We start from the raw sequence: 230344 nt of genomic DNA, 5'->3' as shown, positions 1-230344 counted from the left end.
GGGGGTCGTGGCTGGGGCTTATTCCTCTAGGCCAGGATAAGCGCTGAGCTGCTTGGCACGGCCCTGAGGCTTTTAGGCACCTGAGTGAGGAACCTGGTCACTCCAGATGTCCCTGGCGTCGGTGTAGCCATGTTGGGAGTGGGACTGCGGGGCCTCCAGCCTGCTGCTGTCGTAGAGCGGGTGGGAGGGGGACACTGCCTTGACTCAGGTGAACCCCTGAGCAGCAGGCTCACGCTGCAGGCACCCGGGACCGTTCTCTCCAGGGAGCCTGGCCCTGCACCCCTGGGCGGGTGGGAGTCACTCACCTGGGCTGCTCTCCTTCCCAGGGGTGGTGGTGCTGGACCTCCGCTAGGAAACTGAAGCTGTGCTGGCTTTGGGAACGATGAGCCACCGTGCAGCGCAGGCTCATCCCCAAACCCACCGGCCCCATTAGCTCTGTGCCCCCAAGAAACCCCAGGCCTCCTGCAGATGGAGGGCTGGACACACCTCCCAGTCACAGAGGACTCCTGCACCCAACCTACCTGGCAAATGAGCAAGCAATTCTAGGAGACAGATCATCAGTATTTTCATCATCAGCTGTTCTGGAAGGTGCACGAGCGCTGATCAGTTAATATGGTGTCCCTAGGATTTCCTCAACTCCAGTGCAGCGTTGACTGTTGCTTTCAGTTACAGGGACGTGTTAACAAGTCGTTGTTTGCCAGGAGATGACGTCAGAGCTGATGACCAAGGCCATGTCCCTGTCCCTGGAAGTCCATGTGAAGGTATCACATGGGTGAGGTACCAAGTGCCGTATCTGTCGCTAGCTCGCGTTAAGGTGGGTTACCCACCATCTGTCCCAGCACCTCAGCTAGGGGAACAGGGCGAGCCAGCAGGAAACTGCGTGTTTGCTGCCGGGGCACCAGTGTAGTGGCTGCATGAGAAGCAACAGATCAGGGGACCTTTATTATCCAGTTTGCGTGAAAACCGGCCTGCTGCTCAATCATACAGTCTTCACGCTGTCAGCCAGACCCTTCTGTGCCCCTTTGTATCTGGGCATCACCAATGGGGCCGGCTTAGCTCTCCGGCTGCGTTCACCGCTCTTCAGAACTGAGTGTCTGGCTGTGTGGTTTGGAAAAGATGTTTCACACCAGAAAAAGGGAGACTTCAAACACTGCTCTTTGCCCCCAGCCGCTCATCACTCCTGGAACAGTCGCTGAGCGTGTTCCTCTTGTCCTCCCCAGTGAGCAGCGTTGCCTGTGACGCTGCACAGAAGGTCTTCACTGTGGGACCCTTTGCCCACAACGGCAACATCTGATACCTGTAGGCACCAGTCAGCGCTGCAGCTGCTGCCCACAGGAACATGGGCATGTTGAGAAGTCTAGTGGCACAAAAGCGGATGGTCGGGCAGGTTCAGTATGAAGGGAGTGGCAATGGTGCGGTGACCAGGTGCTGGGGGGCTGAGTGTTACCCCCTGCTCCCCGAACGCACTTGCTGTGCTGGCTAGGGTGGTTCCGTGTGGAAGTGGCTCTGCTGGGCAGAACGTACAGTCCTGAGAGGAAACAGTCCCAGCCCACCCAGCTAAATAGCTGACAAATGAGGCCCTTTCAGGGCACAAAGCACCAGGTCATCAGGGGGTGGATTTCGTCACCAAGCAGGGCAGGTAAAGAAATGCTGTCTTGTGCTAATTAGCCTGCGGCATTACTGGTAGAAAGTGTTAGGTCTTGGGAGACCCGGGTTCTGGTCCCAGCTCTGCTCCTCGGCCAATTGTTCCTATCTCTGTGCCTCAGTTCCTCCATCTGTAAAATGGGGATACTGACCTCTTTTGTAAAGTGCCTTGAGATCCTCTGTGGGAAGAGCAGTGTGGTGGTGTTACTATTAATGAGCAGCTTTATAGGAGAAGTGATTGTGAACACTTCCCAATGCTAAAGAGTTGTATTAGCTTTTCAAATGGCCAAGCCCAGGCAGGCAAACAGCACAGGACAGCCTGCCCCTATTCCTGAATGCACTGGTAGAAGGATGAGTTGGAATTGGGTTACTTAGTTCAGATGATCTATTCAATAGGTGAGGAGGTGCTCTCAAATCTAGGTGTTGGATGCTGGCCCCTGCCTGACGTCTTTGTGGTTTTGTTATTACATTCCTAATGCGTTATGGAGATTCAGTCATTCAATTGTAAAGTGTGTTTTTGTGTTGGTTTTTTTTTTTTAAGAAAAAGTCATGCATGTTTCTGCTGATTTTTGGGGCGTGCGTAACTTGGGTTCAGTTTTGAAGTACAATTAAAATCCATGCGGGGTTGTGTCATGAGCTTTCCTCTCCTTTCTTTACCAGCCATTGCCAACAGAGGATCCATTAAGAGAGTAAAACGGATCGCAGAGCCCACGAGGGTCTGAAAACCTTCAGTCCTGTAGAGGGCAGCGCCTGCAAGTTCAAACAGGCAGAGCTGCTAGGAGTAGCGGCTACTGGTGTATAAATTGCAGCGTTGGCTGAAAAATGTCAAGTCATGATTTTTGCAACATATTTGTGAAAAACGTATCCTCTCTGATGAATTCTAATGAGCAGTTGACTACTCTTTTTTTGGGGACAGGACAAAAAAATGGTCATCAGTATTCTTCTATTTGATATAGGTGCTTATACTGTGCCCATCGCTGGAGTATCTGAACACCTTCACGTGCGTTAAGAAATGTCTGTCACAGGTTGTCTCTTCTCCTGTCCCCTGCCCAGGGGGAGAAGCAAGTGCAGTGGAGTGACTTGTTTTGGTAGTGTGTGTGTGGATATTTTGTGTTATGAATACATCTTCTGTGTACTTACATTAGAGAAGGCAGGTCAAATAAATGTGCCTTGCACTTGGAGCAGACAGTGGTGAGGTTTGTGCTGGCTCTTAGTTCTTGGAGGAGTTCATTCCGCAGTCTCGGACCATCCCGGAGACGGTTCTGTCCCCCTCACAGACAAGCTTTCCTCCTCTTGCTGAGAGTTCCCTTGTGCCAGAAGGGTGGAGCTGTCGACCACAGTCTTCATCCCAGAGCATTCAATGGTGGTCTAGGTATCCTGGGCCCAGGCCAGGAAGCACTTTGGAAGCTAAAGACCGAGACCTTGTATTTGACTTGCTATTCTATGGGAAGCCAGTGTCGAGAGCAGAAGACAGGTGTGATGTGTTCGCAGTAGTCTGTAGCTGAGGAGACGTGCTGCAGCATTCTGCGCCCATTGGAGTTGCCTGAGTGCTGAAGGCTTCATGCTCAGGTATATCAGGTGGCTGTAGCCCAGCCGAGAGGTGATGAAAGCATGAATAATTGAGGCCAGGTCTTTGTCCACCAGGATGGGGCAGAGTCTTCTAGCCAACCAGAGGTGGTAGAAGAAGTTACTCACAGCTGCATGAGAGCTCTGCCTTGGCAAGGAATCCAAAAGCGCTCCTAGCTACAGACTGAATTGACCAATTCCAGATGCGCATCTTCAACCAATGGAGACAGGCAGTTCTTCAAAATACTTTCCTCTCCCCACCATCATCACCTCTGTCTTGCTCAGCATCGGCTTCAGCAAGCTGTCCTTCATCCTTGAACTTAACACCTCCAAGGACCGGGCCATCTTAGTGGAAGTCGTATGTGGTGAAGGACAGGTAGAGCCATGTGTCATCTGCATACAGCTGCATGTTGATGTTGAAAAGGGCGTGAGAGAGAACTGAACCTCGTGGTAGAGGTGCAGTTTCCCATCAGTACTCATTGGGTGTGTCCCTCCAGGAAGGACTCAAACCATTTTAGCACATTAATCTGGATCCCTACCACCTCTCTCAGGCAAGACAGCAATATCAACAACATTGTCGAGTGTTGCAGACAAGTCCAAGAGAATAAGAATGGAGGCTATCCTCTCTCCATTGAGAGGAGGAGATCATCCATCACCAGCACTAAGGTGGTTTCGGTTCCACGCATTGGCCTGAATCTAGGTTGTGCTGGGTCTAGAACGTTGGCTTTAGTTCGATGAGCTTGTAGGTTGCCTTTGGCTAGCTTCTGTCTGAGCTTCCTCAGGAATGGGAGGTTTGACACTGGGCAGTAGTTGGCAAGGACTGAAATGTCCAGGGTGGCTTGGACTACTGTGTAGGAATATGTTAAACTCATGTGGGGAACTGGCAAAGCTAAAGGGCAGCTGGTTCCAAGTGAGAGGACCAGCTTGTCCTGGTCTTGGGGTAACGCTTCTAGGGCCCACAAGCTATAGATTCATGGACAGATGGGGTGTGCGGTATTGTCTCACGTGGAATGATGGCCAACCCTTATGTGTGAGAACCTCTACAATGTGCAGCGTAGTGCAGCCACACAAAAATATTGTGAAATTCTTGGAATATCTGGGCTAGATCTGATATGTCCTTGGGTAGGCGTGCACTACACTTGGAGTTGGGTTTGTTCTTGGAATTCAGGGTATGGTTCTTTCTGATCCTCTCCAACCCTATCTCCTTAAGCAAGTATTAGTATTGGTTGTCTCAGTCAGGGTGCACCAAGTGTGTGTTCCCAAGTGTCATCCCTTCTGAGGGGATCAGGTGCCTTTCTCCCCCGTGTGGGGGTGTGTAGTGAGTGTGTATCTGGATCGGACAGGAAGGGAGAAAGACAGACATACTGTGTCTGCTCATCCCCTTCTAGTGAGATCTCTAAGTAACCTCTCCAAGGAGAGGCGTGTGGATGTAGCATTTGGCAAAGTGTTACTCATCGTTATCCTCATGCTTGTAGTGCTGGAGAGCCTGGAGGTTCAGAGGTGCTATTGTTCTCGATGGAGTGTATCATTCCTATCTGGCTTTGAGGGAAAGAGGATCCTGTTTTCTGTGTCGAGAGGTGATTTTCTGGTTGGGTTGCCTCCGGTGGCACGACGCTGGAGTCAATGGTCTTGTTAGTCTTGGCCTTGTTCTCTTCCTGAGGAATATCTGTTAGAACAGGCTCTCCCATCTCATCATCCTTACTTCACTGGTTTGTGTCAGGCAGTCTCGGCCTCTGAGAATGACTCTCCTTGGGGCCTGGATTTGTTTCTCAGGCAGATAGCTCATTGTTGAGAACAGTTGCTGACGTTGTCCCAGAACATCTTTCGACAGGCTGGATTCCCATTTCGCTTACCTTGCTTTGGGGAATGTAATTCGATTCCAGCATAAGGAAGAGGATCTGAAACATATGACCAGAGGGTTGCTTGGCAGCTATCGCTCCACCAAATCTAAGGATTAAATCCATGCCAATAATCCTTTGCTTTGTTTTTCATAGATATGTTTGCTCTTAGTTCCTGCAAAGTCTAGAGTAAACCTGGCCTATTCCAAAAGTCTAATAACAGTTAGACAGGGTTATAACACTCTCTCCCATCTCAATTGCACCGGGATAACCAGTTTGGCTAAGTTCTTGGAAGAGTCCAATAGTCGTAAGGCAAACCTCAGCCCTGGAGTCTAGTAATGCCCATGTTGGGACCTTACCTCCTGCACATATTGCTGGACATTCTTCTGCGGTTGGAAGTTTTCCCAAAGAAACCTTGTCGGGGAGTCAGTGACCTGTCTCTCCTTTGTTTTCACTGCACCAAGGGACAGTGACTGGGAGTAGCTGCATTCCTGAATGGTGTTAGGTATCACTCTAGTGGAAGGACCCACTGCTCCAGGCCTTGGTTTGGACTCTGGGCAGGAGCAGAGGGTGCCCCAGTCAGTGTCCCGGTCATTAGTTTTGCAGCTCTGGGAAGTGGGGGAGGGAGATGCAAGAGGCAGTGGGAGTTTGGAGGGTAGGAGAATAGGGGAGCTGGGGGATGCCCTTGGGTATGTCCGCTCTGCATTTAAACCCCAGCGGCTGGCCCAACTCAGCTGACTAGGGCTCACTGGGCTTGGGCTGCTGTAGAATTGCTGTGTAGTTCAGGGTCAAGCTGGAGCTTGATCTTTGGGGCCCTCTCCCTCCCCCCAGAGGGTCCCAGAGCTTGGGCTTCAGCCAAGGGTACCGGAATAGGGAGGCCCCCCCCCCTGTTTACTGGCCATAAGGGCGAGCAATGGGGGGAAGGGGCGGAGAGGAGTGAGCGGGGGGCAGGGTCTTGGGGGGGGGAGAGGTGGTGTGGGAGCAGGGCCTCGGGGAAAGAAGCAGTGCGGAGGCAGGGCCTTGGGGGCGAAGGGGCAGTGTGGGAGTGGTGCCTTGATGAAGCAGGGCCATGGTTTGGGTGCTTGTGGCCCCCCCATTTTTAGGGTGCTTCCGCCACTCCTTGCTTCAGTCTGAGCCCGAATGTCCACGCCGCAATTTTTAGCCACCCAAGCCCAAGCTCAAGTCAGCTGAGCTGGCCAGCCACGGCCGTGCTGTGGGTCTCTCTTATTCCCGTGTAGACGTGTCCTCAGTTTTTTTGTGTGGCGGCTGCAAACCTAGTTCCGTTGGCCCGGTCACTCTGTCTGCTTTGTGCTGTTCCACAGTAGGGCAACGCAGCAGGGATGTACCAGTTACTCTAGGAGGAAAGGCTAAAAATACACATTTCCTATCAGGGCTTCAGGTCATTAGAAATATCACCCGGTAAGATTCTCTTTGCGATACTTGTTCGGTGATTAAATACTGATTTGAAAAAACCAAACCGACGGAATGCCCAAAGCAAAGGTACGTTAAGATGTGGCTAAAGTGAGAAAATCTGTCAGTAACTTGGAGCAAAGGACAGAACAGGGATGTTACAATTTTCCAGACACAAAGCCTGTAAAGCCAGGAAATACCGAGGTTACTTTAACAGAATCCAAATATCCATGGTAGTGCGGATCTGGGACAGGAGACCGGGTGGCAGGAGGCCATGTAGGAAGCTGCAAAGGCGTTTCCAGCCCTGTACTTCTAAGGATATTCCTGACATTACGTCCTATGTCCACTTCCGTGGTTCGTCATTTCTTTGCTTCTGTATCAGTCCATCATGTTTTCTAGTTCCCAACTGGACGCAGCTGGGGCTTGATTTTCAGAACAGCTGAGCATTCTCATCCCCAAGTGAATCCAAGAGAGCTGCTGGTGCTCAGCACGTCTGGAAATCAGGCACAAAGTGTCTCCACTTGGGCACCCAAAACCATTGGCCACGTTGACGTTAACCTTGGCACTGACCTTTTCAGGGATCTTAGCAGGAGACTGCCAAATCCAGCCTCCACCTCATAGCCAGCACACGATGATGTCATGGCTAGAGGCTGGAGTTACTTTCAAAGCAGCCAGGCGGACTTAGGGGAAGGATACAACAGGAACAAAGCAGTGAGGCTGGCTTCTCCCCACAGAGAAGCAGGGAGCTGGGGATCTCTAGGAAGACTCTGCTAAGGTAAGGACAGTTCTTCAGTCTGGGAGGGGTTTGGTTTGTTCCCCCTTCAGCCGACACTTAACTCTGCTCCAGAGGGGCACCAAGAAAACACAATCCGATTGTGATTAAGGATTGTAGAGTTTTGAGGACCCAGATTAGCCTAAACTGATTTTTAAAGCCATTAGATTTTCGTTTGTTTCCCCTTCGTGGTGGCACTGCAGAGCAGAGCTCAGGACTTGAGGAAAGGTGTGGTCAAGTTGCCTGAGAGCCTGTAATTGGACTTGGCAGTAAATATTTCAATTAGTGAAAGCAGCAAAGACTCCTGTGGCACCTTATAGACTAACAGACGTATTGGAGCATGAGCTTTCGTGGGTGAATACCCACTTTGTCGGATGCATGCTGACAAAGTGGGTATTCACCCACGAAAGCTCATGCTCCAATACGTCTGTTAGTCTATAAGGGGCCACAGGATTCTTTGCTGCTTTTACAGATCCAGACTAACACGGCTACCCCTCTGATACTTGACACTTCACTTCACTTCATGAGTTCCCCAAAGCCTTGTGGCCTGATTGCACGGTTTCCGTTGCACAGGAGATGAACTTGCAGTCAGCAGGGAGGGATTGGCCTGCCACCGATCCCGCATTCATCAATCCCAAGGCTGGAAGGGACCATTGCGATAATCTAGTCTGACGTCCTGGGGAGCGCAGGCCAGAGACCTGCCCCACAATCATTCCCGGAGCAGAGCTTTAGAAAAACAGCCCAACGTGATTTTAAAATCATCAGTGATGGAGAACCCACCATACCTTGGTAAACTGTTCCAATGGTTAATTACTCTCAGCCGTTAAAACTTCACGCCTTATTTCCAGTCTGAATTGGTATTGGATACTGTTGGGCCTTTCTCTGCTAGATGGAAGAACCCATTATTAAACATTTGTTCCCCATGTAGGTAGTTAGAGATTGTAATCAAGTCCCACCCCCTTAACCTTCTCTTTGTTAGACTCAAAGAGCTCAGTCTATTCAGCTTATCACTGCAAGGCAGGTTTTCATTCTCGTGGCTCTTCTCTAATCCCTCTCCAGTTTATCAGCATCTTTCTGTGGGAGACTATTCTGCAGTCTGCTAGAGAACAACCTCCACCCGCGTCGCCTGGGAATCTCTTTCCATTTCCTCGTTATTCCCTGTTGGTCAGCCCCACCCCAGGAAATTCCTCTCCACCCATGAGGAGGCCATCTTCCTCCACAAAAGCCTCTGGCAGGGGCACAGTCCCTCTCACTTCAGCGCAGCACACAGAGACAAGGGGGAAGACATCTACCTACCATTAAGCCTCACAAAGTCAGGGAGCTGTGACTCAGCACACGCAGGGGAGTGGGCTCCTCAGAACTAAGTTACTCATGAAAGATCGTGGTGTTTCTCAGACTAATCCCCGACTCAGCCACCCCTCTCCCGTGCAGCCCATGTCAGGAGGCACAGGCTCTGAGGGCCCCCCTCCCAGGAGGGAAGTGATACAGCAGTGGGAAAGGGCAGCATTACATCTATTACAAACCGGTTATTTCTATTTCTTTTCCCATTTCCCACCCCCAGCCCATCTGCGAGGACACTTTAACAACACAGGGCCCTGTGTCCTGTCTTCCGATAGTGGACAATGCCAGATGCTTCAGAGGGAATGAACAGGACAGGGCAATTATCAAGTGATCCATCTTCTGTTGTACACTCAGCTTCTGGAAGTCAGAGGTTTAGGGAGACACAGAACATGGGGTTGCATCCCTGACCATCTTCGGTAATAGCCACTGTTGGACCTATCCTCCAGGAACTTACCTAATTCTTATGTTTGTTTTAAGCCTGCTGCCTATCAATGTCATTGGGTGCCCCCTAGTTCGTGTGTTACATGAAGGAGTAAATAATGCTTCCCCGTTCACTATCTCCATTTCATTCATGACTTTATAGACCTCTATCATATCTCCCCTTTTGTCTCTTTTCCAAAGCTGAACAATCCGTCTTTTAAATCTTTTTCTCATATGGAAGCTGTTCCAAAACCCTAATCATCGTTGCCCATCTCTGTCCTCTTTCCAACTGTAATATATTTTTTTACATGGGGAGACCAGAACTGCAAACAGTATTCAAGGTGTATGCTTTCCCTGGATGTATATAGTGGCATTGTGATATTTTCTTATCTAGCCCTTTCCTAATGCTTCCTGAAATTCTCTTCGCTTTTTCTGACTGCTGAACACTCAGCAGATGTTTTCAGAGAACTATCCACAGTGACTCCAAGAGCTTTCTTGAGTGGTAACAGCTAGTTTAGACCTCATCATTTAAATTTGATTGGGATTATATTTTCCTATATGCATACTCTTCACTTATCAACACTGAATTTCATCTGCCATTTTGTTGCCCAGCCACCCAGTTTTGTGAGATCTCTTTGTAACTCTTCACTCTCCACTTGGATTTAACTATCTTGAGTAATTTTTTACAGTGGCAAAGTTTGCAGATGACACTGTTTTACTCCTTTTTCCAGATCATTGATGAATATGTTAAACAGCACTCATGCCAGTACACATTCTTAAGGGACCTTCATATTCACCACTGTGAAAAATGATTATATAGTCCTACCCTTTGTTTCCTATCTTTTAACCAATTATTGATCCATTAAAGGACCTTCCCTCTTATCCCATGATGTTTTACTTTTGCTTAAGAGCCTTTGGTGTGAGACCTTGTCAAAGGTTTTCTGAAAGTCTGAGTACATTATACCAAGTGGATCACCCTTATCCACCTGTTTGTTGACACCCTAAAAGAATTCTAACTGATCGATAAAGCATGATTGCCCTTAAAAAAACCCTGTTGACTCTTCCCAAGCATATCATGTTTATTCATAATTGATAATTCTGTCCTTTTACAATAGTTTCAACCATCTTGTCTGATACTGAAGTTAGGCTTACCAGCCTGTAAGTGCCAGGATTGCCCCTAGTGCCTTTTTTAAAAATTGGCATCACATTAGCTATCCTTCAGTCACCTGTACAGAGGCTGATTTAAGCAATAGATTATGTATCATAGTTAGTAGTTGTACAATTTAATATTTAGAGCTCTTGGGTGAATCCCATCTGGTCTTGGTGACTTATTGCTGTTAAATTGATCAATTTGTTCCAAAAGCTCCTCTACTGAGACCTCAGTCTGGGACAGTTCCTCAGATTTGTCACCTAAAAATAATGGCTCAGTGTGGGAATCTCCCTCACATTCTTGGCAGTGAAGACTGATGCACAGAATTAATGTAGCTTCTCCGCAACAGCCTTGTCTTCTTTGAGTACTCCTTTAGTATCTTGATTGTCCAGTGGCTCCACTGATTGTTGGGCAGGCTTCCTACTTCTGATGTACTTAAATATTTGCTGTTTAGTTTCTGTCTCTCTTGCTAGCTGCTCTTCAAAATCTTTTTTGGGGGGCTACCTACTTGTATTTTTACATTTGACTTGCCAGAGTTTATGCGCCTTTCTATTTTCCTCAGTAGGGTTGACTTCCAATTTTTGAAGGATGCCTTTTTGCCTCTAACCACTTATTTTACTCTGCTGTTTAGCGATGGTGACCATTTCTTTGGTCCTCTTACTGTTGATTTTATTTGGGGGTATACATTTAGTTTGTGCCTCTCTTATAGTGTTTTATAATAGTTTCCATGCAGCTTGCAGGCATTTCACCCTTTTGACTGTTCTTCTCAATGTCAGTTTAACTCGCTTCCTCCTTTTTTGCGTAATCCCCATTTTTAAAGTTAGATGCTATTGTGGTGGGTTTCTTTGGTATTTTCTCCCACACCGGGATTTAAAATTTAATTGTATTATGGTCATTATTACCAAGCAGTTCAGCTATATTCACCTCTTGGACAACATCCTGTGCTTTACTAAATCAAGAATGTCAAGTATCAGAGGGGTAGCCGTGTTAGTCTGGATCTGTAAAAGCAGTAAAGAATCCTGTGGCACCTTATAGACTAACAGACGTTTTGGAGCTTGAGCTTTCATGGGTGAATACCCACTTCGTCGGATGCATGTAGTGGAAATTTCCAGGGGTAGGTATGTATCTGCAAGCAAGCTAGAGATAACGAGGTTAGTTCAGTCAGGGAGGATGAGGCCCTGTTCTAGCAGATGAGGTGTGAAAACCAAGGGAGGAGAAACTGGTTTTGTAGTTGGCAAGCCATTCACAGTCTTTGTTTAATCCTGAGCTGATGGTGTCAAATTTGCAGATGAACTGAAGCTCAGCAGTTTCTCTTTGAAGAAACTTGCATATATATACCTGCCCCTGGAAATTTCCACTACATGCATCCGATGAAGTGGGTATTCACCCACGAAAGCTCATGCTCCAAAATGTCTGTTAGTCTATAAGGTGCCACAGGATTCTTTGCTGCTAAATCAAGAATGGTCTCTTGTCGGTTCCAAGCCTAGCTGTACCAAGAAACGGTCACTAATAGTGTCTAGAAATGTTATCTCTGCCTCCCATCTTGAGGTGACATGTTCCCAGTCAATATTATTTATTGGGCTTTCTGTTTTTGTAGTCTCTCTAATCTCCCTGAGCATTTCACAGTCACCATCACCATCCTGCTCGGATGGTCGATGGTATATTCCTGCTGCTAGACTCTTATTGTTCAGGCACACATTTCTATCCCTAAAGATTCTTTGGTACTGTTTGAGTGACTTACAATTTGTGCTGTACTTGACTTTACGCTTCTTTTTCATATAGTGCCACTCCCCCACCAGCATGACCTATTCTGTCATACATATTTATTTTATACTGTGTCCCATTGGTTATCCTCTTTTCACCAAGTTTCCATGATGCCTATTATATCAATAGCCTCATTTAATACCAGGCACTCAAGTTCACCATCTTAGTATTTAGATTTCTCACATTTTGTGTAGAAGCACTTTCATAAGATTTGTCAATATTTAAATGTCTGCCTTCACATGACGTAATTGTGAATGGGACTCTTTTTCATCTGACTGTTTCCTTCAGTTCCTGCCTGTACTTTGTCAACGTCTATTCTCTCCTCTTTACTAGGCTTTAGAATATCCTGTTTAATAAATCTTCCCTTAAGGGATGTCTGCGTCCAAACCGTGTGCTCCTGAGAATCTTTACTTTTAATTTTCCTCATTATTCCCTGTTGTTATAACTCCCCAGCCTCACCCTAGGAAACTCCTCTAGAGACGTCACTACAAGAGGCACAGCCCCCAGGAGTGCCAATGCAGCACAAAGAGACCATCCCACCCCAGAGCTGTGGGAAAGCAGGAGTGGGGGAGAGCCCAGGGCCTGGGTCCCCACTGTCTCTGTGCTCATCCCTGTTCTTGCCTCAGTGTGCAGGGGACCCAAGGCAGTGGTGCTGAGAGCAGGGGGAGGAGGAGCCATGGAAGATTTAAAGAGCCCTGACAGTTGGACCACATGATCTACCAGTGAGAACTCTTGCAACCTGTGTCCATCCACTCTCTCTTCCTGCCGCTGAGTCATTACAAACAATAGAATTGTTGCATACAAATTAGCTGTGGAGGAAGAGTGGTGACTGGCTGATTTTTTCTTCTTAGGAATTACCTGAGCTCTTGATCTGAACCTCTCCGTAGCCTATATATCCACAGCAATTAGATACAATTGTTAATAAGTTAGAAATTATTTTGTAAAAGCCATGTACAAGATTGCAGTTAATTTTGACAACAGTGTATGGAAAATTGGACATGTCTGGCACCCATTTTTAAGTAGGGTGACCAGATGTCCTGATTTTATAGGGTCAGTCCTGATATTTGGTGCTTTCGCTTATATAGGCACCTATTACCCCCCAACCCCATCCCAATTTTTCACATTTGCTATCTGGTCACCCTATTTTCAAGATTCTTTGAGAGACAGACTGATACAGAAGCTGCATTTCTTAATGGACCCAGTCTTTAATTCATTTTAATTCTAGCTAATTGATTTACTTGTAAAGGCTCAGAAAAGTCATTCTTTGCCCAAAGAGTCAGTGCTGTAATTTTAGGGAGTACATGCTTAAATTTTGATGCAAAACGGAGAGGTTGAATTCCAGCTTTCAATGCAAAACAAAACAGTCTAATCACAATTATTTTATTGTTTCTATGTTGTAATTTTTTTTAGTAAAATGACCCATTATGACATTGGGTAAGATATTTGCATGGGGCTTTATTTATGTAAGTGTAATAATTAAACTTAGACTTGTGTTTCATGACTTACATTATATATTTATTTACTTATTTTTACAAAATTAAATTGTTTCCTTCTGTTACTTGTCTACATATTCCAAGATGGGTTTTCTGATTCACAAACTTTCCTCTGCGTAAAGTGAGAGAGGGCTGAAAAGAGGACACATTTACAGAGCTGTAGAGGAAGTTCTCAGGAAGCTTGCAGGCAGGATTGCAAAGGATTACATTGATTGACTTGACTGAGCAGGAGACAGCAATGAAAGATACAGGGAAAACTGGAGCAGTAGTTAGAGGCAGGATGAGGTTAAGGGTTATTTATTTATTTTTTTTGAGGATGAAGAGGGGAAGGAGCCAGCTCGATGGAGGAGGAGATGGCCATGGGAGGCAATGGACTTAAGTAGCAGGAAGAGATGGGGTCACTGGGGCAGACGGAGGAGTTAGAGATGCAGAGGAGGCAGAAGACCTCAAGGTCAGTGACATGGAGAAAGGCACAGAAAATGTAGGGGAGGAAGGGATAAGGAAGGCCAGGGGACCTCAGCCTCAGTAAGGAAGCTGCTGCCAGCTCTGACCCTGGTGATTCCAGGAATCTGCTCCCATAGAGAAAATGGAGCTGTTGATCTCCTGGCACTTATGCATGTCCATCTATGCAATGGCTGAGTCCACATCTACAGGGGTATGAGAGTGCAGAGCCTATGTGTATATCACAAGGTGCACATCTGCGCACACAGCAGCTGTGTTCACATCTGCAGCTGTCCGGGAGATGTGCACATCTCCAGATGTGTGTGTACGGGCAAGGGCCATATGCACCTCTGCAGATGTATGAGAGGGCAAGGACTGGGTGCACTCTGCAGGGGTGTGGGTGTGTGCAGGCTGTGTACACAACTGTGTGCGCGCATGGGGAAGTGCCTCAGCTGCAGGTAGATGGAGTTGCAGGGGCGAGGTGCACAACTCCAGGTGCATGGGGGCTGCACAAATCTATAGGTGTCTGGAGTATGTGTGTGGGCTGTGTGCACAGCTGTGGGTTCATGGGGGGCTGGAGGGGCTGTGTGCACATTTGGAGGGGTGGGGGTGAGGCTGCAGGGGCTGTGTGCCTAGCTGCAGTTGTGTGGATGTGCAAATTTGCAGTTTCATGGGGGTTGCAGGAGCTGTGGAAATCTGTAGGTGTCTGGAATGTATGTGGGGGCTGTGAACACAGCTGCAGATGCATGGGGGGCTGTGTGCACATTTGGAGGCATGTGGGAAATGCATGCAGGTGTGTGTACGGGGGGGGTGTTGCAGGGACTGTGTGCACAGTTGGAGGTGCATGGGGGATGTGCCCAGCTGTAGGGTGGGGGGGGGCCTGCAAGGGCCTTGTGCCCAGCTGCAGGTGCATGGGGGGCTGCAGGGGCTGTGTGCACAGTTGGAGGTGCATGGGGGGTGTGCGCAGCTGCAGGTGGGGGGTTGCAGGGGCTGTGTGCATGTGCGTGGGGGTCTGCAGGGGCTGTGTGCCCAGCTGCAGGGGCATGGGGGGCTGCAGGGGCTGTGTGCACAGTTGGAGGTGCATGGGGGAGGTGTCCAGCTGCAGGTGCATTGCAGGGGCTGTGTGCCCAGCTACAGGGGTGGGGGGGGATGCAGGGGCTGTGTGCACAGTTGGATGTGCATGGAGGATGTACCCAGCTGCAGGGGCTATGTGCGCAGGTGCATGGGGGGCTGCAGGGGCTGTGTGTCCAGTTGGAGGTGCCTCGGGGATGTGCCCAGCTGCAGGTGTGTTTGGGGGCTGCAGGGGATGTGCGCCCAGCTGCAGGTGCATGGGGCATTGCAGGGGCTGTGTGCCTAGTTGGAGGTGTATGGGGGCTGCGTCAAGGTGCAGGTGTGTTTGGGGGCTGCAAAGGTTGTGTGTGCATGTGCATGGGGCGTTGCAGGGGCTGTGCGTGCATTTGGAGGTGCATGGGGGGGCTGTGCGCCCAGTTGGAGGTGCATGGGGGCTGTGTCCAGGTGCAGGTGTGTTTGGGGGCTGCAAAGGTTGTGTGTGCATGTGCATGGGGCACTGCGGGGCAGTGTGCCCAGCTGCAGGTGCAGGGGGCGTTGCAGGGGCTGTGTGCACTGCTGCAGGTGTGTGGGGGCAGCAGGTGCATGGGGTCATTGCAGGGCGGTGTGCGCATTTGGAGGTGCATGGGGGCGTTGCAGGTGCAGTGTGCCCAGCTGCAGGTGCATGGGGGCATTGCAGGGGCTGTGTGCTCAGCTGGAGATGCCCGGGGGAGGTGCCCAGCTGCAGGTGGGGCGTGGGGAAGGAGCGGGGGCTGCGCACATCTGCAGCCGGGGGCTGGTGCTGGCCGCGGCGCAGAGCAGGCGGGGCGCGGGGGGCGGCGCTGCGGGTGATGTCAGGCCGATGCTGCTGGAGCCGCGCGCGGTGCATTGTGGGCGAATCCCGCTGCCTGCGCCGCCTCCTGCCGCCGCGGATCCCCAGGCCGGCGCGCGAGGATGCTCCCGGGGCAGGCGGCGGCGCGGAGCCCGGCGGGGCCGCAGTGAGGGCCGCGGGGGGATGCGCCGGCCGGAGAACGGGGCGGCGGCGGGGACCAGGTGAGAGCCGAGGCCGAGGGGGCCGGGCCGGGCTGAACCGGGGAAGGGAGCGCTGCGAGCCAGAGGACGGGGGCACTGCGGGCCGAGGCGCCTCAGCTCGGGGCGCCCGGGGCACGGTGGGAATTGTAGTTTCGCCCTGCTCCCAGGCTGCGCTCTGGGCGGGGCCGGCCCGGCGCGGGGACTCGCACTCCCAGCACGCCCCGGGGCAGGGCGGGACATGGCGGAGTGAGGGGCGGCGCAGCCAATCAAGAGCGGGAACGGGCCCACCGCCGGCCAGGCCCCTCGGGGAGCCTAAACATGTCGAGCGGGTTATGTTGGAGGGGGCGGGGCCTAGAGAGGCGGGACTCGGGCTTCGCACCTCGCCTGTCTGTCAGCACGTGGGGAGGGCGGGGCCCCGAGGGCTGCAGCAGGGAGGGGGTATTTCTGAGGGGGGAGCAGGGACACTTCATGCTGCAGTGTGGTGGGGCCGACGCTGGGAGGGGGTAATGCCTGCGCAGGGGGGGGCTCTCTGGGGGCGACGCTGGGAGGGGGTAACCCCTTCGCGGGAGCGGGGTTCCCTGGGGGCGACGCTGGGAGGGGGTAACCCCTGCGCAGGAGCGGGGCTCCCTGGGGGCGACGCTGGGAGGGGGTAACCCCTGCGCAGGGGGGGGGGCTCTCTGGGGGCGACGCTGGGAGGGGGTAACCCCTGCGCAGGGGGGGGGGCTCTCTGGGGGCGACGCTGGGAGGGGGTAACCCCTGCGCAAGGGGGGGGGCTCCTGGGGGCGACGCTGGGAGGGGGTAAACCCCTGCGCGGGGGGGGGGCTCCCTGGGGGCGACGCTGGGAGGGGGTAACCCCTGCGCAGGAGCGGGGCTCTGGGGGGCGACGCTGGGAGGGGGTAACCCCTGCGCAGGAGCGGGGCTCCCTGGGGGCGACGCCGGGAAGGGGGTAACCCCTGCGCAGGGGGGGGGCTCTCTGGGGGCGACGCCGGGGAGGGGGTAACCCCTGCGCAGGAGCGGGGCTCCCTGGGGGTGACGCTGGGAAGGGGGTAACCCCTGCGCGGGAGCGGGGCTCCCTGGGGGCGACGCCGGGAAGGGGGTAACCCCTGTGCAGGGGGGGGCTCCCGGGGGGCGACGCTGGGAAGGGGGTAACCCCTGCGCGGGAGCGGGGCTCCCTGGGGGCGACGCCGGGAAGGGGGTAACCCCTGCGCAGGGGGGGGCTCCCTGGGGGCGATGCTGGGAGGGGGTAACCCCTGCGCGGGAGCGGTGCTCCTTGGGGCGACGCCGGGAAGGGGGGTAACCCCTGCGCGGGAGCGGGGCTCCCCCCTGCGCGGAGCGGGCTCCCTGGGGGTGACGCCGGAAGGGGGTAACCCCTGCGCGGGAGCGGGGGCTAACCCCTGCGCGGGAGCGGGGCTCCCTGGGGGGTGACGCCGGGAAGGGGGTAACCCTCTGTGCAGGGGGGGGCTCTCTGGTGGCGACGCTGGAGGGGGTAACCCCCTGCACAAGAGTGGGGTGACGCTGGGAGGGGTACCTCTGCACAAGAGTGGGGTGACCCTGGGGGTGACGCTGGAGGGGGTAACCTGCGAAGGAGCGGGGTTCTCTGGGGGGTGATGCTGGAGGGGGTAACTTCTGCGCAGGAGTTGGGTTCTCTGGGGGTGATGCTGGGAGGGGGTAGCCCCTGCACAGGAGCGGGGTTCTCTGGGGGTGATGCTGGGAGGGGGTAACTTCTGCGCAGGAGCGGGGTTCTCTGGGGGTGATGCTTGGGAGGGGGTAGCCCCTGCACTAGGAGCGGGGTGATGCTGGGAGGGGATTCCCTGGGGGGAGATGCTGGGAGGCGGAACCCCTGGCCATTAGCGGGGTTCTCTGGAGGTGATGCTGGAAGGGGGTAACCCCTGCCGCAGGAGTGGGGGTGACGCTGGGGGCGACGCTGGGAGGGGTAACCCCTGCGCAGGAGTGGGGTGACGCTGGGGGTGATGCTGGGAGGGGGTTCCCTGGGGCGATGCTGGGAGGGTGGTAACCCCTGCACAGGAACGGGGTTCTCTGGGGGTGACGCTGGGAGGGGGTAGCCCCTGCGCAGGAGTGGGGTGATGCTGAGGGCGATGCTAGGAGCAGGGTTCCCCTTGCGCAGGAGCAGGGTTCCCTGGGAGCGAAGCTGGGATGGCATATCCTGGGGCAGGAGCCATATCCCCTGTTGCTGTAGCAGGGTTCCCTGGGAGGTAAAGGCTGGGAAGGGGTATCCCTGGTGGGTTCCTCTGGGGTCATAGCTGGGAGGGCATATCCTGAGGCAGGAGCCAGTTTCCTTAGTGTCGTAGCTGTGGGGGGCTGTGGATTACACTGGGGCATAGCTAGGTGTATCTGGGGAGCATCACTGGAGTGAGTCTCACAGGAATGGGTTTCATTGGAGCGTAGCTTGGAGTGCGTATCTCTAGGGAGGGGAATAGGTTCCCCAAGGCTTTAAGGAGAGGGAGGGAGAGAAGCTGGTCAGCATGCGGTGTAGCTGGAAGAGAATATCCCCATGGAGTGGGGAGCAGGTACCCATGGGGCATAGGAGGGGGGGTATTCCCAGGAGTGGTAGCCAGTTCCTTTGGGCTGTAGGGAGTCCCTGGGGAAAGTTGAGTGGGTTCCCTGGGTGTTGTAGCTTGGAAAGGACTATTTGTTGGAGGGGGCATCTTCCTGTGGAGGCATAACTGGGAGGTTTTTCCCTGGGGGAGGAGAATGAGTTCCCCTGGAGTGGTAGATAGGGGTATTCTATTATGGTGATGTTGAGGAGTTCCAGGGAGAGTAGCTGGGATGGGGTAGCTCAGAAGGGAGGAGGAGCAGATTTCTCTGGGATGTAGCTAGCAGGGAATTGTTCCCCTATGGTATAGCTGGGAACCAGCTTCCTTTCTTTCTCCCCCACCAGCAGATTTCTGTAGGGTGGTAACTGGAAGGGGTGTATCCCTACAGGAGGCAGGGCGGGTTGTCCTAGGGTAGTAGCTGGTGGTGGGTATATCGCAGAGGGTGGTACGGCTGGTTCCCTTAGTGTAGTAGTTGGAAGGGGGTTAATTTCCTAGGTGAGGTGCATGAGCTGAGTGTCAGTTTGGGGTAGGGCATTGTGTCCCACTTATGGTGAATATGGGAGGCAGGGGAGGAGGTGGTTCCCTGTGGGATGGTATTTGTGTGGATAGTAACCTTGGGGGTCCCTTTGGGCGTGTGTTTGGGAGGGAGGAGTTCCCGCCACCAAGAAAGCTGCTGCTTCTTGGGGATCCCTAGGCTGGTGTGTCTCGTTGCGGGAGCATAGTGTCCTCCTTATAGACTTGCGCTTGACGCCCTTTCAGTGGGTGTTGACTGAGCCCTTAGCTGGCCTTTGAGCCTGTGTATGGCAGTATGGAAGGCTTGAGGCCCGTGGGATTCCACAAGTGAAGGCTGTCAATGTGAAGAAGCAGCTATTCCATTCCCCCGTTTTGGACTAGGCCCCGTGGGTCCTGCTATGTTGTGTACACAGAGCTTGGCACTGTCACTGGCAGCACATGGATCACAGTAGGGAGCCTAGACGCCTTGTCACTGAGCACAGCTATGAGGAGATCACCACCAGTCCAGCATGGCAGCCTCTGCTCTGTGGCTCGGGGCCCAGAATTCTGAGGGAAGTTGGATTCTGCTGGAGAAGAGTTGCCCGTCCCTTCTCGGTGACCAGGAACATGTGAGACCTGGGTGTTTGCTAGGCACGTGGGTGGAATGCCCCCAGTGTGTTTGTGGCATTTAGTCAGGCTCTGGCATGCTTCAGAGCCCAGGCATCGTGGAGGGGCTTGCCCAGAGTTCTCAACTAGCTTTTACCAGCTGGCAAGATCCCTCAGTCCTTTCAGAGGTTCTTTCTGTGTCATCAGTCTGCTAGACAGGGTGGCGTGGGGCTTCGCTCTGCGCTGGTGAGGCCTCTTGGGGTTTTCTTTTCTCAGGGAAGTATAATTAGAGCTCTGCACAGCTTGTGATGCTCGGGTCTGATGCTGGTAGTCTGGGTTAGCTAGCATTCTGAGGAGTGGGATTTTTTTCTTTTCTGTGCTATAACAGGCTTTCCGGTTCCCCTTGAGAGGTTTTGCATAGGTTTTGTGAATTATGTACATGAGCTCAGCTATCGAAGAAGGTCTTAGTCACACAGAAAGAGAGGTGGTCTTTCACGTAACCTAGTTCTGCGAGAGCTCTGGTGATTAGTGCCATGACCTTGAATTGGACCAGTGTTTAGTGGGAAGCCAGTGTACTGATGGAAGCACTGGGGTGATATGCTCCTGTCTGCCAATGTTTCTGGGCAACTGTAGGCCAGCTGAATGTTTTTTCAGGGTTTGCTTACTCATTCCCAGTATGGTATGTTGCAGTGATCTAGCCTGGCTGTAATTTATAGGCTTCTTATTCATTAATTTTCCCAGGTTTGAAACGGGAAGTATAGGCAATTTGATAAATAGAAGGAAAGGTCATCTAGTTTCACTGCAGCACACGTGAGTGCCTTTGCATTCTCTGTTAAAGTGCTACCTTGTTGTGTCTGACTCCAAACTCCTCTCTGGATTACAATGGAGATTCTTGAGCCTCCTACAATAACACTGCATTAGGGAACTTGGGGTCTCCCCCTCCCTCCCATTGAAACATGACAATGGGACGTGTTACACCTGGGGTAGGATGCACTATCTCCTACTGTCGCCACGCTAACAGCTGTAGGTCCTGCACATAAAGAGCAGACCTACAATGTGCATCACGGCTGTCTTCGGTAGTTATTACTGTCATTAGATAAAAAAAAAGGATAGACACTCTAAAAGGATTAGAATTTATGTTAGGGTTGTTCTATGAGTTTTTTTGCCTGTGGATTTCTTCTTTGGTGCACTGATCCAATGCATGAGAGATCAGAATCTTATGGGCAAAAGTGTTTGTTGGGACTGACTGTGCCCTGTGTGTCCTTGTGCAACCCTCCCTCCCCCTCACAGCTCAAAGTATGAAGTGCTGTGTGGCTGCAGCTTCCATCAATTCCCTTTTACCAGCCGTAGCAGTGAGATGCGTGCTGGTACTCACCTGCTCCCCTGTAGCACACTGTCTCTCTTTAGTGAGATAGCAGTTGGGGTTTCTATTCAGTTGGCAGACTCCCTTTAGTTCTTAAATTTCTTTAATAAAATAAAATCTTCCTTTTATCTTTTTTTTTGCCTCGTTGGGCACCTAGTGCCATTACTGTTTCAGCCTGGTGGTGGAATCAACCCTTTCAAGTTTTAAGTCATGTCCATTGTGTGATGGTTTCATTCTCCTTATGGATGGGCATAGTTGGTGTCTTGTCTACTTGGGTGACAGCCATCTCTCAGAGCGATGTTTGGTTTGTCGGTCGTTTCCCACCAGGTCTTGTCCCAGGGACACTTGACTAAATTCTTCCCCTGGGAACAGTCTGTGAGAGGAGCATTGGATCCTGTAGGATGGCTTTCTGACTCAAAATTGACTCTCTTCCCACAGGTCCCATTCAGTTAGTGCCCCTGGGAGTGGGGACTGTTCTCCTAAACTCCTATGAGTGATAAAGGCTGCATTGCCCTCTCTGCTGACCAGCCTCAGCTCCCTAAACCAAGTTTGGCACCAGCTAGGACCTTGGCACTAAAGCATGGTATCACCTCTTCACTGAGGCAGGGCAGACTGAACCTCCACTGCAAGGGAGATTCTCGGTGCTAGCTGACTTTCCCGGAACGGGAGAGGCCAGAGGAACCCAAGAAAAGCCATAGGCCTTCTGTCTCTTCAGCCCTTGGGCCAAGCCATGCCACGCAGGCTAAAGAGGCTGAAACCTTGAATAACCCAGATCTGAGGGGAACCAAATTTACCCTGGCTCTGAAGCCTGGTACTGAGGAACTCTCCCTGGTGCTGAAGCTGCTAGTACCAGAGTTGGCTCAGATAAAGGAACCCTTAACAGCCCACGAAAGCTTATGTCCAAATAAATGTGTTAGTCTCTAAGGTGCCACAAGGACCCCTCGTTGTTTTTGCTGATACAGACTAACCCGGCTGCCCCTCTGAGTCTCGGGAGAGTTGCTGCTGTGTGCTGCTGCTTCAGATTATCACACAGAGCCCTTGCACCGACTCAAGCACAAATGCTGAAAGTAGTGCTGGCCCCTGAACTGGTACCGACAACTTCTCGCCCTCCCTTAGAGCATGAGCACTCCTCCTCCTTGTCCCCGGCCCACCCTTGTTCCCTTGAATGAAACCCGCTCCAGTTCCTCTTGGCTCTCTTCTCCTAGATGTAGGTTAACCTCCTGATCTCCAACCCCTGATAGAGGCCCCCCAAACTACCTGTTACATAGTCCACTACTCCATGGCAGTCCTCTCTGTGGGTCCACCTCCTCAGGTTGTCAAATCTTATAGTCAACCTCCCCAACCGTTTCTATTACTTTGTATGGCTCTTGCCATCTGGCTCAGAGCTTGCTTTCTGCTGTAGGCACCTGCACCATTGCTCAATCCCCTGCCTGGAATTTCCAAACCTTTTCTCGACAATTGTAATAGGTCTGTTGGCCGTCCTGTGCTTTTTCAATGTGCTCTCACACTAGGGGGTTAATTTGGGCTACTCTGTCCCGCATCTGCATTGCATATTCAGTGATGTTACTTCCCAGGGTAGGCTGTTCTTCTCAGCCCTCCTTGGCAGTGTCTAATATGCCATGGGAGTAGCAGCTCGGAAAACCTGGTGAAAGCCTGGGGAACCTCTCTTATAGCAAATATCAGGTAGGTTAGCAAGGTATCCCGATTTCTCCTGTCTTGACTCACTACTTTCGATATCATGCCCTGTAGTGTTCTGTTAAAGCATTTGATGAGGCCATCAGTCTGTAGAAGGTAACTGAGGTTAGTAGGGCCTGTATTTAGAGCATTTCACACAGATCTTCCATCAATTTTGACATGAAGGGGATCCTGTGATCCGTCAGAATCTCCTTGGGTATTCCTACGTAGAAAAAATTGGATTAACTCCTTTGCTTGCATCTTGGACATTGCATTTCGCAGAGTATGGCCTCCAGGTATCGTGTAGCGTGGTCCAGAATCACAGGTGCACATTGAGCTCAGGTGGGCATGACAGGTCCATCGCTATCCTCTCAAAAGGACTTCAGTAATCAGTAGGGGTACTGAAGAGGTCCTTAAGTGAGATTGTGGGCCGCATAATTGGCATTTTGGGCAGGAGGCCCAATAGCATCAGACCTCCAGATAGACTTCTGGCCTAAAGAGCCTCCATAGGATTCTATCTAGGGGTTTATCCATCCCTCAGTGTCCCTCGAACAAATGACTATGGGCTAGGTCTAATATTACCCTTTGGTGTCCTGTCTGGCTTCCAAGATATCAAAAGAGGGAGATTCCACCACTTCCCTTGGGAGTTTGTTCCAATGACTAATTACTTTCACTCTTAAAAATTGTACTTACTTTCTAATGTGTTTTGTCTGACTTCATCTTTCAGCCATTGGTTCATTAGACCTTTCTCGATTTAGATTAAAGACCCATTCAGTACCTAGTATTTTCTCCCCATGAAAGTATTAATACACTGTAATTAAGTCACTTTTTGATCTTTTTGATGGACTGAACAGATTGAAGTATTTAAGCCTCTCACTTCAGCCTTGAAAAATTGTTGTGGCTCTTTGCTGCACCTTCTCCAGTTGTTCAACATCCTTTTCAAAATGTGGGTACCAGAACCATGCTCAGTATTCCGGTGTCAGTCTCACCAATACCATATATAGAGGTTAAATCTCTTACTCCAGTCTCCGATCTCTTACTCACTATTCCCCTGTTTATTTTGCCTCAGCATCACACTGGGAGCTAATGTTGAGTTGCTTATTCATAATGACCTCTAAATTCTTTTCAGAATCACTGCTTTCCCGGATACAGTTCCCCATTCTGAGTGTATGCCACACATTCCTTGCTCCTAGATGTATGATTTTGCATTTGGCTGTGTTAAAACACATTTTGTTTGAACAGTCCTTCCTCTCTTGTGTATCTGAAAAGAAGCAGGCTGATGTACTTATATCATATGTGTAGAGTGAAGTATTTTCCAGTCTCTTAGTATCCTAGGAGGATGCTATACAACATCTACTAGGGATGAACATTTTTAAATTGGTAGGTCTGCTGAACTTGTACTCAAGAGTCCTAAAAGAGCTGGCTGCGAAGATCTCTGTCCCACTGATGTTAATTTTAATAAATCTTGGAATACTAGGGATATTTCAGAAGACTGGAAGAGTGCTAATGTTTGCCAATATTCAAAAAGGGCAAGTGGGATGACCCAGGTAACTAGGCTGGTTAGTCTAATGTCAATTCCAGGCAAAATAATGGGAATGCTGCTATGGAATTAATTCAACAAAGAATTAAAGGATGGGGATATAAATGCGAGTCAATATGATTTTATGGAAAATAGGTCTTGTCAAATGAACTTGATTTAATTTGATGATGAGATTATAAGGCTGGTTGATGAAGATAGCTCCATAGATGTAATATATTGAAACTTTTGTAAGGCGTTTGACTTGGTTCTGCGTGACATTCTGACTAAACTCTTAGTGCTATATAATACCAATAAAGCACATGATAAACGGATAGAAAACTGGTTAACTGACAGGTTTCAGAAAGTGGGACTTGTCCCTGAATGGGGGCGGTAGCACCCCCCACCTGTGTTCTTGTTACACATGATGCATACCATTGGCAGGGGCACCAACGCATCAGCAGTGCGCCCTCCCAACAGCAGGGGCAAGGAGGAGCAGCGAGGGCCATGCCACTGCTCTGCAGCCCCTCTGTCATGATGGGGGAGCGGCAGGGCCAAAACTGAGTTAGTGATATTGCTATTTGGTGCACTGGAGTTGCAGGACCACTGAGGTTTGGCACTGTGGCCCCACTGTCATGGCGGAGGGAGTGGGGGGCCAAAACTGAGTGAGTCATGGTGCAACGTGGTGCACGGAGGTCTCAAGAGCATTTCGTTTTGGTCTTGTCACCCTCCCCATATGCAGGAAAGGCTGTGGGGTTACGCCTTGAGCATCTGTGTTACCTGCACACTCTAGGGCACCCCACCCTGGGGCCCACCCTGAGTGGCCTGTGGGGTGGCTGTCACTGCTCCTCCTCACTGCTGCTGTGTGGCCAGGTCCCCGGCAGCCTGCCCAGCATCACCCTTTCCAGCAGCTCACTGTCACGGCCAGGGTGTGGGCAGTCTGATCCAATGGTCCGAGCATGAGCTGGGAGCCAGGCCGGGTTGGATACAAGGTGGACAGAGTATGAGAAAGGGCAGACCGAGAGAGGTGTTAGGAGACGGCAGGGTCGGATACCAGGAGGTCAGAGTCAGGCAGCAGTAGCAGGTAGCACAGTAGAGGTCAGACTAAGCAGGGGAAACCCAGCTGCATTGAAAATGTCCTGTTCCTCTGCTTGGTTTAAGTAGAAGCATGGAAGCAATCTGGACCCCTGGAGCTCTGTCAGTCAAAGAGCTGCAGCAAGTACCTACCCTGCATAATGGAGCCAGCGGGGAGTGGGTTGGTGGGGAGCCTGGGGTGTGCCATGTGAAAAATGTTGGGGGGGGGCTGAACTGGGTGTTTCTAGTGGGATTTTGCAGGGATCAGTTCTAGTGCTGATGCTATTCAACATTTTCCTCAGTGATCTGGAAGTAAAAACACTGCTGAGAAAGTCTGTGGATGACCCAAAGATGGGCAGAGCGGTGAATAATGCTGAGAACAGAGCAGTCATACTGAGCGGTCTGGATCAGCTGGTTAGGTGGGCCCATTCCAACCCAATGTGTTTTAACACAGCCACAGGCAAACTCGCACATCTAGGGACACAGAATGCAGGCCGTCCCTACAGAATGGGGAACAGTGTTCTTGAAAGCAGCGACTCTGAAAAGAATGCAGTGGTCAGAGCAGAGAGGCAACAGGGGAGTAGTAAGCTAACGAGCCCCATCGGTACAAAGGAGATTGAAAGGTGACTTGATTCAGCATATAAATACCTTCCCAGGGAGAAACAATAGCAATAGCATGGACTCTGGTACCACGCAGGTGAGAGCTGCTGGAGAGGAAGTGCTGGGCCATCTGCAGCTGTGACGTAGCCAGTCCAGCGGCATGGAGAGCTTTCCTGTGCCTGTGGCCCCGAGGAGGCCATCGTTTAGTGCCTCTGGAGCTGACTCCGTGCTGGGCTGTGATTGTGGGGAAAGCTTGATGCTGGCCGATTTCATAGGTTGTTGGAACTTGGTGGTTACTAGGGTGAGTTGAAAGCCTAAGGAGTCTTTGAGGGCAGGCCAGCTTCCGTTGCATGCTGCCCTGGTGGGTTGGTGGGACGACTCTGACCTCTGCTTGGACGAGGTGGTGATCATACCAGGAGAGTGGCGTGTTAGTAATATCTCCAATGGCCGTATCTGGGCTGAAGATCCGATCCAGCAGAGGCGCCAACTTTCTAAGGTGCTGTAAGGTGCTTGACCCTTGCTCTGTCCCAGGTCCCGCCCCCACTCTACCCCTTCCCCCAAAGCCCTGTCCCACCTCTTCCTGCCCTGTTCCGCCTCCTCCCCTAAGCACCCCCTGCCCTCGCTGTTCCCCCTTTCTCCCAACGCCTCCTGCACGTTGCTGAACAGCTGATCTGTAGCGGGCAGGAGGCGCTGGGAGGGACGGAGGGAGAGGGAGGATCTGATTGGGGGGGGCTGATGATGGGTGCTCGGCACCCACCATTTTTTTCCTGTGGATACTTCAACCCTGGAGAACCCACGGAGTCAGTGCCTATGTTCTCCAGCCTGTGTCTGGCTGCATGTGTGGGTCCAGGAACTGTCTGGAGAATCCAGTGGTTTCTGTGTGGACTGAGAGAACATGTGCTGCTGTACTGTTTATATTGTCAATGTGGGGGCTGAGCTCATTGAGAGCCAGAAAACTTGGGGACTCTAGGACCATTGTGGTTAGCAGGTCCGTCGCATCCTCCAGGAAGTTGACAGAGTTTCCATCTGGACGTCTCTTCGCAACAAGGAGTCCTAGGTTTCCCCTGTCCTTTGACTCACAGATCATATATGGATGCTTGAATGTTTTGTTTTCTGGGGTTATCTTCTGCCTCAGAGGCTGGAAGGGAACACGGTGGCTACTCTGCTGCCGCTTTGATTTTTCTGGTTCATTCCGGGATCTGTCTGGGCTTGTGGCATACAGAGCATTCTGTGGGGCTAGCGGTACTAGGGAGGTGGCATTGGACCAGATCTCAGTGATGCATGCAAGAAGTGAGGACAGGTGCATCATCCAAAATGAAATCATGGAAGGTGCAGGCTTGGTGAGGACTGGTCTTGCATTCGGCTGCAGAAGCTTCAGTCTGTCATCGTCATCTTGATTTTGCTGATCAAAGAACTGGCTTTGAGTGTGTTTGGATTTATCCTAATGCTCTTGGAGGGTGTCCTCCAACCCAGTGATAGTCAGGAGTTGGGAGAGTGGGAGGTATTTGGATCGCAGGCCTTGTGGTTCATCTCTGTTGCTGTAGTATCTGCTGTCTAAGTTCTTTCAGGTTAGTCGCCAGACAGTTTTCACCTATAAAGCCCTATTTGAGCCCTTTCTAAGGGTAACTGAAGATTTGTTAAATTTCAGGAAGTCAAAGCTTATATGGAATCTGGATTTCTTCTCTGCAGCTTGAAGCTTTTAGGGAACTGTCTGGTGATTGGTTTCTGATTTCTTTCAGAGTATTGACATTTTAGGTGTGAGCACAGCTATTTAGTAGAGTGAAGGTCTTTTTATTTCTGCTGTTTATTTTTATGAACGATGAGAAGATTTTTTTCTCCATTGGGTAAACTAGGCTGGACCTGAGGAAGCAATTCTGTTTGCAGAAAGCTATTCAAAATGCTCTTGGGTAACAAACTTACTCTGGCATTATTAAACAGAATGAGGCTGTGCTCTGAATAATTAGTCAAGTTTGGGTTAAATCATCTTGCAAAATTATTGTGAACATTTGCTAACCCAGGTACAAAATCTCTTTTTTATTACTTCATTATAATTACGATTAAAATGAAAAACCTTAAATCCTATTTCTCTGGCAAATAAAAATCTTACTTTAGATAGTAACATGACATGCTTTATTGGAGGCTTTTTCACCCAATTGAATTTTGTGCTTCTCTGCTCTTTAATAGGGGTACTTTGAGGATTGTGTCACCACTACAGCAGGGGTCGGCAACCTTTCAGAAATGGTGTGCTGAGTCTTCATTTATTCACTCTTCAAATTTAAGGTTTCGCGTGCCAGTAATACATTTTAACATTTTAGAAGGTCTCTTTCTATAAGTCTATAATATATAACTAAACTATAGTCGTATGTAAAGTAAATAAGGTTTTAAAAATGTTTAAGAAGCTTCATTTAAAGTTGAATTAAAATGTAGAGCCCCCCAGACCAGTGGCCAGGACCCAGGCAGTGTGAGTGCCACTGAAAATCAGCATGCATGCCGCAGGTTGCCTATCCCTGCACTAGAGCTACCACAGATAAAATGCCAAAATACATCCACAGGATGAAACAATGAATTGGCCATCAGCAACAAACTGCATGAAAACTAAATTAAGTGAAATTATATTCAAGGGGCTTTTCTGTCAGCGGAGGTGTAAATGAAAAGGTCCTGTGTGATGCTTTGAAAGATTTGATGGCATAATTAGAAGATACATACTTGAGTCATAGAGCTTTCAGAACTTCTTTTGGTGTGTTTTTTGTATCTGGTGAGTTTTTCATAGATTTAGGGATGGAAAATAGACACATCTACATAGGGTCTTATATCGTACTTATTGCAATCTGCCAAATTTTGATTTGTACTCAGACTATTTTGTATCAGCTACAGACTGGATGTCCAAACTTTGCAACACAGAGATCTGCACATAATTTGCATATGTATATAGGTATTTACTGTTAATAAATGCACACAAACAGCTACAATGTTTACTCCTGCTTCTAAATTAATAGAAGTTGTTTATAGGCTGACTTGTGAGGATATGTGTGTGCAGCAAAAGGTGGATTCAAGCTAGTCTAGACAAGCTAGGTTGAATCCACCTAGCACAAGTAACTATAGCAGGGAAGACAGCACAATGTGAGTTTTGGTGCAGATGGGGGCTCAGCTCACTAGCCCACGCACACCCTGAAGCCCACACTGGGCTGTCTTCACTGCTGTTGTTACCTACAGTAGCTGGATACAGCCTGTGCACAGCTCTTGCTGGGTAGAGACACCCTGAAAAAGAAGTAGATCTCCTGAGACTGAGCTCTTTTCATAGAAGTACTATAGAATATCAGGGTTGAAAGGGACCTTAGGAGGTATCTAGTCCAGCCTCCTGCTCAAAGCAGGACCAATCCCCAGACAGATTTTTGCCTCAGATCCCTAAATGGCCCCCTCAAGGATTGAGCTCACAACCCTGGGTTTAGCAGGCCAATGCTCAAACCACTGAGCTATCCCTCCTGCCCCTCTTGCTCTGGTGGAAATCTGGAGTAACTCTGACAAAGCCATTCAGCCTTGTCTTTGCTGGGCTTTTCCCCCTGAAATTCCCCATCCTTTTTACTATGGATTCAGATCCACCTCTGGTAGCAGCAATGGGAGGACAGGGAGCAGTGGTTCAGACAAGGTGTCATCAGTACTTGCATTTTAAGCACTATATCGTTCAGATCCACTCCGAGCATGGTTAGACCACGTAGTGGTTAAAATGCCAGTGGGTGCCTGACACCCATCTACAGCGGTGCTCCTTCCATCACTCCAACTGACGGAGCTGCATTGGTGATAGTGACTGTAGGAAAATAAGGCTACAGCAGCCACAGATGTCTAGGCTCCCTCGACTTGCGTCTCCATTGCTTGCACCTTCTAGGGTTATCTCCAGCTGTGCCAGGGGTGTCCGGTGCCACTGCCTGTGTAAGCCAGTGGAGAATTCTGCTTTGCTGGTATTCACACCACTCCCTTTGCACAGCTGTAAAGTGCACTTGGAACATCACTGAACTCTTAGATCTACTCTCAGTTTTGAACTCCACCATTTGTGTTTCTGCTCATACTAATGCTTTTCAGTAAAAGTAAATTGCAGATAATTCCCCAAGTGTAGATCTGCTTTGGGATCTTGCCGCAAGCTGACTTCTGGTGAACAAATGGTACAAGACTCAATCCATAAAGACCTAAAGGATGTTAGATGCCAATCAGTATGGCTACGTGGAAAATGGGTCTAGTCCTGCAAACGTGATTTTTTTTTTGATGAGATCACAAGTTCGGTTGATACAGATAGCTATATTGATGTAATATAGGTGGAATTCTGTAACGTGATTGGCTTAGTATCTCACGGTGTTATGATTAAAAAATTAGCACTAAACAAAATCAATGTAGCACATATTAAATAGATTAAAAACTGGTTAACTAATGGATCTCAAAACATCAGTGTTGATGAGGAATTATTTAGTAGGAGTGTTTCTGGTGGGGTCCCGGAGAGATCAATTCCCAGGTGTAATAGGATGGTCTGCCCCTTTAAAGGTCAGGAGGTCTTTCAGTTAGCCTGTGATGGGGTGTACAGACCCCACACTGGGCCTGAAGGGATTAAAGAGCAGTATTGGGCCCAGGTATCCCCGCCCCTCCAGGCCTGCTGGGAATGCTCCAACATGAGAAGGAGTTGAAAAGGGAGCAACCCAGCTCAGAAGGAGGAAGGCTGGGGAGGACAGACCTTCCCTAAAGGCTCGTGACAAGATTGCTGAGTAAGCCTCCTTGAAGGGAGAAGACAACATGCTGAGCCTGGTTGGGGCTGATGGCTTGTTTGTCTTTTTTCCTTTTGCCTTATATCGGACTGGAGGCTGGTGGAGAATGGCAGACGATAGGAAGTGACCCAGGGAAGGTAACTCGGAAGGTACCTTTGGGACATGGTTGCTCCTCTTAGGGCTCTGGAAGTGGACTGCAAACCCACCCACAGGCAGGCGGCATCAAGGATGCTAACCAGGAGGTCTCCTGACCCACCAAGGACTCTCTTACATCTGGTGGAGAATATGGGCAGCATAGTGTCCCTGGCTGATAGTAGACCAGAAAGCAAAAAAAAGGAAACAAAAAACCAACGGAGATGGATGTGAAAAAACTGCTAAATTGGGTTTCTGATAACCAGCAGCAGGAGGCTGCGTAGCAGCAGCTGATTAAGAAGATGGCAGTGCAGCAGCAAGAACGGCAGCAGAGACTCGTCTAGCAGATGGCGACACTGCTCTGACTTCCTGAGGCGGTCTCAGATCTTAACATGGGTGGGGGGAACGCTGATCCAAGCCCACCCATCCTGGTAAAGCTGACCAAAATGCGGTCAACAGATGAGACTGAGTTCCTTGTCACATTTGAGAGGGAGGTTGTCATGGCCTGACAGTGCGCAGAGAGCTGGGCCACCCTTTTGGCGCCTTACTTGACTGGACAGGCCCAGGTGGCATATCGAGGTCTTGATGCGATGATTTCCTGGGCCTGCACTCACATCAAAGCAGCCATCCTAGACGCTTTTAACATCTCACCAGAAACCTAGCGTCTGTGATTCTGCCTGGAGAAATTCCCTCCTGGCGCGCGTCCACGAGTGGTCGTTCAGCACCTCAAGGAATACTGCTTGCAGTGGCTCCAGTCAGAAAGATGTACGGGGATCCAGGTGGCAGAGAGGATTGTTGTAGAACAGTTCACCCAAATCCTGCCATCAAGGGCATCAGTGGGTGGTAGGACATCAGCCAGAAACCTTGGCAGAGGCAGCGAGGTTAACAGAGAACTATCTGATGTCTCTTGGGCTGGAGGCAGAAATGCCGAAAGTCAATCTGGGGCATCCTTGGAGCACTGATGCTCAAACTCTGCCAACAGTAACTAGAGGGGCTTGGGTGCCCAACCCTAGTGCAGAAGGGCACAGAAGCCAAGAGGAGAGCCTGGAAATCTACCCCTGCTGGCCAAGAAGGCTCTGCCTGGCCCATCTGAAAGGCCTTATCCAAAGGGATTCTCTTCCTTGGGACAATCAACCGAGAAACCAACTTCTCCCACCAGGAACTGTTTTGTATGTGGTATTTCAGAAAGGGCTTTCCATTCATGGACTGTAATTCTGGGCAGGTCTGGACAACCAATAACGAGGCTCGGAAGAGGGGGCCCTGGGAAGATGTTGGTCCCAGTGCAAGTGGGTGGAGTAGTGGCATAAGGACTAATAGACTCTGGCTGTAGCCAAACCTTAGTCTGGGAGAGGCTGGTTGGGACAGGAGGTAAAACTGGGGACATAATGTACTTACAGTGTATCCATGGGAACACATAACCATATCTGATGAGAAAAGTACACCTGACCGTGCAAGAACACAGTGAGCTGGTCTGGGCTGGAGTGGAAAAGGATCTGGCCTATCTGGTCATACTTGGGCATGACTGGAAGTTCTTTGAAGAGGTGGTCGAAGGGTGGTGAGAGGCCATTGTGCTAAACAGGGTGGGTCAACGTGGTTTCTCGAAAGAGATAAGTCCAATGTCAGGCTTGGAAACATGCTATCTCAAGAGTCTGGAGGAGAAGACCACCCAGTTATCTATCATAGCAGGAAGTTGTTCCCTCATCGAAAAGGAGACCCTGGTGGTGAAATGGGTTGTCAATGCCCTATTACTTGTGTGGGCAGCCCTTCCACCTGACCATGTACTATTTCGCTGGCTGAACTCAATGGAAGACCATAGCTCTCGCTGCAGCCATATAGCTTTCAGGTGGTGCATTGGGCAGGCATGGACAATGAAAATGCGGACTTCTTTTCATGGGATGTTGAGGAGATGACCCGGACCTAGGACACCACAACCCAGGGTCTGAGGGGGAGAGTGTGTGGTGAGGTGTACAGACCCCACACAGGGTCTGAAGGGCTTAAAGGGCAGTACTGGGCCCCGGGAGCCCTGCCCCTCCAGCCTTGCCGAGCATGCTCCAACTGAAGAAGAGGTTGAAAAGGGACCAACCCAACTCAGAAGTGGGAAGGCTGGGGAGGAGGTCAGACCTACCCTGAAGGCTCCTGACAAGGGAAGTGGAGAAGCCTCCTCGAGGGGAGAAGGCTGCGAGCTGAGCGTGGTTGGCATTGCTGGTTTGGTTGCCTTTTCTTTTTGCCTTAGATCGGACTGGAGGCTGGTGGAGAAAGGCAGACGATAGGAGGTGACCTGGGCAGGGTAACTCGCAAGGCACTTTCAGGGGCCAGACCACTGTTGCCCCTCCTAGAGCCCTGGATTGGAGCCCGGTGGAGTGGGTGGGCCTGAGCTCTCCTACCAACTGCCCTACTACAAGAGGGACATCGGCCTGCCTCACCGCATCTCTGATTAAGAGAGAAACTGGTCTTCAAACCCTACCCACAGGGAGCTGGCATCAAGGACACTAAGCAGTAGGCCACCTGACCCACTGAGGACTCTGATACATGGCCCCTACCCACAACATCTACACTGGTTGTGGGAGTTGGACTGAAAAGGAGCTCGTGTGGGATCCAGTAAAGACTTCAGTCAGGTAGGGCTGGGGCTGCCAGGAAGGACGGAAATGAGGGAAGCTGCAGCAGGCTTGAGGGAGCAGCTACAGGTCAGCGCTACAGGGAGAAAAACTGGCTGCCACAGGGCATAAAGAAACTGAATCCAGCTCCAGGAGATGGCTAGGGGCCCCTGACTCAAGGGGTTTGTCTACATGGGAGCTGGAAAGTGTAAATTCCTGCTCAAGGAGATGTACCTGCGCTGGCTTTGATGGAGCTAGCACGCTAAAAATAGCGGTGTAGCCACCATGGTGGGAGCAGTGCGAGGGGCTAGCTGCACTGAGTATGTACTTAGTGTCTTGGACTTGTGCATGCTAGTTCCTGTCACCACTCACATCGCCATGGTTACGCTCCGTTTTTAGTGCACTATCTCTACCAGAGCTAGCATGGATATATCTCTTGAAGCTGGAATGTACATCTTCCAGCACCAGGATAGACGTACCCAAGGGGCGAGAGAGAGAGACTGAATCAAACCCAGCTCTAGGAAGGAGGGCTGGGGATTCCTGACTCAAGGGGAGAGAGACAATGAACTGGGGTTGGGATCTGGAGGGTCAGTGTGTGTAAGGACTAAATAAACTGGACCCCAGAAGGGGAGTGTTTTAATTACCGTTAGTCTGTGATGCTGAATTATTGGGAAGCCCAGGGAGGAAAGGGAAACTGAAGCAAGGCACTACAGAGCCACTCCTGGCCGCCTGGAACCTCTCAGGGCCCTGTTACACTGGTCCGGTATTCAATATCTTGATCAATGACCTGGAAGAAAATAAAAAAAATCAGTGCTGAAAGTTTGCAAATGACACTAAGCCTGGTAAAGCTAGAGACGAGGCCAGGTCACTTATGCAGAGTGCTTGGAAAGCTGGAAGTGAACAAACATGAGCTTTAATACAGACTAATGCAAGGAACAAACAATGCAGGTCACATGTGCAGGAGGCAGGACTGTATCCTGGATAATAGCCATTTTAGAGGTGATTCTAGTCTATTCTGTTCTATTCTCTACAGGTTCTTATGCCTCCCTCATGACCGCAGTATTGGAGCACTTTCCAGTGGTGTGTCAGCAACATGCCTGAGCACTGTTATATGTGGCTAACTAGTAGAAGATGGGGTCCCGCTGTGATCTTTGGATGTGTAAATGGGAATATTGAGTAGGAGTAAGGAAATGGTATTTCCTCCATGTGTAGCACTGGTGGGGCCATTGCTGGATGTTGGGTTCAGTTCAGGTGTCCGCACTCTGAAAAGGATGTTGAAAAGTAGGAGTGAGTCCAGAGAAGAGCAATGTTCCAGGAATTGGTGAGTCTCCCTTACTGCAGAATGCCGAGCTCTGTCTTTTTAGTTTAGCCACAAGAAGATGAAAAGGTGACTTGATCAAGTCTGCAAGTACCTACACGGGAAGGAGAATTCTGATAGCACAGAGCTATTTAATCTAGCATACAGAGGCATACTGGGGCAGGGCTAGAACCCTAGGGTACAGGTCTAGAACCCGGGACTGTGGGGGCCCTGGTTTGCTGACACTCCTTTGTCACTACCAAGGGAGATGGGTGAAGTAGCCTCTCATTAAACCTGAATGGTCAGGCCCCACAGGAAGTTCTGTCAGAGCACCCAAGACCTGTGGCCACCTGATTGGCTCACACTGGCTAGTTAAGCCAGGCAGTGAACTGAGAGGTTGTCTGAGCAATTGTGCAGACTTCCTGTTACTTCCACATTGGCCTGGTGCCTGCAATTCAGATCCAACCCTGTCCTGATTCCTGTCCTGTTCCTCATTCCTAGCTCCTACCCTGTGTCTGATCCTTGCTGCTCTTTGGTTCCTGCCCTTTCACCTTTTCTCCTGACCATCAGCTACCAATCGTCGCTCTGACCCCGGACTCTGACTTCTGATTCTGGCTCAACGCTTGGCCCTGACACTTAGTATCTGACCTTACCCTGGCTCTGATCCTAACTTTGGTTCCTGGTCCTGGCTCTGGTACTTGGCTGTTGACTCTAGCTCTGATCCCTGCTTCCGTTCCCTGACAAGGATGCCAGCTGTGCTCACTAGACCTGAGGCTTGCTTTGGCTGCTATGCCAGACCACCTACATCCCAGTTCCTAACACAGAATGTGATATAACAACTGCAAGCTGGAGCTTAACAAATTCAAATGAAAATGAAATGTACATTTTTAACAGCGAGGGCGATTAGCCACTGGAACAATTTAGTAAAGGTTCATGGTGGATTCTCCATCCCTGGCAATTTTGAAGTCAAGATTGGATGTATTTCTGAAAGATCTAGTCTAGCACAAGGACATGTTTCTGGGCTCAATGCAGGAATTGCTGGGTGAAACTCTCTGGCCTGTGCCATGCAGGACATCAGAGAGGTTATCATCATGGTCCCTTCTAGCCTTGAAATCTGTGGTTCCATGAAAATCTGACCCTGGAAGTTGTGCAGACCAGGTTTACATGCTGATGTAGGTGGTTCTGTAAAGTGTAAGAAAAGAGAGATTCTTTCTCAGATGGGCTTTTTGCAATCTGGTGACTTGCTCCTGGCTTCTCTCTGCTCTGGCCAGGGAAACTATATTAGTATCTCTTGAATGCACATTCTTAAAGCATGCTACAGAGGCGCTAACGTTATTTTCCTGGCCTATGTGAAATGTAACTGCTTTACAAAACCAAGTGTTGTCTACACGGGAATGTTACAAACATTTCCCACTGGTGCTAAGTGTGGTCCAGTGGAGCAGCTGGGAGTTCCCGTGGGTATTGTTTTGTAGAGCTCTTAGTGTACAGCTGGCCTTTAGAATCTGTCGCTTGATTCACTGAATGAACCTTCCTGGTAGAGAGACTGGACCCAGCTTTTCTACAGCCTATAGGTGCTGGTCTTTGTCTGGCAGAGAGGGTGATATTTGGCCCTCCTGCCTTTGGTAAGCTGCATAGGCTACCGCTGCTGCCTTTTGGGCAGGGACCTTCTCAGGGACATTAGCTTTGAGACCTGAGTTGGATCTCCCACATGGTCATGTCAGTCACAAGACAGGCCCAAGAATGTTTCTTTTAAAGAAAAAGAACTAACAGAATCTTTTGGTGTTATTTTTCCCAGGATAACTTTTCCTCTTGTTCTTTCTTTCTCTTGTTTAGCTTGCTGTCCATCCTTATTGATTCCTCCTCCCCTTTAGTTCTGGTTTAGTTTGTTATCGATATTTCTGTGGCATGATCACTCAGTCTCTGCGTGCCCAATGTTGTTAATACGGTCTCTGGCTGTATGAAGTTGGGGTGTTTAGCTGTAGGGGATGCCTCTGTCCAAATCACCGTAGGGATTTTGCTTATTTATGAATGATGGCTTGCAGAGCAAACCCTGCAGAGATGCAAACCAGCTTCCCCCCAGGTTGGCACATGCTCTGTTTCGATCGGTGGGCCATACCCTGGTCTGTCTATGGCCCCTTTATGCTGTTCTGCCAGCGCAAAGGGGCTGTAAAGCTGTCTTGACCAGCCTTGTGGGGATTCCTTTCCCAAAGGGGGAATCCCTTGGGGAGTTGGAGCTCTGGTAGTGGCTCTGGGTCCCTCCTGACTCCTGCTATATGAGATGTGGCTGGGGAAGGAGGCATGCCCACAGCATCGTGGCACTCTGGCTATCCCCAGAACAGCCTCTTAGTCGCCATCTGGAGCTTAGGGCAACCAGCCTAAGTCTTTTCTCAGTTGTGCTGGGGACCAAGCTGGGTCCAGCTGACTCCTGAATTGGGTGTAAAGCCACCTTTGCCTCCAGCTATGTTCTTGCGCTGAGCCAGTCTTCACAGAGGAGAGGGCCCTGCATCTCCAGGTCGCAAGGGTTGCTTTAGTTATGGTCACACTGTTATGAATTCTTAATGACTCTCGAAGTTCAGACCTTCCAGATATTCCCCCAGATCTGTCAGCCTGACCTTTGAAGTTCCAGAAAGTGTTGGAATGCTGTGTATCATTGGTGCAGAGTTTTCCAAGCCAGTGGTCCCTAGGGCACCCCACCACCCCTGTATCTGGTCTGAACTCCCCTGGAAGCCAAGGGTGGGAGTGGGGCTATGGTTGGGGTGGGGCTGGGGCAGAGCTGGGCTGGGTGGCACTCCCTCCCTGTCCCCCCTGTAACGACTGGTCCAAGCCCCACTTTGCCCCTCTCCATGTCCCCCTAGGGAGGTTCACCCCACAGTTTGGGGACCACTGTTCTAAAGCATGGAAAATGACCTCCCCATAGGCCAATGTGATGAGTACATTTCAGCGCCGGGGAGTCCAAGCCACAGCTGGGCCTGCTGCTAAACAGATCCACCGGAGCAGAAATAAAGTAATAAAGAAATATTTGTGGCTAAAAGCAGTCATTCGTCACCTTTCAGGCTCCTGCTGTCAGAGAGACCTTAATAGCACATGACTGGTTATTTTGTAATTGCTGTGTCCACTTGTGCAGAAGGGATGCTATCTGGTTGAAACACATGAGGTCAGTGCACTGTACCTTATTGATCACCGCATCGTTTCCTGCACAGGCCATGCTCATTACATGCTCTTCACATTTTTCCTGTGATATTCTTGGGCTCTTGGGCAGCTGTGGGATTTTTTTTTATGCAGAGACTTTAGCATGGTTTTAACACTTTTAAAACTGATATTGTTGAATGTTAAAAGTAGAGACCTCTCTTTGGAAGTGCATGAGGGGCTTAATCCTGAGAGATACTGAGCATTGTCAGTTCCCGTTGATGTTCGTGGAGCCCAATATATGCTGATTGGTCACCTATGGGTTCTTGATTTCTGACTGCCCACAAACCTTTCTGTTGTTTTTTCCAATTTTGCCTCTGTCCTTTCAGTTTCTGTGTAGCCCTGGTCCAGTGCAGTTGGCTTCACAGTGCATTTTAGGTGGATTTATGTAGAGAAAAGTCTTTGAGTCGTGCTTTAATTCTTTTTACAACTCTCTTCTCTTCCTCTCCGTCAAGTGTTAAGGGGGAGACTGCATTCCAGAAATCCACTCATCTTGCTCATCTCACTTCTGTAGATACATAACCAGGTTTGTGCTTTTTGTCTTGCCTGTTGTAAAAGTTGTAGTTCTTGTGGGATTTTTAAAACGCTACTAGGACCTAATATTAAGGTGGATCCTTCCTTTCTTGGGGAAACTTTGGTAAAGTGGAAAGGATCCTAGGGTCCAACAGCCTAAATAAACATTGCTTGTTCTAACTTTTCTAATTTATAGGCTGCCAGGGGTGAGGATGTACCCTGAAATAAAAAGGGATATTGCATTTCTTCAGCAGTGAGCTTAACACACTTAAGTGTTTCCACGACCGTTGGTAAAATGGTGAGAGACAGACTTCATTCATAGCTTCGTTCTGCTGTACGAAGACAAAAGTGCATTGGATGAGATTTCAGACTGTTGTTCCTCTTTACTTTTGGGCTGTCTGAGCAAATGCTGCTGCAGCGAACCTGAACTGAATGATACGTAATATAGGAGAGCGGGTCTGTTGTACAACACAGAGATTTCAACCAGGAAAATTGTGTATTTAAAGTTTTTATTTTGACATCGTTGAGATCCCATAACATTTATTTAAGTAGTTTTAGGGGGAAAAACAATCTGAAAATGGCTCTCTGTGTGTGGATTTCCAAATCCATGCACAAAGAGTCGTCAGATGCTGCTGATTTATAGTAATTGTCTTAGTTTTCTTGAAAGTCTAACTGAACAATAGGACCACAGCATTAGCACTTGAGTGCTATTACCTAGTGCAGAATGGATGTAATGTAAGAGGAGTGGCTAGACAGAACTGTACTTCAGATCTGATTGAGCCTGTAATGCCAAGGGCAGCAGGAGAAGCACCGTCACTTGATTGGGCATAAGTAAATAAAGGAAAGTTTCTGAATGATAAGGTTCTGCAATACATGCTGGAGAAGGCATGGCGAGGTTGGAGCTGGGTGGATTCTACCCTTCTTCAGGCTGAAGTTGCTCAAGGAACAGGGTTTACCCTCTCACCCTCTCGTTTCCTTCTCACCATCCTACTCTCCATTCTGGTCACCAGGAAAATTATCACACAATATCCTAACACCGGATTTGAATGCAGCATCTCTCCCAGCCTTGGCATTGCTGTGTGGGAGTAAACCAGTCACTTCCTGTCAAGGTGGTTCTTTCCCAGGGGGACCCTTCCTGCTTGGAACAGGGAGGCAGGAAATTCTGTCTCTTTTTGTGGACAACATGCAATACAATGTTGTGATTTTATGTAGTGTCATATACTCTCTGAATGCCCCCAAACGCTGGAGTGGGTTCATGCCTCAGTCACTGTTCAAACCCTGCATTTCTCTGAGGGTGAAATTCACCCTGGGTGGAGGCCCAGCACAAGGCCTATGTATTGTTCATGTCTTATTTCAGCCATGTTTTAAAGAGATGCATAGGCCAGGCATGGATCCTCTGCCCAGGGGTAGATTTCACTTGTGTCCACCATCTCCCCAGAGCAGCTATGGAGATGTTTGTTGTGACTATGTAAATGGCATAGGTGTGCGTGACACTTCAGACACACGGCTCCAAAGAGCCTTCGTTCCATGGCTCTGACCCTGCTCCTGCAGTAATAAGGGTTTTATGGGCCAGGGTTGCTGTGCAGTGCTCCAGTGATACAAAGCAGCTATTAATTGGCTCTGCTGGTGGCTAAACAGGGTTTACAATGGTTCCACAACCCCATGCAGTAATATGAGGCAGTCAGAGTAGACTGGTGATTCTTGCCCGACATTTTCCCATCGCTACAGAAAGATTAAATAATTCATTGACATTAGCGATTCATTGTAATACCCTATGAGGTAGGCAGTTATCATTAACCTCATTTTACAGGTGGGAGGCAGGACTCAGATCCCCTCCCCCCCCCGCCCTTGAGGATTTGCTCTGTTTCAAAGCATATGACTTGTAAAACGTTCCAGTATTTTTAATTTTTAGTTACAGTTAAGGAAACAGACAAATGTGCCTCGCACCATTTGCATCTCAACACTACGGTACTGAGAACTGTGAGTGAAACTGCCCAGGCAGTATACTTCACTTAGGGGGTTTGTCCAGCCCAACTTTTAAAGGCCACATCAGTTTTATGCTACCTTTGTTCTCCAGATTCGCTTCTTTTGGTTAGTTTGTCACAACTAATTTCTGCTTTAAAGCCTGCCATTTAGGGTGACCAGATGTCCTGATTTTATAGGGACAGTTCTGATTTTGGGGTCTTTTTCTTACATAGGCTCCTACTGCCCCCCACCCCCTGTCCTGATTTTTCACATTTGCTGTCTGGTCACCCTACTGCCATTTAAAAATCCCACCTGGTCCAAGCAAAACATTGAAAAAGTAACAAACAAGATGCATACAAGAGAAAATGTATATGATCTACTATCCTTGTAAACAGCTCGGAGGGAGGAATGAATACACAGTGGTACTTAGGTGCGTCATTGTTCAGCATTGCAGCATCTGACTTTTAGGTGCCTAGAAGATCCCAGGAACAACACTGCGATCCACAGAACCTGAGTTAAGCAACAAGATTCTATACAATGAAGGTGTAGAGAGAGAAGCGCTGTAGACTGCAATCCACAAACGCCAGCGTGGTAGGTGGGGAGTTGTCTACACTAGTTGATGGGAGATGTGTAGGAGAGGGGGATTCTAAGCACTGCCCCTCACTTGGAGATTGGCACCTCCTGGCAACCTGGCTTTAGGTGCCTATCTCTGCTTAGTGATCCACGAATGGGAACCTGCCTCCTTAGGCGCCTAAACTGTTTCTTGTGAGATGAGTGGATGATGGAGTGAAGGAGAGAGGAGGCTGAAGGGAAACCTCAAGACTGGCAGATGCAAGTTGGACAAGAGTACTGCGAGGGTTGACTTCTGGATGAAGAAAGTGGCCCATGGAAGCAGGTGACTATGAGAACCAGGCAGAGGAAAAGTCTGGCTGGCGATGGGGAAATACAGCTGAGGAACAGGTTCACTGAGTTGGAAAATGAAAGGAAAAGGCGGGCAGTAACAGAAGATGGGAGAACAAAAAAGACTAGCGTAGCTAGTCCTACAAGAAGAGAGGAAGAGTCAATGGACATAGCCAGAGTTTAGAGTCTGGAATGACTCTCAGATTGCAAGGGAGAACAAAAGACAAGAGAACTTGTAGCCAGAAGGTACAGAAGGAGGAAGGCCGGAGAATCACACCAACACCAGGCATAGGTAGGTCAGCTTGATTGAGGACACGCTACTGAGAAGAACAGACAGGTCTGTCACCAGAGCTGATCTGGAGAACAGAAAGGTGTGTTGTCTGCCAGGAGCGGTTGAGACTGAGGCTGAACAGGATCCTAACGGGAGTGGGAAAGAATCTACTGTTTGTCCTTGTGGGAACAAATGATAGAGCTGGATTCTCACTGAAACATATCAAAGGAGACTATGGCAGGCTGGGAAGATGCTTGAAGAAATGGAGGCTCAGATGATCTCCATTGGGATTCTTCCTGTCCCTCGATTAGAGGAGGAGGGCAGAGGTGAAATTAGATTGTGAAGAACAGCAGATGACTCAGGCAGTGGTGCTATAAGGAAGGCTTAGGGATGTTTGACCACTGGGAGGCATTCATGGACTGGGGACTGTTCCCATGGGATGGACTCCAGCTGAGCAGGGAGGGAAATAGATTTCTGCGATGGAGGCTGGCACAACTGATTAAAAGAGTTTTAAACCAGGAAATCAGAGGCGGCGGTTGGCAGGTACTCAGATAGTCTCCACACCAGATTCAAATGCTGAGTGGGAAGAAATCAAGTGAAAGAGGATACAGCAGTGGAGAAAGGAACACGGGTAGGAGAATGGACAACCAGAGGAAGGATAGCGCCAATACCCAATGACACTAACAGTCGGGTAGGTGATGCTGGCAAGGGAATGACTGCACATCATTGGGCAAAGCCGAGCAGAAACAACTAAGACGTTTGTACACCAATGCAAAGAGCCTGGGTAACAAAATGGAGGAACTAGAACCACTGGTGCAGGAAGTAAAGCCAAATGCTATAGGGATAATGGAAGCATGGTGGAATAAGAATCATGACTGGGGTACAGGAAAGACAGAAGTAAAGGTGGTGGAGTAGCATTGTATATTAATGACGAGCTAGACTGTAAAGAAATTAGAAGTGATGGAATGGATCAAGTGGAATCTTTTGGGGCCAAAATCACTTTTGAGAAGAAAGGTAACAGAGGCTCCACTGGGATAGTGCTGGAGTCTGCACCATCCCCTCTCCCCCCGCCCCCAGATCCGAATGGGGTATGGATAGAGACCTCTTTAACATTTTAATGAGATAAATGCTACTGGGAATTGTGTGATTATGGGAGACTTTAATTTCCCAGATGTTGATTGGAGGACAAATGCTTCTAATAAAGGCAGGGCCCAGACATTTCTGGATGTGATGGCAAACAGATTTCTTCACCAAATAGTCACCAAACCAACAAGAGGCAATGCCATTTTAGATTTAGTGTCGGTAAAAAGCAATGACTTCATAGAAGAACTTGTTGAATGTAGAGGATCAGAATATCATACAAGAAGATTTGGACGATCTTGAAAACTGGAGTAAATAGAAATGAGATGTATTTTAATAGTGCAAAATGCAAGGTCAAGCATTTGGGGCTAACAACAAGACTATTGCTATCAGCTGGGGATGTATCAGTTGGAAGCGACAGAGGAGGAGAAAGACTCGGTGTATTGGGCCATCACAGATGACTATGAGCCGCTAACGTGATGCGGCTGAAAAAGACTAATATAATCCTAGGATGGATCCTAGGCGAGGTATTTCCAGTAGAGACAGGGAAGTATTATTGCCATTGTACAAGGCACTGGTGAGACCTCATCTGGAATACTGTGTGCAGTTCTGGTCCCTCAGGTTTAAGAAAGATGAATTCAGACTGGAACGGCTGCAGAGACCTACGGGGATGATCAGAGAAATGAAAAACAAACCTTATGAGAGGAGACTTAGGGGGCTTGGCTTGTTTACCTACCAAACGCAGGCTGAGGGGAGATGTGATCGCTCTCTATAAATACATCAGGGGGATAAACAGGAGGGAGAGAGAGGAGTTATTTAAGTTAAGGTCCAGTGTTGGCACAAAACCAAAGGGCTATAAACTGCCCATCAACAAGTTTAGGCTTGAAATTAGGCGAAAGTTTCCAACTATCCAGAGGAGTCAAGTTCTGGAACAGCCTCCCAAGAGGAGTAATGGGGTCAAAAAAACTAACTTGTATCAAGACTGAGCTGATAAGTTTATGGAAGTGATGGAATGGTGAGGCAGCCTACAATGGTATATGGCCCATCTGTGACTGCTATTAGCAAATATCTCCAACTGACGGAGATGCAGAACTAGATGGAGAGAGCTCTGAGTTATTACCGAGAATTCTTTTCCGGGTGTCTGGCCTGGTGGGTTTTGCCCACATGCTCAGGGTCTTACTGATCACCATATTTGGGATCAGGAAGGAATCCTCCCCCAGGGCAGATTGGTAGAGACCCTGAGGGGTTTCACTTTCCTCTGCAGTGTGGGACATGAGTCACTTGTTGGTTTGAACTAGAGTAAATGGTGGATTCTCTGTAACTTGAAGTTTTTAAATCAAGATTTGAGGTCTTCAGAAACTCAGGTTATGGGCCTATGACAGCAGTGGGTGGGTGAAGATCTGTGGCCTGCAACGTGCAGGAGGTCAGTCCGGACGATTATAATGGTTGATTCTGGCCTTAAACTCTGTGAGTCTGAGACTACAGATTTCAGAGTGGTAGCCATGTTAGTCTGTATCAGCAAAAAAAAACGCGAAGTCCTTGTGGCATCTTAGAGACTAACAAATTTATTTGGGCATAAGCTTTCATGGGCTAAAGCTCACTACTCTCTGTCTCTGGGTCCAGTGACTATTTAAATATTTATCCACCTCCTCCAGCTGGATTTTGAATGGGAACTGATCTGGTAGGCAGCCTCTGAGCATGCCTACTGGATCAGGCCCCACATGCAACTTCAGTGGCCAAATGCCTACCTTTCCCCAGTTCATGAATCGCTCTGGGGCTTAGGCGGGAGATAGGTATCTGGCAGTCTAGAGTGACCCAGCAGTGCACATGCCCCGAGGCAGAGGGAACTTTTACCGTGAACTTAGGCCTCAAGTGACTTTAGGCACCCACAGGTTTTAGCAGGAGTTTTGTGGATCGCAGTGGAGCCAAACTGGGATTCAGGCATCTAAACCTTAGACTTAGGTGCCTGTGTCTGGGGTTTAGACACTTAAGTAGCTTTGTGAATCCTACCCCTACCCCCTTCCCATTGTTCTGTGTTGCTGCCACCCTTCCCAGGCCCAGATCCCCTGTAAGTTGTGCTGCTGTCTGATCATGCAGCTTATAAGGGCTGCAGAAGGGATCCTCTCTCTTGTGCCGCTCTAAGAGATGTGCAGCGAATAAGGGAAGGGTGCTACAGGCATCACTCAGCCTGTGGGGTGCATACTGGGCCACGTTCGTACCCGGAGTAACTTCATTCAGTCCAACTGAGGTACACCAACTCTGCATTAGGCTCACACACTGCAGCACCCCCCGACGTGCAGGCTGGGGAGAAGGAGCCTGGGATGGAGCCTCCAGCAGTGCAGAGCACTAACACTAGTCCATGAAGCAGGCCTCACTGAACAGAACTGAAACTTGGCCTGATGTCCGCTGCCCTTTCCTGGATGTCGGAAGAGCTGCTGTTCCATCGTTGGCTCTTCACGGGTCCCTGCATTGATGAGAAACTCCACACCCCTTTGGCAGCACGTTCTGCTTCGCTTTTAATATATTTGTTTTGCCTCTCTCCTCTGCTTAACGATTGGTTTGTATTCTAGCCTATATCATTGGGTTGAGTGGGTTGCAGTCTCCTTTCCCAGTGGCATACAGTTGCCCTCTTTTTCTCCTAATCTTTTCCTGCCTTCCTTGCATGTATTGTCTCTTTGTTTTAGAGCATGACTGTCTCTCTTCTTTGAGATCCTATTTGCATTTTTATTTGGTGATCCTTCATGTGGCATCGTCACATCCTGGCCGCTTTGTGGCACTAACTCCATCTGCAGAACTCACACGTTCATGTCAGGCCACAGGTCTGAGCCTTCCAGCTGTGCTTAGGGAACGGCCACCTCTCTTCTCTGATCCACAGCTCACTATATTCTGATTATTATTCCAGCCTGAAGAAGTCGAATGACCGACTCTAACCTTGTTTTCTTATTCAGCATGTATGTTGTTAACTGTACGTGATCTCTGTAGAAGAACTTGTTTTATATCGAGAAAGGGCATATGGGCTGTATACCTGGGAAAACAGGGCAGAGCTACCAAGAAAACTGTGAATCAAAGGGTGTGGGCTCTGGGCTAGCTCTGAGGCCAGAAAATAGCTTGTAGCTGCTGGTGAGATAACCTCTAAGGTTCCTTTAAATAAGCAAGATTAGCACTGATACGCAGCTGAGAGTCACCTTTATGGAGGAATTCTAACCAAAAATTCAAGAACAAAACTGGCCACAGAATCAGATAATCTGGAACTCCTGGATGAGTGAGAGCACCTCTCCCCAGAGACAGGGAGAGAAAGGAGGGGGAAGGGAAAGTTGATATTGTATCCATCTCTGTGCTTGAATTTAATGTTTTTTAGCAAGGCTTGTGTGTTACGAGGACTAATCCATATGTGGCTGAAACCCCTTCTAACTGTCCCCTTCTCTGCCTGGCTGTTAGCGGTGTTTGTGACCCTGGCACTCTAGAGGCCGTCCTAGCCCCCTTTGGCTTCCAGAGCATAGTACCTGGCAAGTCTTGGTGATGGGAGTGTTGTATACGGTCAGCTGGAAACCAAAATAACAGAAAATGAATCAGCTGCTCTGTTAAAGCAAGATCTTTTTTTTCTTTTTTTTTTGCCTGGTACAATTACAGCTCTTTCTTCGTTGTTCCCACCCTGATACTCAGGCTGTGTGCAAGGATTTGGCATTGGCCCATCTTTGAGTTGCTGGCTATGAGGCCCCAGAGCACTGGGACCCTGCATGGTGTAGCCAGTAACCTTCAGTTGGTGCTGCAGACTTGCGGCATGGTTGCTTCTGCCAGGTTTGTGCCTGGAGAGCGCTGATGAGTTTGTAAAGCAGGCTGTTGCTTGCTGCGCTCCAAGGTGAGTTTGCCATCTTCCCAGAGATGCTGTTTCTGATTGGCTGTAAACCAGAGCTGTTGAGATGTAGTTTCACCAGCATCAGCCATCTGCAATGACCTGCACTAACTCTTTCCTTTTCTCCCTTTTGTTTTTCTTCCCAGATAAATGGCTCGTTTAAACTGGGAGCTACTAAAATACTTTCTGGCTGGCAAATGCAGTGCCTAGTAGCAGCTATCAGGGAGGAACCAAACATGAGTGGGGGAGGGGAACAGGTCGACATTCTGCCGGCCAACTACGTGGTCAAGGACCGTTGGAAAGTGGTGAGTAGCTCTGACTCTGAATTTCCATTACTGGCCCAAAAGGCTCTACTCTGTAATGGTGTAAAAATGCTTCTTGCTGGTCCCAGGACTGATCAGAAGGCACTGACTAGGGGAATCTGGGTCAGGGCATGTCAATCAGACAATGAAAGAAGGTGGTAAATATTGCACCAGTTTTTTGAGACGGCTGATGTTTTAGAAGAACAAACCTGCCAGGGATTTCTGGGTAGGATGAACTGCTGCAGGTGACCTGATTAGCAAAGCTCTCAGACTCTGAGGGTACGTCTTCACTACTGGCCGTGTCGGCGGGTAGCAATCGATTTCTCAGGGATCGATATATTGCATCTCATCTAGACGCGATATATCGATCCCCGAACGCGCTCCTGTCGACCCAGAACTCCACCAACGCAAACGGCGGTAGCGGAGTCAACAGGGGGAGCCGTGGACATCGATCCCACGCCGTGAGGACGGTAGGTAACTTGATCTAAGATACTTTGACTTCAGCTATGCTCTTCACGTAGCTGAAGCTGCGTATCTTAGATCGATCCCCTCCCCTAGTGTAGACCAGCCCTCAGATGCTACATTGCCAGTTTTCAAGTCCTTGCCCTAGAGCCCAAAGGTACTAGAATGTTTCAATCGAATGTTTGCAATCCACGTTTTAACACTGGCAAACACACTGTATTTACCCTAACCCTGTCCTCAGAAACCGCAGACCCAATATAGGTGAAACTTTCCAAAATCAGGCAGCTGAAGGTAGACGTTCGGCAAGGAAAATGTTGCCTTGAACAGTTTAAGTTTGGCAAAGTTATAAGCGGCTAAACACAGGGTCTCATAATGGAAAGTGTCATTCAGCCTTAACTATGGACACTGCTACCAGCTCTGCCTATAATAAATGAATGAGCCGAGGAAGTTGCACTGACTCTGTCAGCAATAATTGACTCTTACTGTTGTAGAAATAATAATACTCAGCATTTAAAATGCTTTACTCACACTAATCCTCACAACAATCCTTTGAGGTTAGTAAATATTACCTCCAGTTTACCATTCAGGAAACTGAGGCCAAAGGAAATGAAGTGCCTTCCTCAAAGCCATAGAAGGAGGTTATGGGAACTTTGGAGCTTCTGATTCCCAGCTCTGGGCTCAAAGCGCTGGACCACACACAAGCTGAGTTGTGCACTGAGGGCCCAGAGACTAGAGTAACAAGCAGGTTTATTTTGGCAGTCCTGTGTTCACACAGGACACAAGCTTTACCAACGCTAGTAAAGCTGATAGACGTGTGCACACACATTTATCTGTATGAAACCCCTTAGCAGCCTCAGCTTGTCCCTGCTGGATGTAAGGCATTAATATTGCTTGCAATTAATTTCAAAGCTTTGTTGAGCTCACTGGGAATGTTCAACAGCTGGCTAAGTGTGGGGCATGGAATTAATCACGTACCTTTCTTGTGGAAGGTGCCTTGTTGCAGAAAAACCTGTTTAAATGAAGAAGAAATTAACTGAATTTCTTTCAGGGAGGGAAGCTAGCCTACTCCTGTGCTGTGCGAATTGTTTCCCCTCTCATCCTTTGCCTATCTTGTCTGTTTAGATTGTAAACTCTTAGGGGCAGGGATTGTCCCTTTGTACAGCACCTAGCACAATGGGGCTCTGATCTCACTTGGGACCTCGGGGGACTACCGTAATATGAAATATAAATTAAATGGGCTGGAGCATGTGTTGTAAATGTGGCTTTATTTTGAGGTTCTGGTCGTATACCTTTCTAGTTTGCTGGAAGAAGTGTAATTAGTAGCTGTCCTTGCTTTTTCTCCACATTGTTTAATACTGCTTCAGAACATCCCATCCACAGGTTAGGGCACTCGTAGTTGATGACCTCCATGCGTACTGTGTCCTGAGGCAGCTGGTAGGCAGATGGCATGTGCCACAAGGTTTCACTATGCTTAGCCTCTGGCAAGTGAGTAAACTGGGTTAATTTCTTTTGTAAAGCTCTTCCATCTGCATGACTTGTGGTCAGACCATGTCACCAAGGTACATTGTGTGACAGAATCTTGCTGCTTTTTATGATGACTATTTGGAGGGGAGGAAAGAATAGTTTTAAAAAGAATGTGAAGGACAGCATGGCATTCCTGCTGTTCAGAGGAATGCATTCAAAGTTATCTTGCTGTGGGCTGTGTTGGGGAACTAGCTTCTCTAAGTCCTTAGCACTCATCATTTCCGAGGCTTAGTGGACCCAAATATTTTACTGGTTTAGCTAAAATCGGTTTTTAATCTGATGTAGTTAAGCTGATGCACTCCTTTGCATGGATGAATTTAAATGGGTTTACAACTGGTTTATAGCTAGGCTTGGCTGGATTAGATTTGTATTGATAAAATGTTGATTAACGTCAATTTCACTGTCTAGCCACAAACAGACAAAATATTTCCATTGATCATTGAAATTTACATAGGCAAAAAAAGAGAAAAACGCTGTTTAAGGACTTAGTTTGATTTAAGGATATTGACTTAATATGTTTTGACATGTGATGTTGACAATTTGTGTTTTAATGGTGATAAAGCTTTAACATTTTGAATATCAACAACTACTGTCATTAAATAATTGTCTGATCTCTCCTCTATAATTTCCTGCAACTGTGAAAACTTAAGTTGATAAGAATAAACCTCTTAATTTTGGGTGAATTTGAAAATGTGAATAGATAAAAATGAAAAAAAAATGCTTAAAAATAAATTGATATTATCCATCAAAACTATTCAAAAAATCAGATTCTGCCAAACCTTCCTATAGTGATTTGATGCTACATTAATATAGGTTAGTTGTAAACCGAGTTAAGACTGAGTAAATGTCACCTTGGAGCATGATGCAGAGATAAAATTTCTAGACACCATCAATGACTGCTTCTTGGAACAGCTAGTCCTGGAACCCACAAGGGGAGAGGCAATTCTTGCTTTAGTCCTAAATGGAGCACAGGATCTGGTCCAAGAGGTGAATATACCTGAACCACTCAGTAATAGTGACTGTAACGTAGGTGGGGTAATACCAACCCCCTCCCGAAAAAACCCAACTGCAGTAATATTTAACTTCAAAAGGGCCAAAATGAGGGGCTATTTAAAAACATAATAGAGGCTCAGACTAAATGTGTACCCCGAATCAGAAAAAAAACAATGAGAGGCCTAAAAGAATGCCACCATGGCTAAACAGCAGAGTAATAGAGGCAAAAATACATCCTTAAAAATTTGGAAGACACATCTTAATGAGGATAATAGGAAGGTGCCTCACCAAAGGCTCTAAGGAAACTAGGGGACCATAGGAGAAGAGGAAAGTTTCTCTCATGTAACTGGTTAAAGGATTAGAAACAAAGGGTGGGGATAAATGGTCAGTTTTCACAATCAGATGGAGAGAGGTAAACAGAGGGGTCCCCCAAAGATATGTATCAGGACCTGTGCTGTGCAAATATTCTTTATCTGGAACATAGAAGTTGCAAAATTGGAGATGATACAAAATTATTCAAGATAGTTAAGTTCAAAGCTGACTGTGAAGAATTACAATTACAAAGGGATCTCACAAAACTGGGTGACTGGGCAACAAAACAGCATATGGAAATTCAACACTGATAGGAGCAGTGTAAGGCACGCTGGGAAAAATAATTCCAACTACACATATATAATGATAGATTTTAAATGAGCTGTTACCACCCAAGAAGGAGATCTTGGATTCACTGTGGATAGTCCTCTGAAAACTTCAGCTCAGTACACCACAGCAGTCAAAGAGATAAACAGGCTGTTAGGAACTGTTAGGAAAGAGATAGCAAACATCATAATGCCAGTATATAAATCCATGGTGCACCCACACCCTGAATGCTGTATCCAGTGCTGGTCGCCCGTCTCAGACAGGATAAAGGAAAATGGGAAAAGACAGTGGGGAGACAGCATGAGTAGGTGAAGAAGTGCTCCGCACTAGGACGGCATGGCAAGGAATGCGACAAGTTTGACCATTTTAGCAGCATGTGCAAGAGCAGAGGCAGAGCAGGGTCCCAGAAAGATATAGTCAGACTTGTACAAGAGGGGAGCTGGAGGGCACGTCAAACAGCATAAGGTGACATACACTGGATGTCTGCTCACAGCAGAGGGACTGAAATAGATCCCAGCAGAGACATGGCAGCTCCAGTGGATGTGAAAGGGGCGCAGCACTTCACAGGAAGGAGACATTTTCTGTCTGTGTTCTGTCACAGCTGGCTGCGGAAACCCGAACCCAGATGTCTGCTCGCAAGGCAGGATGTGTTGTAGGACTGGGCAGATCCCCCAACAGCAAGCACTGACACACAGAAGCAAATTATAATGGATGCTCCTGTCCTGATGTGCAATTGTGGTTACCCTCACCCTGGCACTAGCATCTGCTGCAGCTGTGATACAGCAGCACAGAATGCTCTCCTGGGGAGAGAGATGGGCAACAGGAGGGCAGCTCGAGCTGGGGTGGGCTTAGAATCCACCCAAAGGGGCAAATGAGGAAGAAGAGGCTAGATGCTGAGCTAACGGATGAACCGGACCCTGGGTAGGAGGGGAAATCATAGAAGAAAAGTGGGGGACTGAGAAATGAGAAGGAGAAAAAGAAGGAAAACAGGAAAGGTTTCAGATCGGAAGAAGCAGAAAAAAAGTAGACCTAGGTATGTGAGCAGACACTATTAGAGAAGGGAAGTAGAGGGAAATAAAATCTACGGATGTACCGGAGAGAGGGTATCAAAGGAAAAAAATGAAAAGAAATCAAATTGGTGAAAAAGAGAGCTGACCAGAAAGCTGTGTTAGAGGACAACAGATCCTGAAAATAGCAAACAAGCAGGCCACCCACAAAGGACCTAAACAGAGAGAATGACTAGTTGGACATCTATTGATGGAATACAGTTCAAAGGTGCCTACTGGACAGGTGAGGGCCCTCTTGATGAGGAAACCCACTTGTGGATAAACTCAGTGACAAGAGATAACAGCCACAGAAACATCGACTCAGGCTGAAGAGCAGCAAAGGACAGGACAGCAAGAGTGGCACTAGACTTCCAGCCAGGAGAGGAAATGTCGATTCTTCTCTGAAGTGGCCCAGTATGTTGTAGCGTGATCTCTCTTCTTGTTAATAACAATGCATTTGATACTAACTGCAGAGCATGGACAAGTTCACAAAAGTGAATGTTTTGGTATCCTGTAGTTTTATTATTATTAGTAGTAAGTGTTTGGTAATGTTCTATATTATTTATGCTCCTGGTACAGTGTTGGGGTTTTTCCTTACAACGTTCTAGAGATTTTAAATCAGCCCTTTTTTGCTTTGGTTTGCCTTTGCCTCTCCTCACAGTTAGCCTAGCCTAGCTGGGTCCCCACACTGCCAGCCAGCAGGCCACTGACACTCCAGTATGAAGCATCGGAGAAAGGATTGGGTGTAGGTCTTTGATAGGAGCAGCTGGTTGCTTGATATCACTGTCCTGTAACAAATAGTACACTGTTAATTCCATGGTACGTAACTGACTCCTGTAATGCATCCAGGTAATGAACAAATCCTGCTTGTTGTCCTTTGGGCGCTCCGCGCTCCAACTCTAAACACGGGCCTCAAGATGTGACCTGATTCCTAGTCAGGGTCGCCTGGGGGGTGGGGGTGGGGCAACTGGGGCAATTTGCCCCGGGCCCCGCAGGGGTCCTGCGAGCCCTGGCCCGGCAGCGGTGGTCTGGGTCTTCAGCGGCATTTCAGTGGCGGGAGGCCTGTCAGTGCTGCAGAAAATGCGAAGCGACTGAAGGGCCCCCCGCTGCAGAAATGCCGCCGGGTGCGTACAAGCACCGAAGCTCCCCTGCTTTGCCTCAGGCCCCCTGAATCCTCTGGGCGGCCCTGCTCCTGGTGGACTGCAAAGCTCATTGACAACAAAGGCAATAATTGCTGAAGGCCTCTAGGTGTCTTTGTCAGGATATGGAGGATGTTGTTTCTGATGTGGGGTGGATAGGATCATCTGCTAGATCAGTGAAGGCATGCCAGGGAGAAAAGCTTTCCAGAAGAGATGCAATGAACTTGGGGGAAAGAGCTGGAAGGATTATGTGCAGGACGGGTGATGCCGTTGCTCAGAGCTTTACATATAAAAATGAACTCCAGATTTAGGGAACAAATCTAGAAATTATTCAACCTTCCAGGATCCCTTTGATAGCACCTGAATCCTCCAGGCAGCATCCAAACCCACCTCTTTGGTTAACTTGAAGCATGAATTGCTTCTTTTAATCATTATACTTTTCTATGTAACAAGATTCCAGGAGAGTCACACTGAAGCCGCGAATGTCTGTATAGTCAATGTGAAGTGCTGGAAATAGCTATGTGCGTGGTTGAGAGCTCTTTTTGTTCAGAGTATCACCGGATTCAAGCACCAGTGGGATTTCTGGTCTGTTACTGGCCAGTTTGAAGATCTCAGCCATTTTGACTTTGGGAATTGCCCACATGCTGAATATAGCTACAGTAACGCATGTACCAAGGCCATGCTAAGAGCCCTAGACAGCTGAGGTAACTCAGCCAGTTGTCATCTTTACTGTACAGATAATTTGCATGCAACAGTTTCATTGGTTGTTTGAGGGAGACTGCACAGATGGGGATTACTTGACCCAACTGTGACATCCAGGTGACTGCGCAGGCTTTCAGCTACTAATTATTATTTGTATTACTCTATTGCCTGGGGCTTAGTAGAGACCAGGAGCCCACTGGGCCATTTATCTCTGTAGTTAAAGCCTTCATGTCTCACCACGCACTGCTTCTCTGTTGCACTGGTCTCCTGGTTTTCATTTCTGTGCTTCATTGTAGCTGCCATCTATCATCCTCCAGATTTAACTCTCAGATGGTGTGTGTGTGTGTAGAAGTTAATATACTAAAGGTAGGATTTAGTAACACCCAAGGCATGAACTCTTTACACACTTTGTCTGTGGATATGCAGAAAGCCCTTCTCCTGATCATAGGAACGTAGAAATGGCCACACAGGATCAGACCAGGCGTTCACATTGGCTAGAGTCTCACCTCTGTCAGTGATCAGCGCCAACTGCTTCAGAGGAAGGTGGAAGAACTATTCAATAGGTTCCGGGATGGGGTGTCAACCTCACACAAGCCCTGAGCAGGTTATTGTGGGCCAGAAGGGGCCAGTTAACTTTAGATTCTGCACCTGGAGGGGAAGCAGGGACAGACAGGGCCTAATGGCAGATGCATCCCAGCTGGAGGAGAAACTGGGCTAGGAGTATAGAACAGGACATGAGCACGGGAAGTGGCTTCGGGGGCAGCTCTGCAGTCACTTTCCAGAGAGAAAGGGATTTGCCTAGGGACAAGGAGAAGTTCTGGAGAGGAGAGTAAACCCTGGGATTTAGCCCTGGACTAGAAGCTGAGAGTGGGGAGTAGCCACTGAGAGCAGACGAACCTCAGGCTCATAATCCCAGAGGTGGGCCAGGAGCTAAAGAAGCGAGGTAGGAAGGAGCCCAGGGAAAACAGCAACAGGATCTGAGACTGAGCATATTGCTAGGCACAAGATCCCTGGGCTGGAACCTGGAGTGGTGGGTGGACCCAGGTTCCCTTCCAGCCCCTGGGAAAGTGGCACTGTACTGGAAGACTGCCTGATGGCATACGGCCGGTCTGTCCAGTGAGACTCTGACACCCTGGAAGGGGAGAACTAAACAGGATGAAGAAAGGAGCATACGAATCCCAGAGTAAGAGAGACAGACAGAAAGGGGTGCTAGATGGGCAGAGAGCTAATCCTCAGACCCAGCCTCAAGTAGGTGTCCCCAGCTGTGAGTGTACCCTGTTACAGGCACTTATGAGACAGCCTGCCCCAGGGAAACTCCTGCTAACCCTCAATAGTTAGAAGTTGACTCATGCCCTGAAATATGAGGGTTTTTAAAAATCTTTTCTTTCTGTTAATTTTCTAGTGATGTTTATTGTGATAATGCTGGAGACTCTTGATATTGATACCAGTGTCCAATCTCCTTTTGAATCCTGCTGGGCTCTTGGTCTCAACAGCATCCTGCGGCAGTGAGTTCCACAGACTTGTGACGCATTGTGTGAAAAAGTATTTCCTTTCATCAGTTTTAAATTTGCTACTTTCCTTTTCACCGAAGCTGCCTTTTTCCTGTTCTATGAGACAGCAAGCTCTTTCTAGCTCTCTTCCCTCGGCCAGTCATTTCTTTATATACATTTCATCTCTTTTCTATGGTGAACTGTCCCAATGTTTCCAGTTTCTCTTCATATGAGAATTTTCCAGGCCTGGCAGCATTCTTGTTGCCCTTCTCTGGACCCCCTCTGATGCTGCTGCTTCCTTGCATTTCAGCAGTGAATCAAGATATCTGCTGAAAACTTGTGCAGTTCTCATATTCTGAGTGAAACGGTTACAGTGAAACCGCCTTACGATTTCCTTGATGGCAAGGAAGTCACATAAGAAATTAAGCAGAGGAGAGGGGAAGATCTGAAAAAGAGTGTGTGCTTGAGAATGTTGCTTTTGTTAAGTGTAATTAAAACTTTGTCTTCATACACTGATAATTCACAATTAGCTGACTTTAACAAACTTTGTTACATAAGCAAACCTACTAATATGGCGAGCTAATTGCTGGGGACAGCTCAAGAAATCTTCCAGGACATGATGTGCATGGGAGGCAGAGCCTTTGCTGCCTCTCTGTATGGTGCTAATCACAGAGGCAAGGTGGATGAGGTAATATCTTTTATTGGACCTCTGCTGGTGAGAGAGACAAGCTTTCTTTCCAGCCATACAGCGTCCTTTTTCAAGTCTGGAAAAGGTACTCCCAGCATTGCACCTAAATGTAAGGTGGAACAGATTTAGTATAAGTAGTTTGCGTAAGGGAACATTCAAGATAGTATGGCCTGTTAACACCTCTGCAGTGATAGGACAAAACCAGGGGATTAGTGGGTTACAGATTGTTATAATAAACCATAAAGCCAGTGTCTCTGTTCAGTCCACGATTTTTAATGTCTAGCAGAGTTGTGAATTAAGGCCATGTCTACACTACGTATCATACAGTGGTACAGCTGTGCTGCTACAGAAGTGCAGCTGGAAGATACACAGTGTAGCTGCTCTTTATTGGCAGGAGAGTGCTGTCCTGCCGACAAAGCGCTATCCACACTGGCTCTTTCCGTCAGTAAAGCTTTTGTCAGTCAGAGGTGTGGTTTTTTTCACACCCCTGACAACCAAAAGGTTTTCTGATGAAAATGCAGTGTAAACCTTAAACTCCTAGGCTTGTCGTTTGAAAGTGTTGTCCAGGTTTCCTTTGAGGATGAGGACTGAGAAGTCAGCTATAGAGTGATCGCTCTGGGAAAAGTGTCCACCCGTAGGTGACAGGGCATTTTTGTCTGTTATCATTGTCCTGTGTGAGTTCATTTGAGAGCATTGTGGTTGTCTGGTCCAATAGAAGAAATTATCTCACCCACCTTGTCTCTCTAATATCCTGAGAACCACACAGCTACACCTGCACTGGTGCTAATTATGTCATGCTCCATGTCTGATGTTCTTCCTCTAGAGCTCTCTCTGCCCCATTGCCCCCATCCATGGATCATACGCTATCCTCATCACATCGTTCCCTGAAACGCAGCAGAAGTGAGTCAGAAATTTTTTTTTTATTATTTTTTTTACAAGACCAAACCTGCTCCACATATGCCTGGCTCAGTGCCCATATAAACCCTGGCCTCCTTGCCCATTGGTTTATTCTGCCCCCCTGCTGTTGTGCCAAAAATGAGATTGTCCGCATGGGGCAGGGAGCATGAGTTTATCCGCTGGGTGCTGTGGAAGAAAGAAATAACAATGATTATGTGGCTGCAGCCTGCAGCATTGTGCTGGTAGCTGATGCCCGACTTCTGCTTCAGCGGATGGTCAGAAAGCTGCTTCTCTCTTTATCCTCTGCAAACTTGCTGACTGCAGCCAGAAGCCCTCTTTTGCCTGCCAGTCAGCATCTCCATCAGAGACCCTCACCAGTTCACCCATGCTGTAAGAGCTACACGGGAAAAACTCCCAAACAGAATGGGAACTGCCACCATTCTTCTTCAGATCCCTCTGTGAGCCTGACCTGGGCTGGTCTGCAAGCAGAACCCAGGCAGGAGGTGAGCTGTCACTACTGGTCACTATGAGTAACAGTTTGGTTTCACTCCTTCCTCCTCTTTCCCCACCCATCTGCTCACTGTATCCATCAACGTTGTTAACTTTCTGGACACCACCCTGATACAAATAGTAACTGCACACACAAAACTGAACAAAGAGTGTGAAGGTCATAAAGTCAAGCGCTTAAATGTTAGGAAATGTCAGCATTGTGCCACCGAATTTGCCCGACTTGGGCATGTGTGTCATGACACGGTCTTTAATCATCACTCTAGTATCTGAGGACTTCCCAAAGATTAATTGATTTATCTTCCCAACACTGGGGAGATGAAGGGGTGGTGTTATTGAATAGGAAACTGACACACCGAGAGATTAAAGTCAAAAGTGTCCACTAATTTTTGGTGCCTAATTTGAGACCTGTAGGACCTGATTTTTCAGAGTACTTAACATGATATAGCACTTGATGTGTTCAAAGCAGAGCTCTTAGTGAATTCAGGGCAGCTGTGAGTGCTCAGTGTTTCTGCAAATCAAACCCCAGGGTTTTAAGTCAGACACCCAGAGAATGAGAGACACACAACTAGAGGTCACGTGTGAAACGCTGAAGTGACTTTCCCGGCATCACACAAGAACTCTGTGGCATTGGCAAGGATAGACGCCAGTTCTCCAGGGCAGTATTCAATTACCTTAACCATGAGGCCATTCTTTCACTTCCTGCAATCCTCTCCCTCAGCATTGTACATTTTCCAGCTTCTTCAGCAAACTATGCTGGGGCCTTAAAGACAACGGCCCTGAATCATCCCCAGAGCAGGTGTGTTCTGTGCACTGAATGAGGCAGGGGTCTTGTGGAAAATAGAGTATGTGATCATGTAACTACAAATGGTATATAATGCATATGGGAAGGGAGCCAAATTAAGGTTACCCAGGCAAACTTAATTCTGACATTTCCTAACTTTTGAGTGCTTGGCTTTGCAACCTTAATTTTCTTTCAATATAATTTTCTGTATGTCATTTCCTAGGTTTTAAAAAAGCGAATTCCATCATGTGGAATCGTATTGCTATCCGTGTGGTTCATCAGCAGAGTTGTAACCTTTAGGTCCACCATACAGACATCTGCCACTTGAGGTAATGACGGAACTGGAGCAATGGAAGGTTGTTATGCTCTGCACATACCAGCCATTCAAGAGGGATGGGATACATGCTTTGCCCATGGGTTTCACAGATATTTGCTGATAGCGGAGGAATGCTGAGACTCAGGGACCCTGGGTTCCATTCCAGGCTGTGTAAGGGAGTGTGCTTTGCTGGTCACAGACTCTTCTGCCCATTCGCCCCCAAAGCCTGTTCACCCCTGGCTTCTCATGCCAGACTCTCCAGCCCTAGCTCTTGATCCCCAGCTCCTTGTCCAGACTGTCACAGCCCGCACCAGCTCCCAGTCCCTTCCTGCTCTATCTTATAGTCCTAGTCTCCCCCTGCTTCCTCTGCCTTCCCCCTCCCTGGTCCAGTTTATCTTGGGACGTTTCAGCCCAAATAGTTAAAGTTCTAAGCAAATGAAAACCGTTTTATAGTGGACAGCGTTGCCTTCATAATAGGCACCATTGCTACCTGCTCTTCTGAGACCCATAACAAACATTCAGCTGTAGTCAGACCATGGTCTCTAACGTGATCTTGTCGGTTTCCAGCTTTGTCTTTCTTAGTAATTCCAGTTAAAATCTTCTTCGTTTACACGTCATTTGTCTGTCCGCACCCCAGCCTAGGGTGCAGATTTCAAATATGGCAGACCTTCGCCACTCAGCCATGCTGCTCTTTGGAGCGAATGTGCCCAAACCATGTGATTTAGTTATTGTGCCATACTGGGGCTTACCCAGACCAGCGAGGGGTCCTGTCCCCACCTGCCTTATAACGTCGAGTGCCTTAATGCTGTGCTGCCATGGCTCAGAGCCCTGATGCCAGGAGCCAGCCCACAAGCAGAAAGGTTTCACTGGGCTGCCATCAGCCCAGTTCCTCCTTGTGGGATGACCTCAGCAATTTCCTCCAGTCCCAAGTTCCCCCAAATCTGTCTCGCCACGTTCTTAACTACCAGACACTTGGAATTCTCCCTTCTGGTTCAGCACCCCTGAAGGAGTGAAACCTGCCCGAATGATCAGCTCACTCTGGGGAACACAGTTTGCACACCAGAGGCCAGAGACCTGCTTGGGGTAAAAATAAACGAAGGTATATTTAATAGAAAAAATCACAGAATGGAAGATGAACTCATCGGGGGAAGCAAAAATTTACAAGTTACACAGGAAATAACCAGAGAGATGCAATCTCAGGCTTTCACACATCTGTGTTAGCTCAGTTCCCTTTTCTGTAAGTTACCTGGTGCCTCTGGCCAGTTTCCCAGCATGCCCTCTGTCTTGGAGGGGAGTCTAGCATTCCAACATAGCTGGTGTCCTCAGGTTCTGGATAAAAATTCTCAAACCCAAGCCTGTATTTAAAAGTTTTTTCTCTTCTTTCCTGCTCTCCCCCCGCTCCCCTTTCTTTTGGCATAAAGACTCATGTTTATTGCAGGGGGCAAACTCCCTTCTTTCTCTGTTTTCCAAGACTTGGGTTTGCCTTTCTTATCAATGTCTTTCCATGAATGGTAATGGTCCAATATTGTGTTTTTTCTGGCTGGACAAGGGCTGGGTATTGTGTAAACAACTAGCCTGGGAGATGTCCCCCCTCAGCCTGATTACTTCACACCCTTTTGTGAGTCAATGTTATAGTCGCACCGCAGTTACAATTAAAAATCTCTAGACATGCAGCTATCCATAGCCATCACTTGTATGCACATCTCCTATTGACTATCTAGTTTGGAGCATGACAAGCTTTCATAAAACGCCAGACTCAACATATTTATGCACAATCACATGGTATAAGCCAGTTGATTCAATTGTTTGTTCTTTGGGGTTCAGAACCCCTCTTTTCCCCTTAGGGTGTCTACACCCTGGTTGTCACAGTTATCCTGTCTCCAGCCACTAGACAGACGCCCTTCTCAGACCCAAGGATTCATAGATTCACATTTAAAGCCAGAAGGGACCATTGAGTCTTGATTCCTTGTATAGCATAAACCAGAAGACCTCACCCAGTGAATCCAGCAATCCAGCCCATCAGTAAGAGACAGAGCTCAGAATTCCTGATCTCCAACATCCTACTTCAATTTACAGAGAGAGAGAGAGAGAGAGGTCCTAACCCCCCAGCAATGTCCTGTAGACTCACAGGCTGGCTTCTAGGTAGTAGTGGGGATGTGAAGTTTCAAGTCCTGCTGATGACCCATCTTAGAGGGTTCCTCAGAGCTGTACACGATAGAATTGTTTCTCCCGTTTTCTTCTTCTTCTTCTTTTTTTTTTTTAAACGGTTTATTTAATGCTCAGTGCCGTTCCTACTGCTGAAATGAACAGGACAGTGGTGTAAGCAGACTCCCAAAAGGAGGATCTGCAGGTACTGAACCCAGTTGAACCAGCTCGGTAAGCACGTTTGAGCCACGGGGTGCTGGAGCCCAGGACTCAGCTGAGACTGGGGGAGTTGCATAATTCCACCCAGGGAGGCAATGGCCTGATGCCTGCGGGGGCCCCAAACTGAGGCCAGGGAGAGGAGCAGTGAGCCATGAGCACCATCCTTTCACCTCCAACTCCTAACCTATCCTGGCTGCAGGGATAGTCAGCGCATACTGCTGATGTCGGTACAGTATTCAGGGTTGCTTTGCATTTCACCTCCTGCTGGTAACTACTGGTTCTAGCCTGGTGGCCTCCTTAGAGTGCAGCATGCTGAATTCACTCCTTGAACCAGTCAAGCAGTGTCAGGGAGAAGCTCTCCAGTCCTGTCCTCTGTCCCTCTCCGCACTCCTGGCTGATTCAAGGAGCAAGGCTGGACATCTCTGGGCACTGGTAGGGAACTAAAGAGAAACAATCTTGAGGGGTTTTCTCCCCAAGCTAGTACATAATAAGCAGCTGGTGGTTTGCAGGCTGTGCTGTGCCTGTAACTGATGCATGTTGAAGCTTAGATTTTTTTAGCACTGTGTTAAACTCAGCCGGAATTGCTTCAGATCTGCTGCTCCTGTTGTGATTAATGACGCTCTTGTTTTCTATCCAAAAACCTTGAAACCTTCATTTAGTCAAAGATACAGGCTGCAGGTAGTGCTTGGACATTGCTGCACCTTTGATGGAGAGTGGCTGAGAGCTTTCTGAAATCTGAAGCTGAAATGGATCCTTTAAAAAAAACCCAGACAGCTTTGCATCTTGTAGACTACAGCCCTCGCTGGAGTGGGTATTCAGTTCCTTCCTGCTTGGGATCGGCTGAGTGAGGTGCAGACGTCAGTGATCTAGGCTGTCCCAGGCACTTTCCTAGCATTTCTGTGTAGAGCTGGGACAGAAAATGAAGCTGTTAATTGGCCACACATTAGATACCTAGAGACAGGGTGGGGACAACACCTCATTCCCTTGAACGATCTTTTCCTTCAATTTTCAGCACAAATGGGTTTCTCTTGTGCTGCTGCTGCTGCTGTTGCCTTGTCTCACAATCATCATATCAGGCCATGAAGTGCAAGAATGGTTTTGGCAGCTCTTGCAGGGCCCTTGTCGGTTGCTTTTTAATGTATGTATCTTTTGTGAAACCCTCCCTTCCTTTCTTCTGCTCTAGATTGTTTTTCCTTCTTTGTCTTTGGATCTAGCTGTGGTTCTGGCCAGGGCCGCCTGAGAAATTTTGCTTGTCTCTGTCTATGCCAGGGGTGTCAGACTCATGCGCTGAAGAGGGCTCAATTCCCTGTTAACTTATGGTCTGTAGGGTTGCCAACTGTCTAATTGCACAAGCCCAAAGCCATTGCCCTGCCCCTTCCCCCAAGGCCACGCCTCTTCCTGTCCCTTCTACAAGGCCCCACCCCCACTCACTCCAGCCCCCTCCCTCCCTCCATTAATCGCTCTCTCCCACCCCCATTCACTTTCACTGGGCTGGGGCAGGAGGTTGGGGTGTAGGAGGGGGTGCAGGCTCTGGGCTTGGCGGTGGGGCCGAGGGGTTTGGAGTGTGGGAGGGGGCTCTGGGCTGAGCCTGGGGCAGGGGGTTGGGGTGTAGGAGGGGGTGCAGGCTTTGGGAGGGAGTTTGGGTGCGGGAGGGGTGAGGGGTTGGGCTCTGGGAGGGAGTTTGTGCGGGAGGGGTGAGGGGTTGGCCTCTGGGAGGGAGTTTGGGTGTGGGAGGAGGTGAGGGGGGCGGCGCTTTCCTCGGGCGGCTCCCCAAAGCGACCAGCACATCCCTCTAGCAGAGGCTCCTAGGTGAAGGGGCCAGTGGTCTGCCCCTGCATGTAGACTCCTCCCCCGCAGCTCCCATTGGCTACATTCCTGGCCAATGGGAGATGTGGAGTCGGCACTCAAGGTGGGGGTAGCACGGGTAGACCCTCTTGGTCCCCCTCTAGGGACCACAGATATGCGCTGGCTGCTTCTGGGGGCGGGGCCAGGGCATGGAGGGATCCTGCCTTAGCCCTGCTGCGCCGCCGGACTTTTAGCACCTAAAAATCTCCGACATTGGCATCAGTAGCCTCCGGGAGATAGGACCTGATTCTGGGAGACTCCCGGCAAAACCAGGAGGGTTGGCAACCTAACAGTCTGTGAGGCACAGTATGAATTCAGGATTGCTCTCCCCTCATTCCATGGAGAACACTCCCGAGTCCGTCCCTCCCAGTTCCAACATGAGATTTGCACAAAGATCCAGGGAGGATACAGTCTCTGGAGTAAACCTCGTTACTTATTATTCAGCACTTTATTGTCCTACTCAGCATCGCTCAGTGGGGGAATATCCTGCCCGTTTGGTCCTCGATGTCTTAGCTGTTTGCTTTTCCTTTGCCATCCTCCTCTCAGTTTCTCTCTCCATTTCCTGGCTATGTCTCCTTTGCGTCCACTTCCATTCAGCGACTCCTAATCCACCCCCCTCCATACTAGGGGCTTCCCCAGGGCCTCGCTAAAATGATCAGCAATTAGTGAAGGCTGATCATCAAGTGTCTTCATTAGGCTCTAGCATTAACACTTCAGTGAGATTAATGGAAGGGCCGAAGAGTTTGTGCCTCTTAGAGTTCTTGTTCCAGGTTTTCCACAGGCTCGGTCAGACATCACTGTGTTGGGGATTTCCAGGTCACACGTGGAAGCTCTGCTTTGCAGGAGGACTAGAAGTACATGCAGACCTGATGCTTTAGCCCCGGCCTGCACATTAGGACCACGACATGCTGATATTTTTGCTCAGGGAAACTACTTCTGTGCTAGTGAGCAGCTGTCTCTCCTGGCTGCATCTCCTCTGCCTAGAAAGACCCAGGGTTAGCTACTTATATGGGCACATGCATCTTTGACACCTTTTGGTTTCTTTGATACTGTCTGTTTTTCTTATAGCCTGTTAAAATCTTGAAAATAAAACTTTCCCCCCTCACCAACTGTCTTTTTCCAGTGCTGACCAGCCTGGCTTTGTTATCATGTGTCGAACGGGGCAGAAATGGACAGACCTGTTTAAGCACCTCACTTGGTGTGAGGCCATTTATTCTGTGTGTGTTGTTTGGGCACCAGCGCTGTACGTAGTGGGTTACTGCAAACGGCTGCTCTGCAGGTATTCGGTGGAGGACACAGCAGTGGCACTGGGGTGTTTTGTTTTAGTGCTTTGTCAGAATGGACTTTAAATAAACACCTTCAGTGCAACAAAATTGTTGATGCAACAATAAGGTTGCGATGTTATGCGCACCCAAGTTAGAAAATTAAAAATTACCTTTCCTGCAGCAGGCATGAACTGGCCCCTCGTGCACTGTAAAAAATGTTTTGTATTACTGCATAGGGTGAAGACTTAAAGGTGCCCTACAGTGGAGAGGGAATTGTTGTTGTCCATTTTTTCTTCTCTTTCTTCACTTTTTTCTGAAAGTATTTTACATGGTAAATGTAGGTCTTGGCTAACCTGCTTTTGCCAGAAGACTAGGGATAATTGGAGAACTAGCACGGTCCTCACAGAGCGCGAGGGAATGAAATCTGAGCACTTCAAATGCTTTTTATTGATTTTGCCGGTGCTATCTAATAGAATAATATAAGTAAACAATGGGGAAGAGTGATGTTTTTGTTAAAGATCCAGCAGCCTGTCAGCTAAGAGCGAGGCCCTGTCCAGTTGTCTGGTCCTACAAGGAGACGTCCCGCACAGACGGGGAGGTAAGACTTGGGCATCCTGATATTTCCAGAGCAGATACAAACTAAAAAAAATCAAACCCTGACCAACCCCAACTCCCTTTCAGGGCTTCTCTGCTCATTGTAAAGAAGCAAAATGGTCCTGAACCCAAATTGTATTCTCCTTTGCAGATTACCCGTCAGAGAACAAAATAAGGGGTGTTTGCAAAAATCCTTTTTCTTCTCTGTCAGCTCCATGGGACTCAATCATGCAATTTACTTATCACCCCTTTGAATGGAAGCCCTGTCTAAGTAAGGATGGCAGGATTGGGCCTGCAGGGAGGAAGAGCTGAAAGGAAAGGGAAATGCAATATATTTCAATTTCATTTTGCTTATGGTCTTTCATACAAACTGTCATTCCAGGTGCTCTGCCAGCTACAACATTAAATAGAAATGCCAGGCAGGGAGCAATTAAAAGGGGCTGTCGCTGGAGAGTAAGTCCGTGTTCAGCACAGCTTTGAAATGAGATGGAGAGGCAGTTCTGCCCTCCCATGGATGCTGACACAGAATCCACGCTGCACGTCTGATGTCAGCATTGCTGGCAGCGATGGGACCGGCTGGGTAGAGAGCTGTATGTGAAAGAGATATCAAGTGAGACCAGAGGAAAGGAGGCTGAGTGGATAAAAGAGATCAGAAAGGGAGGGCAGGGAGCTGGCAGCAGTTCGTTTACATTTGCAGTGGTGATACTGAATACACTGGTGTGTACGTTTCTGTAGCACCCAGGACACCTGGCTGGGTTTTTTCTCCTGCTTATTGGCAGTCTGCTGGGAACAGCAGAATCCCTTAATGGTCCAAGGAAATGACTTAAGTGACCGAGACAGTGTAAGATTCCCTGTGCCCATGTGCCAGGCCTCCACATGGCTCTGGAGGGAGCACCTTTAGGATGCAGCTAGTTCTGTCCCTATCACAGTCAAGTGGTTTGAGCTCTTTCTGGGCTGGGTTGTCTCAACGATTTTTATGTCCTTGGGGAATTCTCCATAAAAATAGATAGGAAATCTGGCCCTTGGAGATGCCAACTGCTTAGTATGATGGCTGTAGTTTTAAAAAAACCCAAAAGGTAATATTGGGACTCAGTTGAGAGTCTCAGCTTCATTCTTCAGTAGTGAAAACGAGATCAAAGTTATTCTTTGCCACAGCATGTGGATAAAAGTGAAATCTGCCTGTAGTAGCCATCAGAGCAAGATCAAACACATGGCCACAAGCTGTCCCGCACCAGCTTGATGTGTTTGTGACCCACTGTAGCCATCCCAGGTTTCTCTCCAGCCTTAAAGCATGCACTGCCTCGCCCAGTCCTCTTCCAGGAGATGTGTTTTCTTAACAGAGGTTAGCAAACAAACAGAAAAAAACAGACTTTTAACACATTCCTTAGCCCTGGGCTTCAGGGCCACCCCTCCCCGGGTTCTCTGGCATGCCTGCTCCTGGCAGGTTCCCAGTTTCAGTCAGCTCTGAGTCCCTGGCCCCTTGTTCTGCTCTGGTGTGGCTTCCCCTTCCCAGGGTGCAGTTTTTCTCAGTCCATCTCCCCCTCTGACTGCCCGCCAGCAGCCCTTTATAAGTGTAGATGGATTGGATTCACCTGCTCTGGTCAGGGGCACTGGGCTTGGTCTATCCACAGGGACCAGCTACCCTGAGAGATCCACATGACACATTCAGACTGTACATAACATAAGCTTTTACTTCTTAAAAATCAGTGTCTAGCCCTCGTGGTTGCAAAGAAAACCTTCCATGTGTTAACCAAAGGTAATCAATGCAGAGAGGTTTTACTGCATGTGCAGATGCGTTGAAATAATGCCTGAGATGTGGACACCTCCCCCTGCCCCACTAATGTCATTGGAATGTCCACAATGACACTTCAGTGTTGATATGAACGATTTCATTGCGGATCATTTTCATGGATGGGATGGAGGAGGGAGTGCAAGTTCAGCCTGGTAGCCATCAGAGGAGTGAGGCTCTGGAACAGCCTCCCCATAAGAGGAGTGGGGGCAAACCACCTAACCAGCTTGAAGATGAATCTTGATAAGTTACAGATGGGGTTATCTGATGGGACTTCCTGTGAGAGCAGGGACTGGACCGGTGATTGCTGGCAGAGTAGTATTGTGACTTTTTAACGCTTGGCATCCAGGGCAGAGCTCAGAGCACTGGGTGTGATCGTGAGGGTGTCCAGCAGCAGAATGGGTTGGTTATTGTTGCAGGCTGAAATACAAACTCTATTGTGTTTTATTCTTGTGCCTGGCAATGCTAATGATCGCTCGGCTTTAACAGTGTCAGGATTTAAAGAGCCTGTTTCAAAGGAGCCCAAGGGAGTATTTTTCAAGGGTTGTGTGTTACCAGGCCTTGTTTCTACAGAGATGCCTTCCTCTGCCATTACTGTCTGTGAAACAAAGAAGCAGCATTGATGGCTAGACCCGTTAGCTCTGCAGTCTTCTCCCCTAGTGATGTCTAAAAAGAGTAGGCTGGCTAGAGAGGGAAAAGATTCTCCTGTCTAGGATCTCATCCATTTATTCTGCTAGGAGAGAGGTGGACAAAGTGCAGGACACAAACTTGGGCAATGGAGTCCATGCCATCCCACATCTTACAAATAACAGAAGAATGAGAATAACACGAGGAGTCATGATATCTTGGGTGCTGTTCCCCATTCTGCCACTGACTTACTGGATAGTCTCAGGCAAGTCCTTTAGCCCCTGAAAGCCTGCCTTAGTTTCCCCATCTGTAAAATGAGGATACCATGAACCTTCCTCTCAAGGGATTGATGAGGTTTAATCAGATAGTCTTGGGAAGTGTGATAAATGTGTTATTAATATGGGATGTGGCCCAGGAAGGCTGATCCCAGCATGCCCTGCTCCCTCTTGATCTTCACACTTTCAGTGATGCTATTGGAGAGCTAGGGAGGCTCCCGGGTGAACAGCTATTTTCTTTCCATTGAATAGAGGGGAGCTGAAAGGAACTGGTGGTCCCAGGCCAGATGGTTCTCATTGGAGTCTGAGTCCTGTCTCTAGTAATGTTGGTGTTATGTATTGCTCCACTGTATAGCGTGCAAATTGCCTTCTCTTCACCATGTCCAGGGAAAATGGGGTATCCCCAGAAGTTGAATGGATGAGCAGCTGGCATAAGTTAGAGCAGCCTTAAGTCTGTTCTTACTTGTGCTGGGGTCTGGCCTGACACACATCAGCCCTAGATTGAGGGAGCACAAAGACCTTTTCCTTCCCCAGTCTTCAGTTGCGCATAACAGGCAGACTGGGAAGCTGGGCAAATACTTCACTGTGCTTTGATGGGGTGGTCACATCGCAGAGCGGTTGGGAAGCTGGGCTGTTACCTCCCTGGGCAGCAAACGGGTGGTGTTGGAGACCAGGGGTCTTGAACCCAGGTCCATGGGACTCATAGGAGCAAAATGCTCAATCTGCTACCTGCTGCTAAGACAGCAGCTGAACCTCAGCAGAGGACTCCAGTCCTGGCACCAGATTGGCAGAATGCTGGGGGTCCCGATTGGTCCACAGCTTCTGTATAAACCCAGCACAGCAACAGGAAGTTGTCCGTACAGCTGGGATCTGCTTGGCCCTGGGAGAATGTGTTGCTTGTGCTCCTGCTCCCCTGGCTTGACTCCCTTGTATTCCAACCTGGCCTGACTCTGGTTGTCATTAAGAACATAAGAATGGCCACACTGTGTCAGACCAAAGGTCCATCTGGCCCAGTATCCTGTCTTCCGACAGTGGCCAATGCCAGGTGCTCCAGAGAGAATGAATGGAACAGGTAACTGTCAAGTGATTCATTCTCTGTGGCCCATTCCCAGCTTCTGGCAAACAGAAACCATAGTTCTGTTGTTCAGCTCTCAAGTTTGTTTCCTGGTTCTGATCTCTCGGTAACCTGCATCCAGGCACTCGATTCTTGGTTTGTCCTCTGACCTCCTGGTATCCGACCTGGCCTGACTCTCCTAACTCCTGCTTTGACCACTAGCTCAGACCACTCATGTCCTGATTGTGACAGGTGGTCATGTCACAGGCAACCTGGGAAATGGGCCCAGTACCTCCCTGCGCAGTGAAGAGGCTGGTGCCCTGCTCCTTCCTGCTGTGTGATGGTAAATGGACAGACGCGGTCTCGCCCATTTGTGCTAATCCCTGCTTTTGTGTTCTGTTTAGCTGAAGAAGATTGGTGGTGGTGGTTTCGGTGAGATTTATGAGGCAATGGATCTTCTAACCCGTGAGAATGTGGCCCTGAAAGTCGAGTCAGCCCAGCAGCCCAAGCAGGTCCTTAAGATGGAGGTGGCTGTCCTGAAGAAGCTGCAAGGTAAGATGGAAATGAACTGGTAACCAACTGATCTCTTCTCCGGCAAGTGTGTGTGATCTTTCAATTGCTCTGCCATGGCCAGGGTTGGAGGCCAAGTTGGCTCGTACTCTCTCTAACCTTCTCCTATGGTCTAGCTGAGAGTGTGTTTGTGACATTCAGCTTTTCAGCACAGGGCTCTGTTATGCTCTGCATAGCGTTGGGCTTCCAGAGTCTGAGACCTCTTCCACTCAGCTTATCCAGAGCACCGTGTCCAGTTCTGGGAGAACATTTCCTCCAGGTCTCTGGAATCCAGACTTGTCACTGAAGTTTCTTTATGGGCATTTCATGAAGCTGTACCTGAGGTGAGCAGGCTCAGGTGTGGCAGGGTGGGTTAGGGTGAACCTCAAGTCTGAAGTACATAATTATAAATCAGCTTATATACCTAGTCTAAAACAGACTAACGCACGAGCATGACATTCTACATTGTATCACACGCTTTACGATTGGTTTACTGATTTTATGAACCAATCCCTGCATAGATCATGAGCTGTCCACACGCTGCAAGATGTGCTAGTTAGCAAAGCTGCAAGCTGGTCACACGTGACTCTTCTGCTGACTTGTTATTTACTAGCTACAGATGGTTCATAAGGCCACTTGTGAATTCATATTTTGTGCATTGTTAAGCGCTGTTTCCTTACTTCTGTTTTGTTCCACTGTTCACGCAAGGCCTGCATTTCCACTCCTTTTGTTTCTGTTTTAGTACAGCAGTGTTGGTTACTGTACAACTGTTAAAAGTACACTGACTGTCTGAACTACAGGGTGGAGGCTTCCTACTCTTCATAGCCCACAAAGGGTTAACTGCTCCTGCAGTGGTGGTGCCTACCTCATGATACTGTTTGGTTATGAGCTGGGTGATGGGTATCAACGGTTCCAAAGTGTCTTACTAACCCCTGGGTTTAGTTCTTCTGTTCCCTAAGCCAAATGAATTACAAGGCTGTTACTGCATATAGCACATGCAGTAGCCTTGAATACCTAACTAGTACTAACAGGGATTTTAAGATCCAGGAATACTGCTTTTAAATAGAGTGACCAGATGTCCCATTTTTGAAGGGACAGTCCCATATTTAAGCCCTCCTGCAGGTGTCCCGACTTTTTCTTAAAAACAGGCCAGTTGTGCAGTATTTTCTGTCTCCCCTCCATCGGTACTGGCAGATCCTGCTGCTGGCTGGATCCCTGCTCGCCAGCCAGCCAGCCACCAACGGTCAGCGCTTGGGGGGTCCAGTGGCCGACGATTAGAGTGGGTGTGTAAGGCTGATGGTGGGGTGAAGATGCAACATGTAGGGAAAGCTGCTCCCCCTGCTGGTCTCTCAGTGCAGCCCCCGCTGTCTGCTGGCTTTTGGTCCGCAGGGCCCCGCCCTCGTCCCATTTCTGGCTGATGAGTGCAGGTAGGTGCCACACAGTGGCCATTTACATGCTTCCCATCTCACTGTCCTCACCCTGCTTTGCCCCTTCACCCTCCCTACCCTCACTGCTCCTCCACAGCCCCCCCCCCGGGGCGGGGCACATCCCACTCCCAGCACTGTGCAGAGAACCAGCCCCTGGTCAGAGCTCTCAGCTCACCAACAGCCTGGCCAGCAGGCTCCTTCCTTCCTTCCTTCCCCCACTGCATCTGGCTGGGCAGGCACCCCTGGAAAGCCCAAGACCCTCTGGCTCAGAGGAGCCGACCCTGCATGTGCCAAAGCCCCGCATGGTACTGGAACAGGGAAGCCTTCCCGCCTCTCAGCTAATCTCTGGAGTGGTGGGAAGCAATTTCCAACCTGTTCATGCTACAAACCTGCAGCTTCACAGCAGCCCCCTGGGCAGGGGTTTAGCACCCTTTTCACCCCTCACCTCTTGGGTCTGCCCCCAGGGAGCATGGAGCTGCTCCGTCCCCTAGGCACTCTCCCCTGCTGAGCCACGTCTCTGGGCAGGTTCACTGAAGTCCCTGCAGTCAGGGTCCCTGGGCCTTGGTGCACAATGCATCCTTAGGGCTTAACCCCTTCTTGCCCCGCTATAGCCAGGAGGGACAGGAGGTAGCTGGGTTATGTCAGTGGCCAGCAGCAGCCTAGAGGTGTTAACTGCCTTTCGACACTGTGCAGGCAAGAAGGAACAAACTGCTTCCAGCCACGGGGGACACAGGCCAGGTCATCCCTCCACTGCCCCTCTCCACCGTGGCTGGAAGCAGCTCCCATCCCTTCCCTCCCGCACAGTGCCGAAAGGCTGCTGCTGGCCACATTCTGGTGTGAACCCTGGCAGAAATCTGAGGAGGGGGGACATGTGACCCTGCGTGCCGCCCCATTTGTTGCCTCTGGAAGAAGTGGCATCAGGTACTGGAAGAAGTGGGTCCTTCCCAGGGGCCCAGCCAGGCATAGTGGGCGGAGAGCGCCAGGCAGGGAGGGGAAGGAAGGTCAGTCCGTCACACCCCTCCCCCCGTGCGAGAGAGGTTTGCAGGACTGTGTGTGTATGTGTGTCACCTCTCCCTGTGTGTGTGTGGGGAGGTTGAGTGTGCATGTCACCCCTCCCTGTGTGAACCCTAAAGCCTTAAAGATAAAAAGGCAAATAAAAAGAATCCAGCTACGCAGTATTCGTTTTTAACGGAGGCTCAGTCAACTTGATGTTAATTTGAACGTTTGTACTGCACAGTTCTGATTGATTGCCGTTGAACTTGCTTGAATATGAGTAATTTTACCTGGTGTCCTGTATTCAGCATAGGGAAATATGGTCACCCTACTTTTAAAGCATCCTTCTACAGTTTTAACTTTCCCTATATTTTAGTTACTATATCCCCTAACAGTTTGTATATTGTGTTTTTATCTATCACCATAACAAATTCAGCACATTCCCTGGGCCCATACCGGAAGTGATCCCCATCAGCCACCATACAACATTTGCCATTCCCAGCATATGTAGATTTTACTGCACCAACTTCCCATTGTCTCAACCATATTGTGTGATCTGTAGACTGTGCCCCGCAGAGTGAACCCACATGCTGGTGACCCTGTCTGTAAGACATGACACCTCTTAGTGTCTCTCAGGTTCCAACAACAGAACAAGTCTGGGGCTTTCCAGACCTTGTCATTTGTTTGCAACAATATTTGAGGAGGCAAAACAAACTCCTTCCACACCACATGGGCTACAGTGACTTCACATTTAACTTCATGGTATTGGGTCTTTGTTAATTTCCTTATCTGGAACCAACTGATGTCCTCTCTCTCGTACTGCACATTTAACTTTTCTGTGGCAATAAAACAGGGCAAGCTTTCTTGCTGCATATTACTTAAGGCTGGTCTTACTTTGTATAGCATGTATCCCCCGCACTGCACTCTGGTGAAGCACAGGGATTCAATCCCGTACTTCCTTGAAAGCCATTACAATATCATGTATATTATATACAGCTAACAAAGCTTAATGAATTCTTGGTTTTGCTCATTCAGTGGATGTGAGATGTTTGTGGCTATCTTCTGTCGAAATGCTTGGTCACATTCCCACAGCATCATAGTGTCAGCTGGGTTTCAGTGACATGTCAGTTGGAAACAGTCCGGTTCTTGTGCCAGTCTTATTAAGTTTCTTTTGTTGTAGTTGCTGCTCCCCCTTGGACAGTTTACACCATTCTAAGGTAGACACTGGTGTTCAGAAAATCCTTTCAGCAGTTCTTAATCATATTGCCCCAACCGTCAGTGGGCACAATCCTTTAGGTAACTGCTAATTGGTAAAATTCAATAACACTGACACATAATGAAATTGAACATTTCTGTACAATATTTCCCCTGGTAGATTTTAACCCTAAACGATAGACCTGTTTGCAGTCTAAGACACCTTAATCTGTTTTGTTTTGTTTGTTTTGTCTTACAAAACTCTACCATATAGTTCTTGTGTTTATTCCCTTAGGGGAATTTTTTTACACCACAGTTAAACAAGACTTTTGAATACAGTTTTCAAAAGGAAATGTTGCCATGTTTGTGAATGGGCAGGGCATTAGTCGAAGTTGCTCCATCATCCATAATTAATAACCTGTTAAAAGAAAACAGGATTTGGGTGGCACTTTCCAACGGTGGCTGGGCTTCACTGATTTTCCTTGGCTCTGGGTTGGTTTCTCCTTTCAAAACACATAGGATTTGAATTAAGTACCACGTTCACACTTCTTTTACCCCTTTCACTGTATACACTGCATGTTCCATAGGAATGCTTACTGCTTTCATAAGTCATTTCCGTTTTTCACTTGCCATAACATTATACTAGCGATGTCAATTTAATTATATATACACCTCCACCCCGATATAACGCTGTCCTTGGGAGCCAAAAAAAATCTTACTGCGTTATAGGAGATACTGCGTTATATCAAACTTGCTTTGATCCGCTGGAGTGCGCAGCCCCACCCCCCCCGGAGCGCTGCTTTGCCGCATTAGATCTGAATTCATGTTATATCAAGTCGCATTATATCGGAGTAGAGGTGTATAATATATTATTAATATTTTTCTGCCACTGTTTCAGCTGTTGCTTTATTACTGAAAAAGGGATCCAGCGTCTATCCTTGTTCTGGCCACCCTTTGAGTCCCTATTTTCATGTATTAATTTATAGATAAAGTTTATAACCAAATTTTTTTTAAATATTTAATCATTATAAAAGCATTGAGGTGCCCAACATGTTAACGACCAAAGTTAAGGCTGCCAGGAGATGTTGGCTGCTGCCCCAACAGAGTGTGAGTCAGCTTTGCAACTCTGAATGAAAGATTTAGCTAGATTTGTAGTGGAATCTTTTAAAAGCCAATTTATTTTATGCTTACGTTTTACATTTCCTTTTTAAACAGTTTTTTAAAAAAATCTGCAGTCCCTTGCTGTGCTGCAAACAGTTTGAAACCAAATAAATATTTTAAATTTGCTCGGCTTAGCCTTGCCAGCTGAGCTTCTGAACCTTCTTCTTTCCTAAAATGGTTTTACACGCCTGCTGTCTTCCCTTTGTAAATGGCAAATTATGAGCAGATGCCATCACATTTCTAAACTGCAATTCGATTTGTATATTTAAGCTTTGCACAGGCGAACTCTTTTGGCCTGGGCTCTAACTGCTGTATCCTAGCCACATTTTATTTTACAGCTGTTTTTGCTCCCTTATTTTCCTTCCATGTCTCAGCTGTCTGAGATGTTAGTAAGCTAATTGTAATATTTCCAGTTTTTCTTTTCCGACTGGCAGTATTTCTGTTTTAATTTACTACATGTTTCCTCCATTTTTTCCCCTTACAGTCTGTTGTTTGGGCTGATCAGCGCCCCTGGTGTTGCTCTAAATTATTTTTCTACACAACTGTATCCAGGTTACAGACACACTAGTACACTCAGAAGCAGTGAAGCCATATTGAAATCCCTATTTCTGTTTCAATCATTTTGACTAAATAGTCCATAGTCAAATGATCTTGTCTGCCTGCCTGCAGCAGTCATTTATACTTTATTATTTACAGACCATTACTTTGAGAAAAGGGTTCATTTTCCTTCAGAGTGGCTGTTAAAGTTTCCTGGAGACAAAAACATATCAGTAATCACCACCTGTCCTCTTGTATCATTGACTGAGGGTTCCACCAGTCGTGACTATCCAGAGTTGGACTGACATAACTGGGTTTTATTATTAAACTTTTGAACACTTCTACTTTTAACACTTCTACTTCCACTTTGTAACACCTCCACAATCCAACGATTTAGTTCCCTCTGAGCTATGCAGTGTTAAATGGTGCAATCCCTCCTTTATAACTGCCCAGACCTTTTCCTTAAATCACTTACCTATCTCCCAAAGTGACACATTTCTCAGTGATTTTTCTTGCAGGCTTTGAGCTTATCTTTATAGTTTTTTTGCACATATTCTTTAGCTACAATTGCTGCTCCTCCATGGTTGTCCATGGGTCTTATTCTTTAAAGCTCCAGTGACATTCAAGAGACCTTTGCTGTGTCCTGCCAGTAATTCTTTTCCATAGATAGCTAAATTACCGCTCTCTATTTCTCTTAGCTTACGGAATTTTTCTTAGGAGAGAACATGTTTTTTTCTTATTATTTTTTAAAATGCTGCTCCACTTACTGGAGTTCCATTTTTCCACTCGTTCCCAGTCTCCTGTCACTTTTCTGGGGAGTCCAAAGGGTCTGCCCTTGGATTTAATCCAACCCTCCAGTGAGGTACTGGCTTCTCCATACTTTAACCCTTTCAGTTTCATTTCCCTTACCGTGAGCCTTGCTGCCTAACACAAAGGGGTGCATTACCGGACAGGGAAATCCCAGGTTTACTCTGGACTCATCACTGAAGGAATTTTACCTGCTTTAGACAAGTGGATCCTGGGTTCTGGCACCAAAATGTTGGGATTCCCTCAGACCTTTTCCACTCGTCTTATCCAGAGTGCGTCTTCCAGTTCTGGGAGAACATTTCCTGCAGCTCTCTGGAATCCAACACTCGGCTGGAATCTAGACTCGTCGCTGAGGTGTCTTTGCAGGCATTTCATGGAGAGCCACACGTGATGTGATCAGGCTCAGGTGGGGCATGGTGAATTGAGGGGCATGACAACTCCGAAGTACAGCTCTGCAAATCAGGTTATATGCCTATTCTAAACAGACTAGCACATGCGCATCCCATTCTGCGTTGTATCACATGCTTGGCAATTGGCTTATTGATTTTGTGACCCAGTCCCTATGCTACACTATGTACTGGTCAGCAACCGAACATCTGTGAGTTTATCATGCATGACCTTACTTATCATTTCTCTACTAGCTATGTATTATTTACAAGGCCACTTGTGAATTCACGCTTTGTGCACTGTTAATCTGTTTCCTTACTTCTGTTTTCTTCCATTGTTCATGCAAGGCCTGCACACAGGGTACATCTACACAGCAAAGAAAAACCCACAGTTGGCCTGTGCCAGGCGGTCTGGGCTGCTGGACTATTTTCATTGCTGTGAGGACTTCTGAGCTCCGGCTGGAGCCTGGGGCTCTGGGACCCTTCCACCTCCCAAGGTCCTGGGTTCCAGCCCAAGCCCCGAAGTCTACACAGCAATGAAACAGCCCCGCAGCCTGAGCCCCAGCTAGCTCGGGTCGCTTGGCACAGGCCAGCTGTGATATCTCGTTGCTGTATAGGCATAATCACAGTGGCCACTATCTTGCTCACTGAACTTGCACCCCTGGAAGTTTTCCGACACGTAGATGAGCTGATTTTAGGCACTGATGGTTAACGTGCCCCAATAGGCTGTGAGAACAGCAGGGAAAGGGGTGAACCTGAGAAGTGGAGGAGGCGGGTGACCCTGATTACACAGTGAGGAATGAGGCCTAAGATGTCTGACCACGATGGAGAGAGAAGACTGGGCTGCTGTCTCCCAAAGCGCCAGAGCAGTGGTGGTGATGACCAAACCCATGCTGAGGAGTGTAGGGAATTCTGGCTGGACTCTCCTCTGTTAATGGAGTGCTTTAATGTCCTTGGGAAGGCAGGTCAGCTCAGCTCCCTCCACATCATGCCCCTGCCCTTGCCCCTGGGCAGCGGTAGGAGGGCCGGGACTGGGGAGTCCCTGTGGGAGTGTTTTTGGGAGTGGTGGTATCTTTGGCAGAGTCCACTCAGGACTGTGAAGACCTCTGCTCCCAAGGTGGGCCTGGGGCAGTGGAGAGGCAGAACGATGCTGCTAAGTGGCAGGGCTTCAAAGCTGGGGCAGAGGCAAAGTGCCTGGTGCACACACCCCTGTGTCCCTGGCAGCTCCCCCGAAGTCTGCTGGGTTTGAGAGCGGAGCTGTTGCCAAGTTGTCAGGGAGGGGAGCCGCCCACCACTCCTCACCTCCGGACTGAACAATCCTAAGGAAAGACCTTGAAATGCCTTCCAGATCCCAGTCCCTCTCCCACAGCTTCTCCTGGGAGAAGGGCCGTCTGGCATCTAGGTAACAAATACAACTGAACACAGTGATCCCAAAAATAGAGAGAGTCCAGCCAGAGGAGACGCCACTCTGGGCCGCCAAGGGGAGTCTGAGTGATCATGTCAGGAGGATAAGCAAGCTTGGTAGCACCCATCACACATACAGAATGGGAAGAGACTGTCTAGGAAGGAGTATGGCAGAAAGAGATCTAGGGGTCATAGTGGACCACAAGCTAAATATGAGTCAACAGTGTGATACTGTTGTAAAAAAAGCAAACATGATTCTGGGATGCATTAACAGGTGTGTTGTAAACAAGACATGAGAAGTCATTCTTCCGCTCTACTCAGCGCTGGTTAGGCCTCAACTGGAGTATTGTGTCCAGTTCTGGGCACCACATTTCAAGAAAGATGTGGAGAAATTGGAGAGGGTCCAGAGAAGAGCAACAAGAATGATTAAAGGTCTTGAGAACATGACCTATGAAGGAAGGCTGAAAGAATTGGGTTTATTTAGTTTGGAAAAGAGAAGACTGAGAGGGGACATGATAGGAGTTTTCAGGTATCTAAGAGGGTGTCATCAGGAGGAGGGAGAAAACTTGTTCACCTTAGCCTCTAATGATAGAACAAGACACAATGGGCTTAAACTGCAGCAAGGGAGGTTTAGGTTGGACATTAGGAAAAAGTTTCTAACTGTCAGGGTAGTTAAACACTGGAATAAATTACCTAGGGAGGTTGTGGAATCTCCATCTCTGGAGATATTTAAGATAGGTTAGATAAATGTCTATCAGGGATGGTCTAGACAGTATTTGGTCCTGCCATGAGGGCAGGGGACTGGACTCGATGACCTCTCGAGGTCCCTTCCAGTCCTAGAGTCTATGAATCTGTGAATCCCAGGCTGGGTGAGGTCTGCATACAGTCTGGTGGCATGGGCAAGGGTCTGAGATTTCAGTACAGTAAATGATAAGGAATTAAACCCTGAGTCCGATTCTACCCTCAGTTATGCACTTGCAACGGCCCTGAAGCTAACAGGGAAGAGGTGACTATGTCTGGCTGGGGAGGCGGCTGCTACCACAGCGCAGCAGGGAGCAGTGTGGAAAGCAATCCATGTGAAAGAAAGCACGAGGGGCAAGCAGCGGCCAGTGTGGTGTCATGAGGGACCAGGCAGGGGAAATGCCACTGCTAAAAAGGGGGAAGAAAGGAAGCAAACTGAGTAAAGAGCCAGTTAAGACTTGAGAGGGAAGGAGAAAGGTCAGTAAAGGAGGCAGGCTGAAATGGCGCTGACAGAGGGCTAACAAGGGCTTTCACAGATATATCCGGGGGAGAATGCACTCTAGTAAACGAACAGGGGTGTGGAATTCCGCGGGGTAATGTGGCTGAAGAAAAGTAATCAAGAGATTTGGACAACTGTGAATGAATGAAGAGGCTGTGATTGAGTTATTGATGCAAAGCAGGGAGGGAAATCCTTGAATGCTCACGTGGCACGGACTGTCATTTCTGACAGTTATGTGAAGGGGTGGGGAACAGGAAGGAGCTGAGTTGTAGAGGGTTGGTGGACTGTTTTAGAAAGATTTTAGATTGTGCCTACTGATGCAAAGTGGTGTTACTGTCCTGGGGTCAGGCTCTGCTGCTTTTCCCGGTGTCCATAGTGACTCCTGGCAGCCTGGCACTGGGGACAGACCAGGCAAGAGGCAGTCCATCAGCTGGCAGCAGTGGAGAGGACAGGAGGATGGGGTAGGGGCTGGCGACATGGAGCTGGTGACAGCCCAGTGAGGAGAGGAGGAAGCAGGCTCAGGATTTGTTAATGGATGTACACCAGGAGTCATTGAGGGGAAGGCAGTAGAGGTGGGCTGACTAGGATGGATATGGTATTATAGCTGGGATGCTGTGCTGCCAGCCACATGGTGGTTCTTGGGGAGGCTTCTGCACATTCACACTAGTAGGTGGTGTCCTGTAGCCCCTTCAATGCCTACACGCTCCCCCTCACAGCCTCTCACTGCAGACACAAGGGTGTGAGAGGGGCCTGGCGGCAGTGCGCAGCCCCGGCGCAGCTCTCCCGTTTTAGCAGCACTCTCTAGTGCCCGTATCTGTACCTGCACAGTCACGGGGAAGGTTCCAGTGGTATCGGTGATGTCAGTGCATTCCTCAGGACTCTCGGTGCTGTTGCCGGGATCCCGTAGCCCATCTGCCTGACTCCGAGCAGGGGGCTGCCTGTGAGGAGATCACACCCTCTACATTGCCTGCCTAGGGGAAGCACAGTTCTACCCCAAGGCCAGGCGGAGCAGACAGAATCTCCTATAGGCACCACTCCTACAGGAGGAGACCTACTGGCCCTTGAGTTTTGAGGGAAGGCCTTTGTGGGAACCATAAGGCCCTGTCCTTGGCTCTCAGCCCCTCTTTAGGGGGCCAGGGGAAAGGCTCTTCTGCCCAAACTGACACCTGCTTCTTGATCTGGAACCAGGACCCGGGGTGAGGCAAGTTCCCCCTCTGGGTCAGTTCTGCTCGAGATAGGGGTACTGTGGATCAGAACTCAGGGCTCCTCAGGGCAGGCAGCAGCCTCTCCTGGTCCTGACTGCAGTAGAAGACAGGCCTGGGTATGACGCTCCAGTGCCAAAGGGTTCCACAGCATCTCGAGATTCCAGGACCATGATGGATGCGACAGGGCTACCGCCAGGCTTCATAGCCCTCTGATTGCTGGCAGCATGTTCAGTGCTCGGATCCAAGGAGAAATGTTGGAGCCTGGCTGTGACCATCCAGCACCAGTGTCTCCTTGGACTCTCCCTACCTCTCCTAGACATGGGGGATCTCTGGTTCCAGGCTCTGTCCAGCCTGGTCTGACCTCCCCATCCTCCTTCCCCCCTCTCTGCCCAACTTGAGTAGTCACCCTCTTCAGAGCTGGATTTTTCCTCTTTGTTGTGGCTCTGGGAGTTGTCTGAGCTGGCCTCAACACCATCTGGAACAGATTTTGAAGCTCATCCACCCTGACAGCCCATCTCCTAGATCCACTGGGCCTTACAAGGCCCACCAACTGTTCCATCTAGAGGGAATTCCCCATGGCATTCCTGGTGGGGTTGCACCTGCCTGTTCCCCTTGGATTTACTTAGGCATCACTCAGACTGTATAAGGAGGGTTGAGAGCCATTCATCTCCTTCCTCCAGTCCTTCAGAGAAGGAGCCTTCTCAATCTCCTGCTCGACTCGCAGCCTCCCAGCAGCCGGACTTTGTGCAGCCTGCTATGGATCTCCATACAGACGGTGATGCTGTGGCTTCTCCCACCTCACCCACAGAGTAGTGCAGGGTCCCCCATGGCTGCCTGGGACCTGGCAGCAGAGCAGCAGCCAGTGGTGGTACCACTGCTCTGAAGCAAAGGAGGGTAGACACACAGATGGCACACAATAGTAAATGAAAGTAAAAACCAGCTTGCCCAAGAAGCAGAAGGGTGCCCATTGGGAGATCAGCAAGGGGCCTTGCACGTCTGTGGCATTGTCTTCCATCTTCTGCACTCCTTGTCATGTGTGCAAGCAAATCTTACTACTGACATGGGTGACTGCAAGTGGACCCAGGGTTGGGAGGTCAGTCTTCATGTGAATTCATCCCCATTCCCTGGCAGATGTGCTGTATGGCATGGGTGGTGCCTTTCTCCTCCTCCCTGTCTTCACTTAGTACCATAAACCACTGTGACAGAGTACACCCCTGTGTTCACTTCCTCACACTACTGTAATAATCTTTGTACAGAGTATGCCTTGTAAGGCAACATTTGAAAACTCACAATTGGCTGGTCAGTATCGTCCTGGTTAAAATATGTGCAGCAACATTGTGTGGGAAGTTATACGATTCCCTTGCATGGTCTTATTAGCACATGTTCCAAGTCCTAGCGCCCTGCCCAAACAGAGGTTGGCAAACAGGTCTGTCCTAAACAAAGGAAGGTGTGTTCTGCTTAACTTGCATTTAAACAGTAAACAGAGTCCTCAAGCAGGCAGAGAAGACAAAGGAAGTGCAAACAGGTAAAAAAACAGCAGGGAACATCCTTCCACGTAGACTCTTTGGCGCCTGGGTCTCAGCTGGAAATGTTTTTCAGGAGAGGGACTGAAACTGTAAAAAGGAGGAACAAACACCCCAAGACACCCCCCTCTCTCTCCCTGCCCATCGCATTCACTGCACTTGAAGAGACGAAGGAAGCAGCCACTGGACTCAGGGAGTGGTCTGACCTAAAGAATCTAATGTAATTTGTCAAGTTAGGCATCAGTAAACGTTTTATCTTTATTTTTCTTGTAATCATTTCTGGCTTTTATGCCTCATTACTTGTGCTCATTTCAAATCTCTCTCTTTGTAGCTAATAAACTTGTTTCCGTGTATTACCTAATCCAGTGTGTTCACGTTAAAATGTCTGGTTAACTCTATTTGGGGTAGCAAGTTGTTACTATATTATTCCTTTAAAGGACAAACAAAGTATCTCCATACTGCCAAGGAGAGGGCTGGGCAGTACAGGGCATATGCTCCTGGGGGAAAATCTGGGACTGGGAGTGTTTGGGGTCATTTTTAAGGCTGGTAAGAGCCAAGGTGTGGCTGGCTGGCGGCAGCACACAGAGACTCCCTAGCTGGGAGTGACTTACCGGTTGGAGGCTGTTTGTGAGCAGTGAGACATTGTAAAGGGTACCCCAGGTTACAGGGCAGGGTTGACACAGCTACTCATTAGTCTGGATTGGACTTCAGTATGGCACAGGCATGTGTATTGCTTTACAGGACCAGGCTTCTGCCCAGCGAAGATGAGTCGGTGTCAGACCCAGATGGCCATCAGCTGTGGGTAGGGGAGGGCATGGAGAAGTCCGGAGTTGCAAAGGGAAGGATCACCTCTTGTGGTCCCCTTGCTAGTTCCCTTCCTCCCACATGCACAGAGCCTGGCTCTGGGGAGTGGGTCAGGGTGAGTTCCCTGCCCCTGGACCGGGGAATGGTCCCAGTGAAGCTGCCCTCCAGAGTTTGCGATGGGCATGTATAACGAAGGAAAGGAAGGAGCAGAGTTTTCTTTTTCTCATTTGTCAGGAAGGCCCCCGTGACTGCGAGAGGAGTTGACTTTCCTCATTTCCTGAACCTCTGCGCCTGCTTTGGAATGCTGGCAGAGGGAGCCGGGGCTGCTCGGTGTCATGATACTTGGCTGTCACTTTCCAGAGCAGATGGGACGCTTACAAAATGGCAGCGTTTGGTATGGAAAGTTACAGTACTGAGTCCCTTGGGGCATTCCTGCAGGGGCAGAGTTAAGGTTGTTTGTGGGGGTATGTGAGAAGCCTTACCTTAACTCTGTTTCCTGACTTTGTTAAATGTCTGGGGTTTGTTGTTGCTCTGTTTAGGGTTTGCACATGTCTTGAGTACCTGTGCTTTAATCTGACCCTGGTGGTAGCAATCTTCACTTCACTTTAGCTATATGCCATGTGTAACCCCAATGGATTTATCCTCTTTGCCCTTCTCTGTGCTCCTGCGGGGAGGAGCTGTTGTAAACTGTTTGGATCAAGCACTATGCTGAAAGCTGAGCCGTTGCTGGGTGGGGTCCTGCTGCAGTGGAGACAGTCACTTTGAGAACATCCCTTTGTAAAATGTCACTCTGCCATCCTTTGTGCAGAGAAGGAAACGTCTGAATCTCCCTGAGACTGCGGCTTGGGGATTCTGAGGGGGTGTTGCTCAGGGCTCCAGGCTTGCTCTGTAGGAAGAGGTGGGAGGGATGCTCAGCGAGAGCTGGGGGTAGGAGCGTACATGTGTGTGCGTGCCATGTATGCCGTGTGCTGAACTCCCTGTCTGTGCTGCTGCAGCCTGCAGCTGTGTGAAGCGGGGATCCATGTGCGCTTCTCCTTGACCTCACGCCGCAGGACGCCTGCTCACATATTTACAAGCTCCCAGAGTTCACTGTGGCATTTCCCCTGTCCATTCCTTTGGCTCCGTTTAACAATCTCATTACATAGGCCTCTGATTAGTTTTACTCTGCAGTGCAGGGATCTTCTGAATATTGAACAGTTGTGTGAGGTGCAGCCTGTCTGTCACAGCCATGCTGTGGTCTGATTGCATCATGATCTGATGGCAGCAGGCACCGAGCAGTGGTGCATTGCCTGTTCCCTGCTCACTGCAGGGGGAGGCAGAGCTGGGGATCTCCTGACACAGGAGAGCCCTTCCGCGGTTTGCCCATTTGTTCCCAGATAGCTGTCTGGTTGCCATTCGCGATGCCGTTCGCTGGCCTACCTGTGTTGCTTTCATTAGTGGAGAATGCTGCAGTCTTGGCTCCATGTAATTCCGTTCTCATCCCTTTGCAGAGCCTTTTTGTGGGGCCGAATAAATCTCTGTTCTTACCAAGCGTGCGCTGCGTGTCCCTGGTGTCGAAGGGCCTGGGTGAGGGATGGATGGAAGGGGATTCAGAATGCGCCGTGCTGAGCTCGCCTTGTTTGCCGTTGTCTGCCGTGCTCTGTTTGGGAGTTGGCATTTACCTTATCTACCAGGAAAATGGTTCCGGTACCACCCCGTGACAGATGCACTCTGACGAAACAAAGGCACCTGCTGACTTTCTGGGGTCTTCTTCCCTTCTGCTCTAAACTGTGCTTGGCTCCTCTCCTACTCTGATCTCCAAGGTGGAATCTTTCTCTCCAGCCTTAGAGGAGAGCATGACAGTCTCCTTGCCTGGACATCATCTTCCTGGCCATGGAGAGAGAAGATCCTGGGGTCCCCAGCTAAGTTCCCTCTAAGCTGGGCGGCTGTGCAGCAGGCTATTAAGGGCCATGCAGATGGGGAGAGGCGTCCCTCCCCCAGCCTCAGAGCTGCACAGCTGGGATGAGGTGCTTCTCCCCGGGCCCCGGGCTGCTGTGGTGAGAGAGGGCCTGGGGGGAGTTCTCTCTCTCCCCACCATAGCCACGGGGCAGCCTGCACCCCAAACCCCTCATTCCCAGCCCCATCGCCAGCAGGAGCCCACTCCCGTACCCCAATCTCTGCCCCACCCCGAACTTCCTCCTGCACCCCAAACCCCTCATTCCCGGCCCCACCACCAGCTGAAGCCTTCACCCCCCCACCCTCTGCCCCACCCCTGAACCTTCTTCTGCACCCCAAACCCCTCATCCCCGGCCCCACCCCAGAGCCTGCACTCCCAGTCAGAGCCCTCCCATCCCTGAGCCCCGCCCCTGCCACAAATCACCTCCATATTGATGCACATAACAAAATTCATTCCGCACGTGGATCTAAAAAATTAGAGGGAACGCTGGTCCCCACCAGGGTTGTATTCGTGCTGCTCCAGAATTCTGATAGTCCGATGGGCAGCATAGTTGCCCATGTCCCAAGCCGTGCCTGCTGTAACCCTTGCTCCCACCAAGCACAAGCAGGCTGGCTGGCCAGGCACTGGCGCCATGCCTTTCCTAGGGGCTTCTCCTGAACAGAAACCAGTCTGTCTATCTGGTGCCTGCTGGAGCTGAAAAGTGAGAAGAAGATAAGACAGAAAATACCCTATTGCCTCTATATAAATCCATGGTATGCCCACACCTTGAACACTGCGTGCAGATGTGGTTGCCCCATCTCAAAAAAGATCTATTGTAATTGGAAAAGGTTCAGAAAAGGGCAACAAAAATGATTAGGGGGGTTGGACCAGCTGCCATAGGAGGAGAGATTAACAAGACTGGGATTTTTCAGCTTGGAAAAAAGATGACTAAGGGGGGATATGATGGAGGTCTATAAAATCATGACTCGTGTGGAGAAAGTAAATGAGGAAGTGTTATTTACTCCTCATAACACAAGAACTAGGGGTCACCAAATGAAATTAATAGGCAGCAGGTTTAAAACAAATAAAAGGAAGTATTTCTTCAGGGTCTGGTGCAATTCAATATTTTCATTGATGACTTGGATAATGGAGTGAAGAGTATGCTTGTAAAATTTGTGGATGATACCAGCTGAGACGGTATGATGAGGTAGTCTCCCCTTAAGGGTAATAGAGCCTAATGGTCAGCCCACCCCATCAGGTGGCATGGCCCTTTAAAAGTTTGAAAACTATATACACAAAGATCTGGGAATGGCTGGGTGAGAGGAAGCCATCCCGGGAGTAAGAGGTGTTTGGGAAGAAAGGCACTTACTGTTCCTTTAAGGGCCTGGGGCCAGGAGCCTTGCAGAGAGGGCAGGGCAGGACTCCTCTCTTGCCTGACCAGCTGGGAGAAGGAGCCCAATGTAAAGCTGCCTCCTCCCTCAAGTGTGACCTGTTAAGCACCCTGAAAGCCAGCTAGCTAGTTAAAGAGAAGGGTCCAGCTGAGGGAGAAGCTGGCGAAGGCCCCAAGCTGGCTAACCCACAACTCAGCTCCCAAGAGGAGCTGGGGCTCCTGCTTCAGAAGGGCCAGAGGATGTGATTAGCAGAACCCAGCTCCAGCCAGGAGAGCTGGAGACACTCCTGTCTAAGGAGAGCGGGAGGAACTAACAAATACAACTCAGCTCCAAAGAGGAGTTCTGGGCACGCCTGCTTGAGGGAGGCTGAAAGGAGTAACTCAGGGGAGGAACTGGGGAAGGATTCCAGAAACAGACTGTTTACAGGTGAGAAAAGTCTCTTGATGGGAGGAGCCAGAGATTGCTAGTTGGACTGAGCCCAAGATGACACCAGGGTTTGGTACCTGCGGCCTCCAGGTCTCTTCCAGCTCTTCGGGGGTAAACGGCAGTGGGCACTCCAGGCCAGTCCTTGTCTGCACCAGAGAATCGGGAACAGCCAGGCGCAGGTTCCTTTCAGGGCCTTTGGAGAATAGGCCAAGTGTCCTCCTCCACTGTAGGCTCTCCCCAAACTGAGCTGCCAGTCCGACCTTTTATACTTCTGGCCCCGCCCCGGTACTTCTGATGAGGGGGGCGGGATGATCTAGGCTCCGCCCTCCAAAGGGCATCTAATGCTTCCTCCCCCTCCCGGTTGGAGGGAGACCACTCAGGCTCACTACAACCTCCTTGTGGTTATGGGACACAGGCTGTGGTGTCAGTGGGTGGCTAGCAGCTTTGGCCTTGAAGGTTTAATCTGGAGTATTTACTATTCTAATTCTAGCTATTGTTGTTAGGTCAATGTCCTGTTCCTGTTTGACTCCTGCTGAGCTCTTGGCTTCAGTGGTATCCAGTAGCTGTGAGTTCCAGAGGCTAAGTACATGGCGTGGGAAATTTGAGACTCTTCAGTTTCATTGACTGGCCCAGTCAATCTTCCCTAATACCATTCTTCCTCCTTACTATGTAAACTGCTATTGAGTTTACACTTATTCCTCTTTTAAGATAAACGGTCCAGTCTTTTAAGGCTGACTAGATGTTGGCTGTGAAGCTCTTTCTCTGCAGAAGCTGGGTCTGGTTTCTTATATTATATTCTGTATGTTTGTATTTCCCTGCAGGGAAAGACCATGTTTGCAGATTTATCGGCTGTGGAAGGAATGAGAAATTTAATTACGTGGTCATGCAGCTTCAGGTGAGTTCTTCTGTTCCCTGTCTCAGAGACATCTGGGCTTTACCGTTGTTCCCAGTCAGCAGGAGAGTGAGGTGAGAGTTGGGGTGATGGCTGGCTGGATGAGGGAGGGGGATCTTTTGATGCCTGTTGCCTGTTGGATCCTTGTGTGGCTCAGCATGAGACTCTCCCCTTCTGTACAGTCAGCACCTCCAAGAGCCTATGGAGCTACTGGGGCTCTGTGTGGGGCCCATGGCAAAAGCAGCTGTCCTCCACAACAGGCCTTCACAGGTGAAGAGATAAAATCACTGGCTGGGATTGCGGCGACGGGAGGAACAGCTGATGGAAGGCCTCATGGCAGGGAGGTGGGAATAACCTCTAGTGAATGGAGATTTAAAGCAGCACTTTCATCTTGGTAGTGAGCCAGTTTCAAACAATGTGTTAGAAGCAGATTTATATTTGACGACTGCTCCAGAGTGTCTCTCAGCCAGTGTTGGAGGTTTTACGATCACATTTGCCTGTTGATTATTGTATTGTTTGTGTGACAGTAGCACCTAGAAGCGCTGACTGTCCTCAGGGCTCCATTGCGCTTGGCGCTGTATAGTCATAAAATAAAAGGCTCTCTCTGCTCGAGAGAGTTTACATCCAAACCAGGCATGATGTGACAGATGGGTGCAGAACGCTCTGGATGGAAGGTGAGGGTGATGATAACAAATAATAGGAAGCCAAAGTCCCCTCTACTAGCCCAGGGTAGCCCAGTTTCTCTCATTCACTTATGTTATTTAATTTAAATTAAAGAATCTTTATATTATCTTTAAATTAAATAATACAAGTGAATGAGAGAAACAGGTAGATCACTAACTGAGCAGCTGCCTAGCCAGTAACATTAGACAGCTTTCCAGTGGGCATCGCAGCAGAGATGGGCGAAGAAGGGAACTGAAGGCCAGGGGAAGGGGCTGTGTGAATTGATTAGGGGAGGGTGTTCCATGCATAGGGGGCAGCCTGGAAGAGGTGCTTGTTGGTGCTGGGGGAAGCAGAGAAGCAAGTAATGGTGGCTGCCCTGGTTGATGGATCGAAGAGGATGCTGAGATGCGCCATACTCCAAGTCCTGTCAAATACCCAGAGCAAGCAAGCTGGCAGATAGACAAGTAGGGTTTCCGTCAGCCCCTTGAAGGGATCTTGTGTGGTATAGCTAAAGATAATCGGTAAATGCTATTCAGCGAGAATTTGTGACTTTTTTGTTATCTTGACCATGCCCCTTCAAAATAAACGTCTCATTCTTTTAACGTGTACTTCTTACCTGAGAGCTTGTCCCCTGTGTCTTCCTCTTGGTGCTGGATGCAGTCATTGCCTCTTCTATCTAGGGAAATCTTGCATCACTCTGAATGCAGTGGGTGCAAGGCCTTTTCCAAAGGACAGGGAAAGCCACGGAGGCCAGGCTGAAAATGTGCCTCTTTGGCTGCTCCATGAGCCCCATTGAACCCTCCTGGAACAGCCGTCAAGGTTCTGAAGAGTGGGGCTAAAAACCTAGCACCGTCTAACTTCACTTGTCTGTTCCTGCGGACCTCCAGTGTCGTTCCAGCTGCTTTTAGTGACAGTCGTTGTAACCTTCTATCCCGTGCTAGCCCTGCAGAGCCAACACAGCTGTACAGGAGTAAATGCAGCCTGAGCTCCTCAACAGAATTCTCTTAAGATGTAATTGCAAGACCCAGTTCTTCCCCACTTCCACCTGTACAAGCCCCCTGAAGACAACGGGCCATGGGGTAACTGAGGACAAAACGTGACTGATGGTGTACTTTCAGAGCACAGGCTGAGTTGGAAGGGCCGGCTGCTAGAAAAACCTGCTTTTTTTTGCTTGTAAACGGAGGCAATTTTCTATGCAGTCATTAGACACAAACTCATGGATGCGTTTTCAGTGTCACTTGACAGTGCGGTTTTAGTCTCAGACGTTTGTCCATTGCTCATCAAAATCAACTCTCACGCAGCTGCTTCAGAGCTGCCTTCTCACTGCCTCTCCTGGGACGCTCTGCAGGACCCCCTGTTCCCTGGCACTGCAGGGGACTTTCTCATTGGACCAGCACCACTCAGGCTTTCATTCTGACTGTTGCTACTTCGGAGCAATGCCTGGGACGCATCTGCTCCTTGCAGCTGCTTCTCGACCAGTTCTTTGTTTCTGATTTAATCAGGGCACTTCAGTGTCACTGCTGTCTCCCAGACTTTTGCAAAGCTGCAGAGCTGCTCCTGTTTTCTAGTTTCCTTAGAGGCCGTCATGGACCACCATGGCTTTCCATGCCCCTGGGTAGCTTTACTGACCTGAAACCATACCTTTGTCTCCCTCACCTGCCATGGGAGGGTTGTGGCTGGAACAGGGCAACCTTCGATGTGTACAGTTGTTTGTTTTTTTCTTAAAAAGATTCTTCATGATTCCAGTAGCATAAAATAAGGACATGAGAGGCCCCAGAAACAACATCCTGGTAACAGGACAGCTCTGGCTGCACTCCACAAAGCCAGAATATTTGGAGTGGATAAAAAAAGCTGTGCTCCCTGTTCTTAACTCATACAGGCAGAGAAAAAGAAAAGGCTTGAAAGCCAGGTGCAGCCAAACCCTAAATACTTCCTTAGTGACTTGGTTCTGAGAAGGGGCACGGATGGAGATGAAGGGTGTTTCACTGGGAGTGATCTCTAGGATGTCTGTACAAGTCCCCAACAAGCACCTGCAATCCTTTCTAGCCCATTCCTGTGTGAACTTGACTTGATTAATCCTTTCTATGTCCGTGACATTCCATATATTTCTGCAGGGGTAGAGACAACAGGGTTCTATAATATAGTGTTATCAGCGCACCACAAATAATCCCTGTGTTTAATGTAGGTCCTCTGAATGTTTGCAATAACACGGTGTGGCCTTCTGCCAAAGGAGCTCTTCCTAGGTGCTTTTGATCAGTTGATAGCCTTCTCTGATGTTGAAGATTACCAGGAGTGTGCTTCATCGAAAGAATTATACATCTCAAAATCCACTTCCTCTTTGCCAGTTAAAAAAACATAGGCAGAGTTCAGAAGACAGGGATAAACAGAACCCTGTGATTTGGACATAGTCCATCCTTAGCTTTCATTAGTTTGTCTTTAAAGCTATTCATGAGGGTTAGAACAGGGCCTCTGAAAGACCTGTGGTTTTATATCTGTAAAAAAGCTTATATAATGACAGTAGGTAACAGGAGAGGAAGCAGCTACAAAGGGTTCTGAGATGGAAATTTCATACTTACGGTAGCATTCCCAGAGCAAAAATACATTTCGGTGATATATATCCCCTTAAACTCTACCTTAGCCAGCAAGTGAGAGGATGTAACTTTCCAGAGAGCAACTGTATCTGCCCCAAATCAAAACAGCAACAAGTAGTCAGCTGCAGCTAGTATATTTCAACTCCTAAAAACACAGTTTACTTGATTAGACAGTTTACCTTGCAGTATTTAGTCTCCTTTGGTCTATTTCAAGTACAGCATCTACTCATAATAATCATTGGAGATATACCAATCTCCTGGAACTGGAAGGCACATTGAAAGGTCATTGAGTCCAGCCCCCTGCCTTCACTAGCAGGACCAAGTACTGGTTTTGCCCCAGATCCCTAAGTGGCCCCCTCAAGGATTGAACTCATGACCCTGGGTTTAGTAGGCTAGTGCTCAAACCACTGAGCTATCCCTCCCCTCCTAAAAGGGCTTCCTGTCTTTATAGAATATCAGGGTTGGAAGTCATCTAGTCCAACCCCCTGCTCAAAGCAAGACCAATCCCTAAATGACTCCCTCAAGGATTGAACTCACAATCCTGTGTTTAACAAGCCACTGCTCAAACCACTGAGCTGTCCCCCCCCCCAAAAAAAAGCACATATATATAATAGGTATCTCTCCAATTATATATATCTATATTTCTCTCTCCTAGAACTGGAAAGGTCATCAAGTCCAGCCTCCCCTAGCAGAACCAAGTACTGATTTTTGCCTCAGATCCCTAAAGTGGCCCCCTCAAGGATTGAACTCACAACCCTGGGTTTAGCAGGCCAATCCTCAATGCTCCTAGTCTAACACTCCCCCTGTACTACAAGCTTGCAGAGAACTCTGTCTATGTCTATGCTGACTCAGGTAGCATAACCACGGTTTGGAAAAAGGGATAAGAAAACGTCAGCTATTAGGGCTCAAATGGAAAATTAAAATCTAGTTACCAGCTAGCAAGCAGGTGTCCCAGAGGAGCGTTCAAATCTGCACCCCTTCCTAGAGCCCTGAGGAGGTTTTGGCTGGGGAGCTGTGCTCCTGTAGTGCCTCTGCCTTGTGGTGCACTCATTGATATTTGAATTTTTGCTGGGGGAGCCCTGAGAAGGACTGAAGCAGTGTGTTTGCTATGGGGCATTCATGGACTGCCAGTACCACAGTGAGGAGACACAATCAATTGACAGAGTTGCCAGCTCTTGGGATTTTATCAAGTCACACAATAGTTGCTGTTTTTTAAAGCTGCTCATGATTTTTTCACCGATTTCTTGTGAATTGCTGCCCTTATTAAAAATGGACCCATACCTCATTACGGTTTGTGGGACTGAAGTTCAGGCATGCTCTAAGTCAAAATAGCTGCCACATTCCTGTGCAGTTTGCAGGTAGAAGTAATGCGACCCCTAGTAAAGGTGGCCACCATCTCCCATAGGTTCAGTGGGACTGAAGCCAGCCTTCCCTTTGGGAAGATGACCAGCTCCTGGATTCTGTGGTTAGGAAATTGTGAAGAGGCAGGAGAATATGGCATGCAGGAGGGAGACTTAGGGGCTGGAAAGGCTCTTGGGAAGAGACAGAAGGCTGTGGAGGTTAGAGGGAGACTGGGACCATAGAGAGGAAGATTGAGTGTAGGAGGGGGAATGATAAAGGTGCAGAGGAGTATGGGGCAGAGCAGGAAAGTGTGAGGGGTAGAAGATATGGGGCAGGTAAATGAGGAGGTTTGGGGGGAAGAGGACATTGTGGGGGAGGATATGAGTGAGGTAGGATGCTGAGTGGAGCAGGGAAGGCGACTGGGTGGAGGATGGGGGTAGAGAGGGGATTGGGGATAGGATAGCAGCTCCCTTAACCCAGGGGATATGAGAGACGAAGGGCAGTCATTTTTGAGTGTGCAATGAGGGTGAATTGTGAACCTGAAATGATCACGCACAAACTGGGAATGGTGGCATGTCCTGAGAGCATGGCATGCTTCCTTCTTGTTTGAAAACCTTGCGACTTTTAAGCCCATCTTATGATTTTTCCCCCCCTGGAATCTGACTTGTGATTTTTAACCACTCAGGGTTGGATTTGCTGTTGATAAAAAAGGCAAAGGTTAGAAATGTGGGTGATAAATGGTGAGATTTAGCTGGGACTCGTGCACCTAATCTCTGAGGAAAACAATCCTGAATGCAGGTAACAGGCAAAGCTGGGAAGCAGGGATGCTGATGGGTAGATGTTTGCGCTGCATTATGGAGGGAAAGGGTAACGGTGAGTTTAGGTTACATGCACAGAGGACCAGGTCACACAACAGAAAGTGACAAAACGAAACACACCAATCCTGCAGCCTGGCAGCACATTGCTGAAACTGGGGTCTGAGGCAATGCCAACAAGCCAGGCTGCTGCACCTGCTCCACACTGCAGCACCAGCAGGATTAACACCAGTCAGGGGGAATGTCCTCTGTGCGGACCGGCACGCTGATTCTGGGGAGACTAGGCTGAGGGATGGAATTTCTCTCCAGAAGGGACCATTCTGATCAGCTAGTCGGGACACGGGCAGGGACCATAGGTTTGCTGCAAAGAGTGACATGGAGGCAGATCTGCAGCTTGCCATGTCTGTGCTGGGATTTTAGAGTGCATTTGTGATGCCATCTGAAAACAGCTGTTTCTCCTAGTCTGGACATGGTCATAGAATGAAGGTGGGGGATGCGGTTCCGGGGATGTGACTGTGGTGGAGAGGGAAAGTGAGGGATGGGGATGTGACTGCAGTGGAGTGGGACACAGAAGGGGGGACGTGACTTTGGTGGAGTGACGGCAACTGTTATCGCTGGGTGCAGCGTGAAGAGGGAGGTGAGTCTATAAGAAGAAGGCAAGGGAATGTATGAATGAAGGCAGGGCAGAGGGGGAAAGGGCGGAGTGGAAAATCTTGTGCATGTGATTACTTAGTCCACACACACAAGAAGAAAGCACATCATTTCTGGGGGCTCATTGAGGCCTGTGACCTGGATCTTACCGGTGTGCTTACATGAATATAATTTAGTGGTCATCGGTCAGTATTCTGCTGAACTGGTAGCCTTTACTTAGACTCAGAAATGAACTAAGGTAGAGGTTAAATTCCCACTTAGCCATGGAAAAATATAATCTCTCCAGGAAAAATCTCACTCTAGCAACTCTGTATCTGGCCTGATTCTTAATACAAGAGCGTTGCTAGGCCTGGACTTGCGTGAAATGCTTACATGAAGTTCCCACCCAGAGGACTGGGTGTCTTGGTGGGGACTGCTAATGGAATTGGTTCCAAAAGGCGTTAACAGCCAATGGGTGCGTGGCTCATTGACCACCCTTGTGACTGGCTTACTCTCTGGCCTTTCTGTTGAGCTTCCAGCCAAAGGCTGAATATGTCGGAACACTGAAATGGGAACCATCTGTATTCAACACTCTATCTCAGGGACTGTTTGTCTGTGTGAAGCCTGCCCTCTTACTGTCCTTCCCAGACCTGTTTTGAGGATAAATAAATGGGGTTTTTCAGCTTCCAGAGCTGTCAGTCTGGCACCTTTTATTAGTGAGTAATTCACTGGAAAATGAAATCCAAGAAATAAGGCAGACCCAGGTGTGTGCACAACTGTGATCGAGTGGGGATGGGGAGGGGAGTGTGTGTGTTGAGCCACAGCGCTGTAAAGTATTCTCTGGGAGTGGATTAAATGCCGTAAATGGTGCGTGTGAGATGTTGGGGTACACACCATATTAATTGTTTCAGGGCCGGAACCTTGCAGACCTCAGAAGAAGCCAGCCTCGAGGGACTTTCACACTGAGCACAACCCTGCGATTGGGCAAGCAGATTCTAGAATCCATAGAAGCCATTCACTCTGTGGGATTCCTGCACCGGGATATCAAGCCGGTAGGTAGTTTTCGAAGCGTTTCTCCACTTTAAGATTGAGTCAACAGTCATCCTGGGGGCTGGGACAGTGGGCAGTTTTGGCAGAGGCTACCGTGTTGCCCCATTCGACATGCGAGAGAGGAGTAGAGTGACGTATTCCCCAGCCACCCCTTTGCTAGAAGAGGCTACTCCACAGTGGGTCTGTGGCCATGGTGTCATGCTGCCCCCCCAGTCAGATCAGATTCTGGAGGCAGGCAGTCCCACGTGTTCCTGTGGAATCCAGCCCATCACTGCTAAGCAGCTGGTACACAGGTTCAGAAAGGGCACCCTTCCGTGTGCCCCAACACTTTGATAAAGGTCACATCCACACATTTGTCTTTGCTAAAGAAAATCCCCTTTCCAGAGCCATTATTTCATAAGCAGGGGTATCTGCATGTCCTGGCAAACAGGCTAGAAGTCCTGGAAACCCTGCGTTGGCTTCTGGGGAGTTCTCTGTGCCGAATGCAGGCAAAAGGCGAAAAGACGCTAGCCTGGCTCCTCTGCCCAGGGAGGAGTGACGCCCCACCAAGGGTCAGGGTCAGCCCTCTTCTCAGGGCTTCATCGGGGAACACACTTTCCATATCCACCCTCCCTTCCCCTAACCTGGGGCCTTCCGCAGGGGCTGTCTGTTCCCTACAGGTTTCTACTCTACAGACCATTGGCTGAGAGTCAGAGCCTGCTCCAGGGCCTCTTGTAGGAGGCTTTCTGCTGCTTCCTGTAGCCCTCTCCCATTGACCCCGGGACTTCCTGCCAGGCCCTCCCTAATCCTGGCCGCTTTCTCCTTAGCAGATCCAGCTCGGCTGGGAGCTGTGACAGGGCTGGATTCTCAGCTGACGTAGGATAGTGTTCCGCCATTGACTTGCTGTGCCTGTTTACTCCAGCTGAGAATCAGACCCGGCATGGCAGAGTTGTGTGCAGGATAGCATGCCCTAGTAACTATAACATGAGGAGGAACAGCAAGCACTTTCTGCCCATAGTAACCCCAGCCTGAGTGGGGATGCTCCTTGATCACTACAGAGCTCTGGATGTGGAGTATAAATATTTCCCATAGTTTTGCTGAGTTAACACACACTCTGGTTTTATGGTTATCATCCGGATAATCTGTAGCCTCCTGTCTTCAAACTGATTTCTAGTTGGGGGAGCCTGGAACCCCCTTCACTGCTGGGCTGCTTCTCTGCTCCTTGGGACACACTGAGCCGCTGACTTTCTCTGCCTGGGGGAACCAAACATGTTAGCAAATAAACTAGGAACTCATGGTGCTGCCTTGACATGCACTGTGTTCCTGCCTGAGGCATTGCTCGGTGGGGTGGTCGGGAGAATGGCTGCTGCTCCCCAAACCGATTATTTTATTCTTTCCTTTTGGCCAGTCCAACTTTTCCATGGGTCGCCTGCCTTCAACCTACAGGAAATGCTACATGTTAGACTTTGGTCTGGCCCGGCAGTACACCAACACCAACGGCGAAGTCCGGCCAGTAAGTGACACCTTTTCCAACTCTGCTTCCACTCAGGCAAGGAAAGGGGTTTTGTTGTTTTGTTTTGTTATGACATGTATTGGGACTGCTTCTCGGGCTGGGTGGGGGTGGGGAGGGGTTGTGTTTGAGCTGGGAATGGAGGAATCTTGCTATTGTCTGAGAAATATGGGTTTTTCCATGCTAACAGTTTTCCACGATGCGCTCGGCCAAGCAGGCGGGAGGCCAGAGCTGTGCGAGCTGGTGGCCTTCCTCCCCCTGCAGTAGAACAATCCTGTTCATGTCTTTGTCCAGCCTAGTCTGGGGAAGAGACCTGGGCGTGTTCTTTAGAGTTGTTTGTTTGCAATGCAGCGGGAGTCTGAAGAGGACTCTGCTCTTCCAATACACTGGGCGTGATGTGGTTCACCAAGACGCTGGGCTGTCACCACTGCCAGGAGCATTGTTCCTTCCCCTGCCTGGCTTTGTCTCTGTGCTCCCTTTCTGATTGCTGAGCAGGGGGCCAAGGGTGGTTGGTCAGGATGGGAGGAAGGGGAAGTAACTTGCTCTCCTCTGTGTGTGTGTGTGTGTCGCATCCAGCCCTCTTGCTCAGTAATGTATCGTTTGGGCTCAGGCATGAGTGCAGCGCAAGCTCCAGAGATGGATGTCTCACCTGGATCCTGTTAAGCGACAGGCTGAGTGCTCCTGGCTTTGCCATTGAATAGGTTGCTCACCACTCCCAGGACCAGGCCTTGGCAAGCTCCAATAATCTGTTTGGCTGGCTGCCCAGTGTCGTACCTTTTGGCTCCAGAGCCTCTTATATCCGTATGCTCCCTGTAAGCCAGGCTGCCTCTCCACAGAACCCCAGCCTAACTCATCCTGAAAGTCCCAGGCTTTGGCCCAAAGTGCTTCTACCCTGAAGGTGGGCTGGAGCCTGCGGGGCTCAGGGCCTGAAAGCCTGACAGCCCAAGCTCTGGTTCAGCAAGTGACTTCCCTGCTGCTTAGGGCCAGTCTGGCTAAGAAGACTATGGGCAGCAGCTAGGTCCTGCTGGTCACTACCACGGAGAAGGCAGAATTGGGGCAGTTGTAGAGATGCTCCTTCCTTATCTGATACACCCCTCGGCTCCAACCATGTCCTGCCTGGAGGGGGGCTCCAGCACCCCTATGGACTCTGCATTAAGGAGGTTCTATTAGGTGGGCGGGGGGCGCGCTGGGGGCATTACCAAGTGTAGAAATCTACACAGAGCCTTCCCTCATGGTATTAATTGTTATACACTGTGCCAGTGCTGGTGTTGTCAATAAAGCGTCTTAGAAAATCAAACCAAAGCAGCAGAGAATAAAATCCTGTTTAGCATAAGGGTACAGTTATGGCTGAGCCACGTCAAATTGCCAGGGAGTCGCCCTTGGTGTGAACACACTGGGCTTGCTCCAGTCTAATAGCTGGCATATGTTTATCGTGGGTCTCTCCACCATGGTGGCTGTACCAATATTCAAGCAGGACTGGACATTCCCTTGGTAACAAGACTATCCAGAGTTAGCACAGCGAATGTTACCAGTATTTCTGGAAAGGAGATCAGTCATCCTGCTTCAGGGCTTAAACCAATTTCTAACCATTAGAGACCAGGATGAGACCTTCCTGGGGCGAGATTATCCAGCTGTTCCTGTGGGGCTTCTTGCACCTTCCAGTTTGATTTAGGATATCACATTGCCACCCATCTCCATAGTATCTGGTCATCTTCCATGTAAAACCAATAGCAGCAGTGAAATCCCCAGGGGCCTCAATGGAGACTCTGGCCCTTCTCCCTTTTTGGGGTCAAGGCTGTGCTTGGATAGGGGCTTTAGGCTGGTTGGCTGATTAACTTGTTATTGTGGGAGAGATTGGGTTGATGGAACATTGATGAGGGTGGCCACTGTCCAATACAGAAGAGTGACTTCATGGAGCTCAGGTGTGATCCAGTCTGACAGCTCCAGTTTCGTTTCACTGCCAGCCACCATTTTCAGATACAAGCTCTCAATTTTTCTGATCCCCGCCCCCTCAGATTACAGCACTTCAAGGGCCCCATGAGGTGGAGAAGTGTTACCTTGCCCCACGTGGTCTTTGCCGGCCAACCATTTAATGAGACTGACATCTGTCTGTGTGCTCCATCCCCCTACGGAAGCTTTGGCTGTCTTCTTCTCAAGTCAGTCATTCTGCTTTGGTCCCACCCTCACCACGCACACCTCCCGTCACACCAACTCACCCAGACAGCCCTTGCCCCCCACTCTCTAAGGGCTGGTCTACACTAGGGGGAGAATCGATCTAAGATACACAACTTCAGCTACGTGACTAGCGTAGCTGACGTCGAAGTATCTTAGATCGATTTACCTCTCGATCTCACGACGCGGGATCAACGTCCGCGGCTCCCCGTGTCGACTCTGCTACTGCCGTTCGCGCTGGTGGAGTTCCGGAGTCGATGGGAGCGCTTTCGGGGATCTATATATCACGTCTAGATGAGACGCGATATATCGATCCCTGAGAAATCGATCGCTAGACATGCCCTAACTATCCAAGTTGGCCACCAGGAAGGAAATTGTCTTGTGAACCCAATAGCAGCAACACCACACTGGCTCTGCGCAGAGGCTGGGCCAGCGAGATGCCCTGAGCTGGAACATGACTTTAAGGCATGTCCATTCTGGGGCCTGCCTGCCTTCACTGAGACCCCATTAATAACCACAGGCAGTCCCTAACACACTCAGACAAACTGATAAGAGCTTGCATTATTCTATTATAATCCTATTGAATTCAACTGATTTTTCCCTAATCCCCCTCTGTCCAAGCTTCTTGACTGAGAGTGAATTGGTGGTGTAGTTTCCAGGAAAGCTTCACCCTTCAGCCCTTCTCGTTAGAGATTATGGGGTTCCTGTCTCCTTGGGGGTGCCTGCAGGAAGTTACCCAGACAGCAGGAAACACAATAAACCCAGGATTGAATGGCTAAAAACATGGAGGAGATGGAATGAAAATAAAAAACAGGGTTTGCGTAACCCCTGTAGACTGACACTCCTCCAATGTGAATCAGAGACGGCTTTTTCTGCATGTGCGTTGACAACTGTCCCATCTCAGGCCATTAGTGCAAGAATTGGATGTCAAACCCATTCCTCAGTGTACATTTCATAATCCAGTGCTTGAAACGAGGCTGTGCCGAACAGGCTGCAGGAGGACGTATCAGAGAGTCTGGTGCTGGGGAATGACGTGAAAGGAAATGGAGACCAATATTGATATAGTGTTTAGTATTTTATGTTCATTATATGCCCCCTCCCTTCCCCCCCCCAGCATCATGATGGGCTGTGGAAAGGGACTTAAATGGAAGTTTACTACACTGTTCTTTCTTTCTGTGAACAGATAAAGTCTCAGAATGCTCACACTGGTTAGACTGCAAACCTCCTGAGATTTCCCTTTTTCCTGAACAAAACCGAACCTTAACAAAGTTTCCCCTAGAGCTGCCTGTTTCCAGAGTCTTCCTGTAAGACATCCAACCCCTCTCCTGCTTTGGAGACTCTCCACCTTACAGCCAGCAGAGCTGGAGCTAGTGAGACCCAGCTGCTGTGACTATGTGGCTGCCAGGGTGAGTTAGCAGAATAGTCCTGCATTTTCCTGCTGAGTCCTAGAACCTGCCGTCCTGTCACATACCCCTTAAACAACATCAGCACAGGTAGCTGTTTTCTGCAAAATGCGTACAAACTAAAGACGTGCCTGAAGGGCCTTTTGCTCTTAGAGCTGATTGTAGCTCAGCTTCCAAAGGTGCAGGCCAGGAGTACAGGACTCAGTTTAATTTCTCAAAATGCTGGAAAGGCTGTTTTAAAGTGAGGTGACTGAGAGGTAAATAGAGAGACCCGACAGCAAGAACTATGTGGCGAAATGGCCTTTACGTTATTAAAAAAAAAGAGAGAGATTGTGACAGTTTCGGTCACAGGGATCCCCTGGGGACTGTCATCTGATGCGCTGAAATTACCTCTGAGCCTGTTTCTGGGCCTCAGTTTCCTTTTCTTAATTCCATCTGCCTTTTGTGTTCATTTTCCTTCTCAGCAATCTGCAACCTCTGCAGTTCTAGCTTCTTCTGAGCTTCACTCTCACTCATTTTGCTTAGTTTTCTGTCCCTATTTCCCTTACCCGAAATAAGCAAACAGAAAATAACAAACCAGTAAACACTTGGTCTGTTCTCCAGCCACCACACTTAAAAACTCACTTAAAAGCACTACCAGCGTCTCAGAGCAATCAGCTGTGCACATATCCTGCCAACTATGCCACTGTAACGGATTCGGTCACAGAGATCCTCTTGGACTGTCACCTGATGTGCTGACATTACCTCTGAGCCCACTCTCCCTGCCAGCTTGGGACTCCAGAACCCTGCCTTGCTGAGCCAGACACACTAGCCTGCTGCAACACAGAGCTAGGGTCTGGTCCACGCCCCCAAAGCTGCAGACTTAACTGAAAACAACTCAGCAGGTTACCTGTCTCCAGCACCCAGTTACCAATGAGGTCCGAACCCCAAATAAATCCGTTTTACTCTATATAAAGCTTATACAGTGTAAATTCAGAAATTGTCTGCCCTCTGTAACACTGATAGAGAGAGATGTACAGTTCCCCCAGGTATTAATCCCTGACTCTGGGTTTATTAATAAACAAAAGTGATTGTATTAAGTATAAAAAGTAGGATTTAAGTGGTTTCAAGTAATAACAGACAGAACAAAGTAAGTTACCAAGCAAAAACATGCAAGTGTAAGCCTAATACACTAAGAAACTGATTACAGGTAATATCTCACCCTCAGAGATGTTCCAATAAGCTTCTTTCACAGGCTAGACTCCTTCCTACTCTGGGCCCAATCCTTTCCCCTGGTCCAGTCCTTGTTAGTTCCAGCAGACATCTCAGGTGGGAAGCAGGGGTTTTCCCATGACTGTCCACTTCCTTTTTCCTGCTTCACCCATTTTTATAGCTTTGGCACAAGGCGGGAATCTTTTGTCTCTCTGAGTCCCCACCCCTCCTTCTAAATGGAAAAGTACCAGATTTAAGATGGATTTCATTATCGGGTGACATGGTCATTTGTCACTGTAAGACCCCTAGTCTCCATTCCCCATGGGCTGGCCCACACATACACAGATAAATAAACCATTTACAACCCAAGTCACTGGGAGCCATCAAGATTCTAAACCACCATTAATAGCCCACACTTTGCATAATTACAGTAGAACCTCAGAGTCATACTTCATATTTCTAGCTTCAGATCCAAGAATGATCCATGCATACAAGTAGGAAGAATATATTCAGTAGGTTATAACCTTTGTTATGATACCTTACAAGAGACCTTTTGCATAAAGCATATTCCAGTTACATCATATTCACACTCATAAGCATATTTCCATAAAACATATGAAGTGCAACATCACAGAGACTATTGTTGAGCGAATGGGAAACAAACGATGGACAGAAAAATACAGCGTGTTCAGTGTGGGGCAATCCATGTGGACAGCCACAATTCTAATTTTATAAAGGAAGAAGTTGCAGGTGTGGTTTGAGGCCTGGGTGTGAGGCCAGGGACCAATGAAACAGTGGAGGGATTACACTGCCTCAAAGTGAGAGACCGACAACTCAGGGCTTGTACACACTACAACTGATGTCGGTGTAACTTATGTTACTCAGGGGTGGGAGTAAGCCACCCCCCTGAGTGACACAAGTTACACCAACCCAAGCGCCAGCCTGGACAGCACTATCTTGGTGGGAGAGCCAAAGCATGCAGTGAACATTATAGCCTGAACTGAATCATACAGACAAGAGGCATAGCAGAATGGAGACAGAACAGACTCACTGGTGTAAAGGAGCCAGCTTAGCCTCCTTATTAGGCATTTGTGTCTTTCGTGTCAGGGCCCGCTGAGTGTTCTCAGTTTGTGGATAATAATACACTAGCCCTTGATGACTCCTTCAGTTCTGCTGTGGGTTGTCACATCAGCGTGTCTGCCAAGAGCTCCACCTCCTCAGGAAGCTGGACTTCATATAATGCTCATGGCCTGTAGCTGCTTTTGAAGCCAAAGCGCTCCTGTCCTTTCAGGTGCTTTTCTCCAGGATGCACCCCTGCCCTCCCAGGCAGCCAAGTCCTGATTTCGATTTGCAGACCTGTTGTCCTAAAATGACCAGGCAGATTTATTTTTTAATTTCAGTGTGAGAAAGATTCCATCTGCCCTCAGCTCTTCAGGGTCACAGTTCAGCCTGGAGTAAACAGTGGCTTCCTAAATAAAATCCTCTAAGAAGAGGAAGACCTACAGGAGATGCTAATGCCAGCTATACGGGGGTGGTGTAATATAGCATACTGTCATTACTGTTACCTAACAGGATTGGTAAGTAACCTCTGGGAGAGAAGCTTTGCAGTTGTTTAGCATGCTGAACTGCAGGTTTTCAAGGCTGAATTTGCACTCCATGCGCTCTCTGTAGGAACCTGGCTCAGTACGGGCAGTAATTGTGCCTGACGCCTACGTCCTTTTTAATATAATCGCAACAAGCCGTGGATTCTTTGCATTTTCAAAAATCATCATTGAAAATTTTCCAGATGAGCTGTTATTTCACTAGCTTACTGCAGTCAGTTATTGGCCACCAAGGGAAAGGTGGTCTTTTTTCTGGGATGTGGCTCTCCTGTTTGTCTGAACTGGCAAGGTGCTATTGTGCTCTTTGTGTTTTTTTTTTTTGCTTAGTCAGCTGCAGTCCATTGATTAGATCTGTCTCCTTGTGGTTCAGACTGCACTGCAGTAGTTTCCAGTGCCTTGCTGAAGATACTATATGCAAGAGCGAGTGGCGGTCTGTCTATGCAGAAGGAAAGCATCTTAGGCAGAACAGTACATAGCCTCTTTAGATGAACATGGTCAGTGTTGCAGGACAAGGTAACTGAGAAGATTTTAATTTTCTGCCATTAATTTTCAGTCTAAATCTATGCTTGCACTTCGGTGCAAACTCTTAAAAAGAGCCTTTTGTTACTGCAGTGAAAAGCAGACTAGAAATGCACCTAGGTAAAGAAGAAACGGTATTTCCTACAACTGGAGCAGATTTTCTTTCAGTTGGAGAGAATGAACTGTAGAGAGAGACTGTGCATAGAATATATTGTATCCTCCCTCAGACCTGAAATATTTAAAGCCAAGCCCAATGGGTCTGTGCTGCCCACCTTTCACATGAGACATATCATCCCTAAAAGAGTTAGGCCTAGTCTACGATGCGGGGAGGAGGAGGGGGGGTGTCAATTTAAGTTACGCAACTTTAGCTACGTGAATAATGTAATGGACACAAAATCCAGGCACAACGTAGGGAGTGATGGGCATGGGGTTTGGTAGTTTCAGGACTTGTTTTAAAAAAGTTTGTGTTCATACTATAAAAGTGTAGGATTTTGGGGGGGAGTGGGTTGGTACTAGAGATGACATGGAGGGAGGGGAAGAGATGATTATTGTCTTATCTGTAACAATAGTGAATAACTGGACACATGGCAGTTGTAAGACTCTACCTCCAAGGGGACAAGTGAAAGCACACAAGTCAAGCAGTGTGGGGGAGTGAAATTCTGCATGCACAGCTACAGCAGTAAGCCCAAACCGATGTAAATAAACATTGTATTCTCACAGAGGTTATGTTCATAGCAAGATGTATTTGGTTTGTACCCTGCTGCTGCTGGATACATGACAGCTTCCATATCACCATGACTTTAAATGGTAGAATTGTGACTCATGCTGGAGAACTTGGAGGCTAAGCTACACTGGGGCAGGAAGTGTCTTTTCGTTCTGTATTTGTACAGTGCCCAGCACAGTGGGGTCCTAGACGCTGCTGCACCACACGTAACAACAACCTGAGCAGATTCATGACAGTCACTTCTAGTGGATTTTTATCGAATCAAATGCAGTAATACCTCCCTGCGTCAGATTTGTCACAGAGCTTATTGAATGGTTTATTAGTGCCAATTAATAACGTACACCCGTATCTCACGCTTTGAAAACAGACAACACAACGATTTGCAGTCTATGTACCATATAATGGACAGCGCAAATGAGCTGTCGTGTTTGTCCTCGTTATGGTGAACCTTTAATAATCCCTTCTACGGCCACACTCAGACCATCAGCATACTCCCATCTCAACCCCCGTGCAGAGCCCCTAGGCTGCAAGTGTATAGCGTTAGCCAGCCTGCGGTCGCAAGAAGGGTGGAGATAGGGCCTGTGGCCCAGCGAGATGGTGGGGGCTGGAAGTGACCTGGAGCGGCAAGGCAGCAGCTGGCATGGTGGAGGGGTTTTCAGCAGTGGGGGAGCAGAGCTGGTGGTTGGATTGGGTGAGGAAGGCAGAGTTGATTTGTCTGTGGGAGGGGGAGGAGCCCCAGAAGGTTGATTTGGTGAATTTATTTTATTTTATTTCATTTCATTTGAGGGGGAGAATCAGAAACACTTGTCTTAGGGGGGGCAGGACTGAAGCCCCCACTACAGCACTTTGGGCACCAGCCACTGCTGCTCTGAATTTTATGCCTTGTGTTAGAAATGGCGAGTGAGGAGAAGCTGGTCTCGGGAGAGACCCTAATCCCTCCGGCGGAGAGCTCATGGTGCTTGTCAGGCCGTTCACAAAGTATGGGTCCTTGTCCCAAAGGGCTGGCTGTGTCAGTGGGCCCCTGCACAGCCAGGGGAGACACACCCACCAGTGCTGGGGAGTGGGCGTGGGGGCTGACAGCAGCAGCTGAGGAGGAGATGCGTGCATTGGGAAGGGTGCAATATTGCTTTGATTTTTAATTCATTTCTATTTAATTTTTCTCCATTTTATGTTTTTTTATCATTGTTTTCTTTGGGTTTCTCTCTGTTTTACAGTTCTTTTGGGCTCTTCTTTTGAGGCTGTGTTTGATGCGTTGGCTTCCCATCCGCTGCTCGTAACCATCTCTGCCATGAGTTGTGAGTGAGCCATCACCATGCTTCTGGGTTTCATTTTGTTTTGTGCTTTCGTTCTCGATGGAGTTCAGAATTAAGTCTGTTTGCGTTTTCCCTTCATGATATGTTTCTGTTTTTCAGCAGGATTGTGAGAGCCACCTAATCTGATGCAGAAGCTCAAAGCTCTTGTGGTTTTGGCCTCAGGGGCACTTGGGCACTCTGTGGGTTCCAGTCTTGGGAACTGGTTGTCACTCTTAGGGGTCTGGTGTAAGGGGCAGGGCTTTTCATCCTGGGTATTGTTGCATTTTGAGTCTGGTTTTCTGTAGTCATTCCTTCTCAGCTCCATATGAGGATAAAAGACGCTGCTGTCATCAAGGGTTGAACAAAACACTGCCCCTTAAAAGGGGCATCACTAAATCTCACGGGACAGAGTGTTTGTCTCTGATGGGACCCTCAGCACAATGGCAGCAGAGACCAGTGCCCCTCACTCCAGGTCACTAGGGCAGCCTGCCTGTCGCACGGATCGAAATCGGAAGTTCCGATTGTTTAGTTTAAGTTGCTTTATTTGCTTGTTTATTTAGTTAAACTTCACTTCACATTGCTTCCTGTCCCACCTTTTTTGGTAAGCCCTTACAACGAGGACCTATTGCCAAGCACTGGCAGAGAATGTGGGACTCCAGGTTCTCCAGGGGCCCTGACCATGTTTCTCTGGAAATCCCTTCTGGGTTTCCGTCCTGTGTACACACTTTGGAGGAGAAAGGTTCTCCTTGTTTAGTTGGAAGTGTAAATATCAGAATTTAGTAACATCTGCAAAAAGCTCTTGTCACAAGTGAAGAGAAGTCACTATTTCGTAGAGGTGGACTAATCTGAGATCTCACTTCCAAGTTTTGTCAATTATTTTTCTCTAAAATAAAACTCTGCCCTGCCTTTTCCAGCATATGACACCCCTGCCTTGTATTCACTACATTAAAACCTTATTTCCCTACTATGAGATGGGCTTTATAGAGCTCTACTCCTGGAGTTCCCTGTTGAATTGCAGCTGACCAGTACCTAAGGAAGTCAGATGTGAGGAGTGTCCCTCATTGACCACCATACCCTGGGGCATTTGTCTGGGATTGTAGCTTACATCCCTGTTCAGTCCCTGGGGCCTTTATCAGTAAGAACTTCCCTTCAGGCTCTTCCGCTTGAATGTACTTTGGCAGAGCGTGTTGGGTGCACGCCATCTCCCCACCATGCGTCTTCAGTTTTGACTTCATTGACCCCAGACTTGGCTCAGGTATGAACAGCTTCCTTGGTGCTATCAGAGGAGCTGGAAAAGAGTTTGCTGGCACCATCTGGCATTGTGAAGGGGCTGGAGACACTCTTCCAGGCCTGGGGATTAGAGGCGGCTTCTAACCTCTGCTAGAAGCAGTACAGCTGAAGTGCTTAGCGCTATGTCAGTGAATTCCACGTGTACCTCGTCCACTTGGTTGTTCTCAATGTATAGAGATGAACACTTATCCAATAGACTAGGATCATTCCCCTGTAGGGTGCAAACCTAATACAGTTCCCCAAAATAAAGCTCCTTATGAACAAAGCATACTTCACATGCTGTACATTTCCTCTGGGGTGCTTTACATTATTATTGTTAAGGCTGCGAGTTTGTCATGGAAGTCACGGATTCCGTGACTTTTGGGACCTCCGTGACTTCTGCAGTGGCCAGTGTGGCTGGCTTCTGGGGCAGTCTCAGGCCACCATGCCTCCCCCATGCCCCAGCAGCAGTAGGAGTTTGGGTGGGGGAGCTCAGGGCTGGGGGTTGGGGCACAAGAGGGGGGAGGACTCTGGTTTGCACTTATCTAGGGGGGCTCCCTGAAAGAGACTACATGACCCTCCCTTAGTTCCTAGGTGGAGGCCGCCTGCTGCCTTTGCCCACAGGCACTGTTCCCACAGCTCCCATTGGCCACTGTTCCCAGCCCATGGGAGCTGGGGAGCTGGCACTCGGGCCAGAGGCAGTGCACGGAGCCATCTGGCCGCGCCTCCACCTAGAAGCTGAGGGAGGGACACATATTGTCACTTCTGGGGAGTCACACAGAGACGGGTTAGGGTAGGGAGCCTGCCAGCCCCAGCAACCTCCCCCAGCACCTGTGGGGGTTCTGCCCCACCCAGCACCAATGGGTGTCCCAGGCTGCTCCCCCTAGAGCACCTGCGTCATCCCCGGGCCACCCCCTCCCAAGATTTAGTCTAGGATATATAATACAAGTCATGGACAGGTCACAGGCTGTGAATTTTTGTTTACTGTCCATGACCTGTCCATGACTTTTACTAAAAATACCCGTGACTAAAGCGTGGCCTTATTTATTATCTGGACTCTGGCACTTATCCCCAGTGCGCTCGGCATGGCTACACAAGGAGAAAGACACATCCTTTCACCTGGACAACAAAATGTATAGAAATCCTAAAGTTTACAAAATGAATCAAATATTTTAAAAGTTAAGATTTTTATTTACCATTTGCTAGTTCTTTATTGTCTTCGCATTTGTTAGTTTTAAATGGCTAAAGTGGATATTTTGTACTTTTGAATTCAATTAGAATTTCCTAATTGTTTGTAACATTTCAGATTTTACGTGGAATTTTTTCTACTAAGAAATTTAACACTTTAAAAAATGCACACTTAAAAAAGTCACGTCCTAACCCTTTTTTAACGTCTTTTGTATCTGAAACACAAAATTGATAAGTAAATGGCCTGTGGTATTTTTGCAAGCAGCAGCACCACCTTCTGATCCCTTGTATATCCACAAATCAAGAAAACCAAAAGGCTTTGATGAGACCGTACTCTTCCTTCAGAGTTTGCAACTGGTGGCCATTTCCTGAATAAAGTGTTTCAAGAGGAGAAAACCGTGTGTTTTCACAACCTGTCTGGAGAGCGCATGTGTCTTGAGTACAGATGGGAGGTGTGACGTTCATAGCAAACCTATTGTATATGGGACAGCAACTACTGAGGGAGGGACTGTTTGTGTGTGACAAGCTAAACATCTTCAGTTACTCCTGTTCTTCCAAACATCTGACCACAATTGCTAGTGATACAATCAAAATATGTGAGAGAACATTAAGTGCCAGGCGATTGATGTTGTGATAGACAATGCAGCCAACGAGGTTAAGAGGAGAAGGGGAGGCTTGCAAGAAAAAGATGACCTTGGTGAGTAAAGTCTGGCTGTTCTGCACATACTCTACAAATGCTGCTAGAAGACTTGGAAAGAAAGAGTGGCAAGGACCATGGTATTGAAGGCCAGTCCGATCCTGTGATGTGATGCGTGAGTCTGGATCCCTGTACCAGTGTGGAGCCCCACTGACTTTTGTAGGGCTCACGGTGTTAGCCATGTGGATTCAATTGCAGGAGCAGGGCCTGCGTGATGAGTTTTGCACAATAACCACTTTGCAAAGACAAGCGTAGAGATGGCCATGTATTTGTGATGCCTCAAGAAGAAAAGTGGAATCTGCATTTGCAGATTGCCTGGAAGCTTGTTTCAGAATGGCCCAAATTAATGAAAACCTGTGAAAAGCAGAAACAGGATATAGTCTCTGTTTGCCAGAAAGTAACAAATATTGGCCTGAAGAGATTTGCTGAGGAATTGCTCCAGATATTGAAGGGAGCATTGTTGGGACTTGATTTCGAACAGATTCATGAGCTATGGCTGAAGATGTTGAAGTGTGAAAGAAGACAGAAAAAAAGCTTGTGCTGAACTGCAATGAGATAATTGCAAAATGCATATTCTGAAAGCATTATGACTTGCCAAGCATGAAAGCACAGGTTTAACACCATGTCACTTTCCAGCTTATGAAATATTCCCGTGTATGCCAGCTTCCACTAACAATTTAGGAATCAACACTTGAATATGTAGAAGAGGCTTATGCTGGTTGTTGAGTTCCATCTACCGTAATTCAACTGCAGGCCAAATCTACATTTCGGAAAGTCATTGTTCTCCAGTGAAATACTGAAAAATGTAACAGCCGCTCACTGGTGGAAGTCTGAAGTAAATGCTCTGGGAGGACCAAGGCTGGATCATGAAAGCAGCATCACAGGTGTTAATTGCTACAGTTTCTTTTGCTGGGACTGAATGAGTATTTTCATCACTCGGGCTGTGTGCTCCAGGATTACAAACCTCAGGGAACAGGTGGGGCATCCATGTTGGTTTTCCTTCTCAAGCACTTTAATTCTGAAAGCCTTGAAATCACCCTCAGTGAACTGGAACACTGGGACTCAGTGGCATAATAGACTTGTGACTTTTGATCATGGATTTTAGCTGTGGTTTCAAATGCTGCATTATACGTTCCGTATGGATAAATCAGTAACACAGTGTTTGTGTGAATACAGGTATAAAAAATTCACCATTTCGAACTTTGACAATGTATTGAAAAGCTAGGCAGATACTCACCGTTACCCCTGAAGTCAATTTGTGGTGAGAAAAATCCAAATAAGCATTAAGAGAACATTTTAATATAAAAATACAGTCTTGGGTCCTGATCCTGCAAGTACTTATACATATGCATAACTTTAAGCATAGGAGTAAACCCAGTGAAGTCAGTGGTACTATTCACATGAGTAAAATTACTCATGCGCTTAAGTGTTCATAGAATTGGGGTCATAATTTTTCAATATTTTGTTTTTTACCTACCTCAGTTGTGTGAAATTCAAATAAGATATCCTACCAGCAGTGACATTGGAAAAACCCAGCATTTATCATTCAGTTCATGTTAAATTTTAATCAGAAATTACAATAGCTCAGATTTGGGGGTTGGGCTGAGATCTGGTAACATTGATTTCAATCAGATTCTTTAAATCAAGGTGTGAATGCCTGCACTTTGCAGAACAGCTGATAGTCTGAGACGGGAAACCACAGGCAGAGGGAGGCAGTCGGAGGATACACAGACATGTATGAACTCTACTGAACTGCCCGTCAGCCAATCCATCCCTGAGCCTTGAGGACTCTCTCATTCTTCCCCTACCTTAGGCCCCACTCCCAGCTGTGCAGGCTGGTCAGGAGGACTGAATAGAATCCCCTTCAGCCCAATCAGCACTGAAGGGAAATTTGTATCGACGCACGCAACTGAGTCCTCAGGGCCGACTGCTGCCTCCCAAGTGATGAGAGAATGGAACTGGCATCTCCTTGCACTGCGGTGCCGAGTGCTCTGACTTCTAAGCACCTGGGTCTGTCTGGAGTTTTTAGGGTGGGATTTTCAAAAGTGCTTGCCCTGGGCTGAACTCTGAGCCCATTTTGGCCATTGTCAACTTCCCCGGTCTAATTATGCTCCCATTACTTTTGAAAATCCCATTATTATTATTATTGTTATTTACATCTGAAAAGCTCCCTGTAATCACTTGCCACGTTTCATTATTGTACCTGGAATTAGTTCAGAATGATCACGTCTTCCACAGGTGAAGTTGTGCAGACCTGGGAGATCTGTGGAAACAGCACTCTCAGCCCCGTCAACAGTGGGAATAACCTCCTGTGATGGAGGCAAGGAGCAGTGCTGACTTGGTCTCAAGACAGCTGTATCCATCTCCTGAGTGGGGAAGGGCATTTGAGGGGTGAGAGTAAAGAAAGGGAGAACAAAGGCTCCAACAGGGACTCGGGGGAGCCTGGGAAAATAGGTGAACATCAGAAGGTTTTCCACTTGTTAACTCTTAGCATGTAGCTTCCATGTGGGTGAGGGTTGGTGCATGTTCAGAGGTAGGGGAGAGTTTTTGACAGCACCTGCTTTGGGGGTGGGGAATAGGTAGGAAATTGGGAAGTTCTTGTCTAGGCACTCAGATACCATGGTGGTGGGAGCCATACAAGTACCTGGAGAGGTGAAATGAGTGGGTTTGAGCACTGGAGTAGGGCAGGACTGAGATATTAGCGCTGAATGTGACCTAGTGGCTCCAGTGCAGTCCATCGTGTAGGGATCCGAGCAGGATGCTCTCGTGTGTGGTCCCAGCAAGTGTTTCAGTGGGGCCTGCTTGTCTTCAGGAGATGGAGGCATCGTGCAGCTGGCAGGTAGCGTTGGGTGGAGTATGATAGGGGTTTGCAGGAGGGTTGTGCATGGGTGGAGAGGATTGAATTGCCTGCGGGGAGGTAACAGGCAGGATCAGCACCTGCATCTATCCAGCGGCAGGATCAGAATAGCAAAATGCTGGGCTGGCCCTCAGGCACTGCCTTGGGTTTAGCTTACCCACACTGCCCCATTATCCGTTTGTACTCAAAGGAGGGATTGTTTCTGGGCTCCTGCACTCGCTTTCTGCTCAAAATGAAGTTTGGTTATGAAGGTACAAACCTGGGTGATACTGACAGCTTTGCTGCCCGGAGCGACTTTACTAATCACTTTCCCCTTCGCGCAGAAGGAGTTTTTCAGGGAACTGTAGGACTGAGGCACGTGTTTTCTGTTTATGTAGTCACTTGATCACAGGGAAGGCTGTTAAGAAGAGACCTGCAGCTCTCAGGTTTGTATGGTCCCGGGACAGAGCTGAGAAGTCTTTAGGGGTTTGCTGCACTCTGGCTTCTCCAACGCCCTGCTTTGTTTCTGAGATTATGTATTGTCTCCCATCAGCCTCGCAATGTTGCTGGGTTTCGGGGAACGGTCCGCTATGCTTCAGTGAATGCACACAAAAACCGAGTGAGTATCTCCCTTTCTTAGGGATTAAAAGAGAAGGGTTTTTCCCACCCTTGCAGCCACGAACGGTACGTCTACACCACAATAAAAGATCAGCGGCATGGCCATGGCTGGCCCGAGGCAGCTGACTCTGGCTGTGGGGCTCAAAACTGCAGTGTAGACATAGGGTTCAGGCTGGAGCACAGACTTTGAAACCCCACGAGGGAGTGTATGGCAGAGCCCAGGCTCCAGCTCGAGCCCAACTGTCTACACAGCTATTTTTAGCTCTGCATCGTGAACCTGAGTCAATTGACCCAGGCTCTGAGACTCGATGCTGTGAGGGTTTTATTGCCGTGTAGACATAGAGTAGCGCTGTAGCTGCAGGAGGGGTCAGCTGGTGTGAGTTGCTTGTTGCTTACAGCACGATGATGTGTCAAATAACTCCAGTTGAAGTGGAAGGCTATTGATTGTATGTATAAAAATATGAGCTAGTCATTGGCTTTTCTCGAATTGCCTGTCTAATATTTGGCAGTTACCATATTTGCTGCTCCTGTTAAGAAAAAATAAAGCCATGTCCCTGTGTGGCTCCTTGCCATGGACCCACCGCCCCGGGGCCCCAGCAGCATGCTGGCCGTAGGAAGGCTGTGGCTCATGGCAGCCTAGCCCTGGTGACATAGAATCGTAGAATATCAGGGTTGGAAGAGACCTCAAGAGGTCATCTAGTCCCAGCCCCTGCTCAAGGCAGGACATGGGTAACTCAGAACGAATCCTAGATTTTTTTCCTCCGAAGAGGGACGTTACTTCTGCAAAATATTTGGCCTATTTCACCCCAGTCTCCCCTAATGTCTGGTCTTCCCTGTCTCATCCAGTATTTGTAAATATTTAAGCAGTGTTTCCTGTGTATATGGTAAAATTCTTCTGATGCTTAGACTATGGAACTAAAGTTCCTGCCAGAAGTCTCCTCTGCCTGATCTCCTCCTTCCTCCAGCCTTTTTGCATCCCAAGTGAGCTGGCTTTTAGGAGGAGATTTGAAAAAGCATATGTGTAATTACTGTAAGTGGTAAAACACGGGTACGGGGCTTTTAATCTTCACTGGGCTTCCCAGACAGCTAATTAACCCCAACAGTTCTCCCTGGAAATAGGCAGATCAGTGTTATCCTCTCTCACAATTTGGGATGCTGACACCCGAGAGGCAAAGTGGCTAGCTCAAGATCACAGTGTCAGCAATGGGATTAGTAATCAGGCTTCTAGGCCGGGAGTTGCATTGTGTTCTGCAGATCCCCCACAAATGGCCTGCAGACTGTTGAAGAATAGGGATAAAAAGAAGTATTGACCAGCTCCCCATGCATTGAGCATCATCCGTTCTGTGCACTGAATGAGGCAGGGTCCTGTGGAAAAAATAGCCTGTGATTGTGTAATTACACGCATAAGCACAAGGGGTACAAGTTCAGCTTGCACGGACAACCTCATTTCCTGAGGTCTGGGCTCTTGACTGTACAACCTGAATGATATTTACCCTCGTTTCTGGAAGTGTCCTGAGAATGGAGGTGACGCATGCCCAAGGCAGTGTTCACTCCCCTTGACACACAGTGGTGGCTCTGCAAGTGCACCATCTCCCACACAGCAGGAAAGGTGCTGTTTGGCTGTTTTTGCTTTACTTTGTCTTCCTTTTCTCCAGGAGATGGGTCGACATGATGACCTGTGGTCCCTCTTTTACATGTTAGTGGAGTTTGCAGTTGGTCAGCTTCCATGGCGCAAGATCAAGGATAAGGTAGGAAACATGGTGACTGAGGTGTAATGGGGGTAAAATCTGTCCAGCAGCTGTTCCACTCCCCTTTCCTGCACCTCAGCATAGACCAGAAGCCATTTTCCAGGGCTTTTCAGAAAGCATTGGGCAGAGTCAAGCCCTTGGGCTGTTCCACTGAAACCTTGGGTGTAGTTGTCAGGGAACAACTTTCTGCCTGTCTCAAGGAGAGCGCACCACCCACAGCTGCTGAGTAAACTGACATTTACATTGAATGCACACTCCACCTCGCTGCAGCAATTCTTGGAATACTCTTAAATCGCCTTCAAACCAAGGCTGCTAACTAATAAATCTACCAGTGTACTCCCACGGTGCTTCCTGCCGCTTCCCTAGCTACATTCATGGGATGAAAGCTGGCTTGTAACATTAGCATCGCCGGGTAGGATTTTGGCTGTACTTTAGCGCACACACAAACGCTTTCTTCCCCTCTCTGATCTCCTTGCGGAGGTCTGTAACGTGGCCTAAAATGCAGTGTGTGGCCCCTGGATTGCTTCCGAGCTGGAAATGAAAGGTGCCGTCTCAGCTTATCTGCTATCACCAACCACCTCAGCCCTGTCTGCTGGCCCATCGTGTCTGTCCTGTGGTGATGAGCTGACTGGTTCCTTCCCACCAGCCAGCTTCCCAGGAAGTGCTAAATGGGAGTGTTGGCTGGCGAATCAGATTGAGTCCGTGGGAATAAGACAGACCATCCAGGTGTTCCTGAAAGATCCCCCTGGGGGAGGGAAGAGCCAGAGAGCAGCCACCCCTAGGAGTCTCCACTGAAGGGGCAGCTCCCAAGAGGAGTCCAAGCTTCCCTGCATGAGCAGATCAGCCTCACTTTGCTAGGGACTGTGTATAAGCAAGACCCTGGGGGCTCCTGAAGGGTCTGTGCTGCCCACTGCAGGTGGGTTTCAGCTGAGGGATTAGGAGTGTGCAGCCAGGAGAGTGATGGTGGGATCTCGTGTATGTCCCCTTTCTGCAGGAGCAAGTTGGCATGATCAAAGAGAAGTATGAGCATCGAATGCTGCTAAAACACATGCCATCTGAATTCCACCTCTTCCTGGATCACATTGCGAACCTGGATTACTTCACCAAGCCCGATTATCAGGTAAGAGACTGGCCTTGTGGAGAGCCTGGTCATGTCACTGGGGAGGGCTGCTTTGATTCCACAGGTGGAGAGGCCATTCCTGCGAAGCTGGAAAGAGGCAGGGTCATAGGGTGGTTTGTCACTTCTGAATTTTTTCCTCTCTCCTCCCACCCCATCAAACAAAAAGCCCCGGCCTCTGAAGCAGACAGACCCATCACCATGAACCTTGGTGGTGTGAGAGCTGTTTGAACATTGTCAACAGTCTTTTAAAGACAGTTAAAACATCAGTCCTACATGGCATAGTGACAGTCGGGCCTGTAGGGTGCATAATCACCCTATAAATCACCCTCTTGGAAAATCCAGGTTATGTTCCTCAAGGAGCTGTGTCTGAGCTAAGCATGTTACGTGTTTGCTCCCAGTAGCTGACTACTCTGCACATGCGTGTCTTCCTTTGGAGTCCCATGAGTCCTGCCTGCAGAATGAGCCCCACTGCGCAATCATGCTGGGCAGTTATGCACACATCTGGTCTGCCGGAGAGAGGAACTCCAGGCTCTAGGGATGCAGCAGCATGGTTTAATCAAATCAAGGTTAAAAACATGCACACTTTCTTTTCCTAGCTCTTAAGAGGTTCTAGGCAGCCAGTGGGGAGAGGGACACATTGGGAAGCAATGTCTGATGCTCTCTCCATAACATTTACTTTCTATTCTTGACACCGTTCTTAGAAAGGAAGGAAAAACTAATCTGTCACTTAGGCCTTGGCTACATGGGAAAGTTGCACCAGTTTAACTTAAATCGCTTTTGAAGTTTATCTAGTTAAACCAATGCAAATCCCTGGAGGGGCGAACCAACCTGCAGATTTGGTGGCTGCATCCCACCGAGATGAAGTGACTTGGCCAAGGGCATGCAGGAAGGCACTGGCAGACCCGGGGATCAAACCCTGAGTCCTTGGCCAGAGTGTTAATCACAGTCCATCCTGGTGCTCGGGCAGGGGGAGGGCTCCCCACACTGTCCAGAGACGGCTAAGCGCCCCCAGCTCCTGTCGTGTAATTGACTCACCCAGCACCAGGCGGGCAGGCTGCGGCAGAGCCCAGGCCAAACCCTAGGTGTCCAGGCCTCCATCCATTGCCTTACAGAGACCATCCTTCCCCCTCCTGCAGCTACTATCTCACTCCCTGGTCTGAGCTGCCACCGTGGGTGATTCCTTGCTAGGGCATTCAGCCTTGTGTCTCACAAGCTGTGGGCAGCAGAGCCAAAGCCGTGCATTCAGCCCCTTGACTTCCAAAGGCAGGGCAGCTGAGTTACTGCTGTATGGGAGACCTGGGGTCTCAGCCCAGCTCTGCCAGCAGGCACGTTTTCTTTTCTATGTGACAACTTCCCAGTGACCTGAGCTGAGAATGAGGGATTTTCCCTTTGGAGGGTAAGGCTGTAAGGTCTTGGTTAATATTAAGTATACAGCAGTACTAACGCCAGTCAGCGGAAGAGAGGACTTGCACTCATATCTATCTAGCTCCTAGGCCAGATCCCCTTCCCCTAGGTGACTGGATAGTTTGTATGGAAGGGCTCTGTCTCACGGGTCTGGACTCAGTGCTGGTGTTCCATGCATTGCTCTCCACAGCCCACCATGCCACTCCAGAGCATCACCTGTAAAGTCCAGTAACTTTGGAACGATCAAGTTCTGGAGCTGGTTCTTGCTGCTGGGCACTAGATCTCAGCTGGGGCATCCCCACGATATTAGCTTTATGGCTCTTACCCATTATTTCCCCCATCTCCACTCAAAAAAGCATTATAAAAAGTTACAGTTTGTAAAAGAGGTCATGTTTGGCAGTGCTGTGTCTCATGGGACATGTTACCAAATGACCCCAAATGTGCCCCATAAACTTCACCTGGGGCCCTAACTGGGCTTTACTGTTTCCAGGCTGATCTGAGAGGGGACGTGGCTGAAAGTTTTAGAACAGGCTGAAAGTTCAGCTTTCTAGAGACAGGCTGATAGAACCTTAGCTGTGCGAAGCCCTGTGATACGGGAGAAAGAGGTACCAGCTGGAGCTCGTCAGAAGATTTTCATCAAAAGTTTTCTGGCAGAAAATGTTTGACAAATGCAGAATTTTTAATAAAATCATTTCCACTGTGTGTGTGGGAAGGATGGTAGGGGAGAGAATTTAAAAAAAATAGTTTCCAAAAGTTTTGTTTTGGAAAATGTTTGAAATTTAGTTTCAAAACATTTCAATTTGAAATGTCTTTTTTGTTATGTTTTTCACTTTTATACTATTTCTGTCTAGTATTTTACATTGTTTCATGACATATAGTAGTAATGCATAAGAAGACATGGTATGTTATCATAGGACAGGATGTGTCATATTATACACTTTTATCAGTAACGTCATTTTATGATGTTAGTCATAATATAGCCAAAGTATTCTTTTCTATTTTTATACTTTCAATAAGAAAAGAAGGTAAGCACTTAGTATTGTAATAAGAGGAGCAGCTGTTTTCAATCTTCTAGAGAAATAATTCCAGGGTAACACCAGAAAATTGAAAACAGCTGCTCTTCTAATTAGCACACTCAGCATTTATCTCATTTTCTAGATCCAAGTGTCAGATTGTTTCATTACAACACAAACAGGAAACACTTTGAGCTAGATTAGAAAATAAGGAGGTTTCAATGTGTACTAAGTAGCAGCTGTCATTAATGCTATTTTTTAATGAAATAAAAACCAAAATAGTATATTTTGACTATTCTATGATGTTATGATGTGATGTCACATGCGCTACTGCCAATGTAATGAAATTATGTAAAAATTATACAATAACATGAAAAAATTAAGTTTGTTTTGAAACAAACTTTGGAAATTTTTCTGAAATTAAATTTTCAAAACTGAAATTATTTCAGAATTTCGGTTTCTCAGGAAATTTTTAAAAAATTAAGTTTTTTGTTCTGATTCTGAACTAAAATAAGTTTCAAAATGCCAGAAATGCCCATGAAATGGAAATTGTGAGTTTGAACAAGCTCAGTGTTTCAGGCATTCTTTAAAGCAGCTGTCAGCTGTTACAGGTCCTATACCTTCCTCCTTGTTGCTATGTTTATTCTTCTAGCTGATCATGTCAGTGTTTGAGAACAGCATGAAGGAACGAGGCATTACTGAGAACGAGGCCTTTGACTGGGAGAAAGCTGGAACGGACATTTTATTGTCTACAAGCACCTCCACGCCACCACAGCAGAACACCAGGCAGACAGCAGCCATGTTTGGGTGAGTGTTATGGTCACACCTGTCATGCTGTCAGCAAGCACTGGGCCAAGGGAGAGTCACTGGAAGGGACACAGGCCATGATTGCCCTGGACAATAGGATTAGGTACAGAAGCGTTGTTCGTTTGGCTGTAGAGATGAAGTGTGTATAATGCAGTGTGCCGAAGTCACTGGATTACACCTGGATCCCGAGCGTTTGTCTTGGTGTTGTCACCTTGTATGTTCTACTGGGAACGTTCCCCTGGTTATGCTGTTACATTAGGAGGGTGCTGCACATGACGTGGTGCGAGGCACTAGCCGTTGTGCCAGTGCACATTACACGGTCCCTGGTGCTCGCCACAGAGAACTGTGTGCTGATACACATTATGTGGTATCTGGCTTTCTCCAGTGGGGTCCGTGACCCTGGGACAAAGAGCTATTTAGATATTTTTAAATGGGCTGGAAAAACTCCTCCTCTGGGGATTGAAAAGATTGGGGTTGCCTGTTTTAGCGAGGTGGCGAATCAGAGGGGCTGTGACAACAGCCAGTAGAGCAATGAAGGGCTCAGAAAAGGGAAGTGGGACGTTCTCTTCTCCACGCCTCACAGCGTTAGGATAGGGGACAGTCAGTGAAACTGAAAGGTGGCCAATTCATGACCGATGAAAGGAAATGGTTTTCCACAGAATGTGTGATTAACCTCGAACTGCTCATCACAGGAAGCCGCAGAGGCTGGGAGCTTCTCAGATGAAAGATTGGATGTTTATATGGGTGGCAAGACTACCTAGCATTCTAATAGCAAATGCTAACGTGTTCTGGCAGGGATATTAGATCTTGTATTCTGGGCTTTAAGCCAATCTCTACCTGTTAGAGATCAGGGTAAAACCCAATGGGGGCGCAGCTTAGCCCATATCTGCCTCTTCAGGATTCCTTCGCCTTCCGCTGGATCATCAGTAGCAACCCCGTCCAAGACAGGAGACTGGAGTAGGTGGACCCTGAGTCAGTCCTGTCTGATACTTGCTTTGAATAGACATAAGCAGGTGGCATGTTTAGAATCTTCTAAGTGGTTTAGCAGCACAATCCAAGAGGAGGCAACTGGGATTTTCTCTGAAGTCGCCTAGGTGCTTATGAGGGTCCTGTCATACCTGGACGATGAGCACCTGCTCTGTCTCACTGGGTAGGGCAACATGGTTCTGGTTTATGGAGCCCCATTGGCTTGAGGCTAGGTGGACTCTTCATCTACAGCAGGCTATTCCCTAATGGTCCATTCTGGGGAGTCCAGCAGCTTCTCTGAAGCAGGGGTTTTCAGCCTGGAGGTTGTGACCCCCAAGAGGTCATGTATAGGTCTGAGGGACTCCCTTCCTTTTTGGCTAGAGGGGAGGAGTTTCGTGAACTTGTTGTGGCATGGGTTGCTGGCCTGGGAAAGGTTACAACCCCTGATGCAGCCAGCCTGGCAGCTCCTACATATGGCGTGGGGCGCTGAGGCAGGTCCATGGTGCAGGATATATCAGGGTCCTGGTTCTCTCTGTGATCAGAGTTGTTGTCTTGTCTTGATGTTCCCCATAGGGTGGTTAACGTCACTCCAGTTCCTGGGGACATGCTGCGTGAGAACACTGAAGATGTCCTACAGGGTGAACACTTGAGCGACCAAGAGAATGCTCCTCCGATCCTGCCAGGCCGGCCAGTGGAAGGGCTGGGCCAGGCTCCTAACATGGCCTTCAACGAGACTGAGGTTTGGGAAGAGACGGACGTGAACCGCAACAAACTCAGGATCAGCATCAGCAAAGTAAGGAACCTTCCTCTTGTCCAGCAGTGAGATGTGCGTGCCCAACTCAGGCCGTAGATTTAAAACCAGAAGAGACCACTGTGACCATCTGGTCTGACCTCCTGTATAACACAGACCAGAGAACCTCACCCAGTGGGTGCTGCCCTGAGGGAATTCTTTCTCCCTGCTACATGTGTGATGCTATCTAGCCCAAACACTTATGGTTGAACTAATGTGTGTCTTTGAGACATCCCAGCTCAATATAAAGACTCCAAGCTTTGGAAGATTTGCCGCATCCCTTGGGAATCTGCTGTAGTATGAGACATCTTCTTCCCTTGTAGGTACTTATAAACCAAGATCAAGTCACCTCTTTATCTTCTCTTGGATAAGCTGCGTAGCTTGAGCTCCATAAGTTTCTCACTGCTAGGCAGGTTTTCCACACCTCAAATCATCCTTGTAGCTCTTCTCTGAATTGCACTTTGAGTTTTTCAGCATCCCTTTTGATGTGTAGAAACCAGAAATGGGCACAATACCTGGCAATGGTCTCACCAGTGAGGTAATATCACCTCCCTACTCCCACTCAATATTCTGTCATGTTAGCCTTATGCCACAGCATTGCACTGGGAGCTCATGTCCACTTGGTTTTTCTCAGGATCCCAAAGACCTTTAATCACTGCTTTTCCAGACAGAGCCCCCACCCAGTAATTGTGACCTGCATTCATTGTTTCTAGATGAATGAACTTGAATTTCATTGTTTACAAACACCTATTACTTGATTACTGCCATCTCATCAAGTGATCCAGATCACTCTGTGTCAGTGACCTGTTCCCATCATGATTTACCAGCCCACCAATCTTTTGTCATCTGTTCCTTACCAAGGCTTTTATATTTTCTTCCAGATCATTAATAAAAATTGTAGGGATCGGTCCTGGCTGGCAGGCCACCAGAAACCGCCCCCTGCAAAACCCCCTTTTGCCACAGAATGCTGATTTGTCTCAGAATGCTGACTCCATATTATCACAAGATTAGGAAAGTACAGCACGCTCTGCCCACATGCAGCGGGTGAGGGGAAAAGGGGAAGAAAGAGTCCTCCACCAATGCGAAACAAGTAAACAAGGCTGTAAGCTATGCATGACGCTGTAACTGAAAGAATAAAAAGGCTGCCACGCCTTACGGCGGCGCGCTTTCCTGAACACACAAGCTGTCTGCGTCTGTTTCCTTCCCGCAAAAAATGCCAAATATTTTTCGACCAAGAACCGGTTCCTGCAGGACCCCTCTAGAAACTCTCTCATTGGATGATGATTCCACATTAACAGTTAGGTTTGAGATCTGTCAGCCAGTTTGTCACCCATTTCATATGTGCCATACTGATTTTTAGTGCTAATTTTTTTTATCGACGTGTCATGTGGTACTAAGTCCAAGTATATAATGTCAGCGTGGTTATCTTTATCAACTGGACTTGTGATCTTGTCAAAGAATGATAGCAAGTTCATTTGGCAAGTCCTTTTTGCCACAAAGGCCTGTTGATTGACATGGATTATATTCCGATCCTTTAGGTCTTTGTGGATTGAAACTCATATCAACCTTTTCATGGCTTTGCCTGGAATCAATGGCAGGCTAACTGCCCTGTCGCTACCCGGGTCATTCCATGCATGCCTTTTATATATTGGCACGGCATTAGCTTTCTTCCAGGCCTCTGGAGCTACTTAGTATTCTAGGATTTATTAAAAATTAACATCACTAGTCTGGAGAGCATCACAGCCAACTCATTTAAAACTCCTGGATGCAAGTCTTGTGGACTGGCATGTTCCCTTTAGAGACTGGTGCGTAGTGGAGACAGGATCATAGACTAGAATGGGGAAGCTTTGTTTCCTTCATGTCTTACATTCTTACGTCCATATTGTGGAAACCATAGGCCACAAAAAGCTGTAACTCCTGGTTCCAAAAGTCACCTCAGCTTTTTCTGTTCTTGAGAGCCACCAGATATACTGCAGCTTCTCATTTGGGCTGAGACACCCCTGACAGCCCCGGCACAGAAAATCCACTTGGTGCTTTTCCTTACTGGTGCTCATTTTGGCTCATGAAGGAGTTATGTTAAATTGTTAGCCTTGGAGCAAGTGCTGCTGGTCTGATTTCCCTCTCTGGTCTGCTCCAGTTGGCAGCCATAGACATTCCTTCCCAACGGTTTCTTTTGCTCGTCATTCTCTGTATTCCAGCTGGATGGAACATACAAGGTACTGGGCCTGGAAAACTCAGCTTCCCCTATCATGCCAGTCTGATTTCCTTCAGAGATAGATGTGAGTTATACCAGGAACCTTCATGTCAAAGGGGGCATTCAGACCTCCTTTCTGCACAGTAATGGTACATCCTGACAGTGCTGAATGCCAGAGCACTGGCGAGCCATGCCAGAAGGTCACCCACAGATAAGAGAGGCCTCTTCAGGAGCCACAGTCTGACCAGGGTGACCTTCCATCAGTCTGAGTGTGCTGTTGTTTCTTGCCAGTTTCCAGGAGAAACAGTTGAGGACCTCCTGCAGGTGCTGAGCACCTGGAGCTCCCAGAGACTTCAGCAAAAATTGCAGTTGCTTGACACCAAGCAGGGTTGGGGATATATCATCCCGCCCCATGAAACTCACACCACTCCTTTTTTTTCTGTCAAAGACCGGCCATACTGGGTCAGACCAAAGATCCATGTAGCTTAGTATCCTGTCTTCTGACAGTGGCCAATGCCAGGCGCCCAGAGGGAATGAACAGAACAGGGAATCATCAAGTGATTCATCCCATTCCAGGGGCTGTAGCTGCGTGCTGCATGTTTTCAGATAAAAGGACACAGCAGCAGAGCTGCAGCTAATCCCGCTTTGCAGATGAGTCCCAGTCAGCCCCTGGGCAGGAGGAGCTGCTGCTGCTCAGTGTAAGCAAGCTCCCAGCTGTGTCGCTGCTTCCAGTGTCAGTCCCAGCCTCCTGTGCTGTGTCAGCACCAGACTGAACGCTGTGGCAGCGTCTGAAGCTCTCCTTTCTCCATTGCTGCTTGCACCACTGCTGACACCACCACTGTTCTCCTGGGCATCCTGTCCTGCAGTTCTGGGGCTGGTCTGACTCCCCTCTTGTCCCCCCCATTCATGCACCAGCCAGAACTTGCCACTTTTCTCCACATCTCTCAGATCCAACCCTTTCTCTCTCTCCCATCCAGGCCCTCTGCAGCTCCCCACTTCACTGCTGCAACCACCTGCCTCTGGCCTCCCTGCTCCCTTCCAAGCTATGCAAAACCCTGGGCTGAGATCCGCTTCCCAGTCAGCTGTTACTCCGACCAAAGCCTCCCATTGACCTCCCTTTCTCCGCTGCATCAGGCTCCGTGGCCTACAGCCCTTCACAACTCAGTCCCGCATTCTTCCTCGCCGCCCCTTGTGCAGAGAGCTGCCCTGGACTAGCCCATGAAATCACTGCCATCTCCTCCAGACCTGCTCCTGTGATCGCTGCAGGAAATCACCCTCTGATCCTGGGCACACGCTCAGCAGGGAGGCGGGCTCATTATTTAGCTCTTTATTTCACATACAGTCTAAACAATTTCTATCCTCTGGCATATGTCCACGGTCAGGCCTGCTCTGCACACACAGTTTGTACCACTGTCTCTTAGGGGGCTGATTTTTCACTGATGGGGCATACCAGTCCCACCTCAACTGTGGACGCAGGTATGCTGTTAAAAAGGTGCCTTATCCCAATCTGGCTTATTCCCATTCCTCTACAGAAATAGCTACCAGTATAAAATACCATTACTCGGTGCAGCCGCATCCACTCTGAGGGGCATTGTCTGCTGTAGTTATAGCACTGCAACCTTGGTACTCCTCTTGTCCTCCCTCCCCAGTTCCCTCCTGCTTGTTACACTCACCTCTTGTGTCAATAGTATATTCTGTGGGGCAGGTACCATCTCCTGCTGCCAGCACAACAGGGCTCAAGTCAGGCATGGGCCCCTGAGCACTGCCAGAAGACCAGGGACTACGTAACACCCAGCCCCTGCCAGAAAAGCAGCCCTGGCACAGGAGCAGGCGCTGGGCAGCCACGCCGGGGTCCCGGGCAGGTGGTATGACAGAGATGATTCTCCCTTGGCCACCTCCACTCCCTTAGCTGCTGCAGGAGTTTTTTTTAAAAGCGAGTTCACTCCAAACATACGAATAGATTAGGTTGAGGAGGTGCATGACGCTCCTCCAGAAAAAACCCTCTTATTCTGAAGTAAGAGGGTCCACACACGGTGTTAGTCCAGGACAGCTGTTCTGCTTTAAATTCAACCCCTTCCTTCATGTGAAATAGCTTCCGTGTGTTGACAAGCCCCTACATTCCTCCAAGCACAGCCAGCACAGGCCATGAGAAGACAGCTGTGGTTGTATTCTTCTGGAAGGAAGAGACAGGAGAGATTCAAAACCAGAGCAGGCGTCCCAGCCATGCTGGGTTCCTCCCCCATGTCTGCCATCAGCTCCTTGACATTCTCTGTGTTTTCCCCCATACAGACCCAGTGCATGATGGAAGAGGAACAGAGAAGTGCTGTCTGCCCCAGCTCCCCGATACGGGCACCTCCAGACTCCCCTACCACTCAAGTGCGCTCTCTGAGATACCGTCGTGTGAACAGCCCTGAGTCGGAGCGCCTGTCCATTGCCGATGGCAAAGCAGATCTACACGAGAGAAGGTTTGCTCACACACTACAGCATCCCTTTGTGCTATGCCCTGGGAAATGAAGGGCAAGCGAGCCCAGTGGCCTCCTGCCCTGCAGGGGGTATGGCTGGATTTGTAACACATTGTAAAGTATTTTTCTTCAGCCTCAGTGTCTCTCTAGCTTTTGGTACCGTTATTGGCATGACACGCTATGCAGGGGCTGCCTACGTAGGCTCTTCCTACTCCTCTTCGCCCCTCTATAAAACCACCACGTCTCTCTTGTGAAGCTAGAGACGTTTGTGCAGAGGACACCTGGCTGGTTTGCTAGCTGGCATCTTGCTGGCATTGAGAAACAAGCCCCAGATGATGCCAGTTGTTTTATACTCAGCATGCTGCCGTGCTCCCAGCTGGAAACTCAGCAGGTCCGAAGGGCTGGCAATCTAGGGCTGTGCCATTCTTGAGAGTCCCAGTAGGAGGGTGGCTTCAGGGGGAGAGGTTAGAAGCTCTGGGATGGCAGGACAGGAGTGCAGAGGGATTGCTGGAGGCTTGGCAACAGGAAGGAGGGTATGGGGGTCAGTCGCTGGTGGGGGCAGGGAGTCACAGCTGGAAGGGCAGGCGGTTTTTTTAGAGGGAGGCAAAGGTGAGTCTAGCAGCCAGAGAGTGTTCACAGCACATGGCTGGCAGCAGGAGGGAGGTAGGAATGGACCGCTAGCCACACAAATATGCCCCACCACTCTGAGAGTTAAATGGGACACACCTAGACTGGAGTTTACCTTGCTGTCCCTGAAGTGCTCGCTTCACCCGTTCACCTCCTGGCTGGGGGAGCGCAGAGAAGCGTGCTTGTGTGTGCGCACAGCGCACTGGGAATCTGGAGCACAAGCCCTGACTTCAAGTAGCAAAGGCCACAGGAAGACCTTGTGTGAGATCCGTGGGGAACGAGGCCGCAGTGGCCGTAATGAGGAAGGGGAGCAGTTTAGGGTAGAGGTAGGAAATGAGCGTGCCATGAAGTTCAGCACTGGGTCTGTTCTGGTGTGGCTTGGATAGAAATCTGAACCTGCTGATGACACAGGGAGGTGTGGGATCACCAGGATTCAGACAAAAAGAATGAGGAGTACTTGTTGCACCTTAGAGACAAAATTTATTTGGGCTTAAGCTTTTGTGGGCTAAAATCCACTTCATCAGATGCATGCAGTGGAAAATACAGTAGGAAGATATATATACACAGAGGACATGAAAAAATGGGTGTTGCCTTACCAATGGATGTAGCCACTGTAACGAGAGTGATCAGTTAAGGTGGTCTATTATCAGCAGGAGAAAAAAAACTTTTGTAGTGATAACCAGGACTGCCCATTTCAAACAGTTGACAAGAGGGTGTGATTAACAGTAAGGAAAAAATTACCATGGGGAAATAGCAAAGAATCCTGTGGCACCTTATAGACTAACAGACGTTTTGGAGCATGAGCTTTCGTGGGTGAATACCCACTTCTTCAGATGCATGCCTTCAGATGCAGAAGTGGGTATTCACCCACGAAAGCTCATGCTCCAAAACGTCTGTTAGTCTATAAGGTGCCACAGGATTCTTTGCTGCTTTTACAGATCCAGACTAACACGGCTACCCCTCTGATACATGGGGAAATAGTTTTTACTTTGTGTGATAACCCATCTGCTCCCAGTCTTTATTCAAGCCTAATATAATGGTGTCCAGTTCTGCAGTTTCTCATTGGAGTCTGTTTTTGAAGTTTTTTTGTTGAAGAATTGTGACTTTGAGGACTGTAATTGAGTGACCAGGGAGGTTGAAGTGTTCTCCTACTGGTTTTTGAATGAATTATCACATTGGCATCAATATTTCCCTCTCTGGAAGAGGGCACATGGTTTGTGACTCTCAGTGTGGAAGACGCATACTTTCACATGCACATTTACCCAGGTCACAGAAGGTTCCTCAGGTTCCCCGTTGGTCAAGACCATTACCAATTCAGAGACCCCCACACTCGGTCCATAAATTTCCTAGAAGTGACCTTGGACTTGACTGCATCAAGAGCCGATCCACTTAACAAAAGATTCCATGCCAAGGAGACCCCATAAACCAGGTCACCCTCAGACCTTGGACTGCAGTCAAAGCTTGCCTCTCCTTCCTTGGCCACAAGGTCTCATGCACACACATGATACCATTTGCCAGACTCCATCTCTATTGCTGTCCAACCTGGCTTCAGTCAGTCTACTCACCAGAAAAAGTCAGCATGATTGCCAAAGTAATTATTCTGTCCAGAGTTCTAACCTCTCTTGTCTGGCAGACAAAGCCTGTAGAAAGTTTGAGTGGGGACTTCTTTCCTCACACCTACATCCTGAAGGGACTTCTTAGATCCTTCCCACCATTAGTGAAGCCAACCCTGCAATGGGACCTCAACCTCATTCATTCATCTCTCACCAGACCTCCCATCGAACTTTTAGCCACATGGTCTGTGTCCCACCTCTCGATGAAAGTTGCCTTCCTAGTTGCCATCACATCAGCTAGAAGAATCAGTGAACTAGGAGCACTCATGGCAGATCTACCATATATACCTTTCATAGAGAAAAGATCTCTCTTCACCTCCACCTGGAATTCATCCCTAAAGTAATTTCAGAGTTGCACATGAGAGAAAGAACTCACTTTTTTTCCCCCAAAAACTACATGAGTCTGATAAGGAAAGGCTGCTTCATTCTCTAGATGTCTGAAGAGTGCTGGCCTTTTCTCTGCAAAGAACAAAAGCACTTAGAAAGATGCCTTGATTTTTTGTGTCATTAGCAGAGAAATCAAAGTGTCAAGCTCTATTTGCACAGAGACTTTCTAAGTGGATCTCTGGCTGCATTATCCTTTACTACCAACTAGCTCACATTCCTCTTCTGGAGGGAGTGAGGTCTCATTCTGTCAGAGCACAAGCCACCTTTGCTGCATGTCTGAGAGACGTACCTCTACTGGAGATATGTCAGGCAGCTACCTAGAGCTCATTACGCTTTGGTCCAGTCTTCTACGACAGACTCAGCTATGGGGACAGCTGTGGGGACAGCCATCACTTCTGTGCCCTCACACCCACCTTCTGTTTGACTGTTGCTTGCAAATCTCCCATGTGTAAACTAGACATAGGGACCAACGGACGCTGCTACTTAAAATCTCCAGACTCAGGCTCATGGTGTGCTTGTGTAGTCACATGTGGAAGATGGATAGGGACCACACATCTTGAAGACCCTCCAGTTACAGATAAGTAATCTCCACTTACTTGCCCTACATAGTAACTGGAGTTCTTTGCGATGTGTGTCCCCTGTGGATGCTCCACTACCCAGCGTTCTTTCCCTCTGCTTTAGAGTTTCCTCTGAGGGACTTGTGATGGAGAACGAACTGAGGGGAGTTCACCCATGCAGCCCTATATAGTCTCAGTGTAGGGCATGAGGATGTGTAGGGCTCATATGCAGGCCAAATGAGCACTGCTACTGAAAATCTCTGATCAGACGTGCATGGAATAGACATAACCTCTGGCTGAGTTACTGTAGAATTAAAATCGTGGTTTAAAGACTTGAAGTTATGGAGAATCTTCCATTTACACTAGTTTAAATCTGCAAGTGACCCGTGCCCCACAGTACAGAGAAAGGCACAATCCCCAGGATTTCTGACCCGGGGGAAAATTCCTTTCTGACCCCAAATATGACAGTCAGTTAGACCCTGAGCATGTGGGCAAGGCCTGCCAGACAGATATCTGGGAAAGAATTCTCTGTAGTAACGCAGAGCCCTGCCCATCCAGTGTCCCCTCTTCAGTTGGTGGGGATTTTTGCTACCGGCAGTTGCCGATGGGCCACATACCATTGTAGACAGTCCCATCAGACCATCCCCTCCATAAACTTGTCAAGCTCAGTCTTGAAGCCAGTTAAGTGTTTTTGCCCCACGGCTCCTCTGGGAAGGCTGTAAAAACCCTGATATGAAATGAACATCCAGTATTCCCTCTGTCTTCAAGGCACTTTTGTAGTCTGGGTTAGAGAACTGGTCATCAGGTTACAGAAGGCATGGTGCCAGGAAACTACGGTGCTGCTGTAAACAGACTGACCAGAAGGAGAGCGGCTTGAAGGGGTGTTTCCCAGTGGTGTGTAACTCCCATATTCTCCTTGTAGTCATTTAAAAGGAAAAGACATTAAGTTAGCCCTAATCCTGAAGCAATTTGGAGGGGATTTCTTTATATCATTGTAGGTTCTAGTTACATGTTTTGGGTTAAGCTGGGTTATATATTGCTTGGGTGTATGGCAGAGAATTGGGGAAGGGATCACATGGGTTTTCTGAGAAACTATGTGAGTTATGTGTTGGCTCCTAATGTCCTTGTGGTCCTAAATCTTGGCTCAAATCTTGGTTTCTTTGGCTTGTTTTCAGATCTCGCGTGGACTTACCTTGCTCCCCTTCCCGGCTGGTGTGTTCCTCCCAACCAGCACAGATGCTGTCCATCGACACTGGCCAAGTAGACCGTCAGGCAAGCGGCAGGATGGATGTGTCTGCTTCCGTGGAGCACGAGGCCCTCAGCAATGCTTTCCGCTCCGTGCCGCTGGCGGAGGAGGAGGACTTTGATAGCAAGGAGTGGGTTATCATTGATAAAGAGACGGAGCTGAAGGACTTTCACCCGGGTGCTGAGCCGAGCACTTCTGGAACTACAGACGAAGAGCCCGAGGAGCTTAGGCCAATTGAAGAGGGCGAGGAGAGGAGGCGATTAGGGGCAGAAGCTGCAGTCCGGCCGAAGGTCCATGATGGGAGAACATGGGGGATGCAGCCTGTGACTGAGGAGGACAGTTCACACAGGCATGAAGGATACTGTCAAACGGTATCTGACACCAAACCCGAACAGCAGCCAGGAAGCCCAGCCCAGTTATCCTTACACTCAGCACCAGCTCTCCGACAGCACAGACGGGAGTCCGAACCGACCGGGCCTCAGAGACAGGTAAGACGTACAAATGAACTGCAGCTCACCCACTGCGCTGATCTCCTTCTCTGCCTCGTAGTCTCCTTGCGTAGCTTAGGAAAGGTGCCATCTGGGCAAGCCCCTGCTGCACTCGGGAATTTTGCTGATCCCAGCATTGGTGCCTTTGAAAACTCGCCCCCTGTCCAGGCTGACACGTCAGAAGTGCTCCAGTACTGGTCAGACCACACCAGTGCTCAGCGTGTCTTGTGACCATCTCCACCTGCTCCAGGTCCGTTTGAGCCGTGTCAGGGCAAGGGCGGGCGGAAGGCGAGGCACTCGTCGTGGCAGCTGGGTGCGTCAGTGAGAGCAGGCAGCGTTGTCTCTCAGTCCTCCGCCCTGGATCTAGGCAGGCCAGAGGGCTGCAGCAGTGGTGTTCAGACGGTCTCAGATCTGACCCAGGGCCGGCTTGGGGCAGGCCCTGGCGGGGACAGGTCACAAAACAGCTCTTTGAAAATGAAACTCGGTTAAGAACACGGAAGTGTGTACGTGAACTCCCCTTCCCTGGGTAATCACCATCTGTCTGAACAAATGCACACCTGCAGACATACACACGCACATACACACCGCAAAGCAGACACCCAGACCCATTGTTATTGTTAGGGGTGGGTTGTTTTCAGGCATGCTTGGTAAGTGCTCTGTGTCTCCCAGATGTTCAGGAAAGGGCTGTCCACACGCCAGGGAGAGTACAATGCTAGGGACGGGTGTGCACTTCTGCCAGGGGCTGGTATTTGCATGGCTGTGAGGCTCCCCAAGCAGCAAACTAACCCAGAGATGCTTCCAAAGACATGCCCAGGACATAGTAAGACTATGACTCTCCCCATGGGGCCCTCCATTGGGCCAGTGAGCAGTCCCAGGTGGCCCATCTCTTCCCAACACCTCGAGGCCCTGAGCGGTGCAGAGTCTGCCGGGCTGTAGGTGTGGAGCAACCAGTATATCTATGTGGGGCTGTAGCCACTGTGGGGAGACTAGAACCACTGGAAACATCACAGGATGGGGCAAGGCGCACCCCTGGGTTCTGTCCCACCCAGAACCTGTGTCAGCTGTGAGGCCCCCCTAGAGATGTGCAGCGGATACACAGAACCCTGGGAACGTCCTGTCTGCTGTGCATCTGCTCCCGGGAGCTGGGCCTGCAGTTATGTGCGAGGGCTCGCCAGGGACAGATACAGCAGTGGCAGGAGACACGGAGATAATGGGCTTATGGGTGACTTGCTGCTAACGTGCCAGGCGGCCCCAGTCTCCAGCAGGCTGTCAGATGCTGTCTTCTCCCATGTTCCTTATGCATCAGATCACCCCTTCCTATCTGCTCCCTGAGTGCCTGGGCTTGGATCCAGGGCCATGGCTGCTCAGCGCTGCCAGCTAGTGCTGGGTTTGGTTGAATGGTTGGTTTTCCCTCTCATTTACAGCCATGCTTAGACCCTACAACTGCTTCTCAGTGCACAGCACAGCTCTGAGGGGAGGACTGTGCACTGGGCAGTCACGAAGCCTCTACTCCTGCGTGAGAAGTGAACGGGTGGGGAGGAGGACGGTAGCTGGGAGGAAAAGTCTCCGAGCCAGCACTGTGGTGAGGGAAAGGAGCTGTGTAGAGCTAAGGGCCCTGACCCCTGCATGCTTTTATCCAGCCCTCCCTCAGGGGGACTTGGCTTGTACCGGCATGGCAGCTGGCTGTTGTAACAGCCCCAGCAGCACTTGGTGAGTGGAGGGGCTTCGTCCGTGCAGCATGGCCTGCGTGCCATGAGCTAACTCCAGGAAGCCTGAGAATCTGTTAAACCTCTGACCAGGCAGCGTGCGTTTGAGGTGCCACTCACTGCAGTACCGGCTGGCAATAGCCACAGGTGTTATCGTGTAGATACAAGACCCACTCCTGGTCCCACTGAACTCCCTTGGACCTCTGTGAGCCTGGCCTCTAGTTCTGTTTGCTACTTACACGTAAGATTAACTGCAATCCTGTCTCCTTACAGCAGTACCTTCCTGGAGTTACCCATTTAGCGATGGAGCTATCGTCCTGTCCCAGCATCTCCCAGGTGTTGGAAAGGATTGCGGTCTCTCACTCCTCTTCTCCAAGAGGATTAGACTGCCCTTATGAATAACTGAGCCTATCAGAGTGTGGTTGCTGCTAGTGTGTGTGCACATGTGTGTGTGCGCGTGCCTGCCTTTCTGTTACTGAAGCAGGAAGGAGCTTTTATCCAAACCCAGATAACAGAGTCCAAAAGGAAAAATGTCTCAAAGCAGCAGATGAAATTCACAGACAGTGACTATAGCCTTCTAGTTGCTGCCCAGGATAGAAACACAAATGCATGTGCGCTCCGGGATTTTGGCTACCGGTCCCCTCTGAAAACCTTTGAATACTTTGGCATTTCTTGGAGCATGTTCCTCATTCTTGCTAGCGTGCCAGGCACTGTACATTCTTCTTCATCTTCATCTTCCCCAGACACGTCACTGAGATGGAGAGGGATTTTTCCTGACCTATGTCTCTGGTCTCATGGCAGAATTGATTCTTTAGGACAGGTTTGAATGAGCAAGAGGCCTGGTGCACTAGGACTGGGAGTTTGGTCTGTGGACAGGAGCATGATGGAAGGAGGCACAAAGCCATGAGTAGGAGAAGGAAGAAGGGGAATAAAATCATTGGCAGCACAAAGAGTACAAGGTAGGATGTGACTGGAGGTGCAGGCAGAGCTGTGCATCGCCTAGACAGAGAAGATGAGCCGCTGAGCTTGATGCTCAAGGCAAGGGGGAGTCACGGGAGGGATTCAAAGAGGAGAGTGATGAGAGAACTGGGTGGGAGAGGAAGCTGCAGTAATCCCAGTGGGATATGCCCAGGGCAGGGACGTGTCTGAGCTGCTGGGATGGAAGGGAAGGGCCCTGGAGGGAGAAACAGCAACGCTAGTAACAGCTGGGGGGGAAGGGAGAAGCTGAAAATGCTCTCAAGTTCCTGGCCCTGCGAGATGGCTAGGAGAGTGGTGGTGACGGCAGAAGTGAGGAGTAGGTTGTGGAGGACAAGGAGCCCTGTTTTAGCCATGTTGAGTGTAGCCTGGCCATGGGCTACTTGGGTGTTGTCAGAGAGATGGGCACAAGTCTGGGCAGAGGCAGACTCGTGGCTGAGGCCTCAGCACCGATATGGGACCATGGCTGAATCCATACAAGTGGATGAGGCCGCTCCAGAGTCAGATGTGCAGCTAGACGATCAGGGGACCAAGGACAAAGCCTAGAGGGAGCAGAGACAGGACCTACCAAAGGGATGCTGGAAGTACCGTCAAAGAGGTGAGAGGAGAACCAGGGGACAGCAGAGCCATGAACGCAGTGCCCAGTGTTGTGTGCGCTGTTAATAGCAGCCAATCTTCACCCTAGAGGTGGCCGCAATCAAGCACTTGGCAGGTGGGAAGTGCCAGGTTTATGGTGGTTTGTGCCCCTTGCTGTGCCTGTGCTGTGCACTGAGTGAGGCATGGTCCTGGGGAAGAGGTAGTGCGTGCTCATGTAATTAAAGGCCGTTTCCTGGTGCGTGCACACAAGGGGGCACTACTATGTCTGGCATGTCATGAGTTTCAAGTGCTTGGCCCTGCAGCGTGGCTCTCATTCGTTTGACATCCCCTTTCTCTGGAATGTCTTGGGTTATCTGTAAATGGTAAAAATAAACCCCCTTGTGTGCAACTGTAACAGGGCAGGGTTTGAGGCCCCAGCACCGGCTCCTGTCAGTGGAGCTACAGGGCTAGCGGCATGAGACAGCTGCTTTCCCAGGAGGAGGATGGGCCTCTGGTGCCCCGTGGTGTGTCTGGAGCGTAGTCAGAAGGATCCTAGTGCAGCGGTGAGAGACTCTTGCCCCACAATTTGGCACCAGAGTGAGGTCTGGACTGTTAGGGCCATGTGCTGGATCCAGAGGGATGGCTGGAGGGAACCCCACTCAGCTCTCTCTTCCCTCCGCCCCTGGGATTGGGGGACTTCCTGCCCCTTGGGGTGCTCTCAGAGTGGGGCCTGGGCTGCTGGGGCCACAGGCCAAGTCCAGTGTGGTCAGATGCAAGGGAACATAGTACAGGCCTCTCCCTCCCAGTCCTGCCACTGCAGGAGTTGTGACAGCTCCCAGGCATTCCCAGTACGTGCTAGGCATCCTGAATACCGGAGCCCCTGCTGGCTCCCCGTATGGTCCATACGTAGCTATATAGGCACACTGCACACACCCACGAATCATGACACTGCTGAAATGCATCCACAGCCAGCCCCTCCGCCTGCTGTCTCTGCCCAGACCCCAAGAGATTTACCTTCTTTCTGTTCACTTGCACCTTGCTGAGCTAGCCAGATAGTCTTCACTGGAAGCCACGGGGCAGAGGCAAGAGCAGGCCCCACCAGGGCTGGAGCGGCCACTGCGGCGCCTCCTCCTGCTCCTGTCCCTCTGCTCCACATTGAAAACAAGTGTCCACTGCCTCTGACAGGACCACTCTTTGCTTATCTGCCTCAGTAGGTCTGGTAAAAACTTTTCCTGCAGAGCCTCTGCTACAAGTGTCCTGTTTCTTTGCTTGTCCCTAAGCCGTTTGAGTTTGCCTGTGGCTGTCAGGCTGGGGAGGTCATGCCTGGTGCATCATTGAGAATGGTAAGCCAGGGCTAAACAATGTAGAAAAAGCAACTTTTTAACAGCGTTCCTGGTGAACAGTGCCGAGGAGCAGATGTAGGGGTGAACTCATGCCTCAACCCCCAGGGCTGCTGGCCCAGCTCAGCCCACGGTGCAGGCCACATGGAGTTTCTGTACAGCCTTGAGGGCTGCCTGAGCTTTTGCCTTCAAGCGATTGCAGCAGCTCCGAGCAGCCAGGGCACAGGAATGTCCTGACTGGGCCCTCTTCCTGCCTCTGGGGGCTTCTACCCAAAGGGCTTCCTGCTCCTAAGGGAGGTGCAGAGCCAGCGCTCCACCCCCACAATGGACCTCCCGCAGCAGGGCTGTTCCCTGAGAGGGAGGGGACTCATGGACTTTGGCACACTGCTTGGACTGGCACAGAGGGGCCGTGGCACAGAGGTGGTTCCCCGAGGCTTCCTTGGTGGCTAGCAAGGTATTAACAAGGTGGGTTGCTGCTGTGCGTTGCGGTCTGGGAGCAAATTCCCATTTCTAGACACGGATGTGTGAGTCTCCTGGCACTTACATGCTTTAAACCCACCAGAGGCATTGGAAAGCAGGGGGGCCCCAGCCCAAGTGCACGGGAACCCAGTGCTCACAGCCAGCCCCAGCTCTCTGGATGCCACAGAATTAACAAACACTGACAGTGCTCCACCATTGCTCTCTATGGGTCTCCTCTGCCCCTGAGTAAGCTCCCATCTGCTCCCTGACCTCAATCCCCCGAGACAGCCTGGGAGAACAGACAACTAATGGTTTGCCCTAAAGCTCCCCAAATCTGGGCTCTGCCAAACCACTGCTAAGGAACCCTCCCCCAGAGCACCCTGCGTCTCTTCCTTTCCACTGAGAGATCATTGCTGAGTGATCACTGGGGGCTGTTCTCTCTCAGGCTGTGATGACCATAACCACCGTGGCATCGCATAGAGAAGGGGGTGTCTCTCAGGTAGCCAGGGCCTCAGTCATTTAGGGCTTTATTGGTCACAACCAGCACCTTAAACGTCACCAAGAAATCATCTGGTATCCAGGCAAACTGTGGGCTACCCAGGAGTCCCCTCCACAGAGCCTGGACACCACATTCTGCATTAGCTGCAATAGCAGGAATCACAACTTGCTGGGACTAAGAGGTGGATAAAGGGCCACGCTTCCAGAAAAGGCAGACTGCTCCCTCATTCGACGCAGCTGAGAAGCCATGTGGAGATCTTGAAATGGGGTGACACTGAAAGTACTGAAGGGCAGGAGCAATCCATATGCCAGAGGTGCTAAGATAACTTTGGCCACTTCTGCTTACTTCTCCCCTCCTATAGGCTTTACAACTGTCCTGGTTAGCCTGGGCACTGAGTTATTGCACCAGCAGGGTCAGGCATCAGCTGGAACTGTGTGCCACCAGCGTACGGAAGACCAGATGTTAACCTTCTTGGCAGCCCCATCTGCATGTTAACCAGAGGGGGGACAAGACAGAACCTTCTGCGGCTTTGCTAGGGGCTGCTAGCCTGGCAGCACACCTCACGCACAGTGGTGCTGAAGACAGCTGGTAGTCTGGAAAGGCCTGGCATGGACACATTCATCTTCATCCGCCACTGGCAGGAAGTTATCAGCCAATTCCCTAGCAGAGTTCCTGTACTGTACCCAGCGCTAGCACCTAGCTCTATGTGTAGGTATATCGGTGTTGGAGTAAGGCAGGGATGGCCAACCTGAGCCTGAGAAGGAACCAGAATTTACCAATGTGCATTGCCAAAGAGCCACAGTAATGCGTCAGCAGCCCCCCGTCAGCTCCCCCCCAGTCCCCAGTGTCTCCCACGCGCTAGCAGCACCGCTGAGCAGCACCTAACCGTCCATCCCTGCGCCTCCCGCCTGCCGCGATCATCTGTTGTGTGGTGTGCAGGAGGCTTGGGGGGAGGAGTAGGAGTAGGGGCGCGGCAGACTCGGGGAAGGGGTGGGGGCCTTGGAGGAAGGGGTGGAATGGGGTCGGGGTCTGGGGCAGAGTAAGGGGTTGGGCAGTGAGCACCCCCCGGCACATTGGAAAGTTGGCGCCTGTAGCTCCAGCCCTGGAGTCAGTGCCTATACAAGGAGCCGCATATTAATTTCTGACGAGCCGCATGGTTGGCCCCCCCTGGAGTCTGGAGTATGTTGAGGGGATTACAGACTGGGGTTAACTCAGGGGCTCTCTCCGCAGCCTCTGCCTATGGATGCCGGTGGAACAGGGCTGGTGCATAAATAATGATGCCCACACCTTGAACACTGTGTGCACATGTAGTCGTCCCATCTCAAAAAAGATCTATTGGAACTGGAAAAGATTCAGAAAATGGCAACAAAAATTGTTAGGGGTTTGGAACTGCTTCTGTATAAGAAGAGATTAATAAGACGGGGACCGTTCATCTTGGAAAAGAGGCGACTAAGGGGGGATATGATGGAGGTCTATAAAATCATGCCTGGTGTGGAGAAAGTAAATGAGGAAAAGTTATTTACTTGTTCCCATAACACAGGAACTGGGGGTCACCAAATGAAATTAATGGGCAGCAGGTTTAAAACAAACAAAAGGAAGTATTTCTTCACACAACCCACAGTTCACCTGTGGAACTCCCTGCCAGAGGATGTTGTGAAGGCCATGACTATAACAGGGTTCAAAAAAGAACTAGATAAGTTCATGGAGGACAGGTCCATCAATGGCTATTAGCCAGGAGGGGCAGGGATGGTGTCTCTAGCCTCTGTTTGCCAGAAGCTGGGAATGAGTGACAGGGAGTGGATCACTGGATGATTCCCTGTTCTGTTCATTCCCTCTGGGGCACCTGGCACTGGCCACTGTCAGAAGACAGGATACTGGACTAGATGGACCGTTGGTCTGACCCAGTAGGGCCATTCTTGTGTTGCTTTTCTTTTTCAAGTTTGTTTTCGGAAGAGTTTTTCTTCTGAGTGTGGTTGAGAGCTGAATGTGATGTGTGCTCTACCTGCAGAGCAGGGGCACTGCCTCCTTGCCTCCCCCCCTCCTTGCCCTTGTGATTCTTAAAAAGTCCCCTGACCCTACCTTGTGCTCTCACTACTTTGTATCGTCTCTATAACTCTTGTGTCACGCAGCAGGTGCCTGCCTGGGAAGTGGGGTGTCTGAAGCAGGCGTGTGGGGCACTGACTTTCTCTCCGGGTTGCTGTGCAGACGCATGCCCAGTCTGCGACTGGTTCTGTACTGTCGAGTGTAGGTTTGAGGGCCTTGTAGTGCAGGCTGTGAACACACACTTGCTGGTGGGTTTTTTGCTTTTAAGCTACCTGTGTTGGTTCATTGGAATCTCGGACTCCACTCTGGAACAACATTCAGGGGAACCTAAAATTGAGTCACCAAAGAAAAACACCCAGGCCTAGCGCTGCCCGGTGTGGAACCTCAGCTTGGCCTCACTGAAAAGGCTGGGAAGTGCTTGTGCCGTATCTGTGATCCACCATGTTTGGCAGTGTACAGCTGTGAACACCAAATCTAGCCAGAGCAAATCACCTTTACGGCTAATGCGCCAGAGCGCCCGAGCCCTCTCCCATAGACAGAGCTGTCGACAGGTACTGCGGGTAGCGTGGGTGAGAGACCCAGGGGAGAGCAATCGCAGCACCAGGACAGTGTTGCTTTCCCTACTTGTGCTTTCTGCGGGGCCTGGCCTGATTGACTCGAGGGTACCTGCTGTGGTGCTGCCTGCCAGGGGCTGCAGCCCAAAGCGATTCTGTCCACCCGCCCAGAGAGGTGCAGGGGCTGAGCGGGACTTTCGCTGCATCGCTCTGCCCAGTGTCTGGGGGCCTCTGTGGCTGCAGGCACCAGAACTGCGAGCAGGGAGACTGTCTAACCTCGCCTTCTGGCTCCCCGGCAGTGTGGAGGAGGGAGCTGTCTTGCTGGAACAGAGGGGGGAGAGAGGCTAAGGATGACAGGGGCAGTTCGGGGAAGGGTCTAGGCAGGGGGGCCAGAGGCTGGCCGAGGATGACAGGCTGGAGGGGCAGGGACATAGGGGACAGGTTGGAAGGGGCTAGGCAGGGAGGGGGCGGAGCAGTACTAAGGGACCAGAGCAGGAGAAGGGAGAATAGGATGCAGGGCCAAAATGGAGGAGGCTGCTTCAGACTCTCCTGCCCCATCCCCCTTCCCCTGCTCCAAAAGACCCTGGGAGCTCTGTCCCCCACGGCCTGCCCCTCTGGTCCCTAATATCTTCTTCTGGGTCCCCAGTCACCCCAGGTCCCACAGTTCCCTGCTGCTACTGGCTGTGAAGGAGGGGCTAGTGCCTTCACCCATGCCCACCGCTCCCCACTGTCCCGGAGCACACCAGGGGGCCTAGGGAACCATTCCCCACTGGTGAGAGATGGGCTGTGCTGGGGAGAGCATGGGCTGTGTGGATCCCGTTCAGTAGATGGGAAGCGGGATGTACCCACACTGCCCCAACGTGTGTAAGTGCCAGCAAGCCAGAGTAACATCACTGAGAGGAGAGAGTGAGTGCTGGGTCTGGGCATATGCCAGCTTCCCCTCAGATCAGCGGCAAGCTGTGTGCGTAGAGCCAGCCTCAGAGGCCTGAGTGCCTGTAAGTAGATAAATACAGTAGATGGCCAGTGGGCGCGTATATATAGTATATCTCTCACACACAGAAGGTGGGAGTATCTCTTCCAAGAGATCGTGCCTGTGAGAAGAAGCTCTTTGGATTCTGGGCTCTATACATGGACCCAAATGACCTTTGCAGTAGGAGACTCAGGGAAGAAAGCCAGCAATTTACATAAAGTGAAGCTTTATTAACAAGCGGCCTGGCTCATGGCAATCCAGACCTACAGTTCAGTTGTAGTTACCCGATTAGATTCCTTTAAGCCATAACATAGCCTGCTGCATTCTGCCTCCTCCCTGCCCCTCGAGGAAAAGCATTCCCTTTTAAAGGAATGGGTTAGCATTCCCAAGTCCCGTGAAGCTAAAGAACCAGGGAATGTGGCTGGAAGCTTCCATTTCCCTCAGCGCATAGGGAAGGCTGGATGCTGTTCCTGAAGGAGTGTGTCGGTTTCCTTAGCAGTGGTGCTCTGAGGTCCCGCCAGCATAAACCAACATATTGTCATGGGTGAGTGGGGGCAGAGGGGCATGTGGGGCAGGAAGAGGCCTGTTGGAGGTGGACTGGGGCAGGGTGGAGCCATGGTGAACCCGAGCATATCTTAGAGCTCCCAGGCTCCTGGCCCGGCCAGGGTCAGAGAAAGGGCTTACAGCTCCTTCCTCCCTGGGCTTCGCTCTAGACAGGCCCTGTAACTTCCTTTGAGAAATGGCTGCAGTGCTCAGTCTGCATTGACTGCGTTCCAAGCAGCCCCTGATTCTCCACGTGCCCAGGGTCGGTACCCCAAGCTTGCGCCTGTTGGGGCGAAGGGCGGAGGTGGCGCACTGTGATTTCAGCGGCATAGGCAAGAGAAAGGACTGATCTGTCCACTCACAGGAGGGGGCAAGCCGTCGAACCCCTGGAAGGAGCCTGCCAGCAGTCCTGGCCAGTCAGGGAATGTGTTGGTATCAGCTGTGAGGGGGTTTGCTCTGTCTTAGCAAAGAGTTTCCACCAGTGCCCAGCTGCTGGCCGTTACCTGTACGTAAGGTGTCTGAATGGCCTAGCTGCAGTGCCAAGATGAATGATGCAGAGAAGTAGGCGTTGGTGGTGGCTTGAGGAGCCAGTGCCTGGCAGCTGGGGCAGGGGACTGGCGTGCAGGAGTCCTACGCTCCCTCTCTCCGTCATGCTCCCACGTCACTGGGGAAGGCAGGCCAGCCCCGCTCCCCTGATGCAATCTGAGTGCAGGTGTTAGTTGTCCCGTAGGGTCTCCAAGCAGCCTGACACAGTTTACCAATGCAGAGCAGTAGGTAAGGTCAGCCTAGAACGAAAGCCTTTGCTGCCCGCCAGCGAAGATGTCTGCAGCATGCACAGCACAAACGAGGAGCGAGTACCTGACACCTTTTCCTCCACTGTTCTTGGTCTTTTTCAGTTGGAGGAGGACAGGCATTCTCAGCACTCCCTCCCGAGGTACAGCCCCCTCAGAAGACTGGCGTCCTCCGTTTTCTCCTCCTCAGCCCTGGAGACAGAGCACTACCCTCAGCTCGGTGGCACTTTCATACAGCGCAGCCGGTCAGCGGAGAGCAGCCCCGTGCGCATGCCCCACCGCAGGCACATGCCCCTCACGGCAGGAAACCACAGACTCATGCCTTCTGTCCTCCGCATTTCCAGGTCCCAGCTCCAGCAGGTGTGGGCCCGCTTCACCCATAAAACATAGCCCGTACGGAGGAGCAGCAGCCTCCGTAATGCAATAATAACGCCCACCTCCCCACAATGCGTCACCACTTAACGCAATACTGAATCCCAGACAGCATGGCCTAAGGTACTGTAACTTCCAACGCCCCCTCAGCCACACCTAGGCAAGAGAAAGTCCAGACTGAGAACACCTGCCGCTCCAGCCATCCGACACGCCGGGCGAGGCCGCATCCCAGCTGAAGGTGGATGGGAACAGCCCCGGTGAACATGGCAGGCATTAGCGGGCTGGCTCCCGCGCTTCTCTGCTGGGCTCCGTGGTGTTATCGTCCAGCCACGGGGTTGTGAGTTCACGGCTGCCTCACGGAACACACGCACACGCCAAACACGTTTTCAGGTTAGGCCCGGAGTGGAGAGGCAGTGCAGGTTCAGAGAGCGCCCACTCTCCAGTAAAATCCAGGTCAAGTTTGTTGTAATTGCTCTGTTACACTAGGCCAAATCTGGGGGCCGTCTGACTCGATCTGGACTCAGGTGGAGTCTCCCTGGCCATCTGGCTGAGTTAGTCCCTCAGGATTTGTCTCTCTGTGGAGTCCTGGTCATCGTTTCTCTGTTGCTCTGAAATCCCAGAACATCTGTTGCAGTCTGTTTTCACATGGTGACCACACCTTTCTGTCCCCTGTGACTGTGTCTCTGGTGTGTGACAGTGAGCCTGTTTGTCTGTTCTCCCCTCCTAGAGCTGCTCCAAACCTACCTGCGTTGCCCCGGGAACGCTGCCAAGTGTAGTGGGCTAGTAAGGGTTTCCTTACCAGCCAACCTGTAGATGGCTGTTTTGAAAAACCCCTGAAGCTTCAGGCACCTCTGGCTTTTCATAGGCGAACCAGCACAATGCCTTGCCATGTCTGTTCTTGTGATAGCTCTGATTTTGCTTTGATGTGTTTCGTCAATGAATTGGTGAGCATGCTGAGTCCTTGGATAGCTGTTCTTAGCTGTGACATGAGGAAAAGAGGGAAGTAACTTCTAGGAATTCTAAGTATTGTTTTGCTGCTTCTCTAGAGACTCTGCCGCCTGGCACATGCTCCTGGTGCCCCTGGAGAGCCAATATCCCAAGGCATGCCAGTTTCTTTCTCTTACTAATTAGATCAGGTTTCTTGTGGGCCTTGGACCTCAGCACCCGCTGTACAGAGCCCCAGAAGACCCCGTCCGAAACAGAGCCTGGAGTCTGAGGGGCTCTGGAACATCAGGGGTGATTGAAATTGTCACCAGAACCCTTGTGTCATCTGTCAGTGTTCTCTGGGCAATATTGCGCCTCCCAGTGCAGCTGCAGTGTATGGACAGGCTTGGATTGCAGCCCACTGTGGTTAAGTGAATGCAGTATTAATCTTCTCTTGACCTGAGCCTTTGGTCTGTTCTTCTGAGAGAAGATGCGAGTGAGTGCTGGTCTATAAAAGGAGAGGGGCACTGGTGAGGCTTAGGGGTTTAGAGGGATGTGAGCCCAGAGGAGAGGACTCTGGAGAAGAAACTGAGCCCGGGGTTCTGATGACATAGTTCTGGGGAGCTCAGACAGCAGAGGATGTGCTGGTGTGACCAGGCAGGACAGAGCTGGGTGTTAAGAGAGAGAGACTGGCATTGTACTGCATCAGAGGGTTGTTTCAGACTGAATCACCAGGAATGCTTCCTTCTCAGTCATGATCCATGCATGTCCTCACAGGAGTCCTCTGTTCATCTCTTTGGATTTGTGATGTATGCAGCCTTTTTGTGGTAGTTCAAAAACTCCTGCTGCAGTTTGGGGTTCAGTCCTATCATCAGCACGGCATTGGTCACTGCCAGAGTGGGGAAACCAGACTAGATGGACCAATGTTCTAATTCAGTTTGGCACCTCTAGTGCTAGGTGTAGAAACCAGGGAAGAACAAGGTTTCGCTCCCCTGGAGAATACTCTTCCAGGAGATGATTTCTGAAGGATTGATCAACTCTGATTTTTCTTCTTTGTATGTTCATAACATTTGTTTTTACTGGACAGCATGTTCTTGAGCATACAGCATTTACTAAAGCAACACGTGAAAATCAGCCACCCTGGAGAACTCACACCCAAGAGTTTTAAAGGAGTTGGCCAAAGAGCTATCCAGATGACTGATGTTAATTTTTAAAAGTCTTGGAAAATTAGTCGTTCCAGAGGATTGGAAGAATCCAATGTTCTGCTAGTTAATAAATGAGAGAGCTAGCATAATTACAAGCCTTTAATTATCAGGGCTGGATTAACCTTTTGTGTGACCAGCACCAAACATATTTGTGGACCCTCATGGGGGCAAAGGAGAATGGTGTGAGGAGGTTGGTCCCCAGAGCAAGGGGCTGGCCAGGGGCATTGGGGCATAGCATGGCGGGGCTGGCCCTGCTCCGCCCAGCCCCGTGCAAGGGCACTGTACACAAATCGGCAGTTGCCAGATGCACACTGGCCCACCCAGCCCTGTAATGCCAGAATGCCCCTTCCCCTCGGAGGTGGGCCCATGCCGTGCCACACAGCCCCCCCACCCAACACCCCCCAACTCCCTATACCCAGGAGACCCTGACACTGCTATGCCCAGCAGCCGCCCTCCCCTGACCCTCCACCACAAATGCACAGCGGCCTGCCCAGCAGCCCCCTGCCCAGCACCCCTCCACACAGCCGTACCACTACTGCACAATACACTTCCCCACAGCCCGCCACCACAACTACACAGCACCCCACTCAGACCCCACTGCCTAGCACCCTCTGATAGACACCTCGCCCCACTGCCTAGCACCCAAAACACACATCTACCTCACTGGCCAGCAGCCCCCCACATACCCCCTGAGACCAACTCCCTTACACCCTGCCCCCTGGCCACACTCACCGGCCCTCCTGGGAGGTGACAGTGTCTGCCAGGCTGAGCTGGCAGCACGGCCAGGGCCGGTCCAGTGCCAGGGCAAGGAATCGCTCCGACCTCTCGGGAGTGGCGCAATTAGCCAGGCCAGCATCTGCCCCCACCCCAGCTGGGCTCCCTCAGGACCCACTTGCCTCAAGATAGGGGGACCATATGTCCCCTTTTGGCCAGGACAGTTCCTTTTTTAAGCTCTGTCCCGGCCATCCTGACTTTTTTGACAAAAACGGACATTTATCCCATTGTCACTTGGCAAGAGAAAACAAACAAATGCTCAGTTTACCAAAAAAGTCCGGTGCACCCCCTCCCCCGCAGGGCGTGGAGGAATGTGGGGGGGGGAAATGTGAGGTGTCAAGCCGCAGGGCTTGGGGAGGTCAGCCCCAGCTGTAGGTAAAATGGCACTTGGTGGGGTTAGGGGTCAGCCCCTGTCCTGGCAGTGGCATGCAGAGCTTGGGGGAGAGCCCCTGGCTGTGGTGTAGGGAGCTGTGGGGGAGGGGTCAGCCCCAGCCTCTGGCCATGGCGAGGGGAGGAAGGGTCGGGGGAAGGGGTCAGCCCCAGTCCTGGCAGTGGCATGCAGAGCTTGGGGGGGGGGGGAGAGCCCCTGGCTGTGGCATGGGGAGCTGTGAGGGAGGGATCAGCCCCAGCCTTTGGCCATTGCGAGGGGAGGAAGGGTTGGGGGGGTCAGCCCCTGGCCACGGCGCTGGGAGCTCGGTGAGGGGAGGAGGGGGTCAGTGACACGGAGCTGGGGTGGGGCTCAGCAGCTGCATTGACGTGATATACTTAAGACTCCTGTAAGGCATTTGACTTAATACTGCAGGAGAGTCTGATTAAAAAATTAATTCATAGATTGAAAACTGGCTAATGCAGCTCTCAAATGTATTTGTAAATGGGAGTCATCAATAAATTGGGGTGTTTCTCATTGGGACCCCCAGGATCTGATCTTGGCCGATGCTATTCAGTATTTTAACCAGTGATCTGGAAAAAAATATAAAATCTTTGCGGGTAAAGTGTAGAGGTGACCCAGATTGGTAGGGTGGTAAATAATGAGGAGGACAGGGCTGTCGTACCAAGCGATTGGGGTCACTTGGTAAACTGGGTGAAGTCAAACAAACATGCGCTGTAACACAGCTAAAACCAAGGCCAGGCATCGAGGTGCAAAGCGGGCAGGTCGCACCGATAGGATGGGGATGTGGATCCAGGAAAGCAGGGCCTTGACAAGGGTTTGGGAGTCCCGGCAGTTAGGCAAGTGAATGTGAGCTCCCAGTGGGAAGTTGGGGCAGAAAGTGCAAGGCGATTCTGGGGTGTATAAGCAGGAAATGCTGAGCAGGAGCCGGGAGGTGGTGTTACCTTTGCGTACAGTACCAAGGAGACCATTACTGGATTCTGTGTCCAGGTCCGGTGTCTACGTTTTTAAAATGGTGCTGGAAAAGTGGAAGAGGTTCAGAAAAGAGTTAGAAGCATTATTTGAGGTCTGAGAAATCTGCCTTGTACGAGAGAGAAGGCACTCAATCGATTTAGCTCATCGAAGACAAGGTTAAGAGGTGACAGATCACAGTCACTGAGTACCTTCCTGGAGAGATCCTGGATGGCTCGTTAATCCAGCAGATGGGCAGAATGAGATCCAATGGCTGGACACTGAAGTCAGCAAAGTTTAAACTGGAAATAAGATGCACATTGTTAACGTTTTTAATTGTTCAGCTGTAGATAATCATTGACCGGCTTACCAGGGGATGCAGGGAAAACACCAGCATTTACACTGAGATTGGATTGGGGCCGTTAAAGGACTACGGAAGTGGGGGGAAGTAACCAAAACAAGCCCTATCTGAGTGGTGTTGCACCCGTCCGTCAGGTCCCAGCGCCACCCACTCAGATTGGGTCCAGCCACCCCTCCGTCATGCCAGCAGGGGAAAGGCCTCTGCTGTTATGCCCCCCACACTTGGTCAGGGGCTACGGAGGGGCTGCCCCCCATTCATCCTTTCTGAGTTCGGGTTCTCAAAAAGGAGTGAGCATAGCCCTCCTGTTTAAAAAGTTGTGAGAAGAGGAGTGGCCCTTTGCCCGCCCCACCCGATCGCCAGCACTAGGGATTGGCTGTTGTTGTAAAGGCAGGCTGTAGCTCCACGACAAGCTAGTGGCTGGCTGCAGGAGTGGGTTAGGGTCTCTGACCTGCGCTGTACAGGAGGTCAGAGGGTGGTCAGAATGGTAGAGGCTGACTAGGCAGGTGCTAACTGGGGGGCTCGGGGTGCGGACTGGGGTTTGTTTTGTCAGATTATTATTTATTCGCGTACTCAACAAAGCACATTGAGTAGCATCGTGGGGTCCCCAATTGTAGGAGGAGAGGATTGTAGAGAGATGGCGGCTGCCAAGAATTGTCAGGTAGCTCCTTTTTCGTTTTATAGTTACAGGAATCTAAAAAATGTTCCTACCTACCATGTGAGAGTGCAGTTCCATAACATCTGCCAGATTAGCGTGTTGCAGCAGTTCTCAGACTGAGGGTCGGGACCCCAAAGTGGGTCAGGACCCATTTTAATGGGGTCACCAAGGCTGGCTTGGATTTGCTGGGGCCTGGGGCTCAAGCCCGAGTCCCACCACCTGGGCCAAAGCTGAAGCCCAAGGGACTCAGATTACAGCACCCCCTGCCTTTAAAATGTCCTTTAAACAGCTTCTCCTCTTCACTTTGGCTTTGGCCTCCCTGCCTGGGGTGGTGGGGCTCAGGCTTCGGTCCTCCCTCCTGGGGTCGTGTAGTAATTTTTGTTGTCAGAAGTGGGTTGTGGTGCAATGAAGTTTGAGAAGTTTGTTGTAATCACAGATGCAAACATTTAAATGAGCAATTGTCAAATATTAAACTTCAAACCTCAGAAAAAAGTAATTTGCAGCCAGGGTGCGTGTAAGGAGTTTGTTGTCCTAGTCAGATTTTCCCAGGTACCTGATAGCTCTCAGAATTAACTTGCTGGCTGCAGCCTCCACACCAGTGCGAGAAAACTCACTCTTTGTGAAGTCAGACTCTGGTGCCTTCTATCTGTGTGTGTTAGCAACGTTTGGGACCGGGATCCGGGGGTGCTTGTGTCCTGAATGAGCAGCGTTCTGTTATTGTTGGCCTGTGCCCCACTCTGCACAGCACGTGTTCCCTGTCACTATTTACCGCTCTTATTCAAAATAAGCCCCACTAACGTGGTGAGGCCACAGTGGGGTAGGATCCAGTGTAGATCAAATTGTATGTTATCTGCAAAACCCTCCTATCCTATAACCTGGTTTCCATGTGTGGGCTGGGCCCCTGGTTCCTTCTTTTCTGTGGCCAACACCTGTAGTCTTCCATCCCTTCATCCCATAGCAAAGAGCTGACGAGACCTTGACTTTTAACCCCTCTCTGTGAAAACGTTGCTATAAATGCTGGAGTGACGCTAATTTAAGGAGTTCTAGGCAAAGGCCTCCAATCTCCCTTCTCTATTGTCTGGATCACACCATCCTGGGTGAGTCATTGGCCCTCATTTGAGTTGGTGCATTAGTCTCCTTCAAAGACCTTATAGAGCGCAAGGGCAAGCTCTGAGCGCTGTCCCGGGAAGCTCTCTCCCAGCCCTTGCGCGCTGCCATTAGACCAGCACGGGCTCTGTGGAGCTCTGCTGTGGGGGGGGGGGGGACGTTCATCTTTGGTGGCCTGTGTCCGAAGCAGGTAAAAGCCAGCAGCCAAAGAGGCTTGGCAAGGAAAAGAATATCAGCCCTTCACCCGTTTGTGGTGCTTCCGCCCGCCCCCCTTTGTAGTCGTCTTCTGCCCAGGCTGCGTAGTGTATAAAGTAGGGGCTCTGCTGCTTTCATCCCTTGCCCAAGTCCCTTTTAGCTGCACGGCTGACAGGGTGCAGGAGAGGGGCCTGTTATGGTAGAGAGGTGAATGGCCCCCCCATACACACACACACCACGAGTGTCTCTCACTCTGTCAGCCTTCCCTGCCCGTGGGGTAGGACCAAACGACATGATGATGTCCGAGGCTGCTGCCGGGGTGGGGGGGAGCACAGCTCCCCCGAGCCACTTCACTGCTTTGCTTACACTGTCCACACACTGCAGTGATGCTGCAGCTGCAGGGTGATGGCGTTCCTGCCACTGAGCTGATTTGAAGGCCTATTAATAATCCTCCTCATTTCAAAGGGCGCTCAGTTGTGACAGCTCCCATATGGGAAACAAAACTAAAGCTCCAGGCGGTGTTTGCTGTGTGCTTCAAACCAACCACACCACTTCATGCAAAGGGTTCCCTGGGGGCAGTGCCCGACTCCGTTCCTCTGCGCTGCCAGGTGCTGGTCGCCTCGAGGATTTGATCTATCCATTGTCTTTGGTTGCACAGAGCAGGTGTCTGGCAGGACATGGCGGTGGCAGTTGCCCGCTCTGAGAGCCGAGGGCCTTGGTTTCAGAGCTGAGGTTTTCTAGTTAGACTAGGGGCAAGAAGTGACCCTCGGCACTTTAGCCTTTTCTCCATTGCACAGGTTTCCTAAGGGAATCAGGGTGCAGAGACTGGGGCACTGCGCTTTTCAGACAGTTTGTAGCAGAGCAAAGGGGAACTGGAGAGCTCTTCCTGTCTGATTGACAGGTAGTTCTCAGAGCTCCAGAGAGAAATTGGAAATCTTTCATTTCTCTGAGCTTTAAAAAGCCGATTTCAGAGTTTATTCAATAATGTTATAGTGTTTTACCTTTCAGTAGCACACCCCATCCCAAATGATCCCAAAGCACTTTCCAAAGTGTATAGATATGTAATAGGAATCTCTTCTCCTCCCATTTAAATGCCTTCATCCCAGGAGATCCTGACCTAAGAAAGAATTTGACACGGCAGGGAGAATTTCAGGAGGCAGAGTGTAATTACCCGAGTTGGAAGAAACTAGGCTGGGACACTGGGGCTAATACCTGGACTATCCCAAAAAGCATCCTGGGGTTTCACTGGTCGCAAGAGGTCAGGATCGCTGGTGTGTGTCTCACACAGAAATGCTCTACCTGAATCCAGAGCCATGATCCTGGGGAAAGGAATGAGTGAAAGAAGAAGTCATTTCTATTTTAGATTCTTTGATGTTAAACAGCTGAATAATAAATAGGCTACCCACCAGCATCTTTGAAACTAGCACTGAAATCAATGCCAGGTCTTTTCCCCCTGCATCATCACTTTCTGACGTGCTTCCTCTACATGTTGTTAGCACTTAGTTCACTTTGACATGTGTGTTCTGTGTTTAAGCGCTCCGTGGTGGCACAAGAGTACTCTAGCAAGGATAGGGTAGGGTGTCTATTGCTCATGAACATGGCCTGGGGAGGAGATCTGTCACGTAAAGTCATTTGGTCCAGTGAAACTGGCATCTCTTCAGTGGAATAGGTGGAATCTCGGCACTCCCCGGCCACATGAGCAGTACTGTGTTAAGACTGTATTAACCTGTAATGCTTTTTCTGCTAGATAATATGAGGTGTAGTGGAGGGCCTTGACCTACCCCAATCAGATCTTTGCCTTGAGCTGAGGCACTTTCTATGGAGTTTGCACTGCATAGCTGAGAGGCCTCTTCTCCTAGTGCATTCAAGGTGGACATCTCTTCGGTGGTCAATGAGTCAATGGAGATAATTGCTGGCCAAACTCTAGCATTGCTCAGGGGGAAGAGACAGAGCTGCCTGCCAGAGTATGTCTACACTGCAAGAAAAACCTGCAGCTGCCAGTCTCAGGGCCTGAGTTAGCTGCCCCGGGTTCATGCAGTGGGCCTGAAAATGGCCGTGTGGATGTTGCTGCTCGGGCTAGAGCCCAGGCTCGGGGCCCAGGCAGGAATGTCTACTCTGCTATATTTAGCCCTGTAGCATGAGCCCGATCAGCTGCCCCGGTCTGAGACTTGCCGCAGCAGGAGTGGGGTTTTTGCGATGCAGATGTGCCTTGAGAGGCTTGCTGATAAAAGTGGGGTTGGGTTTTCTCCTGGACAAGGTCTGAAGCCCTGAAAATCCCTAAACGCCTCTTTCTGTTTCTAGTAAACAAACAACCCCACATACTTCTCAACTTGAAAACATGGGTTGCCTTTCTTCCTAGCTTGGCTGCCCTCCATCTGCCCTCCCTCCACACACGGATAGGCGGGTACGTCCGGGTCACTGGAGAGGCTGGCCAATATAAGCCAAATATGCCCCCCTTTTCTCACCCTTGCCCCCATGGTGACAGTGGAGTTTTTTGCTGGAGCTTCCATTGCTGATTGTGTGACAGTTCTGCAGGTGTGTCTATGAGCCCTGCCAGGAGTGTGATGGGCCAGGTTTATCACAGAGGCATAGCACGGGCTCGCTGCTCTGGCTGTGCAAGTGGGCCTGTGTCCATCAATGCAAGTACCCCAAGGGCTATTGCAAAGGAGAACCTCAGTGAAACAAAGGGCCGTACCCTTGTCGTGTCTGGTTTGAGTGGATGATCTGGCCCTACGTGTGGATGCAGATTAGAGCAAAGGGCCTGGCGCTAGTCCATCCCTGTTTCAGGGCAGTGTCTCATAGCACGTTTATGTTTCCATTCACCTGCAGCTGTTCTCCAGTGACAGAATGCTGCGGTGAGGAGGGCCCTGCTGCCACTTGTGGCCGCTTGGGGTTGAGTCCATGAGAATGTTTTTTGTGCACTGTTCAGTTATTATATGCAAAGGCTGATCGGTGTGCCAGTTCCTCCCCTTGCTGCATTCTCGTACCATGTGCTCTTCGTCTGGGTCACTGTAACGTAGAGATCTGCACTGGCAGTTCCTCATGACAGCACAAAGATTCATTTATAGGAAATGTTTCTAACTCTCACCGGATGTATTGAAATTCCTCCTTTGTACCACAAAAAACATTGTGGGAAGTGATCTTACAATGAATGTACATTTTTTAACAAGCTGCTAAACCACGTAAGGTGGGAGTGAAACTAACCTCCATGCTACATTCACCTGCATGTATCTGAACATTCAGAGAGAAACTCGCTCTGTGTTGGGAGGTTTTATTTTTTCAGTATGCAAAAGGCGTTTCATGTTGGCTCCTGTCACCCAGCGAACTTGGCTTATATCTTCCTTACAAGAACTCCCAGAGCTTCCTCATCAGCAGCTTCATCACAAGCACAGGCAGGTGATAGGCCAACATGAAACACGCTCATTGCAAAAGCTGTTCCATGCTCCCAGGTGAATAACGGGGGTGCTCATGGGATGCCTGCCCCTTCAGCTTGGTCCTTCCTGAGAAAACCACGTCAGGCTCCTGCCCAGTGCTGCTAATTTACATGGGCTCTTGCTACTTAGGGAAGAGATTGGCTTTGCAGGCTTTTTTCTTCATCCTCTTCCTTGCTGCTATCAAGTTGCTTTCGAAATTGGAGACTGGAACACGTTTGGCATCGTTTTCCTTCCACTTTGCTTGCCGTTTCCCAGGTCTGTTGTGGATAGTGAAAACAGCCCTTCCCCGTCGGTGCATCTCCTCAAGCAGACTCTCCCGGGGATGGTAATCGCAGGAGAAGTAGGGAGTTCTGTGGCAGGGGCATTGGCATGTCTTCACAGGTCTAGCACGTCTTGCCAAGGGGTGTGAGGCAAACACGAAGAATGCACACAGTGAGAAGCTGGGCACACAGCTAGCATAGCGATAGGTGTGGCATATGCACCTCTAAAGATCAATAGGAGGACAGAGTAGCTTCCAGTGGTCAGACACTGGGAACGGAGATCATCTCCATGAGACCAGTGCTGCCGAACCTTGGAATAACAGGCGTCTGCAGACCAGCGTAGCAGTCCTACGGGATTGTATTCAGTGAGGGCACCTGCTCCATGTTACCTCCGGGGGCAGCTGGCTTGGAAGGAAAGCTGCTTCAGGCACTCAGATTTTAGCTTTCCCCCTCGCTGTAGTAAATTCTGCCAAGTCTCCCAGTCGCCAATGAGCTCAGTCACTGCTGGCAGAGAATAATGTCACTTCCAGGATATGCTGAGGCCCCGACAGTTGAAAGCTGTTATTGGGAAGATTGGACTAAAAATCTTGCTGTCTATTTGCTATCTGCATTCCTCAGGACTAAGGCCTCTTCCCGTTCCCAAAGCAGAGCTTTGAGTCATTTTGGGAACTTGCTTTCTGTTCTTGGACCTTCCAGCTCTCATGAAAAAACTCAGGGACCAGCATATCCTTCCTTTGCATTATCTCCCACAGCCAATGGCTCATTGTTGTGCTTCTGTCGCTGCTATGCCAGATCAAGTCCAAATCATACATTCACTGCAAGCCAGCTAAGGTGCAGGGGTGTGTCTCTGTAGTTGTTGTTTCTGTTTCAAGCAGACAGAATTCGATGGTGCCGATGTACTTATGGCATGGAGTTAGCCTGGACACAGCTGTGCTGAGTGTGGGGGAGCTTCCTGGTTTGCTGGGGAAAGTTCAGTTTGGGGGTCTGGTTCTTGAGAGAGTCCCCTTTGTGCAACCCTCCAGGTTAGTGTCTTCTGGGAAGCACATGCATCTGACAGCAGGTCTCGCCTGTCATTGGATTCAAAGTCACTCTGGAAGCCCATTGCAGCGGGTGAACTGCCTGCTGTAGCTTAAAAGGTAATGAGGGACTGGTTTGGAAGGACCAAGTTGTCTGAAGGGGTCCAGAGCTTGTTTTTCCCTGAGCCTTTTTATTCTTCCTGTGTCTAATCCCTTTAGAGCCTAAAGTAAACCCCTCAGCCTTTTGTACTGCAATAACACTGTATTATACGCTTGCACTATTCTCCTGGGCAGACCAAGCATGCAAGAAACAATTGAAAGCTTTTTTTCAGAAGAAAAGCACTGTATTATTGTGTATATAGAGATCCCGAGAGAGAATTTGAATTCTAACTCCTGTATAAAAGCATGCACTGAATACCTGTATGTAGAACACGCTGTAAATGCTGCCGAGTACTGTAAGATCCTACACTTGAAACCACAACAAATGAGCAACTTCATCTAAAAAACAAAGCAGAAGCTGTGCAATGGATTCTGTGCCTTTTTTAAATCCATGTATGTTAGTCCAGACAATCGGAAAAAGCTTGTATACTACCAAAACCTTATTAAAGAATCAAAGGCACAACCCTGGTGACAGTGTTTTCTTTCACCCCTTCTCCTTTAAATCTGTTGGAAGATCCTTCTGTGATGTGTCATGCTGACTGTTAGTAGGGTGACCAGACGTCCCGATTTTATAGGGACAGTCCCAATTTTGGGGGCTTTTTCTTTATATAGGCTCCCACTACCCCCACCCCTGTCCCGATTTTTCACATTTGCCCTCTGGTCACCCTAACTGTTAGCAACAAGTGGAGAGCTCAGTTGTTAGACAGACAGGGCTTACCCCTTTTCAAGAGCTTCTCTGTGAACCCCGGGTAAGCTGGGCTGGATTGTCACTCAGCTGAGTTCACTCTTTTCCCAGGAGGCACAAATGAAAAGACCTCTGGTTTCCAGGGATGCAGTGCTGACAGTCGTTCGTGTTGCTGGTGCGGCAGAGTTGTCGGTGCTGCTAGTGCAGCTGTTCTCGGAGGTCCGGTGCTAGCTGCACAAGCAGAGAATGCAGACTGCTGATTCAGCAGACCTCGAGTTACTTATCGAGAGAGACCACAGGCTCGGTTCGATGGCAAAGGTGCTCGGCCATCTGTACTGTCTCTTGGGAGTTTGTTTACGTAGTTACGTGGGGTGTTCTTGTTCCATTCTCGCAGGTCAGGAATGTGCTTATCTCGTTAGCTAATACCTAGTGTGTTACTGTGCTGCCAAGGCCAGGCCTTCTTTGGTTCACCTGTCAGCTCTGCCTGGGGCTCCGGCAAGGCCTTCACCCGCTTTTGGTTCATGTTTAACTAGTGAGCTAGGGCTGTGAACATCTCCCCACTCCAGGAGCTCGCCAGCCAGAAATGTCAGAGGCAGCCAGTGTTTCATTCAGATTTGCGATCAATTCTCAGCAGGCCCGAGGGAATCAGGATTGTCAACCTTCAGCTGATAACCTCAGGCAGTCTTGCCATGACGTGAAGAGTTTGGAGAAGACAAGTCCGAGATTCTGCTCCCAGTACTATGGGGAAGGTGTGCTTACCTACCAGCCCAGGGGCTGAGTTCTAATCCCACTCCTTTCCTGATGGCTGCAAATACCTTCTCTACTTCCTCACCTGTACTGTGAGCCAAGGTGTCACTGCTGCCTTGGCGAGGTAACAATCGTCACCAAGACGACATGTGAGAATTCGCACCAAGTCACGGCAGATAGAGCTGGGCGTAGATCCAAGGTCTCTACTCTGACAGCGCATCCCTCAGCTCTTGGTTTACCGCTCAGGGGACATTCCCCTCGTGTATGGCAGGGACAGTTTCTCTCACACATAATGAATATTTTTACCAGCAGTGCAGGAATGTGCCACTGACCTGCACAAAGCATGTGTTCCGTGCTGGAAGTGTGACAGTTGGCAGGTCAGCTGGACACTGTGTGTTGTATCTCCCCTGTAAGATCTGGTCTGCAGAGGACAGGAGCGTTCTTTTCCTCTGGCTAGCGGCTCCTAGCCTATAGCTGAAGTGGCTGCGGTCTGTCCTATAAAGCTGCAGGCTGTGGATTCAGAACCTGGGCCGGAGGGTTGATACAAAGCTCCATTGTGTTGGCATGGGTTAAACAAGTTCCTAACTTGGCATGTTTCTCTGAAAGACTGTGTATCAATGTGTATGAGACTTGGTTGCTCTATTAGAGAACCAGGTTCTGTCCCAGCTCTGTATAGAGACCTCTTGTAAGCTCCGCTACCTGTGAAAGGGGCAAATGCTAAATCATCCCCAAGCTGGAGGCTGTGATAAGCCATCAGGGACAGAGCTGGGGCTGGAACGTGTGGGCTCAAGGCTTGCAGTGCATTGTGGGAGTTGATCCGTCTGATTTTGCCTCCCCGGGATTGCTCGAAGGCTGGAAGTTTTTGGACCATCGTGAGATTGCCTGCAGCTGGGGGCTGTGTCACTTGTGACTTTGTTGTGCACAGTGTGTGTCTGGGCAGTGAGGGGAGCAAGGGGTTACCCAGATCTATGGCTTTACACTGTATTTCCTGGATTTGTCGAGCTTTGAGTCCCTTAACAGCCTGATCTGTCCCTTGCAAAGTGTTTCTTCAAGATTGAATTCCCCGTGGTTTCCAATGGTTTAAATCAAAGAGACTGAAAGGAGGGTATGGCCTGCAGCCCCAGGGAGACTCAGCCAGGCTTCTGGCATGGAGTATCTCCCCCACGCTGAATCTCCTGGCATGGGGAGCTTTCTGGAGCTCAGCAGAGGCAGGAGGAGGCATAACAGAGACAGATCTGCACCCTGGCAATCCTGTACTGCCCAGAGGGACTCTGGCAGTAGGGGGCACAAGCCAGGGTAGCTTTTGGGCTGCTCTAATCTATGTCTGGGGCTGATCCATCCTCCTTCGGCCCCAGCAGCAAGAAGGTAAAAAGCCTCCCCTCCTAGTCCCAGTTCTGAGCCCCCTCTTACCCCCAACATACTGTAGAAAATCCAGACCCTTTCAGTTCATCACCCTTCTTTGCCGTGGAGACCTGGGCTCCCTGGCTCAGGTGCCTCCAGGCTGCTGTGCTGTGTGTGGGCTCTGAGAAGTCTGCCTTTTGCCCAGAAGGGTTCTGATAAAAGTGAGACTCCCCAGGCTGAAAATCTGGAAGAAGGGATTTTTGGAAACACTGTAACACAACAGCTACTGTTGGAATCAGAAGCGTCCTTGAAAATTCAAACAAGCTCAGATTTCTCGTTCCAAGTAGTTTTTCTCAAAACAAAAAGATTGCAATGGTCCCACTGAAACAGAGCTGAAAAATTGCAGTGGTCCCATTGAAAGGAATCTTTGGTGCAATCTCTGGCCTGGTCTGCACTTAAAAGTGAGCTTGACATAGCTACATTGATCAGGAGTGTGAAAAACCCTGTCTCTGGCAACAACCCCCCCCCCCAGTGTAGACACAGCTGTGGGGATGGAAGACAGTTTCCCTCATCGTAGCTCCAGTCACTTGGGGAGCGGCTCTAGGCTGTGTCTATTCTACAGGGTTATGCCAGCATAGCTACGCTGGTATTTGGTATAGTCATGGTAGTGTAGACGTACTCTTAACCACAGAGCTGCCACCAGCACCTCTCGCATATAGCAGTCTGCCGCCCTAGATCTCAAAGGGCTTTGCAAAGGTGGGTCAGTATCATTAGTCCTGCTCTCTAGCCGGGGGGGAGTGAGGAGAAATGCATCACAGGCAGATGCAGGATTAGAAGCCAGGTCTTGGTCCTGCGCCATGGTCTGGGCTTGCTATCATGACCGAGTTAACACATGCTGTTCCTGACTCCGCTCACAGCTGAGTTCCACGGTGCGTTCGGCCCAGGCAGGGGCGCTGGAACACTTTGAATAGTGGGGATGCTGAAAGCCAGTCCCCTTGCCTTGTCCGCCCCTGCCCAGCGCTAGGGCCGTGTCTCCAGGAGGGGGAGGGATCCGCACAGGCGTGACAGGGCCAAGGCTGCAGCCACAGCTGCAGGCATGCATGGGGCCAGCAGCGAGGACCCTGGGCGTGGGGGGGGGCAGTGCAGCCCCGTGTCAAACCTGGTGCTGCTGCGGCTCCCCCCGCACCCCTAGTTCCTGCGCCTATGAGCCCAGATTGGCTTCAGGGGTGGGTTAGAGCTTGAGTGCTGCTTTCACACAGGCTGAAACCACCTGGCTTTGCAGTGAGGATGCAGGTGAACTGACTCTAGTGCTAGTAATCCTCCAGTGCCTTCCCACCATCCCCCGGGTGCCTAGGCAGACAGAGGCACTCTCCAACAATTCACTGGGAGAGAACTGCAGCTGTCACGGGATTGCTCCTGAAAGTCCTAGCACCACACCCAGGGGAGCACGGCACCAGTGCGGACCCCGGTCACTTGGGTGGGGCTTTGCAGTGTGGGTGCTCGGCTAACCTGGCTGCTCAGAGCTGGGGGCCAAACACCCAAGTTAACCCTGCAGTGAAGAGACCCCCTCAGACCACGATTCCTTTGGGATGGCTTTCTTTTACCAAGTCCAGGGAGTGTGAGTAACACAGGTAAGGACATGGGTGTGCTGAAAGGATGTCTTACCACGCTGTCCCTGCAACCGATTCTCTTTGGTCCAGGTTTGCTGGCAGCTGATGCTGAGCGCCGTTTCTTTTGGCCCAGTTCTCTCGCTGTCAGATATTTGCACTTCTTGGGGTTCCCTGCAACAGGCATTTGAAAGGGCAAGCCAGGAAAACACACACAGCCGGAGGCCACCCAGAACTGTGAGGAACACAAGGTAATGGTGAGCTGGACGTAGAAGGTTTCATAACCCAGCCTAGCAGTCAGTTATCGCAGGGGTGGGGAGTCAGGAGGGGCGTGAGCCGCATGTCCAGGGTAAGAGGAAGGTCCCAGTCCGGAGAGGACACCACCCATACGGTGTGGTGTGACTGCAGGCTACATGTGCAGCCAGACCCACAAGGAAACAGGTTAAACGAAAGGGCTGCAGCATGGCTCCGCAAAAGCAAGGTCGAAACTTCGAAGAGAGGGAAGGAATTGTTATTTTTCGTGCTGTCGTAGCACCTTGAAATCCAGATCCGGGTCACCCGAGGGCTTCTTATCCCAGGGAGGGGTGTAACGAACAGCAGGAAGGAGCTGATGGCGAGCGTGGAGCGGAAGGAAGCTGCAGTGGGAACGTGGGCTGATACAGGCCAGCGGCAGGCATGGCTAGATGGGGCCGAGCGTTTTTTAAGTACAAAGGTGATGTGATATTAGATACTAGCAGAGAATGAGAGAAATAACAGGAATCGGGACCTGCGGCTGAGGAGAGGGGCTAATGCTGCCCAGCAGAAGAATGAGCTAGAGCATTAATATCCAGCCCCATCCCTGGTCCCACTGCAGTGGGGCAGGTTGCACAGGTCCCATGGTGGGTAGAGCACTGGGGGATTGCAATAATCCCTCCGGCCCATACAGGAGCAGCTCCAGAGAGGTTCACCCAGCTCCCTTCGACCAGAAGGCTGGTGACCATGGTGCAGGCCTGAGAGCAAAGGCAGAGGTTTAAAGAGGCAACTGTGGGTTCGTCCAGCCAATGACAGGGAAGTGGATGATCATCCGCCACCACCACCACCCACCCCCAGTTCAGAGGAAATGGAACAGGGCTGGAGCAGGAGGACCTCCATGGAGATGTTGCTTTTACCAGTGTCTCTTCTCTGTGGGGAACCCAACGCCCTGGGCAAGCTGCTGGGGCTCCTGCACCGAAGGCCTAAGGCACAGCCCCACCGAGTCGCTGGAAAGAGCCCCGGGGCATGCTGTTTGCACTGCAGACTCTGTGCTTAGCAAGTGAATGGAATGCAGCCTTGGGCCACAGAGCCGGCCTAGACACACGTCTGCAGGAGGTGCTCAGGCAGAACAGCTGTCTGGATACGTCGCCTTGTGCAGTATGTCCAGTTCACCAGCCGAGGCTGATCTGACTAAGTGGGGATGCGACAGGGAGAGGGAGACGGGTCCGCACGCAAAGGTGTGCGCTAGAGTCATGCTGCAATTGGACCAGCCGGCAGAGCCTGGGGCCTGGGAAATAAAGCAGAAGTGAACCAGAGAGTCCAGAGGGCTCTGGCGGTGCCCAGCCGCACCGTAGCCTACACCACAGAAAAGAGGCCAGGCCAGAGCAGAGGAGGTAGAATGGGGGGGAAAGGAGGAGGCAAAGTCAAAAGAGACATGAGGCCAAAGCTTTTCCTGGGTAACAAAAATGGACATTGTTGAGAGGCAACACCCAGGATGTGCTGGAGAAGGAGCTTCACATGGCCGTGCTTCCCTGCGGTCTGGAACCAACTCGGAGTCTGCATCTGATGTCTCAGGTGCACAAAAGGGTGAAGGGTGTTGACATTCAAGGCACGTTATTCTGTGCAGAGCTGCTGCCTGTTTGCCGATTCCCAGTGCAGCTCGGCAAGGAATTTGAGATCGGATTGTTCAAGTCAACAGCTGTCTGGACCCTTGTCCCTGTAAAGCAGCCAGAAGAGATCCTTGACTCTAGCTTGCTGAATGCAGCTGGGTGCTGCAGGCTCTTTCCAATGATTTAAACCAGGGTGTGTCAAAAAAAAAAAATCAAAGCTTAAACAGCAAAGCCCTCAGGGAGTGTTAATAGTAAAATCTGGAAGACACTTGATGTGTCAGCCTTCACTAATTGCTGATCATTTTAGGGAGGGACTGGGGAAGGGAGGAGGGGGAGCCCATGGTGGGGGAGGACTAGGAGTCACTGATGGGAAGGGGACACAGATAAGACAGCCAGGGAAGGGGGAGGGGAGGTTGGGGATGGAAAAGCAAAAGGCCACAACAGTGGGGCCCTAACTGAGCGGTGCTGAGTGCGACAATAAGGTGCTGAACACAGATAATAACGAAGATTACTCTGGAGAGGCCATATTCTCCCTTTGCTCTTTGTGCAAACCTCACGTTGGAACAGGGGGTCGGGGACAAGGGGGTGTCCTCTATGGAATGAAGGGGGGATGCGGTGCTAAATTGATACCAGGCTGTCATTCAGCCTGGGAGGCAGCCCGGCTGTAGGACGAGTTGAATGCCTTGGGTGACACTGACCGGCAGGTGTACAGGAGACTGCCTGATGACAAGGAAATGGCTTTGGAGGGTTGCTTTGCCTCTCGCCAGTGCCCTGCGCTAGGGAAGGCTGGTTCATGGGCATGAAGACAGACATGTCACGTGACCCTTCCCGCCGTGGTTGGTGTTGTGACATTGTGCCCATGCTCTTGTGGATACTAAGTGTTTTCTTTTTTACGTCTATCTTGTTCCAGGTGTTTACACTGAACTCTTTTGAAATGAATAGTGTGCCCAAGGCGGTGCCTTTAAATTTGCCTTATCAAGACTTTAAACGGGATGTGTCAGACTCTAGGGAAAAGCCTAGGATCCTCCAGCGGATAAAGAAGGTTGACTTCTCAAATATTGTCTTGACCGCTCCTTGTAAACTGCCGGAGCCCCATCTGGAACTGAATGGGGAGTGTGAGGAGGACGAGGACGAGGAGGACGAAGAGGAGGAGGAAGCTGGTTATCTGGGAGAAGAGATTGACATGCACAGTAGCTCCAGCAGCGACATGAGTCAGAAAAGCACAGAGCGCAGTCAGGAAGGGGCACCATCCACTCTGCTGGCTGATGATCAGAAAGAGTCCAAGGGCCGCGCTTCCATGGCCGATGGTGATTTAGAACTGGAGGAAGGCTCCAAAACGCTGGTGTTGTTTTCACCGGGTGACATGAAGAAGTCTCCACTCACCACCGACTTGGCGCCAGATGTCGATCTGGGGACACTTGCTGCTTTAACGCCTCAGAGCGAGAGGCCCCAGCCCCTGGGCAGCCAGCTGGATGTGTCGGAGCCCGGGACCCTGTCCTCCATCCTGAAGTCTGAACCAAAGCCTCCAGCAGCGGTTTCCACGACGTCCTCCCCCTTTACCAAAGTCGAGCGCACGTTTGTTCATATTGCTGAGAAGACCCATCTGAATGTCATGTCTTCTGGAAGCCAGCTGGTGAGGCACGAGGAGTACTGCCCTCCCGGCCAGCTGGAGGAGATCATCCTTGAGGAGGCCCGGGAGGAGAACCTGGGGCTGGTAGAAAATGGGAGTGCGAATTCTGGTTTAGAAGGGGGAGAAATGGAAAGCTGCGCGCTCTCGGTCAATCACATCGAAATCTCCTCGGAGATGGCAGGGGAGCCGCTGACGCTTCCCAACGGCGTGGCCCAGTCCCCGGAGGAGAGGCTGGAGCTTAAAGGCAAAGCCGTGCTGGCACTGGATTTGGAAGAAACTGGCCGGCTGGTTTCAGGAGAGCCTAGCTTAGAAAAGACCATTCTGGCGACTGAGCACCTTACGCAAGCCGAGGCTCTCCTGGGAACAACGACGCAGGGCCCGAGAAAGCCTCTGAGTGCCAGATACAGAAGCTGGATTCCCATCTTGTTCTCTGAGGAGGACACCGGCTCAGACCTGTCGGCCTCGCTGTCGGCCAAAGAGAGGCTTCACAAGAGGGCCAAGCAGCCTGACTTGGTTCGCCTAGTGATGGAGAGAAGGCAAAGCTGCCGCCTCAGACTGGCCTCGAGGGCCTCCTCCTCAGCCTCCTCCAGCGACGAGCAGAGACGTGCCTCAGAGACCCTCTCGGCCACCGGCTCAGAGGAGGACACCCATGACTCAGACGACTCCGTCCCGAGGAGGATGGGGGAGGGGAAGGTATTCCACCGGGGAAGAGAAGGGAAAACTTTAAGCACAAAGAGCAGAATCCCTCGGCCCATCGTGCCTGCGAGGACGTTGCCGGCAGCTGTGAAGTTCAGGAGCCCAGCAGCACCAAACAGCTCGATGCTCGATGCAGCTCTCACCGCCAGGTCAGTCACCAGCATGGCTCTTGCTCCTCACCGTGCAGGTCTCCCATCGCCCATTCCCTCGGCCTGCCTCTGGGTTCCCCCCCCCCCACAACACCCCATTCCCTCAGCCTGGCCGTGGGGTCCCCCCCCCACAACACCCCATTCTCTCGGCCTGGCTATGGGGTTCCCCCCCCAGCACCCCATACCCACAGCCTGGCCATGGGGTCTCCATCACCAGCCACCCCATTTGCTCAGCCTGGCCATGGGTGCACTCCACCAGCCCCCAGTTTGCTCAGCCTGGCCATGGGTGCACCCCACCAGCCCCCAGTTTGCTCAGCCTGGCCATGGGTTCCCGTCTCCACTTGTCTCCCTTCACATGTTCTGTTTCTGTTCAGGGCAAACCAGCTGTGCTTAGCTCTCAGCTCCCAGCAGCCTGGGCCTGGCCCTGGAGCCTAGTGGAGTGGGGTGGCTGCCTATGGCGAGTTGCCAGGTGTCCGGTTTTCGACCAGAACGCCCGGTCAAAAAGGGACCCTGGCGGCTCCAATCGGCACGGCTGACCAGGCCATTAAAAACCCAGTCGGTGGCGCAGCAGGGGCCTGGGGCTAAGGCAGGCTCCTTGCCGGCCCTAGCACCACGCGTCTCCCAGAAGTGGCCACCAGGTCCCTGCAGCCCCTAGACACATGGAACCGCGACCAGTGGGAGCTGCGGGGGCAGCACCTGTGGGCATGAGGGCAGCATGCGGAGCCTCCCTGGCTGCCCATGTGCCTGGGGGCTGCAGGGACCTGGCGGCTGCTTCCCGGGAGTTGTGGTAAGAGCTACCAGGACTCCACACCCCAACCCCCCTCCCCAGCCCAGACTCCCCTCCTGCCCCCAAAACCCCAACCCTCTCCCCAGCCTCCTGCTGCACCCCAAACCCCTCATCCTCACCCTCATCCCAGAGCCCACACCCCCACATCCCCAGCTGGAGCCCTCACCCCCCTGCACCTCAGCTCCGTGCCCCAGCCCAGAGCCCCTTCCTTCTCCCCAAACCTCTCATCCGCGGCCCCATCTCAGAGCCTACACCCCCAGCTGGAGCCCTCACCCGCCCTGCACCCCAACTCCCTGCCCCAGCCCGGAGCCCCTTCCTTCACCCCAAACCCCTCATCCCCACCCCAACCCCCTCACACCCCAACCTCCCTGCCCCAGCCCAATGAAAGTGAGTGAGGGTGGGGGAGAGCAAGCGATGGATGGAGCAATCACAGGTGGGGCCTCAGAGGAGGGATGTGGCAGAGGCGGGGCCTCAGGGCAGGGAGCAGAGCAAAGGTGTTTGGTTTTGTGGGATTAGAAAATTGGCAACTCCACGCCTGCAGTGACTAGGGGGCCACATCTGCGAGGGCCCAGCACTCCCCTTGGTGCTATGCTCACCAGAGTGCTCCCTGGGCAGGGGGCCCGGAGCCCGGCCCGGAGCCCCGCACCCTGGGCAGGGGGCCCGGAGCCCGGCCTGGAGCCCCGCTCCCTGGGCGGGGGGCCTGGAGCCCGGCCCGGAGCCCCGCTCCCCGTGCTGGGCGCGGCCAGGGGTAGAAACCAGACAGGGCCGATGGGTCGGCACCCTCTTCTCTGATCATAACTGGGCTGGTGCCTAAAGCGCCAGTGGGCCCTGTTGTGCTGGCTGGCGCCCGAGGGAGGCCGGGTCTCTGCCCAGAGAGCTGGCAGCGTTAGGACAAGCAACCTGGGAAGGGCTGGGGAGAGCAGAGCCACCAAGCCAGCGGCATGGACACAGCCGGCTCGTCGTCACATGAGCAAGGATTGGCTCTGCTGCCTGCCTGTCCCGCCATCAGCCCATTTCTCCCACCCACCCCATGGCCTGGCTTCCCCACCTACCCCGCAGCCCATTTTCCCACCCACCTACCCACCCCCGGTCCATCTCCCCGTCTGCCCCTGGGCCTGGCCATGAGACGCTGGCTGGTTTCTTGCAGGGCTCAGCGATAGCATAGGGCTTTCCTGATCCCATCTGGGGCTATTAACCCCTGGGCAAGCCGGGAACCCCGCAGCCAGCCTGGCCCTGGGGGCGGCTTGGCATTGGGGCTGAGATGGTTCAGGAGAGAAATGCCAGCGTGCGGCTCGGGCCCCTGCTCTGGGCTGCAGAGACACGGCCCACGTGCCGCTGGCCTCCCTGTGTGCTAGCACCGGCTGGCTGTCGCTGGGCAGCCAGCTCCAGCCAGAGGCCATGCATGCCGGTGAGAATTGCCCAGAGCCCTGGGTTTACCCCCTCATCTCCCCTCCCCTCTCCTCTCCTCTCTCCCTGCAGGCTTCAGAGGACAGCTGGGACTGCGCCCAGTGACTCCCCACTGAAACAGCTCCACAGCCGGCTCCCTTCCTCCCCGAGTCCGGCTCCTCTTCCTCCCCCCTGGAGCCCCGGCCTGCCCCAACGCAACCTCAGTGCTTCCCCCAAAAGCCAGTCACTGTCCAGACGGGAGAGTCCTTCACCCTCCCGGCAGCACAGGCCAGGCTCTGCCCTGCAGCGAGTTCAACCGTCTCCCCGCCCTCAACCCCGAGTCCTGGCGCGGGGGCTGCTGGGAGACCCCTCGGCCTCCCCAGGCCTGGCCAGGAAAGGACAAAGAGGGAAACTCCAGCCTCAGAGCCCAGCAACCAAAGGAAGGCAAGTGTCCGTGGAAGGCAAGGCTGCGGCCAGATAATGATCTTCTGCCGCCAACCCGTCAGGCTGGCTAACTCCTGCGTCTAGTGCACACTGAGCTGCCCTACACGCCGGACCCACGAGCGGCTTGCAGCACCTCAGCGCTTCGCTCCCTCCCACGCCCACGCCGTCCGGAAACCGTTGCCCCAGGGCGGAGCGCGTCTGCCCCACCGAGGGCTCGACCGCAGCGCACGCTTGCTAGAGCAACCCACCATGCAGAGCCTCAGCAGCCTGCCTAGTGCCTGACCCCCCCCTTTTCTCCTGCTCACTTAGCAATACCAGAGTCTCCAAGCCAGCGCGCTGACACGTGAGCTTTAGCGAGCAGCAGTCGAAGTCGGTGGAGAGGGGACGGGCATGGGAGGAGAGGGCTCTGGGACTGGAAGGAGCTGCCCCCCCCCCGCAGTGCGGTGCTCCAGGAAGCCCCTGCCTCCCCGCCTCGCCTGTTGTACTTGCACTGACGGAGGTTACAACCCACCTCCTGCCCAGCTAGCCAGGGAGCGCCGCTGGCTTGGCTAGGAGAGCAGCCGGCTGCACTTTACCAGCTGCTCCTGCAAGTCTGGTAGTGCAGGGAGCCGGGCACCGCTGCTCAGGGATGCCCCCTAGGCCAATCTGTCTGTGGCAGCAGGCGGCTATGTGTGACCAAGCCAGGGGCCCAAGGGCTAGGGGGGCAGATTGCAGCTGTGCCCCATGGAGACTACCAGTCCCAGCATGCAGCCGAGGGGGGGCCAGTACAGCTTTTCCTGTAAGCTCCATACTAAAGAGGTGAGTGTCACTTTTGTGTGGGTGCCCCTGCACCGAACTTCCTTGTGCTTTGTTGTCACGCTGCCAGGTGGCGGGGGGGGGCTCCACAGTGGCTTTAACACTGCAGGGGGGTGACTCTGCAGGCAGTCGCTGCTGCTTTGCAGCCGGAGATGGGCTGGCACGTTACTGATCCACTAGCGTCTAACTAGCTGATTTGGGCAGGTGGGGTTTATGGCTTCCTCCACCTGCACTCTCAGCTCGTCGACGTGCTGCGGGAGCACAAACCATGGGAATGTAGTGGCAGGGTCAGCTTAGGGCCCCAGTTCTGGATGTCATGTGACCCCTGCCACCCCGGCTCTCACTTTAACACCCTTTTAGCCTTCATGGCTGGGAAGCAATGCTCAAAAAACATGAGCCACAGGTGACCGCTGCCGCAATGTCTGCCTGAGTCTGCAGAGAGCCTGAGACAATCGCTTGGGGAGAGGCAAAATGCTCCATTCATCTCAATGGGGGCACCGCCAGGACCCACTGCGCTGGGGAGCCCTACCTGCACCGCCTGAGCGCGGCAGAGGAATACAGTACGTGCTGCCAGCCCCGGCCTGCAGATGCACTCAGCAGCCGGTGTAAAGACTGGTGGGGAGGTAAAGACAGAGGGCCAGGGCTGGCCTGCAGCGCACTCTGGCTTGCAGGGTAAGTGAGCTCACTGCACGAACAGGCATTCAAAACAGCCACCTGCAAGGTCAGACTCCTGACAACCACGACTGTAGCTGGCACTTAGAGGGGTGGGGATGCGGGGTCAAGCAGGGGCATATCAAGTAGCCACAGGCATGGGCTTACCTCGTTGTACAGCATGAGCAGAGTTACCAATACTTGCAATGTTAGTCTCTCCCTCAGGTCTCCATCAAGCCAGTGACATAAAGATCAGCATGTGGGCCTGCTGCAGCCAGCGGCGGGTGCTGTGGGGCTCCTACTGCTGGAACCCACCTTGTGCCATGCTTGCCACAGCAAAAGGCATGTGGCCGGGCCAGGCTGGGGGACGGAGGGAGCGTGGTGAAGGGGCTTAACCATACAGCGCATTACCTGCTGCCGTGTGTGTGAACGGAGAGCCAGCCTCCTTGTGCACAAAACCTGTGAGCAGCCATGGGGCAGCGAGGGAGCGGGACTGTGGGTGATGGGCAGCAGCAGCCGGGCATTGGATCCGCGGTTCAGGGCAAAGCGGGTGGTGGTTGGGGTCAGGCGCACTTTGATCGCCCAGCGGCGGAGCAGGCAGGGTGTGACTGATGCCTCCATAAACGGGGGCAAACTCGCTGCCTCGTGGGCTGTGACACCTCACGCTGCCACCAAGGGCCGTTGGCTGGGGCCCTGCACCTGCTTCCTTCTCCCACTGCTGTCTGCCCCTTGTAGCTTAGCCGATATGCAGACTGGACACCCCCCCCCCCCAGGGAGGAGGCCATCTCTCCCCACATACTTACACTGGGTTAGTTAAACTGGTTTCGTTTAAGACTAGGGTGACCAGCCAGCAAGTGTGAAAAATTGGGACAGGGTGTAGGGGGGTAATAGCCTATAGAAGAAAAAGCCCCCAAAATTGGGCCTGTCCCTATAAAATCGGGACATCTGATCACCCTAGTTAAGCCCAGCTTACCCTAAACCTGTTCCCAAGCACCTTTAGCTAAGCCCCTTTTACACTGGGTGGGCCACCTCGGGGTGTGTAACCCCCTTAGAGAAGGGGCTAAAGGTGCAAATGCACTGATTTAACTATGTATTCACACCCCAACAGGCACAAACGTCGCACCAAGCGAAGGCCGGTTTGACCCATGAGCCGCGCGTCTGCATCCCTCGCTGACTCAGGCTAGACTCCCACCTTGGTGAGCAGCTCTCGCTGCAGGCGCTCAGCCGAAAGCTACAGGCAATACAGCCGTAGCAGGGTGCTCTGCCTCTCCTGTGTTGGGGTCTGGCCTCAGTTACACCCCTCGCTGGCCAGTAGCTGCTAGCACTGCCCCAATGCAGGCCCCCTCGGGGAGCAGCGGCAGCAGCTGCGTGGATGCTGCTTTTCAGATGCACCATGCGTCACACTAGTGCAAAGCTGCTAAAATTGGGGCTAGTCCCCCCCACGAGATGGTCTCTGCGGCAGCATGGTGGCTGGGTTGTGGCTGATGGCCAATGGGGCACCCGCCAGCAGCCTGGCCCGTGGCCCCCACCTCGTGCGCTATTCACTGCATCGTTCCTAACCTCCCTCCTTGTAGCAGCTGTCCAGTCAGCCCCTCTTGCTGGCAGACCCCACAGACCTTTCTGGGTTAGCCCCTCCGGCCAGCACTGCCTGAGGCAGGGTGGCGGGTGCTGGCAGAAATAAGGATTTTTCCTCCCTTTTGTTCACACAGCTGTAAATAAAACAAGTCACAGGCTGTACATTAATGCGTCCTCAGCCCACGGAGCAGAGCCAGCAGTGCGGCTGCTGAATTCAGGGCGCTAGTCTCTCCTTCGGAACTCAAACCTGTCCCAACAGGCAGCTACCCCTGAGCCCCCACACCAGCTGGGTCTCTAGGGTGCTAGCTGCATGGGCCCCTGCGGTGCTCACTGGCAGAGACTGGGGAGGCTTGTGTTGTCACTTGGAAACACTCGCCTCCCGCTTACACCCACCTTGCCCTGGAGTCGGCAGCAGCACGGCAGGCTCTGTATTCCTCTAGCGTAGGCAGGGACCATACATGGGGCTCCAAGGATTGTGAGGCAAAGCCAGGGAAACAGTATCTTTGGGAACAGGTGTCACTGTGCCGGGGCTGTATTACGTGCTGGCACCATTGTAGCTTTCTGCCCGAAGTGATGGCACGTGGCTCTTAACTGCAGACATGACACCTGGAGCAACTCTGTTAATTTCCTTCTCAGCCAAGCAAAGTGTTCTGACCCGGAGACAGGACTTCTGCTCCCCGGGCCTGTCTGCCCGGCCCTGCTAGCGGGGCCCCTGGCGCCACCTCCCTCCGTTCTGTGCACTCTTTAGGAAAGCCACTCGAATGTTTACACGTTGCAATTAGAATGTACAACCACCACCAAGGACGGCGAAGCTGGGCTAACTGCATGGCAAACGTCTCAGCCATCAAGCCTGGCACGTGTCACAGAGACTCTGGCTGTGTACAAATCCACCTGCCAACCGCCGGATCATGTCCTGGACCAGCTGATGATGCATCAGACGCAGCTGTCATTATTAGATTTGTTCTGAAAAGGGGATTGTCGATCATGCCATTAAAAGCCTGCCTATCTTTTCATTGGTGTCTTCTGCCCTTTGTTTGGTTTCATCCAGGTGATGTGCTGTTAGGGAACGGAGCCCATCTCAGAGAAAATCCCGTTAATAAAGTTACAACTGTTTCAAACAGAGCCCTGAGCCCGGTGTGGTTTCCCAGTCCTCTAGCCAGGGCCACCTCATGGCAACCTGCCCCCACTGCATCATCCCCAAGTTTCCCAGAAAGCTCAGTTTTCTAATTCCTCTCAGCTCAGCGAGGTCTCCACGACCTGATGTTCTTCCCGCCGCTCTCCCTGCTTCCCATGCTTTGCTCAATGGCCCCACACCTACCTATGGCGACTCATCCTACCCAAGGCTGGGCCTGCAGGGGCTAAGGGCTCTCAGACCCTGACCGCTCCCTGCTGGGTCCACTCTAACCTACGCTTCATGACTTTCCCTCCTCAGCATCCGTTGCTCCTCTGCAGACCATATTCCTTATGGGGAGCCAGGCTGACTGACAGCCCAACAAGTGAAGGAGGGGTGGGGGGTTTGAGAGCCAGAATGATTCTGAGCTGTCTGGAGGAAGGAGAGTGGCAGCAGACTCAGAGGCGTGGAGACCGAGGGCCTTTTAGCCAGCAAGCGCACAGCTGGCTGTGATACATTCAGGTGGAAGAACCAAGAAGGCGTCAACAGCCATGTGGACACGGATGAGCCCGTTGACACAGTGTACTTCAGAAAGCCTTAGCCCATGTTCCTTCCCCAAAGGCTTGTAAGCAGTCCTGGGATCAGAGGGAAAGGCCACTCATGGATCAGTGTCTGGTTCAAAAAAATAGGAAACAAAGGCTAGAAGCAAAAAACTGAGGTAAATAATTTGCCAGAGAACTTTGTGAAGGCCACAGGATGGTGTCCCCAGCCTCTGTTTGCCAGAAGCTGGGAATGGGCGACGGGATGGATCACGTGATGATTCCCTGTTCTGTTCATTCCCTCTGAAGCACCTGGCATTGGCTACTGTCAGAAGACAGGACACTGGGCTAGATGGCCCTTTAGTCTGACCCAGTGTGGTCTAATTAGCTATTACCACTCAAGAAAGCTCTTGGAGTCATTGTGGGCAGTTCTCTGAAAACATCCACTCAATGTGCAGGACAGTCAAAGAAGCAAACAGCATGTTAGATGACAGAAACTATTTTAATGCCACTGTAGAAAGCCATGGCATGCCCCCCCCCCTTGAATCCCACGTGCAGGTCTCATCACAAACAGACCCCCAGTCACAAACTAGATACATGAGACTTTGAGCAGCAAAACTGTTTTTTTTGGGGGGGGGGGGCAGAACCAACTGCTAGACGAGGCGAGATTAAAAAGACTGGGCCTCTTCGGCTTGGAAGAGAGATGGCTAAGGGAGGGGCTATGAGAGCAGGCGCTAAAATCATGCCGGGTGGTGAAAATAAACGGGGACGTGTTATTGTCCCGTCAGCTCACCCAATGGAATTAACGGGCCGAAGGTTTCAAACAACCATAAGGAAGTACCTCCCGCACCACACGGTCAGCCTGTGGAACGCAGCGCCAAGGGATGGCGTGGAGGCCAAAACCCTAACTGGTTTAAAAAGGAAGTAGGTCAGTTCAAGAGACTAGGTCCCACCGTGGCTATTTAGTCAGGGATGCAAACCCATGCTCCAGGTGTCATCGAGCTCTGACAGGCAGCAGCCGGGTGGATTGATCACATCCCACAGGGCGACGGGGCAAGCTCTGAGCTGGGGGGGGGGGGTTCCCATGTGGTGAATGGGAAGGAATGAAAAGGGAATGGTTGGAAAAGCAGGAGTCAAGGCAAGCAGGCAAGAGAAGCACTAGTAGTGTCCTGCTGCAGGGCAGCACCCTGTTCCCCTCTCCACCCCCCTGCCCCCAAAGGGCCTCAAACAGCTCCCGCCCTCTGACCCTCAGCCTGCCTCCCATCACAGAAGCAGCCATCGGTCTCCTGGCTCACACTGCCCAGCCCTGCCTTGGAGTGGAGTGTGATGGCCCCGCACAGTGGCAGGTGTCACACAACGCTGCCTCCGACTTTGTGCCATACGTCCTTCATTGCTTTGTGGGGCTGGTGAGGAGCCGCTGGCTTGGCTCCGGCTGTGCTCGCGTTGTGAAGCAGACGGCTTGGGGGTTGCGGTCCTTCCCCGAGGGGTTACACTCGAATGCGGGCAGACATTTGGCACCTCAGGCCCCAGGGCGCTCACAGCTCAGTTGGCTACAGCGGGTTGCAAGCATTAGGTGCAAAACAATACAGTAAGGAGCTCAGCTTCAATGACTGCACAATGTGTTGCCTGCAGCCTTAACCCGACCGCGTCTCAGGTCCCACCGATTCCCCATCGCCCACAGGCTCAGCTGGTTCCACGGGGCAGCTCCCAACCCACAGGCAGCTGTGCCCATGGGCCTGCCGCTGCCAGCAGTTCTGGGTGATTGCAAGCAGGGCTCAAACCTGCTCTCGGTGAGCCGGAGACTTACTAGGACCAAGCTGTGGTCAGTACTGGCCAGCTGGGTGCTGCTCACAGACCCAACCCCCCGCCCCCCCTTTGGCTCAGCTGTCTGCTCTGGCCTGCAAGCTCTTGGGGCACAGCCTGCCCCTTTCTGTGCTGCCCTCCCCCCGGCTCAGAGACCTAAAGGCCAGGAATTCCCCTTCCCCCAGCCACCTCCACCTGCGCTGAGCCTGCAAGGCTCCTGAGGAAGGGAAGTGTGTGGGGGACAGCGGAGGAAGGAGATACAGGCAAAGAGGAGAGGAGGAGACCACCAGCTCCTGTCCCAGGCTCAAGCTCCCGAGGGGGGAGCTGGAGCTGGGCTGCAGTCCAGACAAGGTGCCAAGCTGGTCCCAGGCCTGAGGCTCGCGCTGCGTACGGAGCAGGGGGACTAGGGGCTGGTTTATTGGCCAGCGGCGATGTGAGACGGGCGAAGGAAACAGCCCACGCCAAGCACTGCGCCCACACCCACCACAGCAGCCAGTGGGGCTGCCCCATGCAGATCAGCCTGCAAAGGTGCTGGGGCGGGAGTGAAGCCCTGGGGGGCAGGGAGGCCGGACACACCCCATGAAAGGGAGCTGACACAGCCGTGACCCTGGGAGCATTTCCTGGCAGCGAAGGCGCAGGCGAGGAAGGGTTAATGGGGGTGCTCTGGGCAGCAAAAGAGCAACTTGATAAAAAGAAACTGACATGAAATTTAGGCTATGAAACCCTGCCCAATTATTGGCGCTGCCAGAGCACAGCCTGGCCTGGGATGAGCTTTCCACACACGGCTCTGCCCGTGGCCCTCACTCCTGCCCCTGCTAGCCCAGCCCTGGGCTCCATTCCCTCCCTCCTGCTCTGCCAATGCCTCTCAGGCCTGACTTGATGCCCCACTGGCCCTGGAGTCGTCTCCCTACCCCAAATCTGCTGATGCCCCTAAAGCCCGACCTGCAGTCCTTCTGGTGTGGCAATTTTCCCTATTACAGGGTGTTTACCAGCCTCCTTGATTACTAACAGCCTAGAAAGTGTTGCAGCAGCCTCCTGCACGAGAACCTCACCCTGCTTCTGTCCTAATACAGAACAGAAATATGCATTAAACGCCTCTGTCAGACAAACCTCAGCAGTGCCACTTTACGTCACATCTCATGGCCCAACCTCTGCCCGAGGGATGGAGCCTTCTGAACTGAGAAACCTCAATGCCACAGGCCTCGGACAGAGGATAACCAAACGGTCACGCTCTCAGCATGCTCTTCTGAGCTGGGAGAGGCCAGCTCTGCTCACATAAGCTCTTTGTGTTCAGAGGATCCCCTTCATGTTATGACCTTATTTCAAACCAGGACTGAGGCCTGGAGTAAAATTCTCCAGTTAATTCTTGGTAAACAGGCACTGCTGCCATGCTCTAGTCCACTCACTTTAGACGGCAGCTCCCGGCGCTCCGTGCTCTGTCACAGGCCAGCACAAAGGTTCAGACTCACTCTCTTCGCCAAGGCGCATTGGGTTCATCCAGCCATCAGAGCCTCTCCCGCTAGCCCGGTGTGGGGGGGCGGCTGCAGTCACATATGAGCACGAGTCATGCTGGAAAGAAAGGATAAGCTCTGGCAAGCGAGACGTGTCTGTGGCCAGAACTATGTTACGTTTCTCCTTCCAATAACTACGACTGGATGCCAAAAGAATCCAGCTGCAAGTGGCCACCCGGACCCCTAAGCGTGCACGATGTCACCGCTTGGAATCGCAAGGTACCAATTCCAGCTCGAGGGGACAGCCCCCCACTAGCTCTCTCAAGGGAACTCACTGAACAGCAGTGGCGCTGCAGCAGTGCATGTCGCAGGAGGGACTGGAAGTACCTCGGGTCTCGGGTGGGACCGGACTTGGCAGCCAGCCCCTGCTGCTACTCACACCCCTGCAGCAACACCTCTATTTTTAGTGAGTTCGCTTGCTCTGAGCTACCAGGGGTATGTCTCCGTGCACCGCGAATCACAGCCCTGCACCAGCTGCCAACACACCCTAGGCAGTAGGCCTTGAATGACCCAAGCAAAACTTGGTGCTTACCCCCTACAGGCCTGTGGGAAATGCCTCTCCAAGATTTACCAGCCACTAGCTCACGAGAAGCAGCTTTTACCTGGTACCAGCATTAGTGCCCCACAGCTGGAGCTGTGGCAGGAAAGCTGACGCCCCGTTTCACATTTAGCTGAAAGTGATGGAGATGTTGCTGTCACAGCCGGTGTCTTTTAGCCTTCCCTGCAAGAACACAAAACGGGAGGGGGTGCGGAAGGACAGCAACATCTCCCTCACTTTCAGCTGAATGTGAAACGGGGCATCAGCTTTCCGGCTGCAGCTCCAGTCATGGTTGTGCCCAGCTCTGAGCCTTTGATTTTTAAATAATGGCCCAAACTCTACCCTCAGGTAAACGCCTGCAAACCCACCAACATCACCAAGAGCAGGATCTGGTGCAGCTCCTTTCAGGTTTACCCAGCAGAAATGTGGATCATGAAGACAAGACAAGTGACACGGTTCTGTAGTTTGTGATCTTCTCCCAGCACCTGACTGGATCCGGGTTCACAAGGTCTTCACCTCTGTGCTGATGTTCTCCTGCTGTGGGTCCAGCCTTGGGCTCCCCAAGACTCCTCAGAAGGCAGGTACAGCATATGGGCGTTCCTGAACACCACACAGGCGGCCACTTCCGGCAGCTCTGATGAGCCAGGCTTCATTGTACATGGCATTAACGCCTGAGGGCAACAGTCAGAATTAGAGCTCCAGTGTGGAGTATGGCAGAAAGAGATCTAGGGGTCATAGTAGACCACAAGCTTAATATGAGTCAACAGTGTGATACTGTTGCAAAAAAAGCAAACGTGATTCTGGGATGCATTAACAGGTGTGTTGTAAACAAGACATGAGAAGTCATTCTTCTGCTCTACTCTGCGCTGGTTAGGCCTCAACTGGAGTATTGTGTCCAGTACTGGGCACCGCATTTCAAGAAAGATGTGGAGAAATTGGAGAGGGTCCAGAGAAGAGCAACAAGAATGATTAAAGGTCTTGAGAACATGACCTATGAAGGAAGGCTGAAAGAACTGGGTTTGTTTAGTTTGGAAAAGAGAAGACTGAGAGGGGACATGATAGCAGTTTTCAGGTATCTAAAAGGGTGTCATCAGGAGGAGGGAGAAAACTTGTTCACCTTAGCCTCCAATGATAGAACAAGAAGCAATGGGCTTAAACTGCAGCAAGGGAGATTTAGGTTGGACATTAGGAAAAAGTTCCTAACTGTCAGGGTGGTTAAACACTGGAATAGATTGCCTAGGGAAGTTGTGGAATCTCCATCTCTGGAGATATTTAAGAGTAGGTTAGATAAATGTCTATTAGGGATGGTGTGGACAGTATTTGGTCCTGCCATGAGGGCAGGGGACTGGACTCGATGACCTCTCGATGTCCCTTCCAGTCCTAGAATCTATGAGTTTATGTGCTTGGTGCCGTACAAATGTATAGGAAGACAGAGTCTTTGCCCCAAAGAGTGTGTGGTCTCCCCTACAGAAACCTAACCAAGAAATGTGTAGGATCCTATGTCATTAACTCAGCATCACTTCTTTACCACAGTGGTTTTGAAGTGCTCGGTCAGATACTATTATACATGCTAGCGAAGCAAACCACCTGAGCGACTTCTGGGAAATAATCTGCTGAAGACCCGGACAATGATAACCATATAATCCCTGAATTAGCAACAAGAATGTGTGAGAGAGCTCATGCTATGAGCTGCATGTCCCCACCCCCTTCTGGCAGCGTATCCTCTCAGCACTCTATTCCTTGTTGAGGCATTGAGACAGCAGACCAGATCTTCCCAGAATGCACTGGTACAACCACATGTAGGCAGATTGGTAGTATGGACACACAACATAGTTGACACACTGTTCTGGAGAGGAAATACCAGTTATAAAACAGTTGTATTTTTAGTGCAAACACTTGACCCTACTGAAGTCATCCATTGCCTAAGAAATGTTTCAGTTGTGGAGATTTGTAAGGCTGCCACATGGAGTTCTGTTCATCTAAACACAGAAAGCACTCCCAGGGATTGAGACCGTCGCCTCTTCAAACAGCGTAGCACGAGATCAGACACTTCACCCTGATTCTTAGCTTTGCTTCATGCCGAGCCAGGGCAGAGAAGGAACAGGGATGTTTGGCAGAGGCATTTTCTGGAGAGAGAGAGAAAGTTCCTAGGCTCTGCTGGAGCACTGTAACCTAGGGCTCTAAGCACTGGGTTTGAAACACCAAGCGGGCCTGGTGCTACAGGCTGCGCTCTGGGCAGGGCTGGCAGAGCCTTCGCTCCTCGATGCAGATAAATGGAGTTCCATATATTTTACTTTGCGATTTTTTTGAGTCAAGAATGAACGATGGGGACTGTCCACTCTTTGTGAGCCCTCAGAGCCCAGAACGTGTTTGGCAGGGCAAGGAGCTGCTGCTTCACGGCCTGGGCAAACACTGCCCGGCATTCACCAGCGTTGGATGTTTCCTGTGCCCGCTGGTGACTGCTCTCCTCTGGTCTTGTATCTGTAGGATCCGTAAAGCACTTTGGTACAAAAGAGGCTATTGAAATGGAAACCGCCCCAGTACCCTTAATGGGGCCTGGCTAAAACAACCATCTTCTTTAGTGGGACATCTCCCAGGAAACTGACTTAGTCAAATAGCAGCAAAGGGTAATGACTGCAGCTGAACCGTGACAGTGCTCACGCCAAGTTCTCCTGAAAGGTGACCCACAAAGAAGATAAAATGGTTGGTGCCTTTTCCCCAAAGTAGAAAAAAGCCCAAACCTTCTCTCCTCCCTAACCCCTATTTTTACTGTAGAAATAGCAAGCTCCTTCACTGCCTTTGTCATGGGACTTCGCTGAAGATCATCGCTGGGGCGACCAGGCTCTCAACCACTAACAGAAGGGCCAGAGGCCTGAATCTATCAATCATATGAAGAAAGTAAATGAGGAAGTGTTATTTACTCCTTCTCATAACACAAGACCTAGGGGTCACTAAATGACATTAATAGACAGCAGGTTTAAAACAAACAAAAGGCAGTATTTCATCACACAACACACAGTCAACCTGTGGAACTCCTTGCCAGAGGATGTTGTGAAGGCCAAGACTATAACAGGTTTCAAAAAAGAACTAGATAAGTTCATGGAGGACAGGTCCATCAATGGCTATTAGCCAGGATGGGCAGGACTGGTTTCCCTAGCCTCTGTTTGTCAGAAGCTGGGAATGGGTGACAGGGGATGGATCACTTGGCGATTACCTGTTCTGCTCATTCCCTGGCATTGGCCACTGTCAGAAGACAGGATACTGTGCTAGATGGACCATTGGTCTGACCCCATATGGCCAGTCTTATGTTCTCCCAGCTGCTGGGCAGGGTTGAGTTAAATGGATGTGAACAAAAACCAATTTTTAAAGAGTCTAAATCCTTCCCCATTGCAATCACTCAGGCTTCCCTCTCTTACTAGCCGTCCTCCCATATTCTCCTTCAGCAAATGGCTATGCTCAGAACTTACCTTGTTCTAAGCTGCGACTCTAAGAACGTCCCAAGGGGAAAGGCAATGCAGTGCTCCCGTAGGGGCTGGTTTCAGGACGTCAGACAGCGGGGACCTCACTTACGCCCCAAACAGAGTTTGCGGGTTGCTATTTTATTGCAAAGACATCCCTTTAAAAGCATTTAGTAAGTTGGAGGGCAAGGAACTCTCTCTGCTGGTGTCCGACTCATTCCCCACACCTGGGACCATGCTCCCTGTATGGTGGGACTTGGAGCATTTGCCTGCTGTCTCTCATGCTCTTTAGTGTTGCTCTGACACAGCTGCCAACCGGTGGGTCACCCACTACACGCCAAGAAGAATCTCAGCACAGAAGGGACGGCAGGGGGAAAGGAGGGAGCTGGCATCAGGCCCCCGGGCAAGGTGGGCGTTCCTCCTTTGCTGTGAGCTGCAAGGAAACAAGGCCCAATGGTGGCCTTTAGGAAACTTGACCCATGCTACCAAAAGGAGAGAGGCCAGCCCACTACCCTCTCCTGTGACTGCTCTGACTGACGCGGAGCATGGTTTTCCGCCCGTTCTGACAGATCCCTTCGCAGTGGGATGCGTGTGTTTTACAAAGCAGGCTTCTGTCCTCCTCCTACCTCCAGGGCTGACTGATTCACTGCTTTCAAGAGGCACTTTGCACAATTCCCTTGTAGAGGAACAGGCCAGTTTAGTTAAGAGGTGGAGGGCTGCTAGCAATAGCCAGCACCCATCAGGAATGCGCAGGCTTCCCCGGGTAATTGTGCCGATGCAGCTCAGCTGTGACCAGCATCTCCCCCGGGAAGCAATGAGCCACTGTGCCAACTGCAGTCACAGTGCTTCTAGTCAAACATTCCGCAAGCAGCGGGCAAAGGCCATGCACAAAGGATCCTTCCATGGTAGGGAAATGCTTTAACATACAATGCCCCTGAGGCTTCTGCTTCTCAGCTGTCACCTACGTCACAGGAACGCTGAGCGCCCAACACCTATGTGTAAAAACGAAGTCCCTGTTTCGAGTCCAATCCATAACAAGAGTAAAATCGGATTGTGTCAAACCATATCTCAGCTTCTGCTTAAAGCCACCCTGGGCAGCTTTGAGCAGTCACACGTCTTCCACCCCCGGGCAATAACTCCACCAGGGCACTGGTCCGCAGCTCTGTTGACTCCAATCCTGATTGGATGTTCTGTAACTTTTCAATGCACCTGAAGAGCAGCCTGACACATGAAGTCCCGTTTAACCACAGAACACGAACCAAAGTGGCAGTGCCAACCTCCCCATCCTGCTCAACCATCTTCCTCGCCCCTCTTGCAAAAGGACCAGTTCCAGACGTGAAGGGGGGATTCATTCCCTCTATTGATGATGCCAAATGAGATTTGTTACATGGCTTCCTATTGACAAAGGAACGGATGGCAACCGCTAGGAAGGTATTTCCCACGGGGCACTGAACAGCCATTGCTAGAAACATCTTTCTTTCTTTGAAAGTCAGCACTGCGGGAGCGGGTGGGGGGGCTCCAGATTTCATGATCAGTCCTGAGTGCTCCAGGTTGCCTCTGCCCACGAGGGTTTGGCTAGAAAGCTTCTACAACTTTGAAGCATGTGACTTCTTTTCAGCTGGTCTCCAGTGCGCACAAGCAGGGTGATTTCCTGTTATGTAGCAGAGTTTCACATTCACGTTGATTACCATCCAGAGGTGGATCAATGTCAGTGAAACTCATGGAGGAAACACTCCAGCCCTTCTGGGAAGAGAAGGGTGTAAATGTATTTGAGCAGCTTTGTCCTTTGCCAAGCAGCTGTTCAGGAGGAAGAGCCAGCAGGGATGAGAGCAGAAAACAGTCTCTAGCATAACCATCATTTACTGAACTCAGTTTGAGATGTAAAGGTCTCGTCTCTCTTCTGGCTGGATGGAGAATTGTGGCTTGGTCCAAAGCCCACTGAAGCGAATGGAAAAGCTCCTCTGACTTCAGCGGGCTTTGGACGTAGCCATGTATGTGCAAGTCCCAGCTCCCTGAGCAGAGACACCCTAGAAGAGTGGCCCCCAAACTGTGGGGTACGACCCACTACGGGGGTGCAGGGGAATGTTCAGGGGGGTGCGTGGCAGGGCTCAGGCCAGCCACCATGGGGGGTGGGGAGGGAACACCCCTCCAGCCCCACTCCGCCCCCAGCCGCAGCCCCGCCCCCTGTTCCAGCCCCAGTCTGGCTCTGTCCTCATTCCCTCTTTGCCACCAGGTCAGCTCTGCTTCTAGCCCCAGCTCGTCCCCCATCCTCAATTGAGGAAGCCTCGGCTGTGCAGTAATGGGCGAGGGAGCACGGACAGATTCATTACTGGTATGGTGAGTGGGGGCATGACAGGAGAAGTTGGGGTCCCACTGCCCTATAAGACTCGTGGTGCAACCCCACTACTCCCGGGCAGGATATGAAATCATAATGGGACTGGTCAGAGCCAGGTTCAAATAAGCCCCAACATTCAGCTCAATGAAGAACTCGGGACAGACCAGCTTTTGCACATTGATGAGAGCCCAACGCACTTAGTTTCAAAGATGAATCCACTAGTTTAATGACCAACTCACAGACTAATCCTTAAACGGAGCTCATTTAACATCTGCTGTATCCTAAACTGACTGATAAGTGCAGATCTCAGACTAAACAGCTCGTGAAGGTGCAATTCTTGGCCAAGTGGTTTATACTGAATTTAGAAAAGTTCTGGGCAGCTTGACCAGGTAACGCGCTCGCTCTCTCTCTCTCCCTGCCCAGGTAATGATGTGGCTCCAAGGGCAAGCTGCATGGCACGTGATTCCTTGATCTTCCTAACAAAAGTCAGTCGAAAGTGCTATACTGGAAAAAATACAACACTGACAAAAATGCGCCTACATAAAACATACTCCCAGCACTTAACAGGATTCAGTTAAAAAAAACAACAAATTCTCTGCGTTTCTTCTCTGATTTGGAGTTTTCTATTACTCTCATGAGAATTGCCAGCTTCCCATTCCCTAGTTTGTTCTGTGACCCTTTCATTTTTGGCAGAAGCCATTTTGCTTAGGTTTATTTCTTTGACTATTTTCCGAAAGCTAAAATGGCATTTACCAAGTTACTTCTACCAGGATCAGCGCCATACACTGACAATACCAAAGCGTTGCGGTATCAGAATCCATTTCCGAGCAGCAATTAGCAGTGGGTCTTTATAAAAGTGCTTCTCAGCTTACTGGGTGGTCACAAGCTTTACAATCATACTAATGATACGAGATCCTCGTGGGCACGTGCATAAATCCATGCTGGGATTCTTGATCTTATCCTGGAGTAACTGGTCTAGTTCACAGCGCAGTTCTTTCACCAGCTCTGCCACCTGAAGCAAACAGGGAAACATCACCCCAATTATCATGAAATAACTTCTCCCCTGTACTCGACATCTGCATGTTCTGTGTGTTGCAGAAGCTGAGCAAGGTTTGAAGCACTCACAATCTTGCTTGTGGGTTTCATTACCTGGTGGGAGGCTGCTGCGAAACGAATCCATCCGTCATCAAGCGAAATGACAAACTCCCCCCGTTGCAGCTGAACGTGGACCTGCCCTCCTCCAAATAAGACCAGCGGGTACACCGACACCATGCTGCAGTCCCGGATGAACACACGGCTCGTTTTGATCTTCTCGTGGTACACCAAGTAGGGGCTGTCAAAGTGCCTGGTCTGGAACATTCAATGCCAGAGGGTTGCAGTCAGTTACGAGTAAGAATGGCGACTACATTAGTGTCACTGAGCACACATTTTCAGTCAGTTACGGAATCAATCTGATTCCCATTCCCCTGCAGATTACGGGCTTGCTCGCTGCCCTGTGCATATAAAATGGCACATACAATTTATTTTTATTATAAAAAACAACCTTCAATGTTTTAGACACACAAACATCTCTTATCAAAACATATTTCACACTTAAAACTACAGGATTTATTAAACCGAGGGATTAATTGCAGTTATTGAATTAAACTGATTATTTCATATCAGCCTGGGAACATTTTCAAATATGCCTAAACCAAAGCACGTCAGCTCTTACTCGCTTAAGTCTCTTGAAAAAGATCCAGTCTCCTAAGTTACTTGGGCTGACTTACTGTGCCATATTGATAAAGCTTGGCCTCAAACGTTAGATGTTTTCCCCGATTTTCTTTATACAGAAAAGCAGCCTCTAACTCAGTGTTTGTGATAGAAGCTCATGGAGTTGGTATATTTACACCTCTGCCCCGCTAGAACGCTGTCCTTTGGAGCCAAAAACTCTTACCGCGTTATAGATGAAACCGCGTTATATCGAACGTGCTTTGATCTGCTGGATTGCGCAGCCCTACCCCCCGGAGCACTGTTTTACTGTATTATACCCAAATTCATGTTATATCGGGTCATGTTATATCGGGGTAGAGGCGTATTTTGTTATTTCAATGTTCTAAGGGATAAGTTTAGGCTTTAACAGATTTTGTTTTAAATTCAGATTTTAAAATAGATGCATTTAAAAAAGAAAAACTTGTAATTTCAACAACAAGATAAAAAATCCAATTTAAATTAAAAAATCTGAATTTATTTTTTCAAAACCATCATTGATTTTTATCCATCCTGGGTGTTGGGAAAGCCCAGTGGTTCTGCTTGTTCTCCCCTTTTGCTCGTCAGAATCTGCCTGGGAGTCAGTGCCTGCTTCCTCCGCACAGCCGCCCTTCCCGCGAGTGCAAAAGGGTTTTGCTGCAGCTGCTCGCAGGGACCACATGGCATTGATTTCTTTGTATTTCTAAAACGTGTCATTGCAGAGCTCATAATGTCACATATAACATAATCCTGTCTCCTCCACCTCGTCTCCTGTGCACGCTGTCTTCTGCCCTTCATCAAAATCTCACACAAATGTCTACGCCTCTTCCACACTGCCCCTGCTCGCAGTATGGCCTCCCTGAACTAATCCTCTAGGACACTACCTTTTTGTCTTTCCAATCTCTCCTCAGGACCCACCTCAGCCACAAGGCCTATACGAAATCAGCCAATTACCGACAGTGCCTTGAGTTTCCCACACCCAGGCAGGACAGCAAGGCATGTTTGAGGTGTAAGTAGTTCATTCTTATGTTAGTTTAAACTCAGCCTGATTCACCAGGATAGATTTATAAACACTTAAGTTTTACAATACTCCAACAGGCTATTATATTTAACAATGTAATATGAGTTTTTAATTTGTATCCTCGAAAAGGAGAACAACGTTACCATGTACCACTTTAATAAAAAGAACACCCGTTCAATGGTAGGTTTCCCTCATGTGATCTTTATTAATGGGATAGCATCACCTTCAAAGAAAATGATTGCATTTGATCTCATACGAAGAAGTGATACTGTGCATTTCAACAGTGAATGATTTACAAATAAAGTATTTCAATGGTAGAAATATGCACCCACATGTTCAGTCAATTTGCCCGTGTAAAGACGCTACGTGCATAAACAGTTGCCATTTCATGCACAGTTCCTGAGATTGCATGGACAATTGTGGTGGTCCCTACAGGCACAATCCCCTACAATTAGGGTAACTCTGCATGAACATGTGTTCTTGCAATTGTGAAAATCTGGGCCATGAAGTTGCTTGACCCTGCAAACTTAACTTCATAATCTGAGTTTCTGACGTCTACTGTAATAGAGGTTCCTACCCGTGATCTGTGCCATTATTTAAAACCCATCGCTGAGAGGATTTCAATCATGCCGCTGCTGTATTTTTAAGACTGGTCAATGCTCTAGTTCATAATCCAAGCAGCTTTTAGTTGAAGTAATGTCTTTTTTTTTAAATGTAGACAATGTATTTTATTGAGTTGGAAAAAAATCCTTACTTGATAATTCACCGAGGAAGGATGAATGTGAACGTAACCGTCATTTTTTGTAACGAACTTCAACTCCTCTGCCTTTGGGTGCAATTTAACTGCTCCTGCACTGGTATACTGGTATTTCCCCTCAGGGGTTTTCACCTAAATGTGAAGATAATAAATAGTAACAAAATAAATCTCTCTCACATCTCCTGCCCCAAGGAAACAGTCTTACCCGAGGTCTATTACTATGGCAACACCAACATGAAGTATTACGGTAGCTATTAAGAAAGGCTACTGTGTTGCATTTCAGCTTACATCTAACCCAGGGATTGGCAACCTTTCAGAAGTGCTGTGCCGAGTCTTCATTTATTCACTCTAATTTAAGGTTTCACGTGCTGGTAATACATTTTAATGTTTTTAGAAGGTCTCTCTCTGTAAGTCTACATATTATATAACTAAAATATTGTTGTATTGTAAAATAAACAAGGTTTTAAAAATGTTTAAGAAGTTTCATTTAAAATTACATTAAAATGTTGATCTTACGCTGCTGGCCCGCTCAGCCTGCTGCTGGTCTGGGGTTCTGTTCACCTAGGCCGGCAGCGGGCTGAGCGGGGCCTGTGGCCAGGACCCCAGCTGGCAAGGGTCCAGCAGCCAGAAACCCAGACCGGCAGCGGGCTGTGCGGGGCCAGTGGCCAGGACCCCAGACTGGCAGTGGGTTAAGCGGCTCAGCCCACTGCCGCTCAGGGGTTCCATCCGCTGGCTCCTGCCAGCTGGGATCCCGGCTGCCGGTCTGGGGTCCCTGCCCTGCCCTGCCCACATACAGTGGGTACCTACCTTCTCCCGGGTTCTGGCCCATCTCTTCCTCTCTCTGCTCTGAGCACAGGGCTGGGGGTGAAGGGTCTGGCTAGGAGCTAGAATGAGGGAGAGGGCTCAGGGTTGGGACAGGAGGTTTGGGTGTGGGGCACGTACCTGGGCAGCTCCCATTTGGTGCGAGGGGTGCAGGTCGGGATGTGTGGATCGGGGCGGGGGGGGGTGCAAGAGCTCCCGTTTGGTGCTCAGGGTGGAGGTGGGGATATGGGGGGTGCATGGGGTGTGGGGCTGGGTATGTGGTGGGGTGCAAGAGTCAGGGCAGGGGGCATGTGAGGGGGTGCAGGTGTCAGGGCAGGAGGTGGGGGGGGCCGGGTATGTTTGGGGGTGCCAGAGTCAGGGCAGGGGTAGTGGGGGATGTGTGAAGGAGTCAAGCAGAGGGCTGGGTATGTATTCGGGGGGTACAGGGCTCAGGGCAGGGGCCTGGGAGGTGTGCAGGGCTCAGGACACGGGCCTGGGGGTTGTGCAGGGCTGCGGGGCTCAGGGCAGAGGGCTGTGGGGGGGGAGGAGGGCTTAGGGCAGAGCGCTGGAGGGGATATGCCCCTATTCCACCACCCCCATTCCTCAAGGCCCTGTCCCCGCATCTTCTCTGCCTCCGCCGGGAGCAGCGAGCACGCTGACTCTGCTTCTTCCCAACCTTCTCCCTCGCAAGGGCCATCAGCTGATCGGCCAGCAGGGAGTGCAGGACGGAGAGGCAGAGGAAGGGCAGGAACCCAGCACACTGTGGGAAGAGGTGGGGGGGGGCAGAAGGTGGAGAAGAGTAGGCCATTAAAAATGGGCACGTGTGCCATAGGTTGCCATCCCTGATCTAACCCAATATTTTCAGTTGCTCATAACTCTCAAACAAATTCTTTTTAGAAGACATTTTTGCTTGGTCTCAGCCCAGGATGACTTTGGAAGTATCTAGACCCCATTACCAGAGTACTGTCAGCACTCTGCAAAACTACTCAATACAGTTTGGGGATCGGCTTTATAATGTTCCAGCTTTCATCCCAGAATGTACTTCCTTCTGCTCATGTTCAGACTGTGGCCTATGGTGGCTACCGATGCATGTGCCTGGCATCTTAAGATCACACTAAAATAGAAGTCTGTTGGAATAACACCAATAGCCGGCTACATGAGTTTGTAAACTGGAGTTCAGTTGCTTAAAGTAATAGGGGCAGCATGCTCGGTGGAGGTATCGTACCCTTGGACAGGAGGCAGTCTGTCTCCAGCTCAAACTAGCCCACCTTAATTGATCACTCATTACAGCTGGTATGGCAACACCCATTTTTTCATGTTCTCTGTGTATATATATCTTCCTACTGTATTTTCCATTCCGATAAAGTGGGTTTTAGCCCACACAAGTTTATGCGCAAATAAATTCGTTAGTCTCTAAGGTGCCACAAGTACTCCTGTTCTTTTTGCAGAATCAAAGCATTCAGTACAGATCTGCCACTCAAAAGGGAGCAGGATGTAAAAGAAGATAGCAACCTCTTACCTGGACAACATTGGGATACAGAGCAGCACATAATATTGCTGATATCAACTTGATGTTCTCTGCATTGGAGTTTGCCTGTGAAATACATACATACAATAAGTACTACAATTCCAGGTTACTACCTACATGCCTTATACCAGTGACCCTTCAATGAAAACCAGGGATTTCTTGATTCACTATAGAACATGACTTCATATTAAAACTAAATTACTGACACTGTTGGTATCCTTCTTTTGAGCCAACTATGTAACTTCTTATTTGGAGCAGTTAATGGATTCTGCACTCTCAGGTTATGTTTTAACTACACTTTTTTTAAACCTTTAATTAAACTAATTGCCAATTAATTTGCAATAGTGAATGTTTGTCAGAGCTAATCTGGACACTCCTCAAACATTTATGCTACTAAGTACTTGATCCCTAAGGTGAATCACAAACCATCCCAGGTCTGCATGATGATGTAGTCTCACCATTCTACGCTTGGTGTCCCGGCTCCAGACCTGCCAGTCGGCATAAGGAGATTCCACAGCTATTAAAACCTACATCAGCTGTCTCTACTGCTCCATATGGCCTGCGTGATCTCCTTGGCAAAGCACGCTCCTGCTTTCATAGGGCTGAAATGCCCTCAACCACATCTAATATCCAGTATCTATCTCCTGTTTCCAAAATGAGAGTTGCATTAATTGCAACATTTGGTATCAGTGCACAGATAATATGGCCATGAGTGAGGTATATGAACATATCTTGAACAGGTCATCGCTCCAGATTGGATCCATGCCTTCACACTGTTTGGCTGTCTAGGCCATAGACAGCAATCTACTGTGCGTCAACCTGGAAGTCGGTCACTTTACTGACTTGGCGGGCTAAGATCACATCTGTACATGTGCCCAGAAAGAACAGACAAGTTATCCCACAATACGCTGTGAAAGAATTCACAAGTCAGCTTTGATTAGAGCATGGATATGAACCATGAGCTGCTAAGAACCCTGGGAAGTGCCCCCAGAAGGCCTAGCACCTCACCTGACTGAGTGAATCACCAGTGTGGATCCAGCAACTCAAGTGTGATTGCTCTCACCTCTCACTCGGGCCAGGCCCGTTTGAGTGGTCACACCAGTGTGCCAGCCTTTCGAGTGAACTGTACAGTGTGGACAAGCCTTAACTACTCCAGTGTGTTAATTACGTCAATTGATAATTAACTAGAGGTTAAAAAAAAAAAATCAGATGGTGCATACCAGACATTGGGTTTCCTTGGATCTATTATTCTCCCTGGATTCATTCATAGTGCCTTCCACCCTACAAAGCTGGCCAGGAGAGCGCAGCCATCCTTTCCAACATGGACCTCGCAACAGTCATCTACACCTCTGTCCCATTGTGATTACAGCTCTCATTATGGCGATACTGAAAACCTACTGGAAAGCTGCACTAGGAGAGTGCAGAAAAGCGACTCACCTCCAGTCGCATTGCCTGTGCAGATTCACACTGTGGGAATTGCATGTCCTGCCATAGGACCATTGCAGCATGGCTATTCATTAGGCAGCGTGCATGCAGCTCAGATTTGTTGCTGTAGAACCAAGAGTATAAAAGCCTCCAGCAGCTAACTCCCTCAGTCTCTGACCCCAGACTTAAGTTATAATACAAGTCTCCAAAGTAGAAGGGAGCAGGGATGGTAGATTGACAAAGAAGAAAAGGGCAATCACTAATCACATTGGCTAGTGAGACAAGCCTGCTCCAGCAAGCACACCACACCAAACGTTTGCTACAAAGGCCGATTAGAGATTAAAGCAGCAGTTTAAAGCACTAACGCTCCAGTTACCTCTTCTCCTGTAGCATCCAAAACACCATCTCCTCGAGACCACCTCTTCTCCATGTCCCTGGCTCTTAACCCCTCCTTCACAAATCCAATGTCCGACAGCAGTTCTGTGAATTGCCTTTTTAGGCTCGCCATTTCCTACAAGTCAACAGAAAGCATTGAGAAGTGCCACATGCACATGAGGTTAATTCACACCAGATTCCCCAGTTTAAACACGAGTCGCAAGGATTATCCTTTGGCATCTCTCGCAATCACCTATCATCACTTTGGTTGCTTGCAGCAAGACAACCAGCGGATATGTGAAAACTCCAGGAAATGGTACCCATTTGAAGATGTTATCCAATCAAACAGAGTAGGAGGAGCTTGCCGTTAAGGTTGACAGGTTCCCAAACCCAGCTTTTGCCATTGTTCAGAACTTTCTCAAGCCAATTCCTTCTGAGCTGAAATATTCCTACATTGGTCTGAGCCTCGGGTTGATTTTGAAGTTAAACATATCTGGTTACACTAGGATTACAGGCTCAGACAGTTGGCTGAAGTTACAGTCAGTAATATTTCCCAGCTCTTGGCTAAACTTGGAAGAAGATCTGAAGGATGGGGCAGGGAGAGGAGGTGAAATAAAGAGGGATGTGATTGACAAGATGATGGAGATTACTGTCTTTTTTAAAATAATCCTGAAAAATACCGAATCAAAACTGACTTACTTGAAGAACTCTTCCTGATAAGAAGTTTTCCCTGCAATAGCTGTAGCTTGCATGAGAACTCTCTTTGGTACTCAAGCGCCATCCCTAAATAATGGAAACCAAACTTTATGAATGATGCCTTGGATTTCAGAACATGTACACACTTTTGATCTGGGTCACTAATTTTTAGCTCACCTTATAAGCCTGGAGAAGAGCCAGGTAATCACTGTTTCCTATTGCAAATTCCAGCTTTTTTTTGTTCGCTTCCTCCCTTTTATCCCATGGAGACACCTAAATAAATAGATTGACACATTTCATCTCTGCTTCTCCCGTCGTTGCTCAAAGCAGGAGCTTTATCATCGGTGCTGCATGTTGTCTTTCTTACATGATCAGTAAGCTACTGATCCGTTGCAGTCCTCATATCCATGACAAAAAAAGTTTACTAAGCAGTAACTGAAGTTCTCTGGGTATATTGCCTATGCAGACTCCTGCTGTCAGAGTTGCATGCTGTGATTCATTGGTCCCAGGACCGTTCCAAAGCAATATATTTGTTAGGGGAGGAAAGCATACTGACCACAGATTTGATATTATAAAAAACTTCACTTCCAGAACAGTCCTACGCAACTCTGTTTCCCCTACTCTCAATAACGTAACCGTCAAGAAACAGGAGGAGGGAGGATCAGGCTGCACCTGCAGAAGCAATATACTGGGGAACAACCTTCCTTTTTCTTTTAGAGAACTGCCTCTGCAGACCTCACTGGAGGAGATTAGGAAGCATCAGAAAGGCCTTGTCTACACTAGAGAAAACCCTGAGCCTACCATCTCCCCACTTCTGACTGGGAATGAATGTCTCACAGCCGTAACACTTGTCCCTGCACCAGGCTCTTCATATGTCAATTGGTGGCCCAGGAAAGAAAGAATTAAAAGCAGAGCCCTGCTCTGGACCTGCACAAGCCCAAGCCCTGCTCTGGACCTGCACAAGGCTGAAACCGATCAAAACCACAGCTTTAAAACCCCCAACAATTTCATACAGTTAAAGCTAAAACGAGAATTGTGCAATGGAGAAGGAAAGAGGAGGGAAGAGAAAGTCTGAAAGCCATTCTCTTTCCCTAGATGATAGGTGGCTATGGATGGGGCATTTTAGAACCACGATTCAACAAAACAGATCTGCAGTTGACGTACGGGCACCAAACAGTTATATCACTCTAATACATTCCAGTCTTACACAACTCCAACCGTGAGGGATTTGCAGAGGCAATTTCATAATTGTATTGTCCACAATACAGACTATTTGTACCATTAACTATAGCTGGCAAAACCATATACTGAGATTGAATGCTCAGTCCTGATCTTTGATATGAGGTTGTATATTGCTTTAGACAGATATCTAAAAACTATAGCCACTGGACATACAGAACAGCAGCTGATTTTACAAGCTAAACTGACGTTCACACACACAGCCTGAGATCAGGAATCAATATTATATTCAGAGCTCAGAACTGTCAGCTTCATAATCATCATGAACACTAACACCACTGCTTCCAAACACAGGTGGGCGTAGGAGATGTAAAGCATATACCTATAATTTCACAAGGACGATCTCTTGCACACACATTTATAGATTGTGTTTCTGGACTCAGCAAGAACTAAAAATTGAAGCTTTATGTACTAGTTAATATTTATAATCACTTCGATCTTTGATCAATTTCGTACTTAAACAGGACTGTGGTTCTCTTGGTGTTATTTTGGCCTCTACTTACATTATTTGAAAACAATCATTAGTTATTCTGCTCAAAAGAATTCCACCCTCCAGTAAAATATTATGTTCTTTTTATTAGGGATCAAACTGTTCTTGACACTTCTGTCTCTGCATGTACTTATGATATGAATATTCAGTTCAGACACAAAAACATTTTATACTAACACAAAGATGCTCTGTGCAGTAAGTGGATCTGGTCAGAAAAGTAAGATGAATCCTGTTGCAGTATACTGCAATAGTCACTTATGACTACAACACATTATTTTCAGATTTTGACACACAGTTGTCGTTTATTAGAGTGGCATACTTACAAAAGGGGACTTAAAGGCCAGACTTGCTGCTATAGTTAGTGCAGGATCCAGACAACGGAAAATGGTGCCAAACAACATTAGTTTTCCAATCCGCACATCGACAGGCAAGGAGGCCAAGTGATACCCCAAGGGGGTGAGCTTTTCATCTGGAGTTAAAGCGCCCAAGTCCTGCAGCCGGAGTTTCGATGCACGCAGAGATTCAATTCTTGGCGGCTCAATCAGGCGGGATAAGACAGATTGAAGGCCATGCGCAGAAAACATATCCAAAATCTTAATTCTTAAGGAAGAAGACGACAACTCAGTCTGCTGACATAGGACAAAGCCGCAAACTTTTTCCAAATCATTAAGAATGCCCTCCCCACAGCCTGCTTTCTAGATAGGCCATGCCAATGGGAGCACAGCAACCAGTCCTCCATGGTCTACACTGGCTCCCTACTGACTTCCTGATCCACTTCAAGATGCTGATCCTTATCTTTAAAGCCCTTAACAGGCACTGGCTAAACTACCCCCGATGGCCTCTTCCCTACCCTTTGCCACTGCAGCTGCAGAGGCCGTGAGCTAACTAAAGACTAGAGAATCTGCTACTACTGCAGATCAGAACACGCTCAGATCCAGTGACCGTCACAACATGGTGCAAGACCCATCTTTGTACAAGCCCCTCGAACCATAAAGCTAACAAGCTGCCATTCCTCCCGGTCAAGAGCTAATAAGGCATAACTCAACTTGGGAAGCAGCCCGGAACGACTAGGGAAGAGTTTTGATCCCATAGACTTGATTCAGAGCCCATTCAAGTCAATGCAAAGACTCCCATTTACATCACTGGGCTTTGGCTTTGCAAAAGTACCTTCTAATCCTAAATTACGGGCATTGTTTTGAATGCTAGAAGTCTCCATTTGTAAAGGAACGTATGGAATGAGGCTGAACATCAAAGGCCTCCCACTTTAATATTTATATTGCAGCAGTGCCTAATTGGAATTGAACCAGGCTGCGAGCAAACACGTAAGATGACGCAGTAGTCCCTCTACCTCCAAAAGAATTTGTAATTTAAAAAGACAACAAACATGGAGCTGCAGGAAAGGAATGCAATATACCAGCGAAGTGCTCAGAGGAATATCGTCTTCTTAGCACTGCCCTTGTTTATAGGGGTGGGACCAGCCAAGGAAATAGTGAGTGGAGGGTGTGTTTGAGGGAGAGGGTAGGCAGTAACATAGTGGGTGGGAAGACCAAGGTCCTGAAGCAGAGGTAGAGAGGCAATCAGTGAGAGACGAGAGCCATCAACAGCCAGTCAACAAAACAAAAGTGACGAGAGGTGGGCTTGCTGGCTTCCATGATGTCAGGAGCTTGGTAGGAGTGTGACAACTCTGCTGCTCCAGTCTGTAGAGAGAGGAGCTTCTGAGAGCCGGCCCTTTAAGACCGATTACGTTGATAATGGTTTACCTGAGACACAGCTGTTCCAAAGGCACTCTTTGGATTTCGGGTAACTGCTGCTTTACCAGCTGATGAGTGTAGTGATGGCTACTGAAAAGATGAAAGCAGACTCCGGAGGCTACGCGCCCTGCCCGCCCTTTCCTTTGCAATGCATTGGCTTTGGACACAAATGTGTCTTCCAAACTTTCCATTCCTTTGCTGGGGTCGTATCTACAAGAGGAAACAAGTTAAAATGGATGAGGATGGGAGTTTCACTTCAAGCAGGCGAAGAGCCCCGACACCGAAGCTCAAGCAGAGAGGTACTGCCAACTTTTGGAAGGCCATAACTACCAACACTATGGATGCACGTCCGTAACAAGGCCGTGCATGGAACTCCCATGGAGTCAATGGGAGCTTTGTGCACACAGTAAGCTACACAACGAGGGCCTTTCAGATTTTCTCCAGCTCTTTAACAGACGTGAATTCACACTCTGATGCGTTGGACAGTTTTTTTAAACAGATACCATGCAGAACACATCATTCTCTGAGATCACAGTTCCGCCAGAATAATCCCAATACCTTTTCTCTTTCATTTTCCCAGAATCAATCACAAAGACCACATCATCAATGGTGATGGACGTTTCTGCAATGTTCGTAGATATGATGATCTTGGTAACTCCTACAGGGGGCTTCAGGAACACAGACTGCTGGTCTTCACTGGACAGCGAGGAATGGAGTGGATAAACAACACAGCTAGAAGAGAAAGATGAGCGCATGCTTATCGTTGCCAACCTTTCTTCCTCCCAACATCTGTCCATTCACACAAGCTTTAGCCCAGAGTATTGTAGGTTGTACATTCCCATTCTCAGAACGCAGCCCACGTGTAGCCCATACCCACTGTCCCCTGCCCAGCTACAACTTCAGATTGGGACTCCAGGGGCCATGGATTATGGGATGGACATGTTCCTTGCTACATCTCACCATCAGCTCTTCTGGTGGATACAATCACCCGGCAGAATGCAGCCCACAGAGTTGACTTGCAAATATCCAGTAACTGAATTTGGCTGCTGACAGAGAAGTGAGCCTGGAGCTCTAAGGAGCAAAGAAAACGGGACCTACCCCTTAAGAGTCTAACAGCGACCTTGGTTTTCTTGATTCTCTCCACAGTCCAATCAGCCCTTAGACTGAACAGATCCAGTCCCTTAAGTGGCGCTGTGATAGGGTTGAGTACCCCACCTTGCACAGGTCACTGGCCTTTAAAATATTCTCGGGGGGGGGGGGCTGAGGGCGGGAGGCGGGGGGAGAAGACAGGGTTTCAGAGCTGGGTTGCAGTCTCTGCTGAAGGGTCCCTGAGAGCAGAGCTCTTCTGAGCAACTAAGCGGGAGCCCACCTTCTTCCTCCAAAGCCAGTCAGGGATTCTGCCAAGATTTCTGCCTTGTACGGTTCTGCTGTCTTTCTATCCCCATAAGCTCCTCCCCTATTTACTCACCAGAAGGCTTAAGGAGCCTGGTAGTGATAGGGTCTGCTTGCCTAAGGTGACATGTCCTATGATTTGCTATCACTGGCCACGGGCTTTGCTAGGTGCTTTTTGAAAGATTGAAATTAAAACAGTATGTACAACCAGGGCTGCCACCAGATTTACACAAGCCATTCTGTGGGTATTACTCTATTCTGCTGAGAAATTTGATCACCACAACACATCAGGCTAAGATCACTCAACCTAACCAGGAGAATTCCTTCTTGTTTAAATGCAGCCTTCAGATTGTGATCTAAATATGCGTGGGACAGCTTCCCTCCAAGTATAAGCTTATTTTTCCCTTTCTTGATTTTCTTCCTGCCCATTCCCACAAAATGTAGAATGTTTTACCTTAGAAATATCCAATACTTTACAGCACTAAAAATGCAGATGTTTTTGAAGTGCAAAACAGGGTAAAAGATAAGAGTTAGACTCTACATTTTTCAGCCTTCCATTGGCTCGCCGTAGCTAGTGCGTGAAGACCCACTGCAGATAGCACATAAAGACTATCTAGGCTCTTATACAACACCCATTACCATGGTATCTGACTGCCTCCCAAAATTCTCAAGTTATACTTATCTTGGTCACCAAAACTCCAACTTTCCCTTCCCCGGTTTGAGGAAATGTGACGAGAACTTACATGGCAAATGTGCTAAGTGCATGATGGTTGAGCCCCTGTGCTAACTTATAAATGACCTGTTCCAGGTGGAAGAGAAATGGAGAGAATGGCATCTAAGCCTTCTCCATCACCAGCTGTCTCAAACAGTAAGTGATCTGCACTTGTAACTGGAGACAGATACCAGAGTTTGAGTAGAAGGTAACTTTTTTTTTTAAATCAGTTTCTTTACCCTTGATTTAACTTCAACACACTATTGGTTTTGGGACACTCTTGACTTACCGTTTACTGTGTCTATTACTGAAAAGGGCATTAGACTGTAGCTGTTCATAAAGCATCTTAATTTCTGCTAGACCAGGCAAAAATATCAGTACAGCACCTGTACATATGGGGGAAAGAAAAGTCAATAGACGAGTTCAGCTAGAATGCATGACTACACTTTGATTTTACCGCAATGCACAAAGGCCCCAGCCAAAACTGGAGCTCCATTTTGCTATGCGCTATATAAACTCACCAGCAGCAATGCCCCCTGCCCCCAAGAATACAATCTAACCAGACAAGACAGATAAAGACGTCAGCATACTGTCAAAGGTACATCTCTTTGCTACAGTTTTTATGCTGGCCCAGTGTACCCATCTGCCCATCCCCACAGAAATTAGGGGCCTCCCCACTCCGATTGACTCAAATGTCCTCAGATAAATTCGGAAGTTATGAAAATTATGTTTTGGATGAAAGCGCCAGCTTGGCACAACCTATACAAGCACATAACTGTTACATGTATTCCCAGTTATACAACCCACAATGGACAGCCAGGTTACCTGGTGGGTACGAGTGTTTGCCGCTGACTATCCATTCCAGCAGGGACTCTATTAATTCCAGATTAACTTTGTCTAAGTCCATGGCAGCCATTGTTTTTAACACTGATTTACTAACCCCTGAAAGAGAATTTAAAAGAGGGTAGGGACATAGGTGAGTTGGTGTCTCATAAAAGAGCATTCACTATACAGTTAACTGGGAAAATGGCCACACAGAGGATCAGCAGCCGTTCCCCAAGCAGGATCCTGCATCCCTGTAAATATGGCTGAAGGGTACAGTAAGTACAATACCTCTGAGCGCAGTCTGTCCTGCCCTCCCCTTCATTCATTCTTCCCCACTTGACTTCTCCTCATTAACTCTACCACTCCTCCCACTCTCCTTTCTTCTCACTCACACCCTATTGGGTCTCATATATGCCCAACGCACCACACTCCCTGTGTGCCACATCCAATGAACAAAGACACATGTGCCAGCCCAGCACAGCTCACTCACACTGGAAGCAGGCAGGAGTTGGGAATGCCATGGGGGCAGCCAAGGACTGACACCAGAGTTCTCCAGGACCCTGCACACAAACTCTGTTCTGCTTCCTCCCAGTATTTCATTTCTTAAATACAACAGACCCCAAAAGCCCTTTACCCTTTTGGGCTACTACAATCTTCCCCCCAACCCTCCACTCCCATCCTTGAAGATACAACCCCAGAGCTGTACATGAAGGATTACAATGAAAAAAAGGCTGGGTGGCTATCGGATCACTATTTTGCAAGTCAGTATACACCCCAGTGAAGTTCAGCAGCGAAGCCCTGGAACGGGAGCTTCCCGCCTAATCGAGCCGCTGTGCTGATGCAGGACCAAGTAAACTGAGACCATCTCTAACAGCTGTCCTTAAAAACCTCCAATGGTGGGGATTCCACAACCCCCCTTGGTATCCTATTCAAGTGCTTAACTACCGTTACAGTTAGAAAGTTTTCCATATATCGAACCTAAATCTCTCTTGCTGCAGATGAAGCCAATTACTTCTTGTCCTGCCCTCAGTGAATATGGAGAACAATTGATCACCGTCCTCTTTATAACAGCCCTCCATATATTTGAATATTTTTAACAAGTTGCTCACAAGCCTTCTTTTCTCAAGATTAAGCACGCCCAGTTTGTTTGTTTTTTAAATCTTTCTTCATAGGCCAGGTTTTCTAAACCTCACCATTTTTGTTGCCCTCTTCTGGACTCTCTAATTTGTCCACATCTTTCTTACAATGTGACGCCTAGAACTGGACACAGCACTCTAGCTGAAGCCTCACCGGTATCGAGTGGAGTGGGACAATTATCTCCCATGTCTTATATATGACACTCCTGTTAATACATCACAGAAAATTGAACTTTACACCATGAAGCCTCAAATTATGAAAATACATGTATACTTTACAATACATTCAAGAGTACCAGCTGGGTGTGTAAGTACGCTTTTTGGGATATATGAGAGAGAGAGAGAGAGAGATTGATTACCTTTGTACCGTATCAGGAGCTGTTTAAAAGTTAATTGCTGGTCTGGGACTGAATCCTTGACAGTAGTGTCATCCTCTAGGAGGCGAGCGCATCTTAGATCTTCCTCTACTTCTTCTAACGCAGTTCTCTTGCGCCTTGCTTTAAGTTTCTCTTCTGGGCCTCGTTTCGTGTTGTTCATGTACGGACTACCATCCTCTAAGACATACCTGAACAGGAGCAAAGAGAATTCAGTCATAGGGAAAGCAGTTTGTACAGTCTATGCTTTAAATTAAGCTTTCAAGGTATTATGCCATGCCCATCACCATGGTACCGCTATGCCTTACAAATTTATATAAAGAATATGAGTGGCTAATCATAGCCCTGACTTCTCTCTTCTGTCACTCTTTCTAGCAGCAGGTAGGAGTGCTGGGAATGTTACATCACTCTTAGCATAAGGAGTTAGCACATATTGTAAAGTCTGAATGGTCCTTTAGAATATGTGCTAACTACTTATACTAAACAATCTGTTCCACCTTGCCTGTAGCTGTGATGTTTGGAGTCCCTTTCCCAGGTCTGAAGAAAAGATCTGCAGGGCTCAAAAAATGCTCGCACCAAGAGAAGTTGGCCCAATAAAAGACACTGCCTCACCCACCTAGTCTCTCTAATATCCTGGGACCGACACAGCTACAACCGTGTTGCATACAACAATGGAACTATTCCAAAGGGCAGTTACTTGTGAGAATGCTGTCAATGATTTCATACCTTGTCACTGCAATTACATCTTCCAGAAAAAACTGATCCACAGGGAATGTTCGACCTACAGAGAAAAATTTGAATCTTAAAGGAAAATGCGAGCTATCATTTCAGGAGTGGCGGTCAGGGGAGGGACAGTGTTTACAATTTCTCATGCTGGTGTTTCACCACTTCACCCCTTGTCCCACCTTCATTAACTTAACAGCACTGTGGGGGTTCTTTTAGAACTATACTGCAATCAGTAACACAACTCAGTCCAGAACAAATGGCTGATGTTTTTCAAGAACCCTGCTGGCATTCACTCAGTTTACACAAGGAGGATTCCTGTAGCAAGGTAATTTGGTGCAGTATTAGAATGATAGGAAGCAACAAAGTTCCATCTAGCTAGGTATTTATATCATGCTCAGTGTGATATCTGAGCATTGTATACTAAATGTCTAAATGGAGGCCTACACGTACCCTTGGATACTCAAGCTCCTCCCCGTTTACCAGAACAGAAGGGATTGTTTTTTCCTGTTTTAGGGAAGCTGTGTCAGAGAGCTGGGTCTTGGAGCTAAGGTTTCTTGCCATTCTTGGCTCTTGCGTGAGTTCCAGAGCTGCAGGCCAACCGCCAAGAAGACTCTGTCTCCAGGTCCCCTTGTCATAGAAAATTCCATCATTCTGAGAACTGCAGCAAGGTCAGGCTGTCTCTGAAATAACTCAGGCGCAGCACACTGAGTTTTGAGGTTCAGGACCAGCACCTTCAACTTGATCTGATATTTGATGGGTAGCCAATGACCAGTATTAGTCAGCAGGTGGGTTGCACCTGCTGGAGTTTTAGTAGCTATGGTTTCATTCTCATACATAAATACGTTGCAATAGTGAAGATCACAGCTGGCAAAATGGGACAATTTCTCCTGGCCAGCCAAAAGGGATAAAAGGCATTTTGTGCTGCTATTGCTAATTGAACATCTAGTCTCAATGGGGAGCCTAAGAGGACAACAGGATGTAAATCACGGACACTTGGGCAGACATCCACCACTGAGAGCGGCAATATGGAATAATGTAACCTTTGAAACATGTCCAATACTATCACCTCTGCTTTATCTGGGTTTAGCTGCAAACACCTGCTCTTCATCCAGACGCTGCGTGTACCGGGGAATATCATCTGATAAAGGAGTAAATCATCTCTAAAAAAGGCTCCAACTAAAAAGATGAATAGCTTGTTTCCCAAATTCAAGGTTTAAAAAAAAATTGCAAAGCATTTTAATATTTACTGATTCTCTATATTTTAAATGAATTTAGCAAACTCTGCAATGAAATCCCTGTCTTAGTATCTGATCTCCTGAGAAGACAGTGGCTGAGGGCATGAGTAGATGCAGCACACCACTCCTAAGGAAGGAAGGGATTCTTGATGTTGCTGTAAGCAGCAACCCTGCTGTCCATAAAGCAGTAGTGTTAAAAAGACTTTGGAGGAAATCCTTCAGACAGAGGAAAATGCTGATGAAATGAGATCTAACCAAGAAAGGACATTTTTAAAAACAAAATAAGGCTTCATGAATGCACATAGGTATGACAGCAGCCTAGGACAGCATTATATGTCCTGAAGTCCTCTTGCCTGCAAGAACTCTTCTGTGGCTTCTGGAAGAGAACTAAATGGAAACTGTTTGGTGTGAGGAAAGCCTCATGCTAGAGATACATAGCTAAAGATAGAAAATGTACAAAAACTAGCAATGAGCTCATGTCAATGGAAGACAATGATACTTCCCAAATGTAATCAAATATATTGATGTTACATATTTGTAAGTGGGTCTTATGCCAAACTATATGTAATGGACAGATTCCTGTAGGCAAACAGATTTGAAGTTTTATAAAGTAAAACTAAATAATGGTACATTTATTCTTTAGGTTCATGCCTAGGCTGCCCTTCATAGCCTGTGGTACGATGATCACCAGGGGCTGGGAAATCCTCAGCCTGACACGCTTGCCCCTAAACCAATCAGACATTGTTTGTAATCTCTATCCCTAAGCTAACAGAAACACTCCCCACTCCATTGTAAAATTTCTCAACTAAGCTGAAACCAAGCCTGTAAAATAACTTGTAATGGATAATAAAAAAAAAACCGTTCTTCACCTGGTATGTTAATAACTGGACAGGAGTTAAAGTACTGAGAGAAAAGCTCTGCATTCAAGGTGGCACTCATTAGTATAATACGCAGGTCTGGCCTCTGAAACATAATATCCTTCAAAACCAGCAGCAAGAAGTCACTGAAGAAAACAAGCAAAAGACATCTGAATTTCTTCAGTGTTAATTTCCAAATCTCCTCTCTCTCCAATCTGCTCCCTTTCCTGGTGTCTCCACCACCGTGGCAATAACACCATGTCAAGCTGCACTTACAATAGTGCCTCTCCGGCAATGGCCTTTAGCTAGGAATTTGGTCATTTACTATAAGTGACTGTGGGTTATAATTATCTACTTGTGGGCTGTCCCTTTCCAGAGTGTCTGGATTCCTTGGTATATTTACTTATATTTAAACAATACAAGCTTTTGGGTGCCCTAACAGTGAATTAAGCAGATGATAACATAGCAACCGCCACCCAACAGTATTAAATAACCACACACACACAAATTAACTCAGCCAGCCAGTAAATCAAAGCAAGAGATAACCCCTTTTCACCCCTCTCCCCAGTGGGAGCATTACCACCACATTCACCAAAACACATGTCAAGTACATGACTTTTGCAGGAGGCCTAGAAGTTCATCAAATGCAGCTGGTTTTTGAACTGGGGGAAAGCCAGATGGAAGGGAGGGGTGTCCAGTCCTGTGCGGGCCCCCCCAAGGAATGCCCTTGCCAGCAGCCCCCTCTCTTTTATAATGAAGAGGCTCGAGCATCTCCAATGACTACAGCAGTTGCAGTATGTTGTAGGGAGAGCGGTGGTCACAGGCAGGCAAGATCCAGAGCTTTCCAGGGCACAACCAATGCTTTTAAGCTTACCCAGAGACCGTCCACATAGTTGCAGTTGGTCAACAAGTACTAAAAGCATCTTGCAGGTCCCTTCTTCTCTGCTTTTAGAGTTACCAACAGACCTGGCCCCTTCCGGAGCACCAGTTGGTAAGAGGGGTGTGTTTGGGAGAGGTTGGATTCCAACAGGGTTGGGAGGGGGAAGAATTAGGAAATTCTGGACTGGGAAATCCCCATTTGGGGTGTTCTACTTGGGATGGGAGGGGTCTTTAGGGCTTCCAGAGGCAGCATGTGGAGAATTAGGGCAGCTGGGGGACAGCAAGCTGAAATAGGGACGAGATAGTGACCTAAAGAACCCACCTTCCTGTTGTCCCTCCTGTCCCATCCTAAAACTTTCATTAAAATGTGACTGCAACTGTGATGGGCGACTGAAAGTGGGAGGGTTGACCAATGTGCTTTCTCCTCAAGGAGCTGCCACAGCACAAACAAATCCCTTAGTCCCCAGGGAGAAAGAGACCAGGAGCAGTAACCAGAATCTCCCATTTGGCCCTGCATACAGAGTACTGCCAGTAGCCCATCACACTGGCTGGAAGCAGTTTGATTTTAGTAGTTTGTTACTCAGTCATCTCAGTGCTCAACTTCATGTATTTGCTTTTCAGGTATGGAATAAGGAACTATTTACCTCTCTTCTGTTCTTTCATGAACTTCATCAACAATAACATGGGTGATTCCCTGTAAAGTCATGTCTCCTTCTAGTCTTCTCAGCAGCACTCCAGTAGTGCAGTACAGCAGCCTGGTAGCTAGCGACTGGAACAGTAAGCAAGGACACAAAACATTCAGTGGAATTTTAAAAGTTTAACAGCTTTCTTAACACAAAGTCTAGTGAGAGCACATTGCTGTATGTCACTCATGTCCAACCTGAACAGTCCTTGCTTCAAGCAGGAGCAAGCAATTTTTCCTCTCACCTTACCCTTAATTCAACTTAAATGCAGTTATCTGGTTCTTAACAGGGAGCCATTTTGCAAAAGGACAATGACATATCTAAACTATCTCATCTAATTCTTTCCTGCTTCAGTAGCTGCATGTTAAACACTTGACCATTTGTCTCCATCAATAAAGGTGAGAGCTATTGAAAGGGTAATGAGACTGGCTCTGGAGGCAGAGGGCTGTCTGTGTTTCTGATCTCTCTTTGATTGACTAACGAAGGTTTATATAGCATCATTGATGCGTGATGCATATTTTGATCTATGAGACAGAATGAAAAGGTGTTGCAATTGTGGGCAACAGCAGAGACAGAAAAAAAGAGTAAGGCTCAAATCGCAAGGCTCAAGTTAAGAAGGGACGGACAAAACAAACTAAAAATCAAACCCTTTGCAAAACAATTGGTAGCCATTGTAAACTGATCTGTTTTGTTTTTCACTCAAAACTTACTTTATAATTTGTTCAATCAACTTTTTAGCTTCAGATCTTTGACAGTCTTTATTTTAGATTTGACTTTACTTCTGTAAATCATATTGATGCAAAATTTGTCAAATGTGGATGACAGGAGAAATCAAATGACAGAAAAAGCTTTAAAATACTAAACCTGCTTTATCCAAGAAAAATGTTAGAAAAGGGGGAATGGATGGCCCAGAGAATATCACTAGTAGGAAGTTAGCTCAATTCAGCCCACATCACTAAGGACTGAAGTGCTAGGCTTTGATTCCTGCTTGGTGGCTAATGAAAGTGGTTTCATTCCAGTTTCCAGAGGACAAGTATTCAGATCACAAAACCCACTATCAGGACTGATTTCTTTGTTGGCCACCTCAGCAGAGAGGCTACCCAATGAACATACACTAAGACTACTACTACCTTCTCATCCTAGAAGGTGTGCCCGACAATGTGGCTTGAGGCAAAATGGCAGAGTATCATGGGGAAGCTCACACTGCTCTGGTCATACTGTATGAACCCTGTGGATAAAGGATTACATCTCTAGGAGAATCAATCTACACCTTTTACAGCTAATACACACATTTTAAAAGAACTAGATGAAAAGACAGGCAAAGCATACAAACCTTTACACTTTCTAAGCGGATCTGGTATCCCACAGTGATCCCAACTCTTTCTGTTCTCTCCTTGGCTACGCGTTCAGCTACAGAAATGGCAGAGATCCTGCGAGGCTGAGTGCATATGATATTGGCTACCCCATTTGGAGGACCCCTCAGTGAAGCATCCAAAATAAACTGAGGAATCTGAGTGGTTTTCCCACATCTGCATGACAAAAAAATTAATTAAATGTTTTTAACATGTCTTGTCAGGATGAGTTAGGAGGTTGGATTCCCATTTGTATTTCCTTGCTTTTATTAGTTTGGGTCACACTTCATGTGAAATTCCTTAAGGATTCAAAATTCATCTACGATTGCAGTAATTTAACAGAAATGAGTTATGCACTGGAGCATCTGATCATTCCAGAACACAGGCTGTATAATTAAACTTTAGATATGCCTTCCCGTGCACCGTTTGATACTACAAGTGTATGTAAACCACATCCTTACCCAGTCATGCCACTCACAACAAGCACCTGATGCTTAGCCAGCAAATCAAGAATGGTTTCTCTTTCTTCCCACGCAGGGAGATTCTGTCTTTCTTGCAACATGGACTGGAAGTGCCTAGAAGACTGACAAACATAATTAAGAAAAATTGATCTCTTTGCTTAGGAGCCTCAAATCCTGCCCTAGATTCACAGATTCAGATGAGAAGGGACCATTATGATCATCTAGTCTGATTGTTTAGAACACTTTCAAATACATTATCTTAACTTCGGGTAACCAGACAGCAAATGTGAAAAAATCGAGACGGAGGGTGGTGGGTAACAGGAGCCTAAGAGGGGTAGGTCAGTGGTTTGAGCATTTGCCTGCTAAACCCAAGGTAGTGAGTTCAATCCTTGAGGGGGCCATTTGGGGATCTGGGGCAAAAATCTGCCTGGGGATTGGTCCTGCTTTGAGCAGGGAGTTGGACTAGATGACCTCCTGAGGTCCCTTCCAACCCTCATATTCTATGATTCTAAAAAGACACCAAAATCGGGACATTTGGTCACCCTATCTTATCTCCTAACAAAAATAACTAATTTTACACTTAGCTGAATAGCTTGAGAGGTAGTTTGTCATTTAAAATAAATATCACAAAGTCAGAATACAAATGGATTTTTTTTTTTTTTTGCACTGTACCTGCTTTATTCGGAATTGCTTGCAGATTTTGACATTTTCATTATACACAGACTTTGCCTGCATGTCATACTTTCTGGAAAGCTTCTTCTTGAGGTTCACATAACTCTCATTCTCCACAACAACTGTTTCAGGCTCCTCTTCCTCCTCATCTTCATCACTTTCAGACTCAGACTCTTTTGTATCTTGAGAAAGAAAAAAGCATCTTAACAGTCAACTCTGCAGAGATTGAGACGAACACTGGTTTGAGGCCTGGGGCTTCCTGAGTCCTGGACCACGGTCCAAAAAAGCAGAACCAAGTAACCAGTTGGCCCTAAGTTCTAAGAGCTAGAAGCAAATGTTTTATAACATAAAAAAGCGGATTTGAAATCCATGCTAAGATTCAATTTCCTAAACCAAGCCACATCTACATTTGAGCGGTTTAAAAAAGTAATCTTGTTTTTAAAATGTAATGGGAAGGTTCTGTTGCCACCGTCCATGCGCTCAAAAAATGGGGTAGTAGTTTTTGCTCAAATTTCCCAGGAAAGTTCACCTTCAAGAAGAGACCAACGCTGGAACATTCCATCTCAACAAATGAAAGTTTTAGAAAGTGATGAGTAGTTCAAGACAGGGGACTGGAATACAATCTTTACTTACAGGTAGGGCCCTGTGCAGATCGTAATTTCACAGACTGGGCAGAAATCAACACTGCAATTTTTCCAACAGCAGGGATGCAGAAAGGGGCATCCGCACATGCTGGTCTTGTGCTCAATCCAGCTTGCAGCAGAATTGGGGCGGGGAGGGGAGAAAAGAAAGCAGGATGGATGGGGACGTGGCATCTGGTTTTATGCAAGGCACAGTAGCCAGTGCTGCCACCATTTGGAACATACAGCCATACTGAGCACAAGACCAGTGCATGCAGATGTCCACTTCCACCTCTCTGCTGCCTGAAAAAAATTGAAGCAGTGAGGTGGGGGAGGGAGGAGAGAGGAACAGACTCAGTGGCCTGTTTTATGCGAGGCACAGCAGCCAGCACTGCCACTGCTTGGAACATGAATAGCCATGGCCTCGGTAGGAGGCCATGGGAAGGCAGAAGCGACCATTCGTGCCTACCAGCCTTGTATTCGGTGCAGCTTGTAGCACACATTCCAAGCAGCAGCACTGCTGGCTACAGTGCCTAGCAGAAAATAGGCTGCTCAGCTCGCCCCCCAAAGTGCTGCTCTGACATGGCACTGTCATGCACTGCAAGCATGATACCAGTGCTTCTGCCGCTCCGCTGTTGGAAACGTCACAGCAGTTTCAGAGGGACTCAGCAGCCATCCGTATGCTGTGGGGGGGAAGGGGGAAAATCGATAATTTCCCATGACACTGCCGTGAATCTTCAAAAGGATATCCAGGATTTCCACAGGGTGGCTGCCATGCCTGTGATAAATAATGCAGTCCAACGACTCTCTCCTCGGAAATCTGTTTATAGTTACTGCCTGTGTAATGCATCCAGCAGTATGAAGCAATATTACAAACGAGAGACATCATTAGGAATCAAGTATCAGAGGGTAGCCGTGTTAGTCTGGATCTGTAAAAGCAGCAAAGAATCCTGTGGCACCTTATAGACTAACAGACGTTTTGGAGCATGAGCTTTCGTGGGTGAATACATGCATCTGAGGAAGTGGGTATTCACCCACAAAAGCTCATGCTCCAAAACGTCTGTTAGTCTATAAGGTGCCACAGGATTCTTTGCTGCTTTTATCATTAGGAATGTTACAAAACTGGGTGAAACACCCGCTCAGCCTCAACTCCAGCTTTACAAAGTCTTTTTATTTTTTGCCTAGGAATTTTTTCAGTTTTTTAATGTTTCAAAATCGGTCAGTAACAGAAGCACTGGGACAAGCAGCCTGAACCTCACTCCCAGCCTTTGCTTTAGACTCTTGACTGTACTACCACCATCAAAAGAAAAGCCTTTATGATACTGTCCTTACCTTCCGACATGCGATTTGAAACAGGTGAACTCTCTGGAAGCACTTGTTTATGACCGTCTGCATGGGTTCTTGTTGAGGGCATGGCCAGCAGGGACACAGGAGGGACGCTATATTTGTGGGAAGTATTAGTAAGTAACTCGGTTATCTCTGATTCATCCTCCAAACAGGTTACTAAAGAATACACAACTGGTTCATTAGCCTCTGCAGACGTCAAGGCCTTTCCATAGAGGAATTCAGCAATGTGTAAACGACAAGCCAGAGGTAGATTCTCATTGGTGGAATAAAATGCCACAACTGGTGCCTGATAGGGGTATTTGTTATCCTCAGGAAATCTGATTTCAAGTTCGTATAAAGGAGAGGTATCACCATTAGATCTGAGGTGAGTGTCATCCACAGAATTCTGTAACGTTCTTGGCAGATGCTTTGCAGGAGTCTCATGTTGGAATTTGCATCTTGTGCCAAACTTGCAGCCTCCTTGAAGGTAAAATTTACAGACTTTATTTAAAGTCTGTTTTGTCACATCTTTGGCAGCAGTATCCCTCTGTTTGGATTTGCTGACTTTATTTGTTAGGTGTTCCAGTTCCAATCCAAATGTCCAAACTCTGTTTTTAATTCTTTCTACAAAGTTTTCTCCGTAGATTGAACGGAGAGCAAAAGCCTCTTCTTGCCTTTGTTCCAAGCATTCTTCTAGACTGGCCTGAACAGCTGCTTCTGAGGTTTGCATCCTCTTTCCATATTTTTCTGAAAAGCACTGCAAGAGCAAGTGTTCCAACGATGCCCCAATGTTACCATTGCAGGATCTTAGTATTGTCTGACAGCGCTCATTATCAAAGCCATACCTGCAGCAGAATGGAGAAAAAAATTGTAAAAGGCAATGATAAAAAAGCAATGAAACATGAAGTAACTGCAGATCTATTCAATTAAACTAATTTAATATAAGCTTATATGGAATCAGACATCATTACTTTTTTGTTTGAAATATTTTGAGAATTTTAGCGCTCATGGGAGGTGCCAGACTGGCAGCTATGAAAACAGAAGTCCACTGTTCAGCCAGTCCATGACGGATTAACCCATTCAGTGAACCTTTCACATTTCAGAAAGTAACACATGACAGCTACAGGATTACTAAACCATATACTGCAAAGTCAACTCTTCAGAGAAAGTTTAGTTACTTAGAGATAGAAAGCTTCCACATATGGGAAAAAAAAAAAGCTCATGACTGCTTACAAGGTATCGTGTATGAACTATAATGACAAAGGAATTCTACATGGTATAGAAATATTTGATATTTGCTCATTGGAACTGCCAAAATTGAACGCAAACTTTCCATTTCCATTAACTATCCTGAATATTTGATTTTACAGTATCTATTTCTGTTTCTTGGAGAGACAACTGAAACGACCAAATGTAGCTACTGCTGCAAGACTGGAATGATTTAAGTGTTATTTTATGAGCATTCACAAAAGGGCTGATTCTGTTAGTCCTCTGCATGCAGAACTTCCACCGAAGCCAACGAGAGTACCAAGCACTGGCCGCTTAACATTTCCAGGAGTGCAAGCGTATTATTTAATATGAACGGAATCACCTGGAAAGTTTATGCACAGCAAATGAAGACACCTCACTTTCCACCATTTTGTGTTCATCTGGTTCAGAAACCACCCTTGTAGTTACTTCAGAAATCTCATCGTCTGCCGACCAGCACTGCACGTCATCAAAATAATCAGGTTCATCATCGTTATCTTCACCTGATGCAGCCATTCTGATAAAGAGATATGAAATCAATAATAGCATTATACATTTTAATTAGATGTCTGTGTGATTCAAAATTATGGTGTTTCAAAAAAAGGGAAAATTGAAGAACAACAAGCTGCTTTTATTTAGAATAGCCTGTCTGCTAAAATGTTATACATTACACATAACTGAGGTATGGCCACCATTAATCGGCAGAATGCAATTTCAAGAGCAAAAGTATTGCATGCAGCACACATTTGAAATGATTATTTTTTAAACAATTCTTGTCCACAACTTAGGAATCCTGGCTCAGTTTCCTAGAAAAGTCAAGTCTTTCTATGGATCTCCTACAGGAGTGCAAAGAAACCAAAAACCTTCAAGAATGACCATCAGCAAAACAGGGAAGATCAAATTTGATATTCCTGATAATTCTAAAGTTAATAAAAAGAAGGATTTCTTTATACGCCATAAAGCACAACAACGAAAAAGGAACAAAGCCATTTTATGCTCTTCAAGTCATCTTTAAAGAAATAGGGGAACAAGCAATTACTTTTGGAAGTGCTGGTAAATCAGAGAGCTAAAAAGCATTAGAATGGTGCATATTTTCTAACAATTTACATTTGGATAGTTCCTTTCATCTAAAGAAATCCAAAGCACTTTAGACACCACACATGCCACAGTGAGGTAATGATCTCTGGTGTGGAACACAGTCATTTCATAGCAACAGTAATATTACACACCAGTTTGCCAAAAGGAAAGGAAGAAAATTTTTTAGGAAACCTATTCCAACATAGCAACTATGGAAATATATAGTACAGATGAGTTGTGGGTTTTGTTGGCTCCCGGCTTTAAGGCACATCATTACATATTACAACAGCACCCAGTGAATGATGGAAAAGGTTAGAGGCTTTCGCGTGCAAAATATTTCTCCTCCAAGCAAAGGTACACATGTAAAAAAATTGATCTATCCAGGAATGGTTTTGTTTGTTTAAACTAACTCTGAATCAGCAGACAGCTCTTGTCTCTGGAGTTCTTGGAGGAGTTCTTTCACCCTTTGCTGATTCTCAGATGTCATATGTATGGTCTGCAGAGGCATCCTCGTTTCAGGTCGCTGTTTGGTTTGCCCTCCTCTTCTGATAACGCAGCTTGATCTAAAAATTAAAAACACCCACACAAATTCCATGTTTCTTTATGTAACTGAAATTATACAGACTAATCAGATTCCAACATCAAGAATCCAACAGAAGAATTAAAGTGAGGGCTCCTCCAACACACAGGCACAATGGGACACTTGATTGTGTTTGTGTGTCGGAAGGTCTTTAACAACAAATACACTTTTTTGTGTCTTTTGTCAGATCCTCAGTGTTTTCAAGTTATTTGGCTATATAAAATCATCAGTGGTTACAATACAGCCACGTATGTTTAAGTATAGATTGGCTAGAATACATTTTGGATTTAAAAAAAGGACAATAACGCATGCACACTAAGATTATACAATAAAAAGACTTTTTGGCAGACCAAAAGCTATCGTACATTTGCATTAAAACATGCTTTAAACTTGGAAATGTAAAACTTGAGGAGGAGACGTTAGCTTTAAAGGACTGGTAATTCAATATGCAAAGCAGAACTCTTTGCGTGCAAGTATAGATTTTTATTTTAACATGAAAATTCACTCTTTTAACATTTACATTTTAAATGGAAGATGATTATAAGGCCTGTCCACTCTTCTTTCTAGAATTTGAACCATCTCTTGTTATTTGCCAGTAAAAAGACTGCTACAATTTAGCGTTACATAGTTGCTGTGGTGAAAGTAAGTTGTAGCAGAGAGAAAGAGTGCCACTAAGCCACTGCCAAAAGCAGCAGGAAGAGTGGGAGCTGTGTGTGTAAATCCGAGGGAACTGGGCACAGGGTTTGGAGCCAGAGATCCTGAATCCTATTGTGCTTTTCCAACTCCTCTCTCAACTAGCCTTAAGACTTAAAAATTCACAAGCATTTGCTGAGACATCCCACTACTCCATGCTGTGATTTATTTGATGGGTCATTAATTTCTGTAAACCTCACTTACCTCCATGTGTGAAATCAGGCTAACTTGCTCCTCCCTCACCTGAAGGTCAGACTAGAACCAGAGTCTGAGACTCAAAAGCTAGCAATTACAGGCAAAGTTCAGCACCAAGCTGGTCATCTTAAAAGCTCCATCTAGGCACTACAATTCCACTGTGCATAACAACTACTCAGGGGTTTCCATCTTACTCTTTTCTGAAACATGATCTTCAGTGGCTCACTGCAATGAAAACTACACTGACAATTATTCAGATAACTATGCTCTAAAAAAATGCATCAAGAACTATCCAAACGTACCTAATTATGGCAAAATCTATTACAAGAAATCCAGGCCTTGATTTACAGGTTAAGGGAGGCTTTTACATTAGTGCTAACTTGAAAGAGAATAAATACACACACAAAAAGTATTTGAAGAGCATTCGTCTGTGTTTCTTTTTAAGTTATTCTATGTGTATATGCTTTAATCTAAGCTGTTTACCCAGGTTTCTTACTATCTAAAATGTGTTATCTGGAAACTTTCCCAAGTATAAGAATGCCTATTCTCTTTACATTTCCAAACATTCAAAGGTGTTCAAAAAGGGGATTTGAAGTGTCTCATAAATCTTAGTTATGTAGAAAATGAATAATAATAACCTGAATGCAACTGGCGGTTCCTCAAAGCAGCAAAAGTCATCCCCATCATCCCAAATTTTGCTTGACCCTTTCTTATTTCCACCAGCATGAGATTTGTTACATTGTCCTCTGCCTCTTCCACCTCCGCCTCCGCCTCTACCTCTCCCTCTTCCTCCACCTCTATTTGGCCTTCCTCTTCTCTTCCCTGCTGAACTCATTTTCTCCTACTAATGGGGAAAAAAAGGTTAAACAAATATTCTTATAATTATGCAATACAGTCCATGTTTCTTGGTGCACATCATACTCTTATTTATATGGCACAATAAAGAGTATTGTTAACAAATGGTCTGTTAGAAAATATGCCTTTTCTAATTCATACGTCCAAGAAGCAAGTGTACTCTTCTACAACAGTTGTTGCAAAATACAAAAGCATTTAATACAAAAGCTGTTCTAGTCCATTGTGATAGCAGGTTTTTGCTAATGTGTAGTGTTGGTGCTTCCGTTTTTTCATCTGAAAAATGAGTTTAGTAACAATGCTTTGTGATTACCTCTTTTCATCAGTAGCTCTTAGAGCACTTTAAAAAGGCAGGTAAGTATTATTAGCCTGGTATCACAGGTGGCCCAGCTATGGCCTCATGGAGACTTAGAATTCACAGCCATTAAGCCAGAGTCCATTGGTGCCAACCCTTAACCATTCGAGCTGGGGTTTGCACCAACTGAGCTCATCAGGAATTACCCCTGCTTGAAACACACAGACCTGATGGATCTGCATTCATCTTAGGGGGATCAGTGAGAGGCCACAGCCTTCTGTGAGGAGCCTCATGCCTCCTCAGCAGCTTTGGCCCCACTCTTTTGTACTACAATTCTAATGGGGACACAACGACGGAACTTTCTAGGGCACAGATGACTCAGGGACAACCTTTAAAGGGGATCTCCACTGTCGAGAGATGTCCAGTCTTTATTACTTTTCCACCCTAAAGTTTGCAGGGCTGAGGATAATAAGGATGCATGTTCTAAAGCAGTGGTTCTTAACCTGGGGTGCTCACACCTCCAGGGAGCGCAAGATGCCCTTTCTGGGTGTGCAAAACATGCCAGATTTTTTTAGAAGGTAAATCATCGAAAACACAAATTAAGCACAGGCACGTAAGTACAACTACTTTGTTTCATCAAACCTATGTATTTATTAACATTATACATTTTTTAACGATTACTGTAATATACAAACAAAAAAGATCTAGATTTAAGGGATGCAAGAACATATTTTGATTTTTGATAAGGGGAGCATGAACATATTTTAAGAACCAAAGGGGTGCAGGCTGCGGTAAAGGTTACGAACCACTTTAAAAGTAATCTGCACGAGGCACTGTAGTCTAGTGGAGAAGACATGAGTCTATCAACCTTCAATCCTGCCATTACATGACACGAGCCATTAAATACCTGTGACAGAAGACCAAAATGTGGAACAGCCGTATTTTGTTGCATATCACAACATAATTAACAGCCTATAATTGTTTTTCACTGTAAGACCTATTTAACAGGATGTTTTCTCATTGTGAAATTCAATAAGCCAGATTTTAAAAAAGAAAATAGCAAAAACAAATGCCATGATATGGGATCGCAAAGAACCTGTACTTGGCAACTATCCAAACCAATGTTATACTGTACCGATGCAGCACATCTGGTAAAGACGCTCCATGTCCATGCGAGAGAGCTCTCCCATTAGCATAATAAACCACATCAATGAATAGCAGAAGCTATGTCAGTGAGAGAAGCTCTCCCACTAGAGCGCTTATGTCAGCATAACTTATGTTGCTCGGGGGGTGGTTTATTCACACTCTGAGTGGTGTAAGTTCTGCCGACATAAACCATAGTGTAGACACAGCCTTACTCTACAACAGAGTTTTATAATGAAACAAGTCACCATCTCAGCTAAATAGAGGCTGTTGCCTCTGCACAGTGGAGGAGGGAGTGCATATGCAGGTAGCATTGCTGCAAGGCCACACTGGAGAGGTAAGAAGAGTGAGCAGTGCACCCAGCAGGAGCTCTGGGTACAAGCAAAGGTGCCTGATGCTGGTCACAGTCACTGTTAGAGCTGACATGTCAGTGGGTTAAGACACCTTCGGGGGGGGGAATTCACACCCAGCACAAGCCATAAAACCAACTGAATCATCCCCTAGAGACACCACAGCCCCATTTGGGACCAAAGCCATCTACCACAACCTCACCCTTTACACCCCCTACTCCCTGCGGGGCCCCCCCACCCTTCACCACGACCCCACCCATTACACCCCCTAATCCCTGCGGGGCACCCCCACCCTCCACCACGACCCCACTCATAACATCCCCTACTCCCTGCGGGGCCCCCCCGCCTTCCACCACAACCCCACCCATTACACCCCCTAATCCCTGCGGGGCACCCCCGCCTTCCACCACGACCCCACCCATTACACCCCCTAATCCCTGCGGGGCCCCCCCGCCTTCCACCATGACCCCACCCATTACACCCCCTAATCCATGCGGGGCCCCCCAGCCTTCCACCACGACCCCACTCATTACACCCCCTAATCCCTGCGGGGCACCCCCGCCTTCCACCACGACCCCACCCATTACACCCCCTAATCCCTGCGGGGCCCCCCCGCCTTCCACCACAACCTCACCCATTACACCCCCTAATCCCTGCGGGGCACCCCCACCCTCCACCACGACCCCACTCATAACACCCCCTAATCCCTGCGGGGCCCCCCCACCTTCCACCACGACCCCACCCATTACACCCCCTAATCCCTGCGGGGCCCCCCCGCCTTCCACCACGACCCCACCCATTACACCCCCTAATCCCTGCGGGGCCCCCCCGCCTTCCACCACGACCCCACCCATTACACCCCCTAATCCCTGCGGGGCCCCCCCACCCTCCACCACGACCCCACCCATTACACCCCCTAATCCCTGCGGGGCACCCCCGCCTTCCACCACGACCTCACCCATTACACCCCCTACTCCCTGCGGGGCACCCCCACCCTCCACCACGACCCCACCCATTACACCCCCTAATCCCTGCGGGGCCCCCCCGCCTTCCACCACGACCCCACCCATTACACCCCCTGCAGGGCCCCGTATCCTTCATCATCACCACCCCACCCATAACACCCGCCACCCCCCGCGGGTCAAACCCACTCCCACGGGGTCAGTCCCCCCGGGACACACGCCGCCCGGTGGGGATATGCCCCCTCCCCCTACCTGTCACAACAGGCTCCGAAGCCAACCCAGCGCAGGCACCCCCGACCCGGAAGTGAAATCCCTTCTACTTCCGGTGCAAGAGTCAATCTGTCTCCATAGCAACTGCAGACACCGCGTCCCAGGCATGGCCGGTGAGAGCCCCCGCCCCCCCCCAGCCCCTGCCGGAGCCCACTAGCCCCACAGAGCCGCTTGGCCGGTCACACAAGTTGAGGCTGGTCCCCTCAGGCCGTTTTGGGAACGCGGCGCCCCGGAGCGAGACGAAGGTGCCCAATTCAGGCTGGGCGAGCCGGACCCCTGCTTGGCTGCCAACCCTCCTGGATTGCCCGGGAGTCTCCAGGACTGGAAGACTAGGCTGCCGTTGAAAATTACAAACCTCCAGGAATCCCTCCAACCACAATTGGCAACCGTAGTCCCACGGCCAGGTGACGATAGCAACACCTGGCTTCGTGAACACAGAATCGGCTTCCCGCTGGTGCCCTCTGCACAGGGCTTAGAGCAGACGTGGCACTGCCGCTTGTTCGGCAGGGAGCATCATGTTTGCTCAGGGACCCACCTGATTCAGAGCGGAGTACCCCCCATAGTGCCCTGGGTGTATAAAAAGTGGTCCATGGCCCTTAACTATCACCGGCTTTATAAAGCCTTACCCCAGTGGCTGTATTTACTATCTTGTGTGTGAACCTCATTCTGGGCCATTCCAGGGTTGCCAGTTTTGGTGGGATGCTTCGTCACATGACATAACGTTCAATTAAAGATTAATCTTTAATTCCCGAACACTCCAGGACAACCCTGGAGTGTTGGCAACCCTACATGAAGCCCACCTTGGAACCCTCTCTCAGTTATATCTGATATCTGCATAAGGCTGTGGCTTTGTGGGTCCTAAAGTGTGGAACTCGCTGTCTGAAACACCTGTGTCTATTCATCTCTTCCCTCCTTTCAGAAAGAAAAAAAACCTCAATTTTTTTATTTCAAAGGGTTTTTTTATTTTGACTACTATTGGTCCTATGTTTATTACATTTCCCCAACTACCTGCTTTTTCCCTTCTTTTTGTACTGGATGCTAACATTTGTGGTCTGTCCTGAATGTTGAGTGTTTCTTTTCATTATGTTTTTGTTGTATTTTAATTAGTTCTCAATTTGTATAATGCAGTACCCTGTGTGCCTTGGAGGAGAAATATGGACATTTTATAAATACAGTTATATTATTGATTGATTCTAGTTTGTTTAAAGGCTTGGATTTCAAAATGAAAGTAAAATAATTACACACATTTTCTTTTAACAGGTCCTGAAGTTTATAGAATATCTTTTGTTTTTCCAAATAATGACAAATATGGTAAGAAATTCTTGAGAGTTAATGCTTACTCATTCTTATTGACTGCAATTTAAAAAGTGATAAAATATCTCAGAACTAGGGTGACCGGATAGTGTGAAAAATCGGGACACTTTTTTTGGCAAGGGAGGTGGTATAGTTGGTTATATCAGACAAAGCCCCTAATATCGGGACAACTTGTCACCTTCATTAAAACTGAGTTTGTGGTATCAAAAATATACTGTATACTAACTTCATTGCCATGACAGAGGTCCGTCTCTGTCAGATTTTGAAACCAGAATACTTTCTTTAAAAGGGAAAAGAGAAAATGTTTAAACAACATGACTTGCTTACTATTAAAACTAAAATCCCTAAAGATTTGTGGAAACTAATATAAGTGAATTTGTTTTCTCAGTATTCCTTCCAGTTATTCCAAACCTTAAGACCTTATTTACCTAAAACACCATTGCTTAGGTTGAGAAAACTGGATGGAACTACTTTCAGGGCAAAAATCTAGCTCTATTGAAGTCAATGGCCAAACTCCAATTGATCTCAGTGGGGCCAGGTTTTGATTCTGAGAGTTTACCATCTAAAACCCCAATCTTGCAATCAACTTTGCACTGGGAGACTCCTGCACCTGCACGAAGGTCTGTTGAAGTTAGTAGGGTTTGCACTAATGCGGCAGTCCATTCACACTGATCTGATTCCAGGATCAGGACCACAATCATCCAGTGGAGTCAATACTACATGATGCAAAGCACATTCTCTGGTAAGGACTAATTCTGCTTCCATTGAGGCCAGCAGTGAAAATCCCATTGACCTCAATGGTGCAAGGTTAGGCTCATAGACTCAGGTGTGACTCCTTTGTTAGTCCATACTGGTCAGGGAGTGGAAGAACATATCTGAGAATTCAATCTGATTTTCCTGCATGGCAGCATAGAACTTTATTATTGTAGGCCACCGGATTGTCCTACATTTGAGTGGCACTGATAACTGAGAATATAAAGACATAAGAGCAGCCATACTGGGTCAGACCAAAGGTCCATCTAGCTCAGTGTCCTGTCTTCCAACAGTGGCCAATGCCAGGTGCTTCAGAGGGAATGAACAGAACAGGTAATCATCAAGTGATCCATACCATGTCACCCATTCATAACATTTAAGGCCAAAAGGGACCATTCTGATCATCTAGGCCAGGGGTGGGCAAACTTTTTGGCCTGAGGGCCACATCGGGGAATAGAAATTGTATGGCGGGCCATAAATGCTCACAAAATTGGAGTTGGGGTATGGGAGGGGATGAGGGCTCTGGCTGGGGGTGCAGGCTCTGGGGATGAGGAGTTTGGGGTGCAGGAGGGTGCTCTGGGCTGGGATCGAGGGGTTTGGAAAGCAGGAGAGGGATCAGGGCTGGGGCATAGGGTTGGGGCATGGGGAGAGGCTCAGGGATGCAGGCTCCAAGCGGTATTTACCTCAAGTGGCTCCCAGAAGCAGTGGCATGTCCCTTCTCTAGCTCCTACCTAGAGGCATGGCCAGGCGGTTCTGCGCGCTGCCCCATCGGCAGGTACTTCCCCTGTAGCTCCCATTGGAATGCTTAGGAGCCGGAGCGGAGCCATGCCGCAGCTTCCAGGAGCTGCATGGAGTGGCTCCCGACCCTGTGCTCCAGCCAGAGTGGGGCCGAGCTGCATGGTGCGGCTCCTGACCCAGTATCCCGGCCGGAGCCCTGGTGCACCACGTGAAGCGGCCCCCAGACAGAGCAGGGCCCACCCACATGAAGCAGCCCCCAACCCAGCACCTTGGCTAGAGCTGACCTGCATGACATGCATGACCCCCCACATATCCTGTAGGAAACAATCCTGCACAGGGAGTGAAATGGATTAAATAAATAATAATAATAATAATTGCCATCTCTGTCTTTTACATCTTTAACTTCTAGAGATCTATTCTAAGATTTAATTTTTTTGATTAAATACTGCCTGATTCAAATGGAAATGACTGTTTGAATTTCAGTATCTTGAAAGTAACAGGGTTTCTCCAACTACTCTTTTGCTTCACTCGTTTTAGATGGTGAGTGTGTAAGAACACCTGATGGTGCTCTTGAGAGGCATGGAGATGGAGTTCATACCACCCCTAATGGAATTACTTACACAGGAAACTGGAAAAATGATAAGGTAATTTAAAAGTTCTCTATTTAAAATGTCTGTGGATCTTCCAGTTAACATTAATGAATATTCTATTGTTTCCCACTGGTTATCTAGTTTTAAAGAATAAACCTTGGATTGTCTTTCGAAATTACTGAGACAAAATGAGTAAATATAGGAAAAGTTGGGTTTTGGTGTTGAGAAAAAAATTGGTGCTAATGAGTGTGTAGCCCCTGTAACTAGACAAATAACAATGCAATTAGAAGGGAACCTCTACTGGCAACAGTTGGTTTGGCATGTCATTTTTTTTAGTCTGTTCGTGTTTTTTTTAAAGATAATTCAGTAAAAAGCTACATTAAAAGAATTTTAAACAAAGGGAAACTGACATTGATTTTGATTGTCCAAGCTAAGAGAAATGCAGGAGTAAACAGAGCATCAACAGCAACAAGTAAACTGTTACAGCAGTGGTCCCCAGCCTTTTTGTGGCAAGTAGCACATTCGTGTTTTCAGAAGAGTGTGGCGGGCGCCAACAATTTTTCAAGGCTTATTTTGTATTTGTCCATTAAATAATACAAAAAAAACATATTTAATATTACATAATATATGAATCCATAAGATAAAAAGGGTAATTTTACATGTAAAAGGTATTAATTAAATTATTCAGCAATTACTCTTTCACCTTACCATGTGAATTTGCTCTTTTTCATCTACCTGTAAGAAAAATTAAGGAGTTTTTACAAAACAAATATTATAAACAGTTTTCATCTTATGTATTTTAAAAAAGTAAAACATTGTTGAACTGCTGGTCCAAATATATTTATTATTCTTACTTTAACATAGAATGAAGCCTGCAGCCCTGGAGTTCTCTGTCCCTGGCAGGCGCGGGGCCATGGCTTCTCTCCAGCTTAAGCTGCGGCCCCACACCTGCTGGGGGCCGAGAACACCGGCGCCCGCAGCCCCAGTGAAGCTGGAGAGAAGCCGCAGCCCTGCACCTGCCAGGGACAGAGTATGCCAGTGCCTGCAGCTTCAGAGTACTCTGTCCCCAGCAGGCGAAGGGCCCCAGCGTCTCTCCCCTTTTGGGCATTAGAGGCCCCCGCACCTGCCGGGGACAAAGAACGCCAGCGCCCGCAGCCTGCAGCCCCAGAGTTCTCTGTCCCTGGCAGGGGCGGGACCGCGGCTTCTCTACCCGCTGGGCACTAGGCGGGCGCACATAAATGGCCCGGCAGGCACCATGGCGCCCGTGGGCACCGCATTGGGGGCCACTGTATTAAGGTTTTGTAGTAGATGCAAGTTTGATGAAGCTGAGGTGAGGTGATGAAGCTGAGGCTTATGGGGTGTCTATTGTATTGCTTTTGGGGTATGAACTGATGGAGTGCATTGTTGACACCATTGTAGGCACTATGAAGTTAGAAAGAAATGCGCACACCTTTTCCCTTAACTTCTTATTTCCATTCTATTAAGGTTTGGGATGAGAGTTTGAAAGCTGAGGCTCTCCGCTATATGGACACAAAAGAACCCATGACACTCTTCATAAGAGAAGAGTTTACTGTATAGTTACCTTGGCCAAAAACTTCTGAGACCCATCTGAAACCCTTGCACAGCTGAGAGCCTAGGTAATCCCTGAAGAGTATTAGATACCCTACCTGTTTTTATTTAATAATGGAGTACATTCAAAGAAAATTAGCTGAAGACACTGGTATACATCAATATTTTAAGAAGAAAGTATTAATCCTCTTCCTCAACTCCTTGTTCAACATAGATGAATGGCATTGGAAGGCTTGAGCATCCTTCAGGGGCAGTTTATGAAGGCGAGTTCAAGGACAACATGTTTCATGGACTAGGAACCTATTCATTTCCAAATGGAGCAAAGTACATTGGAAATTTCAATGAAAACAAGTAAGCTTAACGCCAAAGACACAAGAGTTGTTTAGGCTGCTCCCTCCAAGCATATGGGTTTTAATACTGCAAGATACTAAATCTCCACACAAAGTTGGCCAGATGTGGGAGTCGATATTTCTTGCCAGTGAAGGATGAGGCCATTCTGAATTTTTTCATTTTGTAGGGCATCTCTTAATGAGCATTTGCAAGTTGGGGTGTAAATCTGCATCGCTGCAGCACACTGGATGCTAACTGTCCATATGGACCCTGCTTCTGTGCACTAAAGGTTCCTTAGTGTGCATTGATGTGCAGCAGTTTGAAGCTGTGGTATTAGGAAACTTGTAACGTGCAGAAGCAGGGTCTACATGAACCATTAGTGCAGGGCCCACTGAAGCATTGCAGATGGACACCCCAGCTTGCCACACACTTCCTGCTCATTTAGACAAACTACTCATACAGACATGGCCATAGATTCATTGTGTTTAAGGTCAAAAGAGATTAATGTGCTAGATTAAAAAGACCTTTAGCACCCAGTATTTTTTCCGTGTCACGGTACTTATACACACTGTAATTAAGTCACCTTTCAGTTTTCTTTTTAATAAGCTAAACAGATTGAGTTCTTTAATTGTCTCGCCATAAGGCGTATTCCCCAATTTAGAAATCATTTTTGTGGTTCTCTTCTGCACCCTCTTCAATTTTTCAACATTCTTTTTAAAATGCGGACAGCAGAACTGGATGCTGTATTCCTGTATCAATCTCACCAATGCTGTATACAGAGAGTCATCTTACTGTCCTCCTCCTCCTCCTGACCACTCCCTTGTTTACACAGCCAAGGATAGCATTAGTCGTTTGCCAGAGCATCACACTACAAATTGGTGTTGAGCTACTTCTCTGCTATGATCCTTTTCAAAGTCACTGCTTTACAGGGTCCATTCCCCCAGCCAGTGCTTAATTTGTGCCAGGGTTTACCAGCACCTCTAGGCTTGGCAGTTCAGAGCCCCGGCACTGCTGGGTTTGGCAGTTCAGAGCCATCCAGAATCTCTAGGCTTGGCAGTTCAGAACCCCGGCAATGCTGGACTTGGCAGTTCAGAGCCATCCAGAATCTCTAGGCTTGGCAGTTCAGAGCCCTGGCACTGCTGGGCTTGGCAGTTCAGAGCCATCCAGAATCTCTAGGCTTGGCAGTTCAGAGCCCCGGCACTGCTGGGCTTGGCAGTTCAGAGCCATCCAGAATCTCTAGGCTTGGCAGTTCAGAGCCCCAGCAATGCTGGGCTTGGCAGTTCAGAGCCATCCAGAATCTCTAGGCTTGGCAGTTCAGAGCCCCAGCAATGCTGGGCTTGGCAGTTCAGAGCCATCCAGAATCTCTAGGCTTGGCAGTTCAGAGCCCTGGCACTGCTGGGCTTGACAGTTCAGAGCCATCCAGAATCTCTAGGCTTGGCAGTTCAGAGCCCTGGCACTGCTGGGCTTGGCAGTTCAGAGCCATCCAGAATCTCTAGGCTTGGCAGTTCAGAGCCCCAGCAGTGCTGGGCTTGGCAGTTCAGAGCCATCCAGAATCTCTAGGCTTGGCAGTTCAGAGCCCTGGCACTGCTGGGCTTGGCAGTTCAGAGCCATCCAGAATCTCTAGGTTTGGCAGTTTAGAGCCCCGGCAATGCTGGGCTTGGCAGTTTAGAGCCCCGGCACTGCTGGGCTTGCTGCATCAGTTATGAATGTAAAAAAAATACTTGAGCCCTAGCCCCTCTTTCATAACAAATTAAGCCCTGCCCCAGACTGTAGGTATGGCTGCACAGGGCTGCCCAGACAATTCAGGAGGCCTGGGGCAAAGCAATTTTGGAGGCCCCTTCCATAAAAAAAAGTTGCAATACTATAGAATACTATATTCTTGTGGGTGCCCCTGCGGGGCCCGGGGCAAATTGCCCCACTTTCCCCCCCGTGGGCAGCCCTGTGGTTGCATTCCTTGTTCCTAGATGTTTTAGATAGAAGTTTAGATTCCAAAGTGATGAGGAAATGCTGCATCTGGAGGTATGTTTTTTATTATTCAGATTAATGGAAAAGCTGTAGTGCTGACCTTATAAAACATCAGCTGAGTCTGTTGATGCAGGGTTGCGAATGAGGGGTTTTGTATGAGGAAAAGATTGTATGTCCCTGAAACAGAAAATTGATTTTGATTTCATAAGTGAATCTAATCAAAAAATTGACTTTAAAACTGATGTCACCAGTGTTCATATTCATTCTCCTTAAATGAGTCTCGGCAAATTTGCTCAGGTTTGAAGTTAATACTTTTTTTTTTAAACTACCACCTCAGAGTAGCGTCTGAAAAGCAAGCTGCATTTTTTCTATATTATTAACAAACAATGAAGAATCTTGAATCAGAATACAGTTTTGCTGGTGATGCACAGAGAGAACTGAATACACCAGTGCTAGAAATGTGACCAGTGATTATATTTTTCAGGCATCAGTCCCTGCTGTCAGAATCCAGTCAGATACCAAATACAAATCTGTATCCTAAAACCAAACCAGTACTTTTCTGAAAAGTAATATCACATTTATTTTAGTGCTTTACAAGGAAAATCCATTTAAAATTACACTGTCCAGCATATGTATTTGCTGTTTCAGAATTTGTAATTTTAAACTCTATTTTAGGGATTCTGTGTGCACTATGATATGAAACAGAAGATATAAGCATTCTGTGAAACCAAACAGTGAGTGCCTACCATTTTGGCAAGGATGTTTGGAAATAAATCAAGATGGTGACTCCCGTGTGTTTTCTCTCAAAAGCCTGTATGTGTGTTAGGCCAACACAATGCCTGTGCACCTCCTATATCCCACTTAAGTGAGATGTAAGTGGTGCATAGGTCTCCTGCTGGCCCTTTGCACAGGGATGAATATCACCAGTTGTGAATATGTGGTCAATCCAGTATGCTCTTAGCCGCAGGAAGGACTGTGTGGTGTTGCTCTGGGTCCACGTGTTAGCATTGGATGAGTAGAAATTCACAAATTTTTATTAGCAATATGTCTTGCTAGTGAACTTGTTCAGACATATCAGGGATCACTGTGTGAGCAAAAAAATTTGTGAAGGGGAGTTGGTAACAAAGCTCCTGGAATATGATCAGCTGATCAGTGGTTGGCTACTCTGCAACAGAAGTTAGCTAGTTATCTCCCACCATCGTCTCACCCAACATATTATGAATCTTCCTGGCATTCAAAGAATCAGTTTTCCATGCCACTGTCTTTAGAGTTCTCTGTAATGTTTGAGGCTAGCTTGCAATTCTAAATACACTCTGGTCCCTGACAACCCTTTCTAGGTTATCTTGCTAACTCTCAGGATTCCTTGAGAAAACTGAGACACCACGATTTCTCATTCACTTCTCAAGAGGAACAGGTCCCCCGGGACTGTTTTTAAAGTTTCAATTTCCATTGCCAAGCCGTATTGGAGCGTAGACACTGCTTCATTGCGGGAGTGTTCAGATATTTTGACCTTGAACAGAGCTTTAAAATATCCACAGAGACATGCTGTTTTGAGGAGTGAGTCCAAAATGTTCCAGGAGTCTATAAAATACTGCACTTTGTCTTGGCGCACCATAACAATGAGAATTGGTAGGGATAGGGAAAGGTTAAGGAAAGATACGTTTACAGGATTAAGATCACACGGTAACCTGCTTTATGTACGTGTGCACTAATAAAAATCAGGGTAAGTTCCATGGAGTTTAGTGCAGCTAACCTCAGCTCACTGCTGGGCAGTGAAGGTGTACCTTCGCAGGCCACCCACTAGGCCGGGGTGGGCAAACTTTTTGGCCCGAGGGCCACATCAGGGTTGCGAAATGGTATGGACGTGTGGGTAGGGAAGGCTGTGCCTCCTCAAACAGCCTTCCCCGCCCCCATGTGCCCCCTCCCACTTCCTACCCCAACTGCCCCCCTCAGAACCTCTGACCCATCCAAGCCCTGCTACTCCCTGTCCCCTAACCGCCCCCTCCTGGGACTACCTGCCCCTAACCGCCCCCCAGGACTCCCCCACACACCCCTTTCAGAATGTTGCCCTGCAAATGCGGGCAGATGACTCATGAAGAGCAGGGGCAGCCACGCAGCCGGAGAGAAGTGTCAGTTTTCCCTTCAAAGTGCTGCTTCTCTCCAGCTGGCTGTGCGTTCGCCCGGTGTTCCTCCTGAGTCCTCCGGCCACACTCCCACCACCCACCTGCTCCCCTGCCCCACAGTGCAGCCCCTCCCCCCCACAGGGGGTGTACTGGTGCTGAGCTGCCCGAGTGCCCAGCCGTAGGGCCCCGTTGTTGGTGGAGGGGCACCCGGGGTTCACCTCTGAGCCACGCCGCCGGGTCGGAGCCAGCCACGCCACTGTGCTGCCGGCACGGTGAGCTAAGACTGCGGGGGGAAAGGGGACAGCAGGGGAGGGGCTGGGGGCTCAGGGGCCAGGCAGGACGGTTCTGTGGGCTGTTGTTGCCCACCCCTGCACTAGGCTATTGGGAAAGGAGGTGTAGCCTGACAGGTCCACTTCTTTTGCCCTATATATTGCCCCTGTTGAAGGCATTGCGGCTCCTAGGTCAGAGCTTTTATAGCTTATAGTCATGGAGTTTAAGGCTAGAAGGGACCATCCAATCATCTAGACTGACCTCCTTTATATCACAGGCCACACGCCACCCTGTGCCCACAGCCTAAACCCAAGAAACGAAATAGACCAAAGCACTCCAGCCCACAGGCAGAGAATAGGAGAGACCCAGGTGCCCCAATGCCCAGGGCCAATGGCAGGAAGTTAGTTAAATGAGATCTATCCAGATAATCCAGCAAGTGACCGAAATGTGCTGTTGAAGGCAAAAACACCCCAAGGTCACCGTCAATCTGACCTGGGGGAATATTCCTTTCCAACCCCACTTGGTGATCAGTCAGACCCTGAGCATGTGAGCAAGAACCAGCCAGCCCAGCACCTGAGAGAGAGAATGCTTGTTGGTGCCACCTCAGTGCCCTGGCACACCCCAGCCAATGCATCCTTTCCAGCTTTGGCCATCCCACATGCTTTAGATGAAGGAGACCAAAAAAAAAAAAAAAAAAAAAATCTGGATTATATCTGGAGGAAAAGATCCCTTCCTGGCTCCTGAAGGCTGAGTTTTAGGAACATCAGACAAACTGGAAGGGGCTCCTGAGACTATTGAGGAGATAATTACCACATGGGAAAAAGTTAGGGGAACTGCTTGCTCTGTAAGGCAGGGCATGAGGGGGAGCACTGAATTCTGGTGCCCAAACTCCTGCTGGTCTGTTGATGTACCTAGGTATTTCTAGAGCTCTCATCGTTAATCGCAATCTCCATTGACAGATTGGTTTTATACTGTTACAGGCTGGAAGGTGAAGGAGAATTTATAGATACCCAAGGCCTGGAATGGAGTGGCACATTTCATTACACAGCAGCACCAGGACTGAAGCTTAAGCTGGAAATGTAGCTATTTTGCACTAAAGGTAACATGTATTAAATACTGTTCTTATGCTGGATTTTGACTTAATAGTTTACAATAGCAACTGATGTCTTAACATATTTATTAGAAATAATTTCCCAGGCTACATACTGTAAATAAAATTAACCAAACTAAACATTCCGTTGTTTTTCTTTTCATTATGAAGTTCCATTTGAAGGATGTCTAACAAATGATATGAAACAATGGGGTGAATTTAAAACCAGAGCAGTTAATGACTAATTAGTCTTTAAAATAATTTAGTTATTAAATCTAAGGGAGCCTGTATCAGGAATTTCAGCAAGTGTTGAGTTTCAAAAGAAAACAGGACTCTGAAGATGCCATTCATCAATGAGAGAGGCCCCTTTTATGCTTAATTTGTGCAAATTTCAGAGAAAAACAGCAACTCCCACACACGGCAGCACTCACAACCAGGCACAAACACAGCATGACTGCACTTGCACAAAGTGCCACTAGTGGCACCACTGTGGTGCCAGCACATGCAAGTGTAGCACTTCAGTTAGTCCTCCTGGTACTATCCCATAATGCTCCTGGCCACACTTCAGTAACAGCTCTGAGACGTGCTGCTCCCTGAGGCTGCTGGAATTGTGTATGGGGATTTCGGGGGCCAGGTGCCCCCACATCCTAGCTTTGTGGGGATTGGGGCAGATGAGGGCTCATCTACCTGATGCTCATCAGTCCTGCTGGCAGTGGCTTCTGCTGTCTCTGACAGCTGGAAGATGCTCCCCCTGGGAAGTCCATGCAGTGCTTGAGCGCCAGGCTACTCCTGGAAGCATTCATTCTTCCCCTTCTGGGCTATACACCAGCTGCACATGCGCCCACCAGCAGCAAGTCTGTGTCCTAAATTCTTGATTTAAGAAAGGCATCATCTTTTAGCAGGCCTGCTAATAACTTAGGAGTCAGCCTCTCCCTGCCCTTCAAGCTGTTTATCTGGGACTCTTTTTCACTAAGCCACTTGCTTTGCTCCACGGTGTTTGTACCCAAGTGGACTGCACAGCTCTGAATTTCAGTTACCTCTGCCTGAAGGGTGTCTCTGGACCGGACTTCATCCTGTAGCTGCAAGAGCAAGTTCTTCTTTTCGTTATTGTTCATCACTCCTATCCTGGACACTGTTGCTTCTACTCTGGCTGCTCCCATGGAGTGACTCACTGGAATAACAGAAATCCTTTCCTGAGCCCCTCAGGTTTGAGATGAGTTGTACCCCTGCCTCCAAGTGTTCTGAACTTCTGTAGGGTCTCTCAGGTGAGTGCTGCAGGGCCGTAATGGGGCAGAGGTGGAGCACTGCTAATCCTGTCCCCCTTCACTTTTTTGTTGGAAATTTATCACAGTCTAAGGAGAAACAGGAAAATGGTTGCTCCCCTGTGCTGCCACTCACCCTGCTGATGCTGTCCTCTGTCTTCATGTCTGCACTGCAATTAAAAACCCACAGCTGACCCATCCCAGCTGACGGCAGCTCATGAAGTTCAAGTGAAGGGGCAGTGTAGATAGCTGGGGTCAGGCTGGAGCTCGGGCTCTGGGATCCCACTAGGGCCACACCTGCCTTTGCGTGCATGAACAAGGGAGGAGAAGGTGCAAGGAGCCTCTCGTGACCTCTGCACCCCCAGGAACAACAGGAGCGCAGGCGTGGCACAGAGTCAGTGCTACTGGGGTAGGCTACCCCACAATGTCCAGCCACGCTGGAATAGAGGGCATGCTGCACCCTCTAAGCCTGGTGGAGTTTTGAAGCCCAAAACAGAAACAAAGCTGTTGCTTCAGGCCCCGGGTTAACACACTTTCCAGTGCTACAAAGAGTCCTTCTGCAAAAACTTACGATTCTAATGTAAAAAAGAAAAAAAAAATCAGCATCGTCTTCTGCCAAACACACAGTCCTGAGTTACCCCCAGGGATGTGACCTGGAGCTTACATAATTAGAAGGCATTTGTTATGCCTGCATTTAAAATGAGTGATTAGCATGTGACAGTCCCATTCTGGGAAACATCAGGCTACCAGAGCGTTCATCTCTCTTTTTTTATACAGTCCCAACTCAGACAAGCACCACCACTGAAGGAGCTTTTACCTAGCCTTGGGTAAGTTTAAAATGTCCTGAGTTTCAGGTCTAGAATTGTTTTAATAATGGCATTTTTCATGCTAGTGGGAAAAGCTAGTGGCTTGTGTTTATTAGGTGTCTGATTTGCAGCACATAAGCAGGTAGTTAAGATATTTTCTAAGAGCACAAATAATTCCTCAGTTGTTTGATGCACTGCAATTATTTCTGGCTAATTTATTTTCTTGCCTGTGCAGTTTCCCAGATTGCCAAACAAACTTTTAAGGATCTATTTGTATCTAAACTATCAGAGTAAGGGTAGAGATCTAATAGCCCATACCGTTTAGTGGCAAAATCGAGATCTGAATTGGAAGGCATGCTCGTTTGAAATATATGTATATAGATAAAATTAGAATTAGTCACACTCTAGGGGCAATATGAAACAGGAAATCATTTGTTTTTTTACTTTCCGAGGAAATGTATGCTCTTTATAGACATGGGATGACTAATAGAACAATCAGCTGTGAAATGGGAACTATGCAGATAAGATTGCAGATAGATTCTGACACAATATATTTGGGAACTAGATTTGTTAAAGGAGGCAACACACTGAAGATCTCCGCGGGAGCAAAGGGGGAAAAATGATTACCAACCAAAAATGGATAACTAGCTTTCCTTTGTATTTAGTACAGGGAATTCATGATTTCAGAAACTGTGTGTGATCATAAGCCAAACAAACAGTAGCCATGCGGTCAGCATATTAAGTCTAGCTTGGGTTGAAACACTAACATATTGATGCTCATGCTTTGTTGTGTTTTTTTTTAAATAACTGATCATTTCTGCAATCTGTGCCATCCTGAGCCCCATGCTGCATATTGGTAGAAAGGCCAGCAGACCATTGCTGCAGAAGCTATAGTTCATAAAAGGGAGTGGAGGGTTATGCACCCTCTTCCCAGCTCCAGATCCATGCAGAGAGGGAGTATTTCATGCGTAGATCTCCTCCTTTCAGTGTTGTGTCTGTCTTTCTCCCTCCATGGACAGTCCAGAGATCCACAAGAGCATAGGGCGAATTGGGATCATAGAGGGAAGGATGGGAATTTTCCTGTCTCAATGTCACACATTCGATCTGCTGGAAAGTCGATGCAGACTCCTGCTGCACTAACTTTTGCACAATGACTTCTCTGTTGTAGGGAGAAGGGGAAGCTCCAGGGGCAGTCTCTAGTGAAGGAGGCCAGGGCAGTGCAGCTCCACTGGAAGTAGGAGGGGTGGGAGGCCAAGGATGCCAGAGCTGGGGCAGGACAAACACTGCAATGGATGGCTTTGGTTCCTGGGATCTCTGCCAATTTGGGGGATGTGTTGATTTGAGGGGCAGAACCCTGTTCTTTCCCCACGGAGGAGGGAAAATGCAAACTCCTTGCCCCCATGGAATGATGTGGCAAAACTCAGTGAGAGGAACCTGATTTTAGCTCCCTCCCTGGGGCCTCCCTGTGGGTGTCTGCAGGAGGAGGTGAGCGTCCCTCAGGGACAGGTGCAGCCAAAGGGCTGCAAAGCAAAAGGCAGAAAAAGCTTTCCTAGCCCAATTTCTTGCTCTCACTAAACTGTCCCTTTGCTGCATCAGGTTTGCCATGGTCGGTCCCTGCATTACCCTGGGCTGGGATGTTCCGGATAGGCCCTATTACTGGGCAATCTGAGCAGCACCTGGCGAGTGTGGCAAAACAGAAACAAGCTAAGTCTCTACCTTCCTTTTCAGTTTGTAGGAGACAGCTTGATCAGCTGATTGTGTGAGCGAGAGAAAGCACCACTGTGTCTAGGGGGGAACTAAGCTGGCTGCAGAGATGAGCTCTGCATTTTGTTGTGAAACTGGCCCATTCCATGGTCGTCGTCATCTCTTCTGGTAGCAAGTCCCATGGTCCAGCTGCTGCTCCTGGGAGTGTTCAGCAGTCCCCTCCTGTTGGCTGGCAGTTGCATTGTTCCAGTAGAATGCTGCTGAGGTGAGAGGCCATGGTCTTGCTGGGAGAGGTTCTCTCAGGCAGTCGGGGCCAAGGGCCAATCCCATGGAGGGCTTTGGTTATGGATGAAGAAGTTGCACTGTGAGCACTATATACCAGGGACCCGGTATTACTGCGCTGGGATGTTCCTGCTGGCCTGTGTTGCTAGGCAGATAGGCTGCTGCGTTTTGCACCAGTTAGAGCTTTTCTTAGCTCTGATCGATGTATTACAATAATCCAACCTGGAGGCTGGAACTCTGCAAATCACGGTCTGCAGGTCAGCATCTTGTAGAATAAGGTGCAGTCGTCTGGCTGGTTGGAGATGGAATCGGATGTTTTGTGTCTCCAGGGCAGAGCAGTCTCCCAGTCAGGAGGCTCTGGCTGGAGTTGTTCCCTCAGTCAGTGGTCCAGCTGCCAGAAACAGCTGGCCGCATGCACGGGAAGCCAGATCCCCAACTGACGTGTCCCTTTGCTTGTATCCCGTGGTCTGGGGAGATATCTCGGGTCTCAGTGTGCCTTTGCTCCTCTGAAAAGTATCTTTTGGCCTATGTGTGGTCACTCCAAGTTCTCCCAGGGATATTTCCCGATGCTCTGTTTGCCATTGCATATGGCAGTGGCTCTCAACCTTTCCAGACTACTATACCCCTTTCAGGTCTGATTTGTCTTGCATATCTCCAAACTCCACCTCACTCAGGGGCACCAGAATGGGGGGGGGCTGTGCCCCTCCCACATAGTTTTAGGAAGAATCTGGCCCCCCTGACCTCACTTAAACTACTTGCTTACAAAATCAGAGAAAAATACAAGTGTCACAACACACTATTACTGAAAAATTGCTGATTTTCTCATTTTACCATATAATTATAAAATAAATCATCTGGAATATCAAGATTGTCCTTACATTCCAGTGTATAGTATATAGGGCAGTGTAAACAAGTCATCATTGGCTGTATGAAATTTTAGTTTGTACTGACTTCCCTAGTGTTTTTTATGTAGCCTGCTTTAAAATTAGGCAAATATCTGGATGAGTTGATGTACCCCCGGAAGACCTCTGCATAACCCCAGGTATATGCGTACCCCTGGTTGAGAACTACTGGCATATGGCACATGGCCTAAATCCTGTGCCAACTATCCCCAGCACTCTGAATTCTGCACCAGTGCTGGATGGGGATCTGTTCTGTGGCTGCACTAGAGGCACAGGAAACAGTCACCAAATGAGATTATTAAACTGAATCCAATAGATCAGTGCTTTTAATATTTAACTTCATTAGGGGCAGAGTCCCTCCAAGTCCACAGGCCCTCACTGCAGTATTCAGAGTCAGCGTGTCATACTGACTGCTGGAAGGGACTCCCATCTCCTCACCTACAGGCTGCTGGGAAGAAGAGACATACTGGGTGACCCATATCTACCTATCCTCCTTTCTTCTCTAAAGGAAATTACACAGACCAGCTCTCTTTTTTGGGGGATGGGTGGGTCAGAAAGACTGGGGGGGCAGTCCTCAGTAGCTTCAGTTTCCTAGTCTGCAGGGGCCAATGAGGTAGTCAGACCCAATCTAGTTGTTTCATCACACAGGGAGAAAACTCATACTTGCTAGCTCTGAAAGGAGCCTTTCTGAAGTCTTTGCTACCTATGGAAATTGACCAGCATAGCTTTTCCAGAGGAACTGTTCCACTAGACTTTGCTACTAGACTAGGCAATGTCTAAACTACAGTTTATATTGGCATAATTTACGTTGCTCAGGGGTGTGAATAAACCACTCCCCGAGTGACATAAGTTGCACCAACATAAGCGCCAGTGTGGACAGTGCTATGTTGGCAGGAGAACTTCTCCTGCTGACACAGCTGCTGCCTCTCGTGAAGGTGGTTTTATTACGCTCTCCTGTTGGTATAGAGCATCTTCACCATACACGCTACAGAGCTGTATGTGTAGACAAACCCTCTGTCTGGACGAGAGCCCCCCCGTGGGGGAGTTATTCCAGAACAGGTAAATTATACCACAATAGCTGTAATGGAATCATTAGACTGGAATAGCTTTGCCGGTCAATTTCCCTGTGTAGACAAGGGCCAAGAAAGGCTGAAGTGTAACTAGTTTCCCCAAAAGTGAAGGTGAGATCTGCAGCCCTGCTGCCATCTGAACGCTTGGCTGGATAAAGGAAGGGACAAGAGTGTATAAAAATAGGGAATGGGGATGTTTTTTCCATTCCTTAAAAAGCAGAATAAAAAACCCACAATGTTTTGTACCTCGTACCATTGCCACCCACCAATCTATCTCAGGGTATGTCTACACTAGCGAGTTTCTGTGCCACAAGTGATGCCACATTTATTAAAATGCTGGAATTAAACCTCCATTGCATATCTGCACTGTGCTCCTTGTGATGCTGGCACTCATCCACATTAGCAGCTCTTGCTGCTGTCTTGTGAGTTCATACAGTGGCAGGAAGCAACCAATTCTAAGGCGGGTGAAACCCCAACATTAGCCCCTGCCTCCCTCTCTCACACACACCCCACCCACTCTGTGTTCAATAGCACAAGCATTCCAAGTTAAAGGTTTGCTGTTTGTCCCAGAGCAGATCAGCACAGCACGCAAGGGCTGTCAGAAACAGTACTTTGGGGGCGGGGGGCACATGTCTCCAGGGCAGGGGTTCAAAACAATGAGCAGAGCGGTCACTTGAAGCATTATGGGACAGCCCCGAAGGCCAGTTCCAGTGCAGAAAGCAATCAAGTGTCTACGCTGGCTATAGAGCGCTGGAGCTGCTGCACAAATAGCCTTACAACTCTCATTGAGGTGGGGGTTTTGCAGCGCTGCCACCGAGGAGTTTCTGCACACAGGATGGCTTGGCAGTGTGTACACGTCTGCAGTGTGAGCGCAAAAAGTGCTTTGCTGTGCAGAAACGTGCCCATGTAGACAAGCCCTCAATGTCAAGCTTCTAGAAGCAGTGACCTGCATTCTTCAAGCTCAGTAAAACCCATTTATGAGGCAATGTTGCCAACTCTTGCAATTTTACCATGCGCTCTCTGGTGTTCATGAGAAATTCAGCTTTCATTGAAAAAAAACAACAGTGGCTGCTAGCCTCATGGTTGCAGAACAAAGCTTGAAAAAAATGACACGAGCCCCCCTGAGGCTCAAAACACAGACTGCAAAGAGAAAGAACCTCCCATTTATAGTTTTCAATCTCATGGTTTCTGAATGCTTGAGGTTGGCGATGGTCAGGCTCAGACTGGACAGCTGCATTGCTAGCTCTGTGGGGCTATCCCTGAAGATCCCACTGAAATTTTAGCAAAAGCAGCATGTGGCCGCCCAGCTATTGTCTGCTCCTATGACCCTTATACCTGGTGAGTCACCCTGATGTGGGTATTCTCATGTAAGAGCAACTCATCGTAAGGCAAACTGGGCAGAACAGAGTCTTCGTGTAGTGCTTCTGGTGCTAAGTCCGCGTGTCCTCCAAAGCAGACACTGGTCTTCAGTTTATTCTCAGATGTCATTCAGGGTGTTGGAGGTAATGTAAAAAAGCATGAATTGTTTGGGTTCTGGATACCGTGCCTTCAAGACCACCTCTCTCCTTGGAGGTAACAGCTTCACTTTTGAAATGATGCAGCACTCGTAGCAGAGGATTGTCCCTGGAGAACTGTCTCCAACAGAGCCAGAACATGCCAAGCCTGTCTAGCTGCTCCCCCGGGCGTCTGTGGAAGGAGCAGGTTGGGCAGGGTAGGGTGAAGAGGAGTTTGAGCTTTGGTGGGTGATGAGCAGGCTACAGTTGAATAAATGTGTATAGTTAGTATGTTCGCCAAGAGCAAGGGTATGGAATGCCTGGCCGGCCGCTAGTGTCACGCTGGAATTGCACAGTGTGAACTTCCTTTCTTTTTTTTTTAATGTTTCTAGCATTAATAGGTGCAAAAACAAAACAAAAAACCTGCTCTGCGAGCTGGCAAATGAGGTGACCCTTGGAAATCGTGACTGCCGAGGCGAGTCCTACCAGCAATGCAGCAAAGCATCCTCCTGGATGGAATGCTGGAGTTGCACCTACATTTCTTTGACGTATGCATGCACTACTAATGGGAGACAGGATCTGAAACAGCAGCCTACACACGAAGGATCCCATTTCCTATGACTGCTCCCCTGAGCCACTCAGTTCCTTTTTTTCAAAGCCTTTTCCATACTGTAGGAAGGAGGTAGAAGATATTCAGCCAAATCAAATGTATTGGCTTGGAAAAAGCAATATATACACGTACTGCTGCAACACAAATTATAAAGGGAAAAGAGCTCCTAATACTAAGAAAACACAAAGAACCAGAAGATGAGGGTCAAACCCTGCTGTTCTGAGTCAGTCCTAATTCAGAGAAGAGGGGAGTCTTGCTTGAATTAGTACTGAATAAGGACTGGTGGATTTTGCCCTGTGTACTCAACAGTTGAGGAGAAATAGGGCCAGAGAGACAATGTTCTGTGTTCACCAAGTCCAGAAGTAATCCTTGAAGGCTGGAAAGCATCCAACATAATGCAATTATTTCATGAAGAACCTAGGGACGCATCAGGAAATTACAAACTGCAGTTACGGGTCAAATGAAAGACAGCCACACTGCTAGGATGGGGAGGATTCTCCAGCCCTACTTAGACATTGTTAACCTATTTTGCCGGGGCCCTGAAGGAGGCAGGTGGGGTGGTGCAGAAGGCTGGCTTGGTTCCAGGCAGGGCCTTCTCTCTGACTCCTTGCTGCAATCCCGCTCCTGCCTCTGCTCCACAGAGCACAGCAACTGCTATGGCCAATGCCAGCGGCCCTTCTGCAGCTGTGCAAGGCCTGTCTTATACAGGAGGCCAGACTGGATGATCACAATGGTCCCTTCTGGTCTTGGGATCTATGACTAAGTTTCTTGCTCCATGCTCCACCCCAGTGCAGCCATCCAGGAGTTGGACAGAATTTTCTCCACAAAGAAAAACAGTTGTTAAAATAAAGTTAAAGTTGCTTACGGACAACATGCACGCACCCAAGCAGTACAAGCAAGGGACTGTCCAGAGGTATGACATACCTCAGCCCTATGCATCATATTCACACTCTTATTGACAGACTCAATCCCTCTATCAATCAGTCCCAAGCACCTGCAACATACACATTAACACAACAAATGCACTACAGTCCCCCTCCTCAATCTTACTTTACAGTTAAACTAAGGCATGTCTACACAACAAGCACTACCACAACACAGCTGTAACACTGTAGACACTTGCTCCAGAGAGGCCGTTGCTGTCGTAAATCCACCCCCTCAAGAGGTAGTAGCGAGGTCAACAGAAGAATTCTACCATTGACCTAGTGGTGTCCATACCAGGGCTTAAGTCTGTTTGACTACATCTCTCAGGTGTGTGACTTAAGTTTTAGGTGTAGACCAGGCCCTAGTTTTCCCCTTTCCATTTGTACACTTTATCCACCTGTTGTGGTCTCATCATAAGTATAGACTCAAAACTCTTCTGAACAGAGACTCATTATTATTATTATTGCAACAAAGAGTCCTGTAGCACCTTAAAGACTAACAGATGTATTATTATTTGGCATGGGCTGTGCCTACTGCAGTGGGATCCTGATCCTTACTCAGGACCTCTGGGTGCTACCATAATAGAAATGATAAAGAACTGTCCCATTGATTGGTGTTAATAATTCTGCACAGCTCATATTTCTTAGCTCAACTCAAGAAGGCAGGCAACTAGTCTCAATATTTTGCATAGGGTTGTTAATGATCTGAGAGGCTGCATAAGGTCACTTCTGGCAGACCTGGGGATAGCTCCTAATTATCGCATGTGGCAGACCTAAATCCCTCTGACTTGGCTGCACCTCTTCTCCAAATGACTGTTACAAATTGGTATGCTTGGCTGTATAACACATTGGCTGAGGAGAGTTGCTTGTCTTGCTACCAGCTAACAGATTGCTTCTTTAGATCATGAGGTAGAGATCTCAGCTGTGATGCTGAAGGTTTAAACCCCTGCTGATGAGCCATGCATGGGAGAAGCACAACAGGGGAGCCTGAACAGAGACATGCATGCTATGTAACATGCTGGCAGGGTGTTAGTGATAACAGCCTACGACTCCGACCAGTTAATGGAATCACTCCTTCAGCATGAGTAGAAGAGATCCGTGCTTTGATCTAGAAGATCCTGCTCATGTATGTGGACAGGAAGCATATGCAAGTTGAACTATTCCTGCATATTCACCTTCATAAAATACTTGGAGGACCTATCACGGGGTGCACTCACCGCTAGGTCCTCCTGACTGCTCTTGGGATTAGGGCCTTCCAGATCCGGAGCCCACTTCTGCTGCTCACTGCACAGCCTACTGCCGCTCTCTCTTAGTCTCTGCAACTCCAGATGCCCCTTCTTCAGGACTTGGCCCTCTGGCCAGGTCACTGTGTGTGTTTCCTCCTTCCAGGGAATCAAAGTCTTTTCTAATGAACAGGCTTAGGCAGTCTTCCCATTCACTGTCCAACCGGCACCACTTCCCTGGGGGCAGGTAGGGGAACCAGGACCCACTCTCTACTCCGGGTTCCAGCTCAGGGACCCTCTAGTCAGCAGCCAAGGCCTGCACCATCCTAAACCTTGGTGCCTTTTCCCTGTGCCCTTCCTTACCTTCTGGCTCTCTCCACTTCTCTGGGTTTGCCAGCCCTACAACTCCCACCTCCGAGGGAGTAACACTCCAACCGTACCTCTGTTCTCCCACGGAGTGACTGCAGCCTATTTCTCTTCTGTTGCCACCTCCCTGCCCAGCCCAGCTCCTCCTTAGCCTGCCCTGGCTTTCCTCCAGGTGTGGCCTATAGGTTAATTGGCCTAATTTACCCCTTCAGGCCTTGTGTGAGGTGGACATCCATTACAGGCCCCCAGATGAGTGAGTGAACGAGCTCTATGTCCACCTCCTCCATTTTAAACACAAAAATAAGTTAGAAGATTATTAAGGTTGGAAAGTCTTGGACTTAAAAACTAGGAAATTTCAGAACTTAGATGGCCTTGGATGTACACATTATGATTTTAATTCCATGATCGCCTTTTCTTTTTTCCACTGTACCCCTCCCTCCTTCCGTGCAGAGGCTGGGTGGTGAATGAAGCAGAGCTGTGTAGTGCATGACACAGAGCTGCATTGAGAGTAAAGATGGACTTATGATTAAGACAGTTGAGGGTGACGTAGGACAACTAGGTCCTATCCCTAGCTCTGGCACCGGGTGTATCCTTCCTATGTTGTGTCAACAAAATCACTTTGCATAAGTGGCCACTAATTGAGTGTTCTTCATTTTCTGGAGGCCCAACTTGAGACATCTGGGGCCTAACAGAAGTACGGAGTCAATGGGAGCTGTGGATGCTCAGGACTTCTGGAAAAAATAAGCCCCAAAGACCAGATTTACAAAGGTATTTAAGCACATAAAGATGTGGACACACCCCTATTTGGATGTATCTAAGCAGGTAAGGCACCTAAGTCTTACTGGGTTTGTCAAAACTGCAATGTAAGCCCAGGGTTGGTAGAACCCGAGTTAGCAGACCCTGGGTTTGTTAACTAGGGCTTGAGAGTCTACATTTATAACCCCAGTTTAGGAATTGTTGAACCCTGCATCACAAGCTGCGGCTCCAGTGTCTCTACTCCATTATTTGGGCCCAAGTCCAACCACCCATATCCCAGAGTTCTTAGTGCCCTCCCAAAAAGTGACTGCTCTAGCCCTTTGTTCGTGGTGCAGTGCAGGAAAACTTGACTGTCCAGAGGACAAAGAAAGTTGGCTCATGTGCTCAAATAGGCAAGAGCTAGAATTGTTATTGCTTACCTCCCAACATATCAAGTGGCTAAAGTGGGATGGGTCCTGATGGGCTGGGAGGACTGCAGGGGAAGGTTACAGAGCCCATCCTGCACTCATCCCGTAGCGGCAGCTCCTGCTGCTCCTGTTCTGCAGGGCTAGCTGGGCTTGGCTCCCTGCTCCAGGTGTTGCAACCTGGT

At 49.1% G+C, this 230344-nt stretch overlaps 3 protein-coding genes across 8 annotated transcripts; 2 read left to right on the top strand and 1 right to left on the bottom strand.

Annotated features, from left to right (window-relative positions):
• Positions 1–38226: 38226 nt before the first annotated feature.
• On the top strand, positions 38227–162534 carry TTBK1 (tau tubulin kinase 1). 3 transcript variants are annotated; one of them, XM_030558143.1, is made up of 15 exons: positions 38227–38281; positions 46484–46642; positions 68044–68191; positions 85423–85496; positions 92445–92585; positions 93971–94075; positions 109518–109583; positions 111241–111330; positions 112325–112450; positions 115520–115674; positions 117214–117433; positions 121914–122089; positions 126446–127004; positions 156393–157957; positions 160224–162534. In XM_030558143.1, exons 2-15 carry the CDS (start codon positions 46535–46537, stop codon positions 160609–160611), a joined length of 3921 nt encoding a protein of 1306 aa, XP_030414003.1. In that variant the 5' UTR covers positions 38227–38281; positions 46484–46534; the 3' UTR covers positions 160612–162534. The 3 variants fall into 3 exon arrangements, with proteins under 3 accessions (XP_030414003.1, XP_030414002.1, XP_030414005.1); XM_030558142.1 differs by having other exon boundaries at positions 111238–111330; XM_030558145.1 differs by lacking the exons at positions 38227–38281; positions 46484–46642; positions 68044–68191; ... (1 more) ...; positions 92445–92585; positions 93971–94075 and adding an exon at positions 102962–102977 and having other exon boundaries at positions 111238–111330.
• Positions 162535–175091: 12557 nt separating this feature from the next.
• Positions 175092–207635, bottom strand: DHX57 (DExH-box helicase 57). 3 transcript variants are annotated; one of them, XM_030558140.1, is made up of 24 exons: positions 207599–207635; positions 204383–204588; positions 202687–202839; positions 201543–201716; positions 199958–200796; positions 198006–198187; positions 197334–197455; positions 196854–197049; positions 195482–195606; positions 193971–194104; positions 191867–191921; positions 191126–191331; positions 189631–189747; positions 189095–189191; positions 187260–187433; positions 186711–186911; positions 185274–185550; positions 183399–183494; positions 183225–183308; positions 182527–182661; positions 180717–180791; positions 178394–178528; positions 176040–176240; positions 175092–175902 (listed from the first exon to the last, which is right to left on the bottom strand). In XM_030558140.1, exons 2-24 carry the CDS (start codon positions 204577–204579, stop codon positions 175759–175761), a joined length of 4119 nt encoding a protein of 1372 aa, XP_030414000.1. In that variant the 5' UTR covers positions 204580–204588; positions 207599–207635; the 3' UTR covers positions 175092–175758. The 3 variants fall into 3 exon arrangements, with proteins under 3 accessions (XP_030414000.1, XP_030413999.1, XP_030414001.1); XM_030558139.1 differs by lacking the exon at positions 207599–207635 and adding an exon at positions 206027–206618; XM_030558141.1 differs by lacking the exons at positions 175092–175902; positions 176040–176240; positions 178394–178528; positions 207599–207635 and adding exons at positions 179594–179957; positions 206027–206622.
• Positions 207636–207684: 49 nt separating this feature from the next.
• On the top strand, positions 207685–218459 carry MORN2 (MORN repeat containing 2). 2 transcript variants are annotated; one of them, XM_030558138.1, is made up of 6 exons: positions 207699–207729; positions 208877–208927; positions 209614–209672; positions 210959–211065; positions 212795–212931; positions 218249–218459. In XM_030558138.1, the coding sequence occupies exons 3-6, from the start codon at positions 209651–209653 to the stop codon at positions 218349–218351; spliced, it is 369 nt and encodes a 122-aa protein (XP_030413998.1). In that variant the 5' UTR covers positions 207699–207729; positions 208877–208927; positions 209614–209650; the 3' UTR covers positions 218352–218459. The 2 variants fall into 2 exon arrangements, with proteins under 2 accessions (XP_030413997.1, XP_030413998.1); XM_030558137.1 differs by lacking the exon at positions 209614–209672 and having other exon boundaries at positions 207685–207729.
• The last annotated feature ends 11885 nt before the right edge of the window (positions 218460–230344 follow it).

The sequence above is a fragment of the Gopherus evgoodei genome, chromosome 3, assembly GCF_007399415.2.
Source record: "Gopherus evgoodei ecotype Sinaloan lineage chromosome 3, rGopEvg1_v1.p, whole genome shotgun sequence".
NCBI lineage: Eukaryota > Metazoa > Chordata > Testudines > Testudinidae > Gopherus > Gopherus evgoodei.
Note: the sequence above shows the minus strand (reverse complement) of the source record. Positions and strands in the feature narration are given on the sequence as shown.

Bases quoted from the DNA above. Each gene is read 5' to 3' on its own strand.
- MORN2 (XM_030558137.1), top strand. The intron at 208,928-210,958 runs GTAAGAAATTCT...CACTCGTTTTAG, and splicing joins TCCAAATAATGACAAATATG to ATGGTGAGTGTGTAAGAACA. The intron at 211,066-212,794 runs GTAATTTAAAAG...TGTTCAACATAG, and splicing joins GAAACTGGAAAAATGATAAG to ATGAATGGCATTGGAAGGCT.
- TTBK1 (XM_030558142.1), top strand. From the start codon at position 46,535: ATGCAGTGCCTAGTAGCAGCTATCAGGGAGGAACCAAACATGAGTGGG. The intron at 109,584-111,237 runs GTGAGTATCTCC...CCTTTTCTCCAG, and splicing joins TGAATGCACACAAAAACCGA to GAGATGGGTCGACATGATGA. The intron at 127,005-156,392 runs GTAAGACGTACA...ATCTTGTTCCAG, and splicing joins CGACCGGGCCTCAGAGACAG to GTGTTTACACTGAACTCTTT.
- DHX57 (XM_030558140.1), bottom strand. From the start codon at position 204,579: ATGAGTTCAGCAGGGAAGAGAAGAGGAAGGCCAAATAGAGGTGGAGGA. The intron at 200,797-201,542 runs GTGATTCCGTTC...ATTCTGCTGCAG, and splicing joins GCTGTGCATAAACTTTCCAG to GTATGGCTTTGATAATGAGC. The intron at 197,050-197,333 runs GTAAGGATGTGG...TTTGTCATGCAG, and splicing joins GTTGTGAGTGGCATGACTGG to ATGTGGGAAAACCACTCAGA.